The sequence below is a fragment of the Diuraphis noxia genome, unplaced genomic scaffold (assembly GCF_037042655.1).
Source record: "Diuraphis noxia isolate RWA-SAM2 unplaced genomic scaffold, SU_Dnox_SAM2 contig0001, whole genome shotgun sequence".
Lineage (NCBI taxonomy): Eukaryota > Metazoa > Arthropoda > Insecta > Hemiptera > Aphididae > Diuraphis > Diuraphis noxia.
In genome coordinates this window covers 79,588,600-79,832,392 of record NW_028301711.1, presented here as the reverse complement: position 1 = coordinate 79,832,392, position 243,793 = coordinate 79,588,600, and the positions used below count along the sequence as shown (strand labels likewise).

Here is a 243,793-nt window from a genome sequence, read left to right as displayed (position 1 = left end):
TATTTAAAAATGAAAAATTGTATCAAAATCAATAATGCAATAACATCAAGTACTGAAATACTCTGCCGGAACAAATTTTTGGCAGAAAGCTGCAGGTTTGAAGTGGTATCATTATTTTGATACAATTGAGCAGTAAAGCTGTGAATAAGAAAAACCCGAAAACAACAACGGAATAAAGAAAATGTTTTTATTCAATTATAATTTTGAATGCGTCAACAGCAAGTATAATTTTATTAGTACGTGTTTAGGTTCAAATGGAACCTATATAAGATAAATATACCACCGATTCTATGTATTTCGATAAAAAAACCATTTTTATTAGGACGTTTTATTCCTGTAATCGTATTATACATCCGCTGTTCGCTATGTACCTATTCCTATTTGGCCTTACTATACTTCTTCTTCTTCAGAAAAAATAAATGTATCGATCCATCCACTGACCACTGGTCGCTGCAAGTTTTCCCAAACAAAATCAAACTTATCCACCTAATTATATAACATAAACAAATATTTTTCTTATAAATGTAGGTACTTATTTGGTATAAAAAACATTAGACACGATCACATAGACGTACATTTTTAAATAAAAATTGGGGGAGGGTAGTATAGGCACATAAGGAGTGTTCTTTAGTGATAAATATTTTTATTTTTTTTCAAATAAGAACCGATTATTTTTGCGATAGACTATGAAGTGGATGATTTTTTTTTAAATGCTTAGTTAAGTAAAAATTTGATTGAGTAATTTCTGATAATTGTATAAAATATATATAGATATACATTGGGGATAATTATTGCCCTGGAAAATGATTATGCACTATTGACTATTATAAAATGATACATTTGATATTTAATGAAATAATATTTGGTAATACTTATTAATTATTATGTAAGTACTAAAGAATAATAAATTATTAATGCGTTGGAATAACTAAACTTTACTATAATATTATGTTAATAATTAACGCATATAAATTATGATATTACAATTAAACAAAACTTTTTTAACATTAAAAGCTTATCTAAAGCTAATAAAAACAATACATAAAGTAGTAACTTGAGTTAAAAAAAATTATTTATTTTTACACCGGGACACACAATAGTGACTGTAGAAATGTTAGATATTATAAATAAGAACTCCAACCTTATACTGTTCCTTCTATTACACTATTAAATTGTAATGGCTTTGGTTAGTAAATGTTTGTCAACTAAAATTACTATCACTGTCAACTATTTATTTTTTTACTCATTTTATTTAAAATGATTATCTACCATAGCTATTTTTATATTGGCTATTTTACAAAAATTAAATTAATTTCAACCACGATAATTATAAGATATTATTAATTTAGGTTAAAAACTTGGTATTTATTTCCTAAAAATATAAGTATTTGATGTCCACCTTTGATCTCGTTAGATAATTAAATGTCGAACTTTTATATTATTGTAATTAATGGTTTATAAATCATGCACAACAGGTACATGTCACTAACTTGGCATATTATTATACACACGTAGATAAAACAATAAAAAATATATAATATTCAGTATTGTATTAATCAATAATTTCTAGTTTTGCCTTTTACGTACATCATTAGACCTGCAATGGTGTCACACATTTGATGTAAATTTGTGGCCGTGTTAAGGGGGGGGGGGCAAAGGGAGCATTTAACCCTGCATGTCTCGAGCATGAAAAACCGACGTTTGTGATTTTTCGACTTATATTAATGCCCCTGGACGCCAAAAACTCAACGCGGCCCTGTGTAAATTTCAGTAAAATGTTTTTTTTTTGCAATGCGAAAGTAACGATTTAATAAGTAGTACAGCGCGAGTGTAATAGGTATAATTTGCGATATTCGACAACCTATATGCAGCCGCAGACGACGGCGACGATAATATTTTCAAATAATTTATAAGACGATATCGCAGATTTGTTTGGAATAAATGTCACGCGTGTATAATATTTTATTTTTATAGAGTGAATTTAACTCGAGATAATATTATAATATGTGTAATTACAACGCGAAAGTATTAATATTATGGTGTAATAATCTGCAGCCAGGCACCCAAACAATATAAAAATTAATAACGTTCTCGAATACATCACGATTTGTGTTGTTATTTTCGTCCAAACTGCCACGTTATTTATATTATAAGGAACAATCTCTGAGTGAACAAAATTATTTTTTGTTGTAACTGCAGTTTGTGTGTACCTATGATTTTAATCTTAGAAATGTACGTTCGAACACTTGATGGTGTTTCGTTAAAAAAAAAAAAATGTGTTTCCTCAAAACACCGGATTACTTATTGCAATTATAAAAATGTAACAATGAGGGGAATTTTGATTTCATAGTACACACACTTGGATCTTAATAATTTGTGCTACAAGAATACATCAAAATTAAATGTATATATTTAGGTACTTACATGGCTACACGTCCTACACCTTTCATAATAGCATAATACCATAATACCATAATACCATAAATACTCATTGTAATTTTAATTGTTTTTTTCGCAGAATTTAACAGCCCGGCTATTAATTATTGTAGACTAAACTCTGGCTGGTCATAAAAGTATTGCATAGCACCCATCACGAGGAAAACAGGTTTCATAATGTGATAACATTACATAAGTTTAAAATAATTTGTTCACTAATATGCAGAATCACCAAGTTAAGTAAATTTATTTACCAAGAAAAAGTTATCACTAAGTGATGAAAAATTAAATATTTGAATATTAAATATGATTAAACACATTACACACAACCTCACTATAAAGGAGCAAAAAAAATTATGAAATCTGAATTTTAATAATCGTTATCAATATTATCAATTAATTGCTCGTGTTTAATAGTTTGACGGAGATATCGGGTACTAACTTGTTACGAAGTCTCAACAAAAGAAATTCGTATTATAGAGATAAATTTGGTTCTAATGAGCAAATGCACGAAAAAAATATTTATCATACATACCTAATTTTAGTTGCAAAATGTATAGTAAATACTAAATACAATTATTTCGTTGTAAAAAGTAAATATATAATAAACGAATTTAGTTTAGTAGATATAAAAATATAAAATATACAAAATTATAGTTAAATTAATTATTGATATAACAAGTCAACAAGGTATCATTTAGTGGAATCAACCATTAGTTACAGTTTGGGAAAAAATACTAAATGCATGATACAGCTTAGTTAAATTAAATTAAATTTATATTTCACCGTTAGTGGAATTATTGAAAAATATTGTTAATTGTCTTATTTGTATACAGGCTCTATGGGATTCCCAATGTATCCGTTCGTTTTCTGGAATTGTTAGTCGCTACGTAGATACTAAAGATAAACCAATCCGACCAACCAATCACGGTTTTCGTATTATTATGTTCTCTGTCGTCGTTCTTCCGTCTTCTGTTATTCCGAGTTCTGACAATAATAATGCTTACCATTACCCAATTCGTTTTTAGTTTTGACTTTAGTCACTTCACGTATTTTGACGTGGACATTCACATGCTTAACATTTTCATTTGTTAATTCGCTACAGACTTTTACGTTTTACACTTACCTGGTTTAAAGTTATTTCTACTTTCGCGTATTTTCAGTTGTCACTTACTGTGTGTTATGTGATCATCAGTGTGAAAATTTGAAGATTCTGTCATTGTCCGCGGTAAGTCTAACTAAGTTTTTTTAATGATTATTATACTAGTTATGTAAATATTACACTACAGCAGAGGTTCTCAACATTTTCAGACCAGGTTTCCCACTTTAGCCATTTTCAGACGTGAGCCCCCTCCCTTAAAAATAATTTTAATAACGCTTTTTATTACGCAAATTTCAGAAATCTTTTTTTGTCCTTTCAACACAATGTCGATTTTTAAAATTTTCTCGTGCCCCCTATAAAGCTTTCGTAGCCCCCCTGAGGGTTGCGTCCCTAACTTAGAGAACCTTTGCACTACACTAAATGTATATTGTACATTTTAATAATTTAGTTCAACACTCACGTATTGTAGATTAATAATTTCATTAATGATAAGTTCCCAACACGGATATCTATATTATTTTTGTACTATATAAGGTGTAACGGGACTATTTAACAAATTTACATTACAAATATTACTATATTTGTCAAATAGTACTGTTACACTCTGTATATCCTAATTATTAAATTACAAGAGTTCATAAACCAAATATAGAATAAAATATAAATAAATATAGGATGTACAGCGATAGTTCTGTGCAATAGAAATAATATAAAAATATTTAATTAAAATACTTTGAAAGTATAGTTATTACTTATTATTAATTATTATAACTTGTAATATAAATATAATATTATGCATACATTTTTAAGTATTTCGTAGGATGTTGTTACGTAGATATCAAATCATCAATGTTATATAGGTATTTATATAAACTAGAATACGGGGCGATTATATGTTCTATACTTTTTGTAAATTTTTATACATTTCATCAAAAATAATTTTAACTTGGAACAAAAAATGTTTATTTTATAGTGTCCACATGGTTACTTTTTTAGTTTTGATTAATGAGCATTAACAAAAAAATTATACCTATGTCGTGTACGCTGATACAACACCTATTATAAGTGTGTTATTAAATGCAATAACCAAGTTTTGGTGTGTTATCAATTTTAGTTATAAAGTTCGTTCATATTTTATTTATCATATTTACCTATACATATAATATAATATAATCATAATCCAATTAATCCATATGTATAGGTCTAGACTAGACCGTCTAGTTCCGTGCTAACTTTCGTTGGATCAACTGTCTCCAAGAATGGTCAAAATGATCAAAAGTGATGTCAAAACGACAACCGTTGGCCCCAGGAAAATTAATATTTGACGTCCCAATTAATAATATACGTATTTAAACATTTACCAACCTTTAAAATATTACAACTTTTACCACCTTAGGCTTCTTGCTCCATTTCTAGGCATTGCTCTGTATATAGGTTCTGTATAATTTGTATATACTTATATATAATCTTTAGGATGATTAAAATTGTCCATAAAAAACGATAAAAAATTTGATAGTGAACAATGACTATAACTGCAACTTTTACTACGGATAAAAAAAATTTCGTAATTAAACAAAAAACATTTTTGATTGATTTACATCTATTAAAGAGTGCGGCGTTTAATGAGTATATTAATTACAATCTATACATTACGTACAGTAATTAAATTTTATAAAAGAATTTTATATTTCAGACTGTGAATGACTTAAAGAAAGACTCACATTATAAAATGTGTTTAAAATATAATTACTCAGTTACTTACATGATATTTTAAACGGAAAAAAATTATATTCTTATTAATTATTAGGCAGTATTTTTTGTTACGTTGGTAACAATACTATGAATAAAATGTATAAATCAATTATTTTATACTGACCTGTATATATCAGTAGGCTTAGATAGCAGCTAGTCTAGCTAGAAATGCCTTAATTAATTATAAAAAAAATAAAAAATAAATACTGACCATTTCTCTAAAACTAATTATGATGTAGATACAAATAATATAGTTATAATATACGATAATACGATTTGCATTGAAAAAGACGAATGGCAAAAAACGGGTATTTAGACATTTTTTTTTTTAGTTAATACTTGCAATTCATATTACCTATCTTTTTCTTTTATTCGTGCCTATTTTTTAAAATTGATTGCTCACAATTATTGTTATGTGTGCCATGCATGTTATTATAGAAGGTAAACAAACATTAAAAAAAAAATTATATTTTTTCAAAACAACCCTCTGCAGTTGCAGGTAAATTCACATAATTATTATTATAATGTATTATGACCACAATAATGACAACTTAAAATGTAAAATATTGTTCTGATTATGTGGAAATACGCTTGTATATATTATGTATATTACGTGCGTTTGTATTCGTATATAATAGTAATAATAATAAAAATAATGTTTAATGTATGGTAGTTTAGTAGGTAGTTATGTATTGTGTACACTGCGCAAATAGCGTTTTGATTCGTGACGGGAGAAAAAACCGCGCGAATAAACACGACTCGCGCGACGACGACGATGACGATAAACGGATCAAACTCTTCCTCGTCCTCCACATCGTCGTCCTCGTCGTCATCATCATCATCATCATCGTCGTCGGGCGGTGCTCGTCTGCAGGATCTCTCGAGAAACTTATTAACACACGCGCATTATATACACACACGTACTTTTCTTCTGCCGAGTAAACGCGATCCGAACTGCTAATTTATGTGCCGCACACGCATACACATACGCACCGTACAATATAATATATAATATATATTATATATTATTATAGCTGATATACGTGTCGGCAATGCGGCGGCGGGTACCGCGGTAGGTGTGTAAGCTGGTATATACCTGGTAATACCCATATCATTTATGTATATACAATATTATAATATAATCGTGGTGGGGCGGCACAAGTTTTCGAGGAGGTGATTTGGTGGGGGGTGGGGGGTGGTGGTGGGAGGAATAGAAAATATCGCTTCGTGTGTTGTGTGCGCGCATTTAAATACGTCGGCGACGAACTTTTTTTTCTCCACTCGTGTAATATACCTACACTTGCCTACACTACCTATATGTATATACCTACGTTATGCGTCATGTGCAGCTGCTGCAGTGCATATATATACATAACACATACTATATCGTTGATCTCCGCGTGAGCTGATGAGTTCGCGGGCGCTCTCCTCTCGCGTCAGTCCGCTGCTCGCCCGAGACACTCGCTCGTCGTCCGACACTCTGTGTATGTGTGTGTGTGTGTGTGTGCTGGCTTACGTTCACGATTCGCAGCAAGCCGTCGACACTGTTCGCAGGTATATAATATATACGTTTATTGTATATAATATAGTGCGCATATTGTAGAGTCTCTGCTGCACCGTCGCTGTGTAGGGCATATTATTATAACGTACACTATTATGCGCGCATATCCGCGAAGCCATTTGTTCGCAAATGTGTTTGAGCACAGATCATATCGGCAGCTTCGGTCCGCCTCGTATATACGGGTGGGTCGACATCACGGCTGCACAGGCTCATGCATTATGATGGGTAGGCTGCACCTACGGCGGCGAACTCGAGCGCGGCGTCGCGTGCACACACACACACACACACACACACACACACATTTTACATATTATACATGTTTATATATTTTATATTATTATTATTATGCTCTCGTAGTCTCATTCCTCTTATAATTGTATATCAGCCGCCGTGCACACTCAACACACATGCCTATAATACGTAATATCTCTCTCTCTCTCTCTCTCTCACACACACACACACACACACACACACACACACACACACACACACACACACACACACACACACACACACACACACACACACACACACACACACACACACACACACACACACACACACACACACACACACACACACACACACACACACACACACACACACACACACACACACACACACACACACACACACACACACACACACACACTCGCGAGACTTGTCAGGCGTATATTATTTTATACTTTATAAGATGCTAGCCGATCCTGCAGCACGGATCCTTGTCTGTGAAAAATTAAATGTCCACGCCGGTTACCCCGTTGTTGATTTGCTCCGTTAAATGTAATGCAGATTTTTTAATAAATTAAATTAAATTAAACACTTTAACACGGTTGTTTAGATTTTTTCGACCAAGTATAAAATATAGGTAAAAAATTATCAACACTACTGATTTATATATACGTTACATATTATTTCAAACATGTTTTATAATTCAATTATAAGAAAAATCAAAAAATACAAGTAATAGATAGGTACTATGAAAATCGTTTATCGGCGACGAAAATATATATAGTTGTACCTAGCCTAAAACCTTTACAAACATCTTTATAATCACAATTTAAAATGTTGGCTTCATGATGCACATTCCAATAAAGTATATATTCTATATGTACACCAAATTTCCGAACCATAAGAATGCGAAAGACTTGGGCACTTTTCGATGGATCACTCACGAACATTGCTTTTTATTGATGATGTAATGCTCATAGTATACGCATGCGCATTGCGTACAGTATTACATTATAAGACGTGATAACATGTCCATACGGACTTATCATTACACATTATCCATTTTCTGCAATACTGGATCTGATTTTCTCGGATCTCGTATACGAATTGTCTTTAAAATATTGGAAATTATACAATCCGGTGGAGGGGGGGAGAGGGAGTCTAATTCACTTAGTGACTACACATGACCAGATCCCTCGGTCAAATGAGCAAACTGGTGTTCGGTTGATAATGTCCCGCTCTCCCACTGTGACGCCACTTTAAATAATTGAACTCCGAGGAATATAATATGGGGTAAAATCAAATAGCATGAAGATGTGGTTATGTTTGAATTTTACTTGAAAAATGTGTACCTAGTACCTACACACAAAAAAAGTTGATGTTCCAAAAAATAACATATACGAATTAATTGATAATCGTTAATCTATCGACGAAATCTTCGTCGTCACGACAAAGGCTAAACAGAGACTTTTCACATTTTACGTTAGTTTATTTCTAAATTAATCTCGCCGAGTTATAAAATACAATATTGTAATACATCTATTATACAAATTAAATTATTTTTAATTTTAATTATTTTAATTAAAATAAATTGAAAGTTCCAATAATAATTATTAAATATGTATAATATAATGTCATATTATATTTTTAATCAAGTCCGTTAAGTTTAGGTTTTAATTTTGGTTATTCAACATAAGTTTAAGTTAAACAATATACCTACACATTATATGATATTATATGCGTGTGAGTGTGTGACAAAGTACTAAATCGAATTGGGGTTTGAAAATCGTTGATTGGAGTTGATCAAATTTAACGTTGCCTTTTTCTGAACAGAATTCAATTCGATCATTAACCACCATTTCGTCTGTTTCGAGTACTATCCCAATCACTCGACCATTCTTATTTAGATAAGGGTTGTTATTTGCGTCGATTTGGCTATCCCTTTGACATAGCACGAATTTACACTTGTTATCACTAATATGCAGAATCGTAATATTGAATACGTTATAAATTATAATATACGGTAATATATGTGATTGCCTTAACGGAGTTGCCGATTGATAATTTCAAATATTAAGCTAATAAAGACATTGAAAAATAAAACCTTGGTAGTATACATGTGCGGCGAGATGCAATGTAACAATATGTGAATCATAAAACAATAGTAATCTCTAAGTCCCCAGCCAAGCAACATTGAAAAATTAATCAGTTATCTAAAACAAACTAAATTATACCAAATTATTTAACCTAGATATATCTCAATCCTTTTTGTTCATATTATTACCTTTGTTTTGTATATATTATTGTTAATGACTCATTCTTGTTAAAAAAAATATATATATGTTAAAGGCCAATAACCTTTGTTGTTGAGGCTCATTTAAAATTAAAAAAAAAAAAATAATAATAAAACAATAGTTACCCGAAAGTCGTTTGGTAATAATGTTTTAAAAATAATTACCTACTTAATATGAATTCTAAACAATCCAATTTTTAATATATTTTAGTAATATATTCTTTCATATATATAATATTTTAAAACCTACGACTTTGTCTTAAATGTTCTCACCGCAAACGGCTTAAGGTAGGGTATAATAATTTTTATTATGATACCTAATGTTATATTTAGGTACTATAGAAACGCCTACTTATTGGATAGTAGATAACCCGAACATGTCTTGTAAAATTTAGGGGAGGTTTTTGAAAAACATAGAAATCGATCTTAGGCTAGGATGGCGTTGAAAAGATCACCTTGTGCGAATATAGAACACGCTCGGAAAATTCTACTACTCAAACCTATTCTCGCGTATAAATCGAACTCGATATAGGTACAATATCATAGGGCCTAAATGCATAGAACTGCAGCGGTTAGATCCGATAACCATCCGATGTGTCCGCACTGCAGCACGTTTATTATAGGTGTAACACATGTCCGTATGTATAAAATATGTATACATAATGATGACCGTCTGTTGCGCTCGTGAAATGCATTGGCGAAACCGTGACAGTATACATTATTATGTGTGTGTGTGTGAATGAACGGAATAGGAATGAACGGTGGTAGGAATAAACGAGAAAGTTATGGGCTGTGCAGTTTGCGTTTAACATGGCGTATACAGTACATGCATGTAGATTTGTGATTTGATTTTTGGAAGTGTTTTACATTCAAATTTAAAGTATAAGACACATTGGCTGGTATGTGTCCTATGAAAAAACTAAGTTATTCTTAGTTAATGATTAATGAAAAAAAAAATTTTCAATCATACGTATTAATATATTATAAAAACAGCCCTTGTAGTAAGTGTTCAATACAGTCTATACGCCAGCGGTTCCCAAACTTTTTTCCGTGGGGCCATTTTTTGGACCAAATATAGCCACGGTACCCTGTTTGAATACCATGAAAGATAGGACAAAAATATACTCATTAATTACAATTTTTGAGAAAAACGTTATATTCGTTATTATTACTATTACTATTATTATTCATTTTAAATTATTTACTATATATCGTATAAAAATTGTAAACTCTATCTCTATCTCTAGATAGCCTACTGTTGGCTAGGAATGTCTTATAAAATTTAAAAAAAAACTATAAACCGTAGACCGCGGTGCCCTTAGAAAGTACTCGCAGTGCACAGTTTGGGAACGGCTACTATACGCTTATTTAAGACACATTTTTTTAAAATTATTTGTTAGTGGAAATCTATTTATAAGGCTAGAGGTTAAATATTTACATGTTAAGACGTAAAATTGATAAATAAGTGCTAAATTCGCTCATTGTGCCCATCACAGCCCAGTGCACATCCCTCTTTTTTTTATAATCTGCATTGTACTACCTAACGATTTGATTATTTCGAGAACAATGATTTTATAAGTACGTAGTACACCTGTGTACTAGTAGAGTGTGTGTTTTGTATATACTCTAAGGCTAAAAGTGGGCTAGTCAGTGAAGTAATAAACTTGAGTTGTGAAGTTAAAAACGATAAATTAAAAGTTAATAACATTAACAGAGAATATATTTAATTCTATAAAAGTTTAAAGATAATGAGAACAATGTTAACTAAATTTGGTTAAAAAGAATAAGTTATTTATCTCTTTATTTAATTTTTTTAATTAGGTAGGTACCATCCGGATCTCACATCTGACTGTGAAACTTCTTATATATATATTTGCTTTTTTTTTAACATAATATAACATTCAAGCCTTTTTGATTAATACAGTTTAAACTAATAATTAAAATTCATTATATTATTTAATTGTACGAACTACCTATGTTAATTGTTTCTTCTATATCGTACGAAGTATAGTTGTAATATAAGATACAAGATATAAGATAACATTTATTTCTGTTTTTTATTGGACACTACTTATATATAAAGCGTAGGCGTATTACACGTTTGTGTTAATTAAATTATAAAATCAAGGAAGAATATTTATTTATTTATTCAATATGTATACACAGCGTGATTAAACGAAAAAATAACTTATCAGTTATCTGCTATGTATAAATAATAGGTAAATGTGAATGTAAAATAATATAATATTATGTAATATTAGGCCCATTATTTTTCTAATTGGAAAAATCCAAGTTTTCACAATGGATACCTACTCTAACTAGTGAAATTGTTAAGTTAATTAGAAAACTAATTACATTTTTAACTGCCCATATAATGTGTAAATTCCTGCAGCCTTGGTTGGTATGTGTTATACCTGTATATACGGTTTCGGTGTACAACGGCCATATAAAACGTTAACGTTGACGTGCCCATATATTTATACCCCATTACAAACGATATTAAAAAACATAAACAACATAATAATACATCTCGCTTTAAGATCGAGAGGAACCCGCGCGCTGGCTGGCAGGGGACGTTCCCGGAGGTCCCTCGGGACGACTGACGAGCTTGTCGCCCGGCTGTGAACGCAACGGACCCTGCTATAATTGTGGGTTAAACGCGTGCCGGAAAGTGTCGCAGACCCGACTGCCTCATGACATCATTATAATAATATAATAGAAACCGTGTAACGTCTGAACTGGTGTAATAATTTGAAATCGGCCATATTATTATTATTATTATTGTACGCACACAATGTTATCTCCATCTGCACCCTTCGAGTCATCCGCGTGATTTTTTAATCTATTTTTAAACGTATCGCGTTGTACTGCGGTTTTACGGTTGGTTTTTTTTTTTAATCGTTTTACACGCCATTGGTTACAACCATTAATTAGCGGTATAATATCTATAATATGTTGTGTGAGATGCTGGTAACGTGCAGATCGGAGGAACTACCAGTTAAATAATATTTAAGTGATAGTAGCTCTATAGATATAATAACCGTGGCCGGGGGTAGATAGATGTCAGAATCTTCAATATATTTAAATAACTATAGGATTCTATTTCAGTTATCATTTAGCTGTATTGTGTTCCTACAATAATTATAAATATAATAATACTTACAGATATTTACTATATAGTGACACAATGTAACTGTATCGTAATTCTATATAGAGTTCAGCAGTGGATTTATTGTGGTCTATAGTGCACCGTGAACTAACTTAAACATTAATTATGTCTGTTAGTCATATAGGCCATACAATAATTGTGTGTGTGTGTGTGTGTGCTGTGTGTGTGTGTGCTGTGTGTGTGTTAATATTATTGTATCGGTCAGCAGTTAACACTATATAAACATAGGTGTCATATAACATACTAACATATACATTTATAATTGTTTAAATTTATTATTTATAATTGTTACAATACTGTTCAATTTCAGCCATATACCCGATATTTAAACACTTCGTCCAGTCGTTCGTATTTTTTTTTCTCGTCAATTTCTAATCTGTACTTAACTCGGGAGTTGGAATTTGGAAGGCCGAGTGCTCCGTTTTGTTATATTTTAGCATATGACTTCGGTATAATATATGTAACAGGACGCTTTGAGCAGCGCCTAAGCTATTTTAGCCAACATATATCCTCTCATTCATAAATTCTTTATCAATCAAAACATATCTTTTCAATATTATTGAGATTTATACGAACAACGATGACGCTTCGATAATTACATTAACTTTGTCCGGCAGTAGTAGATTATCAAATGTAACTATTTGAGAGTACAATGAAGTGTAACATAACTGTTACGAAAATTTATTTGTGCCTACAGATAAGAAGCTCAATACTTCTCAATATACCTCTGTGAGAGGCGAGTAATCAAAACTCAAAAGACCCGATTGTATGTATATATATATGATGTATGGATTAATTTTTTTTCTTTAAATTTTTAAAATATTAAAAATATTCTAAATACATAATATCATATACAATTCGGCTTAGGGTGAATAAATATGGTACAAGGGCCATCCGTTATTCATTCCTGAATTGTGTCTATAATCTAACAACTATAGAACAAAATATGGTGTCGGTTGGACGGCTTTGACTCGGTCGATTCTCCGTCCTGGATGTCTTGGCGGAATCATATTATTAGAGTGCACAGAAAACGCAAAACGGATACGATGAGTAGGTATATAATATATTATATATATTAAGTTGAAAAACGGCGTTGTTTGGCATTCTGGACACGTGGGCGCACCCCGCGTAAGTACTTTGCCGTGGTACCGTCGCGGAAATCGAAAAGGAACTCCCCGAAATTAGTTTCCCCATATTATTCTGTTTAACTCACGTCCCGACCTCACACCCCCCATCGCTACTTTTTGTTTGTGTTCGTCTCGTGCGTGGACTAGACTAACAATTTCTGCGCGCTCTGCTGCTAATATCATATTATATATTATATTATTCGAACAAACAATAACCCGAATCGCCGCAGAGTTCCAGCCCCATCCATAATATAACCATAGTGTTTCGTATTTGGAAAGTCGTAGTGAGGACGTACCTACAGAAGTCTACTTACTTGTTTATATAAATACATGTATTTTCAGTTTTTATCTATATTTAAATGTAAACTTTATTATTATTTTTTTTTAAATTAAGTTTTCTCCTTAAGCTCTATATTATACTAGTGCATCTCGCCATTTTGAAATGGTTTAAAAATGTTGGCAGAGGCTAAAATACATTTTTTTTTCGTACTACGCACCATATAAAACTTGGATTTAACGTTGGCGGAGGTTCTGCCACTCGCTCCAAAAAAAAAGTGAGTTTAATCCATACACATAAACATAGCTAGGGTAGCCAATTTCTATATTTTTTAATCTACAGACTAAATCACAAAAAATGGTACTGATCTTGAAAACATATTACCCATTCATTGAAGAAAAAACTGTAAAAAAAGTTACTATAGTTTTTATAGGCCATTACACAATTTTAGTCATTGAATGTTGGTAAATTTTTGAACTCCGTATGGCTATTGTCTCATATGTGATTTAATAAATTATATAATATTGATATTATCAAAGGAGCTTGTGGATTCATGACGAACGTTTTGTGAATAATCCATTATTATTCTACGACGGAAGTCAGATTCGAAACGGCGACCACCGTCCGCACAGAGATCTGCGGGGACAATTTAATTTTCATACGCGAAATATATTATATTATATTATTATAATGCGATGACGTGGACGCGCGGACGAGAGTGAATCGGCCCGCACTCGAATTCTACTGCACTCTCGCACATTTAGCGGGTTTCCGGTACACTGAAGCCCTAACGAGAAACACTCGAGAAGTGGTGGTAGCTCACGGAGTAGCTTATTTATTATATTGGTGTAGTACCTAGTAGAAATATCCTACACTGCAGTTGTACTATATATATATTATCATATTTCACTGGTTCGGCCTAAACTCGTCTCTACCCCAAGTCTCTGGCCATCACTATACACACACGCACTACACTCAGCAATTTTGTCGCACGTAATTAATATAATAACCGTGTCCGACACTTCATCAACTTCAAAAATTTGACATGTGGTGATTTTTTGAACGCCCGTCGTGCCCCTTTCGAACGAATAGCGGATTTAGATGATAGGCGGTAATCGCGATTTATCGAGTGGAAAATATGATAATTCGTTCTCAAGTGTACCTATATATGTTATGGGGCTTTGAGATTTTTTTAAGGGGGCTGATATACAAGCTATATATATTTGTTAGGTTTTAAGAAAAATTAAAATATTTTATATTTTAAAGTTTCTGGTTGTTGTGCTGTGTTTGATATTTTGCGTAATCGTGAAGAATAACGGTTTCACTCGAAATGTGTAGTCCCAATAAAACGCTACAGTTATAGCCTTAAAGGTTATTGAAAGTGACGAAATTGTCTCTATAAATTAGGAAAAACTTTGACTGTGTTATGTTACTGTAATTATATTACATATTGGAAAAAATTTATTCAACGACAAATATCTTTCGTATATTCAGTTATAAAGACCATAATGGTTGGCGGGAGAAGTGCAGATTGGGGATCGACAACGAGACCGACGAGTTTGATGCCTGCAGTAGATTAAAATATAACAAAATATTGGATGATATGAATATTTGATTTGGCCCTAGATGAGGCGCAGAACGCAGAAAACTGGAAAATGCAATCGAATAGAATACGACCGCTTTAACATCTGACTTCACAATATAACCTCCGTGACACATTTATAGTATGTCGCGAAAACGTAAAAACTAAAAAACGGTTCGCGGAGACGAGTAATAATAAATCGATGGCTAGGCGAGGAGAAGTGCGTAGCTAATACATCGCATAATATATTGTGCGCACGGGGTCGTTATTAATGTTGTCGTTATCGCTTGAGCATAGTTTAACTTAATATAATATGTAACACTGCTACGGGAAAAAATAAATAACTTTATGAGATAAACAATATAATAATAATGAGATTGTCGTCGCCGTCAAAATGTTTCCCATAAAGCGTGCCTCGTGCCGAAGCGTGTATGCCGTCATGGCACAACAGTGACTTCGTGTGATTCGCGAATCTGGGTCATGTGTGGAAATTAACTCTGATAAAAATCAATAATTGTTGTTTTAATGGATATTATTTCTTAAAAAAAAGTTGTTTGTTGGAAAAATTATTCCCGTGTGGCTAAATTATGGTTATAAGTGTTTTATGTAAATGTATAATAATTAATAATGGTGAGATGATCTCGTCTTAAATAATTCAAAGTAAACGCTTTTTCACTTGGATATTAACAATCGAAGATAAATAAATACATTCGTCATTTTTGTAAATATAATATTATGTGTTATATTTTACCCTCTTTTTGTTTTAATGACGGTTTTGAATGAGTATGTTTAAAATGTGATAGAGCTATTTTTTATGACTGTTTTTTGACTTAAAAGATAAAACTCATTATTGTTGTCAATCGTATTCTACACACCATCACTTACCGTGTATATAGGTTTCAGGACTCCGAGAGTTGAAGTACAATTACCATAATGGAGTCCTCTTAAAAAAATCACTCGTAGTTTTATTCTCAGAATATAATATTCTTATCATCATTCTTATAAAGTTATAAAGTACTTTATTATTGTAATTATAAAATCAATTCTATAGGTTTTCAACATTTTATTATTATTTATACTGTATCATTTATTCACTATTATTTTTCTTCAAATGCAAGTTTTAATAATGAAACAAAAATATTTTCTCTCGGCTTTAAAATTCGGTCAAAATAACACCTTTGGAATACTACCCTTACCTTTAACTATATAATACAATATAAATAATAGACCCAACTTAAGGGTCTTGAAAAAACCGTGTCCCTCCATTTAATAAAATACAGTTTTACGGATTATATGATATCGTCTAACCGATTTTCAGCGTTTCAACTACAATCTACATATAAATCCGAACAGTAGGAAGTCGTTGTTATATAAGAGTATAGCCAAAAGTAGATTTTTAGACTGAAATGTCTGACGGATGTCATATAACGACGGATTATAATTTTTGAATCATATATTTTACTATTTTGAAATCCGTTTTCAGAATTAAAATTCGTCTTCCGACCAAAGGTGCTAAGGTTTTCTCTTCCGGGTGATTACGTTTACCTATGACTAAACCATGCTTTTGTTCGTATAGTGACTGCGATCCAATTGACATAAATTAAAATTACCTGTTGTATAACTTAAAATCGTAAGAGATCGAAGAAGAGTCGACTCTAGACACACACACACACACTGAATCTGTGTAGGTATAATAATATTATTATACGATATGGCAGTGTAAGGCATGGCATATATATACATATCATATATACATCAGACGTATCGACGACGGGGCGACGTGCGCACGGAAAGAGTGCAGTGTTGTTGCCGGATGACAAATGCATGGGTGTTCCGCTGCAGTATATATATACGATATAGTAATTGAATTCCCGTGTTTTTTTCACTTTTTATGCCGACTAGAAACGCCGCGCGTCAAACCGTCATAAATAATCGTACGGGGCCCTACCGCCGCCGCCGCGTTATTCGTCGTGGTCTGTCCATGTGTGTGCGTGTGTGAGTTGAGACGATGATGTTGTAAATGATTATTGTATATTATACGCGTTTCCCTCTCCCCTCAATCATTCTCTCTCTCTCACACATACACGCGCGCGCGCGCGCGATCACGATCATAACGATATTTGACGGTTTTGTGTATTTTTCATATGTCTCTAAATCGACCGCATGTGATGACACCATCGATGTTCATGAATATTGAATATATATTACTTTGATATTTTTTTTTTGTTTTTTGTTTAAGACAGGTCTTTCGGAATGACTTCGGAATAATAAATTACATCGACTATACATCACAGTAGTTCCTAATATAATAGACAGGAATATAGAATATACCATGATATATTATGATATTGCGTCGCAGTGGATATAAACTAGTCTTGGCCATACTTGTTGTTATAGGTTTGTAACGTTTGCTGAAGGTATACAATGATGGGTTCGATAATATTATACGTTTATCTACACGGTTAGATTTTTCAGAAAAAAACAAATAAAACCAAAAATACCGAACTCCGATGACGAGTGATGAAAGCTGTGCAGTGAAATGCAAAACAAACGGGACATTTGATATTTTGATTTTAGATGCGTAGGGCGGAATAAGAGAGGCATATAGTGGCACGCATAATATCGAATATTTAAACATGAATGAACAAAAAAACCATCTATAATTAATTTAACTTTCAAACTGAAAGTGACTCGTCATTAGTATAATATTGTGAAAACGATAAACGTTCATATCCTATCCTATTATATCAGCTGTTTAGTAAGTACGTATAGGTTTCTCACCAAACTTTTTGTGGACCAGAAATAGTGGTATTCAAAAATTCACTTCGAATTAAAAAACGCCATTTGTATTAAAAAAAAAAAAAAAAAAAAAATGAATTGTTTATGATCATAAAAACGATAATTTTAAATAGAGCAGGAAGTGAGTTTATGGTTTTGAGATGGGTCATTACCATATATATAACCTCCTATATACCATTAATCACCCCTGTCTACTTGTCTTGATCACTGATGTTTTCCATAAATGTACAACTCGTGTATTATAATAATATTGTAAGTAACCTACCTATTTTTTTTTTAATTTCTGGGAATATAATATTTTTGTTTTATCTGTAGGTACACAATATATTATCTACAATATACGCAACAGCACAAATATAATATGCGTTTTGACCGTACAATCGTTAAAAAGAACCATTAAACACATTCGAATAAAATAAAATAACTCATCTGAGATTTTGAAACATTTTTGTATTTTACGATCATAAAAATATGTACACACTGCAAGTTACGGGAATGTTTTTTTTTTTTCATAAAATCTAACGATTCAATTTTTATTATAGTACATACAAAGAAATAATAATAATAAAACAAGTAATTTTTGAACGAGTGCCTATTTTGTACGTGTTATCATAAATCAAGATATTCTGTATACTCTGCTTGTAATATAAATATACCATAATCGGTTAGGTTAGGTTAGGTTATATTAATAATCCGCGGAAGCAATGCGCAAGCAGTTCCCGCGGCGTCGTTGGATCAACACGAAAAAAAAAAAGGTTATATTAATAATATAATTAGTATGGCGAATGGAGCCGAAGAATCGAAGGTCGAAGGGCCGAAGAGCCGTTTTGAGTCACATCGTATATTATACTTGATATGTGACATAATAATATTTATTTTATATGATATTATAAATACAATCACATCACTGATTTGACTTTTTCTTTAAATTATTTACCACCCTGCTGCAGTATTTCATTGATTTTCACCTACGTAATACAGAGCGATTAACCATGCTCTCCTCCATTTTTAAGGACAATTTGTACTTAGTATAAACATTTTAGAACTGTGAAAAAAATCACTTGTTCGAATTTCGAATCTACAAGTCATATCAATTTCTTAAAAAATTATCCACTAAATAATTTACAGTAAAAAGGGAGATTCTAATTTTAATTATACAAATGGTTGTATCGCCGCCGCTGAACGTTGATTAAACAGTACAAAATTCTCGAGAACTCGAAAAATTGTCAAAGTATATAACTAGGTACCTATAATTTGAAATACCAAAACATTGAATTAGAATAAATGTATTATTTAAGGAAATAACGTGAGTGAGTATGACTGGTAAATCACATGGTATGTATCGATGATCTTTAAATATCATAATATATTATACCGATTTTTTTTTTTTTTTGATTCTCGTCCGTCAGATATGATATACACGTTGTATAGTATAATATATTTAGGTAACGATTTTTAGGCGTCGATGGCAGTATAGAATATAGTAGAGACCGTTGCGCGAGAACCAAATCACACACCAGTGCGTATATAATAACATAATGTATATGTTATGGATAAATGTTGGAAAATGTTTACACTTTACAATATTATTACCAAATGTTATATGTAAACTATAATGAGAGATCATTATAGTAAGTTTATAAAAACGTGTATAATATGAGCCATACGCGTTTACTTCTAAACAAAACGCTTCGCATATATAAGTTTCGTCGTAAAAAAATGCGCATACCGTATATATTTTACCGGTACAGTTCCCAGTATTTTTCTCTTGTTTACATCAGCTGACGTTTAATAATAATAATAATAATAATATAACAGTATAATCGCCTAGTGTGCTTATGTGGCATCATAATATACGTATTATGTACTATATACCCGTGGGATTGTATTTCGGGCGTTTAAGAATTTTTTCTATTTTTTATCAGACGATGACGATCGAAAGCCCATCAATAGTGAGTTCTGTCCATCTGTTATCGTTACTCAAACTCGAAAAAGTATTTATAATAGCTATGAGATTTGACATTAACAGTTTTGCGTATGATATTATAATATGTTATTAATATTTAGGAAAATAGATAATGATATTTCATATTGATGTTCATAATTAATTTTGTTTGAACAGAAATCTCTCTGAGTATGTTGAAGAAGAAAAACAATAACTGTAAAAATAATACGTATACTATACTTAAAATCAAAATCAAAAAGTGTACAAATTTGCAATCAGAACACGGTTGGCTTTGGTTTTGAAGCTAAAGCAATTATTTAAAGTTAATATATGCTTTGCGCGTTAGTGTAAAATTATATTATTTTTGCTCGATTAAATAGGTGCTGTAAAGAAATAGATTTTTATACATAAATTATTATAAATGTAAATACCTACAATTGTTTTTTTTTAATTTTTGTTGCTCGAAATTCTATTATTTTAATATTCTATATTCTCCATTTTTCCCATATGTTTGGGTAATTTCAGAAAAAACAGTCATTTCTGAATTTTTTTGTAAATTTTGATCTCTACTTAAAATGCTTATTATTAAAAAACAAATGTTATATACCTAACACACAAATAAAATTGTTGATTAATATTAATAGTTTATAGTTGACATATATTATTATATATGTATGTATCACGCGACACGCAGGTATATGTATGAATAATATTATGTAGTCACTTTTATTGTAAACATTTCTCATATGATATGTAGAATGTAGATAATTTAACTAAAAAAGTGACATTTTTATGGTATAATAATGAGACATTCAGACCGCCGGGTCCTATTGTTTGGTTATTTCTTCCACGTTTTAGGCATAAGTAGTATCTATATGTCTTATGACAATCGTTATTTTATTTTAGTTTCAATTTTCAATATCGTTGTTGAATGTTTTGTGATTATAATATTATGTTTTGTTTATTTTATTTCAATTTTTTATTTATTTGACATCGTACGCCGTACGAGACATTTCACAATGACAATGCGTATAATGTGTATACAATAAGATTAAAGTTATCACAGACGAAATAACATTTATAGGTAGACGAGACAAGTCGGTTATTTATTTATATATTCGAGTCTCAAGAGGAAAAACCCCGAAGCGTATATATATGCGTGGTGTATAGAGATTTTGTGTCCACATGAGTAGGTACAATATATATATTTATGTATTACGAACTAAAACTTGATTAATACAAATGAAAAACATTGCGAAATTTCAGATGAAAATTTGTGAATTTACCGTATTCACTGATTGTGACGAAAAGCGGCTTTTTTGGGGAGGGGCAAATATTGTGCAACGCGATGCGAATACCTCTCAAAAGTATATTGTTCAATACAATGCGTTAATTTATAATATTATATGTATATGCTTATACTTTTAGAAATCGAATGATTTGAATCATTACAATATACGCATAAGTAAGAAAAAATCTAAATCCAAAATTATATTTAGCATATTTTAAAGTTTTTGATTATAAGAGCGTATTTGGGTTTTATCTATAGTTTTTTTTTATTACGTGTGCAATAAAATCAGAATAGTTATTGCAATAGACATTCTCGATGGTAACAGCTGACATATCGTTAAATTTGGCGGAAACGGGTAGTGCTCAGACTGCAGTTGAGAGTATAATAATAACGGATGTGACATTTACCGCGAATCGACTTTCGTCTTGGTCACAATAACTGCGGTCGGATATTGTATGTAATGCTGATCGGTGGCGTCCTCGGGGACTCGGGGCTGTAACTCACACTTTCGACGGAAACAATATAAAGCGCGACGTTGTAATTACGTTATATTATGTTTCGATATCGAAAACCGCGCAGAACGTTTACCTATCATGGACGAGGACCCTCTTTGCAGTGTAATCGTATCATTGTTATTTACTATTATATTATATATCACAGAGCAGAGGTTCCCAAACTGTGCACCGCGGTGATGCACTTGCAGTGGCGGCTGTCCTTAAAAATATATAGGTGTAGCGAAACGTAAGAAATAACCACCCACCTACAACACATTTTTAACTATCAACACATAGTAACTACTATTATCTTATTAAAATGTTCTAAAGTATTAGTCGCATTCAAAAAATTACATAGACAAACCATCCCACCCACCTCTTATTAAAAATGTGTAGCAAGTTCTAAACCCCTACTCTAGGATAGCCGCCGATGTGCACGAGGGGCACCGGAAACACTTTTTAAGGGCACCGTGATCCATAGCTCATAATTCATAATAATTGGTTTAAAATTTATAATTTTTTTTTTCAAAAATTCATTATCAATGCGTATTTTTTTGTCCTATCTTTCGTCGTATTCATAGCAGAGCACTGTGGAAAAAAAGTTTGGGAACCGTCGTCATGGAGGATGGTATATATCATAATACGGGAATAAAAATTCTTCGGCCAATCGCGTGCGTATTATTTACGCGGAGAGTATATCGGTGTATTTGTTATGATGAGTTTTTCCATGTGCGATTTGCCATGTATATAGAAATGCCAATTATCAATCAGATATTATATGCAGAATAGTTTTAAGATTTGTGTGCATTATTTTCGCACACTTAAGAGAAAATGACCTCGGGTGAGCTGGACAAATGGGGAAAAAATCGAATAATACATTTATCTTATAGTATGTTATATAAATATAGTGTAGTATATGATTTCTAATTACGCATCATACCGCAGATGAATTGGTTCATTGTTTCACACGTCAGAAACATACCGATTTGTATTTTAAATTGCCTACTTTAGTGCGTTCAGGGCGAAAACAGCGAACGTGTCAACTTTATTTATTTTATTATCAACCCTACGGATATTGACTTTGTTATACTCTAACTCCAATCGCTCATCTACGCAGAATGTGAATGCGCTTTTATTATAACGATGAATATAGACGTGTGCAAAAACGAGGCAAAAAACGAAATAACTATCGAACTGGTTGGATATAACTGTTATAATATAATATTGTCAAACAAGGGGGGGAGTAGGATACTTAAATTTTCGATTGAAAAAAAACATTGATTTTTCAAACTATAAAATTTTGGAGAAACGTTAGCACTGGTTACGAGAAAAAACTACGACCTTTGAAAGGGGAATATCACTGATGTTAAGTACCTAAATATTGCATATATAATACATATATATAATTATTAAGTAATTTCTGGATAAAAAGTGACAAACATTGAAACATATTGTTCGGATAGAGTGGAGTGGTTCGAATTATTTTGGATATGACGGATTGTATGTATTAGGCTCACATGATGACAATACATAATAATGTTGTCGAATATCTAAAATAATATTATATATATCTTGTAATCGTGGTGACCTGTGGTGTGTTCCATAATCGAATCGACTTGGACATTCGAAAAACAAAAAAATGCATTTAGCTTTAGACATTTTTAAAACTTTCAACAGTGATGTGTTCGACCAGTGTTATTTTTCTGTTTTCTAATATTATTTTTAAGTTCTAAAGAAGCGCGATGGTTGTTTACACGAATTGTATTTTTCTAGCTTTAAAGCGGAACTAAATATAAATAATAAATATCCTATACGTAGGATCTGTCTGTTTTCCAAAGGAGTGTTTTTATTATTGGTTAACACTTTTTAAGTAGATAAAACAACTAAAGCTTGATGTAGCACTTATAGCATTGACATTGTATATCATAGACTGCTTTTTCAAAAAATTAAGAAACAAAAGTGTAAATGTCGTTATTTCAAGTCACTAACAATAAACTTAGGCCATTTTCGGGTAAACTGAACTTGAAATAAAATATAGAAACGATCTTACAGTAATACGCTACACATACCGAGTCGAATGTTCATTGATCAGTAATGTATGTCATGTGGAAACAATTTAATTTTTAATATTCTTAACATTTTTAAAACAGCGTGCGTTATGTTATACCTACAACGAACTGTTATCTCTGATCACTAGTCAGTTATAAAAATGAATTTTAAATTGTTTACAAAGTATATTAATTTATTATTTTACAATGAAAATATTGCTACAGTAGGCAGTGCCGGATTTAAGTCTCGGGAGACCGTGGGACTCTGCGAGCCACAACTATACTAAAATCGCCATTTATTGTTAGTCTTATACATGAGTTATGATGCGTTTATCATGTAAAGATCGATAAAAAAAAAAAGTGTCAACTAGATACTTATTATATGGCTCATATTGTGTTCGTTTACATCGAGTCCTCAAATGTCTAGAATAAAATATATAGATAAGTTTAATTTCTTAAAATTCTTTTTTTGCTTGACCGTCATTCAATATTCTCGATAATATATCTGCATCACGTAACAAATTCAGAAAATCTAGGAAATCGACCTGAGGCCTCTAAAACAATATCAGCAGCCATGCGATCCGGTGCTTTGCGTTCCCAGCCGCACTTCCGCTAAATCCGGTACTGACAGCATAGCTAGGTGTATAATAAATACCATCCAAAGCTCTCTATACCGATGTATGTTATACATATATACATATATATATATATTTATATATTTATATATATAGTATCAGTGTCCGTCGGAGTTGGATCCGTTGAAAGTTTAACTCCCGGATCGAAAATGCTATATGTTACGCCACATGATTATATCTATATATTATATATTATGTATTGTACTTCAGAAGAAAATGCGACTGAAAATACAGATGGAAGACAAATCGCCGAGGTTACGTTTTTAATTTAACTATATTATTTTGTGTTATCGATTCCGAGAGTCTAAATAAAAAAGATTGATCGTTTGTTTCCTGCCCGGTGTCGCCCGCCACCCCCCGCCCCTCTCCGTCCCAAAGGCCGTCCATGTCCCGCCCGAACAATCCGACTTTGACTCGCGCGCTTCGTATACATAATATATATATATATATACATGTATATAGGTATATACACATCTGCGCGCTGCAGCAGAGATCGGTCCCCATAAATCTCAGTTAAACCGAAATTATTTACTTTTAAATTGAACGTGTCCAAATTACATTTTATTTGACGCCAGTCGAATTTCCCGTTTTTGTCAAGTTAATATATTCCTGTCGCAGTGTGATATCCACCAGAAATGTGTATATATAGTATAGCTGTATAGCAGCGCGTATTACATTGTGCCGCACACACGCGCACGTACGTTGTATAAGGGACGTTGTTGTTCCAACGACGGCGACGTAGACGTATTGACAAGCTAAATCCAATTTGTTAAAACTTCAATAAAATACCAAGACAACCATGAATACACGTGAGTCATGCGTAAATCACCCCCGCGGCGCCTCCGGCCGCAGCCCACAAATCTTTCTTGTGCTGAAAAAGCTGCTGCTGCTGCTGCTGTTGATGATGATGGTGGTGGTGGTGGCATGGGTGGGTGGCATGGGTGGGTGGCTGGGTGTGTTGCTGCTACTATTCTCGCGCGCATATCGATACGATTGATGGAGCAATATCGCACGTATATTGCGTATAATATGATCATATATATATGACGCGATAATATATTATGTATATATATATACTTCGACGAGCGCATATGATAAATATATATTTTGTATTTACATTTTTTGGCGACATTCGTCTAAATCCATCACGACCGTAATGTATGTAGAGTTTCAATTGAAAACACGTATACGTTATGATATTATTTATATTATATACTCTGTACAGGTAAATACTTGTCAGCAGTGGTGTATTTGAGGCCGTCGATAGATGGATAAACCCTTTCAAGCCCAGCTCGCGACAGCTTAGCCTAGGGAGGGGTTTTTTTTTAGAAATTTATTTATGACGATAAAATGTTGTAAATTAGGTATTAGACATATATATATAAGAAAAAAGTTACATAATAAGGTATATATAAACATTTTTATATAGTATGCTATATAAAACGAAAAATAAACGACTAAGGTTACATTTATATAGAGTATATCTTCGTGTAAATTAAAATGTATTTTAATCGAACCTTCTCTCTGGTAAAGCTTTAGATATGTCATTGCTTAACAGTATATTGTAGCCATAAATAGCCATATTTATTATGGTAAAATATACATCACAACATGGCGTCATAGTCTAAGTAGGTACATAAAATATTGTTTCCTGAATTAAAGGGTGTGAAGCGTTACACAATCATAAGAGATGATACAAACTATAGGACAGTGCAGGTGGATGTTGATTTATTTCAAGTAATTCTCTTGAACTCTTTAAACGTTACTTTTATAGTTTAAAATACAGTTCGATTACCTACATATAAAATTTAAATAACTTATAAGTATTTTCAAATTTTTGTCGGTTTTAAATAATATTTTACATTAATCAATGGAAAATCATGAATTTTTAAAACAACATAAATATTATAAATAAAATACCTTGCGAAACTATCGATAAAATTGTTAGTCTTATAAACTTTACGTCCACGTAGCTATTATGTAGGTACTGACATTTAGCAAAGGTTCTATACAGTTGCATAGACTAAAACCAATTTATTTAAAGTTTCTTTTTTATTGGTCTTAGGAAGTTAGGACCAACTCAGCAGCAGGGGTCATTAGTTACAAATTGTAATCATTTAAAATTTGTAGGTTATGTTACATTTACATTATATGTTACATGATTTACAATTACAATTATATTTTTCTAAAAGCTTAGTAAGTTTTAAGAAAGTTAATGATTTTCTTATTTAGATCCGAATTTGATCCGAGAAAAAGTTTTATTTATAATATGTATACCTTGTAATATTTAAAATAATAATAGTTTAGGTATAATTTTAGCAATGTTATCGGTATTTTTGATAATTTAGATTATTTTTTAAGTGAGCTATTAGTTGGTTATTTTTACATTTGTTGTGTTTTTTGAAATTGTTGTTCAAATTATTTTTATAAGTATTTTAGGGCATAATTACATCCTGGTCTTAATATTAATATTTATAGAGACTTGATAGGTAGTTGTAAGTGTGTTACGTTTTTAATTCGGGTATTCTGTTGAAATATGACATTTATACAGAAAATTAATTCAAGTCATTCGGAATCAAAAATCAGTGGGGGGGGGGGGTAAACGTCATATCGGGGTGGCCTTGCACACTTTTCTCCCTCTCCTTATTAGTATCGACACCAGTCGGGTGTTTAATAACTATAATATAGGTATACTAACTTGGTTAGCTATTAAAAACACACTTAAAAAAACAAATCCATCGGAAAAGATCGTCACGGACATCAGATTTATATTATAAAAGATAACTGATATTGTAAACAGACATCTGTTAATTTTCTGAATTTTCTTCAATTCGTGTACTAAATCTAAAAATAATGTAACTAAGTAACTACATTGTCGTACAACCGATAACTATAGACGTGTACAGTGAATTTAATTTACGGAATTAACTTTTGGCCTTTGGTTTGTATTATGAATATAAATCAATGATTAATTAATTATAAATTATCTGTTGTTAATCGTTATCCAATTATCAAAGTACTCAATATCAATATCACTTTGAGGTTGGCTATTATATACATCAGTTTATGTCATTATAGTTTCCCTCGAAAACTTGTGTTTTGTTGGAGTTGGTCGTCTGTTAGTTGTTAAGCGTGTGTCGTCGCAAACCGAAACTATTTGGTCACCGTCTTAAATATTTTACACTGTGTGATTGAAAACTAGTGCAAACCATGGTTGAGTTCCATGCCCAAACGATGAAAAAATAACAAACTAGTCGAGTAGATATTTAATCGAAAAATACGAAATACCATCTGAGCTCGTACATGGGAAGAATAATATTTTTTTATATTAAATTTATTTTTATATATTATATTATAATATATTTTAATATTTTATGGTCTTGGCTTCATCAACTTTTTTATGAGTTATACTAACGTATAAAAATTTTTTTATAAATGTCATTATTTACCAATAAAAAAACATTTAATGAAACATCATAATAAACATTAAAATAGTGTCAATTTAGAATTTAAAGAAACCATTGCCGAATACTTTGTATAAATATCGTTATTATTACCGACATTCGTTCAACCAAGTTCACAAGGGCACATCTACGAGCCCTGCAAAATTGTAAATATTCGCAGTTGTATAACATTTAAACATTTTTTTTTTTGTTTTTTACTTTTGAATGAATCGAATTACAGCTATTTTTCGTCTGATTTTACGTCGTCCTAAAAACCGGGCACAGTATTTTTAGTAGGAAATAGAGATACTGAATAATGTGCCGAGTGCTGACCAGATGCATATAAATAATATATCATAATGGAACCAGTTTACTATACGGATGATATATTAACGACCGATGCCGCCACACGATTACACAACAAAGACTTTTCTATAAATATAATAATATGCATGATAATACAATATTATGATCTAATAAAACTAGCTACTGCTTTGATTTCAAATCGACAGATTGTTGGACATCGGATCCGGGTGGTATTAACCTTCGCACGTGATATATTTACCGGTTGAACGTGTTACCAAATTCGGTATACAGATAAACATAATATTATATTATATGCATGTAATATATGTTTCGTACTATTAGTCTCATATTCTCACTGCTCCTCGTTATATATTTTCCATGAACAATAATATTATTAATGTCAAACAAAGTATTTATTACTATAAGGCATAATAAAATCTAAAAAATAAATTTAAAATGCCTAAAAATCCAATAAAAAAAAAATACATATATATATATATATATATATATATATTTTGGGTAACGTTTTTCTGTACATTAGGTGTCTAGAGGATTCACTGTAAGGGATGTGTTCAATTTGAATTCAATTATATTATAAGACTAATGCATTAAAAAAATTATCGAACAAAAGCCGGTCAGTCTATAATATATTATTACCAAGTATATTTTTAACGATGTTATTGTGATTATAATGTAATATTTATTTTACTATTAGGCAAATAGTATAGGTATATATGGTAGTATGGTATAGGTTAAATAAATTTTCAAAAAAAAAAATAATGCGTTTGAAATGACCTTATAGGTGGGTAAAAATTATAATAATATGCTCTAAAGTTTCAAATAAGTAAGGAATACCAAGAACAACATTTTTACATTGCAACAAAATAATTGAAATCATTATTTTTCGTTTAAATATATAATTTCGTCCCAAATTTAACTTAACATTTTATAAAACAGAACTGTAATCATACATTTTGGATATATTGTCAACTATTTATGAGAATCCTTTGTTTTTAATTTTTAATCTTTTGCACCTATATAAATTGAACATTTTATATAGTTTCAACTACAAATTAATTTTTAAATCTTGAAGATGATGAATTTTGTCAAAATTTGTTAATTTACGGGTATTCATTCATTGTTGCAATGTCTAACTTCAGATTCTCATCAAAATGATCTTGTCTATGCAATTTTATTATTACTTAATTTTCAGGTTTTTGACCGAGCGAACAATTTTTTTATCGACAGTAATTTATAAAAAACAAATCAAAATCAAAATTAACTTATGATGCCTATAAATAGCTTAAAAATTGTCAAAACATTTTGAGGATTTGTTGTTGTATAAATAATGCTAGAATAAACGATTCGTGAATATTTTATTACGGTTGATGATTTTAGAGTCACGCCAAAAAATTGACTAGAAAAATCCCAGTTTTTTCTTAATTTTTTTCTGTCGAGTTTTTAAACTATTAAGAACTTTTTACTCATTAAATGTAAACTCCTACTCCAAAAACCTTTTTAAATTTTTACCTGAAAATCAAAGATACTGTAATCTTCTACATGGACATTATTGGGGGTTGAAAAGCTCAAGAAGTTAAAATTGATCATATGAAATAATATGAAATAATATGAAATATCAAATAAAAACACTAATAAAATATGAATTTGTACATACACAATAAAATAAATATATACGAGGATAAATTTTACGTTTAGAGTTTACCTCCAAAGTATGTCGCAAAAATAAACGTAAATGATTATGACTATTTTTTATTAAATTTTTAGTTATTTTTTTAAACAATTTTTGTTTTAAGTTTGTACTTTTGTATACCTATAATATTAAATGTAATAATGTTGCAGGAGTTAACACTATTTTTTTTAAAGGAGTTAATACTATCTTTTATCGGAGTTATAACACCATCTTTTGTAGGATAGTTTACATTATATTTGTTGGAGTTCACCATTCCCCGTTCTTTAAGCAGCTACATTCTTATATGCACGCACCGTACAAACTGATTGTTGATTTCCTGCATATATACAGTTACAGGTGGAGCATTCATGCGTATATAAATAGGTTACGACCTGTACGATGGAGAAACGGTTATAATACGTATGTATGCGTGTGACGGAAGCACGGGACGTTCGAATTAACACGGGAAAGTAAAGGTAAGAAGATTCAATAATTATTGTTATATACCGACAAATTTGCATGCTTGTCCCGAGTAGTACCTGAGAAAGGATGTGTCGGCCATCGGTCTCCCATGAATACAAAATACGCTTGTTCGATATTATTTAAGCAAAAGCCACAACACTATGGAATTTTGAGCCGAACTCTATTTTTACCAGCGCACTCGCAGGCCGCAGTGTCTGTCATTGTGCACAATAATGTGAATTATACGGCCGCAACTAATATAATGGCTATAGCCGTCTAGCCCGTCTACCGAATTCTTGAGACATTTTCGTCTGACTCGACATTCGACAAGTATATATTATGACTGTGGAAAAGTTATAAATTCACTCATACCTACGTTATAGTATTGATTTTAAACGATACCAAATTTCTTTGAAAAAAACACTCAGTCGTGCAGGCATGCACCGTTATTCATTTGAATCAGGTTGATCCAACCCGCGGGCCTAAAAGTTTTTCTTTTTTTTTTTTTTGTCCCTCCCTAAAAATAAATATGTAGTGCATATTATGTATATTTAATACCTAATTATAGTGTTTATAATAAGCGTAATGAATTATTACAATATAAAAAAAAAGTAAACTAAAACTATATGGGAGATGTCATGGTAGCAGTTATAATCGTACGTATTCTATGATGTGACAACATAATATATGCATATCATACGTTTGTTATATAAAAAAATAAATACGTATACAATTATTATTATTTTGCTTTTGGTGGCCTCCCTAGTGATAATAAATGTGTAAATTGGCTCTACAACTACAGTAGGTTGAACCGCCCTGATTTAAATTAAATCTATGTATATATTATGTAAATTATACCCATAAAGCATAAATTAATTAATTATAATTATTTATAATCAATGACCACTTTTAAACAATTTAAAACTCGTTTATGGTAATCATTGTTTTGTTACTTTTTAATTCTTATCGAAAAATATTATGAAAAATACAGCTGTAAAATATTGTGAATCGTATATGTATAATAGGTACGCGTAATCATGATATTTCACATAATTTTGTGACACTTGAACATAAGTAGGTATTCAGCGATAAAAATTAAACACGAGCTTTTCATCCCACGGGAGGTGTAATTTCAAGTAATTTCATCATGTGTGCGTGTGTATATTGGTGTCTATGAGACAGTTTCGTACTCCGAAATAGATCCTTCATTATAGAGAAACATAATAATATTTTCGATGTAGTAAAATAGTTCACAAAGAAGTCGTGTGAAGTGAATTGAAAAGTGAAAATTGTTCTTCACCTATACTGTAGCTCTGGTGATTTGCGTAATTTAATCTTATAGCGACCCAGCTGAAAATGACATAATTTTTGGTGTATATATGTTGATTCCTATACATTACTATTTACTAATAACTTATTAAATAAATTGCACTTATTGCAATACAATTATTATTTTTTTTTTTTATACCAGAGTTTAACCAAACATATTTTAAGCTCACTTATAAATAAATATAAGCATTTACGAAAAAAATGCAAATGCAATAGCTCCACTACCATACTAACAAATTAATAACTAATAATTAATGAATGTCTAAGAATATATAGAGCACAGGGCAATGGTGCGATGACGAAAATACAATGTTTGAAATCGCAATGACGGTGAAAAGACGCGACACTGCCCGAAAGTCGGACGAAAATTGTGGGAGCGAACCCCTCCCCTATAAGCAACCGTGCATACTCGCACACACACACACACACACACACGCGTGCGTACACTCACTGTAAATATATAATCGAATATACCGTTTGATTATGTCTTTAAAGTAAATATTCAGCCGCAGCAGCAGCAACCCGACGCGGTGAATAATTAAACGGCGTGGCGGCGGTCGATTATTAATTATTATTATTGCATCGCCTCCGCCGTCATTTTGCGCGAGTTTATCCCTTCAAATACGGAGAATGAACACACACATATACATTCGCGTATTGTTAGACTGAATCTCGTGAGCGAAGATTCTGTTGGATTATGTGGAGTGCTCGAATTTAATTATACGCTTACCTTTTTTTAAACAGGCAAACGAATTCTCGTAAGTCATAATACTCATATACTTATACTTATCTGCAGTATTACCTAAAATGAACATTTAACAATAGCATGACCGCAAAAATATGTTTAATTTTTTTTTTCCATTGATAAAATAACATATTTTTTTCTGGAACGTAAAGAGCCAGATATAAAACTATCGGTTTACTTAATTCACAAATCTTTTTTTTACTTTTTTTATTAAGACAAAGGCTTCAATTACAAAGATTATTAGCCTAATAATAACAAAATGTTAAAGTTCTACGTCATTATGAAAGTTGATATTATCTTATTATTATAGGAATACAATGTAAATATGTATAATATTTACAGTTTTTTATCTGAATCAATTTTTTTTAAAAATTTAAAAATGTTGACGGAGTTTTGTTGACTGAGGGCTTCTTCGAGTGACCTTGGATTATTGAGAAGAAAAAGTGCAGTTGAATATTTGGGGCAGTCAATAATGACGTGTGCCATTGTAATGTGAGTTTTACACGTGCCACAACGAGGGAGGGGGATTCTTTGGTTATCAAGTATGAGTGAGTGATATGGAAATGGCCTATTCTGGCCTATTCACAAATCTTTCCGCAATGCCAAAAAGAATAACGATGTATATAGGCATTAAATTGATACCTCGTAAAAAGTAGATATCGTGTGAAATATTTGGTTGGGACTAAGCTCCTCTTTGATCCCCCTCCCCCTCCCATCGACAATATCTCTGCCAATCTGTATACACTCACGACCTTTGACATTTCACACATATTTAATACTGCAGCAGTCGCTGTATTATATTGTAATAATAAAATGATGAATACATAATATACGATTATATTATTATTGATTTGTATATTATATGATTTGCACGCGCAGCCTTTATTGGTTCATCGTCTACACATCTCGGGAGTTGGGGGGGGGGGAGGTCAGACAAGTGTTTCTTTAAAAAAACGATATCCGGAATGTTATTGTCTATTCAAATTTTAATGCTCTCTCGACGGCGGTACCGTGTAATTTATAATTAAATTCCATAAACGGGAACAATAACAGTGTGTTGTGCAGCTGCACGGAGTATACACACCAATATAATAATGGGCTCCGTTGGTGCGATTGTGTGTGTGTATTGATTTGTCACCCACATCGACGCCAACGATTTCGCGTATATAAAGTATAGTGGTCGTATAGTATATAATATGTATACATGTATATAGTCATAGAAGTAGTCGTCGTCGTCGTCGTCGTCGTCGTCATCCTACAGTCGCCACCGTATATAATATATACTATATATAGTACTTTATATACTGTATAATATATTATATACATATGTATTATTATACAGTCGTCCGCGGTGTAGAATATATATATATATATATAGGACCCGCGGGGTGGTTGATTATCCGAAAAGGGGACAATGACAACACACACGCACGCGCGCCTACACCCCTTTTATATAATTTGCCGCCCCGATGCTGCTGCAGCGCTGTCCGGTATATGAGCGAGAGGGAGAGAGAGTGAGAGAGAGAGAGAAATTGGGTGAAAGGGTGAGAAAGAGTGAGACAACAGTGAGGGGGTTGCAGAGGGCGAGTATAATATGGCGCGTAGAGTAGTTACAATACAGATGTTTCGAATTAGAGACGCGGAGAGACCGTGCCAGTACGAATTTCTCGTATTCGCCCCGGAGCTAAAGTCCGCGTTTTTTTTTTTTTACAATTATTGCCGTTCCGTCCCTCACGATTTCCGAGTCTTCTTTCCTGCTACAAAATCCACATCGCCCCGTCGGGGGTCCCGCGCGTATATGTCAATACCATTTAGTAACAGTTATTACGTATAATTTTTTTATATTACGACCGAACGCACATGACATAATATAATATATAATACAATAGATGCATTTTTTACGCACTCGTTCGTCACGTCGCCGTCGTCGTCGTCGTCTTCCTTTCCGCCTCTATCTCGCATAACAATATCAATATTGTATATATACACATAATATAAGATATATACGGCCCACGTCGTCGCCCACATTTTATGATTAATAGGTTAATATTTGTTCGAATGTCGATGACGTCGACGATGCGACGACTATACATATAATATTTATACCAACGATGGACACGACCAGTGGCGGCTTTTAGAGGAGGGGTAGCTTAAATTTTAAAAATAGAACAGGCATTCTGCCTACAATACAATTTAATTTAATAAAATATATGCTTTAATTATTGCAGTAGGTATATAACATAATATTATAATGGTATAATACTGCAGGATAATAGTTTAATTGTAAATTCTGCAGACTATCTTTAATTTTCGTGTATAATACCCCCTTAAGTAGTGTAGTTTTTGTCCCTCCCCCCCCAAAAAAAAACAAAAAAAAATATGAACCCTAAAGCCCGTTGGTAACCGTCTCGATGACTTAAAAGTTATAATTATCTTCATAACGTACACTTATAATACTATAGTATTACGCAAAAGCGGTTTTGATGGGAGACACAAACAAGAAAAAAAAAATAATGAAAAGAGGGTTAAAACTATTTAAAATTTTAAAACAACAACGACCGGTAAAGTTTCGTAACGGGAATAATAAAACGTTTTTCCGACATAATGTCTCCGTTTCGTGTTTACAGAGAATTAACGAACCGGGCCGGGCCCGTCCCCTCTCACCGCGTCGGTTGCACCATTTTTATAGTTAATAATTATGTTACCTTACTTATATTGTAATAATATTATTATTATTATTTTTTTTTTTTTATTTATAAAGTTTTCCTGACAATTGGTCATCTAAACTTAAGGGTAATAATATTATTAATATGTGTCATGTGATGGTAAGATATTTGCACATCTTTTGCCCATAACACAGAACACGTTCAGACGTGTCACGTACGTATTACAGTATTATACACTGACGACTGTCACACAAGTGGACTTAAATTAATGCTCGGCGACGTGCATGCCCGCCAACGAACATTTGAACTCGTAGACACCGGAACATAAAATGTATTAAACTTATCATAAACATTGTCAATTCAATAATAATACTATTACGCGTCTGTCCTCGATTTTCGCGGTCTTCTTCGTGAGTATGGATACTAAACAATTTTTGAAAGTGCATCCTCCTTTTTTTCTCAGCTTTTTTTTTAATCTCTGTTTTTTTTTCTCGATCATTATCGTCTAAATAATCATCCAAATCAACTAATAAAAAACTTGGCCACTTCCACAATACGTGGAAATCCTCCGGGACGTTTGAATCGTAAGTGGTGTGGTGATCTCTTAAATTAAATTAAATTTATTATCAAGCTAACAGAAAGTGTTATCAATGGGTTGTTTCTTTCAACAAAGCTTCATGACTTGCTCAATTTTATCACATATTCTTATTGTTTCTATAGTGTAATTGATACAGATTGTTTAGTATTTGTAAAAAAAAAATCTATATGTATTTATATTTATGAGACCGTCCGTTTTTATATTGACAACCTATATCAACCATTTAAGTCGATTTATGGGTAGTATGAAAACATACCACTGTTATTTCCTGTTCCATATTTAGATCCGCAACGTGTTGCGTTTCGAAATTAGGTTTGTTTTTTTCCGTCTGTGTCGTTCGGTGAAGCTATTGCGATTCCGAATTTTAGCTTATTTTCACAGCATTTGCTACTATATACGTGTATTAATGTTTACTATAATATACTTAACTCACGCTCGTTTATAGTGTCGCCTGTTGGGCTGCAATTCATTCACCCGAAATGGCCTTTATTTTTTCGATTACTATTACTCATATGTACATTATATAACGTTCGGGTGAGTCGAATTAATTCCCGGTAGGCCAAACATCTGTTATAATAAACAGTGTGTCCACTGTTGTAGTTTATTACTCAAATTATACACTACAAGTGTCAAGTACTGTACGCTCAGTGGTGTGTCTAGAGGGGGGGGGGGCTATGATGGGCTTAGACATAAATTAGCCCCCTTACTTTTCAATAAAGGTTAAATATTTATAAATTTGGCTAAGCAAAAGAAGGAAAAAATCAACGATTGCATTTTCAGCTGTAAAAAGTTGGGCAATTATTTTTAAGTTAAGGTATGTAATTTTGAAATTTAAATTATTGTTATTATTAGTATAGCTAATTAGGAAAAGTGATTGCTGTATAATAACTGTTATTAACTTTCAAGCTTCAGTTTGTTTTTTTGTTCAAAAATTTGTAATAATTTTAAAATTAAGTTAAATATTATTGTTTTTTTTTTTTAATGGCATTTTAAAGGCATTTTAATAATATTTTTTTAATGTTGGATAAAAAAATAAAACATTTGTTTTGTTTTATATGGTAAAGAAATATGAAAACAGATTTATTCTAAAATACATCTTGGTTAACATAGACCACTTACCTATTTTAGTGTTATAATTATAATATAATAAATACATTGTATTTATCATATAAGTACTTTGGTAATATTGAACTAGGTATTCTAATAGTATTTTTATCAGTAAAAGAAAAGTTGCTATAATATTTGTATGAAATAAAAATAATCAACTTTTATAGCGAACGTAGCGAAGGTATTTTTTTTAAGTTGTTCATATACTCAAGGATTCACAAAATATACCTGGGGTGCAAACTAATTGTGCTCCCCCATATATATTAACCTTTAATGCTCCCCTACAGTCCATCGAACCTTCTTATGAATTAAAGATATTAATGAACTTTTGAACGTGAATATACCATAGTTAACAGTACGTACGTATAACTATTTTGATACTTTAGTCATACAGGTAATGGGGTGGGCACGATTCCTTTGGTTACCCCACTGCTGGAAGTCTTGTCTAATGATTTAGAGCAACAATTAAACCGTTTATGTTGTATAAATAGTGTACCTATATATTATGTTAGTGGCATTGTACTGTTGATCGAATTTGGTATGTATCAGAATATATAGGAACACGCGTCCGTCGAATTCAGCAAATGAGATCATTTGTTGGGTGAAACGACGTCGTTTTCGGTTGTTGAACGAAAATAATGTGACCCGAAGGCCGAAAGTACGGTAGGTAATAATTATTTAAAGTCGTCGGAAGTATATAAAAACAAAACGTGCACATGCGCATTCGTTGAACTCTTATTGTGCTTATACACGGCGAATATGATTATTTTCTAATAATATTTATTACATAACTCGAATCCATTTGAGGTTTATGTTAAAAAAAAAAAAATCAAAAAGACATTTTATTACGTTCGATCCGGCATTTGTTACGACCAACTTGCACGCGTTCAGTTCGAATGACTTTTTAATGACGTGTCACGGGAACATTGGAGTATTATACCTATCTATATAATATACACAGTATATAGGTTTTGAGCTTGGTAAATATTTATTACTTAACTATGCAGGTCATATGCTGTATACTGTTGGAGAGAAAAAAAAATGACTACCTAGTGAAATTAAATGCACAGATTTCTTTGAATTCTTATACCAGTGATGGGCAAATGAAAGGATAAAAAAAAGTTGGTACTGCTCTAAAATGGTTCCTCGTATTCACGGATCATGTTTTATAGAAGCAGCAGCTGAGTTAATTATAAACTATTCAAAGTTAAGGAGAGTAAAAAACAGATAAATAAATAAAGATGAAATATCGAAAAACGTCGGACGATATGATAAATAAGAAACATGTATAATAATAATAATAATAATATCACATGAGAACTATTTTTTTGATGGTTTCCTACATGCGTGATATCTGACCCAGTTTCGATCCAAAAATATACACACGGGTATGGACGCGCGAACCGTCATATTAATAATAATTAATATTATTATTTATGACATATTATGCATGTACAATGTTATTATGATAATATTATACTCGCGGGTAGGATGAATTATTACCGTCGAGCTGAGCGGCGGCGCCCGGACGCGTAGTATTTCGTCGTAGAATAATTAATATTAAAAAATACGATAAATAACAATAATAATGATATTATTATTATCGTCGTGGTCGTCCGATTTTATTATTATTCGGCCAATTAGTGCGGAGGATATATCATTCTAAACGCCGCTGCCGCGAGCGACCTCGGTGAAAAATAAACCGTACTTACGCGCCGACCGGATGTGTCTACCAGAAACTAATTTATATGTTTATCGTAATATATATATGTATATATAAAGCTCTGTAGCCACGCGTCTTGTCGTCGTCGTTAGCCGAGAAGGTTTACGTACATAAATATTTATTAACTTGTATCTTTTTTTTTTTTTTTTAAGAAAAATATTTCCTCAACTTCGATATGGCGGGGCGTTCGCATGGACTGTGTTTCTATAAATAATTATCGTGCTGACCGAATATTTTCGGTTTTCGTCCGGGTCCGACGACGGCGGCCATCATGACGTGGAATATTATTTTTTGATCTACCTAAAATTATTATAATACACGTCATCTTTCCGTCGACGAATATAACGTATAAACTATATATACATATGTACATCTTATCTAATTTTGCCCATGTCAAACGACCACAAATCCGATTGCTGTACAGAGTTAGGATTCATTGGCATCATGTTATACTTGCATAGTTGCATAGTTGCATTGTTGCATTGTTGCATATTTTGAATGACGGGCCTCGCGGTTTTCGGGGCCTCTCGTTCAAAAACATAATAATGGTAACAATTATATATTATTTCATAGCATTTCAAATTTTAAGTTTCATAGAGAAATATTACAGTCATTTTTAGAGATGAATAAACAATAATATACTATTAATAATATTATATTGTAATATGTAAATAACTGTGTTGGTCATTCGTTTGATTATGTGGTTAATATAATATGGTAGTACACAACAAAGGTCAAAGGGGTACCTACTTAGTAGCCCCCGTACAATAATACTTTCAGAATACTCTAAAGCTATTATTTTGTTTCATTGCTAACAGCCATAATTAACTTCATACTGGAGATAATATGATGTCGTACCTTTATACATGTACAAACTGCTATATCTTGTTTCATGTAATATTCAATATTAAAATTTTTTTGTTTTTTACCAAAAAATGGACAATCCTTCTGAAGTTTGTTGGGTCCGAATTAAATGATGATGATTGATAATGGTTGTTAAGAGATAAAAACGGTGTGGAAAATGGGTATTTCAAAACACTCTTAAATAAAAATGTATGTTATTGGCTTCTCATTTATTTTCGCACAGGGCCACCTAATAATCTTTGTCTTGGGCCCAAAAAATCCTAAGGAGAAAAGTGGATGTACAAACGTACAATACCAAATTTAATTAACTTTACTCAATCTCACAAATTTTGTATTATCAGCTTCAATGAAATACTAAATATTGATTGACCTATCGCATACAACTTAAAGATATAAGAAGGTTATTTGTGTTTGTAGTTCGTACATTTGTTAAATTTAAATTTTAAATTATGAATATTTGAAATATTTTAGTACAAAGAAAACCCTATAATTCACTTATAATTCAAATATCACGAAGAACAACGCACAAACACAGATTGTTTTTATCATTTACTTAAAGTTTGAATTTAAGCCAGTGAACTGTTGCTTTAAATTTTTTATTATTTGTGATTTAATTGAGTTATCATTTATTCACAACCAATTTCGTGTTGTTTTAACAACGCAAAATGTGGTTATACTGAACGCTAATTTGCTATGACTTATAAATGTTGTACGTTTGTAAAGACGGGTACAACACGTTCGGATTAATGGTTATTGTACGATTATTAATATGCATGTCTCAACATATTTTAGTCTCAACTATGAACTCTAACTCTAACTTAATATGAATTAATTGCATTTTGGTCTTTGTAGTTACTTTTGTTGGTAACTGTGATTTATTTTACTAAACGTCCGAATATTTAAACAAAATTTTTATAAAATTATGTTGACATTGGCGCGCCATTTAAAATTCTTATTTTGAGGTTCAAAATTATAAATGACAATACGGCATTTAATTTATATCATGAGCTGATTATTTCTCGTCTTGGACGATTTGTTAGAACAGATAATTTGAGAAACTTAATTGAACTGTTGAAAAATGAGTGTTTACCTTGTATATAGGTAACTGTTTACTAACTGTTTAATGTGTTGATGATATAATTTATTACAGCGTGGGTCACTGTGTAAGGCTGACACTGAAAAACTTTGGGATAATACACATAATAATAATTTTCAATAATACGTTATTATAATTTATTATATTATATAATTTTCGTTAAAAATTCCGTTTTGTTTTCCGAACACTGTTCTTATATACATCACGATGAGCATTATAAAATTATCGTTCGTCATATATGTTTATATTATATAATATATCATATGTATTATAATACCCACATAAATTACGCATATATAAGGTGTTTCGCGTGTATATACATTAGGGTAATTGTCCGAGAAACCCGTCACAGATAATTAATGATTACATGCAACAGATTACTGTAACAGTGATGTGTAGTTTGATTCTTTTCGTTAGAGACGGTGCACTCCGTATACTTAACTATGTACATATATATATTATATACAATAATATGTATACGGTATGTACGCATACATAATATATATTTATACTATATATGTGTATATAGGTGATGTCTTGTACATAAAATTACGTATATAACATTATACGTACCAGCTATCTGCAGCGCGCTCCGCACACACACACACACACACACACACACACACACACACACACACACACACACACACACACACACACACACACACACACACACACACACACACACACACACACACACACACACACACACACACACACACACACACACACACACACACACACACACACACACACACACACACACACACACACACACACACACACACACACACACACACACACACACACACACACACACACACACGTCACACAGTCGTTTTATACCATTTTGTGTATATTATATATTTTAAATGACGTGTACGATTTTACCGTGTCTTATAACGCGAGACAAACCGTGAGAGCTGAACGCCAAGGAATAGAGAGCTAGATTTTTATAATAAACGTACATTTATAATATTATGTTTTATTTTAATTTTTTCCCTTTTTTTTCACTCTTTTTTTGACGACATAATTGGCTCGGCCGATATAATAATATTATAAACACAGGTTTCACTCCGAACAAAACAATAACATTTAGACGTCGCCTCCTCTTAACGTTAGATTTGCGCACTTCCATCTCCGACCATCTCCTCTCTGCCTTTGTCTCTTTCTCTCACTCTCTCTCTCTCTCTCTCTCTCTCTCTTTCTCTAGGCTGTTTATACCTCCTATGGCTAGATATATAGTATGTAGTTATTCGCGCCCGCCGACCGACCGACCGTTTCGCGGACGACTCGTGAAACAACACTGTTAATTATTATAACAACCGCGTACCTTATTATGTTTACCTTTGCTCGGACCTCTATAATATAGATAATATAATATTATTACATTATTACAATCATTATTATTATCATTGTTGTTGTTGTTGTTGTTGTTGTATAGTTATATTACATAATATAATGTGCACCTTTACACATATATATTATAATGCAGACGCGACGCCTAAATAAACCGGTGTTATTATAATTTCGACAAAGCCTGTAATACACGCCTGTATTTTTTATTATAATGTATTATTATTATACTTGTGACTCCTTGTGAGTGTTTTTAATTTTAGCGTGTCTGCTCTGTTCGGTTCTCGATGCGTACGTTACTCGTTACATACGTATTATAATGTAACGAGATCGCTTTGACGGGTATAGCCGTATAGGTAACGGTTAGGTTGTCGTACAATTATTATTGTAAAAAACGATTACAAATGTTTAACGTATAGTTCGTAATGAAACTATATTTTTAGAACCTATAAGTGGAAAGAGGAACGGCTTCACTGAAAAAAATATCTTAGGACCTAAGACAAAATTGATTTGTTAATACCATAATAATAGTGTTGAAATAACAATTAAGTTATACAATTAACGAACCCATTGTATACTCTATCAATAATTTATTAAATTAACAATCTAAATGTTTATTATTTGTAAATGAATTGTAATTATAACAAATTATACTTTATTAATCAATTACAAAAAATATTGTTCTAAAATTGACCGCTATGATTGAAAAAACAAATCATTTTATTAAAATAATGAAACAGTATTGTCATTTCAATATATTTATTCATTACATCATTTACTAAACCTTCATAAAATGAGAAAAGATTATCTTAAAATAAATTAACAATAACGATATTGTCGTTTTATCAAATATTCAATTTAAATGTACAAAAATCCATTATACGATTACAATTATTTTTGTATTATTGGGGTATTTTCATCATGATATCCAAGCTGATACGTTCCCACCGCTCTGCCACAATGACCCATCCTGCAGACTGCAAACATATTACATAACTACATAACCATTTCATTTCACATACGCCGAGCACGTTACCGTCCGCTGATCGTCATCAACTCTGTTAAGGTGGTTCCAGTCGATAAAAAAAAAAATCGTTTTTAGAAGTCCCGCTATAACAAAATTGTGAGACTTCGGATGGTTCGATTTTAATGCTGTAAAAATAATAACATTTCTTAACATCTCCTCTGTAGAACCGTCGGAGTAATTTTTTTAAGTTTTAACTTTTGACAGTATTACAATATCATACAAATTTCAGTTTTTACAACACTTTCGTTCAATCATATGTATTGAATAAATTAATATTTACAAAAAAACTCTTCGTCCGTTCTTTAGAAAAGGTTTTACATTTTTTTAGGATTTTTACAGAATTAAAATCACACAAACCTAAGTCCCACAATTTTGTCACAGCCGAAGTAAGTTTTTACACGAAGAGTAACTGAATACTTTTTCCTAATATAACTTAACCTGACATGTGCCTGCGAGTGTCTGTCTTTTTAACAAATCTTAATTAAAATTATTTGCGCATTTATAATATAATATTAAATATATTATAATATACTATATTAATATATACCATCATATTATCATTTATCAAGTAGTGCATGACGCATCATATTGCATTGGTTTTAACAGTGTTTTTTCTTTCATCGGACTACAAGATTTTTAGAAATAGGCAGTACATCGATAGTTGTTAAATAAATAAAATATATGTATTAAGTAAACAGTAAATTTTATATTGAACAAACAGTAAATTCGATTCAATTATCAACACACCCTTGTATCTGTTTAGAAAATGTCATCCGTTTTATATTTTGTGCCATGGAGTAGGGAAGGGGTTAAAAAGCATGAAATTCTCAGTTACATTTTTAATAATTGTAAAGAAGTAATGAATAATAGTTGGAATATGGAAATAAATGCACAGGAACAATTTTTGACTGAATCGATTTTGTTTTGTTTTGTTCCTCTGAAAGAATGAGCTGTCAGATTTTGATATTTTTATCAAGTATTTATAATATTATACCATTTTTAGGAATGTTATTATTTCATAAATATTTGGGCTCTTTGAATTATTTATATAGACATTTCGTGTAATTGTGTCAAATGTATGTCAATACAATAATTTTACTTCTTGGTTAGAAAGCTTGGTAGTGAAATACAAAGTTTTTCTTACAAAATTACAATATTCAAACGTACAAATAAAATGATTTTTCTTTAAAAATGTTTAGTTCCTTTACTGTGATTCAAAAAAATACATATAAAAGCGTAGGGACTTGAAACATTTCACTTTTGAGAATCTATCCATTTCACTATTTATCTTCACTCAGAATGATGGTTTTTCATACTCAACGATTTCTCATTGAATTAAAATTTTACACGTCCATTACAGCGATTAAGTGATGTAAAACTCAAAACTGAGATGAAGATACACATCACCCATAATTTATTGTAGCTAACGTGATTTCTTTGATTTTCTTAAGTACCTATAATTTCATAATGTGTTATCAATAATATTGTTGATATTTTGTTTGAACAAAACATACATAAATATCATATGTAAAATATATCAACTTTATTAATAAAATATGCATATAGGATGTTATAATAACAATTACAGTTTTAAATTAAATATAAAATTTCATTTCGATAAATATTTTGAAAAACTACGTTATCTTTAGAATGAACCAAGTGATTATATTATTTTAATTGAACCGTGTTTAATTAAAACGGGCAGGACAAAGTTACGTGTTTTATTACACACACAACAGGTCCATTGAAAAAAGGAACGAACTTATACTTTTAATTTAATTTCATATTAATTATTACAGTATAACATTTTAATTCAAAAGCAATTTTCTAACTTATTTTCCAGTGTAACGAGCAACGTAATTGCATAACTTTTAAAAAGTACCATGTATATCGCTCAACACTGATAATATGGTTCTGCAGTGAAACCTCTGAATACCAGAAATTCGGCGTTTGCTTTTTTTCCCCGTTATTCGGAGGTGTCTGCTTTCAGAAGATTTAGTTTGTAGTTTGTTCCAAAAAAGAATCGTCGGCTATTTGGAGGTGTTCGTTTGGGGTGGTATACGTACTGTCTATGTATAATATATCATTCCTGCAGAAGTAGGCCGTATTATATATTGTCGATTTAGCATAAGAGGGACGATCACCGTTTATGGAAATCCGCATACACACTGTGAGGGAGCGACGTAAAAGCAAACAAATCGTAACATTGGGCTGAAGAAGATAAGGGAACGCGTGCGATTTAGGAATCATAAAAATGTAATAATACTTTTCTTAAACTTTTCTTTACTTTAATAATACTTTTTTATTACATCCTTTCGTTCTAACCAGTATTTTCTGTTGAAAGAAAGGTTATGTGTGTTATTTTCCGTTGGGATATGTGCCCCGACAATGTGACAGTGTGGATGATATGTAGGTATGCATGTGTGGACAGTATGACAAATTAGATATAGCTAGGTATCATCTGAGTTTTTTGATACGCAGCCCCCGCTAAAATATTTCTTTGCTTCTTATTGGTTTACACTAACAATGTTAAGTTTCGTATCAGAATGTTTTTCGGTTGAATAATTTAAATAACGCAACACATTCTCTACGGTAAAAATTAAAATAATAACTTCCAACTTGTATGGTTAAAAACCGGATATTTGTGCACCTATATACGCGTAATTAAAATGTTAAAATGCGCATAATCGTGCAAGAACAAAATTTTTACTGTAGGTATTTATTTCAAATTTTTATTTTATTTTTTATAATATATATTATTTATTATTTATTTAAAATTAACTATTATATTGAAACATACAATTTAATTTATATAAAATAATAATAAACTGACAATATAACGATATTGTAGTATTTAGTACATTAAAAAAAAAAAAAAAACCGAAAAATTGCAATTTTGTGCGACATAAAACTTTCTTTAAATATTAATCTACATCTCTTGATTTGGATCTGTAGGTTGTTTCTATAGAATTCAGAACTTGTCATATAAAAAATACAATAACCCGGAAATCCGTTTTTTAGTTTAACATATTATAGTATATATTACACTATAAATTAATTGTGGTTATTTAATATTATATTGAACTACTTAAATGCCTAATAAATTATAAAATGAATAAAATCCATAATAAATATTGTGAACATAGATTAATGAAATTTTATAATAAATGAATAATATCTTATGATAACATGCGTGAAACAAAACCAACCAATCAGAAGTAGATAGAAGTGTAGAGAGATGGGTCGGAAGTGAAGGAGATGCGCATACTGCACAAAACTATATAGTACAATAACTAACTGTGATGATACAAATCTAATTTGTCATGACCAGGGCTCGTAAGTTCATGAGTTCGCATAACAATTTTGCTAAATTGTATAATGCTAGATGACATGGAAATCCATTTCATCAGGGTACCACGGTTTAATATGTTAAGTCTTATTTTGCATGTTTAGAGGTTTTTTTTTGCCTATTTGGCATATATATTATATATGTTACCGTCAATGCCCGATCACTAGGTAAACCTAGGTTTTAGTAGTTAACGCTAGGTTTTGCTGTTTATATTCAGTAAATACTGAAATTTTTAATTTTATTCATGCTTTTACTAAACACGTTGCGTACATCCTAGGATATACAAATTGACTTGGTAAAAGCTGATCAATACACGACACTTAACATTTAAGCGATACGCTGCGTAAAAAATATAATTATATATTATTAAAACAAACTACTGACAATTATTTAAATTTTTATACAAAATAAAAATGCATTTAAAAACAGAATTATTATTTTAATTGTTCATAAAAATTGATTAAAATTTTTATTTATTTGCACATGTTGCACTTTTATGGCATTTTAAATGCATTTTAATTGTATATAAAAATTTAAATTACTGTCAGTAGTTTGTTTTAATAATATATAATATAATTATAATTTGTACGCAGCTTATCACTTAAATATTGTGTTTCGTGTATTGATGAGCTTTTACTAAGTCAATTTGTATATCCTAGGGATCGACTATATGATGTATACAACATGTTTAGTAAAAACCCAAATAAAATTAAGAATTCCATCATTTACTGAGTACAAACAGTAAAGCCTTTTTTTTTTTTCTGTTTAAACCGACAGCAGAGGAGCATCTGTATGAACACTACTACTGCTCTGCTGCCATCGTTTATTAATGTTTAATAAAAACGCTAATACATACACTTATCTAATTATGGTTGCTTCACCTTACAAATCAAAATATTAATACAATAGATACAATACAATACAATGCGATACAATAAATAATAAAGTCCGTTGGTAATCGCGGCCCGCTGTCAAGTGCATCATCGTGTGCTCAGTCAGTTGGAGCGGCTACCACTGCATTCGCTTTTCGTACGGTCTCAGCTATCCTTTCATCATGCTCCTTGCAGCTTAAAATGTTGTCAACCACAAACAGTAAAACTTAGCATTAACTAGTAAAACCTAGCTTGGTTTACCTATAGTGATCGGGCATTTACGCGGTTACATATGTATATATATTTCTATTTTATTCGGCTTATTATATACATGATTTTGATATTCCTATACTTGTATTTATTTTATCAACATTCATTTTTTTTGTCATGAAAGTACTGTTGTGAAGAAATCAACATTCGCAAAAAAAAAAAAAGCGCGATCGTTTATAACTTTTATTTTTATTGTGATGTACAAAAAATAAAATATAATTATATAAAAAAAAATGAATGGATTATATTCATGTTATTTCAAAAACTGTTTATGATTTTTAAGTGCTTAATTTTAGATATTTAGCGCATATTAAATGCATATTTTTTTAAACTTCTGAATGCATATTTTGCCAATTTCAAGTACATAATCAATGCATATTTATCTAGGCATTTTTTAGGACATGAACTTACGGCTCTGGTCATGACCAATAGTATGATTTACCTCCCGTGGCTATACATATACACTTGCAGTTTGTATGCATATTATAATTATATCATACAGTTTATGTTATAAACACGCATATTCGTTTATCCGCCGTCGGCGGCTCGTCAGTATACAATAATGCAAAAATAAAATTTAATCATATATTACATTATTAATATTGTTAAACGGTCATTATACTCTACCTATACACTGCGCCTAGCACGCGTCGAATTCATATACCATCATTGTACGAGATCTACCTAGCTATAATACAATTTTACGATTATGATGGCCGTACTGATCAAATGTTGCTTATGACGGCTGTTAGACATTGAAATTATTCGTCACTAGCGAAAAATTGACAAACGCGTAGATTATCAATAACAGGTTAAAATTTAAAACCGATCAAATCCTCATGTTTTCCTAAAATAATAATTGTGGCACAAAAAACCACGAAACGATTACCGTATAAGTTAATAAACTCGCTATTTATTTTATTACTCGTGACTCGTAAGACTCGAAAGTGTTTTAACAATTTCTTGCGGGAAAACATCAACTGCCAAGTTCAATACGATTAGTTGTAAAGGTTGCTGTCATCATCATCGGATTTAAAACATGATGGTATTGTAATTATTGGAGTTCTAGAATATACGTTGGTAAAATGTGTTGGTTATCTGTAAGTGTCAACATTTAAGTAAAATTCGTTAAAAAGTTTAGATGTAAAAATAAATGAATTTATAAATTATATATAAGTTGTAGGTGTGACCCTCTCATAAAATATAAGTTTTAATAAATAATTTTTCAAACATAATTTAATTCATTACAAACGACATTTTTGAAAGAAATTATTATTTGTTACTATTTCTTATGTAATTTTACTTTTTTAATTTTTTTATTTTTTTATTACATAATCATACATATTTTTTTATTTTAGACTCCAAAGCCCAAGATTTTTCTGATATTTTCAATCAAATTTTGATCAAGTAGTTTATTAATAATTAGCTAAAAGAGTGAATCATTTGACCGACATTTTTTTTATGTAGGTACTTATAATTTAAATTTTAAACTTTTTTTAAAGTTATATTTATAATTAAAAACTCAATGGAAACTTGATTGAAATTCATAGGAAAATATTGTGCTTTGAAATATTTTGAAACGAAAAATGTGTTCCCGCTCACTAGTAAAGTACTATTTATACTAAATCAAAAACCTTTAAAAAAAAATAACAATAAGAAGCAGTATACTATATAATTTTTTCAATAATTTTGTTTTATGATAACTTCAAACAATGTAAAAATAATATTTCTAGATATTAAAAATTTTTGAACAAACCTATGTTATAACCCTGTAAATAATTGTTTTGTATATAGTAAACGTACCTATACGATAAAAAGAATTATAGATGATTCAATGACATCGCAACAACTTTGTAATAATATTATGTTTATCGCATAAGGACAATGGATACTTATTGCAGGTATTGGGCCGTCATATTAAATCATAGATTAAAGACAATAGACAGGATTTTTTTTTTGTTTATGTTCAAACCAATAGCTATTATTCAGTCGAGTTGCGATGTTATATAGCTATTCGGTCTATATATTTCAGATATTGAATATACTTATATACTATATAGTATATAGCAAGGGTGACAAACTTGAAGCTCGCGTCATATTAAAAAAATCGATATTTATTAATATTATTAGCAATAAAAATCGATGAAATTATAAAATTTATTTATAAACATTTAGGTTCTTGATATCATGTGGACATGTTCATTTTGGGGTTTTGTAAGTTCACATACGAAAAAAATTACATCAAATAAATTTAGACTTAGGACTGACAACTTAAACGTAGTTAAAATTTGATTGTTTTTGTATAAGCCAAGTTATTTACTAAATAATATAATAAAAATTAATTATAATAAAATGTGTAGGTATATGGTCCAGATGATATTATTTGTACTTTCGCAAGCTTTTATAGTAAGACTATCAGAACTAGCTAGGTATGTAAAATATTTGAGCTTTCGCAATAAGCCAAATAAAATTTAATTTTTTTCTACTACTATTATCATTGATTTTAGAAACAATTACAACTTTTAATTTTTAATAACAAATTTTCATTATATTTTTGGACTAGATTCAATTAAAAAATTGATTGAATTTTTTTATGCAACACAAAAACAAATAAATTTTAATCACACCAACTACGTTTAAGTTGTCAGTCCTAAGTCTGAATAAAGTGGGAAGGAAGTTTGAATTCGGTATAATTTTTTTTCGTGTGAAACAACCATTACGTATGCATACCCTTGTGTGATATTTACCTGCTATATATCGTGTGGAAACTTACATTCGCTCTTCATGTTGGCTATCTCTGCTATATAGGTATTATGATAATATTATAATGACAAAAATCTGACTGCTCACATTATTTTTTAAACAACGTATAATTTTTACAATATCCTTCATATATAGTATGAATGATCTTCAATTTCGGTACTTCGAAGATATACAAATCATTTTTTAACACCAGTAAAAATTCTATTTTTATTCAATAGTATATATTATGGATCACGACTTCCTGTTCGTTGATTTGTTCACGATTTAATATCGTCTTACATCCATCTATATAGTTTTGTAATCAGGTTATTGCCAAATATTTAACTGTCCGCATTAAACACAATATTATACATTATTCTTATAACAACGTGTTTTTTAATTTTTTTTTTATTAATTAAAGGCTTCAAATACAAAGGTTTATTAGCCTACAATGGTTTACATGTTTAATTTATAATATAATGGAGATTTGATAGTTGTGATGTGCTGTCTTTGGTTCTTGTCTTATATGTTGGAGGTCGACCATCTTGATGAAGTTTACTATGTTTTTTTCTTGTCCTGGTCCGAGTGCGTCTTTGAGTGAGGAGGTGTTTATGTTTGCTTTTGATCTGGCGTTATGGTAAGTGGGGCATTCTAGGAATATATGATTAACGGTGAGTTCGAAGTTGCATGTTTCACACCTGGGTTTGAGCTCTCTACGCATAAGATAGGAGTGGGTGATTCTAGTATGTCCGATGCGTACTCTGGCGATCATGGTCTCTTCATGTCGTGTAAGCTTGACTGGAGGGTCCGGTCATTTTTTGGTTAATGGTTTTATTTGTCTGAGTTTATTGTTTTGGTTGGATTGTTTTTCCCATGTTTTTTAATTTGATCATCTTTCAGGCCGCAATTTATATTTTAGTTTTAATATGAGTGTGTTTGTGTTGTAAATTTGTTAACATCTTATTTTAATAGTTGATAACGAAAAATGACGAACAGTCATTGGTATAGATACTTTGCAGAGAAATATTTAGAATTATTTTAAGATTCTGAGCTAAGCAATTTTTAAATCATTCTCCAAAAATAATCCTATAAATATGTTTATAATAATATACTATCATAGTAATATGTCCTACAGCCTAAATGACTTCTGAATCTGAAGTTAGGAAAATATCATAATCGTAAAAAAAGCGAACGTTTTATCGTGGTAATGATATATAGGTAATTATATTATATAATTTTTTTAAAAACAAAAATCCCGAAGTCGTTAAAATCGATTCCCTAATATTCGAAGTTCCACATTTTTATTTTCATTTTATTTATCATTTTTGTCATTTATATTAATTCCAACAACTACAAACCCGATACGTATATTGTTCTGATATTACTTTAAAAAAGAAGAAGAATTAATTTTTTAAATTTTAAACTCTCAACGTATATTATAATTGTACAACAATAATTATGCATATATTACAACGTTTAGAATTATTGAAAGACTCGTGTTAAAACATCTGCGATGTTTCATGAAATGTGTAGTGTGTATAGAGCGTCTAATAAAAATAATTTACTAGGTATTTTTTAAAAACATATTTCTTTGTTTACATTAACGCGTTGGAGTTTCTACGATAAGACAAATAAAATTAAATTGTATACGCTGCGTGCCACTACATGATTATAATGGATCGTAACATATTATACGCTATTATACAGCGTGAACGTAAAATAAAAATCGGAAATGCCGTCGAAATAATAACTCTTGCTGCAGCGCACTCGAAAACAGCTCATTTTATATTTATGTTGTGACCTATATAGTTTTAGCATATTTATATCATATTCTATACGTGTGAGGTTACCTCTCCTACCGTAAAATGTTCAATAAATTACATAATGCAACACGCGTTTCTTTATTAAATAATATATTACTGTGCCATCCTAACTCCTCCGCACTAGTTGCACTCGAATTTCCGGGAGGGGGGGACAGACTCGCCACAACGATATTGGTATATTTATACACCTCTACGGGCCTCGAGCACTCCAGCCGTCAAGTCGACACGATTTATCGTTTTATATGGTTTCATAACGATATTGCATCGGTCAGTCGATCGATCTGTCGGTCAGAAAATGATGTCTGTCTCGTATAACGATTTACGGGGTGATTCGACAAATATATCTACTCACCCACCCTATTTTGTCCTTAAGTAATTAATTCATTCAAATTCTTATTTTTTTAAATTTTTAAGTATATTCAAGGATCATATATTTTTTGTATAGGCACCTACTATCTACTAGTTTTTTTATGAAATTTAATGTGTGTGTGTGTGTACATGTGCCATGTGGAGATATAAACTAACTTTTTTTTTCAAAAAGAACCACCATTGTATGGAATTTTTGAATTTATTGAGATGTATAAATTGAAATTAAAACTATATAGTATAGTTTTTGTGTAATTTAACTTTAAATACTTACAACAATAATAGGTTTAGAAGATAATAACTATTATCACCAATTTCTACGATGTTTTTAAAGTGATAGTATCAATTGTGTAAATAATTTTAAACAGCAGTTAATCTAAATTGTATAAGACAATAACTCTAAAAATAAAAAATAACATAATATCACATCAATAGATTAAATTTTATATTAAATGTATTTTAAATTGTATAAAAAATTATTATTGAGCACGTTTATTATCCTTCGTGGCTTCGTATATATATATAGTTTAGTTATAAGTGTTAACTCGAGAACTATAATCGCTAAAATATTATATTATATTTATTTGGATGCATAAACATTTTAAAAAACATTATTTGTTTGACAATTTATTGTAACTAAGTGACTATAATATTATATGTAGGTATTCAACGCCACGGTATAAAAATATCATTAATTAGTCTAGAAATTATGTACTGTGAAAATACTGGACGTAAAATAGAACAAAGTATTATGACATAGGCGAACGCGGTGCACATGGTCAAGTGGGGGGGGGGGGGAAGAGTTGTAAAAGTTAATTGGGACTACCTCGGTTTGGTGAAATTGAAAAACTTCTATCACATTTTAATAATCTACTCGTTAATGACAATTAATAATGCAAATAGTGTGCTAGAAAAAAAGTTCACAATTTGTCATTAATTTCTCTTTTATTTTGGTTCTAAATCCTAACCACAGTTACCTTTACTTATACCACTGTGTTATAATCAGTAGCCAAATCCTTTTATATGTTTGTTAGTAATCAAATGACATAGGTATATTAAATTCACTATTTTTAATAATAATAAAAAAAAGGTATATTATTATAGTACTGTAGACGCTATAATACGTTATATTTTATAGACCTTTTTCTGAATTCGGGTGTTTACCATGATATGTACTTATAACTTAAAATTAATAGCCCCACTCACATGATGATCAGGGCGGTTGCAAATTGTTGGCCCTAGGTGCCAACAAAACGACTTCACGCGGATCCAGTGGTGAGTTATCCAAACGCAGTAGGGAGTTTCCTGGCTATTTCGTCATCAGAAATATGTTTGATGATCGCAGTATATTATTATAAACACGCGTAAAAATAAACTATTCTCGCCCACTCGAAAACTCGATTTTTTTTTCCTGTAATCGGATTTCGGAATTCGAAAGTTCAATATTATATCGGTACTTATTGTAATAATGATACGATTTTGCCATACCGACCGACGATGAGTAGGAGGACACCAAACGACCAAACCCTTCTCAAACAACCATCACCGGTCTATAGCATACAGTCACACGACATTAACCATTCGGCTAATAATTCATTGATTAGGTACAACATGTACCATAATGTATATTATGATATTTAGGATTTTATTATTGTAATATTATAATGGCATACACAACGCGTTTCATACGTCGTGTTTATTCTTCCCTCGATTTTTTAACACACTCACACACATACACACACACAAGTTGGATATTATTATTATACCGTTACGATCGTGTGCGCATGTTTCATAGGCCCGTTTTATTGCACCAGTCGACGGCTTTTATGCTAAATCGTCGTTCAAAGGCCGCTTGCGTCCGACACCAATTGAGTTATAGTTATTGCTTTTTAATTCCCTCTTCAATCCTAATACTATACACTATTTACGTAATATTGTAATAATAATAATAATAATAATATTATATTATGCCGCTAGATTTTGGTATAGTTTTAATCTCCATATTTTGAATTCGACTCTTGACAATATAATATAATATATTATCGGTTATAAAAGTATTATATATAAGTAATTAATGTAAATTTAATATTTAACGCCGGCTAATAACCATGTAGTTGATGCCATAAACAATTAAAAAAAAAAAAATAAAAGTATTATATGTATAATGTATTATATTTGTCGCGAAAACAAAAAATTCGACAAGAAAAGAAATTTTACTAAAAGTAGTATTTTTTATTATATATAGTTTTATTTAGTTAAATAAAAATAATTTAGTAATATAAATAACAATAATAATATAATATAATAATTTCAATATTTGTATTTCAATAATTTTTGTACTAAAACAATATTCATCAAATTTTACTGTATAAAATATACATTTTTAGTGTTATTTTTTTAAAATTTTTACGTAATTTATTGCATTTTTAAAAATATTTTTTAGTTCATCAAGTTCTGGGCCCTATAGTTGTAATGTATTATTACGTTACATACGTCCATGTTAAAAATTTTTAATTTATATATAATTAAGAGTACGTAACAATGGTATTTGTTGTCTCCGTAGTCTTACCAGTGCGTAATATAGCAAATTTACGCTCAGCAGAACACTTATAGCTCCTTTAGTTTAAAAATTACAGCGAATCGACCTATTATGAAATTTGATGGTAAGAATAACATTATCTGTGTTTGTATGTACGTTGGTTTTACTGTAAACTAAAGTTTGTGAAACATATTGGTCGCACGAAAAATAAAAATACTGTAAGTATTAATGAGTAAACTTAAATATCCTAAGACAAGAAAAAATATGATATACTTTTTTGTTGCAGCACTGATAAGTTTATATTATGTTTTTTTTTTTTAAATATAAATAAGGTTGCCGATCCCCGCTATCAGATAGTAGGAGTTATACTAATAATATCGTTTTTTTTTTAACAATTATTTTTTGCACAACTGCGATAGGTCGTTCTATAGTTTTTACACTCGATAAAGCGGAGAGTCGACTTTATAGTAACGCAACACTTGTTTTTATTATCTCACACAGACGATTTTTGCACGTTTACGAAACGGGTATACGAAAATCTAGTTTTTTTTTTTAACACTGACCCACTGACCCGTATTTTAAATTTATATTCTATACAATTATTGACTTACAATAATTAATTTAAAATTGGTTTATTATTATTATTCTATTGTTTATTGACACATTATTGAATTTAAAATAGGGCGTGATTATATTTCAAAAATTAAGAAACATGGCTTTCATTCTCATCCCTCTACCAAATAATCACAATACATCCCACTAATCAGTAGTCACAACCTCACAACTTATATACGTTATATGATATCGTAATATGTAATGCACCGGTAATTATCTTAATTTTTATTTTGGGAGTAAAGTATGTACCTATTGTGCCTACTCCTTCTTCCAAAAATTTCAATTTAAAATTTATTGTTATACCTAAATCAAAAATATAAATTAAATTTAAATGATCCTTTTAAAATTCTTATAAATACCGTGATGAGTTTCAAATATCTATTGAGTATTCGCATATCGCATGTCGCATGAAGTTTTGAATTTATTTTCTATTTTATTAATATTTAATTATAAAAATAACTGTGTGATGGCAACAAAGAAAAGAACAAAGCTGAAATGTGCAATATTATAATAATATTAGGTAATTAAAACAATTACGTTGTACATTTTAAGGGTCTGGGTTGATTTTAAGATCATGTGTGTGTTTTTTTTTTTTTTTTTGAAATGTTTAAATTGTCTATAAATAATTCTAATCACGAATTTGATCTTGTATGGTGGACCAAAAGTTAAAACTTCTCAGTACCTATTTTTTGAAATAATCGGAAAACATAATCTAAACACTAATGTATATGTTATAATTAATATTATTAACTATTATTTGATAAAAATAACTATCAACAAAACGTTTGACCGTTTTCGTTTGGAATTTTTTTGTCGTCGAATGAAATGATTTATCATAGAATTAATTAAATTTAATTTAATACATTCATTACATTGTGACCAATGCTTAATTAAGAGAGTCACTTTTTACACTCAATATCTAATAGACGAATTTTGTTTTTATTTTTATTATTATAATTGATCAATGTTAAACATATTATATTCATATTTAATATTTTACAATTATTATTTTTCAATACGTCTAAACACTAACGATATAAGTAATGCAATTATTTTCATAAAGGCCTTTATCCAATTACCTATAGCTAGTGCTAAATAAATACTGGGAAATAAAATATTTTAATTTAAACTTCAGTTTATCTGAACTTTATAAATATAACCAGGACTGTCGACTGTATTTTTAATGATTTATAAACTAACTGTTTGAAATAGTAAAAAAGTTCAAATTTGATTTTTTGCTGCGTAGGAATATGTATTCAAAAACCATAATTCGTTTTAATGTTATGAACATTATAATGTTTGTTTAATGTTTACATAATAAAAAAAAACAAAGATCCGTATCTAAATCGGCAGTGATTAAATCACAGAAAATATACCTAAAACTTTAATCACGATGTGTCAGGATTTAAATGCGTGTGCCTAATTATTAAAAAAAGTACGTATTTCAGTATTTTATGCACCATACGTTGTTGTAATAGTCGTAGCCACTAGTGATCGAATGGAAAAATAGGAGCGCTTTTTTAATACATTATGTGATATTTTATCTTTATGGATAGGTTAGGTATGCCTATTATACATTTATATGTTTACCATAAACTATAATATGGACATTATAAATTGCGGAAGTCATTGACGCGGTCCGTCTGTCACGCGCAGAACAAAAATAATAATAATCATAACAATAATAATTTTCGTTACCGGAACGTGGTTTCATTTTCACATATAGACAAAGAGAAATCCATCGAGGCATATCACGTATATTATATAGGTATATATATATATATGTATACATAAGCTGTAAACCTTTTCCAATCAATTAAAACTTGTGTCGGAATTTATAATTTGATTTTGAGAAATGTCTCTAATGAAACGCCAAGCGTTTGTTTATTAATTTATATTTAAATTAAGTATATGCACATTATTGTAGTTACTAATGAGTAACGGATTCAGAGAAACTAACTGTTTTGGTTTTTTTTTTTTTTTGACAGTGTACTCCAGTTTTAGATTCTGAACAAAGTGATGAATGTATTGATTTTACAATGATGTGTGTTTTTTTTTTTGTGCCTGTGTACAGCATAACTAGTCGAAATAATGCTTCGATTTCAAACTTTGGGGGTGGTTTCCGATGTAAAATTGAAGATCCTTGGTGCATTATAGAGGTCAAAAGTAAACATTTTCCAACAGTTTTCAAAAAAATCGAGAAAAACAAAAAAAAAATGACAGAAAAACGGGAATTTTTACGCAAAATCAGTTTTCGACCAAATCGATTTTTTTATATGGTTGTAATTCAAAAAATAATCACTTTAAATACTTGAAATTTTCACCAAATGTTTATGTTAGTGTTCTCTATATACAGTTTAATTTTCAAACATTTTTGACTTTTTTTGAGTTATTTATAGACCACTGAAATTTACACTTTTTTTGAGAATTTTTTTTTGAAGTGTCGGTAAAAAAATGTTGGACGACCAAAAAAACTTGAAAATTTAATACAAGGTTCCTTATGAGTTTTTCTTATTGTAGCTAAAAAAAATTAAAAATCGTAAGTCACAATTTTTTTTAATAAGCTTTTATAGTTCAAAATTTTACGAAATCTGTCGAAAACGCGAAAATTTGCAAGTAATTTTGAAGTTGAAAAATCATAAAATGTTTTGCGTTTATAACTAAGGATTAAAAATACAACACTAAGTTCTCCATAAGTTTTCCTTCAAGTAGCTATAGAGAAAACTCGAAGTATCATTATAGAAAAAATTTTAAGTGCGTTTGAATTTTAAATTTTTACGAAATAGCGTAACGATAACGATTTATCATGAAACGATTTTAAATATTTGTTATTATTCAAAAAGTATGAGTCCTAGATACTTGAAAATTTTACCAGTTATTAAGATTGGCATTTTCTTTACATGATTTAATTTTCAAAATATTTTGACTTTTTTGAGATATTTATAGACGACTGCAATTTTCAATTTTACTGAAAAATTTTTTTTGAAGTGTTGATAAAATTTTTTTAGCCCTATATAAATACATGAAATTTGAATATAAAGTTTCTCATAGGTTATTCTTATAGTGAATAAAAAATTATAAGAATACATAGGCACAATTTTTTTTTATTAGCATTTGAAGTTCAATTATTGACAAAAATTCGTCAAAACCATGAATATTTGCGAATTATTTTGTAATTCAAAATTCATAATATTGTTTGTATTTTTATCTAAGGTTATAAAATGCAACACTAAGTTTTCCACAAATTTTCTCTATAAGTATTTGAAGCGTCATTATAGGAAAAATTTTTTGAGCGTTTGAGTTTTAAATTTTTATGAAATCTCGTAATGATAACGATTTATCCTCAAACCAGGTACATGTATATCTATGATAATATAAGGTATTATGAATTTTGATAACTACATGATAAATACACTAATTGATTAACCATGCCTTATGCAAAATGCGTCTTAATTGAAAAATAAAATATTTGTTTCAAAATAGAATATATGACAATATTTAAATATAATATATCCTAGACTGACAAATCATCTCCGTTCAGAATCGTTTTTCGTATACAATGATACCTATCATTGTATTCAAATTTAATCCCATCCATTACAGTAACCTACTGTACAGCAGAGCGACATCCACGACTTACCCGCTTTTTTTTTTTATTATTCATAGAATCAAAAAGCTTGAAAATTATAAATACGTGGTTTCTGATATATTGCTACAATAGCATTTGAAAAATGTTAAAAATACAAAGGCACTATTATTTATTACATGCATTTTAAATTAATTTTTTTTTAAAAATGTATTAAATTAAAAATGTCATTGAATATAATATAAAATATAAAAAAAAATTCGTTAAAGGTTACGAGTATCCATGAATCAAATTGTTGAATTACAGCAACAAAATACCTAAAATCGTTATCTTTGTGGAACATCTATTTTGGTCCGAAAGCGAACTTTAATATTTATAAACAAAAGCGGCACCTTTATATATAGGTATTAAAAATTTTTAGTTTCTGTATATACCAAAACAACTTATGAGGAACCGTATTTTAAATTGTGTGAAACTTTTGAAAGAACGTTTAAATTTTTTGTTTAAATCCAATGATAAATTATGAAGAATCTTTTATTTAATTTTAAAATCATAGAAATGAATTTTTAACTAAAAATTTCTGTGATTTAACAATTTTGTCGAAATGTATATCTTCCAAACGTTTAAAAAAAAATATTGTCTATTTTTAATTTGTCCATGAATTACTCATGAGGGACCTAGAATTAAATTTTCAAACTTTGATCGAGCGAAATATGTTTATAGAAATAAAACTAAAAACAATTTGTTACCAAAAACTAATGATCACAATGTTAAAAATTGAATTATTTTTACTCCTCCGATATGCGAGATAATTGATAGAAAAAGAACAACTCATCATGGTAAAATCAATGCATCCATCGTACTGCTCAGAATCTTAAGTACATAATATATGTATAAAAAAAATTATTTTTCTACACAACTTCAGTTTTTGATGAATAACTAAAATTATAAAACAATAATTATATTTTTGTTGTGTTGAGTAACTGTTATTTAAGCATTACAATATTATGACTTTTAATAACTTTGGTTTCGATTTGTGATTAAATGATCGAATCATAAGGATGATTTATAAATTCGCCACAATTTTATCATAATCTCTATCATGGAAAAGTAGACATTAATTAAATTAAAATAATAATATCGCGTGCATGTTATATGTTATCGTGCAAAACCCGAAATAAGAAAATGTAAAAAAAAATATTTTGATATACCTACTTTGAGATGTTATTAAATTATATAAATTATATATATTTTATATTCTGGGTAGAAACCAATAAATTTGGGGTGCTTTGAATATTTGTGGGGGATATACCCCCCCCCCCCCCCTTTCTTTAGAAGTAAGCACCTCTGATCTATCTCTGCCTAGGTGTGGGAGAGTAGGATCTTCCTAATTGATTTTACAAATTAATCGATATAGGTACCTGGTACGCATAATATTACTCATTAGAATTGAAAAAACGAGTCCACACAAACACGAAAAGTGCATAAATTAGCATTATTATATTGTTATTACAAAAAGCTGATTAGTTTCTTGGACATTTGTACGTCTACAAACGAACTTATACGTTTAAATCACGTCTACGCCTGCACTGAATTATAACCACGTCTGCACCTACCTACCTTTATATATATTATTGTAATACGGCGAAAAGGATTTCGTTTATACGTTACCAATCGATTTTAATTACCACTGCTGCAGCGAATTATTATCGCGTACACGACCAGCCACATTATATATACATAACATATTATTATTAGTATAATAATACGGCTTCTGTGTGACGCTCCCGATCGGTATTTGTTGCTCATAATAATAATAATAATTATTATTATTATCATCCATTAATAGTTGCATCATTAAACTGAATATAATTTATATACATATAGCGTTGCTCCCGTCGCCATATCTCGGTGCCCATCGTCTGTTCGCGCGTACACGGACGACTGCTGCTGCAGCATCATGTATTTCATTCGTGGTATAACAATATTATATACCTGTACGACCACGGGTCGCGCACAATAATAATAAGATGTATGCGACTGATTAGAGAAAAGGCAAGACATTCCCGAAGAATTTATAATTACCACACACGAAACAAAGACGAAAAAAAAACAACAATAATAAACCTTGGTTATGAATGTTATGATATATGTTATAACGGCGACCGACCGAGCGCGTTTCTCGGTATCAAAAACTATGATATTTTATTTTTCCGTCGTCCTACTACCTACCCGCTTGCGCAAAACTCAGACGAGATGATGGACGAAATACAAAATTAAAAAAAAAAAAAAACGCCATCGCAACAATGTCACCACAGACCGAACATATTTCGATATGACGGATCTTTTTATTTTATTTTATTTTTTTTTGTTTTGAGAGCGCGCTCGAGTCTCTGAAGTCGATGAGACGGAATCGCCGAAGAAATCGCAGTTGGATTAAAAAAAAACAATCCCCCAAACCCAAACCCGTTCGCGAACTATTTGTCTCTGACATAATTGAGACTATTAATCAAAAGTCCAGTCTTGATATGAGCTGATGATGATCGGTGGCGATCCGGCACACACGCGCACACGATATACATAATATTATATTATGTACACACACACATACACGCGCAAGCGCGCCTACACACGAGCAGACCACACACAACACACGGACGGCGTAGGGCGCCAATGTTCATTAATATTCTGCCGTGTGTGTGTGCGTACTTTTTTAAATGACGCAAAAACTAGCTTTTTCTTTTTTACAATCCAAGTATATTATTATTAGTATTATTATTATTATTATTTTTTTTTATCGCATTGTGAAACGACAGTTCATCATTACCGCCGCCGACTACGGATGATGATATACATTTTGTCGGGTTTTTCGTTATTATATTATACTGACCACAATAGCCGCCGCCGGTTTTTGTTATATATTACCGTCTTTCTCATAATATACGCATAGTTTGTCACAGGTTATTGAGGTTACTTACCTGACCTATCAGTCAGTGGTGGATTTAGCGTTAGGCAAAGTATAGAATGTTGCCTAGGGTGGCAGACTTTAGGCCAACATTTTTTTTTGGGATTCTAGGTTTTTTAGGTTTTGTAATGAAAAGGGCGATATTATTCTGAAGGATGGCAAATAAAAATGTTAAATAATAGCACGAACAGTTTCGACTTTTTTTAATTTCCAAATGTAATTAAGAAAAATTATTCACCGCACTAATAAGCATGCATTTTTAAGTTTGATTATTTGCTGTTATTTTTTTATAATAATATATAATTTAAAAAACTAATCAAATTCATTTTTTTAATGAACCTCCGAACTTAATTATGTTATGCATACAATAATTTATTCAAATAGCGGTGATAGGTTATACTTTGATAAATATTGTATTGGTGCGTACTATTTTCTTAATCGGGACAGTTTACAAACATAACCTGCAATAATTATTGTTTATTAGTATCAGTCTTTGAGATTTAATTTTTGTATTAGTTACCTATGTGAAATAAGCACTTAAAAATACTTTTTCTCATTGATAAGTTTAATAAAATTTGCCCAGGGTGGCAATAATTGTGTAAATCCGTCTTTGCTACCAGTTACCAATACGTCACCCTCAAATTAAAGTCGTGCACTTCGAAATCGTGATTCGCGAACAGAAACTGTTTTCATGTGGCTGAAAGAGAGTGGAGAGGGTTTTCAAAATAGAGATTATGACTTATTTATGACGACGATTAACGGGCACATTCTTTTTTTTTTTGTGAAATTTAAAATGAAAAATAGAAGAAGAATACAAATACTGGAGTACCCACAAAATAAATACGTAGGTAATACAATTTGCATTGAAACAACCATTTTACGTACAAAAAACATTAATGATATGCACTTCCTTGTAAATTTGACATAATATGCATTTGTAATTTTCACCTTTTAAGTGCGTTATTGTATAGAATAGAAGCTTTGTTCTGCTATTATCAAGAGCATGTCATAGGAAAATATGCAAATATGCTACTTCTACAACTTCCTACATCTATATATATTATAATAGTTTATAAAATGTTTAGTTACATAATTTCCGTTTCCTATAGTCTTACATAATTTAGTCTTTTTATCAAATGCATCTAAGAACCGAGTGATTTAAAAGGGAAACCTTTAATTTTGTGGTGAAAGGGAACTTTTTCAATTACAGTGATTATATTATATCCTTGGGAGAGGGAAATTTCTTTGTCAGGCGTGTATTATGTTATTTAATCCTTACGCTTTAAATACTATTTCCGAAATTATTTATCGTTTATATCAAAGGTAGTTTACTTATGTGCAAAAGGTGTAATACTACTTTGAAGCCCCCTGACTAATAATTCTTTATATACGTTTATGCCTCATCAGTCATCACTTTTAACAACTTTTTTTAAAATAATTTAATTTATATTAATTAAGGAAAATTTAGCTGTGCGAAGAACAATTTTTAAAATTGTTTTCAAAATTAGTTGTGTATAGCAATTATTTATTTAGCTTTTTCGTATAGTAATTTTCTATGTGCGGTGGAAACAGTGACACTAAATTATTGTAATTGCTATTTATGTAATAATAAAAGTTTAATTTTTGTGCTTCTTTAGTCATGAAAGAAATTTTTAATATTTTTGTACTATTATACACAATTGAATAATTTGGTCAACAGTAAATATTATTAAAATTAGCCATAATATTCTAAAAAATATTAACCACGATATTATTGCATTTAACACGTTTTGACTTGTATTAATTTACTTCAGTGCCAATGTTATCTATGAATCCACCAAAAGTTAGAAAATTTGAAAATTAAACTTTAAAAAAATCAATCCATTTAAAAAAATATTTTTTCTCATTCATTTATTGCACACAAATATACTTCTTTAAAGACTAAAGGCTCAATATGTAGGTACCTATTTTAATGATATTTTAGTTAAATTTTTAGAATGATAATCGATGACAGCCAAAGACTAAGATTTGTTTTTTTTTTTTTTTTAGACCAATCTATATCATCTCATATAAGCGATTAATTTATTACTATGTATGTACGAGAAGAAACCGGTTATTTTATTTTCTATTAAGATGGTCCATATAGTTCTTCAAAAAATGTGAATCAGTTAATATGAATGCATTATATAATATACAACATACAATATACTGAAAAAATATTTTTAAGTTTCTTATTTTGTCGAATAGTTGAATTTAGCCTTCCACGTCGAATATTAAAATTCTGAAAAGCTACACAATAATACTATAACCTATATGCGTATTAGTTATTATAACAATATTTGTTTTTGTTTTTAGGTTAATTGAATTTATTTTGCAAGTCCGTAGGAAATCATTAAATCCATATTATTCTTGTATTCACTAAATGAATTACATAGGAACGATACAAACTAATATGCTTAATAGAGTGATTATTTAAAAATATATATCTAATTTTATTTTAGAGCGTAACAAAATAATATATATTTTATTCATTTTTATAGGTAAAACTAATAAATTTTCGAAAAAAGATTTTATAAAATCATTTTACAAAATTACCATCTTACCTTGAATATTTTGCTACCATCATAGAAAAATATGTTAGTAAAAAAGTTCCTAACTTTAGATTCATAATTATCATAAAAGACTGGCACTCTTTTCAAATCGACACCCGACGATTGATGTACATTATTGATTACTTCAAAGCTTTGGCTGCGGTGTCAAAAGCCTGTTTTTACTTAAGATTTTCGCTAATTCTTAGTCACATTATCATGAACACGTCTGTGAAGATTGACCCTACTTAGTCCAATTGGTTCAAAAAATATGACAATATTTCGCGAATAAGTTGCAGATAAATTGTAAATCACTGGTTTTTCAAATTTTCAAATCATTTTTTTCTGTTTGTCGGCGGAGGGTTAAACTAATATTCAATAAACATATTTTAGTTGGCTAATTCATTGATTGATTTATCCCGTCCGTAAAATACGTTATAATGCGTCAATATTTTTCAAATTTATATCTAGAAGTTGCAAACCATAGTTCGTTGGACAAAATATGTTACAAGTGTTTTTTGACTAGTAAAAAATACGATTTTTAGCTTATAATGTTTTGACGACATGTTCGTACATTATGACTTATGATAATATTATAATATAATTATATGCAATGGACGTATTTGTTGTCAACATGTTATAGGCTTATTCTGGTTTTGTGTACAGTGAAACGAAACATAACCACCAATATAGAGTAATACCACGACGGAATCGATTGACCCCGTCATATTTTATCACAACTGTCGTTCGCATATTATTATTATTATTATTATCATCACGGGCTGGCACGGTACCCACTGTGATACGGAATAATATTTATTGTTTATTATACGAACGGCGTTCTATTCGAATCCAATATAATCCAATAATATCATACGACTTAAACAAGCACGCTGAGATCTATATATTATATACTGCGGCAAGTTGGTAGGTAACTATCCATATTTATACACACACACACACACACACACATAGGTACGATCGTCGTAATCATTATACGGCTGCAGATGTTGATACAATATTAATAATATAATATATATTACGTCAATACCGTGCGACCGTATTATGTTCGTCTCGGATGTTTATCGATCGGACGTACATCGATCCTCGGACATGATATTATTATATAAAATCCTATACCGGCGGCCCCCGCGCGTCATCGTACACGCAATAATAATATTATATTTTGTCACTTTATTAAATATTACACGGCCGTGTTTTCTGCTCGTCTGTTAGAAATAACATTACGCGTACATCGTACACTACAGTACAGAGATTCCCAAACTTGTTATGGTATGCGACCCATTTTTGAAATTATTTAAATTCTGGCGGCCCACAATAACATTATCAACGACCTTTTCTGCTTTTTAAAAGAACGCTCGTCGTCAATTTATTTTATTTTTTCAACCGTTTACACAGATATTGTTTCCGTTTCTTCAGTTTCCTCAGAACTTTAAGTCCATTGACTTTTTGTTTAACTATTTGTCCACCGTAATTGCACACAAAAGCAAAAAGAAAAAAAAACAATGAATTTATTAATTATTTAAAAAAAAGAAAGATTTAAATCGGGTGTGTTTATTGTATCGTCTAAAAAATGTATTATTTATTATTTAACGATTTAATTAATCCACTAATTATTCAACAACATACAGTCAAAATCCCCGGCAACTCACCTCGCCGCCTTAAAAGACGTAACCTTTTAGTTTAAATAAGGTCTTGTCAAATCTAACCGAAACACCTCCAAAGGGTCCTCTCACTGGATACCTTCTTATCCACGTCACCATGTCCAATGTAATATTATGTTCACCTTTTTTACTTGTTGTAACTTTTTTGTTATTGTACGGATTGTAAATGTCACTTGTTTATTTAATAAAAACAGAATTAACTCGATCCACTAAAAATATAATCGCGACCCACAGTCTAACCTAACAGGAACCTCTGCACTATATGTATATATATTATATTTATCAATATTTAGAAACCTCACTTTTGAACACGGCGCGTAGGTATATTACGTAAATGTGACGGTTGTTATTCCACTCGTCGTACACCTAGTTTGAGACTGCCACAAACTCAAAATGTATTGTGGTTAAAAGTTTAAAAGAAAGTATTATATAGAGTGTTGAAATCAAAAACTTAATTACTTACGAACACACGCTTTACAACCTACTCTCTAAAATCCAAAAATTGTGACGTTTTACTATTTTTCAAGCGAATGTCATCTGAACTGTATAGTATATAGCATTATAGCCTTACTTTAAGTTGTGACCGTATCACGTCGCGATCGCGTCGTATTGTCTTCGAGAAAGCATAAAATATGCTGAAATAAATACAGCCAGTGGCGGCTTGAACTTTTTTCCCTCAAATCACGTTTAATATTTTTACATCACCCACCCAAAAATATAATTATTAGTTATTACTTTTTATTGTACATTATCTGCCGAGTACACATATTATATTTATTATTTATAATAATAATAATAATTTAAATACCAATCTGCAAAAATGGTCCAGTCTACCTTTTCCAACCATAAGACCTACCCACCCAACCACACATTAATATTTTTGTGAATCACGTGATTCAAATATAGGTACTCCCTTCGAGCTGCCACTGAATACAACACAGTACCTATCACTGTATTAAACACTGTGGCTGCAATATTACCGATATTATAAAATCAAAAATCACCTTAAAACTATCTCAATGTCTTGCATTCAACGCATACAAGTAACGGAAGAAATAATTTTAATTCGACGACAGTATTTCGAGTCCCAAGATTAAAGTCGGATAAATTAAAAACGCGTGGAATATTGGAGGACGTGATAACTGCATGTGTTGTCTCCGTCTTACAAGTGCGCGACATATAGCAAAAACTGTTGAGAACCACTCGGCTGAATCATACGAACTGAGTCCCAATATAATAACCTTTTATGACGAATTGAGTCCGGTTTTTTTTAAGGTATATACCAATTGGTCGACACTCGAGTTGTCTCCCAAATTCAGGTAGGTAATCTTTTTTCACTCGAATTGCCTCCGGGTGTTTTCAGAGGCAATTCGAGTATACCCAGACAGTCTACTCGAATTGCCTCCCATACCATAGCTAGGTACTTAGATTATCGATAGTTTTTACTATCGATTAAATCGATTTCCATATTCAAAAAAAATATTATTTTAAGACATATATTGCAGTATTTTCCTGGAAGATTAATTTGCCAAATGCAACAATCTTGTCGATCATTGATTATCAGTTAAAGATTAGTCTGTCATCACAGTTCAACACAGTCAGTTTCGTAAATAACAATTATAAGCAGTGTTATAAAAATGAATGTTATTAGTGCTATTAGTGAAAAAGGCAAAACAGTTTTAATTTTTTTATGGTTTTAAGTTTGGATTCCAAAAAAATTTAGCTAATGACGTTAAGCGATGGACATATACAAAAAATATGTTCTGCTTATTTAAAAACTAAAGGTGTAATGAAATCCTGTTCGAAATAGTAAATTTATTCATTGTACGTATTATCATTATTATTATTAGTACATCATTTATTAAAATATGTATTTTATGTATTATTTTCTCAGTTTTTATTTGATATGTAAAGTTATACCTAAACCGATTAATTATAACTATCGCAGGCGATTCTAGTAGCAGAGGGTCACTACTTTTTCGACTACTTTTTTTTCGGGAAGCAATTCGTGTAACCTTTTAAAAAAAAAATCACGGGAGGCAATTCGTGAGCGCCCACCAATTGAGTCCATGTTTTAATACTATCTGAGTCCCGTCAAATTAATAAAAAAGCAAATCTTAGGGTATAACACGATTGAGAACGGTCGTTATCGGTCGTACCTTTTTTAATAACAACGATTGAAAACGTGTTTACCTGCTAACTTTTATGCAACGTTGCCACATTAATTAAAAATAAAAAATAGGAATAAAATATGCAATATATATAATTGATATGAATAACTACAATTCTTTGAGTTTTTGGTTATAGAAAAAACTTACATGGGAATTAAATTTGATAAATAAAAATAAACACACACATCATTGTGAAATCATTACATGTATCACTTATTTGTCAGCTTAAGTCATTTTTTTAAGATTAATTTAAAAAAATTAACATTTATTTACAACATATTATTTGTTTTTATTTGTCAGTTTAAGATTAAAATTTAAAAAAATCAATTCAAACCAAAATCAAAAGCAAACCTGCTAAAAGTCTTTTGTTAATAGCAAGAATTTGCGTTTATTTTATAAACAAAATTTAAGGCGAATTTTGTCAAGAAATGCAAAATAAATCAGTTTTAATCAGCAACATTTCAAAATACCAAAAATTAGATGCCCTTGCATCAAAATCTTAGCCCTAAAAGTTAAGATAAATGACAACGTCGCTCGAAAAATCATTATCAGTAATTTGATTTTAAGGTACAAAATATTGTTTCTTTGATCTGCCGACAATCGTTCTCAATCGTGTACAACACTGAAATTTTACGCTCAGCAGATCACGTTTATCTCCATCAGTTTAAAATTTAGAGTGAATTGGCCTATTATAAAAATTAAAGACATGATTATTATCTAGGACATCTCATGGGCTTCTGTTATTAATTTATTATGTTTTAATTTTAAAATGAGTAACCGATATCGATCAAAAATGAAAATGAATTAAAACTCATTGGCATGTAGTATTACAGTTATTTCCAAAAACTGCTTTCTGCAGTAACATTTTACTGAAGAAAATCATTATATGAATTACCAATAATATATTGTTAAAATGTACCGCAATTCAAATTGCAAATTCATTGTGTTCGTGTTTTCGTTGAAATAATAATTTCGGCGGATAATGTTGATTATCATCAGATATTTTTGAAAAAAAGGGTCTTCTTAATGGCTTAAAACTTTCCGTGAAACGTATTATCAAAAAGTAGGTATATTGTATCATTTTCCCCAAACCTCAAATTGATCAATTCTTTGAATGTAGTATATTTGTATTGTAGAATTATCAAGGTATTATATTTCCTTGTATAAAATAATCCAGACAGTTAGTCGGAAAAAAAATAGCAGTCCGTTTTGATTGTAGAATTCGATAACATAATATAATATAGATTCGATTTTTGAAATTAATTTCCATGAAATATGAAATAATTTCAAGCTCACGTAATATTAACAGATTCCTAAAATACAGACTATTGCTAGCGTTACCCAGAAGATGCCACATGGCGGTTGGCTCACAATAAGTCTTCCAACATTTTCATTTAATTCGGTAAATAATTGTATTATAATATATCATTAACAGTATACAACGAATTATAGACCTATTCGTGTCTACCGGCATAGTGCATTTTACGTCTGCCCGAGAGGAAATGAAATTACTAAAAATCCAAAGTTTGTTCTACAGCTTTTAAAATGGTATCACTTGACTCTAAATGACCAATGTACCTATGCTACCGATGTGTTTTAGGTCGCCTGGTAAACGAATCGGAATTGTAGTGGGGGCTAAACGCATTATATCACCATATTATGGTAATCCTGCGCCAAGTACCGTTTTCTGGACAACTCGACTCCACCACCGCTGTATACTAATTTGTAGCGATGGAAAAAAATATCGGTAAATTTTACGTTAAATTATCAAGAATGTGGTAAAAATGGTAAAATAGCTAAATCATGGAGCTATTGTTATTTTTTACTATTAGATTAATTATTAATATATATTAAATTTGTATTTATAATGTATTTTAATTCATTTTGCCATTAATATTATAATCATGACTATTGAATTCTAAGTGAAACTATTTTGATTTAGTTGACTGCAGTTTGTTTTTTTCTTATACTCGGAGATTATTGAACAGAAGGTAAAAAACACATCGCTTTCATCAATCTACGCGTCTTCCGATGAGCTCTTGGTTATACTCGCGTGATTTATTTCCCTCAAAATTAATTATTATTTTCCGTTGATATGCGGAATAAAAGTTAATCAATTTACCGGTCACGAATCAGGTAAACAGGTGTCTGCGGAAATCAACTCGTATACTCACCACCGCTGTAGTGTCTTGCGTTTTGCAGAGGTCTAATAGATCTTTGATCTGCGAACTTTTGCGTATTTCACGCGTGACGTGTGCTGGAAATTCCAATGCGGAGGAAAAAATAAATATTTTAGCATATTATCCTTTCTGATTATAATCAAAACGAACAATTATTAATGATTGGCTACGATATTTTTATAAATTTACATACCATATTTTTATTTTTATTCCAATTTCTTATTTTTAGCATATTTCTTTAGCTGCAGCTGGGTGTGTGTGTGTGTTTGTGTGGGAGTCTACATGTTATACAACAATATTATGTCTCAACCCCGGACAGAGTTAACAATCAAAACGTCGGTAAATTATACATCGTCGGCATGCACCGCGGCGCGAATGTGAATAGCACAAAAATATAATAATCAGGTACCTATAACTATATTATTATATATACATCGTATACTAATAATAATATAATATTGTACAGGTGTGTATTATTATATTATTTATATGACATGCGCGACTCAACGTTTTTGGCAGATTAATAAAGGCGCCAAGCTGTATTATTTTACGCGTGGCTCGCGCGCACACACACACACACACACACACACACACACATGATAAAATATAACTTGATATATAATATATGGGTGTTATTTTTTGTGCTCTTCGCGCGCGCCGTATATTGTTACCAAAAGTCACGCACGGTTCATTCCGATTTCTATGTATTATCGTACACAGAAATCAACGTAAAAAATATAACACACACACACATACACAATATTATATACACGTGAATCTGTTGTTTCTGTTGCGGGCGACGGTCAAGTCGTCACGCGATGATCCTGTCCGTCAACGTTCTCCGGTCGGTACTCGCGAAGGATGGTTTTTTTTCTTAACAAGAAAATTATTTGTCCGTCTTCGTCGTCGCCGCCGTCATTAAACGTCACGGAAAACGTAAGAAGATACGAAAAAAATCTTTTTTACATAATTCGATGGCAATTGCGTTTCGCTCGCGATGTACCCATATTATAATATTTAAAATACATAATGATAATAATATATAATATGTGAATGTGCGCGTCTTATGCGACAGAGGTTAAAATATATATTTTTCCGTATTACACACTTTATATTAAACTTGAAGCTATCGTGGGAGGATCTTCCCTCCCCCCCTAAAAAAGTGTATTTAGACCATACACATTAACATCTGGCAGTCTACTTCTACTTTTCTTTATCTAGAGAATAAAGACTAGTGACTACATCACAATAAAATAGGTTTTATTTTATTAATCGAATAAAATAAATTAAATTCTTATCTATCAATTTCCCTACAATAATTTTTCAATTAATGGAGAAAAAATCTTAAAGCATTACACACTTAGCATTTTGTACTGCACAAAGTGTGTCGTACTACACACAATTTTAGTCCCTGTTATGCGAGCCGCGTGATAATGATATTATTTTAATCATGCATTATTACGACGGTCGCAATCGATTTATTATATAGACGACATTTCAAATAATATATTATAATGTGTGCGGGAATGGCCGATGTTGTTTATCCGACACTGTATATTATTTATTATAATGGCCATATCCATTACGATTATTTTGTGAAATAAATATAATTATGTATACAAGATGTTTCTTCAAAACATTTGAACACACCCATTTTCTCAAAAGTTTTTAAGTTTTGAAAACGAATTCAATTCTGACATTTTTCACTTTTTTTTTTATTGGTACAGCCTCAACAACTAAGGTTATTATAGCTTGAACAATAATAATATTATACATTATATATATACATTATATTACTTATATTGAGTTGTGTATATGAATCAATTTAATAAATAAAATATTTTTGGAGTCTTCAGATGGACTCGGCACTTCAAATTGGTTGTTTCTAGAATCCCTTACTTTTTATTATAATATATTACCTATATAGTTATCAGTGGTGCTGAGCTCTAAAAGAAGTACTATTGTCAAACTTATTTTCAGAAGGTACCACTCTCCAAAAATATTCAAACCAAGGCTATTATTATACTATTATAGTACTTCGTTATAAGTTATAACTTATATATTCGTTATACATTAAGGCCAGTGGTGCCATTTCAGTGTTTTAATAGGTGTGACAAAATTTAAGCAGACAAATTTTTTTTCGTCAGGCTACTTTTTCTTCAAAATAGTACCTAAATATAGATATTGTTTATGTGTGTGTCGCTTGAATGTAGTTAAACTCTTGAAATTATTTATTAATAATTTGTTTGTGTTTTGATATAGACCTAAAAATATTTAGTATATGCACCAATATTTAACCAATGCTAATTATTCCATACAGTAGGTAGGTATATATAATTAGTTTTTTAAAATTAATTATGCTTTTCTAGCTTATATATTATACCTACTACTTTTTAGTTTACAAAATTGATCTATTGTTACATCAAAATTTCTTTTGTTAGCATCCTGTTTTTCTACCGTTATGATCATTAAATCGTTTAATTATTAGTCACCTATTAAAATCTGCAGACTATTTAAGATCAGAATTGATAAATAGAATACTATATGATTCGATGCCACTCGAAGAGTGCTTATAACTAACGTTTGAACCCTGTCGGCACATTTTAGATTGTAGCCCAGGCCAATATAAGACACAGACAAAAATAGGGGAGCCAAAGTATATCCTGCGCTCCCCCTCCCCCCAATGATGCCCACGCTTAAGGTTCGTCATATAATGTATTTATAAAATTAGCTTTAAGGTCCTTGTGATCGTTAGTGGCTTAGCTCCTAGGACCACCCACGTCCCACACCATTTAAGCTATTGTTGTAACAACATTTTTTGGGGAGTTCGGCGCCACTGATAGTCATCGTTTCTTAAGTTTTGTACTTTTTTAATTGACCACGAATATTTTCTTGTACCCCGAGATAGTGGACCCTACAAAAGGAAGGTCCACTAGAGTCCCCTATTTATTAGTCTATAAAATATATGTAATTTACTCAACTAAATATAAATGTAAATAAATATCTAAAATTTACAACATAAATGGTTTTTTTATTATCTAATCGCTGTTTAAATGCGAATTTAAATACGTCATGTATATAATATTTTATGTTACGTTAAAAATTGTAATGTGATTCATCAAAAATTACGTATCTGATAATTACACGTTACTGCAAGTTACAAATTTAATTTGACTTGGTTACGTGTAAGTGTATTACTTATAGATTGATTAGCTACCGACCCTGCAGTCTATAGGTGATATGCCTATTTAATGGGTGGGTCGTAATGGTAAATCGGAGTGAATTCAGTATGATTAATAATTATTGTATTGTAACTACTAACTAGTTGATGTTAGTGAATTATGCCGATCCCCTTAAAGTTCAAATGCAACTGAAATTACCACGTTAATCTACCAAAATAAACTATATTAATTAAATTATATTTACTGTTATGTTCTCGTAAACTCATGCTCAAGCACTAAAGTATTATAAAATGGAAGCATACAATTTATGTATCTTTCAACTGGACTCACGTTAGTAAAGAGGAGGTGGCGGGGGTTCTGGGTCAGAATTTACCCAGACCTCAGAGTCAAAATAATCGGCTGCGTATACGGGTTGATGAAATACGATTTCGTTGAGCTGATTCCCAGGTCATCAAGAAGAGGTATGAACGAGTTGATTCCCTGATCAATAATTACTATTATTAAAAATATTTAATAATTTGGTAAAATGTATAACATATAGTTTTAAAAAATTGATCATTTGAATTTGAATTACCGGTATACCGTGACAACACTTCAATCAAAAAAGTGACGTTCGAACTCATTACGGTCGTGCAGCCAGTCTATATTGATATACAACAACAGAGAATCAACTAATATATAAATTAGGTCTCGAAAATCAACTCCCTTACTGCGAAATAATCATGGAGCTCATTAAAAAAAAAAAATCAATTTAATATTGTTTAATCAAAAATTCCGAACCTATTGTAAAGTACAAATTTAGGTTTTAGCGATTACTTTATAGTTGTGTCCTACTTCAATAAATAAAAATTATCACCTTCTATGGTTTTGCCTCGGGCCCCAAAATATCTTTGAACTACCTATATACATCCTTTTATTATAGACTGCTTTTTTTAAAAAAAATTAGGTTATAAATTTATAATATATGAATGAATATAATTTCATATAGATATGCACTTGACATAATATTATACTTATGTGGAAAAGTAAATGAAAATGATAATTTCAAATTAAGTGAACTCAAAAGTGAAATTGATTAAGATATATGCTAATATTTGAAATAAATTATTCAAGTTCAAAATTAATATTGAAGGGGATGATATTAATTCAACTCGTTTAAAAAAGTTAAATATGCTTTGATATTTGTTATTGCTCACGATTTTAGGAGGTCCTGTGTAGAACTAAAAATAACTGGCAACATAACATCATTGTTGGTTGGCAGATTTTAAATAATGTTTTTGCCCGACGCGTTGGTATATTATCATGTTACAAATATTTTAGTATCGTGACGATTATTGCACGACTAAAAAACCCGCACCAAACCACACTCGATTAAATCGAGTACGATGATTTTTCAAAACCACAAAAGTTTTGTCTGATGGGAAAAAGGAACAGTCTCGCGTCAGAAAAAAATTCACCTTGTACTTCACCGCTTACCTATTTACTTATTATAATACGCCACCGCCTCGCGAATATAATTTCAATATAGCGTGCCACTTGTAGTTATATCTGCGCGTGTGTATATTATTATCATATTTTTTTCTTCCACAGACACGTCCGCTCGCTTGACGGCTATATAATAATAATAATATAATCGTATCTAATAATAACGATAATCATGATAATACGTATCATGCGCTTGAGCATAATATATATAATATTGTATAGTATAATATAATGACGTTACGACGACGACGACCGTGTTGCACAATATAACAGTATTATATTATATTTTAATACGTACATTATTATTATTATTATTATTGCACAACGTGCAGTATATTATCTGTATCGTTCATGCGTTTTACAGGATGGTTTTATTTTTTAGTCGCAATAGACGTTCATCGATTATTACACGGTCATGTCGGCTTGTGCGTTTGGTTGATTTTTTCTAATTCGTGACTTTTGCTATGTACTCCCGCCCGTAACGAAGAAGAAGAACGTAACTCACTTTTACGAATTTTCGGAATTTGCTGGTATCGACTTGACAGTTTCCAATTCGGATTGTAGTAATAATAGTCAAATAAGCATATTGGTAATCAGTGAAGCAAATGTGCTGAGACAACCAAATTGTAATTTGTAAACTAGATATAAGGCAATCGAAATAAGATAGGAGGGTAGTCGTGGTACGTGAGTACTACGATATATACGTTTTGTTTTATTCGTTTGTGTGTGTGTGTATCTAAATCTATGGATATTTTACAGTTTACATAATAGTTTTAACATTATAAAATGATAATTAAAATATTAAAATATTTTTAAAGTACTAAAAATAATATTAACAATATTGGTAATTTTATATAACAATAATATTCTGATATTTACAATAGTATAACTTTAAGTAGGTAACTGAAGTCGAAGAGTGATCTGGAAGAAGCACATGTTTAGGGTGAAGATTTGGATGTTGAGGTAGCTTAGTGTAGGAGGTCGTGGGGACGACTTCGTTTTAATCGACGATGAGTTGGGTGAGTGAGGAGGTTTATAGTGAATTGCACCTGATGAGTTTGGAAGAGAGCAGTGGAAATTTTTTACTAATGTTTTAATATGAGCTTGGATATCTAGGAGGACAGAGGTAATTACAGTATAATATTCTATCTGCCTTTGAAGACTAAATTGAAACGGGTTATTTCATGGTCTTTTTAGTTATATAATAATCAGGGGTAGAAGATTATACTAATGAAAAGTGCGTATATACGACAGGATATTATAATAATAATTATGTAATACTATATGATAACATCATCCGTTGAAAATATTGTATAGTTGTAGCACTCGCTGCAGACAATTAAGTGCAAATACTTTAGCGAAGACATTTCGAAGATGTGTTGTTATAATTATATTTCTATGTACTTCCTTTATATACGTTTATAATTATTGACTTTTGTCAAAATGACGGCTGTATGGGGGTTTGTACGAATCTTTCATTTATTGTTCAGCATATTTCGTGATCACAGACAAACAACGTCATTCCTCGGAATACTTTTTTTTGAATAAGAGGACGTGCCTGAGTACCTACATAAAGTATAACCAATAACATAATACAAACAATAGTTTGATTAATAAATTTTACCTTGGCGAAAAAGTGTTCCTAATAATTGGCTTCTACTGTATATTAATATGTATTGTACAATCTATTATTTAATATAAACATATTACATGTCATTGCTATAAAATAATGACAGTGATTCCTCAGCATGATCATTTCTTTTTTTTTATCATCCAGATGTACAAATTATGATTTATGGCTGTTCTTAGTACAGTGAAAACTCTATAACAAATCTGAAGGGACCGTGTGATTTCTTTAGTTATTGAGAGTTTTCGTAATGGAGAGTAATTAATAGGTTTTAAATCAAACCAACCATTATAAGTTATAACTTTATGTTATTTACGTAATATAGAGTTTTTCGTTGTAACGAGTTCCGTTATAAAGAGTTTTCACTGTACATACTTGAAGAAAATATTTCGATACACTATATTTAGATTTTTATACCATTTAGGTACAAGAAGTTTCCAGCAGTGGCGATGAAAACGTATTGTTATTTCAAATTAAAATCACCTTTTGTTTCTGTAAATTGCAAAACTCATTATTTTTGTTCAAAATGTTTACAAGTATAGTCTTCGACTTCCGAGTATTAAACTTTATGTTCTCAAGATAATAATCCTTAATGATAGTTTTACATAAAATATAAAACACATATACTATTTACAGACTTTCAGTAGTTGGTTATAAATTTATAATTTCAGTATTATTACTACAGTAGTAGGATGTATTACAGGGCGTGGAGAAATTGTAAGACTAATAAATTATGATCGGACGCATACGAAAAGTAGCAACTGTGGCAACAAAAACTAACTAATTCGAGGAATTCTCGTTTCCGATTTCTGTGACCTTGGGGGTACCGGCACAGCAATAAATAATTATATATATATTAAATGGGGATCAGTAAGTGTCGAGCAGAAAACGCGAAAAATGCGTTTGTTCAGAGGCGTTCTCGGGATTATCCAACGGGGAGTGATAAAATAAAAGTGTAGGGTACATGGCGAACCGGAGACACTAGAGAGCCCTCACAAATGATGCCATATATTATTATACGGTGGCCGAAGTGGCTTAAAAAATTGATGGGAGTGACAATAATTCGTCGAGTACTTAATATAATATGTGTGCCTTTTTTCGTATAAATATATATTGCTGGAAATACATTTTTTAAATTAGTATATCAACTGTAGACTGAAAGATAAATGTGATTTCTTATTGTAATTTTTTTTTTTATTGTTGTCATAAAAATTTCAACGCATATTATATTTTAATTTAAAACTATGGTTTTCCAGATAGCTAAACCCATTTTTAGAAATTTCGATTAGCAAACGGTTGAAAAATATAAAATAAAAACATGGGTGAACAGTGTACCCATTTATATACCTCTCACCGAAAGGGCATAAAATACCCGTGTGACGTGTGAGTTCTGTGACAGAGTTTCTGTCATACTAAGCGCAACGTATCAAGTTGTAAGTTTCATTTGACTCTTTAGAAAATTAGTGAATTAACTTTTAATTTAAAAGTAAGAATATTATCCAGAACACTGCATAGACTGTTTTGATGAATTACTCATAATCTAATTAATTACAAGAAATATAAACTAATCCAAGGTAATCATTTTAAAGGTAAACTCATATACTCGAAAATTATTTGAACGTTTTAGGGAATAATTTGTTTTCGTATTAATTAAAAGTAATTGAGTACCTAGAAGAAGTAAAAGATATTTCCAAAATTGATAATAATTTTCAAGAATTCTGATGTTTAACTTTATGTTACTCTCGGTTGGATTTTGGTAATATTTTATATCCGTGTGAGTGATTTGTTACTGTGTGTGACTGATCATTTGTGTGCGCGAGTTCCCCAAACGCTTTATGTAATTAAAGATAAACTGCGTCTAAGATTCTTGGAAATCCGTAACGTGCACATACACGCAGTCACTTGTCGGTATATTTTGTGATCAAAAAAGTTTCAACAGGAAAGTTCCAAACACTGGAAGAAAAATTCACCCAGTATAACTGTATAACAGACTGATATTAATTTTGAAAACATTTGAATTTCTTATCTTCTTTTCTAGGTCTTGTAGTTGTTAATTTTTTTTGTTTTTCAAAATTTACTTTTATTTTTGTGTTACTAAAAAGAAATATTTGCTATAAAACACGGTCAAGAAACGAGCAAATTGATCAAATATTAAAAAAAAAAAAAAAATTAAATTTGGACTTATGGAGTACCTATATTTTTTTATTCCGATTAATTTTCTAAATCTATGAAAAAACGACCACTTTCAAATCTTTTAAAGAATCATCTCATAATTTATACAAATCTGACTATAGCTAAATAAATATTCTGAAGTTATGCTGAACCAGAAGGTATTTGGTATATTAACTTTGAATGTTAAATATTTTTTATGCCCTATAATCAATCAACAAACCTGGTTTCGTCACTATATTATAATAATATTATTACTGAGATAAATGTAATATTTATAATATTTTTTCTTAAAACCAAATAAAAACCAGAAAAAATTTGTAAAAGATGTCAACTACGAGAATTTGACGTAGGTATTGATACTGTCGTTCCGGTAATCCGGTAAAGCAGCGGGAATTAGGTTAGTATTTATTTATATAGTATTACCAAAATAAATTAATATTATGCATATACCTGAGTGATATAGTTGTATTTACTTGTATAAAATTTTTTTTATAGTTATAATTATAGTATTAAATAAATTAAATAATTTTCATATCATCATTGTCACACATTTTCCAAATCTATTGTATTTGTCAATAGATACAATGCAGATTAAAAACGTCGTTAGTTAAAAATAAAGTCTTTATTTAACAATTCAAAATCCACCAATGCCACCTTGTCAACAATTCGTGATCTGTACTTTTTAGCCCTTACTTATTTTAGAACACTTAAATTACGAAGTTTTTGTATATTTGAAATTATTACTGTAATGTATTTATATTTAATGTAATTTAAAATGTACCTAAATGTCTAAATTTAAAATAATATGCCAATCTAAAAAAAGTATTTAAAAAAAAAAAAAATGGATTTTATCGTAATTTTTTTTTTAAATTCGTAATATTGTTATTTTTAATATGCTCACAAAATAACTCTAAGTGAAACAAAAAATATATTTATTTAATTTTTGAAAGGTTTTTGTGATTTTGCCTCTTCGGGCACATAACAAAAATCGTCAAATATAACATTTTTTCCGTCTCAAACACTATGTTGGTTATTGGTTTGCAGTTAACCTAACTTATTCGTGGCCATGTGTGTTTCATAAAATAATATATACAGTATACACGATACACTTAACATCTAAACTGAATTTTTGGACATACTAGAGAACGCCCACTTTGCAGTTTGCAGTCCGAAACTTTATCGAAATTGTGCTTTTTCTGGTGATAAATTATGTCCATTAAAAACACTGAAATGTCTACAAAAATATATCTATCTATCTGTACATATTGTAAATAACAATTGGATGTGCAATTTGTGTATTGATTTTGCATTAAATATGTAACGAAAATGTGATATTATATTTTCAATGGGATATCTCCCTCTCGGCGTATTTATATTATTCAAATGTTTAATACATCGTTGACAATACTATGCCTCGCGATTAAAATAAATAAACAGTAAGCAAAAGCAATGAATGATTTTAAATTTATTTTAAAAAACATTCAAATTCAAAATAGATTTATGTTTTTTAATAAAATTAAATAATTGTTCCTTGTTTTTAAGAAGCAAAGAAGCAAGGAAGTCAAATGAAAAAATGAAGTAAGTTAGCTAAAAAGTTGGCCCGTCTTCGATCAAAATCAACTTTTATCGTATTATAATATTATATCATTAAATTCAAACTCAGCACATCAATCATACCGTCTAATATACAGTGTGTAAACGGTAATCGAGAACAATCAATATCTTTGCGTAGAGCCCTGCTATTTTGAATTCTATTTTTTTGACAGTTATGACATAAATATACACATTTTTATGGTCTTTGAATTTTTTTTACTAAAACTATAGTCATGCGCATGCGCTTGTCAACTTTTTTTTTTAAATGGCAACCTCCTGCTTTAATCACTAATTATTTTTTGCCTATTTTTTTAATGAATTTTGGTAGTTGAATCAACTTTCTAAGTCCGAAATTGACCAAGTTAAAGCAATTAAAAAAAAAAAAAATGCGCTCGATTTTCAGTTTTTTGATTGTAATTCTGAAAATAATTATTATAGGATTGTTAAAGATTGCCATTTTTATGTATTATGATAAGGCATTCTCTTCACTACATTGTATAGCAGAGCGTTTACCTACTTTTCAATATTATTATAGTGAATGATCAATTCATATTATCGGACTTAAAGGCGAGTCTATTATTTAGGCGTATCACGCAGATTTTTTTTTAGATTATAATTTTCGTGCAGTTTCAGATTTTCAAAAAGTTAACAATATTAAAATGCTAGGACTTCAAACATAATATCGTTGAAGTAAAAAACACAAACACACATGGTTCTTGCAGATAACTAACTTATCGTTAAATCTGACAGTAGACGATTGTTCCAAATTTGAAGTTGAATATCCATTTTCTCAAAACTGTGCGGATCTAAAGAAGAGGCCATAATTATTGGGTGTGATATACGCTTGTCGTCACCGGCGTACAATAATTAGAGTATAACGACAATAACGATTGCGATAAAATCGAATTGCCAGATCGGTTGTAAAAATACGCACAATACCTATAATAATATTATTATATCACTTCTTGAGTAGGAGGTGGCGGCGATCCACGCAATGAGGGTGATGCGACGTTTTTATCTAAACATTGGAGGATAATTCCGACTTTTGGTCCGTGGAGCGGTGTTCGGATTTAACGCGTTTGGGGGGGGGGAGAAATACGCATATATATACGCCCCCGGGCGTTGTTGTTATTACAATATTCGATGTTATAATAATATAATATATTATATCGAGGACGAAGCCGTTGTCGTGTCGTCGACGACGAGGAGGAAGAGGAAGAGGAAGAGGAGGACGACGACGACCTTACGCCGCGCGTGTAATGACAACGGAATAGGACGCGCGCTCGAGCCATTATATTATATATACGACCGAAGAGGATACATCGCGCACACCAGTGCAGATCAATTTGTGCGATAATCGTGAGAATAGGGCTTTGTGTAAACACCGACACGTGCGCGTCGCCCACCCGCACCTATATCCGCCGCCGCCGACCCCCCCCCCCCCCCAAATGTACGTGTATTGTATATGAACCAACGGTGTTTTTCCAAAGCCCCGAAGTCTTCGGGTCTCGCCTACACAGCACGCGCGCACACGTGTATATATGCGCGTTCGGAGAGCAGCTATCGCGCCGGTCGCGCGTCAAATAATCTTCTTAACCCCCCCCCCCCCACTTCCATCTCTACCGCCGGCTCATCACATTTATATTACTATTATTATTATTATTATAACAGATACGATGATATTATATAATATCATGTCGCGTATAATAAACATAATATATTCTAATATGGTGTAATGATATTCGTCAATATAATATTCTTATATCGTTATATTATTGTAATTCCATATACGTAAAGTGAACGTCCCTTTTCTCCTCCTTTATTCCTCCCTCTCCATTATTATCATAATAAAATGCATATATATGATGATCTTTTTTATGGCACACAAGTTTTACATGATATTATGTTATTGTAGTATTAATATCGTACAAAAACGGTCGCGTAGTGTGTCTGTGCAGCAGGGGCGTATTTATGGGAATGGCTGAGGTGGCTTCAGCCCCCTCCCCCCCTCACCGAAATCCAAAAAACGTCTATGAAGTCGGCTCATCATTACGTTCTATAGCTAGAGCAGGCCATGAAAAACACACGCGGACCTCTGCTAAATTTTTTTTGACCCTCTGGCTACCTATATCAACAGGTTGACTGCTATGTATGGCGAATTAACCCGACAAAGACTTTGACGAGTTTGCCTTTTTCATGAATTTTGTATTTTGATTTTTGATATAAATAAAAAAATATCAATTTTATAAAAAACATCATGGGACAATATTTAATTTCATACAGGCCTCGTCAAAGTATTTTGCCATTCAAAACTATGTGTTGCGACGGTTCTCAGAACCCTGAGCGGCCTAGAAATAAATTTGAACTTTAGGGTCTGAGACCCTACAATGCCTGACAGTAAAATATACTGTAGGGTTATTAGATCCCACTCGGCGATAATCGTCTCGTAGTTTAAGCATGGCAGTCAACATGATATAATTATAAAAAAAAAAAATAAAAATATTGATGCCATTTCTCAACGGGTAGAACACGATTGAGAACGGTCCTTATCGGCAGTACCTTTTTTAATAACACGATTGAGAACGTTTTTACCTGATAACTTTTATGCAACGTTGCCACATTTCCTAGTTAAAAATACAAAATAGAAATAAAATATACAAAATTACTATATTACTTTGAGTTTTTGGTTACAGAATAAATTAAATTAATTTGATAAATAAAAGTAAACAAACGGATCATTGTAAAATCAATACATTTATCACTTATTTTTCAGCTTAAGGCATTTTTTCAAGATTAAAATTTTAACGGTCTTGTCGATGTGTTTTCTTCAGCTTTTCGTTTACAATTTTCCCTCAAAATCTGTCTTTCAATTTTTTGATTGTTATTACTTGCATGATTTACATGTTCGCCATTTGACGAATGAAAAGTTTTATCTATTTCCGTTAATAAACGGCACTACAACTGTTATTGGAACATTTCCATTTCATTAATCCGTCTTTGCGTGTTCTTGCGAATAAATATTTATCATTATTTAATAATATAAGATCTTTTCCGCGTTCATACGTTATGATTTTAAAGTTTTCCATTATACGACACTATACCATACCTACACTATAACACTACCTATAATGCGTTGTTACCGCGCTCACTGTCCACCAAACAACTGAATTTGGCAATATTTTGGTTTTACGCAGATACGTAAACCGCGTTATCGTATTTACTATCTTTATTACTAAATAAGTATATTAAGTTTTATATTTTATAGTATTGTTACTTGTTTAGTTCTGGACGTACTAATTGGTTACTAATTCAGTAATACTTGTCGAGGCCTAGCTGTTGTTATCGACGATAACTTGTACCTATGTATGTATGTATGGTTTATATGTTTATAACGGTTGTAATTTGAGCGGAAAGGCCTGGCTATGATAAAATGGTTCCTTATCGATGATACCTTGTCGTGCTATATAATAATTTATTATTAACCGTTGACAGTTTTCTGAAAGTGTTTTGTTACCTAATCACAAGAATTTTCGTTCATTTTATAAACAAATTGTGAAAAATGCATTTAAGGTGAATTTTGTCAAAGAAATGCAAAAAATGAAACGCATCAAAATCACAGTTAAGATAAATGGCAACGTTGCTCGAAAAATCGTTCTCAATCGTTTGATTTTAAGGTACGAAATACTGTTTCTTTGATCTGCCGACAATCGTTCTCAATCACGTTGCTAAAAAGGTAAAACGTTCTCAATCGTATACTACCGTTCTCAACTATATCTTAGAATTCTTAGAGAATGTTTTATTTGGTATACATTATTATACTGTCATATTATCAACTTATAAACTGAATCGAATAAGAATTTTTTTAGATAATTTTTTTTTTGTTAAATTTTTTACGTACGGCCTGCATAGTAAGCTTTTCAATATATTTGGCCCACTTGATATTTTAAGTTTTACATGCCGTTCTAGACATGCATGTAGCCCGAATTTAGGATATTTTTTCATATAATACCTACCTAATTTTCTTCAGTTCAGTTGTTTAAACTTTTTATAATAACAATGATTGTGTAATGATTTTTTACTTACTTTTTTGTTAATAATACAATAAATCATTTTACATTGTATTTAAAAATTAATCAAAAAATAAAAATAAAAAGTAGGCACCTATACTTCTCTTTAATAGTTTTATTCATATTGAAGATTTGATTACATTTTTTTTTTTAAATATTTATAATTTTTGTAGACTTTTATTTTAAGTTTGATGAACTGGTGGTGCAGTGCACCAAAACCAGTATACTCAAACCGCCTCTGACTATAGTAAGCAATCACAATAGACTTATTTCAACGTGCACAATCGCCACAATCACATTTTTGATGATTGGTAAAAATGATTATGTTTTGAATTTCTGTGGGGCCGGACTAAATTTAAGGTGCGCCCGGCCCACCCAGGCTCCCCTTGGCTGCGTGCCTGGAACCAGAAGATGTAAATCGTAGAAGCTTGATAAACATTAAATAGCGCTTAATTTCGATGTTGGTACTGCTGCGTTATCCTAATTTTGATTTATTTTACCTAGAACCGATTTACTGATACACACGCGTCTGTCGCGTTTGTACAAGTTCGTCCGATTCAAAAATATTTCCGAGAAGTCGATTTTATTGTCGTCGAAAAGTCGTGACGGCGATGGCCGTCGGTTTTCGTCGTATAGTTGTTGTCGCTATTGTTGGTAATCGTTGGGTACTATTTGTCGTCCAATAAAATGCGTTTGGTATCGCACTTCTACACGAAGACAGTGGAGCGCGACGAGTGTTTTTGTCTTTTGGTTGAATAAAATAATAATATGCCCAAGCGAATTGAAAAGAACTGGACAACCGTTGTTGCATTTTTATAGAAAATCTAACCAACCGAATCCGTCGATAATACATTTCCATCTACATCGAATGTTTTCCTGCAAGATGTTATATGGCAACACTTGAAACAGAACAAACGGCTCCAAGTCCACCTGTTATTCGGTAATTGAACCTTGTTTGAAATGTTTAGATTCTAAGTTTGATATAATAGAAGGTTAGGAAATTGATTATTAATTTGAGAAAAATCTGAGTGGCGAAGAGAAAGTTTAAATTTTGCAAAACGTATTTGGACGCCAGATTTTAAGTTTAAATTCCCATATGACAATATTGGAAAACATCAACGCGTAAATTCCAATTTAAATGGCTTGAAATTTTCGAATGGTTGGCAATGTTGGCATATTCAAAATAATTCAGAGAGGGTTTATTTTGTAAATTCTGTGCAGTGTTCGTAAATTCGTGCCGGGCTGGTAAGGGATCACATAAGAAGTTAGGTTAACTTGTATTAGGACCATTGACAAAGTTGAAAGTCGCATTAGAAAAATTTAGAAATCACGAATAAAATAAAGTTCGTTAATTCGTTAATTCCTGTTGATTACATAAAGGCAATTTTAGACAAAAAACAAAACCCAGACTATGGTGAGACTTCCACTTCTATAGCTATTCATAGAAACAATGACAATGTCGTATCCGACCACATTTTTATTTGAAAAATTTGCCAACAGAAAGAAGTTTAAAATAAGTTGAATGTATAATTTGTTTTATTATTATCATTATTATACATTTTATTTCATAATTAATATTGTGAAAATATTCAAAATTATGTACAAAACTATTTAATCTAATTGTAACCTATAATATTATGTTGTACTTAGTTGTATTTTAGTATAACTTGGGTCGTTAATTAAAAAATATAAAATAAATATGCTGCTAAGTACACTTTAAACATATTATATTAAGTAATAAATAGTCTAGCAATAAGAAATATAACAAGCTATAGTATAATGGTTTCACTATAATTAAATTTTAATTTAAATATCTAGCAACTCCTTAAAGAACGAACTGAACTTTAAAAAAAAAAACTAAATTTTTAGTTTTTAATTACTGTAAATAATTTATACTTAACTTTGGCATAATATCGAAATAGTTTTCTGAAAACAATTAGTATTATATCTTATAAGAGGAAATGAGCGTGCAGTCTACAATAAAATAAAATAATGTTTAACTAATTATGTGTTGTTAAACACAAATACGCTATTATAATTTATACTTTTTTCTGAAACCTAACAATCTTTCCAAACGGTTAAATTTCTTACAATTCTAATAAATGTGCGTAGATCTTGTTCATATACCTAGCTATTACTTATTTCTATCATTTTAAATTAATACAATACAAGTATAAGTTCAATCGTATTATTTTTTTTTCTTTATGAGCCTCAAAAACAAAGGTTATTGGCCTTTAACATAATCGTATTATTATATATTGTTATATTGATGATAATGATATTGATATTGCTGATGTCAATGTGATCTAAACTATACTTTACAATATATATATATAGCGTATTTACAGGGGTGCACGACGATGCACCCTCTGGTATTATGTAGCAGGTGCAAATATATGCTTTTGCAGCCTGCAGATGCTGAACTTTATACATATTAAGATACAATATCAACTATATTTCATTGATTTTTTTTTAAAACTTATTTTAAAATTTTGTTATCACTTTAATTAATTTCATATAAATATTATATTTTTATATGTACAATGTATCATATAGTACAGACACAGCACATATTAATAAAGTATTAAACAAAGTATTAAAATATAGGTACTTACAGATTTTGATATTTGTTTATATTATACTCGTATATTGTTATCAAATATAAAAAGATACCTGCACTCGAGCAATGCAATTTAGCTTTAAATATGAGTAATATGACTTAATTTGTCACAACGATTGTTGGATCGATAACAATTTTACACCTGTTGAAATTTAATGGAATTACGCCAATGAATTGCATACATATATTATGACACAGTCATAGGATTTTACTGTTTAAATTAAATTTATTTATATATAAATTAACACCATAAATAATAAATGTATTGAAACAGTTTGTTTTAACCTTAAATAAAAATATTTTTTGTAGAATAAAATGTTATCAATAAATGGACAAGGAAATTCGTATTGCCCCTATTTTTATGTAAATAAATCGCTCTATATGAATAAACTGCCATGCACTTACAAATTATTCGATACTATGAAATACGTGTGCAATACTAAATGCAATTGTCAGCTATGAATTTAAAATGTATTTAGACCTTTATGGACTTCGTGTATGTATTAAAAAAATAAAAACTTAAAATACGTTTTTGTAATTATTGTTCACTGTACACAGCTCGGAATTCCGATAAATTAAAAAATAATGCAATAAGTATTTTACTTTGATCTCCAAACAGAAGTCATTAATGGCCTAAACGAACGTTCGCGTAACACGATGAACAACGAATAACTGGATAATTTAATAGTAATTTACAAAGAGCCGAATAAATTTATTTGGAAATTTAAAATGTTTAATTTTATAAATAAAATTATTGCGGAGTCGTATCACTTAAAATCGTAGTCTATCACTCCGAAAGTCATTTTATTATTTGCTCCTAATATTGCGCGGTAACCATCAAATTGTGATTAATTCACTAGACATTTGAAATGAAATTTTGCGATTACAATAATTTTTGTATTACTGAAATGCATTAATTAAAGATTTATCGTTATATTTTAAAATTCAGAAAAAAAAATATCCACGGCAGTGCTGTACCTGAATAGCCTATCTAAAACGCCGTGTGATAATAGTTCGGTACAGTTCAATATTCAAATGTACGTCTTTGTCTTAGTGTGAAATAGGGTACTTCTCAAACGGTGGATTTTTTAGTTCTTTCATGAACGCGTTTTTAATGATCATTTTTTTTTTTTTTTTTGTAACGTAGAGCAATATATGTATAATATATTATATCATGTTGTGTTGAGTTCATGAAAAATTGCAATGGTCATACAATGTATATCATATACATACAGACATATAGGGGTAAAACACGATTGCTTAAGTTCGCTATCGGCGATACATTTTTAAGCTACACGATTCCGTACGATTTTACCTGATTTTTAATTGCACGACTACGTATGAAGTTTTAGACGTTGCCAATTTTCATACCGGTATAATATGACCTGCAGGGTTAAAATTTTATAGCATTTGCATATTTCTTATGAGATGTTTAAAAAATAGAAGAATAAGCTAAAAATGTGTTTCATGATACAGATAAATCTAATAAAAATTTTACCTGATTTTAAATCAAGATCTGTCTTATTTTATGAAATAATACTTTTTTTTTGACAATCGAACTATTAAGTATATTTAGTATCACAAATGGACCTGAAACATGTTGTTAATCAAATATTTAAAGACCAGATCAATTATACAATCGTTAAATAATGGGAGAGTAAAGAAAACGGCAAAAAAAAGACTTGAATAGAATTCAAAATACAATAATAAGGATTATGATGAGTATAAAATCCATAAAAATGTGATTCAATATTTAAAATTAGTAGGTCATAGATGTTGAGAAATTTAAATTCAAGCATTTTTAAAAAATGAATTTGCGATGATTTTATCAAAATAATAATCGACGATTTTATTTATTTATTGATTACTTTTTTATTATTTAGTTAGCCTCATTTTATTTATTATTTATTTTATATACGATGAAATTAGTAAATTTGACAACGTTGCATAAAATATCATACGCAATTGTGTAGCCAAAAAGGACAAACGTACGCAATCGTGTTCTACCCTATAGCAAATATAGTACGAGTGGTCTGAGCGTTAATATATATCTATATGTAGGTATATATTGAAATAAGATGGAATTATTATCGCCGTGAGACAGTAATACGCTACAGTGGCATCGGAAAAGTCAAAACTATTCGTGTAATTTAATGCATAACTTTTTAACTCTTTGCCGAAGGGCTCTCAGTGGAGCGGCAATTCTCTGACGATTAAATCATTGAAATTACTGGAGATTCAACTTAATGGGTGGATAAAAAATAACTTAAAGCATTTTGACGATTTTTTTCAAACTACTTTATTATTGGTATAATATTATATCAGCAGTATTTTGTAGTATATTATGACGTACCTACGTGTGGGCACTAACTGTGTCACTAATGAAAAATTTAATATTTGCATTATGCACATTTCCCAAAATGTATACAAACCATATTATATTTACATTTTTTTTCTGAAACGTATCAATCATTTTCTCACGAAAACCACACTGAAATTTGTAGCATTCTTACTGATTTAAAAAGCAATGTCATATACAGTTTTTAAACAAAAACCACCATCATAATTTTAAAACTTTTATGTTTGTCATTACTACGCTTTAAATGTTAAAGTGTGGTTTTCATTTGAAAATACGATGTTAGTATCGACCCACCTCACAGGTGATTCGTTAAATGAAATAAATAATCCTACAAATATTTGAAAATTAGGTTGTATATTTAATCAATTAAGATCTGAGTTTAATAAATTTCTAAAAATTGCTTAATAATGACGCAATAACATATATTTTTAATGCTCCTATAAATATTCTTTGTTATTACTTATATGTATTTGTCGGAAAATTATATGTAAACCGTACATTTTTGACAAAAAAATGTGTATCTCTCTCGTGTTAAATAGAGCCAAAACTTATCATATTGTGATGTTAGACGTGCTTATTATCAGTCAATTCATAGAAATAATTACTTTGATATTATTATAACGTTTTTTCGACCGCGAGCACGAAGAAAAAAGCAACTTAAACTAAATAAAAATGTATGTATATAAAAAAAAGCTGTATTATGATGCATAAAATTGAAATACCTACCATTGTTCCAAAGTTTCTGGGCATTCATTGAGTATTATATAAAAAAAACAAAATAAAAATATCAAAGAGGAGACACTAATTACACAGGTTTCAGAAATATAGAGGAACCGAAACCCTTTCTTGGGACCACCTCCTGCACTTAAAACCCCGAGTCAGTTTGACAGCCCCCAACAACTTAATTAAAAAAAAAAACTGATACCTACGTATATTTATTTATTTAATACACCCCTTCACGACGAAAATTCAATGTGCTTATTGTGCATTAAATTATTAAATACCAAATTTGACTTCACTGTTTCCTGCGTATTGTACCTTTGAAAACATTTACAATTAATTTTTCCTTGCATAATGGACTATTGTTGTCGTCGCGGACAATCACTTTAGCTGCAGAATGAATGAACCTTAATGTAATACAAGGCGAACATTTTTATTCAATGATAATCGAAATTAAAAAGTTCTTAAAATTCGATTTTAACAAATTGATAACATATGTATAATATATTTACAAGACCACAATAACGCGTCAGTATAGTACAGATTGTGATACTACATAAAGCTCGAAGTAGGAACCTGCACAGATTGTAAAGTAATAAACATACTACCTTGTAATATGTCTTGTGTGTTATATTTTCTAAATTTATTTGCAAAAACTAAAAAGCTATCATTGAGGTAATATTTTTGACGGAAATGCTCAAATGCTTCATTATTGATAATAATAATAATCCTCAAAAGACAGTTCAGTTCAGTTCAGGACAGTTCAGTTTGGATTAAGTGTATAAATTAATTATATATTTTTGAAACTAAAATTTTGCATTTTTTTGTTTTAATGAATTTTTTTTATTACATTTTTCGATATTTATAACAATGCTTTAATTATTGATTTGCGATTTTTTAAACTTTTTATAATAATGTTTTAAGTTACCTACTGCAGTAAATTAAGTTATATTTTTTCGTCCTCGACTTATAGCCATCGAGTTGTGACAGTGATGTTAGCGCACTATTTGTTTTCTCTTTCTGACCTATACGTGACCACATTCTACATAACAACAGTGATGTTCGAGCAAAGGCAAACAGTCTATATAACCGTAATAGTCGGTAAAATACGATTGAAAACGTTATTTTCGGTAACATGATTGAGAACGTTCGATATTTTTATTTTTTTACCAACGTTGCCAAATTTAATCGAACAATAATTTGAGCACGATAATCGGCTATCGAACGATATAACTATCGTTATTATACCTTTTTGACTGAACGATTGATACAGTTGATTTTTAATATTTATCGGATTAACCAGATGTTATTTGTAACTTAGACACCAGATATACGAGAGAATGACTTAAATAGGCGTTGTAGTCGTCGCACAAACGTATTTATAAACATATATTTATTACATTTTTTATACTTTTTTTTATAATATTTTATATGTTTTACTTTTTTTTTACATATTTATTACATTTTTTTTTCACTTTTTAAAACATATTTATAATACAAATGACAAATTTTTTCAAGAATATTTGTTAAATTATTATAAATAATAAATGATATGACAACATTACACGTAAATTCGTTCTCTGCAGTCGTATTATTTTTTGGGTTTTTTGGGTCAGCGGTAAGTTCGTTGTTATTGTTAAGTGTTCTCAATCGTTCGATAGCCACCGTATAGTAATGTTACTTTCTCGTTCTTTCTGGTTAGAAATAGATACATTGAACTTACACTACATAGTATAAGTGTTTTTCCAGAGAAAAAATGATTTCTGCTAGACCAAAATCTTAAATTCTGTTTATCATTCATTATGTCAACGCTACAACATGGCACACTGGTGTTCAGCAGATCTAATATTGTGCTAACTTTATAGTATTATGCTTGGTTGACAAATTATTAAACTTAAATATGGTAGGTGCGAATAAAATCTTGGCCTGCACATTGATTGTAAAGTGAACTATTAGTGAGCTTTTTAAAATTGTTTTTGGTTACTTAACACTCATAACTGGTGTTAAAATTAAATTATCAATTGAATCCAACTCGCCATTTAACCCTCCTGGACATTATAATCTTGCAGCTTTCGAGTTTAACAGTTGTGTTATGCACGAATCGCCGAGAGAAAACATTTTTTTTTTAAAACATACGTAACAATACTTCTGTAATAATAATACTGACGATTTAAAGCATCGACATCGTCCTCATTACCATATATTATATAGGTGTTAATAAGGATGGAAAGAATATCCCCACTTCCCCACAAAATACTCCCCCAGTATTAATTTCCTTATAGAGTTCCCTTCTTACTAACCCACCTCTCAAAAGTATAATAAATTATGTCGGTGCGTGTCGATTGACATTTATAGCCTCCAAGATTTCGAACCGAACTGGCTGTACGCCGCCGCGTACTCATGTCTATATGTTCATCATCATAATAATATAACGATATTAATTATGCTTTGGATCTGTCTCCCAGCTGCAGCGCAACCGACGCGGGTGCTATATATTTTGTTTATGATGACTACGACTATAGCAATAATAATAATAATAATAACAGTGAAATAAAACTTATACCGCTCGGTCCGCGTACGGGTTTTTATTTATTTATTTATTTTTTTTTTTTTTTGAGGAACCCGCGTGTGTCATAAACGACGATCGTGTATTATATATGATTATTATGATTATTTCCAACCGTTCGGAATGTTTATGCGTTGCACATAACACAATATATTGTGTTGTAATAATAATAATAATAATAATATAAATATACGCGCGGCGTCGATGTATATTAAATAATAATAATAATAATAATAATAACGTGATATACACACGAGCTCGCGCCATCTCGCGCAAACGAGTCGGACGCGCGTGTAATAGCGTGAGAAAAAATTAACCGCGTGCGTTGTTGATGTTATCGTCCGCCGACGCTGAGCTTACCTCTCCCGCTCAGTCCGCGTCCTTCTTCGCCACACACCGTCTCCCGTATACGATTTTATTTATCTCATTCGCATAATAATACACACACGCACACACTGTTATACCTATTATCATCACACCGGCGACGACTATTGTGTGCGTGTGTGTGATTTTTTACTTAAAAAAATCATAACTCGATTTTTAACGCGATATGACGAGCGGCGTGCGGCACACAAGAACTGGGACGCGCATTCTTCTAAAAAAAAAACGATTCTTTTTCTCCGCCAAACAGATATTTCTATAATATTTATTTTCAATCGTCGTCTCGTGTGCCACTCGTGTATATATATATATATATATATGCATATAATAATAATAATAATAATAATAATAATAACATAATACGATATTTCTGTGGTATAACGTCGTCATAAATAAAAATATTAAACATGTTATTATTATTTTAATAATATTCCGGGCGGAGTACTCGGTCAGCAAATCTTGTTTAAAGTCCCGAAATATTTCAGGCATTTAAACCGAAATCGTGGTATTATTATTATTATTATTATTATTATTTTTTTTTTTTAATTTAAATAAGGCTTCAACTCCTGAGGTTATTAGCCTGCAGTAAATACAAAATACAAAATAGTAGTCATAGAGTATTGATCTTAAAGCTATGGGGACACATTATATTTGACAATAGAGGGATTTTGTAGAGTATATATGTACATTCAATTATTTTTCTAAATTAATTTTGCTAAGCCTATGTTTTCGAAAAAATTGTATATGTTTTTGGAGTTATCTTTAAGTGCTTGTTGCATAGTTAATGGGTTCCCGAGGATTTGCCTGGAGTTGGTGAATTTTGGGCATTCTAGCGTGATGTGTTTAATTGTCAGCGCTTTGTCACAGAGTTCGCAGGTCGGGCTGTCTTCTTTTGTTATGAGGTGTAGGTGTGTTAGGCGAGAGTGTCCAATCCGGCTTCTTGTGGTAACTACTTGGTATTATTATTATTATTATTATTGCTATATTATAAAACTCAATCGACGCAGACTGCTATGACGAACCTCTCGCATTCGGGGCTATATTATTATTACGTCCACGAAAACTATAATGATATATTGTCCGATTGAAGTAAAAAATTATCACATTTTATTACGAAATTATTTAATTTGAACATATCTAACATGTCTTCTTGCATGATACACGTCATATTATTGGGATAATACGAGGGAACGCATTTATAATTATTATTTATAAATGAATAATGACAAAATAATTTTTTTTCAAATCAAATATACATCATCACGAAAAGTTTAAACTTTTTGAAAATTATTATATTCATTACAATTTTTTCTATATTAATTGTTCTCTTTTGATTATGACCGCATACGCGCGAATGCGTTTTCATTTAATTATCTGAAGCAGAATATTTTTCTAAAAATTCCAATCGTGTTGAACTATAATTAATTATAAACTTATAGTTCATCAATGTTCCAAGACGTGATCCACTTTGTAACGATCCAACATCCAACATTTTTTAATGTACTGATATAAACTTTAAACACATTTAAGTTATGACTAATTCGTTCTTTTTCACATTTTTTTTTTTTAATATTCTAAAACAATTTACCCGTTTTACCTATAATGACTTTTAATTATCGAAAAACGTTCAAAACTTTTCGTGAAGATTAGTGTTTTCCTTTGAACGAATTGCTCTGTACATACACGCGGACAATATGTACAAACACTACAAACTATAATATTACGTGACAGACGATAATGGTATGGGAAACACTATTGTCTGTATTATTATTATTATTATTACTATTATTGTTATTTTTAAGTATTATAGACTACACCGTCGTCGGGTCGCTCGGGCGTTCGTCGCGCGTGTGGAACGTGTTTTTTATTGTCGTGTAATCATTTAGTTTCTGTCTGTAAAATAAAACTATATAGATATTATTATTATGGACATACTACTACGACTTTTTCTCTCTCTTATTGTCGTCCGTGCAGCGTGTACGTACGAGCTTAACGGCAGTTAACGAGGGCAGTCCAGCCACCGCCGTTTTCGGTTTATGCGCACACACATTTAATACTCACCACTCTGTACATACATAGGAGCGATCTGCAAACGTCCCGCGGGAATATCTCGCGAGAGAAGAGTCGAAGTAAGAGTAATAGTAATAATAATAATAAAAAAAAAATACCATTTGGCCGTTTTTGTACACATCACGCACATATATGTATATATAGATATTGCCCACACGCCCGTGCAAGGGTAGGTATATCGTGGAGGAAAGAGAGGGGAGAAGTATTCGAGTGTTTTATAAAATCACTTATATGTGATGTGATGTGTGTGAGTGCGTTTGTGTTTGCGTCCTGGCCAAGAGCGCGGGGAAAAAAAGGAAATCAAAGAGTTTTGCACAAATAGTATATCATATGTGTGTGTGTGTCTATCGTTCTTGGATCTATGATGTTTGTGTTGGTTGGTTGGGGTAACGAGTGCACCGAATACGATATATATAATATGTGTGTGTGTGTGTTGTATGATATGTCGTATATATATAGGTCTACATATCCAGTAGCTATATGGTATAACAAAAAAAAATTCGAGACACGTCCATCCCTGGTGGCCAATGTCCATACGTGAAGTTCTTAAAACTCCCTGTACGGCTTGTGCAGCATCACACTACCGCCATATCCTTCATTCCCCTAAATTGTTCTCTCTATCTCTCTCTCTCACATATACGCACACACCATATATATATATATTTTTACACCGTTCGACTATGTCTTATCGAGTAATGATGTAGTGACATCATCGTATAATATATAGAATGTCAAACATTGTACCTATACGTTGCACACGTTAAAATAATATTACACTGAGACATGTGTATACAGGGTGATTCACCAAGCGTGCTCACCCCTTTTTTCTTCTTCAATGACGCATTATTATTATTATCATAGTGTTGGAATTTTTAAATACACCGCTTAGATAAAGAGATAGTTTTCGTGTTACTTGAAAAGTGTATACTGTAGAGAAAAAAACTACTGTTTTCGAATAAAATAACCTTTTTTCTACTGTAAATCATTTATTGGATAATTTTTTTGGACATTTTCGCGCGTCTGGATTAAAATACCGTATTTTAAATACGAATGAGTAGTTTTTTTTATCTCTGTGTACTATAGGTCCATGATAATTAGTTTGGGACAAGGAACTATGATGATTACTGATAAGACAATTATCAAAATCAATCATTTAGTCATCAAGTATAATAAACACTATAGATTCAATTCTAATACATCTGATGTATTTTGTAAAACCATTTTTCATGATTACAATCCTTGTTGTTAATATTGTGATAACTGAAAAACTACTTTTTCAAATTTTGAATTAGGTACCTACTTTCATAAGAAATTTCGAAAAAATTACCTACTTAATAACTATCGTAAACTAATTATCGTATAAAAAAAGACGTTTTTATTTCCTACTTTAGGTAGTGCAACGAATCACTCTGTATAATAGTAATCATTTTATAAGTGCTTAAACTACTTTTGTAGGAGAAGAACGCGTAATCATATAATATGATTCATTATTATCGAATCGCCGTGGCCATTGCAACATTTCAAATGACATGTAATAAAGTACATAAATTGTAATTTTACTATTCGATCGTTCAAACAGCCCACCCTACAACTGCTTTCTAATTTCTCTTGTAGTTACAATAGTGACATTCTTATTCCTACTTAAAATGAGTACTAAATAAATAATAATAGTTAAGGTTTTTTTTATTTTTAGTATATACCGTAATAATTGTTTTCGGGCGCACAGTCATAATTTATACGTGTATTTGTTGAGTTAACTTAATATGTCGTAAATATTAAATTTTACTGTTTAGCGATTTGAAATCATTCGATGTGACTATACATTATGAGAATATATTTATTCACGCAATATATGTAGATAGGTACCTACTACTATAATGACAAATAAGTGTACGGTAGTGCTAATTATATTATAAATTGCTAATCATCGGTATGGTTCTATTGAATTAAGTGGTATATCATGTTAATTTCTGATTATGGGTTTAATAAAATACAAACATTAGTACTATTCAGTAGTTAACTAAACAAGGAAGTGAGGTATAGAAAATTAATACAGTTTTTCTCTCATTAATTATTTTAAAAAATAGTTTAATCTTTGTAAAAGTTAAAATGTAAAATTGTTTAAACTAAAACATCCATAAAAATTGCTCCAAAAATTGAATGGATCTATTTTCATTTGTTGGTAATTGCGAATTGGGTACCAACATAATCTGCTTACTATCCATTATCATGTCTATGTACATAGTGTAATTGACCAGATAAGAGTATTAAAAAATTTTATTTCGTCAAGCTAATTGATTTTTTTAGAGAGTATAAAAGGACAAGTTGTCGTGAGTGTAAGGAAAAAAAAGTTTTATTTTTAGTACAGCATAAAACTCATAGTTAATGTCCCTACCTAGTAGTGTATATTATATATTATGTTTTAACAACATCATTTTTTAGTTTATAAAAATCGATATTCAATGAACGATCAGTGTAATAAATAGTTATGGATAACTATTAAACCAAAATCAAAATATTTATCAGGTGGCCTTTTTTGTATGTCATTGACTATTAAGACGGCTGAACTTATAATATAAAAGGTAAGACTAACATCAGCTACCCGGGTTCGATTAATATTATAATATCGTTATTTAGTACTCGTTAGGAGTTGTGGATATTATAGATATGTCTCGGGCGTTCGTGAAATTCTATAAAATCATAAATTACTATAAGTCGTTGGACGCACGAATGTTGAAAAATCTCGTTTTGAACCGATATTTTTGAATTAACTGATGATAACACATTTTTACGATATAAATTATTCGATCGCTGCCCAAAATCGATCGATTCCAGATAAGAGTTATCAGTGAAATTAATATGAAAAATATTCGATTAAAAGTGTGAAAATTATTATTATTATCTTATTAGTATAATCGCGTTTGTTTTATACCACTGCATTTAGATGTAAATACTTAGGCATATGATACATAATATATATTATATATATTGAAGTGGATGTTATAATGTCGTGTATGAGTAAAATATATACATGGTTTATTTGAATAACATCATCGTTATATTTATGTATCATAAATGAACGATTAAATCCGTGGCAGTGCTCGAGTGAAAAGTCGTGCAATTTCGAAAATGAGGTTGCAGAATACCGGCTTTATTCCTTGTACTCCTTGGTAAATGTGGAATTTAAATTATATCTCTCTCTCTCCCGCGTAGGCATACGCCCACTAATAAGCTTCTGTTTTCAGATAATATTAATAATATATTTGGATGGGGTTTGCACCTGAATAAAAGAGGGAGTAGATAAATTGTGGAAATATTTTTTACTACTTTATTTTGTAAAAACAATATTTCTCATATCTTTTATTAACAAATTAGAAATAATCTCTTATACTAATAATTGTGAACTGTAAAGAATGAAATTGTATTTTAGAAATCAAACAGATTTTTTTTGTTTTCTGAATACCAAACAACCGTTGGTTTATCCATTTTACCACATACTTATTATTTCACCAAATTTCAATTACATGTTTTTTAAATCATAAGAACACTAAATAGATTTCGCACTTGAAATAATAATTCTGTACACGGCTTCCAATAACCTTGTCTTATTTACATCTTAGTACCTAACATTCATCAATGTAAAAAATTAATAGTTTATAACAGAGACAAAATTTTATGATCAGAGGAATTATTACATAAGAGAATTACCGACAAAATTATATTCTATGAACGACCAGTTCAACCAAGCTATAATCGTTCGAATATTTTTGAGACACGAAATAAATCTATCAATAAAGATCCCTGTAACATGTCCTAATATGAACAATCATATTGTCTCACCTGTATATTTATTGGAAACTCGCGAGTTGCGAAAGATCCCCCCCCCCCCCCCAATCACAATTCCACGCAATATTTATTACTGTCCAATTATTACGATGAAGTTTATACACACAAGTAAGAGCCAATAGTTTTTACCAAAAAATTTAAAAAGAATTACCTTTTATTTTTTAATCAATAATCAGTGGTGTAGATTAAAATAACAAATATATTATAACAAGTAGTTATGAGTTATGAGTTTAAATTAAAAAAAAAAAAAAAAAAAAAAAAATACAACACTTGTAAATAGTAATAAGTAATTGTTAATTGAAACAAAATGTCATATAGTGTCTTCACACGAGTAATAATTTATTACAACCCAACTTTTTGAGCACGGTATAAATAAATATTATTATAACCATATTTTATATAACATTATTTAGCTATACTTACTATACGGTACCTACTAATTAATTATATTACGTAATCGTCAATATAGATTTATCTTTTTAGTTACCAATTTCAAGTTCAATCCTTCATTTTTCTGTCGATAAACAATTAGTTAAATTCATATCAGTTGAGTCTATAAACCTAAATATATGTATATACAAATAGACAATTGAGTAAAATATTAAATATGCCTACCTATCTACCTATAAAAATACAACGTTTGAAAACTTCACTGATATTAGATATATTTCGTGGAAAGTGAGAGCGGTCTTCTTGATTATTTGTAGTTACCTACTCAAGAAAGTCAGAAAGTGTTGCTTGAATATAGTTTTTCAACTTAAATTTAGATCAGTACTTTAAAAAAAAGTAACGGTTTGTTATGAATACAAAAACAATGAGTATAGGTACTGGTTCAACATTTTAAAGCAGGCTTAATAACATATGTCTATGAACATAATACTATAGATAACCATAAAAAAAAATTCAATAATATTTGAGGATTTGTATATTTTCACATGTTTTGCAATAATAAATGATCATAAATACACAGGTATAGGTAGGTACCTGTTATAAAGACATAGAGTGCTGTATGACGTTTATATAAGTTATACTAATATACAAAATGGCTTGTACACCCACCGAGTTATTTTCGGTGAATTTATATTTATACACAGCATCGCCCAACATACGTAATAATTTATTTAGGCCATTAAATAAAATAAATGTTTGTATGGTATATATTTATTAGTATTTTTAACCACTTTAATAACACTATATATAATTTAAATGTATATTTATATATGAGTTTATATTACTTTAACGTAAACAAAGTTATGATATATTATTTTATTATGCTTTTTATTGGTTTTTTTCGAACTCACTTTAAAATTTTAAAGCATACATTTATAAATAGTTGATGGATTCCTCCGAGCCACTTTCGTGGATTTTGATTATTATTTTGATATCTCTGCTCATGCATTTGTTTTACCTACTATAACTGTTGAATGTAAAAAACGTATTTATAAGTTGAATACGTATAATACGCATATAGACGCATTCATATATTATATTAACATCGTCGAACTGCTCTGCTTGTCGATGCATTTAATGTTAATTGAATGTTTTCGTGCAGTTCAATGGTTCGGCTGTATACTTAATAATTAAAAAATTTACAAAATAGATAATTGCTATTCACAAACGATGCAAAAATTAACACTAAAATAAAAATGAAGATAGAAAAGCAAATTGATATTATAAATATTCATTAGTATTATATTTTTCAAATTTGAACCATTTTAGTTTTAAATATTAAAAAAAAATACTCATTAAAGTTATAAAAATATGATTGCGATATTTGTATCATCTTCAATTTATCATCTATGATAGTGTATTTTCACCATCCTCGAAAATAATACCATATACCTGACAATGCACTTTCGATCAACCTATTATTAATATTTGTTAAAATTATAACTATAAACGTCACAGTATTATATCAATTGTTATTGATAAGTTTTTCTGACATTTTCAGTTTTTTTTTTATACATCTTTGATTAAATTACTTTTAATAATCTCTTTTTACACTTTGATGAAAGTAAAAATGTGTAAATTGAAAAAAAATTAGGCTCTAATTAATATTTAAGAGAATGACCATATATATTAATAATTTTAAATAAATGTATTTATGATTAAATTTGAAATCTCATTCAGTCAATTTCGATATTTTATTGAGGACATAGTTGTGATATTAAAACGAATTAAAAAGTAACTAAATATGGTTAGAAATATAGGAGTTGCTAAAAAAAAAAAAATTCTATTGCGTACCGAAATGTTTAAAAAGTTGAAATGTATATGTAGTGCCCATAATATAGTTTGTCAATAAAAATTCCAGATTCACTTAAATGTTATTCTGCTGAGAAATGTATTGTCTCTTGAATACCCAATCTACATCAATTTGTCAGTACCTAGTTCAGTTTACTGTTATACTGATGTAATTATTATCCGATAACTCCATATAGACGCTTGCTTACTACCTAATAGTTACAACACTTTTTTTAAATAAAAATTTAATTTTTGTCATTCATTACGATAATGGTATTTGATTGTATTAATTATAAATATTTTTTAATTGCTAACTTTAAATTCATGTTTAAAAGAAGAATATAGAGTAGGAATACACAATAAACTGATGTAAATTGTTGATGCATGAATAATATCGAATATTGAATAAAAAAATACTCCGTTATATCCGTGATTTTTTAGGGTTTTAAACATACATTTTGAACACATTATTTCTCCGACGTGTCCGTCCATTAGTATAACCAATACACGGTTAAGGTTATTGATATTACGATATTTATTTATTGTCTGTAGTTACTGCACATAAACTGTGGATGGAATTATGGTTTATTGCGTTGTATTAAAATAAGTTTAGAAACCACACTTGCTGAGTGAGCTTCACTAACTTGTTATTTTTTAAATACGTAAATATAACCATTAAATGATTATTTTATTGTAAAAGTTATAAATCCAATAGACTAAAAACCTAAAATTAATTCTCAGACGATAAGTATGTATATTTTTTGTAAAAATATTGTGTATAAAATATATAGGTAATATGTAATTTAAAGATATTAAACTACATGAAATATGTTTTTTAAAAACACTAAGATTGACGAAAAATGTGTGTGTATATATAGTTATAAAAAATGTATTACTCCGTATACTTGGTATGTACTTAGTATTGTATTCAATCAAATATAGTTTTTAACCTTTTCGGTATTTCGTCGTGCAAGAACAACTCGTACCCTTATAGGAGGTACGTTAGAATGAACATTGACATAAGAATATTATTATATACTATTTTATTATAGTTTATAAAGCGCTATCTAGTTTCTTCTTTTATCCGACGTCCCGTCATTGTAATATTATTTATTTTTATTAAATAGTATAGTGTAGTAGTTGCACTACTACGTTTTAGTGCGTTCTTTTAGATTCCGATGACTTTTTTATTGTGTAAACACTTTTTCTCCCCTTAAACAGCTTGCTCAAAATTATCAAGTATAGCATCTTTTCTGAAAGGCAATGTTCTTGAGCTGGTACTTTAGAGAGGTCATTTTTTTTTTACAAGCGTAAAACTCACGAAAATTCGCAAATTATTTTAAGCTAGAAATTCATAAAAAATTTTCTTTTTAAATCTAAGATTTGAACATTTTTAATAATCTAGAGAAATGTATCCTAGACAGATAAAACGTCTCCGATCAGAATCGTTTTTCGTATACAATGGTATAATATCATTGGATTCAAATTTAATTCCATCCATTACAGTAACCTACTTGCAACCTAACCTTAACTGTACAGCAGAGCTACATCCACGACTTGCCCGCTTTTTTATGATAATGTTATATCCTTATATTATATAATTGGATGTATATTTGATGCAATACTTAATATTTTGCACTAGCACCAAAAATATGTAAGCCACCCCCGTTGCAGTGATCTTTAATTTTCGGAACGAGAAATGTATTTTTATCAGACGATCAGACAAAATAATATTGCCGCTGCAAGTTCGTTTCGTACGTATAGGTATAGGTATATACAATTTTCGGTCACTCTCAACTTGTTGGTATAAAAATTAAGTTAATCAATTTATAATATAATCTTTTTTTCATAAAATCATTGGTGCAGTATTATAATTTTCTAAAAATTTAAAAAAAAATCCTGAAAAACTAATTTCGGATGCAAAAACATTTGAAACGTACATGTTATAAGACGCATAGGAAAACAATGTAAAGTGCACTAAAATCCCAGCCCTAATAATAATTAATTAAAAAACGCGGATACAACAAACCGTTTCTTCTATCGTCAAAAATATATAATACAATCGAATTCATTGTATGCCCATGCAATAGGTGCCTATAATCATTAATGATTTTTTTTTCATTTTTATTATTAAACGTACCTACCTACACATAATAAAATAAAAGTAAAGTAAAACGAAATCGATTCTAGATGCGCGTATATTTATACCTATATATATATATATATATATCGAGTTTGTTTATACCGAGTTATTTTCTTTTCATTTGATCGTGTTTCTTTTTTTTTCATTTTATGAAACGATAACGATGACCGTTCTCGCTGTCCCTTTTTTGTTTGTTTTTTTTTTTTATATATATAATACGCGTTAAAACGACCGATACAAACTTTATTAATTCCCATTTTCCTCCAGCGCCCAGCTTTTTTTATTACTTTTTCTTCATCCTTTTTTAATGTTATATTAAAACGCATATATACGTTTTTAATTTTGTACGTTTTCGACTCTCGTCTCACTCTGTCTCTCTCCGTCTTTCTTCCCGCACACACCTCCTGTCATGCCGCCGAATCCCGTCCCCGCCGCCCCTTCGATCGGGCCCCCACCACCGCTGGATATATACTTTTTACTTTTTATTTTTTATATTCATCGTTCAGTTAGTTTATGCAAGGCTCAACGGATCCGATTAACAAAGTGTTTTCATCCCCTTTGTATATACACGTATATATTATAATATATATATTCTCGGTATTACCGAGACCGTGGTGTGGCGGGGCGCGCGCGGTATGGCCTTAAGCCGAACGGAATCAAATTTATTATGTTTTTAAAAATGTCAATGTTTTATATTCGCGGCATTATTATTCGCGCGCGCCAGCGCAATAACTTACGTGATACGATAATGAAATCGAGAGATTACACGCGTCGCCCGGGTGGACGGGCCGTGTGGGGGGTAAGTGTTTTGGAAGAAATAGTATCGGCGGAGGGTGCGAAAAAAAAAAACAAATAAATCCGCCCTTTTAATTCTTTACCGTTAAAATGCATTTTATAAATCGTAAACGAAAATAACGGGCGTATTGACATTTTTTAAGCTTGTCATGTACAGGCGAATTTCATTCTTTTTAACATTTCCCTTCTCCTCCCCACCCCATCACAATCAGACGAATCATTATTTAATTGTTGTGCGCTTTTTGGGTTAGGTACGATGCACACACTGCACATACACTCGCACGCGCTTTAGCGTACAAAATATACAATCTATGCTCAGTGCGTAATAATATGTGCAGTGCACATTCGCCGCAGGCCGACACACGCCTAAATAAAACGAGTGTTAATCAAACTGATGTTGGTGACAATTAAAATAAATTAGAAACCGATTGTAGCGGCGGTCAGGTTGTCGGTCGGATCCGTTCGGTCTATTACAGAAATTTGTAAGGGAAATTTATCATGCTCGAAAAACGATTATATTTTTCGACCGAGAAATATAAAAATAAAAATAATGGATGGCGTGGTTTGAAAATTGAAGAAGAAAAAAACGCGTTCTGGATTTTGGCGAGGTTCCAAAACATAATAAAATAAAAACGTCCGATGACAACTTGTTTTTATATTATAATAATTAATAATAATGATATTAATAATAAAAAATAAATAAAATGCTTGCCACATAATAATTATGATATCTGCAGAGAACTCTTGGGAGGTATAATAGGTTTAGCGGCGGGCGCGATATTATATTATGTTAAACGTATTTTTATTATTATTATGACATTTTCTCTCATGGATATAGTTTGTGTTTTTAAAATACGGTTAATGTCGCAGGGCTGTATTTATTATACCTATTAGGAGGTAGGTACCTAACTAGTATTCATATATGCCGAAATCTCAACCTTTCTAGATATAATCTAACAATGTTATTAAAGCCGAGAAAAATTTACATTTGAGTCGTTCGAGACCGTTTATTTTATACAATATACATTATTATATAATCGGTTCGTATGTCGTTATAATTATAATTATTATACACTATATACAAACACCGTTTTCGATGACAGTTATCTTTTTCTCCCAATGAATTAGACTCGCCTGTGCATATTATACAATATATGATTCCGATAATGAAAACATGCTTTTATATTATTATCATAATGTATGGAAATAATATGACGGGGGAAATTCTTAACGTCGCGGTGTTTAAATTTACGAGCGGACGAAATGCGAACGTCTTTGACGAAAAAATTATTCGTCAATTATTTAAAGTTTTTTTTTTTTATTTGTCAAAATAGTTTACCTACGCATTAATTATTTACAATATAATATATTATGTCTGCAGTATAGAAGTGAATATTATAATATATGATACATAATAGTAAAATAACATTGAGTATAATATTATATTGTATTTGGGAGAAGTGTATACTCTCCTAAGTCTTTTCATTACTTTCTAAATCTACGGTGATATGCCGTTTAATAATTTTCAGTTTCCAAAACAAAGTGTTCCATACTGATAGAATATAATCATATTTTACAAGTTTAAATTCTCAATCGGTATTACAGTTGATCATTGAAAAATATTTCGAGAACCAATAACCTTTTATCTAGATACTTATGGTTATGCTGTTACTTCTGTTTATAGGACATGGGTAATTTTATGTATTTTTTTTTATAAATTTAAGTTTCCAAAAATAGAAAGTGCCATTAATGTGTGCCTTCTCTCATCTCACGTTTTTCGTTGTATTTTTACGATTTTTTTCTGAAAAAGTATACTACAAAATAAATATCCACAAGAGACTATCATCAAAGTACTTGTTTTTCAGTTAGTATTTAGTAATAATGGGAACTACAGGAACACATTTTTTTTTAAAACTCATGATAGGGTTTTTACCATCGTTAACTATCTGTGTAAAATAGGCGTATATCTAAGTACGAATATTGTTCGCAATATATTACTGATCGTGTAAAATATATTATTTATACTCAATGATCATCATTGATGATATTTATCATACGACGGCGATTCATCATAACAGTTGGCATATTATTGTAGTGACTATAATAATAGTGATAGTGATGGTATATTATTGTCACGAACCCCCAAAAAGTTAATTTTTTTTAGGGAATTGGTAGTAGTAATATAATGGTATGGCATAAATAATTATCATAATGTACTTCACACGGTTGACTTGTCGTCAATGGTCGATGAATTATGATTTTTAATAAACCGGTGCCACTCACTTTTGATGTACATGTGTAGATACTATATACTATATAGTGTTCTTTGTCGTTGATTTTATTACGTCCGTGTTAAATTTGTATTCAATTATGAATCGTGAAAAATAAATTATACACATTTTGTGTAGGTGACGGTGGATCAGCGTCTATTTCATAAGGATAGTTTTTGACCAGAAAATTTACAAAATATATTAATCTCTATATTATACATCTGGTAAAAGGTTTCAATTACAAATGTTTTTAGCGTACTTTATAACTTAATATTTAGAAAAAAAAAGGTATTGATTAAAAATATATGTTGTTTAAATCATTTATGGCTGTATATTGTGGAAAAATGTGCCGATTGGGACAGTGTTTTCTTTTTACAGTTGAAATCGCGCCAGCCTCAACCAAAGAACTTTTTCTTTGTGGGGGGGGGGGGATAGTGTAACGAAATAAATAAACAATAATTATCATAACCCACTATACCGTGGTTGGTTTATCGTCAATAAGTATTTTTTTAAATTTTTTTTATCAAATCGGAACACATTCTTTTGCTGTTGATTGTTCATCATAATTTAATAGATTATGAAGGCTATACTTATAAATTGTATACCAAAAAACCGTTTTTTTATGTGAAGGCAACTGGCGGATATCATCAGATAAATATTTTAACGATTGATATACACAATTTATAGCTGTATGGTTTATGATACAATATATTTATCATAACAGTTGGCATACTTATTGTAGTGATTATTTTAAAGTTGTTTTACCGTGAACCCCAATCAAAGTTTTTTATTCAAGAGAAATGGCTATAATGCAACGAAGTAAATAATTATCATAATTTACGGTACGGTTGGTTTGTCATCAATGATTTATTATATTATTATTTTTAATAAACCAGGCACTCACTATAATTGCTATATACAATTTGGTGTTTGAGTGTTCAATTGAGTAGGCAATATTGGTTTGTTAAATTTGCATGAATTAACGTATTAAAAAAACCAAGCCTGTACAAGAGTGACTTTTCGGATTAGCGAATATTTTGGAAGATAGCATAGTCTATTGTCTATTATATTATATGTTACACTTAAAACATGTTATACATTTTTATCATTAGAAGTAGCCCACAAGTTGATGACCTTTTTCGTCCGTGATCTGTAGTCTCAGCTAGTGTTGTTTTGCCAAACAAAACTTTCTACGCTTAATATTATACTATGAAATAAAGTATGGACAGGTATATTAGCTCAATTTTGGTTGGTAGGGTTGAAGGGACCGAAACCTTCCCCAGAATTATTCGTTTTAATTAAATAATTTATGTTAAGTCTTGAAAATAAATATTTTTGGTATTTAATTTAATTTTTGCTACCTATGCAATTTTCAAAACATCTATTGTGTATATTATAAATTAACACATACAACATAGTTAAACTGAAAGCTAAAAAGATAAATAAATTAACACGAAAAATATTTGATGGTGATTCAATTGTGTGATGTGATGATGAATCTGTGTACATACCTATTTTTCTGTAAAAAAAATGTCTGGACGCCAGCCCAGTGCCACTGATTCAAAAGTCCTAGTAACGTCCCCATTAGTAAATTTTATGTTATTATTTCATTATATTCGAGTGAGGATATGACTCATGTGCACCTATGCCTTATAAAGTTATAATTATTAATTTTATAAGATAAGCAAAAAACTTGCAACAGTTTATGCCGAACGTAAGTCAAATTTTCAAATGACCCATTATATTATTAATAGTGATTGACTGCTTTACAGCGATGGACTCTCACGTATACGCTTGAAGCGCTGGAAAAAACTTCAATAATCACTATTACTACAAGCTTGAAAAAAAAAACGTTTATGTTGTTACGTAAATGAAAATCAGTGACGCAAATCATTTGTTTAACGAGGGAGGAAGAAGGACCTAGAAATTTACCACCATCATTATATAGTTGCGATTTTAATCATGCGTTTTTTTTTTTAAATGATTTTTTAGTTAATCTTTCTAATATCACATGTCTTACAAAATATGAAGTACATTACTAACTTATACTAGAATCTACCATATCCATCCATACTGTCTTTTATTGGAACAAAGTGCTCTCCTCCAGGACTCTACGACCCTGCAGAATAAACTTGATCAAAAAATCGTCAGAACCCTGAACGTGTTATTATGTCGTAATTAGACTTGTCGAGTTGTTAAAAAAAAGTTATAAAAAAAGAAAAGTGGGGAAATAACAGATAGATTACACAAACACACACATACACACATATATATTAAATTCTAAAGTGTAGTCCTTCTTCGGGATTATATACAGCAGCAGAACCGTCGTGTAGTTATATATACCTAATGTTTGTGTTGCGAAAATCGTCGGACCTCGCGGTGCTCGGGGAACGCATATCGTATGCGATTTATATACATATATATATATATTATATATAGCTGGTGCCGCGCACGACAATAAACAATAAACGGGAGAAACGAATCGCCTGCACGATAATGCGCATATACATATAATGTAGCTCTGCGGCGGACATCCCTCGAGTAATGAAAAATATTTTACAACTATAGAATTTTCGGGCCGCGATATATATACATGTATGGATAACGCTGCAGAGACCGTCCCGGAAAACGATTTCGGGAGAAAGTCACGCGGATTTGTGAAATATTAAACGGACCCGCAGACCGTGTATATATGTATATGTACTCGAGCTAGTGTATACTGCATATATATATATATATATATATATATATATATATATAATACGTGTACCCGACGCGGGGTGACAGGCAATAATTTGCCGGACCCTTGACCGTGTTATACCCTCGTCCGCCGTCGCCGATGTGTCTGTGCGTGTGCGTGTGTGTGTGTGCGTTGTCCGCTACTGCCGTCGTCCTATACGCGTACACACATTGCATATATATATATACGGCGTGTATCCCCGCGGGACGGCCAACGCCCCTCCGTCACGCCGGACAAGCCGTTTCTTACATAAAATATTACCCTGTTGTTTATCAAATGTAAATTACATCGCACGTTGACAAGTTAATTTTTTCTCTCTTTCGTCTGCTTTTTTATTTTTTATTTATTTTATTACAATAGTTTTTTCTTTCTCACTCTCTCGTTCTCTCCTTGACCACTCGCACGTACACACAGTCTCTCCACTCCCTCCCCCCTCATCAATATATATATATATATATATATATATATATATATTGTGCGATGTTTTATTTTTTTTGCCAATCGTCGATGTATATTATATTGGATCCGATCGTTTTTTTAGCCGGATTTCTTTATTGGTTTTGTTCGATATAGAAATACCAGGACCTGTATATAGTCGTGGTCATAACATCGCTCTGCACAGGTCCAGTCAGTGCGACCGCGGACCAAAAGGAGAACCGGTTCCGGAACTCGAAAACCCTAAACGACTTTATTATGGAACATCGCGAGCCACCCCGTGATATGGTACATCGTTTTTATAGCTCTGAAAATGATGTTCATGTTTTCCGATTCAATTCGATTTGATAAATAGTTTGTGATAAAATTTAAGTGATTTTCTTATACACTTGAAACATTGATCGCAAATCTAAATTTGTATTCACAATTTTCCAAAAAACCCAAAACGGTAATCTACGTGTAAAATAAACAATTGAAGTTAAACCTGCTATAATAAATTCACCGTTTTTATTCGTAATACAAAGCAGTACCTAGTTATAAACTATGATATTCCGTATACAATCTAAAAATAATTTGGTAAGTAACCTTTACTTTTTGTTACCTATTTTTCAATATTGACAAGCATGAATTTACTTTGAATAGAACTGTTATACAATTATTTATTTATTCAACTATAGTATTAAAGAATTAATTGTATTAAGTCCCTCGATAAACGTATGTACCTATTTCCATTTTTTTACCTATATTTTTTTACGTATTAAACTATTGTAAGAAATGGAAGAATAGTATGAAATAACCGTAACTGTATGAGCTAGTAGATTGGTAACTGACGCTTAAAGGACTGAAATCGCTATTATACTTACATAGGTGTAGGTGTTCTAAACGTATTTAGTAATGTAGAACCATATATTGTTATAATTTTAATCAAATCCGGAAAACCAAAAAATATACCAATCTCCTAACCGTATAGTCGATTAGATTTTTATACTAAAAACCGTGAAATTTAAATCTCAAAATATTATACAAAATTAAAAAAGAAAACTATTTTTCCCGTAGAGATTTTTTAAATTTTATTTTCAAGTCACTTTATGCATCATAAGTCCGTGATATACGCATACACATGATGATTATTTTATCACTTATTATGATACACATTTTTTTAGAAAAGTTGTTTTATAATTACTTGAAATCATGTAAAAAATATGTTTTCAAAAATATTTATGCTTTTCGAAATAATGAGGTTCATGATAAAAATATTCACCTATATAATGGTACCTATATAACATACTGTAAAATGAGGCGATTTCGTTGATTTTAAATAACATTAAATTTAACATCTAATCAAATTTATTATCTATCACATAAACATTATCATAAGTTTTTTGAATTATTTCGTGACGTATATACTATAAAACATTGTTTAGAATGATAAACTTGATTTGCATATGTGGATATTTTACCTCTTTGTGGGACATATACAGGGCGATTTTTTTATCATGAACCACTCATTATTTCAAAAAGTATCAATGTTTTTGAAAATATTTTTTTACAAAGTTTCATGTTGTTAAAAAAACAACGTTTTTATAAAAAAATTATATTTTTTAATATTTTTTATCCTTATAATTTTTTAAGTTTTTTACTTTTTTGAATGGCAACCTAGAGTTTTAATTTCATATTCCAAAGCAGAATATTTTTCTAAGTATTTTGATACGTAAAAGTCGAATTTTGGACGAGTAGTTTATGAGTTATAAGTATTTAAAGTTTAGATTGGCGGAGTGGAGTGGTACGGGGTTACCCCGCAAAATGTTTGTCCACTACTCCGCTTGTCTAAACTTTAAATACTTATAACTCATGAACTACTCGTCCAAAATTCGATTTTTACGTATCAAAATACTTAGAAAAATATTCTGCTTTGGAATATGAAATTAAAACTGTAGGTTGCCATTCAAAAAAGTAAAAACTTAAAAAATTATAAGGATAAAAAATATTAAAAAATATAATTTTTTCATAAAATCGTTGTTTTTTTAACAATATGAAACTTTGTAAAAAAATATTTTAAAAAACATTGATACTTTTTGAAATAATGAGTGGTTCATGATTAAAAAATCACCCTGTATACGGAATAAAATGTCGCAATTTCTCTAGAATTCTAGTGATAACATAATAAAATAATATTGTACCAGTGTTCGTGATAAGTCAATAAGATTCATTGTCTGTGCAAAAATAAGGACAATTTGAAATGTTACGTTGATTGGGGTAGGGGAGTATGCTGCTAATACAATATCCGCGGTATTTCGTATTCATTGAGCCACGTGTAACGGATGCATTTTCAGATTGTGTGCGAAGCGGGAAATCTATTGAGTTTACAGTGTGTTTTATTATGTACATTATCGCTTTTTGTGAACCCTTTTTTTTTTTTTATTCAAAACTACTGACATTTTTCTAGGATAAGTAAGCAAATTTACTCAATGGAAAAAAAAAACAACAACCTTACCTCTCAATTTGCAGATAATTTGTGAAAACTGTGACTTTTACGCATTTTAGAAGTTAAAAACTTGCACAAATATTTTTACTGATGCATAAATTGTTGTTAATTTTTTATTTTCGATATGTATATAATATAATAGTATCCATGTTGTGATCGACTTGACAATCAGTAAAGGTTGGAAATTAAACACCTAAAACATTCCAATGGTCTGAAAAATATAAATGCGACCCAAAATAATTTTAAAAAATTTAAAAGCAACAAAAATGCAAAACAAAATAATAGATACCAAACCTTTTAATTTTGTTTCATAAATAAAATGCTAAAATGCTTGTACATTAAATAAACAATAGTCCACCTTTATTTTTGTTTTACCTGATTATTTTGAAAGGCTTTTTATTTCTGCCTTTCAAAAGTATCAACTAAATCCAATTTACTGCGTATATAGAAACCACCCTCATCCAAGCATTTACATCAACTATAAGTTTTGCAATATACACAAAAAGAAAAATGCATTCATATGTAGGTACACAATTACTATCAGGTATTTATTTTGCGTAATGCGTGCACATGCGTCATCGTCAAAGCAGATTGTTAGTTGATTTTCGGCAGTTACTTGTTTTAGATGTACCTATGACATAAATTTATTAAGTTCGTATATATATACACTTTATAAAAAGCGTGTTTTTTTTTACGAGGGGTCATTTCGATTTTAAGCTATTGCAGGTTTTACAACGACGATGTGTCTTATTCTTCTGAAAAAAAAAAAATAAAATACTTTTTGGGGCAGTAAAAGTGCTTAAAAGTTTTGTATGGCTATAGTCCTCCTCCGTATACACATATATGCCTGTGTGTATTGATTGGAAAGTGGACACAGATGTATGTACTTTAAAAAGGTCATTTTTACGAATTCTGGCCGTAGGTAGTTTTGAGAAAACTTTTAACAGAGCTATGTAATATTATACGAAAGGTGGTGACATTTTCGTTATACTGATAGAATAGATACCTACCAGAAGACTGTTGACATCACAAATTCACGTCAACACATTTTTCACGATGCTTCATACATCATACGTATTACACCCATCTCAAACAACGTACATACCTAATATTAATATGTATCGGTAAATGATGAACATTTTCCCAAAACTATTTTTGGTGTACCTATCTAATAGGACATCTTCTTCCAAAAATTTTTTGATCTTGACATTTTTCCCCATACCTATTTTCAAAAGTTTGTTATTTAATATTAAATAATTTTCTTTTTTGTCGAATGTTTTGTTTTGTCTCAAGATGGATCCAAATATATTTGTTAATTACTAATTACATTTTATTTAAAAATATTTTTCGACCGATCGCACTGGAATGTTCTGTAATTTTTTTGGTTCAATACAAATTTTTAATCATTTAAATTTTCGTTCATTCCGGTATACCAAACTAATAATAAAGTAATATCAATAATAAATTATAACTATAGGTACATAATATATATAGAGATATCGGTAGAATATACGTCATTACGCCAGTAAATATTAAAGATTTTTAATTAATTCATTATTATCATCGCTATATACTCCTTTTGTAATTTTTCAATCGGTTTATTTTTTATCGTGTTGTACATGGGAAAGAAACTCTTTCGAAAGTAGGTTGACCACAATTTTCAGCGCAATGGACGATCGATATTAAAATAATGTAAACCTTAGCCTGTTAAATTTGTATTACGCGATTTTTTAATAATAAATTATCTAGTTCAGCAGAAATTCAATTTGTAAAATATCACCACATCACCTATTCCAGTGAGTGGTTTTTTATTCCAATTTGTATAAAAAAACGGCAGCATATATATATACTCGTATGTATATATTTCAGTTTATATACAATTTTTATGGCAACTAAAATAATTAATAATATTATAATAACAGTTATGAGTATTATTGAAATATTTAATAAATATTACTATTTAGGTAAAATCTTTTAGGGAGTTATCGAGTGGTGAGAGCACTAGACAATCCATTCTAGTATAATATTATACGAGTATTATAATTGTAGGTATATGTATATTGTAATGCTTAATTCATCTATGAAACTAATTGTATTGTTTATTGTTGTTTGGTGATGCATTATCATGATCGGTAAAGGTCATTTTAATTTATATTTGGTCATTATTACGAAAGCTATATCATTTTGATTGAGTATCACTAAATATAAACACTCTTAATATACAATCATCCCGTTCAAGTATTATAGAAGTTCTAAGTGTTCAAAACATGGTTCAAAATTAACAGGAAAACAAGACCCACAATAATAATAATGGTATTAAATATATATTGATGCTATAGTATTTTAGTATTAGAGAGGAATAATAAAGTTATCTCGAAAATTCTGAAGGATAATTTCAGTAAGTTGTTGCATAAACAGTATTATATTACCATACTCAAAATGTTTTCAATACAGATTATATCATATATATATATACATAAATGTGGAAACGGTAGTTTGGTTTATTGTTTATTCATAGTTGTAGTTTAGAATAGACATTAAGGTATTTAATATTTACTTTAATTCGTAGAGGGTTGTAATAATATATTCTAATCCATCGTAAACTTTAATATTGTAGGTCATTTGAATGAAGACGGAAAATAATTACACATTTTTACGGCTGCTGACTGTAGATATAACATACAATCCAATCTATATACCGCGTGTATACCATGTCCCAGTTGTTTATGTATTAATAGACGTCGGACGGGTCGATTAGTTTTTTTCGAACCCAAATCATAATATAACATCGCACGAATACGAACATGCTGCAGCTTTATTCCCGTCGAAACGCTAAACTCTTTATGCGCGCATATTATTAAAATCGGAGCAGCAATAATATGGTCGGTTGAACAATACTTTAATCATTCCATTGTATTATAGTCGCGGTGCTTCCCGACTGCTGCGGGAATCTTTTAACGAGCGGAACACGACCATATTATATATATATATATATATATATGTATATATATATGCGAGTATGTCCCTGCAAAAAGGATACGCCGAAAGTAATGTAATTACTGGTCGAATTAGCGGCAAACATGTCACCTCAGTCCGCTGCAGTGGCCGCAGACGGGCGTTTCGGTCACTGGTGCTCTGCAGCGTTGTGTCTCTCCGGGGTCGGGTCGGATCATAAAATATTTTTAATTTTGACCTTTATTCTTTGCTCTTTTTTTTTTTTTAACTCTAACGATATTAATCTTACGCATACAACAATATACTACTTACCGCTTGGCCGTCGACGTAGCTATATATCCACCATTCGTATTATTAAATTGGCCTAAAATCAAACTTTACAAATTCGACCGTACCTATACGTATTATACGCAAACCTACTTGATTTCGACACCTAAAACATTCAATGTTTTTTTGGTTTGTTAAAATACGGGTTCTTCTTATGTAATTTTATTTAGCATACTGTACGTATAAATGTTGTGTTATTCGTTATAAATGGAAAATAAAATATTAATTTTTGAAAATAATATAATTGTGAATTTGTGATAGTCTATGTGTGTTATAAGATAAATTTAAAAATAAAATATAAAACATGAAATCAAATGACATATTTTATAAGGATGATAGACTCAATAAAATTACCTAAAAATAGCAAAAATATCATATTTTTTATTTTAACAAAAATATTTTTCCATATCCTTTTCTCAAAAATGAAGTCCTAATTGTATACCACTGTTATATGATTGAATAACTCTCGACAGTTTCAACAGTCTCAGAAATTTGTATTTTATAAATTATAACGAAAAAATCTAAAATCGATTTATTGAAAACCGTGTGTATTTTAAATTTCATCGTTTTTAGGGTTTTCCTTTTGCATAGTATATAATGATGACCTCCCCGAAGTAAAATGTAGGTACATTAAATTTGATATGTATACTGAAAATAGGGTAATTACGACTTGATTGGATCACTTCTTCTCCCTAAAACAATTATGACTTACATTATGACGGAAAAAAATTAATTGTACAAAAATATAACATTCTTCGATTCACTCAAAATCTAAAATAAATATATTCTCAAGTTTGTATAAGTCTTAAAATGTCTTTAAAAAAAAAATTGTTTTCTTATTGTGTATACCATTTTATCAAATAGTTTCACAAATGTTAACCATTTGTATGGTATTATATTATAACCGTTGAATAAGCGTGAAGACATTTTTTAATGAAAATAATCTATTTCCTACGAACAATAATACAATGGGTAAAATTTTACACAATTAACACATTAATTAGTAATTACACATATAATATTATAGTCGCTACGAGCTACAAGTATTTTACGTGCAATATGAGTGAGTATAGAACCATGGGCGTAGCTTAAGTTTTCGAGTTGAAGGGTTATTTTCGTTGGAAAGTGTGACGTAGGGGTTGTACCACCCTCTTCTCCACATCTACACCGTGACTACACCAACCCTTTGCAATATCGCGCGCATACAATATATTTTAATTATAAATTACACTTACGTCATATTAAAAAAGTTTATAGATTTAATTGCTTATAAATGCATATGTCATGTTAAATTATTTTACAATAATAAATAGGAAATTATTTGATTAATTAATTCGAAACATATAAGTATATAATAAGTTTACTACGCAAAATACAGATTTGGCATTATAATCATTACGCGCGGTTTGTGTGACGAATTATTAATCTATAAAGAAACAATTGTTGTTGACTTAATAATAATAATGCATAGGGTGATTCATTCCCCCCCCTTTTATATCCTTAAATAATGCATTTGTTTGAATCCTGGTTTTTGAAATTCTTAAGCATACTTAAAAACTATATATTCGAATACTCCAATTTTCTCTATCTTTCTAGTGCTTCTTGTGGCGATACAAACTACAAACTAAACATTTTTTTTTTTTTTTTAACCTTTTATTATATTGTAAATTGATGAGTTCATTATGTGTGTTTGAAAGTTTCATATATCCAAATTTAAATTCATAAGATTAGTTTCTATTGTTTGAGTTATCAATCTTTATATAATATACAATAACATACTGCTATGGATAATGTGGATTTAGATAATTCAATATATGATTTTATCTTTATTTAATTATAAAACTTTTCCTGTCCACTAGTTAACATTAATGTTATGGTTATCGTTGGCAGAAAATTTAAATTGTATCGTATATATAGATTTTTCTTATGAAAGCTAACATATTTGCAATGTTTTCGATGCCTGGTCCTAATGATTCATTCAGATGTGGTCCTCGCCTTAAAGTAGGTAGCTACAAATTTAGGATTTACAGACTTTCTATATAGTGATATACAATAATTCCATATATATGTATATATATACGTATATTGCTGCAATATATTTCGGAACACATCAAAATCAATTAATCTTACAATTATATTAGTTTCCTTATTTTCGGACGTTTACATTTTCTGTTATTATAGTATAAAGTAGATTTACGATTGTTTGTACAGTATATAAGGTTTTAATAAATTATAGTTTGTATACTCTTCGTACACATATAGGATCGTCAACTGTGTAATATGTGTTTGGGTTACCTACCTTATTTAATATAATGCGGGTTGTAATACACTGTCAAACGTCTTTCTGGGCTCTGAGGTCAATATAGAGACGCGTGCAATTATGTCATTATGCCGAACTACATTTCACGCACATATTATAGTTGACATATTTGTAACACACCGTGATTATTTAATACGTATACTTCTTATTGTGAACAGGAACCTTAGGTCAGGAACCTTTTCATAGAAAAGAGCCATTCTTCTTAAAAATTTACTAAACCCAGGTGGGGGAAGGCTTAAGCTCAAAAGCTCTCACCCCCTGGATACGGCGCTACTGCTATATATCACACAAAATATCGACCTCGACATCGATGACACAGATTGCCACTATGTCACACTGTCCAGTCTACCCATGTAATGATGTTTATAATATTATCATATTTTGCAGCAGATTAATTTGTTTCCGCTGTAGAGTTCTGGACTTCCTTGCCCCGATGTCAAAATGGAGATGCCAGAATTATGTCTTTATACCATATATATAAACACTAACATTTTTGTTACATAATATAGTAATTAATATGATTTTGTGCAAATATTATTGTGTATACGAGACCTAGGTATATATGATCGATAGACATGCTGCTATGGCACCTTTATATAATTTTTGTAATATGAAATTGGTGTTTTGGTGTCAATATTATGAGACAAACTGCGAACGAAGATCCAACTTATTTTACAGACTTCCGGAAAAACATACACATTTGCGTAACTGGTGGGGGGGGGGAGAGATTAGTCTCCTTTGACATTTTTAGCCGCCTCGGTACGTTTTGCTTTTAATCCCCTCATCCTGTTCAAAATCCAACTCCTCGTATAGAAAAAAAACAACTGTAATGGGTATTCGCACAATTTATAATAATGATATTATCTATGCCCCGTATAATTGTATAATACGATATTCATGCTGTAGAATTTTCTTGTACGCGGTTATGTAAAAAGAGTTTCAAAACACATATCTGCAGTGATTCAGTGATTTAGCTCTGATGAAACGTATAGAAAGATAATCATCTAAACAAATTATCGACAGTGTTATTTTATAAACATTTTCATGATATTTGAATATACCTATTACTACGTTACTATTATATTTGAATTTTGAATTTTGTTTCTAATGATGGAGGCCAGAGCCTCGATTTTACTCTACGGTTAATTTTCAACTTTTATTATATATATAGTCCCTGCGACTATTAAACTCCAGTGACACTCATGACGAGAAGAGGAAGACGGGGTTTTGCACTCCACAAGTTATTTTGAACTTTCGTTTTATTGAACGCAACACCAAGTACCTACATATATATCTCAGTTATTGCAGTGCGGGTGCCGAATAAATATATACTATTATTACACTTATTATGTATTATTTGTTTTATACGAATGACTTTGTTCTAAAGCATTACGCTCGAAAATTCAAAACCAAAAAAACACGAAGGCGTGCAAAGACCAGTTTAAAAAAAATTAAATTTCAAGTTCGCTTACGCTAAAAAATCTGACCGAATCTCGCCTTGCCGTTGACATATACCTACATATATTATATACTAACCAATGTTATGGTCGTTTTCTGGTTTCTGCGTTCGTGATGTGTCGTACAAGCAGATCGTATACGGCTAGGTGGCCACCGGATTTGTGTGGCTGCATTATTTTCGCAGCCGCGGGTCGTATGTATGTATATAGTATGTTACGTACTTACCCAAAACTTGATGTAGCTGATCTACTTGTGTTTACTATAATATTGTATCTAGGTAATACACACACCTGCCCGTTTCTCGGAATAGATGAATAACACTGTCGTGTGTTTGATATACAAAATTCGTATACACACAGTATTATATATATATTCGGTGTACATAATGTGTGTAACAATATACACTATTTATTTGGCGTCGGGCATATAATATACACAATATATTATTGTGTATATAGGTGAGCTGCGATTGCGCGTGTACGCACTGCTCGCATCATATATAGACGGATCCGGAATTACACACCGTGTGTATGCCATTAAATGTATCAACTCTTGTTCAACTCATTAATGCAATCCTATTCAGCGGCGTGGAAAATTAATGTACATCTGACTGGAAAAGCCCTTTGAACTTTTGCAAACTAAACGCATGGGTTTTCACGTCGAATAAACATATTCGTTTTAAGCTGTAAAGGGTTGTCTAAAATTGCCTCGCCCCGCCTGCCCTCCCCTCCCCCCCATGGCCCGCCGGCGAGCGACGCACCGGATTACAAACGCCTCTGATTTTGTCACTTGCATTAAATATTAGCTTTTCCTCGGGGCCTTCAAAGTGTTATACGCGCTTAGATGTAATGGATACAAAAGCTGCAGATGTATATACTATATTTATGTATAATATATATATTTTCATACATACATAGAGGTATAATTCACAGAAATTATATATATACTTATATTAATACATGGGTGGGCGAGAAATGAGAGGGAGGGGGGATAAGTACTCGTTTTCTGCAAGATGTGCGAGAACAAAATGTAATATTCATGCAATGTAAATGACACGTATGTTACATTTTAAAATTATTATTAAAATATTATCATAACATCGCTCGCTCGCGTTCTTCACTCAATGTTATTCTATGGGTAAACGATTATTCCCGTGGTTAGCCACTCCTCCCACGGGTTAAAAGTAAAAAATTCACAGTAAATACACTACATCATGAAAAATAAAATGAAATTTCGATATTGATTAATAATTGCGGTATAATTCGAAAAAAGAGTTAATCGAAGATACGTGACTACATTTTCAATAAAATATGTATTTGTATTGGCCCGGTCACTCTGCGGTATTTTCGCCGTATAGTCCAAACGGTTTTTTACGTTATCGTCTAAAAAACCATTTTTAAATCGACTATATCCTTACTGCTCAATTTCACCGCGTCCACCGTGTAGTGTAATGGCTCGATAGACTTAAAAACGGCTGTTATTAGACGGTATAATAACGTAGAAACCGTACAGAATCTATGGCGTAAATACCGCTGCAGTGTAACCGAACTGTACATAATAATACAATATTTCTGCAGCTCTATTTTTTTGTTCCAATAAAAGTTTTTCGAAATGTTGTTCATTAACAATTTAAAAAATATCGAAAATGTAGGGCCACTGTTTTTTTGGTACCTATTTAAATTGAGAATATTTTTACGAAATTCATTAAAGTTGTGAGAATATTCAAATTATTTTGTTGTAAGAAATTTATTAAAAATGTGTTCTCTTTAAATCTACGACTAAAAAGTTTCATACGAGATTCCTCATAAGTTTTTCTATTTAAAAAAAAAAGTTTAGTGGAGTTCAGATTCATTTTTTATAACCATTTGAAGTTTATATTTTGATTGATATTTTATGGCACCGGATCTATGTGCGATTTGTAGTACAATGGACACAGGACGATGCGGGCGTAATGGTGAATTTTTTAAAAACATTTTTTTTTATTATTGTTGGATTTAACATGTACATACAATATGCATGTCATAAATATGTTATGCAATAGTAATAGATATATGGGTATTACTTTTGGTGTCACCTCTAACTATAACGTCCAAATAATATTTAGTATGAAACACAATACATATTCCTATTTAATAATTTATTGTAACTATATATCTACTTATTTCGAATGAATAATAAATGATACGATTTTTAACGATTGAATGTTTTAAACATCCTAAACCTGATAATTACAATTTAAAAATCGTATTAACATCAGCATCAATATCGATAGTTTTTTCGTATTTGTTTAGAGACACTAGTACACTAAAACAAGAAAATCAAATGGTTTACTTCTCAAAAATCTTATAAATAATATAATTACACAAAACTTTTAAAACACACTTAACTTTTGAAGAAAAATATAGCAAACAAAACGAAATGAAAAGAAACCTCACGTCATCATGTAAGACTTATCATTCCTTGTATTTGCAGTTGCTTCGCTCAGAACCTAAAATTAATTAAAAAATTTCTTAAAAAGAATAATTCAGTAGTTCCGTGCTATCTTTTATTTGATTTGATCAAAGAAATAAAGCTTCCTCGAAGCTTATTTTCTATCTACTTTATAAAATTGAACTACCAACTACCCCTTCCCACAATCAAAAAAAAAATTACATTTAAAATCCACCTCAACATATTTAATCGCAGCTACTATATAGCTGTAACAGGTGTATTTGACTAATGCTATACATTTTTTTCCATTCAATATTTTTAAGTTTATTTTTGTAATGATTTCTAAAGCTCTGCATTATAATTTTTATGTTTTATATTTAATATTTATTTTTTTTTTTACTAAAATTGAATAATTTAAATTTTGTATTAAAATTTTTTCTTAAAATCCAAGATAGGTATTTTATAAATAAATATTTAAAACCCGTTTTGGCGTTTAAAACTTAATTTTTAGTTAAGTCATTGATTTTTTAACAATTTTCAAAGTTTGTTAAAATTCAAATTTATTTCTCTCTAATCGGTATTTTTTTTACCTTTAAAAGGTTGGTTTGGTAATCATTAATAAATATATATTTATTATCATTATTTAACGTTACCATGTGATGCATAGCACCACCATTATTCAAATAGACCTGTTACATTCCGTATAGGTAAATGACGATCTTTTTAAATTGTAAAAATATCAATACTGTATATAAATGAATCACACACTAAAAAAAAAACTGTTTTTATACTTGGAATTTTTTTTTATTTACCTAAATTTACTTTAGGTGACATAGGTCATTGTGTTACAATTTTTTTACATTATTTATATCAACGAATTTATTATTTATACAGTTTTTATATTTTATTTTGCAGTTTTGCCTCTGTGATAAACTCGAAGATGGCAGAGAGCGATGAACTGTATATTTAGAATTATTTATTTTAATTTTAATGAATTTTTTATCATTTTATTTCAGTACACCGCTACAAAAATATTACAAATTAAAAACAGAGTTTTTATTTTGAATGTTAAACAGTGTTTATTTTTTAGTCTTTGTTGGTATAATTTTTGTTTACTCTTTTACTACGTGTAGATTTAAAGGCATGGTTTATTATCATTATTTTTATTCGTTTTTGTGTTCGTGATAATGCAAAGGTCAAAAAAATATGCATCACATATTATACAATATAATATGCATCATAGGCATGTGAAATATAATATAATATTAATTCTCAAACAAACCTGCCTGCAGGTGAATGACCTAATAAAACTGTTTAAAGAATTATTATGCAACGTAGTTGTGAAGATCTCGACCCCACAATAACATCTTACATTTTACCCAATCACAACCCCTACAGATCTAAATCAACTGAAAAATGTTTAAGGAGAATCACCGGAAGTTTATAATGTCGTGGATAGGTAAAGTATTGATATCCGTTATAATTAGTGAGGAAATCGATTTTGATTGATCGCAAAGTATGATATAATGTTATTGTAAAATATTAATGCACTTGCAGCTCTATTATTTGCACGGCGCGAGACTTTATTTTATTGTATACAAGTTTTAAATAAAGCTACATACCTTATTTATGTATAAATGTTAAGCAGTATGCAAACAATTTCGTTTTAAGGAATACAATCTTGATCAACTTTCCGCTAGAATATTAAACGAGTGTTTGGCGTACGTTCCGTGGAATGCACTATAATACCTTCTCGACGGTTGTATTGTTCGCCTTACATTATTATTGTAACAAGTTCAATTAAATTATGTGATTAAAAATAAAATATAGCCATATAGGGCCGTATATCATTTGCGCATCGTCTGCTTACCAGTACCAAATTATCGTACATCAAATGCGCATCAATATTCTAAACAATAGAAGGGTATAACGAATTGTGTAAGGTACATGATGTATAATATTATATAGATGATAAATAATTTAAGATTTTTGACATTAAAAAAATAACTTATATACATTTTTTTGTTCAAATTTTGACAAAATTCATCAAAAACTCGAAAACGTGAGTTACAAAATTACATTTTTACTTAGTATATTATTGTACATCACCTTATACACATGTGCAATGTTCGAAAATTTAACATTACGTGAGTAAATTTAGAGACGAGCAAAGTTTAAGACCAAAGTTAGAAAACCATTTGCACATTTTTTTTTCATTTATTGAATAATATTTTGATGTGCCTTTTAAACGGTCAATGCGTAAACGATGTATAACCCAAAAACCGAACGTAGCGCAAATGTCTTACTAAAAAGGTGAAAATTAACAACAAACGATAACCAGCGCCATATATATAGGCATTTGACAAAGATTTTATACAACAATATTATACAACATCGCATGCGTAGTACATGATAACATAGTATGAACCATATAGAGTATGATAATATAATATTTTAATAAAATAAAATCAATGAATATTGATTTAAATAAAAAATAACATTTCGAATTTATTTATTTTTTGTTTATTAGTTGATAATTTATTTAATTTATATTTTTTATTAAGCATTAACATCAAAGTTATTGGCTCACAGTTAGACTATATAGTTATGTACATAATGAGTTTTTACAACGATGTTTAAAAAAAAAAAAAAAGTTAAATTAAGTTGTACATTTCAATATTTTTTTTTTTTAATGTGATTATTTTTTTTATATGTCAGAATCATAAGGTCCTATATAGCTAGAATCATAGGGTCCTATATACCTAGCTTGGTATAGATTTTTTGGTATTTCACATTCTTCTCTAGCCTCCGTGAGGATTTGGCAGTGGATTGTGATGTGTTTGACTGTAATGAAAGAATTGCTAGAGCTGCATGTAGGAGGTTCAGTATTTTCCATTAGGTAGCCATGAGTAACTCTCGTATGGCAAATTCTAAGTCGGTTTATAGAGTCCATAATTATATTCATACCGTGGTGTATTTTCTACTATTTTAACAACATTACAAACATTGAATTATATTTCTATATTTTTCACTTCTTATGTTTGAACCACACCATTCTTTGAAACTCGAATTAAATATTGTGATTTATAATTTTAACCATGACTTTACATCCTGCAAATTAACCAAATGTCTATAAATTATGAAAGATTAATAAACTACTTAATAAAACCTGAATAATATATAATATAACTTGCCAAAAACCCATTTTCATAAGCAACTCGAATAGCAAAAATACGAATGACGATTATCGAAAACTATATTATGAATTAGTTATTATTATTTTTTTTTTAAATAAAATGTTAATTTAAAAATATGTTAATATTTTTATAAAGTAATAACTAATAAGCATTACATAATAACCTTCAATAAATACATTAATGATAATAATGTTAATAATAATAACTCGTTCTGCAGTAGGTGTCGAGAGTTGATAACGAGAGTAGAGAAAGTGATCTGGTGTGAACGTAAATCTGCTACGTTATGCACTTATTGTGAGACGGAGACAACAAATATGGTCGTGTAACGTCCTCTTAAACGATATTAATATATTTCTGGCCTCGTGTCAATATAGATTTTTATATAAGTTTTAACGATCAGAACGATGATATAAGGAACATTTCATCGCAGACGAATCCTAATCCTGCAGTGCATTAAATTATTGTAATGTTTATAATATACGGCAGTGAGCACATGCAATCGCGAGTATACAGACTTTAATTAAGCGCCGTTCTCGAGTGATTTACTGGGCTCCTATGCGATTTCGAATAATTTATGAATTCCTGGAGGCCCGCGGACCATATTAACATATTATATACCCACTCGCACACACTCATGCACAGTCGTGGTTATAACTTATTAGTTCTTTTAATTGTAGGTAACATTTCAGTCAGGTACCCGACTTTTGGTTGAGAATTCTACACGGTTCGTTGAGTTTAAACAGAGGAAACAAGTCGGAACGGATCAAACGGTAAACCTTATTTTTTTTTTCTAGACTTAACGAGGGACTGATAATTTAATCTAATTCGAAATTTCAAAGGGTATATGACTTGTATTACAGATTTTGTAACACAAAAATATCCGGCATAATGAAACTTTATGTGCAATGCTTTACAAGCTATGTACAGTGTATTAAATAGTTGTTTGATCGCAAAGAAAAGTTTTAAGTCGTGGGGAGAAGTGGCGATCAACTGCACATTAAAAAAAAAAAAATAAATATTTTTTATAATCGTTGTTACTTTGAATGTAATCGTTATAGATAAAATATGTAGTTATTAAACTCGATAAAATTAAATCACAGTAAATTGGGAACAAATGCACGTTACCAACCCCCTCACGATTTTCAATTTTTTTTCAGACGACTTGTTTTTTTATGCTTAAAACGATGGCGTATTTTTTTTTCCGGAAACCATTATTTTGGAAGTTAGAGCCTTCCAAAGTTAGCGATTTTACGTTTATTCACATGCGCACCACACCACTACTTTACTGCCGCAGTATGGGCAGTGATTACACAGTTTGCGGCACTCGTCGCTGCGCTCCTCGGCGCCATCGCTGCGCTCCGCAAATCGAAAATATCCCTCGATTTGCTGTGTAAAACCACCTTTGGTAGACCTCGGAATTAAACAATGTTGTTAAAAAGCAATTATCTTCGCAGGTAGATGACCGACTAATGGTTACCTATTTACCTATATACATTATATTATTCTTGTTATTATATAAGTACCTATATAGCATATTATAATATTAAATATATTTTACATTTTTACAGTATTTATTTATTATTTATTCACCCAAAAAATGACTATGTCCCACAACTTGTTAAAATACGTAAGAAAAAATATTAAAATTTCTTATAGGCGCTGCGCGTGGCAGTCAGCCGCATATAAACGTAAAATCACAAACTTTGGAAGGCTATAACTTCCAAAATAATGGTTTCCGGGGAAAAAAAAATACACCATCGTTTTAAGCATAAAAAACAAGTCGTCTGAAAAAAAAAATTTGAAAATCGTGAGGGGGTTTGTAAAGTGCACTTTAGCCGTAAATTGTATTAACAATTCATAAAACTATTGATAGGTAAATTTAGTTAGTTAACCTATTGTGTAGGTACCTCTATATGTAGTCGCCATCATCACTGACCACTGTTACCAGGATCGGACCGCTACCATGACTGCATCGAACATCGGAGCAGTGGAAAAAGATCACCTGCAGGTACGCATCATCTGGCACGGTGTATTTTGTGTAATATAATAACGATATGTGCCGTGCCTTCTCTACATATTATGAAGTGTCGTCGTCGCGCAGTCGATAATATTACTCGTGATGTATACGTCATGTCGTGTGTGGAGAGAGCAATAATTCCATATTCCATCCGGATATAAGCTTTGTCCGATATATTATACGCGCATTTAATACATATTATAATATTATATAAAATCGTATACGGTTTCATGTCGAAAAGTCAATATAATACCAAATATAAATCACTGTGTTATGGTAATGAGAAAAATGTAATAATAATAAAACGTCGAACTGCGCTCGACCCATGCTATTTGTATGCCGGAGAGTGGGCGAGTAAAAAAGAGCGAATCGTGTATACATATAATATAATATATGTATATAATTATACGGCGTCATGTCACCAGTTACCGGAATTGATAAAAAAATCTTACATCGTTATTGTCGTATGATAATATAATATATATAATAATAATAATAATAATAATATGTGACCTAGGGGGTAAAAAGCGTATATTATTATTATTATTATATTGTGTTCGTTTGGCGCGCGCCTACATAATATTATACCATATACAAAGGGGTTTCGGTCCCCTCCTTTCAATCATCCAATCTGCATTTTTCTCCGCGTCCTCGACACAGTATTTTTATTATACGCGTATACACTGTGTACACACTCGGCGATATAATATATACGCAGCGGCGGCGGCAACTCGATTATTTCACACTTCTTACACCGAGAGACCCCATAAATTTGAGCACCGGACGGTTGTAATGAAATATGGCAATCTGTTTTGATACACGAGGGACCGGGCCGAGAGGTCTCCGCGCGCGCGAGCTCTCGTCCACTTATTCATCCATTTAAAGGCCTATAGTGAGTGAATTTGTGTGTGTGTGTGTGTTCACCCCAGTGTATGATGCATATATTCATCTCTAGAGATTTCGTCAACAATGACACCCCGTTTGGGTACTTGACCAGAAATGAATATCCATTAAACAAGTAGTTCTTTGACATGTTATTACTGATACACATACGCGTATCATATGTATATATATATTTGTGTGTGCGTCTCATATTATATATAGTTTTGACGGATGTAACGTTAAATGTGTATATTCGTTATTATACACGAAATGTAATGCGCGTGGGGAAATATTAAGCGCATTGATTTGTCAACAAAATAAAATTAATGTTTTGTGTATATGATAACTATAGTGTATCTGTTGATTCGTCTGTGGCAATGAGATCGTTGCCGAGTTCCATCACGGCGTACGACCTCCGACGCTAACCGATTTCGTGCTACAACCCTACTTACAGGTTGTAAGCCTCAATATTAATAGCACCATATTATTATCAATCATAAAAATGTCACAAACGTATATTATCATGTGTGTGCGTCGGTTTCTTACAATATTTTAATTTCTATAAAATTTTACAATTTAAAAACGATGACGGTGTTCGCTTAAAAAATTTAATATCCATAAAGTTCAACTTCCAAACATCACTAATGTTAGTACCTATAAATTGTTTTTTATTTTTTATTTAGATCCCGACAACTATGATCGTTAGCTTTTGTAGGGGTTGATACACGTGTATGTGTACAAGGATTTTCCACTTGGAACACATAACCTGGATGGTCACCCATCCTAAAACTAGTGGCACCGGCCAATGTTGGCAGTCAAACACTTGTGATCTGAACAGACGCCAAGCTACACAGTATATTTCGATCAAAGACGCTTGAAAAAGGTGTACAATATATTCATGACCTGTGTAACGGTAGCATAGAAAATAATAAAATAGTTTCTTCAAAGGCAGAATGAATGGTCAGCAACTGCAGCGACACCACGACAACAATTTTTTTAATATTGCCTATATATTAAATAATTATATTAGTGTTTGCGTTTAATTACAAAATCGAACGGGCTCTTACATACGCGATTATTATTATTGCTATCCATGACGATGGCGGTGACGCAAAGATCAAAACATAATATTACGAGCGGTTTCCTTCATATTTTCTCTTACACTTTGGACTGCTGGCACAACTACAGCAACGCTAGTTCAAAATATAATAATAATATTATGATAGTCAACGCACTCTAGTTGTTACCGCGTATAATACGAACGAATATCGTGACGGGGTTCGTTCGGGTTTTTTATGCGTAAAAAATATGACGTAGATATTGTCTACTATATGTCTATATATGGGTTGTAATTTTGAACATTGAACACAATTTAAATGTTTACATGATAAAATCCATTTCTCGGTTTTCCGAAAAACTACGCCGCCGGGGAGTAAAGTGCAATTCCCAAAGATCTATATTTGATATATATATATACCATCTGTAACCGATCGCTTAGAGTGCATAATAATATTATGACTATCTGCCCAAAAATCAATCACGTTTCAAAAAAAAAAAAAATCCATCGTTGTAAGACAATAATATAATTTTCTCGCTTCACTAAGTTTATATGTATGTACATGTTACGGGCGAAGTATACAATTTGGGCATTTTATACAATGCCCTTCGTATATTGGGCGATATAGATAACGGATGAGATGATTTAATGATATATCATGATAAAGCATAAAACATAGTTAAAATAAAGTCGAATAATTATCTGTCACTAGTTTGTTCGTTCTTATCGTATTTTTACAATGGGGATGTCCGCTTTTCCACATACTATACGCGTATATGTGACATAATATATTATAACTATATTTACTGATTTATAAGTTTTATTATATGTAGTTGTAGAGTTTATCGTGCAGTGCGGCAATCGGCCTTTTGCCTATTCTCAAAAATGAACTATTTAGTAACCGCGAATCGTTTGTATAGTGCAGGTTAATTGATTCAGTATGCGTACCCAACTGCTTGTTCGAATATGAAAAAGTTTAACGAAGATTTAAACAATTTGTTAAAAAAAAAATAAGCTTCAAATACTTCATTTTTTACCAAGTTAAAATATGATCGATTAATTTTTCATAGAAATCAATTAAAGAACAATTCAAAAAATAAAGGAACCGAATGATTATAAACTTAAAAAAATATGGCGTTTTAAAAGTTGCTGATATTAACAAGTTAATTTTAATAACAGTATCAGAAAATAACAAAATTAATTAATATTATGTGCATAATGAAGAGTTATTTGATGCTATACGTAATGTTCATTTATCGATTGGACATGGTGGACGAAACAGGATGGAACACTAGGTAAATACAAAATTTATATACATTGCCTGTTGCATATTCAGCATTTATATTATATGATATTACACGTATACGGTTTATATACTAACAATAAACATAAGTATCATGTTACGATCGGTGGGTAACTGGGAACTATCCGTTGGTTATTATAGCGAGTAGAACTATAATGTACACATGGGCGCAACTAGGGGGGCTTCAGCACCCCAGTTGTTAATTTAGCACCCCCAGATCAAAAATATCAAAAATGGAAAAATCATATCAAAAAAGTTTTCTTTGTTTTACGTCATATTGTTTTTTTTATCTGACGTTTTTGGTGGAAACACAAATTATTTATGATGATTATAGTTATATATAATATGGTTGTATCAAATATTAGTTATGTAGGTAACATTGACATTTTTATCTGTTTAAACTAGATTATTATATGAATATATATAGGTAATATACCTAATGTATTTATGAGGTATACTTACTGTTTAGATACTTAAATATCAGTGTGCTTATGTTTTTACAGTGCATTTAAGATTTTTTATAGTAATTATAAAATTGAAGAATGATATTTAGGGGCGCGGGGCACGGACCTGTTTCATCTACATAATTTTAGCACCCCCGGTGTTTGACCTCTAGTTGTGCCTATGATCATGTACGCCATTACGATTTATACTGTTAACATGTCTATATAATGCATTTATGTATTTATATATATTAATAATACATAACATTGCCCTATGTACGAAGTGCATTGTATAAAATGCCCAAACTGTATACTTTGCCCGTAACATACGTAATATCATATCTTATAAAACAAAACTCATTTTAGACACTCGTTTCCATCAAGCCAAGTGTATTTTGACAATTTCGTAAAACTGATTCGCGATTATAATAGTACTTCCGGTTTCAATAACTATACATTTTGTTATTATATTATTTGAAAGTATTCCAATAATATTGTATTTAGTAGCGATGATGCTCATTTAACGCGTAGTACAGGCTTTCACGTGTTTACTTGAAATTTATAAGGTTCGGCTTTAAGACCCATTGCTTAAAAAATGTACAATACAGCTGTGGATTCCGTTTAATGTGGTCACGTTGAGACTAGCCCTGTTTGCCCATATTAAGCGGTCGCCCATAAAAACCGAAATTAGTTTAATCAAAATATAATAAAAAAAGTTTTTATTTGTACTATCATATAATTGAAAAAAAAAATACTAAATAAAATTAAATACGTATAATAAATTAAATTAATATTTGGATGTGTAATGTATACAAAAAGTTGTAATTGTTCGTTGTCTAAGCTGTTTAGTATGGATCTGGTTGACGAAATGGGCACACGCTTCAAGCTTATCAGACGGGCTATTTTCGTTACCCTCTTGCATGAAGAACTTCTGCAACACATCAATATATATACACTTTTTAGCCTCTCCAGCTGTAACTGGTAGTTCGGTATCTTCTTATTCTTATTCATCTTCCTATTTCTTTATTTCCTATTAGTCGTTTTTAAATTCACTTGTGTGTATTCTAAGCATTTCTAACACTATGATAAAATAAAACTGCCCATATTACGCGGTTTTGTTTAACATTGTTAATATACATTTGTATTTGGACCAGACATAATGTTTGCCCACATTAAGCGGAATCCTCCGTATTATTCACGTATAAAAGTACCCGTGAATTTGTTTATTCACGTATATTTACGTCTTCACTTATTTAGGACTCTATTTTTATTTGTAGGTTAAATATGATTTTATGCTTATAACTTTCAACATTTAATATTATAGCTTGTATGTTTCAATATTCTGGACCATAATGGCCACGATGAGTATATTTCCAAAGGCGCAGCATACTGGTTTACAATACCTTTTTTGTTACTCTTGTAACAATGGTTTAAATCGTTTTATTATTGACATCGAACAATAATAAAATAATTTGTTGGACAAAGCGAAATTAAAAATGTTTTTATGCTTTGATTTTACAGTAATAGTGACTATGGAATCATTCACATGGATGGAGTTAAACGTTGTTTTCCTGCAGGTGACTGCCGCGCTCCCTCTCCCACAAGTGGTCAAAATTATTCAAATAAATCGTCGACCGCTTCTGCTATACAACGAATACAATGACGTACGACATACAATATGGATAATGCAACAGCGTTTCGTGAAAATAAAAGTTTGACGAAACGGATTCTATTGAAAGTTAATTCAACACCATCGTCAGTAGGTGCTATGATATAGCGTCGCAGTGGGTTGCATATTTCGTCCGTGTAGGTGGTAATAAGAGTCGTCTCTCAGGGAAAAGGGTGAACGGTGGTGTGAGGGCCATCATCGGTACCGCTGCTGAGCACTTTATAATATTTAATAATAGTATATTATATATTATGCGCGCAGGATTCGCGTGCGTCTTATTCGCGAATTCGGAATATTAATGTTTTTAAATCCTCATGCATATCATACATATGTGTGCGTCGCAATACACACACACACACATTCGTTTGTAAGTATATATATGATGAAATATAATAATAAAACGCGTAACGCGAGCGACTTAATTCGTTAATGTGATTTCCGTGTGAAGTAGATTAAACATTTAATACTCTCCCCGGTCTCGCGCACCATCACAATAATACGCACACCCACACCCACACACACACACACCCACATATATATATATATATATATACGTACATATTATATTGATAGTCGCTAATGTTTAGGACTGTGGAGCAGTCACTCAGCAGCGACGTCGGCGGCGGCAGAGGGCTTTGAATATTTTTAACCCTCTTCATTGTACTCGCGTGTATGACAAGAACCCCCTCCGGCGGATTGGTGTATATACATTAATAGGGGACCGTCGGCGGCGGCGATTATTAAATACCAACATTACGTTGTAAAATAATTCGTCACAGTTTCCTGATTATGTAATTTATTACTCTCGAGTCCGTCCCGACTTTGGCAAATATAACTTTGAATCATTCGAATCGACAAATTACATATGGTATGACTACACACACACACAGCATATGTATGTCACACACACGCTCGTGCGACCGTAGTAACGCATTATAATATATTATAGAGTGAGTGAGTGAGTGAGAGAGAGAGTCTATAGTATATATATATATATATAATACAAGCGGGGAAGGACTGTGAAGGAGCTATGAGGCCATATTATTATATTATTGTTATTAGTCGCCGTCGACGGATTTCGGGTGGTGCGGCGCGAGAAAGACGTCGGACAGAAATGAACACTGCACGATCGAATGAATAATCGTTCAAATATAATAACGTCGTTATAATGTTACAAATATATGTATAATACGCGCAAAAGCAAACGTACATAGGAAATCCGGCAGTTCTATATATTGTATTATACGCGTTTCCTGACAGAGTCATGTACACCCGGGATTCGGTAAAGAGGGGTAGTTATTTTTATTCTTGGTATTGAGTGCAGTCATCATCATATTAGTATATCGTATATATATATATATAGGTATACGATATGTCTAAAAATATATAATTTGAAATATTGACAAACAAAATCTCAAAAAAAAAAAAAAAATACAACTCATCATTGCTGTGGGGAATCGTAAGTTCCTACACGAGAGTAACAGGTAGACAATTACATACGTTAATTCCTACATATGTGATGTGTAAGTTCCTACACGAAAAAAAAAAAGAAACGTATGTTAGTTCCTACACGACGGAAAACAGGTACCTATGTTAGTTCCTACACGACGAAAAACAGGTACATGTGTAAGTTCCTACACTAGGAATATTATAAGTTATCAATCTAATAACAGTTATATCATATTATAATACTGTCATATGTATTAACTCTTTATTCTATATAATTTATATGAAGCTGTCTATCTAATTTAATTTAATAATTTCAAAAATAATAATAATTGTAAAAAAAATATAAGTAATGCATTCTATATAATTGTAAGAACATAATAGTGTAGAGTAAGTGATGAAATAATGTTATCGCATTCGTTTAAATCTATATATGGTGATGCCTATATAAAATAATAGGATATATAAAGATAGATTATAACGATAGTTTATCGATAAAGTTGACAAAGTGACTTATAAATTCGATTTTTCGATTTACGAAATATTTACGACTTTTTTTAATAAATGACGAATTATTATTATATTATTACAATTATTATTTTTAAAATTATTAAATTGATAATATTTATAAGGTAAATTATTAAATATTATAAAGAATTATATATTATATAGAATAAAGGGTTAAAATGTATGACAGTATTATAATATCATATATCATTATAACTAATATCATATTAATAACTAATAATATACTTAGTGTAGGAACTTACACATGTACCTACCTATTTTTTACTGTGTAGGAACTTACACATGTACCTGCTTTTTACTGTGTAGGAACTTACACATGTACCTGCTTTTTACTGTGTAGGAACTTACACATGCACCTGGTTATTACTGTGTAGGAACTTACATATGTACCTTATTTTATCGTGTTGTAACACTAGGAACTAACATATGTATCTTGTTTACCTGCTAGGTCTCGTGTAGGAACTTACATTCGCCCATTGCTGTAATACAGAATCTAAAATGCATCACTATTATATTTGTATACGGGTAACTTTAATTAGACCAATATATTTATTCTTTTTGTCTTTTTAGGCAAATTCTCTATATGAATACACCTATCTATAATGATAATAGTCTTTATAGTGTCTCTATAAACAAAATATTCGATTTTTAGATTGAAAACATATGCTTGCAGACCTCTGCAGCATGTGTTGATAGGTATTGTTACTGGTATAGTTTCAAAAAATTACAAAGACGCAGTTGATCAAAATTGACAAACACAATTTTGTTTGTTTATTAGGAATCTGTTAGTTATATTGATGTGGTATTATAATTATAATTATAACTCATTGATACTAGCCATGATATTAGGTATATGTTTTTATATTGCAATTTTGTCTTTTAAGTACTTCGAATTTCAAATATCTATTAAGCTAAGTTAAATTTTAAAACCAAAAGAAATTAGATGAATGTGAAATGTTCATGTTATCCCTATTTATTTAAAAAAAAAAAAAGTTATATAGCCAATTCCTTTTTTATGGTATTTATTTACAAATTTGGTTTTAATAAAACCTTATTTTTGAAAACTCATAAAGTACCTCTATATGGCTCTACATGATTGATGTTTCTCGGGAACTCAACACACATTGTATAAATTATGCAAATTAAGAACTTTATAAATAATGTGTTTGGGTGCTTTGAGTTTCTTAAAAATCTTATAATACCACAGTCAGTAGCCAATGGGAGGACTAAAGCAGCTATATAAATGCTCTATAGTCACGACTGTTTAAAAGTGCATTTCATTACAATTATTTCAACAAAATTAATCCACATTTTTATCAAGCCAACGAATAAATTGTAAATTTTTAACTATTGAAAACTCTACCATATTGTAGAATACCATTACTAGACTACAACTCATTTGCGCACATATATTTTGGCTATACTTGTGACGAGTATACCTATATAGTACCTATATCAAAAGTCGTTAGCGCACATTTTCCTTCTCAGTTTAACAAGCCTAGGATAATGCTGATAATGTTTTTTTTCTGTATTCATACATCGATCTTCGTAGCAATTTTACGTCGTTATGTTCTAAGTTTGTTGTAAAATTATCTCATATTATTATTATTCATGATTATGAGTGTCGGCTACTTTAATAATTTTTTTTTTTAATTACTATAACTCGCAAGACATTTTTTTATTGGCACATCTAAAATTTGAATATTATCTACTCACACGATATTTACTTAAATTGATAATTACCGATATCAGAGTATTATACTGAATCATAACTACTAAAACTGTACTAAAAGTAGTTATAGATACGAAAAATCTAAAATTATATAATCTACTCTATCGGTTATAAGATAATATGTCTATAAAATATTTTATTGTTTATATACGAGTAGCAATCTGTAGCGATACATGTGTGTGAATGTGTCGTTGTGCGCAAACGAGTGATCCGTTTTTAGGTAAATACTAAATGACCGATTTCGATGTGCGCAAACGAGTTACAGCGCCATTACTATAGTCACCTGCAATAAACTATTTACCAAACATGTTTGAAATAACGTACCTATGATTAATTTTCTATTGTAGTTTGTTACTATATTTTATTGTCACAGAGCTTATTTATGCAACCAGAATTTTCCGTATCTATTATAATATAGTATTTACTTTTGTTAAAATTATTTAATCAGTTACATAGTTATTTCAATATTATGCATACACTATAGTTAGTATAAGTATAGTGTATAAATGTACAATCATGTGATTTTGTTTATATTTTTATTTCAAATATCATTGCAGAATATAGGAAATTCGTTTCAATATGAAGTGCATATCATGCACATTTGAATAGGTGATTAAGGCCACAAAGACCAAAAAATTACTACATTTAATGTTTATAATTGTATATAATTTCATCAGAGTTAAATTGTGAAAATATCGACGGGCAGAAATTAGATTAGAAATAAGAAGAAATTGTCTTCTGTGTGAGTGCGCAAGCGCGTGATATAAGGGAAGAGAGGTGTTAGGGGTGGGCTTTCGACGATATTTTTTATTTTACGACCGACCGCCGCCGTTGACTAAAACATCGGGCGTGTATAAAAAACAAATATTATCGTTCCGAAATGTATACACAAACACACTCACACACATACAAATACCGAAAAACTAAATTTTATTCGTACAACTGTGCACAGTTTAATTTACATATTATTATTACTATTATTATTATACGCCATCATTTATCGTCACGTCGGAGTCGTTAAAGTTCTATTATTGCCCAGAGCTTTTTTATTGGGTATACAAATGAGATAACACGCACGCATCATGTACACTGCGCGACACAATATTCTTTATCATGATATCGTTCAAGAATATCTCGTAGGTACTATAAGACATAGGTTGTACAATATATAATATTTATATACTTACATTTCATAAAATATAGAACATAATAATTATAGTAATTTTATTATGAAATCCTGCACGTGCACAGATTTTAATACGCTGGACAGGAAATCTATTAATTGATGTGCAGACTGTAGACGTCGAAGACTGAATTGTGAATTTAAATAATTTTTTTTAAATATAACAAAATATTAAAATAGGTAATTATTGTGATCACGATTATCTAACGCCTACTCGTATGAATATGTTCCTGTACTTATAATAGATACATTGGTACATATATATATAGGTATTTAATAATTATCTATCATTAATATGAGAAAAATAAACGGCAAATAATATGTTTGTTTGAATTTTCTAATGAAAAAAATCACTCGTTTATGACACAATGTATTTCGGTTAACACTTAAGTGAAATTAATGTTATAATATTTTAGTCATTAAAAAAAATAATGACACCATTTGTATTTTACTATTGTTTTGAATCATATCCCAGAATGGAAAACTGAATAAGACAACAAAATATAATGTGGTAGGAATAATAAGAAATGTATAGTGGAGTATTTTATAAAAAAATTAACTTCATCGAGAACTGACATTATTCTTAAATTACATTTTGAACTAAAATACTTACCTATATAAAAGTCATGCTAATTATGTATTCTCAAACTGCTATCGTGGTAACAATATGTGAGGTGTTTTGTATTACATTTTCAAGCTTTTTTACCCAACGAATATAAGTAGTATTTTATTGACATTCTGGAAAAAAAATGAAAATGGCCTCAAAACGAGCTAAAATATTTCATCAAATATACCTAGATATCAATGTTATATCAAGCATTGCAAATTACAAAATAAACATTTGGTGATCTGTGGTTATTCGCTATTAAGTTACAACAAAAGAATAAAATCGTTAAATGAAAAATCGAGTGAATTATTTCCATATTGTATAATACTGTACTTCAAAAGCTCATACAAATTTAATTTAACTTTGGAGTAGATGGTTTGTTTTTTTTTTTTTTTTTTGGGGGGGGGGTAATGGTAGTTAAACTTGAAAGGAATCTCTCGCAATACATTTATAAATCAAAACAATTTGCAAATGCGATTTTTATGAATTTAACAATATTTCATCTTTCGACGGTCATTAAAAATTATTGTGAATTTACGCTCAACTTTTTTTAAATTTATTTAGTCAAGCTTTTGTAAACGGTCGAATTTTCTTTTATTAACATCGATTTGAAAAAATTTAACTAATCAAAAATTTCATATGCCCATAAATAGTTCAAAATGAGTCAAAATATTTTGAAAATTGTATGGAAAATGTTATACATCTTACACTTCACTTGACAAACGACAGGAAGGAATAATGTAAATTGGGAATTTCCATCCATCTTTAGAATCTCCAAACCTAATAAATGAATCCATTTTTATGTAACGTGATTTACCTACATGAAGTCAGAAGGAAGAGCTTTTCCTAAAAAAGGTATTTCTGAAGAAATCATCAAAAACCGTCAGCGATGATATAGATAGATAAAAAGCACCCCAAAAGTTTTTTTTTTTTTAAAAAAAAGGTGATATAGACTAAGTATTGTACACTAATGCATAACAACTTCTTGAAATCTCGCAAAACGTCATAGGTACCTCAAAATTTGAAAATTTATGATATAGTTCACTTAAACCACTTAGTGTAAGCCAGGGAAAGATGCTACCTAATAAGAGGTGCAACAATAAACATGTTTAGCTAAAGTGCTATATATATGTTTATGCTCATAGTTCATCCATTTATAAGTACCATTGTATTTACAGAGACTATTTATCGTTTAAATAAGATTCCTAAGAGCAGTTATATAAAATAATGTATGTTCAATACAAAATTAACGTTATACTTACATTGACCTTAGATGCCGTGAATAACAGTTATTCTTAAAAGAAAAATAATTCCACAATAAAACGGTTTTAAATAGAAGAATTTGAGAAGAAACGATGTTTTTTTTAAAATTAATTAAAAATAAATATTAAATTTAGTGCATACACTAACCTTGTTAAGCTCTTTTAAAAATGGTTAGCGAATGAAAATGTAATGTAATTATTATATTATAATGTAAATAACATTATAGAACGACACAATATTATGGATATCGCGTAATGAAATAATCACAATATAACTATTGGTGAAAATGAAAATGATCTTTATATTATTATTATTATTATTATTTTTTTTTTTTACTGCGAACGAATCAATATACAAATGATTACAATTTAAAATTAAAATGTCAAGGGGAAATTCGAAGGAGAGGGCAAACGGTTCAACGGCATGTCGTACCGGCTCGCGCTCATCCGCCAGCCATTTGGTAGATTTTATTTTAAATCATCTCAGCGAGCTTTGTTGTCGCATTAAATAATACAATAACGATTATTATTATTATTATTATTATTATGTAATGAGCACGACAGTAGCTTACGAAAAATCCGCGATAGAGGGGCGGTAGAAAAGTGCCGAAATTAAAATAAAATAAATGACTTGGTATATATAGTCTTATATAAACGATGATATTATATAAAAAATAATCAAGTCAAAAAAATACATTTATTTCACGTGACACGGCTGTCACGTAGTGTAGTAGAGCTATTTTAATGAAAAATTAAATGCGTGTAACTTTCATATTTAACCAGCGACGGGGAAAAAAATGCAGTGACAGTGACAGTGGCGTTTAGGGAATTGAACTCCCCTCGATATAATATATTGTATTCTACATTATTATATATATATATATATATATATATATATATATATATATATATATATACGCTTTCTTTTATCATTTTATATGAATGCGAGTTTTATCAGTTTTTTTCTATCTCCGGTTAGGTTAGGACTAGCAGGCTATTATTACATTGTCATTAACTTTCTTATTGGTATTTGAATGGACAAAATTCAGCCTCCATGCAGGCTGCTTTCCATATATATGTTTGCATATCATAATATAGGTAATGAGTCTGACGATTTGATAACTATCGCGAATAAGTATTCATATTTTTGTATCGGGGTTGTAGAGCAACATATTCGTATGTACGCCCCCCTCACTTCCCTTCATCAATCTTTCATGGTAATTAATCCAATAACAATTATATTATAAATTATAACATAATTTTGATTTTTAATATGTCATAATACGTACGAGGTTGTTTCGCACAAGAATTGACTCATTTAAAGATGCATAAAGGAATCTCAGTGTAGGTACTATTGTGTACTTAAATTTATTTTCGGTATTTTTTTTTTTTTAGGGGGGGAGGGAGGGCACTCGTTATCACCAATTGGCCTAGCATTGTCATTAAATTTTCTATTTGAATCGATACGTGTGAAACGGTTCAAAAACGTTAAATGATTCAAAATTAGTAGGTATCTTCTCGCTTCAGAGTTAGAACTCAATAATGGCGGGTTCTAACGCAACATGTTTTTATTATTATTATTTATTTATTTATTTATTTAAAGCCTCGACAACTAAGGTTGTTGGCTTACATTTTAGAGATACATATTTGGTGTTGGTAAAATATAACATGACAAGTGTAACGGAAGAAGTCACCCAATGATGGCACCACCTATTTTGAGTACCTACTTATATCCTATATAGGTTTCATGCGTCCAGCAGTCACGACACCTGCAGTTTCTTCGAAGACGTCTAATAGGATTACCGGTAATAATCGTAGGCACCACCGCTAGATTTTTTATAAGTGGGTTAGGGCGATTGTGTAACTTATCGTGGAAACGATTATAGTAGAGTTTCGCTACATTTTGGACGGGATATAACGTAACATATCGATTAATTTTATTGATTACCAGCAACAATTATATAAATATTATATTAAGCATTTTTATTTTTAAATATCATGGTCATAATACTTATAATATTACGTACATTTGTATCGCACAACCCTTATCGACTCACACATCTGTACAGACCGCGTGTTATCATTTATGAAGAAACGTTTGAGTCAAAAAAATGTACAGTGTGTGTAAAAGCCGCGTAAAGAAATCTCAATATAAGTCCATTCGTCTAAAACTTATATTGCATTGTTTTCGTTCAGCGGTGTTGGGGGAACACGTCTTGTTTTTCGCGGTGACAGAAAATTGTATACCAATTGTTATGAGGCCCGTTATTGAAAGACCGTTTTATGAATTGGAATTTTTAGATTTCCAGGTCTGCGAGGTGATTTACCTCATCAAAGTCAATCAAACACATAATGATGTCGTGCGGAGTGTAAAACGATTGACAAAACCGATGGTTACAAAGCGGATTCGCTGTGAGCGAAGATATTGTTTTATTATAAAAAACGTATTTAAGGTTGCTATTACTTATATATATATTATATTGTTGCTGATATGATAATATTATACCTATACTCGGCCAGAGATTAGATTAATAAAAACGTTTCACGCCGTAACGTAGGTATAATTGTCATACTAAACAGTTCGTTTATTGTAAACATAATAATATGTATTATTATATAATATATATTATATATTATTATATATTATTATATATTATTATATAATATAATCTTGCAGTACTGTTACAATAATATATTTAAATATCCGTATATATATAATATTATAGTATTATATTATTACATAATATTATAGTTCGTTTATTGTAAACATAATAATATGTATTATTATATAATATATATTATTATATAATATATATTATTATTAATATATATTATATATTATTATATATATTATTATATAATATAATCTTGCAGTACTGTTACAATAATATATTTAAATATCCGTACCATAGTGCACGCGCGAGTTATAATTAGTTAGTGAATGATTCGGGGGGGGGGGGAAGAGTAAAATATATATTATATCATGCATTCACAATCATCGATTGGTTACCCGTAGGTGCATAACAGCACTCACGACGATGAAGATGAGTCTATAGATGTTGAAACAATATAGTTGAATGAAATGTTTTGTATTATACAGGGTGTCCCGCGAGGGTTTACCCATTGCGATATCTCCCGAAATAATGGTGATATCGAAATTCTGGTTTTGTAATATGATTCACGGGGATAATAACTACAATTATTTCATGTTTTAATTTATTTTAATGTTTTGGCAAAAAAGTTAAAAAAAATATATTTTTTTATTTAATTATTTCCAAAAAAATTGACCATAGCAATATAATAATAGAGTTTATTTTTCTGAAAATATTGACGTTTCAAAATTTTGTTTTCATTAATTTCCTGATTTTTGATTTTTTTTAGTTTCGAGAAAAATTGCGAATTATTAACACAGTAATGTCATCAACGTGTGACGCCGCGCCGTGTACGTTTCCATACGGTCCGCGGCCGTCCGAATCCTTTCCGTGTTCCTAATATAGTTATAATCATATTTTATTTCTTAAAAACTAGAAAAAAGATTACAAATCAGGAAACAAATGAAAATACAATTTTGAAACGACAATTTTTTCAGGAAAATAAACTACAAAATGACTAAATTTAATTTTTTTGGAAATAATTAAATAAAAAATTATATTTTTTTACAAAAACATTAAAATAAATTAAAAGATGAAATAATTATAGTTCATATCCCTGTGAATCTTATTTTAAAGCTAGAATTTTGATATCTCCATTATTTCGTAAACCTGACCTAACCTTACGCTTACGAATTAAATTCCAAAACTTACAATTTATCCTTCCAGCGTTATATGTGTGTATAGGAAACTAACTTCACACATCACACACGTCATGAGATTGACTTTTATACGCGTAATTATCATGATTGTCGCCTCTCCTTTCGACTAGATCGCTTTTCGACTATATAATTTTAAAAAAACAAACCATTTTTTATTTTTTTGAATGACAACTATATTATGTATACGTTTTTAATTTCAAGCAATGTGCCTGCTTCGATTATAAAAATTCAAACCAGTTGTAGGTTGTTAATTAGTTAAATATTTAATAATATTATAATTAAAAGTTTACATGCAAGTAGTAGTGCTGACATCAGGGCTCCCACAAAGGGTCAATGGGGGGGGGGGGGACTTGGAGCTTGAGTACAAGGGATCGGCTATTTTAAGGGCCCGTGGACCCGTTTGAAATTTTAATATAAATACTTATTTTATATTAAATAATATTTTAAGAAATATATATATATATATACATAGGCATTGATTAATGATAGTTAATTTAATAGTTAACCAGTGATTACCTAAAAATTATGGTGATTGCAGTTTGTGTCATTCTTATCGATTATAAACTACACAATTGACTTTATTCTTTCGACTTTGAACATCGATTTTAAGCGGTCAAAAATATTTGTAACATATTTGAGCCATTATTAAAATTATTATCACTGACCAATGAAGAATTGGAATTGAAACCAAAATCACTTGTACAAAAATACCAATCTGATTTATCTGAAAATACGTGTCAAGAAATATAACATCTGAAAACTATATATTCTTCAACATTTCAAAAAAGCATTGTTATGCCACCACTCGAAATATTAAATTCCATTTACGTGAAAAACGTGCAAACGATTTTTTTAAACGTGTGTATATTAGTCTCCGATTATTTTGTACTATTCTAGTAATTGTACCTAGCAGAAGCAGAAAGGTCTTTCAGTAATTTGGAAAATTCACTGAAAACACGGTGGCAAAGATCCACAACGAGTCAAGAACGATTAAACTCACCTGCTCTTTTATCCACGGAGAATGAATCGCTTTTGACAATCAATCTTGGTGATATAATTACTGGGTTAGCTGAGCTCAAAGCCCGCAAAATGAAATTCTAACTTAAACACTATTATTCCAAAAATTGTTATATATAAATGGTAAATTGTGTTATTGGAAGTTTTATAAAGGGTCCAGACAAACATTTAGCATACATGAGTTCAAAATTGCATGTGGGAGCCCTGACCTTGAGTGCTGTAATGGACTTTTAAGTTAGTGCCTCTGTTTAAGGTACTGTGTTTTATATTTAAAGTAGGTACTTTGTTACTCTTTAAAACTTAAAATACTTACAAAAATATTGCTTTCTGTGCAATTATAAAATCATGCAAAAATTATATTAAAAAAAAAAGTTAAGTGTGAAACAACGAGTAATTGAAGAATATTTGAATAAATCATGATGAAGATGGATCTTGCACGCCGTTGCAGTACCTATATATGATCGAATATTAGAATGTTTAGAATGTTGACATATTTTTCTACAGGTCTAGTAGGTACCAGGTTCCGGTAAATGCACAAAAGTAGGTACTAACCACTTATACAAATCGTTTACTATACACGTATACAGCGATTATATATGTTTACACTTAAAGCTGTTGGCAATTGCAATTATTTTCTTGTACAGAGCAACTCGCCCGGCGAATTGTTTGTCGCAACTGATTGTTTAATTTGCAGTATTGTGTACGGCCGGGCACGATGCACCACTTACAATTTGAAATCATTTGGAGAGCATTCAACTGCAATAGTTTTCATTTAATCATCATTCGCCGACTAAAACTACATATATAACACAATATATAAAATATACTCCAGTACCCGAACAGAGGATGTCTCGAAACTTTAGGTTTCCAAAAAAAAAAAAAAAAAACAAAACGATTGTCATGTACGATATAACGTACGATGTGTCGTATATAACGAAATTACATAGCTCACGATTTGAGAAAGGAAACGCATTTATGTAAAAAAAACTTTAAAATTTCACTTACAAAGTAATATTTGTTGTTTGTTATAGTTAATATTAATTGGTTATGTGTGATATGTATGTTTACTAGTAAAGAATATTTATAAATTGGTCCTACGGGGCGACTTTATAAATTAACCTCATATCGATTCACCAATGGCATGTATATATATATATATTATACTTAATCGAATACTGCACTTAAGTTATAACTATTTTCACGTGTAGTTAACTATACAGAATTTATTGGAATCTATCATACTTCGTGAAATATTATAAAAAATGGATACTATACAATTGTATACGGATTAAAATTATTATTATTCTTATTCACCAAAAGTAATAATGATAAAAATGTTTGCTAAAAAATAATTATTTTGAAGTATTTGCAAAGTATTTTCAATTATTTCGTTTTCAACAGTTTTTCTTCAAATAAAAACATTAGATGTTAAAATTTCATTTTTATTCTAAATGTTTGTAAAATGTGAAAAATATATCATTTTGTTGTTGTACCACGTTTGATCTGCATAGTAATTATTATATAATTCAGTAATTAATTCAAGTATGGTAATCTATTAATATATTAACATGCTAATATTATGGGGTGCTTCCCAACACAGAATATTCGCGTAGGCTTATGATCCGATGGACGAGAGTAACACAATGTAATAATATATATATAATAATATATATTATTAAATATTGACGAGTGTGAGCGTGTGTGTGTGAATTTATAAAAATACGGAATAATAGCCAGCTAAAGTCCGGACCGGCGAAATCGCTGTCAATTTTTTCCATTTTAATTTATATCGCATACAATAGAATAAAATGCATTACCGTATATATATATATATATATATAATATTATACGTGAAATTGTTTTTTTTTTTTTTATACTTCGTTTTCGATCGAACGCACTACGCGTGCATATATGTATTTAAATATACAATGCACATACATCCGCGTGCCATATACATATGGGTATGTATTATATATATTATACCTTTTTTTTACGATTTATTTCAATTGCCGTATACGAACGGACCTGCAGGAGAATTTTTTGTTCGGCCGCATATTCCGTGTAGCGTTCGCGGGCGAAGTAAATTGGAAATTAATGTGCGGGCGTATTCGATTATTCAAAACAATTCCACACGATGATATGCTGTCGTCGCGCACATGGAATAAAAAGGGGTCGCCGCCGCCGGGCGAATAATTTTAAATCGAGGCCGAAAGGGAGACTTTTTTATATTTATTTTTTTATTTTATTTTTTTACATGGGCGTTAATGGAAAGTCCTGTAATAATTGATGATCCGGCGAATGTGCGTTTATTCTTCGGCGGTACAGTGTGCAAGCGGTGGAGACGGCGGCGAAATATGGTCTGCAGACTTTTGAGTATAATAATTAATGTTGATTCATTTATTTCATCGGAACTAAACATATATACAGACATACAGTGGATTAAGTTTTCGAATCAAAACTATTACATCATTACTTATAGTACAGTTATTTTTGTTATTATTAATTAATCACCATGTATATTGTTCGGATATCGTGGTTATAATATATTAAGGAATAGTTATAAATATACATTGCGCCGTAGAAATCGTTTATAATGACAACGTTTGTAGTGACATGCCGGGTTTAATGACCTAAAATTAAAAGACTCGTCCAAATTTCCATATGTTTTGATGTATTAAGATAATTTTTAACGGTTGTCGAGACGTTCTTAAAATGATGACCACATGTAATTTATTCTGACGATTATTTTCAGTGAATTTAGACAATATTTTATGAACGACTGCTTATTGCAAAAATCATTTAAAATATATTTTGACTAATTTTAAAAAATCGGAATCTATCTTATCTATTAACGTGTAGTAAAAATTACTTACTACTTTTTAGCAATATCTTCTTTATATAATATACGAATCTTGTGTCACAATTTACTACCATGTTCTATCTAGTCCGCCTAAATAAACGATCTTAATTTATATAAACACTAAACAATAAGTATATGTTATTGCAAATTTAAGAAAGGATTTTTGACGTAGTTTTTTTTATAAATGATAGCTATCGGTTACAGCTTACAGAATAAAATAATAATAAAAGGAGACATATATATATATCAATACTTGATTGTTGACATTGTTTAATTGTTTACTTTGGTAGATGAGGTAAAGTTTTTATAAATAAATGTATTCACAATCTGTAATATAATAAAACAATAAGTAAATTTCGGATTTTTTTTACAAGGTTTGGAAGCTTGAGTGGAGGGTGCGTCCATTGACACTACTTCAAACTGATTTTTTTTTTTTTAAATTTTATTTAAGGGAGTAAATCAAGAGGTAAAGTTATGCATAAAATCGTAGCTTTATGGTTTCAAATAAAAAAAATTATATCTTAAAACAAATATGAGAGTTGAATGTATTGTTGTAGCTTATAAACGTACTCAAAAATTACTTGACTGATTTTGTGAAAATCCAAAATTCTTCCTGTAGAGTATTTATTAGTAATCCAAAGTGTACCTATAGTTTGAGCCACGTTTGATTTATATCTATAGTGCTATATCCAACTCACTGCAAGTGAATTTTCAATATTTTGGTAAAATTAATTTACAAATCGAGGTACATCGATGCAAATTTTTCTGTGAAGTAAAGTACACAAAAACAAAGTTAAACCTATATATTATAGCGCTATATTTTATATTTTTTTCATTTTTTCACTGGCAATGCCCGGTCATAAATATAAAAATGGATGTTGGTTCATTCGAAGTTAACAAACTCGACAACTATACAGGACCGTTTTTAATAGAAGTTATGTCAGTAGATTCATTGACACTTGGTGAATGTCGATACCATATTTTGATATCTTAACTAATAGCTAAAAGATAGCTCATATTTCATATTTCATTTTTTTTTTTTTTTATATTGGCGTTCATTGATTATATTATACAGTTTATATTATTAAGAAATGATACTGAAATATGGTTTACCTATAGGTTTATATATTTTTACAAATATATTTATTAAAACACACATTTTTGTCTTGAGTAACGTTGGATGGGCAGCTAATGCGTACCTATATAATTAGAATATACATTTTGCTGTAAAAATACAATAAAATGTATTTACCTATTTTACCTTCCTTAAGCCATATCGTTTTCCAATAGGTTTTTTTTTTTTTAAACATTATAACTATACCAGTTATTATGGCCCATTTTTCATGGTCGCTCCATAAATCATAATAGACGATTTCTACTGTATAATAATATGATGGATTAAGGGTCATCTCAAAGGGGCGGAGAGACAATAAGGGTAGTATAATACGCCTACCAGACTTTTAATAACTCAAATTACAGTCAGCAAAATATACCTTGTGGGAGGATTCAAAGAGAAATTTAAATCAATTTGTTATTTTATTATAAAGGATCGAGAAATTATCTTTTATTAAAATGTTTAATTGATGACTATGAGTTTTTGGTTGGAACACGAATTAAAAATAATAATAGGTATTTGAGTATAGTGAAATACCTTTTTTTAAGATACCAAATTAATAAATTTAGCTACTCCCGTGGACCGTAGTTAACATTTCAAGAAAGCTCTGCAAAATGTGATGTTTTACCTATTTTGTACTGAAAAAATTGTTTAAAGAGATGCATTTACGAAGTATTTAAATCGAACGCGATAATATGTTAAATATCCACGCCGATATTAAATTGTAGATAAATACGACACAGAGTAGTTCATGTTACGTCATTCGAAGATGGCAGATGGCGATTGGTGCATCATAAATTCATACGATGATTAGGTTATATGCATGTAGCTTATAAAATTATCTGGTAAACAGAACCTCAAGTTATACATCTACGATAATTCAATTTAAATACAAAAAAACGGGAAATTTTTTTTAAACTTATAAAATAAACTTTTATTTTTAATGAAATAGCATAACATTATAATCATCCATTAATTAATTAAATTTCTTTCAACAATATAGCATTAGGTTAAAAATTGTAATCAAAAGAAGACCTTTTTTACTAAGTAAAAACTGAAATCTAAATCAGAAATAATGAATAGTCTTATAACCGGACTTCGGTTTTTAATTTTTAGTATTTATATAATAATATCAAGATACAGAAGTTTGATACATCTTTGGCGTATATAATATTACAGTTGTAATTTTCTTTAAATGTTTAAATGTTTTTAATTACGCAAAAAGATTTAAACCCATCAAATAAAACATAATAATATTATAAATCAAAAAAGCAACATTATAAACACATGGAAATTACATTTTGATTGTTCAATAAATGTGATTTGAATCAACTACCCTATATATTCTAAACATTAACCAATTTTTAAGATTTGATAAGATATTACATATGTAAGATTAACTTTACATTTCCTGCAAGTCTTAAGCAACACCTTTGGTTGAAACTTATATATTAGTTAATGAGGTTAAATTCGATATTGCACGATTAAGATGATCAATATTGTATATAACTTTAAATTTTACTTACCTATATAACTATTGTATATTGGTACAATAATACATTTTTTCAAATGAACGGACTTACAAGACGCGACGTCAAGGCGGTTTGGAACTGGCTGTTTTTTTTTTGTTAAACATTTTTTTTACCACGCTGTTGTTTACTTTGCAATAAACCTCAATAGGATTCACTTTCTGTAAATCCTTTGCGGTTGTTTCTCTTATGGGACGTTTTCTCGTTATCAATCATTATTATTCGCACAATCGAACGCATAATGTATTTTTCGGTTTTATAACTATTGCAAGAATAAATTTGACAATATTTCTGACACGTATATTTGTTATATATAATTATGACGCCATGCATAATCAATGAAAAAGTTGCAGCCGTGTGGTACTCAACTTTACATTACGTGTTCTCGGACTTTCGATTTTTGTACCTAACATTGAGTACCTACTTAGTATGGTGACGTATTGTAAACCACTGTAACATTCTGAATGTTTACACATTTACATTCTACTATAGCGTCAAAATTAGTTTTCTATACATATTCGTAATTCTATATTAATATTAAAATAATAAATATGAATTGAATAAATCTAAATATTGAACATCAACATCGTAATATATTAATGTGTCGTACGAGAGACAAACCCATTGTATAATGGCTGATTGATGAAAAACATTAAACTCGAAGAAAACGAACTAATTCGTGGTTTTTAGGTGATACTTACCATGTTGATCTTTGAAAGTTCATTGTTCATCGTTATTATGTTCAGGTGCGCAGGGGGGTGGTTCTGGGAGTCAAACCACCTCTAAATTGATTATCTTATAATTAAAAAAAAAAAAACATAATACCTGTATTATGTTTAAATAAATAACAACCAACCCCTAAAAGCAAAATCCTAAACGTCATCCTTCTAATGTTGTGTTTAAATGTTTTAGTTTTCTACGCAGTTATTTCAGATGTGGTTGAGCCGTACGTTTATGGTCGAATAGTTCTGTTCACGAATTTCAATAATATTATCATAAGTATTAATATGTACAGCAATGGGTAGGCATTTTGTTACAACAAAATTACATGTTGACATGATGTACTCACCTATTGTAGGTACCACTTATAACGTAAATGTCAAATTATTTCATTTTTCTTATAGTTAATGTTTTTCCAAAACTGTTGCCTTATTACACACCTACACAAAACTCGATGATATATGTGTATTACAACGAACCCCTTAAAAATCATTACTGTTTCGCACTCTTATATAACAATATATTATATATAAATGACGTCCCGTTGCTGCGCACATTTTTCCAAGAGTGTATTACTCACGTCTCACGACCCTCGAAGTGTCGAAACGGTCATGTCATTGTGTGACCTTGAATTCGGGTGCACTAGGACCGAAGGTTGTGCAAAAATCCGTGACCGGCGTCCGAGGTTGCTTAATCTACGAATTTACTATAATTGTCGACACATCGCGAGATTAAATTGTCTGCTTATAATTTTGCACATTATGTTATGATTTAATGGATAGTGTGCGTGCTCATAATGAACATTAGTATTTGTGTTTTCTACATTTCAAAATTGCATGTCCACTGCGCACTCGTAATACGGTTTTATCATTAAAGTCTTGTAGGTAATATCTCTAGTTATTGCCTCTTAGTTAATGCTGAGTGCTGACTGATTTATATTAGAACTTCATGGTATAGATAATATCCTATAAACGCCATTGTGTATATAAAATTATATAATGTTATGCTTTCAAAAAAGTTTCAAATCTCACAGCTAAAGGATACTTTTGAATCACAAAAAAAAATTTTAATTGTTCTTGTTTTTCCCAATTACCTATGATGAAAACAAAGTGGGAATTTTTATTTCTAAATACTCTTGAACCACCACCTATAGATATAATTTGTTACAAGAAACCACTGTCAAAGTTTAAAATTAAAGCATCTCTACGAAAAGAAGGTACCAGACACAAAAAAACCACTCCACTGTAAAGTCGATTTATTCATCACTCCAATTAAATTCAAAAATAATTAATCTGTGATTTTCATAATACGAAATAAAATGGCCGTTGCACTTGTATAAGAGTTATTAATAGCAGTAATTTAAATAAATTACAAAATATCCTTAAAAATAAACTACAACAATATATATATAACAGAACAGCAAATCGTCGGTCCTTCGTCGTAATCAAATGAGTATTATTAACATTACTAATCCGTTAAAGACTGCACAGAACTAATAGCTCGTCCAAAACGCACAAGTGCAAGCTAAACGAAAATTATGGTACTTTGGGACAACCGTAGAAGGAACTGAGTAGCACGTGCATTGGTTCTTAGCTACAACGTCCGTTGCAATCGACACATTCGCATTTCACCAAAAAGACAAGAATACAACTTACAATAATAGTGGCCACTAACCACATTTATTGTGTTACTTGGCGATTTCCCAACGACACGGTGTATGCGTTATGAATATAATTACGCACGCGGTGCTCAGGTCTGGACACACTTGGCGCCAAATGTTCTTTAATGATCGTTGCACCAGTGTGGTCGCAGTTGGCGTTAATCACTTACACTTTCACTCCCACGTCAATAATCATAGTGTCTTGGTAGCCTTCACATACGTTCATACGCATCCGCAAAGTCTGATGGAATCTGGTGAGGAATCCACATCTGTAATTTTATCAGCGTACATGACTCAGTGGTGGCTCGTGAACCGTATGATGGATGAGGCAGATATTTTCAAAATGTAAACACACCATAGGTAAATGGAAAATAATTTCCCACCAAAAAAATTAAAATCTTAAAGGTTCGGTTATAATAATTCATCGGTAGAGTGCGTCAAAATAAATGTCAATATATCACTAAACATAGATAATTGTATATTATATATTTTTATTATTATTAAATCTCTATTTAGCTATTTACTACACAATTTTAAATATTATTATCATTATTTTTTTTTTTTTTTTTGGGGGGGGGTTATATAAAAATGAGTTTTAAATTAACTTTTAAAATAATTCAATTTAATATTTAATATTAACCTTTAAAAATGTATAAATAATAAACCATACTTAATATTATCTGAAATATCAGGATAAAGTCAACTTTAAAAAAATATAATAATATTTATTACATAAATCTCATTTACTAAAACAATTAAAAAATTCATTTTATATTATGTTTTATAAATTAAATCTATTCTTTTGTCTTTGAGTAATGCATATTTGTCAATTATTTTTTTTATTTATTACTCTCAGAGATCTACTAAACTGTAGTACAAATTACACAAGACATTAGACACTAGACAGATAAGAACCGATATCTTTAGTTTGTGATAAAAGTATTATAGGTACACTTACACTAAACAACATTACAACCTACCAGTTCTTATTTTTATTAGTGGAAGTTACGTCGCTTCGACAAATGACTAATGGATAATGTTGACAAACTCTGAGGCCCGAATCATTCTGTCTCATTTCATAATAAAATTTCGACTTCCCTTCTACCATGATACATTTTATAATCGTACTCGTCTGAGGCAAAATATTACTAGCCTCTTTGGCACTCTTCGGTTTTCGTCGAGATCGTTCTATCGTTCAACCAACATCTTCAGCGTGATTTTTGATAACAGTGACGAAGTATGACGTGCTATCATAATAATATCATACACGATAAAATAAATTTTTTTGTCATTATAATAATGTATAATGACATTAATAACAAAAATATTTTGTATTTTAAAATGTATAATATATTATTGAGTATTTTAATATTCTTGAATTCGATTAGAAATAACAATAATTATAGAATATGTGATATGTCACTCCTTTTTCTTTACAATACTTAGGTGAGGCTGATCCTCACTTGCCTCCCTTGACGAGCCGCCACTGGTACATGTACACATCGGCCTTGCACAAACGTTTGGTCTTCAATTCTGGGAGCCTGACACCTGATACTATGTAAATATGGGGTTGATAATATTACTTAAAAACCAAACGAAACTAGTAGTATGAAAAGGAAAGTTCTGATGGCAGGTCCTCTAGTCTTGCTGGTTTTCCCTTCTTAGTCCCCTGGTCTTTCCGCCGTTCGATCACACAAGTATGCGATGTATACTCCTACCACATCCACCACCATCCTATCTACTACGTAACCAACATATATTTTATTCACTTATATTTTTATCATTATTATCAATTATTACATGTTATCAGTTGAAGACTGGAAATCAATAATGGGCCAAGTGCCAAAACGTTGTTTTTGAGTTATTCAATTTTTTTTGTTCTATCAAAACACCCGGCATATATCTCTCACTTTATTTGGGTTTTTTGTACACCAATATTGTGGTCGTGGCACAATATTCTTTATAAGTCATTGGCGATGGCACATAGCTCAGTTTTTCCTAACCTAACCTATCCTGTGCTTGATAACTATTATCAATCACACATTTAATTACAAACAAACTATAATGCATAAAAAATATAATATTCTGTTTTAGAATCGAACCGAGTGTATGTAATACCTTATCGTTGTTCCTCCCTCGACTCTAACCCATTGAAATTATAATCGAATTCTTATAAGTTTTCTAAATAATATTCTATTTATTATTACAAACGAATGATATTCTATTAAAACGAAATGTCGTTTGTATTTTAACATCTCTTAATTGTTTACACGTTAGAATTTTAGATATACTTACAACAATTTAAATACCTATTAGTGGATAACAGATTAATAACTGATATACATAATGAAATCTGTACATCACAGACTTTTAATAACTCAATAATGTATCTCCCACCCATTAATGAGTCAAATCGATAGATATTTGGCTCCGTGAGAATGGACATTAAATCAGTCCGTCCTCAGTCTTATTACAATATTATACTCACTTTTCCCTCGTCCGTGTGTTTCGAAATATTTACAAATGTATAAGTGATTATTATTTTTATGAGTTTTAATTCATTTATAATATGGTTGGTTCAATTGTCGACAACGCCACCTTATACAACAACAAGAAGAAAAAGATATTCACATATGTTCCACCGTTACCTCCTACTGAACTCATCGACTCTACATCATATTATATATACACTCGATCTTACCAACCGTAAGTTTATGAATATCGGTATCGATTCAACGGAACAATTTAAAACAGTTGTTCATTTTTTAACATCGTCACGTTATGTAAAAATGAGTACAGATTTTTTAAGCCGTATATTTTCTCTAATGGGAAATATCTTATCTTTTATACTAGACATACCGTTAACATACAAACATACGATATTTCTCGATACCGATTTCTATAAAATATCAAGTTTGGTGTATGGTGGTGTAAACGTACCATATAGTTATTGAATCGAAATCTGAATATGGTTGAAACTAGAGTTTTACTAAATCGTACAACTTTCGTCAACGTGTTCATCAGTTGATGAGAACGACGGTCCATCGTCGTTTTCCGTTCAATCGCCTTCATCTCTACCATCTATGTCTGGCTAGCTCGCAGAACTATTAACTAAACAAAACGCTCAACACTTAACATCCTTACGTCATGTAAAACGTCGATTATTTTACTATTTGTAAAAATTAAAAATTAATATGGAATAAATAAACACAGGTATTAAGGAAAAAGCGGTGTAATGGCTGGTTACAACATCCATGAAAGTCTGCAAGAACCCAAGATCAGAGTGGGTCCCGGAATTTCCCTTCACCACCTGGCGTGTTTTTGTGAATTCTGTCCGCAGCATTATTTTCCACTGGACACTGACAGACAATCCTCGACTTAAATAATTACCGAACGATCATAATATTATATTATGCATAAACATTGAATTAAATTTAGTACACTAAATTAGGCTTAAAAAAATATCTACGTTATATTATTGTCAAAACAAATAAGTTTTAGAACTAATTACCATTTAACGAGGTAGAATGATTGACAATAGACTGTTTCAGCAATAATAGTACTTAAATGACTTTGAACATCACTTCTATATAATATCTCGAAAATATGATGGCAGCTCATTTAGTACTCGTACAGTTAGAAAATATCGATTAACTCACGTAAACTGTAAACAGACAACAGAATCGGCTATAAACAAACCATTCGAGAATTAATATTATTCAAAAATAATTATTATTACTTGTATTATAAAAAGTTATTATTTTGTTAATATTTTCAAACATAGAATATTGGCTACATTAATTATTATTGACAGCTAGCAACTAGTTTTGCAAAGTACTCGGGTAAAAATATTCAAATACTTATTTGAAAAAAGTTTTGAAATATTATTTGTGATTCGGTACTTATAAAGATAAAATAAAAAAATATAAAAATCAAGAATTTATAAAAGATACATTTTTTTTACTGTGGATTATTGTACTCAACCTGATAAAATAAAACAATATTCGTTATTCATTGGCCTCGCGAACTTGTGTGTACCAAATTTCAGATGCCCACATACACAAAATATAATAAAATTATAGCGTTTTATGAATATAGATTACCAATTATTATAAGTTTAATGCAATACATTCTTACACTATCATAAATATAATTATTATTCATATTTTATTTCTCTTAACTATTAATATAAAGAGGTTAGGTAAAATAAAATAAGTACCTAAATGACTAACCATTGTGTGAATTTTGAATACTGATCAGGTAAAATGCCTGACCATGCGCTGCATCATTATACGAAATTTACTATATCTGTCAGATTGTTATTAATATTATATTATTATCTTTTAATAATATTGTTGTCAATGAATTTTGGTTTATACGATATTATGATTGTACATGTAGAAATAAAGATATTTAAAAATAAATATTATTACCAATGCCGCGACTACTCAATAAAAGGCAAGTAAATACTGTTTGTAAATATACGTGCTCAAACGATTCGTAAAATTGTGTGCACAACTGCGCAAAACGATTGTAGCCGGTTGTTCATTCACTAAGAACCAAAATATCTCTGCTGCAGGTGTCCCTTTTCCTGACCTACGGTTTTTAAGCTTGACTAACTTACACAATACTCGTGTATTATTGCGTTTAGACTCAGCACGAGTTGATTGTTACGTTGTCTTCAGACAGTTTGTGGTCATTATAGTACCTACTCGTAGACCACAATGGACAGGGTTCAATATAGTTAAAGTTTTAAAAAAATTGAGCTTTATAATATTGACTTTTTACTTAATCGGTTACTTTTTGGTTTCATCGAAAGTCTTATTATTCACAAGTGAAATGTATTTAGTCAGTGACCTACTGCTATTATTTACATCAATCCAAGTTTTTTAAGTGAACAATGAACGGTTCCTTTATACTGCAATTAATTAGTTCTGACATTTATACATATTATTATATAATTTATGACCACAACGAAACCAAATTAATGGCTTTCAAAGTCATGTGGAATCGGCGTATTATTTATATAAATTAAATTTGAGAAATCTTTCTCTGCAGGTTTGACACAATTGTATTTTCGATTCCTATAATGACTATTTATTGTGAAATTATTCTGATAATATGTTTATGTTTATGTCAACCTATGAAATCATTAAATGACGGATAACATAAAAAAGGTAAGGCCACTTAAATTTTTTTAATGCTCTGTCATTGTTAATTTATAAAAAATAGATTTAATATTGTATTAAACTTGCGTGTTCTGAACTTATTTTCTGACACACGAAACAGTATTGTTCAACACATATTATAATTATCATAAATCATAATTCATAATATATATTATGTACGTTTGCACATGTTTTGGTGTTACGCATACGTATTACAAAGTTATCCAAGCCCTAATAATATAACAATACGATTTTCGAAAGAATTAGCAGGCTCATGAAGCGGATTATATTCGACCGGAAATAAGTGACTATACGATGTTATAGGGGGAGAAGAGAATGGGTAAATGTTATCCATATAGCTTGCGCATCGTATATTCATATTATTGTTTATTATATTATAATACGGTGCAGGCGAGGACATTATAATAATAATTATGGTTATTGTGTTTTTTATTCGGCTTGTTTAACAGTGAACATATATTATATAGGCGTATTATTTTTCATTTAATTTTTTCTTCATAAGCTGTTATCCGACTTTGTACGTGGTATTTCAGATGTATACCATGTATCTACATTTTACGATTCGTATTTATTTATATTTAATCTCAAACGTTTTTGTTTCACATTGAATACTGTATTATGATACTACCATAAACGTATACCTACAGTTCGATAATTTATTGAGGTATGTTTCTATGGAAACCGCGTGATATGTTCAAAAACTGTTTCTTTTTAGGAATAATGATTTTATATTGAGGAGTATCTAAAATTGTCAGAATTAATGCATACTATTTTACAAGCTACGAATGCTTTAAAAATAAATAAATTGATTTACTATAAACTAATAAATATTATTAATTTAAAAACTGAATTATTACATGATATTTAAGTTTTTATTTGTCGCAAAAGTGTAATATTTTTATATTTATTTACCATGTATACATATATATTTCAAATTAGATAACGATGTTTAGTAAATTTTCAAAAATGGTAATAATATACGTTTTTAAATAGAATTACTTAAATTATTTAGCATGTAGGTTTAGCGTTAATAGTTTGTAAGAGCGTTTGTTTTCTGAAAATCGAAAACGCAATCCCCCGGATTCGCGAATAATCGTATTTTCGTGTTAAAAAAAATCTTTCAGCCATGGTCACCGTCGTGGTGTGCTACCGACCAACCCCCAACGGACCTAAGGGTTTAGTTGACTGAGTAGTCCTTTTCGCTGCGGAAAAAAATGTTTTCAACTTTAAGAATACATGGTGGAAACTTTTGTGTATAATATACATTAACACTGCACATGGTAAACAAACGTGAATTCAATTTGCGCGTAAAAATCAAGTACTTACAGCATTCATCAATGATTCAGAATAGCAAATGGCTTTAAATATCAGTGAAAAGGGGAGACTGATGTCCTACAGAAACAAAATACGAGATGTAAAAATACGTTGAATATTCTAAAGGAGTGATTCATTGTGAGGCTATTTCGTGTATTCATAGGAAAATTAGTTTTGGGGAACTATATAAAATGTCAGTTTAACATGTCTATGAAAAAAATTTGAAAAAAAAAATGTACCTATATTCCATATAGACATTTCTATGCTATAAATATTTGAGAAATATATCCAGAATTTACGATGTTTGGTTTGTGTCTTAAATTCAATAAACAATAATTTTTCTATTTGAAACCCCTCAATGTATCTACTGGCACCTATTTGGTACCTGAATAGTCTTTTAAACTTAATGATTGAAGCATTTTATCTGCTTAAAAATGTGAAAAACAATCTTATTTAAAAATGCATAATTTTAAACTAATAAATTCATCGCTTTGTCCAAAATCTAAAATAGTATACATATAAAATGTTGTGAAGTGTTTTTTTTTAAAAATATATCAGCTATATTACCTATATAATTTTTGAGAAATATCGGTATGCCTTATGACGTATTCATTTGAAACATACTTATCACAAATTCGATTCGTTATGTTCATTTTTGAAACTATTTACAATCTATAAATCTTAAAAATATCTGATATTGTAAATTATTTTTTATTTATCACTATAATATGACACTTTGCATCTATACTGTTTGACAAACGTAGCTGGTTTTATAATTTACGGCAATAACAATAATATATTTTACGTTATTTCATTACAACTATTGGAAATCAATAACCGTTGAGTTTAGTAGATTTACTGTGAAATATAGTTTGTGATTATAATGAATATTAATCTTCAAATTTTTCGGATCTAATACGCGTATGTTTTATTCGAGAAACTATTATTAGGTTAGGTTATTTGGAAATCGTTTGATATAACATAATTATATAACTATAGTAAACTTGATATTAATATAGTAAACGCAGAAAATTTAAATAAAATCAGTTTTTAAACCACTGTGATACGGCGACAAAGCGTTTCAAATTTCTGACTGAACTTTCGTCTTGTCGTCTTACCATAAAACGATTTATAATAAAGTTATTTATACACAGGTGTAATAACAATATTACTATATATTCTATCATCGATTAACTGGTTCTTCTTCTGACCACACAATCATAATGTAATAGATACTTTGTATCATATATTTATATAAATGATTGTTATTGGTCAACATTATTGTGGAACTACTCGTCATATTATAGTTTATAAGCGTATTAAGTTTTCAGCGTAAACTTTAAGCGTGTTAAATCAAACAATAATTACGATTTCTGGTGGTATAACTTATAATATATTTTGTGTACCTAAAACAAGTTATTTGCGTGCCCATTACGTTAAGTTTTCTCTCGTTACTGTATATGTGGGTGTTAAAATAGACTATAATACAAAATAAAAATAAATAACAATGATGATATTATATCATCATATATTGTAAACCGAAGAAAAAAAAACCCGATAGTATCGCTTTATAATTGTCAGTTTAAACCTATCAAACACAGTAACAATCAGCTACAAGTGACAACCTCGAATTCACGTGGACCACCGTATGGGCAATGCCACGCCGATTCGAGATTCGTCGAGGACGGAGTGATTTGGATTTCGATTCGATGACGGCCACAACACGTGACCGCGGTAGGTAGGTATTCCATAATATATTATTCTCTTTTGAACCGGAAATCGCGGGCAGGAAAAATAAATATCGCCCCCCCCCCCACCACTAGCACCACCAGTCGCCGAGCGGCTCGATGAAACACTAGTGCCGGGCCGAACTCCGTCTCCCCGCCACATACCCCTAACTATAACCGACCCCGCGCCACCCACACCCCAAACATCGGCCGGTCACTCGCCCGCGCGGTCGGAGGCCAACCGGCACAAGTGTACGGCGTAAACGCACTCGGACATAGGTCTCGCGCGCGCACACACGCACACGTGGACGAGCGGACTACGATATTCACGTACAATAATATTGGACTACATATCTATGCGCGCGTGTGTGTGCGTACTCGTGCGCGCGCCGTGCGTGTGTGCGGGTGTGTGCGCGCGCGGATCAATACACCAAACGTTTGCCAGTGTGTAAATATAATAATAAAGCGGTGTCTAGTAGTAGTAGTGGTAGTAAGTATAAGAAGTGGTAGTGTAGCACAAAAGTCCTATAGTGGTAGCAGTGGTATAGTACATATGGTACAAGGCGTCGGCGATTGTCCGGCGGGGGTGGGCGGCGGGCGGGCCGCGGACGACGACGGTGTGGCGGAGACGAAGGAATCTACGACGCGGATAACGGGGGAAAAAAATATAAACCGGTCGGCCGGAGGGGTGGGTGGAGCACAGCGTCGGCCGGCCGGTGGGCGAAAAAAAAAAACCGAAGCTTTATATACGGGCGGAGGATGAGCGGCGGAGTTCTCGCGCGCGCGAGATGATGTGTTATATACGCGGCGGCGGCGGGGAGGTGGATATGGGTTGAGAAGGGGTAGCAGCGGTAGGGGGTGGGAAAGCGCGAGATCGAGTCGATATCGGCTGCGCGACGTGTATGTGTGCGTGTACGGCGGCGGCAGGTTCCGTCGTCTGTAGCGCGTTGTTGCCGCCGCCGCGGGGACAATTGAACTTTTCCGATATAACAAGCGCCTCCACCGTCATGCCCTCCTCAGCCCGTGCCACCCCCAGCCGCCGCGAGGGGATGACCGGCAGAACAAATATGGCGCCCGTACTACACGCCACGTATATATAGCTGTTATGATAAGGTGGTACAGAGGCTACGGCGGCGGTGGAGGCGGTAAGAAATACCGAGCGCCGCGTACGTGTACGAACGACGACGACGACGACGACGGCGACGGCGACGACGACGATGACGACGACGACGGCCGTCGCGCACCGCCGGCGCGTCTCACCCGCGATCGTCCGAAAAGCCAAACCGCACACGCCGGCGGCGGCGGCGGTACGGTCGCCATGGTGACGTGTGGCAGCGGCGGCGGGATCGAAGCTTTTGCGCTTCGCACCCCCTCAAGTTCGCTACCCATTCACCCATTCACCCACCGCGGTATATATAATAACGGCCACTATATATATAATACGCGCGCGCACACACACACGACGCGCACCTCAGCTATAGTGTCCATCGCTCGTCACCCGCCCGCCCCTGTAACTACCACTAACCTAACCATCCCCCTCGTCGGTCACACTGTGCTCCGTCACGCCGGGCTGATATTACCGCGCCCGCGCGCGATCCCGAATACATATAATACACGCGCGAGTTTGATACCACCACCGGACCCCGGACTACCGTTTCGCGGACGGTTTCTTAAAACCTTTATCATATATTTTAATGTTTTACGACAATATGGCGGGTGTGCAGCCACCGGACGAGTCGTCGTAGAAAATCCGGAAATGCTTTAACCGAACCGCCTGCCTGCATGAGAAGTTGAAAATGATGAAAAACCTGCTAGTGCTAAAGCCCTTTAATTTTTTTAAATAGTCCTCAATTTATGAAGTTACGAAACGGGGGATGGTAATCACCTCCATTACCCAAACCAAAAACAAAAAAAAAAACAACTACAAACCGGTGCCCATATATAAACAGTCATACGGATTTATTACATATATACAGTGAAACCTCTCTATAACGGAATCGCATTGGACCAAACATTTTTCCGTTATAAGGACGATTCCGTTTAATTGAGGGTCCGTTATAGAGAAGTTTTACTGTATTACGTTATGTCTGCCTTACACGGTTGTTCGTGATGACTGATAGGCAAAATGAGCACTAGAAGGACACTCACAGCTTGGCATTCGACAACCGCGGTTATATGATTATTTAAGAAAAGAAGTTGTCCGTAAACGTATTTAGTTACCTAATCAGTTAATACAAACTTTTCGGATCACTATTTTTTTTAAAATCTTGTCGCGGGTTGTCGAGTGCCAAGACGAATATTATTTGTCAAATCAGCACAAATAGTATCTCGTCTCAGAAAATGTCAAAACCGTATATTATAATATAATAATATTATCTATAGGTATATAGGTACACGTGCAAACCGTCCAAACAAGGTCTTAGTTAGAATATTGTGCGCGATGAAAAATGGGCGTTTTCTTCGTCACTTAGGGTCAGAAAAGAGAGTCAAGTGTATTATGTAAGCACAAGAGTACATCCCCGACCGGGGGTTCAAGATCCGGAACTACCGCGGCGACACTGTCCGCTTTAAATCTGATATAAAATATATATATATCGCAGTGGTGGTCGGCGGTTGGCCAAATATCGTATATTTGTTGATATCGATTGTGCGCGTGGCCGTACGTAGGTGTGCTTGTAATGTAACGCACGTGTCTGTTTAATATACTTACCTTTACCATATTTTTGTATTATGATCGAATGTAATTTGTTTGGCCGATTAACAGTTAATTTTCATCAGAATATAAAATGCTCTATTTAATACATAATCATTTATAGTTTTTTTTTTTTTTACTTATCTTACAAAATAATATTAAAATTGTTAATATTGATCGTTTTTAAAACTATTATAATTATTCTAAAACTATGTCAAATAAACTTAAAATGATTTGCATTAACTAATGTGATTGATGAAAAATATGGTATACTTTTTTTGTCTTTGTTGGGACCAAGTGAGTCTTGAAGTTGTCGGCTTATTCTTGCAAGCTCTACTGTTATATTATACTATTACCCATATCATGTTAAATATTTATAAAATAATAAATTCAAAAATCAATAATTCGAATAATTTTTAATGACAATTACGAGATTAAATTATGTATATCTTACGGTAATATATTAAATACAAATTTTTCAAACACAATATGAGATGACAACATGCATAGCCCACTCTATGTGAATACCTTGACATGTAGAGTCCATATAATTTGGATAACTAATCAAAATAATTTTGTTGTATTGACCAGTACTGACTTTGGTAACATTACCACCATTACTATCCGATATTATATTAATAATAATGAACCGCATCTGTTTAACCAGTCTATAACACCTGCACACACAACACGTGACCACAGAGACATTGTGTAGTGCTGAAAAATCAAGCGTGCCTATATAAACAATACGTAAGCTCTATAAGCCAATAATATAGCGTCACAGATGCATTTTGTACGAATTATGTTATGGGTTTCGGTGGCGCACTCAGGGAGGTTTATATTTTTATACAAGAATATGCATTTTTAATTTATTATAAGCATATTGTTTTGTTACGAATATATTACAATTAGTGTTTGAAAATTTCGTGAAATTTGAAATTGTGAAATATTTCAATATTTTAATATTTTTCAAAAATAAATTTAATTTTTAACTTTAAATCATAGATGGTATTCGACGATAAGTCATTTCTTGGGGAAAAAAACCGAGTTTCGCTGTAAATAGTCGAAAACAAATAATAAACACATAGCATTTTAATCAAAATTAAAAAATACGTTGAAAATTCAAAGCAAAACGTCATCATGCTTGTTTTATAACATATATACAATTAAATTAAAACAAATAAATGTGTTTATTGCTATAGGCTATAGTTGAATTATTGTAATTTTACATGGTTACTGGTTAGAGGTAATCCCATTATCATGGATGCTCTTTAAGATATGTTTGCGGGACCTATTGATTTATTTTTAATCGTTATTTGAAGTTTAAGTGAATAACTGTGTTCATTAAATATTACTATGTTTCAGTTATTTAAAACAACGAGTCATAATTCCATACAATAAAATAACGTATAATATATGACTCGTAGTCGTGATCAAACGAAAATCAGAGTTATATATTTTTTTGTCTGAAACGATTCACTGTCGTTTTTTTCTATTCCTCTCGTCGTTCTCGTAGTTGATGTCAAATGAAAAACGGAAGACATAATATTTACTATTTAGTCCCATTATGCACTTCAGTTGTGGTGGTTTTGAATTTCTATTTATTGTTATTTTAGCCGTTACGGTTTTTTTCCTTTAAAATTTAAGATGCAATACTAGAATAAATCAAAACGAGGCATATTATTGACTGAAAACAAACAATCAGACAAAACAAAAAAACCCACTAAAAACTTAAGATTTTGCGGACCGAGAGTGATATTAACATTGTGTTATACTTATGCTATATTATTATAAAGGTATATAATATCAAATAAATATAAGATTGAATAAATAAAATTTAAATAACGTTGTTGATACGGAGTACGATGATTTAGTAATAACTAAAAATCCATAATTAAAATCACTTACACCAAACGAATTACATAAATCATTTCTTAAAAATACAATATAACATCGGTACATAGTATAATATTGGCCTGGGTACCTACTTGAAACAGGTTTACATTTTTAGAATAAAATTTAATATTTATGAAACCTTGACATTTTAGTTTAGTGTTTTACTTAACCCTATTGTCGAATATTATTGACGGTGAAATAGTACCATTGTTTACTTATATATGAATGATACTTTATCATATTTAGGGTACTATAGACAGGTAGATATAATTGTGGATCTGAGTTCTACCACGTCAAGTATAGTTACTGACAATGTTCTATTTATAATGAATAAAAAATTTTTTTTTTTAATACAACACCTCTTGTAGTTATCTGGTCATGGCATATATTTTATGAGCCTGATCATACCATATTATAATAATGTCCTGGCTGGCCAGCTTTATTTGAGATTGATCAACTTCATAATAAATGTAAATAATTTGTGAGTTTATAGAATAATGATCAGCGGTTCTCAAATTGTGGTACGCGTACCACTGGTAGAGACTAGAAGACTACATGATGGCACGTGGAAAACGTAAGTTTAAAAACACTAATAAAATTGTATTAATAAATAAATAGTAATTTTATCATTATATTTTATTGCCTTTTTATTATAAATAAATGTATTTAACTCATTTTTAATCATTAGTGGTACGTGACTGATTGATAATATAATCAAGTTGTATGTGAAAAAAAAATTTGAGAATCGCTGATATAGATAATATTATATGAAAAACTGTTTTTGATTCTTTTATGTGACAAAAATAAATAAATAATTCATATAAAATAATAGATACCTATATCTAAACACAAAAACATAATACATACAAAAACGTTTCATTCATAACTATTGGGTAAAAAAAATGATTATGTATTTCCTGTAGTATTATATAATATTAATATTTGGACTCAACTAGATGTATAAATAAAATGTTGTTTAAAAAATTCCAATTCTTACAATTTTTTTTTAAAATTGGTCAATTATAAGATCGCCTAATTTCAATTTAACTGTGGGCCGCCAACTAAATCGTATTCGAATTTTGATACCCATACCCTAAACTTTGTTACCATAAGACTAATACTACGACTACGGTACAATGTTAATAAAATATACATACCTACGATCGTTGTTTTGTCGTCGAGGAGTAAATAAATTTATTGCGCTGACGCTCGAGTTTCCGGAAACGTTAATCGAGGGACACTGCCGTATTTTAGAGAATTAGCATAATATTATAATATTGCGTAGTCACATATATACAGGCTATATAGTATATACCAAATTCAGGGTGATGCCCAGACCCAGGTTTGTATGCACTGCATAATGTATAACAGTTAATAACAATGACGATATTTTGGTCTGGAAGAGAGTGACGATAGGAGACGGTTATTGGTTCGCATAATAATTTTTAAATGTTATTATTCATTACGACACTGTACTAGTATAGTATACGTACAGTCAGTGGTCAATGTTTAGGTGTCGATGATGTCAAATACAATTTATTGTATCGTGATGTTTTTAAAATTGTTTATTACTAGACGATGTTTTAGTATAGTTATAAGCTGACTCGCTTAAAAATAAACGTATAAAAACAAAACAAAACTGTCAACCAAAGTGCGACTGTTGCCAAACAGTTTATACTATTTTTAAGTGGCGACCCGACCCTTATAGTTATACACAGATCAGTCTTCTATAAAACGTAATAATATTGTTTTATGTTCTACACTAATGTACTATTTATTATAGACTTATTATTTTATTATTTATTATTTAACACTGATACATAATATAAATTTTATTATTTTGCACTTAACAATTAACATGTGCTTCTGTCTTACAATGACTCTGACTATATGTATGAACAACTGATATTATTATATAATACAAGATAACAACTATTGATAACACAGTTACCATACAACATCCTTCCCTTTAAGATACAAAATACGAATGATACAATAGATACATTAGCAGTTGTTTTGAACAATTAATACACTAATAAATTATGATTTACATTTTAAATTTTTTTTTTTTTAACAATATTTCAAATAATAATAATTACATTAATAAATAATGATATAAATGACAATAAAAATAATTACATTCAAAAACAACAATTACTAATACTGATTAATTACTGAGATCATAAATATCTAGCTTAGCTGGTTTTTTAACTACTCTTCCAACTTTTGTTTTTGTTATTTCACCATTCAATCCCTCACTCACTACTTTTTCATTACTCTGACTATCTTTAATTTTTTTCTCATTCACCACTTCTTCATTACTTTGACTATCTTTAATTTTTTCCTCACTCACCGCTTTTTCATTACTACTTACTCCTAATATTATATCATCATTGTCTTCATAATTTTCAATATAGTGTTGTCCTTTTGTGTGACGTAAATGATATGATGTGCGCCTGACTATTTGCCCATTTTGTAGCTTGACCACATATGACCTTGGATAATTATCTAATTTACTTAAAACTTTACAAGGTAACCATACTCTTCCTTCATTTACAACCACATCATCATTTGCATTAAACTCATCTTTGGATTTAGTTCTTTTATCATAATAGTCTTTATATTTGGCTTGATAGTTTAACATTCTGTTTTCATCATTAACTTGAATTTTAGGTTTTAAAGTATTCTCATTTACTGGAAACTTAGTTCTTAATAGTCTACTCATGACTAATTCACAAGGTGAAGCTCCGATCTGTGGTAAAGTTGTACACCTATACTCAAGCAAAATGTCTAATATTTCTTTTTTTTCAAAATCAGCTTTCCTAAGCATTTGTTTGGCAGTTTGTACTGCTCTTTCTGCCGTCCCATTAGACTGAGGGTATCTAGGACTAGACGTTAGTAATTTTATATTATACATTACACAAAATTGCTTAAATACATCAGAGCAATAAGGTTGATTATCAGAGTATATTATTTGCGGATACCCATGTGTACTGAAGATCTTTTTTAACTGTTGTATAACTTCTTGAGCTGTTTTAAAATTTATTTTGATTATTTCTAGCCATTTTGAATAATGATCAAATACAATAACATAATCTTTACCACCATAAGTCAATATGTCAGAACTTATAATTTCAAAAGGCAGTTTAGCCACTTGGTGTTGCTGTAATGGCTCTTTTGTATTAGAATTTTTAAATCTATCACAAACTTTGCAACTCAATACATATTGTTTTATTTCATTATCCAACCCAGGCCAGTATACTAACTGCTTAGCTCTAAGTACAGTTTTATTCACACCATTATGTCCTTCGTGTAACTGCTGTAATGCCAACCGTCTCAGGCTGTAAGGCATAATAATTTTATTTTTAACATAAAGAACTCCTTTTTCAACAACAATATCATTACGAAGACTCCAATAATGTTGAATCTCACCACTAATCTTATTTTTATCCTTTGGCCAACCTTCATTATAGTATTCTAAAATTTTCACTAGTACTTGGTCATGCCTAGTAGCCTCAGCTATTTTTGAAACATTTATAGTATTATTAATTGAATGTACTACCCCTTCAATATTAATTTCCTTGTCAAATTCATTATTAATATAATTTCTCGACAACAGGTCTGCAATATGCATTTCTTTGCCTGGTAAATAATTAATTTCTAAATCATAGATCAATAGCTTGAGTTTCATTTTTTGTAATCTATTTGATATAACTTTATGAAAATTTTTTTTATAAATCGATGTTAGTGGTGAATGATCCGTCCAAATTTTTGTATGATATCCATAAATATAATTATGAAATTTGCGACACGAAAACAAAATGCTTAACATCTCTTTGTCAATTTGTGGGTACTGTTTCTCTGAATCTGTTAAACTCCTAGAGGAAAATGCTACTGGCTTTCCTTCTTGCATTAAGCAGCAACCTAGTCCACTACTAGAGCTATCACATTGAATACTTATTTCCTTTTTTGGATCAAAATTAACAAGGACAGGTGAGTTAGTAATTATATGTTTCAATTGTCTTATAACTTCACTATGAATGTTAGTCCATGTCCAGTGCACATTTTTCTTTAACAACTCTCTTATGGGAGCAATCAATTGTGACATATTTGGTATAAATTGCCTAAGGAAATTGAACATCCCTATAATTCGTTGTAGTTCTACTTTATTTTTAGGTTCTTTTAAACTGTTAATCGCCTCAACTCGTTCCGGGTCAACTTTCATTCCCTCCATACTAAAAATCATACCTAAATAATTGATTTCTTTCTTTTTATAGATAAACTTGTCTGCATTAAATTTTATTCCAACAGACTTTGCCCTTTCCAATACAGACTTTACCGCCATATCATGTGTTCTTTCATCCTCAGCAGCAATTAATATGTCATCAAAATAAATTTTTATATTTTCAATATCTCCAAAACACTTCTGATTCTGTTTTTGGAACTCTTCAGGAGCACATGACAGCCCAAATGGAAGCCTAGTAAATTTATAATATCCAAAAGGCGTACTAAAGCAACATATATTGCTGGACTCTTTAGACAGCTTAATTTGCCAAAACCCATTTTTAAGATCTAACAATGAGTACCACATTTTATTACTTAAGCTCATTCTAATCTCATCCATTGTTGGTATTAAATGATGTTCTCGAATTATGACTTTATTTAATTCTGACGGATCTAAACAGATTCGCAACTTTTTATTGGGCTTTTCAACAATAACAATATTACTTGACCATTTACCTGGTCTATCTACAGGTACTATTACACCATCTTTAGTCATGATATCTAGTGTTTTTTTAAGTTCACCCTTTATGGATTCTGGTACCCTCCTTGGTGGATTAATCCAACCTTCACTATTCTCTCTAATTTTAATATCATACTCCTCTGGAAAATTTCCTAAACCTTCAAACACATCTTTATAATCTCTAACCAACTGTTTCTCCACATCATTACTATTAATACTATTTACTTCTATTTTACCAACCAAACCAAACTTAACACATGTGTCTAGTCCTAAAATAGGTATACATTTATTTTGTATTTTATCATCAACAATAACAAACCTGAGCTTAATATTTTGATTGGAAATCAAACAATTCATTTTTACAGCCCCAACAAATTTAATAACATATCCCCCATATGCTTGAATCTTATAATTAATTTTTTCAACGATTTCATTCCTTTTGATATTATTAAACAGACTTAAAGGTAATATATCAATGTCCGAACCAGTGTCTAACTTAAAATGTACATCATAATTATTAATTAATATATTCTTAAACCATCCATTCATATTATTAGGGTTAGGACACTGTTCACTTACATTTGATACTATTACTGAACAAATATCAAATAAGTTATGCTCAGGCTCACTATTTACATTATTATTTTCATAATATTCACCAATATTCAATACCTTATGTTGATTATTAACTCTACATCCTACTTTAAAATGATTGGGTCTTCCACAATTGGCACAATTCTTTCCATATGCCGGACAGCTTCTTGGTCCATGTTTATACCCACATTTCTTACAGTTATACTGGTCAGTTTCTGGTGTTGACGGCTTCTCTACTTGTGCTGAGTTTGACTGCTTCCTCCAATGTTTTAGATTATTCGATTTATCACCATAAATTTTTTGAACATTTTTCTCTTCAACTAATCCTCCGTTATCAGTTAATAAATGCTGCTGATATCGAGCCAATTCTGCGGATTTGCAATGATCTATAGTTTTCTCAAGACTAAGATCTGGTGCTCTTAGGAGTCTTTCTTGTAGACCCAAGTCTTTGACACCCAGTACTAGCCTGATTCGTACCATATTCTCTTCCAAATTACCAAACTCACAGCGTTTGGCTAGATTGCGTATGTCTCTTAAAAATTTGTCAAACGCTTCCCCTTCTTCCTGATAACGACGGAAAAATTTAAATTGTTCAATTATTACGTTACCCTTAGGTTCATAATACTGTTGTATTTCATGAAATATTTTTTTAACACAGCCAGGATTATTATCACTAGTAATATTGATAGATTCTAAAAACTCATATGCTTCATCACCAATTACACTTAAAAGTATTGCAACTTTGAGTTTATCTGACTTTTCATCTAAGTCATTGGCCAATAAATAAAGTTGAAATTTTGACTTAAATAACCTTAAATTACGTATTACCATACTTGGTTCACTAATGTCTAGTGGCGACGGAGCAGGAACTACTTGACCATTCGACTGCGCCATGTTTTATGTTCTACACTAATGTACTATTTATTATAGACTTATTATTTTATTATTTATTATTTAACACTGATACATAATATAAATTTTATTATTTTGCACTTAACAATTAACATGTGCTTCTGTCTTACAATGACTCTGACTATATGTATGAACAACTGATATTATTATATAATACAAGATAACAACTATTGATAACACAGTTACCATACAACAAATATAATGAACGACGTTTATTTTATTTTTATACTATATGTACATATTAAAGAATATTTTTTTGTTATGTTTTTAGTTGACACGAGAAAATGAGAAGAACGCTGAGTGACACCAACGAAGGACCTCATTAAACTCGGTTCATCTAAATATAAAATGATTAAAAGGATTAAGTAACTGTGTAGTATAGGTAGGTGCAATAATAGTTAAAGATTCGAAAAATACATATATCATAATTTTAAAACGCTTCATACTAAATTGATATATAAAATAAAAAAATACATGCATATTGCATATATATTGCATCAAAAGAATAATGTGTATACTTGCAAAAAACTAATGTAGCATGATTTATAAATGAATAAAAAAAACATACGTTTTACGACTTACACATTAGAAAATTTCCCCTCGTTTGATATTGTAGTTAAAAACCAATTTTTCATTTTAAAGGTCTTGCCGGTCTTGGTTATTGTGCCCGAGGGGTGGTTCTGGTTCACCGTTACATCGAGTTGCTATATATATCACATTATTATTGTATTTTTTAGATATTGTTACTACTAAGGGTAAACATAAAGAGGACTGTATTATGCACAAACAAAAGTGATATTCAACATAATCGGCTAGCTGTCGGCTGTAGAGTTTTGGTGAAACGGATTTAAATGTTGTAAAATGGAATTTGATTCATTAATGAGTTTTAATGGAAAAACGATATTCAAAACAGAATGTACAAACGGTATTTTTTTATTTTTTTATCGAATAGTTTTTAGAATATTAAAACTCATTAAAGTTTACACTTATAATATAGTACCTGATCTTGTTAATGAATCAAAAATCATTTTCAAAATTAAAACCCAAAGTTTTACGCAGTCTAATCAGACATGCTCAGATCATATTTTATATTGTTTTAAGTGGGTTGAAAAAAGTAATATTAAAAATTTAAAACTAGATTTATTGACAGGTGTCTGCACCTAATCAGTACACATTTTTTGATAATATCTCAGAATTTTACAAATGTTCTAAATATACATTTACAAGTTACGTCGTGCAGATAAGACACCAAAATCGTTATATCAATTCGTCTGTATTTTTTATCATTGAACTTGGCCAATAACCATACAACAATATTCCTTTTATGGGCCCAATGGTCAACACGGTTATCGCGTTAAAAATATATTATGCATAATCAGTGCTCGAACTGGGGGGGGGGAGACGCATGGGAACTCAGCTCCTATACTACCTTTTGATTTTAAATAGCGTTCCTATACTACATTTTCCTAAAAGAACGCATGATGGGTACGCGGTATTAAATGCCAATGAATATTTTTATTTTGTTTTTATTCAATCTTATAAAATATATTAAATAGGTACTGTAAAAAATAAAATAAACTCGTAAGTGTTGGAGAATTTTATTTTATTCAATACATTATTATCATTTTTGAATAATAACATTTATAGAAAAAAATATGTAAACTAATAAAAATATAGTGATATTTTGGAAGTAATTAAGGGGGTGTGGGGGCCAAGCCCCCCACGGGTTAGTGGCCAATAAATTTTCAGTTGGAACGCTGTTTTTTGAATTTCTATTTGAGTTCCCCTTCTTTCAATTTCCCAATTCGAGCACTGTAGCATAATATAATATGTTAACATAACAATATAATATTATAACAAACATTATATTTACTAAAATATATTGTTTACGACAGTTTTAATCATCTATATAATATATGACAAGTGACTAGAAAATGTTGTTAACAATACATTTTAGTAGGTAGTATGATTTATCGTTTGTTATTGTAAAAAGTGCGTTCGGGCTTATAATAGCGATGGTGCGCTGGGCTGCGACACGCTCAACAAATGAAGAAGAGATAAGACCCAAATCGCACTCGACACAAAAGAAGCGTAATACAAACGCCGTTAAATGTACTGAATACCGTGAAAGCGAGGCAATTTCCACACAAACGAACAGTTGTAAAACAAACACCGAAAAAAAAAAGTCGTGAATGCCGAGATAAATTTCAAGATACACATCGACGCACCTGTTATGTGTAGCCACAAAAATAAATATTGAAATCTACAGAAACAGTAATGAGTGTTTCTGTGTCGGTGGACACTGTCTATTATCCTAATGAATTTTAGACTTTAAAAACAAAAGACTTATGACAATATTGTAACGTATAATATAACATTTATTATTATTTATTACACACCCGCAGATATGAACTTCCGAAATCGCGAGATGTATTTTTTTTTTAACATACCTACTTATTAGGTTGTCACTTGATTTTTCAGGTGACAAGTAGATAATTTGGTAAATTATTATTTTCATTATCCAAGCAGACATGTATACTGCAGAGGGGACTCCCCCTCCCGAATTTCTATAAAATTTTGATATTTAGCATAATAATAGTCACATTAAAAATAATGATTATAAGGAGGAAGAAAAAATTGTTTTACTATGTTACTGTACGATTTGTTATTGCTCTGTTTTATAACCCCCCCACCCCCCGAAATTGAATTCTGTGTACGTCAATGTATCCTGCAATGTATATGTTTTTTCGTCGTATTATTGTAATTTGCTTTTATTTCGTTCATCAACGAAATATCTATATTCGACTATTTTTAAGCTGCACCGTGGAGGCAGTCTATATATAAAAGACATAAAGTCATTGAGTGGATGGAGCGTCCGTCGCTTCCAAGTGATAACACTTTTTATAAATTTCTCTTTTTAAATATTTTTTTATTATAATATATATCACACCATAGGTATTTAAATGTGGCACATATTTTGTTTCGTTAAATTATTTTATTACGTATGTTTTTATCATGTACCAGACAAAATTAAAAGAGGATGCAGCACAAACGGTCTGACAAATGAAATGTTTGTCACATGCAGACAGATATACGACTGATATACGAGTAATATAACATAGATAGGTCGAGTAATTTACGACATTCATCAATCGTGAACGCCAAATTATATAAATTTAAATATTTAATAAAAATGCATTGTTGTTTAATCGTTTTACGGAACCGAGTGCATCTCATATTATTAATAATAATTAATGTGCAGGTTTAGGCGTATTCGTTGATTTAACGTGAAATGATTTTTCGTATAATTATTATCGGACAAAGTCGTTCTCGGTCCGTGTAAATCAAGCGACTTGTACACGATTCGTACGCTTATTGTTTTTTTATTGCATACGGTTTGTACATATTTTTCTTCGATAAAACAAACCGACAAGCCATTGTAATAATAAAAAAAAAACTAGCTTTGTTGTACTTATTTGTTGGCAAATCGGTTGGTCTGTGGCGTTGGTGTGGGTGAGGGATAGGGTATTCGAGTATAGTCGTCACGCAGGCGGTAGGCACGCAATATTAATAGACCGATTAACAATTCAATTGCGGGTAAAATCCGTCACACATGTTCGTTTGGTTTTCGTACGTAATACGTAATTGTCTTAATTTATATACCCGAACACGTGGCATTGTTACAGTTAAAATATTCATGTAGTGTAAAACCGACGGATTCAACATGTCGCGCCCTTTATGGCGTAGGATATACATATACCTGTGCTGCTGCATTCAACGCTAGCGAAAACACTACTACTCGTACAGATTACAATTAAAACAATTAAAATATTATGGCTACCTACGAAACGGTGTCTCGTTCTAAGCATAGATTGCGCTTATGGGTAGTCAGCTCTAACAATCATGCAGGCAGTACATAATTATTGGCAGTTCTAATTAACAGAAATTTGGTCATTATATATATATGATGGACGATGGTGGGCGAGTTCTCCGGGATGTTTGAATGATATAATAATTTCATACGACCGTTTGTTTGAATTCAAAACTATTGTATACTTTTCGATTTTGTCGTATCAACTGAAGCTATTCCAACCTTATCAAATTATAAGGTATAAGTTACATGGGCGCAACTAGGGGGGGGGCTTGGGAGTTTAGCACTCCCAAAATCAAAATTAGCACTCCCAAATTCTGTATCGATTTTTTACATTATCGGTGACAGTAACACTTCTGATTTTAAAACAAGGGGGGGGGGGTTCTCATATTGTGCTTTAGATTTTATCACTCCCATAAATTTTACCCTAGTAGCGCCCATGATTAGTTATCATTATAGGGCCCGGATTTCAATGCAAAGTGCATATTTTTGTTGATTGATCATAGACAATGCTTTTCAGGTATATATAATTCGTTTCATGTAACGTTGTAGTAATGCAACGCAAATTGTAGCCAATAGAGGCAAACACTTTTTTTCAATTAAAACGTAATACATAACTGCACAATACCTATATTTATTTATTAAATCATGGACGAAGTTTACGCTGCTATGATAAAACGGGCTACTTAAATGCAGCCAGTAATCGGGCATCTCCGGTCAAGTTGACTTATTATTTGGATCAATAATAGTATAATTATTTATTTTTTAATTATATTGTTTTAATATTTATCATATGACACTATCGAATTGAACAATGAGTTAAATATTAAATTTTGTAATTTACAAAAATGTACATATATGCTTTACATTTTCGCCAAGTCATCTGAACTTTTGGTATTTCCTACTGCTAAACGTAATTTCTACGCTTTTTCATGCCCGTTAGAACCATAGAAATGATAAAAAATTTCATGCTAGGTCACGTGCGTAAGAACTTACTTTTTCAGAATAAGACGTGATATGGGGTCTTACCGTAACCTGATGCGGCGATCGCTATATGATAAGTGCGTGATTGTGAACAATAAATTATACAATATAATATATATATGTACTAAAATTCCAATTAGAACTTTAACAACATTTTCATTTTGAGCAATTTGTTTGCACCCTTCGAGAAGTGTATCGTGAGATAAAACTCGTCGTTTTAAACTGTTATAATATAATATATATGTAAAGGTTCCTCGTCCCTACAGTTAGGAATTGTTTTAACAAATTAGTTTAGTTTTTAATGACCGTTATAAGTTTTAATCCCCATTTTACCTTTTGCTTATAATCACATTATTACATCGATCTTTTTTAATATCCCAATTTTAATACTTACATTTTATATTATATTCTTAAGAATTTATGAGTTTGTGTTATTAAAATGAACTTTTAAGCAATTACTGTCATCATATATTCTAAAAACAATTCAGGGTTATCTTTAATTTCAACAGAAATACTGAGAATCAACTAATTTGGAAATTCATTATAATTTATATTAATAATACAAGAATAAGATTCGCTGTTAATGCAATTTGAATTTCAAGTTAAAAAAAAAAAAAAATTATCTATAACAACTTGCCACCCTGCTAAAATACGTTCAAAAAAAAAAAATACAATAAATATTTAATATGACAATATTCTTGCAACGATTTACTTTACATTTGGACAAATATCTACGTTCGATTTATTTTTATCTTGTGGTTTATTTGTATATTATCCACGCTAACTTTATTGAACACTTTTACTTCTCTTAATATAGAGTATAAAACTATAAAATAATGAATGCAGCATGGTTTGGCGTGATGGTCGTATTAGGTGAGTCACGAAACGTGTTGTGAATGCAAGCATCAGTCAGTGTCACTAGTTTCCGGATGGGTGACCACCTGGATTTTTAGAGATAAAACCTCGTCACATATATGTTACGCCGAATTTATGAGATTGCCGATTACATTAAATTGGCAGCAAAATAGCCGATTTCATGAAATCTGCAACGCTGTTGCCGACAACGTGAAATCGGCAAGACCATTCTTAAAATAATGACAACACATAATTTAGAAAAAAACAGATCCTTGGCTTTGTGGATAACGTGGCCGACCGTTTATTAATATTAGATCGGGCCATAATGACGCTAATTCTGTTATAATACCAGCAGTAAATTCGCGACCATTATCGGACTGCAGAACATGAGGTGCACCAAACGTCAAAAATATGTGTAGCAGTTCTTTCGCTACTTCCGAAGCTTTTTTGCACTTCAGGGGCCGGAAAAATGGAAAACTTTCTTAAGTGTTCTTTGTAATGAAGAATAAATTTAAAATCTCCGTCAGGTAAACTTTGAAAGTCAACAAGGTCCACTTGCCCTCGTTCATTTAAAGACGAAGATAAATTAATAGGTCGCACAACAACGCCTCGCATACTTTTTTTTTTTTGATTTTTCCTCCGCACACCTTTCACAATTAGCAATGTAAGCTTTTACAGCAGCCATTGTAATATTAGAGTAGTGCTCCATTATCTTCTTGTGTGTTTTTGTCTCACCTTTATGTCCACTGGCCACATGCATGCCACGGATAATACTAGGAAAACTTTCGACTACTGCCATAATACGTTGATCGCGCTTTCGCCGCACCCGTCTAACGCCAGCTACCTCGATTAAATCAAACTTCTCACGGACATGATAATATCGCCGATCTTTATTTATAGAAGCGTCATCAGTTAAAATTTTTACAGCTTCGGCATCTCGTTCTGCTGTCCATTTAGAGTCCATATAGTTAGTAAATTGTTTTGGTAATTAATAACTAAATTACTAATATCGCAATGTAAGCGCACTTGTCGATCCGTTTGCACTTCACTCACCGTTAGCTATTTCTCCAGGTAAAACGAATGACTGAACACTATTATATTATTATATTATTTTATCAAAGCAATACAAACTAAGATAAAATGTTTGTACTTACCTATATGATAGCATCGTATTATCGTCATAGGGAATAAAGATAATGGCTTGGTAATGCCAATAATGAACACGCGATATAGGTATCACTATTTCATATTTGGAATCATATTTTATTATCGTGATAATAAAAATTAATAAAACCCTAATTTAGCAATAAATTAGTAAAATAAGCCTCATTCACAGTAGCATGATCATTTTTTTAAGTACCTAAACAATACCTGAACGGGCCGGGAGCGTAAGATAATAATACGCGCGCCCGGTTACCCAACTACTTCGTAGCGCACGCACACACCGACCGACCTGTGTAAATGTGTATACGTGTATATAGCGACTCAAGGGAAGTGGACGGGGTCGCCGAGCAAGACCAGAGAGTGCTAGTGTGTGGTGGTGTGTGTAGATGTGTATATTTGTGTGTGTGTGTTCTTAACTGATAAAGGAGATAGGTAACTCTAAGTAAAAATGGTAACTCAATTTAAATGCTGATAAATATATAATAAACAGTAATAATGATACTACGGCCCTTTTGGCCCAACAGGTAAAAATATAATATTATGCTGCTATGTGAGCTTGTATAATTGACAAATATAAATATATAATACGTAGCCCTCCTGGCCCAACAAGATATAATATACGCTGCTATGTGAGCTTGTATAGACAATAAATATAAATATATAAATTACGGTCCCTCTGGCCGGTAAAAATAATAATATTATAATAGTGTAAATAAATAACAATAATAGTAAAAACTCACAATTTGTGGAGCGCAGTCTGGCCAGCTGGTCCTAGCTATACGGAAAAGTTCACACTCATACACACAAAGTAGAAAAATATAACAATAATAATAATAATTCACGACATACACACTATGCCGGAACAATAGTAAAAATAATAATCTGTGGCGATTAGCGCCCGTACAATATAATAATATTAAATAAACTAAAGTGGCGATTCGCGCTCACACGAATTACGAATTATAATAATACTAAATAAATTAATGTGGCGATTCGCGCTCACAAGACATAAAATAATACTTGGTACGTCGTGCCGATAAAAAAACTATATAAAATAAAAAGACGGCGATTTGCGCACGTAATTCTTTGCGAGTATTTCTCGTGATACTCCGAAAACTAGACTGGTTTGGTTGGGCGGCCGTGCTAAGTATATTCGCTTAACAGCGGCGGGCGATCGCACGTAATCTACATATTATATAATAATTCACAGTTGATACGGACAATTAAAACAGAAATAAAAACAATAATACAAAATATAAATATATAGGTACAAACAGGTAACAGATATGTGATGTGGGTGTGTGTGTGTGGTGAGCCGGTCGGTGGCTATATAGTGTTATATGGCGTCGACAATACCTATTAATTTCCGAACCGAAAAAGTGTTGTGTTTCAATGATATCATATCCATATTAAAAAAATATTTTCGAAAAATTAAAAACCCAAACGAAAATAATTATAGTGTAGGAAATTAAATGGAAGGACCTACTATAAAGTGTGATGCACACTGCACTTCAGATTGTGGCGTTAATATTACAAAACATTAATGATATTATTTTCTTCGAACGTTTTGCGTCGCAATAATCGTACATAATAATAATAATAACATTATAATGTCGTGAAAAAAATCTTAGTAAATTACTTTTTCTCTCTCTGCACCTTTTCAAACATATTTCCGCGCTGGCGTTTGTCTACTTTATTTTTACACCTTTTAAAAACTGTATAATAATATAATAATAATACAGTGAGAGATAAAATCAAACAAAAACACTCGTTATTATGCATAATGATTTACGGTGACAATATTATTTGCATATATTATATGATCAGACTATCAGCGCCGAACGCTAATGAAATTTATGCACCAAGGTTCGAAAGCACACATACACATATTATACATAATATTGTGGTATATACCTGCATTATAACCACGGTGTACATGGTATTGTGAGACGTGATTGTATATATACGCGTACTGTACACACACTATTGTATAGGCATCTCTACCTATATAGACAACAGACGCTCAGCACTCGAATGCTGTGGAAGACGACCGGTTTTCGACTGTCCGTCCATTTATATTTTATATATTTTATACATCGGCTACTTAATTACTGCGCAGGCCAGTCAAGACATGGCCTGTAAATATGCGCCAACACTTTATCTTGGTAGCTGGTCATTTTCGATTATTCGTCGTGATTTTTTTTTTATTATTATTTCTCCGTCGGATATCATTTTCAATCGGTATAACATAATAGGTAGGTGCATTGTACAGCATATTTTATTATAATATTCGCTTATTGTCACTAGTCGCTACCAATACTTGCTATTATAATATCCTGCCATTCTGGTGTACCGGTGTCTGGAAATGTGTATTTAGGGCCGGTAGGGATAATAATATTACTGGAAAGTAAATTATATGTACGGAAACAAAAATAAATTATTCTAAAATATTGTATACTCAAACTTTGTACCTACTTTATACTTGAACCTTTGATTCCCTTGTGGTTTCGACGACGTTACCGGTCCTTCTTGCGAATTACTCTGGCATACCTGTATACCCATCATTTATACCATACCTGTATCGTATAAATTATTGTTATGATCGCAAAACTTAAAGCCTATGGTATATATATATATATATATTTTTTTTTATTTGAATTTGACGAAACTTTAAAATCTAATGAATTATATTAATTACAATTACAAATTAATCTGGTATTTTTAAATTACCCCTATGTTGTTTTATAAATTAAATTGTATAAAAACTTGGTAGGCAATACTTCGAGCCTTTTTTTTAAAGCTGTTTAATGTGTAGGTACATTGGTTTTAACACGAGTGTTAAAATAGTTCCTTGACAACCAACTCCGTTAGCTTTTTTTTCAAGACTACACAACACACACACAAAAAAAAAAACATCTTTGATTTCTATGCAGTAGGTATATGCAAACCACTATATAGTACAATTATATTGCAATTTGAGACTTCTAATCTTAAATTGTATCAACTTGATAACTAAAGAATACATTATATTTAATGTGCCCGATTTAACTCGCATACATTTGTTAAAATCGTTAAAATTGAAATAACTTTCAATTTTGAAATATTTATTATTTATCATATGTCGTTTAAAAAAAAAAATGTTTTATCTACTTAAAGAATAATCAAATAAAAACTTATGTAATTAAGTTTAATTTAGTATAAAAATATTATTAGAATTGTTAACTAGATAACTAATTAACATATTTTACCAAACTATAATAACTATTATTGGTTATTTGCAAATTGGTTTAAACAATGCAGCATATGAGTAGTGGGATGTTTATTATAATTTACTATTTTATATATGAATTAATGTATAAGTTGTAGGTGCCTATTTAATGTATATATGTATAATATATGCCTCATTTAAATTTTGTGAGTATCGACTACAAGATATAATATAATTATTATGCAATGAGCAATGATATTTAGTAATATTTTATTTATTTATTTTACTAATTAATAAACAATAGTATTATTTATTAATTAGTAAAGTTATCATTATAAAATCATGCTATAAATTATAATAAACTTATTCCTTTAACCTTCAGTGACAACAGTGATGTCGTTTTCGTTTGAATAGACAATATGCAGTGCATCGAATATTTATGAATTTGAAATCTTACCTAAATCGCATGGAAACTATAGCCTATTGCATTGGATGTTTTTAGTTTTCCTCGAAAATATGACTTTTGTTAATAATGATGAACCTATTTAACTATAGTCAAAAATAAATAATTATCTAATTATCTTATTCTAACAATAGAAATAAATATGGACTTTTTTTTTTTTTTTGTAAAAGTAAAATAACAATTTTTTATTTGGGGCTGGTAAATTTGAATTTTTTCAAAATATCTTTCCTATTTACACATAATTATATTACATATATACCTCTGTGTACCTATAAAATCAACGATGAATAATATATTACATCAGAATATACAATTACATTGCAATTTTAAAATCATTGAATCACCAATATTTCAATATTATCTTGAATTTTTGAAGGACCTGTGTCGATTTATGAATAATTAATTCATAATCAGTCCACCCTAGTCACTTGTTGAGTCGTGCGGGAGCTGTTGGTAACCAGTGCACAACATTATATTACTGGCCGTTCTTTGATTTGTGTATCATTTATCGACAATCAAATGGAAACGACCAGTGATCGACATTTGTATCAGCTCAGCCTCATATACAGCTCGTCCACTAGTCTGACGTCTGATAAATATGTACATCTGCAGTCACGTGAGTCCTACTTATTTCGTCCACCGTATTCAGTTAAAATACTTTATGCCTAACAAAATTCTTGGGAGACCAATAATAAATTATCGAAGAACTCTGCTTGCGTGTTTGCAATTAATAATTGTAAATTATAAATTTGTATTTTTTATGTGATATCGCAATTCACAGTTATTGTGAAATTCAGATGGCAATGCGACAGTGGAGATGATTAAATTCCATTTTTAAGTTTATATACATAGATAAGTAATCGAGAAGATCCGTGGTAATAAATTGATATTCTATAATAAGTCTTGTTTTTATTTTAACTATATGTTTAGTGTCCACGTTAAAATTTATTCACAGAGTACACATAAGACATAAATAAATAATAATATGTATAGGTATCATAAGGTATAATATTTTTTTACGACGCGGGATGGCTGAAGATGGCTAATAGATTTTATAATATAGTTTTATGTATGTAATAATGTTATAATCACAATAAAACTTTTTTAAACATAATTCACTGAACCATAACATTTTTGATTTTGACTTTATAAATGTTACGTAAAGCGTCTTACCTTTCCAAAATATCTAATAATATAAAATATTAACCAACACTTCCAAACATATGACAGTGTCACTATATATTATTTTATAGTTTATGCATTAGGTGCATAATATAATGGACATTGTACATTTTAATATACGATTGTTGTGCGTTTTTAAACAATTATAATATTATATAGGTACAATAAATAAAATAGTTTATTCCATACAGAAATGGTTCTATCAAATACCATACCATCACAGTTTCACAATTCCACAAAGTGATATATTTTTTGTAAATTTTTTTAAATTGGCACTTGGAATTCTATTATAACATGGTATACTGTTATTATTTTGCATTCTTATGTTTGTTTGGGAAACTACTAAAGTTGAGTTGTACCAAGTTATTCGGTAAATAGTTATATATTATACCTTCGCAGCTACTATTAGATCATATTCTATGATTCATTGCCAAAAGTTTATGGTTGACTTTTCTAATAGACATAATGTAAGTAGTAATATTAACATAAAAAAATCGAGAGTGACGTAAAAAATTGCTACTTTTCGAAATATATGACTAAAGTTCGTGTTAAAATAATCATTCTTTATTATGATATTATATTGTTTCATATCGTAAAATGATTAAATATACTAACTTACAGCAATTTCCATTTTGGTAGTCCAAACATGAATGCTATAAAATTGATATGTTAATGCATAATTCAATGAGTGATGACTGGTCGAAGAGCAAAGTTAAGTTCCCTTCAATTATAGCTTACGCGTGAACAGCTTGCCGAACGTTATTGGGAGTAAACGTTGTAAATATGTAAAATGATCAATAAAATGTATACACCTTTTCCAGTCATTGTATTATATAAATAATGTATTTTTGTGTAGGGGAGAGTCAGATGGAATATCATTAATAGTAGAAATATACTATACATGACAGAGTGTGATTCTCGAATTATTCAACGAAGTGCACCACTCAAAATATTGAATTGACAATAAAACCGTTAAAAAAAAATCAATTATTTTTACTTAATTAATGAATGCCATACATAAAAAATAGAATATTCCCAACTAAAAACAAATCAGTAAAAATCATTAAATTTTCGTAGAAAATAATCGTTTTCAATAATATTCATGTCGTTCGCCCGATTTCACACATTGAACGTTTATCGGCAATCGATTAAAAAACAGGGTTGGTCATACTGATCAAGTTGTGTTAGACGTTATAAGAATTAGGTACCTCCATAATTATATAATATATATATAGTGTGTGTGGTTCACGTTCACGTAAATAGTTTTGTGCTCTGTGCGGTTATGTTTTTACTTTTTAGTGTTGACGTACACATGATAAATAATATGTAATGTTTACGCGTTTTAAATTATGAAAGAATCCAAACGTAATCAACTCAAACGGTATCTTTGTTTATTTCATTAAAACGCTGTCATATACAAAAAAAATGTTTTATCGTTATTGCTTTCATCTGCTGTGTATACGTATTATTAAACGGTTCTATTTCAAGTTCCTTAACAATATCGCAAATTAATGAATATAATAAATGATTTGTAATTTATGTTCATAATATTATTAATCATTAATTATTAGGAATATCATTGAATTTTCAAAAAGTGTTGCTCACTTTAATTTATAAAAAATTGAAATACTCTTATATTTTCTCAACCTATTTGGGCAATAAAATATTATTCTTGGTAATATAATATTAAGTTGATAATACCTACCACTCATTAGAATATCGATTTTGACACAAAAAAAATCATTTACTCAATCACTTAAAGTAAAAATAGACTTAAATGTTTATTGAAAAAACCAAATTTGTTAAAATATATAATATAGGTAATTAAAACTTCAAAAAAAAAAAAAGGCATAACTTTTGAATAAATGCATAGTTAAGACATTATAAAACGGGGAGTGAGTATATTCTTGGTAGATCATAATGGAGTTTATTATTATGAACTGTATAAAAAAATAAACGCCTATGTTCCGAGGTAAACTCAACGTGTTGAGTTATCGCGGTATATACCAGTTACCTATATATTACCTTTAATAATATACGGGATGGTACTGGTACGTAATAACTCTTTATCTCATTAATGAGCGCCGATCGGTTTGCTGTGCAGCTGAAAGATAAAATACGACTTGTGCCAAACTGTCAATATTGCAGTGGCTGACTATTTATTATTACAGGTGAACAGCAGCGCGCGTAATAATGTTAGTAAAAAAAAAAAATTCTCTGGTGGCACTTAATAATAACAATGTACTTATAATCTACCAATAAACGAGTACTTTTTTGTTGTTTTTATATTTGTTTTTTAACCGACTTTTCGTTTTACAAATTTGAATGAATTATAGAATTTAACAAAATGTATCTAATACTTTACTGGTTTAATTTATCTAAAGATATTATTATTATTATTATTTATTATGTCAAAAATCGTTCGAAGATTAATAGGTATTATAGTCTATTGACAACATTCTTAAATTATTATACCCGAGATCTAAATACAAATCATTGTTAGTGCTTTATTCTTTGTATTTTTATTATATAAAATGGAATTATGAACAACATATTATATAAAAAACATATAAATATACTATTGTGTTTGAGAATTTTAAATAAAAAACATGAATAGACGTTTAAAAAGAAAAGAACCCCCCTAGAAATCACCGCGATATGAAATAAGTGGCGATAAAACGTTAAAATGTTTTCCAATATTATACAGATTTTCAACTAAGTACTAACACAAAATTAAATTGATATATTGAATGTTATCAATACAAAGTAGGCATCGCACTACATAAATATATTAGTTTGTTTAGTGCCGTCAGAATACCTTTTTTACTATTCATTGTTGTTATTTATCGTATTAATAATAATTTTCCACGATAAGCGACACTGTTGTATTTTATTTTGCGGCAAACTGATCGATTGATATGGTCATCAGACTGATGTAAAAAGTTAAGAATTATATAACGGGTGACGAGTTTTTGTCCTTCTATCCAAGCTCTAATAGTGTTATTCTAAATTACTAAAGTAAGTATGCTTAAAAATTAATTTTTTCCCAATTTCTTAGAGTCGAGTAAAATATTAAATTGTATGTTTTCAAATATACGAAACGTATTATACTTGTTAAAATACTTGTAAAATATTTAACGAATATAACTGACTTTTAAATGAATTAAGTCAATAAAAGAAACTTTTCAGTTTTAAATTAACTTGCTTTTTTCTGTATTTACTTAACTTAACGAGTTGAAAAAACTGATTAACAATCGCGCCTGTCTTGATTTTGGTTTTGTTATCGGATAAAAGTTTTTTTTTAATTTAAATAAGAACACACAACATCGTGACGAATAAAGTTTTATAATATCAATAATATTCTGTTTAACTACTATACGTTATTTCTAAAGTTGTAACGCATAAAAATACCATTTAAATTTATACTACCTATAGTTACTGTAGTATAACCTATACAGAGTTATATAAATTTTAATAAATTTAAAACTCTTAAGACACACATTAATCAACTAAAATATCATGCGTATTAAAATACACCATGGGTATGGTAACAAAATTTCAACAATAAAAAAATGAGAATTTAATTTATGCATTACATAATATTAGTCAGTACAATACTTTATATTATATTAGTATGCCTCTATACTTCTTATTTTTGAAAGTGTAATTTTAATAATTTTATACATTTCATCTATTTTCTATAATTATTTATGAACGTCTGCTGTGTAATGATTGTCTTGAGTCATATGGCTGTTTATTTTTTTTTTCGACCTTTGAAAATATAGAATAACATAAACCTATTATACAATATACATGCAATGATTTATACTATACGATTATATTGTACAGTATTGTATAGTCTATTAGATGGGCTTAAAACAGATCGAAAAAAAATTAGGTTCTCAAAAAAATGGTAGTTCTCTTTTTTGCAGGCATTACATTTAACACTGATTTAGTTTAAAATTATGATTTAAAATTGTCCGGTAAGGTTAGTGCGAGTGGTTATGAACTGCATTGTGTTAGTTAAACGTAAAACGATTGTAATAAAAAAATTATCGCAATAATTACAGTGTCGTATCATTAATCAAAATATTATAATTTCTATGTTCATCATGATTATTTTGGTATGTATTGTGTGTAGTATATGAAGGGAGAATAACTCGCAAGGGTTGAAGAGAGCTAGCTGATTGGTTTGAATCACTGGCATACATGATGGCTTACACGTGTATATATTATAATATTATTTCGCATCACGGAGAACGCGCGTTTGACTTATAAGTATATGCCTCTCTGTATTTACTAATTATATAAATCCTATGTTTCACCGACTACTGTTGGTAAATATCCGAAATTATCGGACATTTACCAATTTTCAATCTAGGAAACACAAAATTATTTGGTCAAACCCTTAATGATTTTTTTAGTTCGGACTTTTACAAACGGGATTTGGTAAATCTTAAGACAAACAATCAATCTATTATAAAAGCCCGAAATTTTTATCAATAATTATTATTGTTGAAGTATATTAGGTATAACTACATACATGACCAGTATATTAGATACACACATTTATATTGTTGCTATATATTATTTCAACAAATTTATATTATTATTACATAATATTACTGTGGTGTATTACTGTGTTTATATTATTATTATATTAATTTAAATATTACTGCAAAACATAAAACTATGCAGCAAGTGACATTTTACTGCGATTGACTTTAATAAATGTTGATTATCATAATTTATTATTATTTAACTATTGACTTTGGGAATTTTCATTTCTTTAAAGAGGACATGATACACGCATATTGTCTCCCTCTTACAAGTGCGTACCTACATAACAAATTTTACGCTCAGTTGAACACTTGTAACTCTGTGAGTTTAAATGTTTAAAATTTAGAATGATTTGACCTCTAATACAATTTAAAGGTAAGGCTATTAACCTCATATGCTTTTTAACATATTTTAATTTTAAAAACTAAACGAGGTTGTCTAAGACAACCTTACCTTTACATTGTATTAGAGGTCAATTCACTCTGAATTTTTAACTAACAGAGCTACGCGTGTTCTGCTGAGCGCGTAAAATTGCTATGTTACGCACTTGTAAGACGGAGAAAACATACGCGTTTATCACGTCCTATTAATATCATCGCACGATCTACAAATTAGCTGAAAAGACACCTATGTGATAAAAGTTGTTCCTAATTATTATCACAACTGCAGTCTTCGACTGGTGGACAAGGATTAATAAGGCGTGATTGTTTGAAAAAACGTGTAACTAAGAGATTTAAGTGCCGATCCAAAAATGTATCGTGCAACTCGATGAGATGCCACAGTTAGTAGCCTTGCCTACACAAATAAATTATTTAAATAATAAAATAATAAATTTAATTGTGATAAAAATAATATACTAGTAATATTTATGTACCTATAATAGTACTTAAAATATACAATATACTAACAATGCGGTAACATCTATAACAACAATATAAATTTGTAATATAATAGTTCATTCGGGGTTTGACCAAATAATTTAGTGTTTCTTAGGTTTAATCGAATTTCTAATCATTTACCAACAGTAGTCGTCGAAATCTAGGATTTACCGGTAAATTCTGGGTTTGACCGATATTCGCACTTTTACCGTAACATATATATATTACATATTATATTAGCTCTAAGTGAAACTCGGAGGCCTGTTGGATTCGCTTAAAGTGGATATCGATTTTTTGGGGACAATTTCGTTGGAATCATAAAAATCGAAAGTTTGTGAAGGTGATTAAGGTTAGGACTTGTGATGAGAATTGGTGATAAGACTTGGAAGCAATGTTTGAAAGTTTCAGCTTCTAGCAATCCGTCTCAACTTTTGTAAGTTGGTTGGATACAATCAATGTCGTTGAAATGATATGTAAAAGTCGCTCCTTTTGTGATGGTTAAAAAACAAAAAAACAAAAATTCGAGGAAGTGATAAGGGTTTTTGATAAGGCTTGGTATTCTCGTTTCGAAGCACAGACTTATCTATACTGACTAACTACGGGCATCAGTTCAAACTGGGTTCCACCATCTTCTTGATTGGCAAATATAATATATGCTATATACGATATACGTATTTATGGTAAATATCAATTGATGTTGTGCTGTATTTTATTATTTCTAGACTTGCTGTTTGTAACAAAAAAAAATAAATATATTCTATATAGAACGTTTTGTCATTATTATTTTATTTCACATTTAAAAATATATATAATTCCATTTATTTCTCATAGATTTTGTGCATGACGACCAACAAAATGGCGATTGTCCCCGTGCGAGCTTCACTGATATAACAATGTAAATAATATAAGAGTACAAGCTATTATATAGTTATAGTATAGAAGTCTGTGTTGCGAAGTCAGGACTGTTTGAAAATCAAGCCTGAGTGCTAGAAACCTCACATTTCCCGCATGGAATCGCCGATTGAATAATAATATACGGTCCCCCGTCGCATGTCCGGTGTTCTTTCGTATGTAAAAAAAAAATGTTAGTTTTAAATTCGAGTTTGAGTGTCTAGCAGCAAGTTATTAGTCGTCTCAAGTAAAAATCGATTAGTTTTTAAGTCATCCGAACAGTTCACCCCTGTCAGGCCGTATTACCTGCAGCAACGGATATTATTATGACGACAAATCAGGCGCGCTATTCCTTGTTAAATTTACCAAACATGAATTTATTATGTCCCTCGGCCATCACACGTCGATGGGGCGGCAGCGACGGTGTCGTATTAAAAGTGTACACACACACACACACTTATATATATATATACATGCTTATCGGTTCGGACCGAATTACCCGCTTGGGCCGAATTCCCTCGCGGAGATTCCCAGCACGTACCTATATAATATATATTATATATATATATAATCACACGATACAACGATGACGACGACGAGGGGATGGTCGGGCTGGTGTGTTTCGGTCGAAATCGCGCATTGTGCGCCCGCGGCGCGATATTAAGACACTGCAGCAGCAGCAGCGGTGGTGGCAGCGTCGTCGGCGTGGGTGGGCGGGGGCGAGGGGATATAAATGTAGAAAGTTTCCGGGAGACAATAATTAATGTTTACCCGCCGCCGCAGTGTCCGTGAAGAATAGCGCCACCGCCTCTCGTGGAGTGTGACTTGTTGAGGAACGCGCGCTGCACAACTATACGGACCGACGACGACGACAACGTGGTGGTGGCGGTGTGTACGGCGTAAAGGCAAGAGGGGAGGGTTGAGGGTGTTTTTACCCCAGATGATGAGAGGGCGGATGGGAGGGAGAGGGGGGTGGTGAGCATCTGAGTGGGCTCGGCTGGGCGCAACGGTGGCGGAAGTTGTGGCGACCGTCGTATTATATATTGTTTGTAGCGTGTCCTCGGCGCGAAATCGGCGATTCTCGTCCTCATTCTCCTTTCGTATAATATATCCTGCTGCTATTCTACTGCAACAGTTCGTCTCCGTAGATTATATAATATACTTTTTGTCTTCGTTTTACTCGCGCAAACAGATAAGTATTTGCCGGTACGATAGGAACTCGCGCGCAGTGTATGTAATTGCCCGGTAAACGATTATTATATCATGTACAAGTAAATGGTTGTAGTATACATAGCTCAGCATATTATGATGGTGTTATATAAATCAAATTCTGAACAGCTTAAATATACACTTTTTCGACAAACTAATTTATATATATATAATATATATATTATATAAACTAAAAAGTAAAAACCAATAAAAAATAAGAACGAACATTTGGTTTTAACTTTTAAGAGTATTCCTTATTTAAGTTGGTACTAAAAATAGTCATATCCTTATTTTTATTTTATGCTCGTAGTTTTGACGATTCCCAGTCGTGTAGAATATCTCTTTCGTATATATATATATAGGCATAGAATTTTAGATTTGTGATCGAGATACGATTTTTTGTTTCCATAATAACTGCAGCAACTGCAGCTGCAGGTTTACATCCAGGTAAAATCTATAACGATTCCATGAAATCACATGTTTATAATATAATTATTAAATTATTACACCAAGTATTGAAATTCGACGTATCGGCAGTAGCGTATCTTTAACGTTCGAATAGTATTGTCTATAAATATTAAATACATATGGCCATAGGGAGGAAAACCACCGATTTCCCGTCATGTATGTGTTTATTTTATCAGCATTGTGGTGGTGCAAGAAGAACCAAAGTCGCAAAAAATAATAGGTTTGTTGAGAAACTTAATTTTAAAATAACAACTTCTATGGGTTTTAACGTTTTACTTTTGGAATTACGATGACAAAATATTTTTTTTTCCATCCTTAGTTTGATGAAACATTTATATTATTTCCAACTCGTCCAAATGTGACTTTGGCCCTTTTCGCACTAAGCAAAATATATTATTTAAGTAATATATTATAAATAATTATTTTTGATTTTCTGTGTATTTATTCTATTTATAATTATATAACGTTTAATTTTTTTCTTAAAACTGAGAAGTTACTCTACTCATTTTGTGAGGATTGTTTGTATACTTCATTTTTAAATAAGTGTAATAATGAATGTGTTATAATTAAATATTCAATGATAAATCGGCACGAAAAGTGATTCTGATGACAATGTATAATTTGTTTATATTATATTTACTATTAATTATTTACTTATTATAATATATATTACGTTAAACTATGTTTTGCCAAACACATTACCTACGTACCTATTAACATCACTACAAAACTTTTTTATATAAAATATCATTTTGTTATTATCTTTGTTAGCCAATGTTATTGAAGGGTGTGAATATTTTAAATGTTCTTAGTATAAATATATAGCTTAAAACTAACCCAAATATCTTGAAAAATTCGTAAAATATAATAAATGATAAATTAAGTGATTTTGAATTATTCCAAATTAAATTTATATTTTTGAAGAATAATACAAATTAATTAACAGTATATTAATACGAATAAATAGTAATAAGGTATACTTTTAAGTATCCATGCAATGTGGTCAAAATTCGAGCTTCATGGAATTAATATAAAAATGTGTTTCTGACGTAGGTAGTTATAATATACGGATAACAGATACTTCCAGATCATAAACATTTAATTAATTTTATTTCTCACCTCATTTGAATGCATTAATTTATTATTTTTAGTTGCACATTGTGTTGTTAGTTTTGTTGAAAATTAAATAATAATAAAATAAAAATTGGGAAATAAAATCAATATTGGTAGTTGCCATTTTTATTACACGATTCAAGTGTTTATAATAGGTGCATAATAATTCTTATACACATTTAATTGAAGATGTGAAAATATGGTTACTGTGGTTATTGTATAATAAATACGTATGTTTAGCTTACGATTATGAAACAAATTAATTTGTAAACCATGATTATATTATAACTGTTATACACATTAGTCTGGGATTTAATCTTTGGCAATGGCTAAAGTAAGTATTCAAACATGTACCCACGCAAGTGATATATCTTAATTTAAATGGTTATTTAATTTACCCAATAATTGTACGTTGGCGAAATTTCGTATTTTCTCACTCACGCACCGAAAAGTGAGAGGCTTTAGAGTTTAAGACTAACCAAAATTGAAAATAAATACGTTTTTAACCTAACTTTCATTACAGTGCAATCGTGTCAAAAGTCACTAACCGCTGCAGAAATTACTCCACAAGTTATATATATATATATATGTTTATGCCTCATAAAAGTGTAAATTATGATAGTTCTTGTTTTTTTTTTCAAATTATAAAAATGTTATACCTAAACTTAAATTTAAAAGTTTAATAAAAAATTTTACGTCATACTCAAATTGTGTCCGTTCAAAACCTATATTTATTATGATATAATTTTTCACGCAGAAAGAAACCAAGATAAACATGTCTGGGCAGTTTTATTCGTTCAAGGACGAGTTGACGCCTCAAGAACAACATTTCTTCGCTTTGGTGGAGAGTTGCAACATTCCGGCGATCGAAAAGTATTTGGAGACCAATAGTGTAAATATCAACATGAAAAAACAGGGATACACACCATTGCATCTGGCTGTACAGAACCAATGCGAACCCCTAGTCGATTTATTTCTTCGACAAAAAGGCGAGTATATCTACCCTATAACTGCATGTAGGCTCAACTAGTTGAACTCATACTTGGACCATCTCTAAAATATAAATGTATTTACCAATAAAAATAACAAAATGCAAGATTAACAGATAGCTAATCTAAGGTAGTTTTACTTTGATACCAAATTAATAGATTATATATGTAGAAAATATTTCTGAATTTTGTTTTTTTACTGCATGCTTAATATTTAATTTCAGTTGCCTATTTTGTTATTTTTTAAAATGTATTAAAAGTTGATCTCAATAACATAAAAATAAATAATTAAAGTAATTAAAAATGATACATTAGTTTGATTCATTTGATTTTGAGATTGATAGCAAAAACTGTGTTAAAAATAAGACAAATCTATCTTTATTGGTTATTTAAAGTTTCAGTAACTCGTTTCTAATAAGTTAAGTAAAGTACATATAATAATATAGATACCAAATAGGATTAGGTACTAATTATTTAAACAAATCAACTGGGAATGAGTACTTACCATATAGGTACTTCAGTATCTGTTTTTTTAATTTATGGCTTGTGTATTTTTTTCATTTACGAATCTCATTGCAGTATAATATAAATATGAGGCTGTATAGGTATATATTCATTCGTTGTTCAGACTTTTGAGAGATTAAAATTGAAAAATTCACAACAGTTTTGTAGTAATTTAAAAACGAAGTGCAAAAACATTTGGAAAAAAAATTCCTCTAGACACTTAAAAATGTACAGCAGATATGTACCTACTAGCCACCGGTCAACCTAATATTTTTTTTTCTTAATTCAAATAATCATAAAAAAAAACTTAAGAAGAACAGTCACTTATGACATTTTATATTTTAAGTTATAACTATTGAACATTTTTTCCAAATTTAAACTTCTATCGCTTATAAAAAAATATATTACAATGTTATAAAGCTCACAACAAACAAATTGATCTGCTGCATGCAAACTGTTCGTAATGCTGTACCTAATTGTGTGATTTTTTCATTGATTTTAGTTTCTTATAGACATTATTTATTCTAGGATTTTCAAATGATAATGAGAGTACCGTTGGTATAATATATAAAGTCTATTTAAACGTAAAAAAACACGTATATCGAACACACGTTGTTAAACAACGTTGACTTCAACCTTAATACACAACTAGTCTAACGCTCATCTGAAACTCATGAATTATACGTATATATAATATATATAGGATATATGTGATAGATATATAAAATTAATATTATATTAAAATGTTACTTATTATACTATACTAAAAGATGATTATTCAGGAAATAATACATTAATATTACATTTCTTAAGGAATATTTTTAAAATGTCTATACATATATAGATAATATAGTCTGAAATAACTATGAAATGTATCGTTTATTAAAAAATAGTTACTGTAGTTAATTAGAAGTTGTTGTATGTTTACAAACGTACTTTTCTACGAAGTTATTTACCTATATTTTTAATCTTTGATGATATAGAGTGCCGACTGGCTCACCCTGTGCATAAGGTTTATTACTGGACCACAAGGATTTTAAAAATAAAATGTAAATCTCATCATAAATGTGGCTGTAAAATGTAAATACTATTTTATTTGTTTTAGTGAAAATAAATTTTATTGACAAGTCAATTTAGTTGTAAGTACTTTATGGTAGATACTAGTATTGGGACATAACGATCATAATTTGCACCTAGTCAATATATTCATATTTTTAGAAAGCTATTTCTATCACCATTTTCCAAATTGATTAGGTATTGTCAAAAAATATGAGATAACAAGGAAATAATATAAATTCCTACATAACTCGGGCATTTTCACTATATTCTAATCATTCTTGACAGTGTCTAACTATCATCATTGCTGGTAACGTACCTATATATAAACTGCAGACGTCAAGATCGGGGACTTAATGCTGTTGGCGATCACGTACGACAACCTCAAGATGTTGGACCGACTGCTGGAATTCGACGAGACCTACAACAAGAGCGGAAACCGGGGAAGAGGCAACGGCTGGAATCGGTTACGGTCAAATGACGACGTTAAGGGAAATTACCCGGAAAATGACATCGATTCGGAAGAGTTTCCGCAGTTCATGACGCCACTGATGTTGGCCACGCAGTGCGGCTTGTACGAGACGGTCGAATACCTGGTGAATCGCGGTCACAAGCTGGATAGACCGCATCCACCGCGGTGCACATGCAGCGACAAGTGCGTGGCCGCGGCCGCACGCGGCGATGTGGTGGCCGACAGCTGCGAACGGTTGAACGGGTACTGGGCCATCAGCAATCCGACTTTCATGTGCACCACGTCGTCCAGTTCCGATCCGGTACTCGAGTGCTTCCGGTTGCATGAAGAACTGTTGCGGTGCGGATCCACCGAACAGGTGCACAAAGCTACGTACACTTTTATGGCCTCTCAGGTGATCTAACATCACGCGAATAATATAACAATGATTTGATAGGTGCGATCATAGGCCCCAATATCTTTTGAAACGTTTACGACATAAAATTCTTAAATCTGAATCAGTAACCACCCATGCATTAGTACTGAGAAAACAATTTTCCAACTATTAATTTACTTCTGTGGCATCTATGCTATCACAGCCAAAGTAATCGTAAATCAAGAAATAATCGTAGACAAATCGAATCGATATAACTTTCGGTAGTAAACTAGAATGTATAACCATTGATTATAAATACTATAGTATTTATAATCAATGGTATAACGGTAACGTTCGGAGGAATGCCAAATTTAGCCATATCTCCAAGCAGGTTATGGCGATATAAATACATCCCTATATTTAGTCATTGTTAAACAAGTAATTAATTTTTATGACATTGTTACTGTGTATAATGTTTGCGAATCGAATCGTTAAAAAACATTCGTTCCAAAATGTACAATGAAATTAGTTACAAATGGTAGAACAAATAAAAAAAGTACACGTAAGTATAATAAAACAACCTTCCTGAAAGAAAAAATTTACCCTCTGTGAGACTTTTGGGTATGGAATATCGTAGAGAATCACAATGTAGTATGCTAAAGGTATTTTTTCTAACATAGAAATCAAAAGTAATCGACCAGTTTGTTTTTACCGCGATAATACAATATAATATTTTATGTGAAGTCAATAGCTAAAATACATCAGTTGAAAGTCCACAGTTGTGAAAGTAAATAATTAATTATATTATTAAAATACAATAATTATTAATTAAATTTAAATCATATTAAAACTCAAAAATAATAATATTAAATATGATGGTAAAATTAGAAAACAAAATAAAAAAAGGCGGGTAAGTCGTGGATGTCAGTACAGTAGGTTACAAGTGGGTTACTGTAATGGATGGAATTAAATTTTAATCCAATGATAATATTATTATATTGTATATGAAAAACGATTCTGAGCGAAGACGGTTTATCTGTCTAGGATATATTATAGATTATTAAAAATTTTCAAATCTTAGAATTAAAAAGAAAATTTTTTATGAATTTCTAGTTTAAAATAATTTGCGAATTTTCGTGATTTTCGTGATTTTTACATATGTTGTCAAAATTCAAAAAAAAAAATTGTGACAATATATTTCTTTTATTTTTTAATTACTATTGTAAAAATGTGTTAGAAGCCTTGTATTAAATTTTCAAGCTTTTCTACCGAACAAATACATTGTTATCGATATTTATAGAAACAAAAACTAAAAAATTAAAAAGTCAGTAAACAGCTCAAAACAAATCTAAATATTTTGAAAATGTTATAAAATATAGAAAATGCCTATATAAACATTCAGTGAAAATTTCAAGTATCTGCGGTCATTTTTTTTAGACTTTTAAGGTTACACCAAATAAGAAAATCGCTAAATGTGAAATCCAGTGAAAATCCAATGTTGTAAAAATTTAAATTTCAAATGCTCATAAAAATTTAATTTGAATTTACGATGGACTTTTTATTTGTGATAAAGATTGACAAACTCGTTAGGAATCATGTATTAAATTTTCAAATCTTAGATTTAAAAAGAAAATTTTTTATGAATTTCTAGCTTAAAATAATTTTGTGAATTTTCGTGATTTTTACATAATATGTTGTAAAAACTCAAACTTTGAATGCTTATAAAAAAGAATTTTGACTATGTATTCTTTTTATTTTGCAACTGCTATTGTAAAAATATATTAGGAGCCTTGTATTAAATTTTAAAATCTTAAAATTAAAAAGAAAAACTTTTATGATTTTCTATCTAAGATAATTTGAACATTGCCGTAATTTTTACGTATTTAGTCAAAATTTGAACTTTAAATGCTTATAAAAAAAAATTGTGACTATATATTTCTTTTATTTTTCAATTGCTATTGTAACAATATATTATGAGCCTTGTGTTAAAAGTTCAAATCTTAGATATAAAAGGAAATTTTTTTATGAATTTCTAGCATAAAATAATTTACGAATTTTCTTGATTTTTACATAATATGTTGTCAAAATTAAAACTTTGAATGCTTATAAACAAAAAATTGTGACTATGAATTTCTTTTATTTTTCAACTGCTATTGTAACAATATGTTAAGAGTCTTGTATTAAATTTTCAAGCTTTTCTGCCTAACAAATAAATTATTATCGATATTAATTTAAAAAAAAATTTTTAATGATCAAAAATTTCAAATGCCTATGAATAGTTCAACTTAAATCGTAAATTTTTTAAAATTGCATGGTGGATAGAATATACTTATATAAACATTCGGTGAAAATTTCATGTATCTATATGGTCATTTGGTTTAAAGTTACATCAAAAACCAAAATCGATTTTGTCGAAAAATGAGTGTGCGTAAAATTTCCCGTTTTTCCCTTAATTTTTAATTTGTTTTTTTCGATTATTTAGAAAAGTATTAAGGATTTTTCACTTTTGAACCCCCAAAGTTCCAACTAGATTCACTTTCTGATCGAACGAGGTATTGAAGTCAAAAATAGAAGCACTTTTACTGCCCCAAAACGTGATGACAGACACAAAAAAAAACACACACATCATGGTAAAATCAATACATTCATCGCTCCGCTCAGAATCTAATATGAACGTTATCAGTATTATACGAGTATTATTATGGAGTGGTCTGTGGTGATATTTACCTGTTTTTCTCAAACGAGAGTCACCGTTTTTAATCCAATAAATTGTTAATCAGTTGAGTTTTGAGAATGTTAATGTATTTAATATCACGATATGTCATCATCAGTACATTGCCTTTTCAACCGGTTAGGTTACTTTCATTATGATTGCAATGGAATGTATGTGTTCAAAAAAAAAAATAAAAACGTAATGTCGTTATGCCTTCAGGTGAGACAATTCGCAGTGGAATTGATAGTGAACTGCAGAACGTCTGACGAGGTGAAGATCATGCTGCGAAATCGTGACGGTTGCAGATTCAGAGGGAAGTTTCCTTACCCGAGACTGATCACAGCGATGGACTACAAGCAAAAGGAGTTCGTAGCACACACCAACATCCAACAGGTGTTGGAGACTGCGTGGCTGGGCGATTGGATCGAGTGGAAGTCGTACTCGGCGACGTGGAAATTCTTGTACCTGCTGAGGCGATTCATCATGCTGCCGGCGACGGTGGCACTGGGGATGTTGGCGCCCAACTCAAAACTGAATCAGTTCAACCGGTTGCCGATCAACCGGATGTTCAACAGCCTGGTCACGTACCTGGTTTTCCTGTGGCTACTGTTCAGGCAGTCGAACGCCGACAAGTTCGAGACGCGTAGGGGAGCGCCCGAACTGGGCACGTGGTTGCCTATCATCGTGTTCGTCGTTGGCCACGTGTTGGAGAAGTTGAAGCTGCGGCTGCAGCAGGGCCCGGAACGGTTCTTCAAGAACCTGTGGAACGTGTTCGACACGGTCAAGCTGACGCTGTTCTCGTTAGCGTTCCTGTCCTGGATGGCGGCCACCTTGGATGTCATTAGCCAAGGGTCCGAAGACCTGGACCGCAAGTACTGGCCCTGGATGCACCCACAACTGGTGGCCGAGAGCCTGTTCACCGTAGCCACGGTCATGGCGTACCTACGGCTGCTGTTCCTGTGCCAGCTCAACTACTACATCGGCCCGATGCAAGTGTCCCTAGGCAAGGTGCTGCACGACTTCGGCAAGTTCGCCACGTTCCTGGTGATCATCATGGCGGCGTTCACGTGCGGCCTGGGCACGTATTACTCGTACTACGCGGGGATGTTGCACAAGGACCCGGAGACGGGCGAGACCTCCAGGCAGGAGGACTCGTTCATCACGGTCGCCGACACGTTCAAGACGCTGTTCTGGGGCATATTCTGCATGACGTCGCTGGACGCGCCCAACGTGGTGGTCGGCAACACGTTGACGGGCGCCGGCCACATCGACGCGGCCGTGCAATCGCACCAGTTCACGCAGCTGGTCGGCTACGGGCTGTTCGCCGTGTTCGAGGTGCTCATGGTCATCGTCATGATGAACATGCTCATCGCCGCCATGTCGGACACATTTCAGGGCGTCACCGACAACGCCGAGTACGAGTGGCTGTTCGGCCGGACCCAAGTGTACGTCAGCTACATGCTGCTCAACGACATGCCGCCGCCGTTCAACCTGTTGCCCACCACCGGCCTGCTGTTCTGCGCCAAGCGGATCGTGTCCAAGTCGTCGCGGCACTACAACAGCTTGCCGGGCGACGACGGCAGAGGCGACTTGGACAGCCGCTCGACGGCCGCCGCGATCGAGTTCCGCGAGCTCATGACCGAAATCATCAAACGGTATTTCACGATGCACAGGCCACTCGCCGAACGCTGATCGTCCACACGCGGCGATGGTCTATGTTATTGCCATTATTATTATTATTATTGTTGTTGTTGGTCACTCGGCCACGGCGGTATTCGCACCCCCCCCCCCCCTCCCTTGCATACCACCTGGTCGCACCCTTTGGCCACCCCAGAACGACGCCCACCCGTTTTCTTCGTTTTTGTACATTGTTTTATCGTTGTTTATAATTTTTCGTTTGTCAACTTTTTTATAATATTATAATGAAAATGTTATTGATGATTATATATCCACTAACAATGGTCCACTGTATCAGCTAATAAGCGGTGATAGTTATTGGTGTGTGCATATTATACTCGAAACTGTTTGCGGGCATAACACGTCGGAGTAATAATGAACACAATAACTGGTCATCTTTGATAACTTTATCGATATTGACCACCCCTCGACGTCACACTCGAAAAATTGATCTAAATAGATGCCACTGCAGAAGTATTATATCTGAATGGATATTTGAATTAGATTCCTAAATATTGTTTACCTATGTTTTTGAATTCAACAATATTACCGTCGTCATACTTGCAGGCGATCACTTTTACAATTCATATAACACGCTGTATTATTACATAATGTCCTTAACACAATATTTCCTAGTAACTAATAATATATCTATATGACTGTAGATGATCATTAACAATATTATAATTAGCTGATACTATATTTACTTTAGACTATTGCCCGGGTTTGAATGGAAATCACAAAACAAAACAAAAAAATGTAATTTCTTTTTAAACCATATAAAATATTATGTTTTACAAATTGTATTATAACCGCCCAAGCACTGTGCTCAGAAATTTTGAATAATAATAAACAAATAATTAATGTTAACATTTAGTGAACACAAAGGTAAAATTGCATAAACAAATAGGTACAATTAGTTGGTATAGTTTGCAATAGGAAGGAATAATAGTATAATATTATATTAGGTTCTTAGGATGCATTTTTATCATATTAAGCGTTTAGTTACTGTTTGAAAAAAAATATAGTCACGTGCATTGTACATTTGATTCAGGCGGTGCTTTAAAACAAATTAACTGACTTATTTTGAATTGAGTTAACTTAATATTTTTCTATATATTAAATGTAACTGTTCACAGCAAATTTATGTATGATTTATTTTTAACCGTATTAATTTATTATGTAACTAAATATTCTGAGCGTTAGCTTATCATAACTAGGTAGATAGTATAAAAGTTATTAGTTTCATTATACATCGCACACTTTTGAACATATTTTATATTAACTAGGCTAATTTAATATGAATAAATGGTCTCCCGTCGAATGCAGGCACGGTAAAATGCTTTGCGTATATCATTAATAATGTACCTACGCTATTTATTTACATGTTTATATACGCATTTATAGATTTCCATCGTTCGTCTTACAGGATGAGTATTGTGTATTAAACGCATTGTGTAACGGCCGCATAATGTGACACGGTTTTAAATCATTTGAATTAGGTACTGTCGCGGTGATTGACGGTGACCAGTGTGTATAACCAGTCTATAAAATATATACGCATTGACATATAATTTATTACCCATACTATACGCGCTACTACACGATTTCGAAGCGCAATACTACGTGATTTATACTTTTGTGCGTAACTGCAGTATTATTATTATTATACAATATTATGTAGGTATACGTGTTCCGATGCGATTTAATGCGTCGACTATTATAATAGCCGGCCGCCGTGTACGAGCCGACTTTAGGTTCAACGTGAGTTTACAAACGACGACAAAGTCTCTGAGATAACTTCGATTGACTCCAACTAAAATCAACTGGTAAATATGACAGAAATTATTGCTAATAATCATATAGTTCTAATTAGAATTCACCTATATTTTCTGACCGTCCAATGATTAATAGATTAAATGTTGTAAACAACTTTATTACAATCACACGCTCTGCGTTTAGTATAGTGTATAGACACGTCGTCGTGTGGAGATAGGGTAACTACCGACTGCGACCAAAGTTAGCAGGATATAATTATATATTGACTAGGAAGTGCTGGGAATAGATAAATAAACTATGATAGAGATAAAAGACAGTTAAAAAGTATTTAACTAGATAAATATGAAGAATAAAAGATCCAAAGGAAGTTATGTATTTTACATAATTATAAGATAATATATTTGTGTTTTTATTTAAAAAAAAAAAAGATAAGCATGCCTAGGTACTTACTATGCTGAGGCTGTTCCTTAAAATGTATGTATTTTCAAGAGTAAATCATAAATCGATAGTAAATTATATTATTATATTATAACATTTACAGAAAAAATAACTAAGGGTTCTCTATCCAGCGAGAGAACGTTCCGATTTTGCGCATCCCCCCATCGTCACCCTGCTATCGAAGCTGGTTCCCTTATGGCTGGGTGTCGCTTGGGGATGCGTAGAAAAATCAAAATTTAGTAGGCACGCGACACGTTCTCACGCTGGACAGAGTATAAAACCTTATTTACGCGTTAAACGTTATCATTTTTAAAATACTAAAATTTAAGACACACAATTCATCACGGTATTACCGTGTTTTTCAGTGTAGCTGACGTCACAGCATACCAATCGAAAATAACAATTAGTAGCAATCCTCACAAAGATATTTGTGACTATATTTCGAATAATAAATTAAAGTGTATAAGAATACTTAAAAGTAGGCACAGTTAAAATAATATCTACGTTTTCATTTTTTTATATTTTTTGCGGATTGTGTAAAACAAATATTGATTAGTACCTATACATAATATTTTTTTTTATCAATTGATAAACAATATGATATAATAAATTAAAATTATGGATTAATAAATTTGTATCCAAGACAAATAACGTTTAGAATTTAATGCAGGTAAGAATAAAAGATAAAAGATAATAATATTTTTATCAAGATATATACGATTTGTGTGCATAATTTATTGATATTACAATATCATATAAAAACTAAATAGTATCATAAACTAAAAAGTATCATTGACGATGAACTACGTCATGCCACTATTGATGATTAAACATATTAGATAATATTTTATAGAATTTGTGTCATTTTAGTTGTTGCTGTTTTATTTTTTACAAACAGGGGAACCGCTTAGTCTTTATAATACAACATTATTACTACGGTCCATATACCACTCGAAAGTACCAGAACAATACAATATAATACTATAACATTCAATATAGAGATATAATAATATTATTATGAGCTATGAACGAGCATTGAAGAGGCCGTGTCTGTATATAATATTTTATAGTATTGTTATACTCATGTATTGTAAAAATTCGGTTTGAATGTTATAGAGGGTTTTCGAGGTCTCATGCCCTAAAAGAGTTAGGTATATTATAATGTAAAATTATGAATTTAATAGGTTAAAAAAAAATAATGAAATTCAAATTAAAAGTATTGTTATAATTTTTAAATATATATTAAATCCCGTAATATTAGCGTAGGTAATAGCTATGGTAAATAATATTTTAATAATTCGTTAATCATCACTCATGAGTTAATCTGGGATTTTCGCTATGTATTCACAAGAGTGAAATATTATTGTACAATCAGTTTAATGTTAAGATTTAGTGAATGTTGATAAATTATGTTAACAGCTTATCCCATTTTTACTGTCAGTTTATGATTTATTCATTTTTTTAGAATCTACATAATGCAACAAACTTTTTTGAATAAATATCTAAATGATTATGTGTGCAATTCAATACAATTATATTATATACAAATATAGGTGCCCTATATTTATTTTCACTTTTATTTATTGAACTAAACAACTTCTGCTGCCTAGGCCATTATTGCAGATAATATGTTCAAATATTCTTAAACTTGTTAATTTCCTTTTAAATTTCGTCATACAATATGATTTTTTTTTATGGAATAATGACATTTTTTGATTGTTTTTCAGGCTTCGGTCTTAGTATTATATTGAGGTGTAAGTGTTTTACAATATTCAAGCTCTTCTTTGCACTTGCCATATTCGGCAGTCGATGTTTGACCGTTAATGTCTTCCTTTAGAATCATATTAAGTATTGTACGGTTTATTGCAAGGCAAATTAGATAAAAAAAAGTAGATTTATTGGTTTATTTTCTTGGTTAGTTATTGTGCAATTCTTGATTTTTGATACTACAAATTTATAATCACGTAAATATCTCATTTTGATTTCTAAAATTTAGAAATGTTGCGTTACTTCAGAGATTCTTTATTTATTTATTTATTTATTTATTTATTTATTGAACCAGTTGATTGACTTCTAAAAATAACCTAGGTTTATAGTAAATTACCAATGGGCAAAAATAGTTTTACATAATTAAAAGTCAATGATTCATGAGTAGAAATTATGAATTATAATTCCACATAGTAGCAACAGGCCCGGATAATCCAGCCAAGCATTCGAGAAAATCTCAAAGGGCTGTTAACATTTTGGACCAGTATGAGAAATTTGCCGCAATGCCCAGGTAATGATTTTAATGATAGCTATATCAATAATATAGTATACAGTCATCAAACGTGATAAAATCATTATTATTTATTGATATTAAAATTCGTCCAATATTGGTTAATATAGCAAATTTGGGGCCGATTGAAAAATATTTCTCCAAGGATCTACGTAGGAACAATTTTAAAAATATTTGATTTTATTAAATACTATATGATATACCTACGTAGGCACTGCTGAATACTGTCACATAACATCTGCATACGCACATTTTGTAACTGAGAAATCAAAAAAGCAATGCTTACAATATCATTCTTTTATTTTAGAAATAAGAAATTTCAACGGCTTTAGTATCATATTTTAGGATTTAGTAGATCGTTTCTTAGTGTGTCTCAAATTAATTTTAGCTAACATATAAAGTAGTAATTTTGAAACGCATCAATTATTTTTTTTCTATACCTACAATACGATATCAATTTTCTTAACAAAAAAGAAACTAAATCATTATCTACGAACGGTTTATAAAATAAGGATTTCCGTATGCACTAGGTTTTAATTTTGTAGATGCTGTGAGGAGTTTTTACGATCAAATAAATATATTGAACAGTAAAATAATATAAGTAAGTATAGAATATTGATGATAAGTTAATAATATATTTTATAGAATATACGCGTGCGTGTATATAATACTATATGGTGCAAGTGGGACGATTTTAAATAAAATAAAGAAACGAAACTATTTGTTTAATTTTTATCTGCAATCGAATCGAGTTTTTTCTAGTAAATTAGCTTACTCACAATTCAAATTTGACATTCTAAGAAACCAAAATCGTGTAAGAAGCGTTAATGTTTTTGTCAACATTCATATAATATACAAATAAAATATAATATAATGACTACGTTTTAAGATGAATTTAGATTTCTTTTCTTTTAAAACAACACATTATATATTATTCATTTCAAAACGTATTACGTACTCAGTGTCTCAGTATAATAATAATAATAATAACTTGTGTATAGTGAATTATATACAGAAATAATACTTATATCATACACAGAAAAGGGTTATACATGGTGTATGTTTGTTTTAAAACTGAATATCTAGCCTACACGTTTATGTTTTTTTTTTTTTTTTAAATTGTGTGTCACACAGCACTACAGCAGTTGAAATAATAATAATATAATAATATCAAAAGGGATATCACAATAATTTACTATTAATATCCCCAACCATCTGTCAATGATACTGCTATTATTATTATTATTATTATTCATCGGTTGTAAAACAGCACTATATTGTGATTGTGAACGCATGTGTTTAATCTGTTATACATGTAATAGATAAGTACGTTTATATTCTTTTTTATGCGTGTGACGACGCACCGATATGGAAACGAAAAAAAAAAAATTGTTCGGTACACCGTTTATGTATATCGCAATATAATATTGTAATGTACGCTTAACACGATGATGGACGATAAAACCTTCACGAATGTCATTTGCCATACAATTATATCATTACAATACAATGTAATTTTACGCTTTGCATTTGTAATGATACTAAACTTTTTTTAACGATTCACAAATACGTTTTGCGTTCGTACGCACATGATAATATGACGTGAATATATAAATATATATATTATAATAATAATGATGGTTACCATCATTTAACAATAATGCACGCTGTTGCAGTTATCCACAAGAAACTTGCAATTGAACGATATCACGAGATCTTTGCGTGTACCGATCATGACGGATTATTAATTTGTTTCTTCTCAAAGAATATAATGTGAACCTCACTCAATTATATACAATTCGTGTGGCACCCCGTGAGATCCAAATGTGCTGTAAAATATTTATATTATATATTATAGTTATCACTATAGTAAGTAAATTAACTGCATAAAAAGTTATATGAAATACAATACAATTTATTTTTTTAAATATATGCTTATTTATATTAAAGGAACATTTTTTTATGTGCATTAATCGATAATAATTATTGGAATCTTCATACATATTAAATAACAATATAGCAACGGATGATTGGAATTATTTTGTTGATCAGAATTTTAAAAGTCAAAAGGAAATATAATTTTGTTATAAGTTTATAACAGTGATATAATTACTCTTGTCACAAATGATTTATTCATTATTGAAATTCATGTATAACCCATAAGTTGCGATTCTCCTAACGCGAATCACGCTGATCATATTATTATAATTAACATACCTACCTAGTAGGTACCTACTATTATTGTTTGGGGGGTGAATAGGAACTACAAATTACATTTTTTTTTTTGACAGCACATCACAACTATCAAATCTTCATTATATTTATAAATTAAACATGTAAACCATTGTAGGCTAATAAACCTTTGTATTTGAAGCCTTTAATTAATAATAATAAAAAAAAATTGTCATTACACCTTTTAATAAAATGTTAAATTATTCAACATAAGAATGAGGAAAACTGGTCTTTTTAAACATGTGTTCATATTCATCTCAATTCCCAACTATAACCAACGCGTATACATGTACACTTTTGAAAAATACCTATATGAAAATAAACTTTATTTTTGATACATCATATATTTCTGTACACATAAGTGCTTCTTAAGACAGTTTTTGAAACATCAGTAGCATACAAATTGTACTCACAATCTATAAAAAAAAACTCGTTAAAATCGTTCCTTATCACCCAAAACTACGCGTACGCGTATGAGTCGTATGACATTTTTTTCGTTTAAAATTTACATTGGTGGATACGCTCATACCTAACCTTCAAGTAGATTCCTACTTATCTAGATTTCATGATGATGCTTGATCTTGATCAAAGTTTCGTGACGAAAATAAATTTTAAAATATGTTCCAAAAACTTGAAAGATTTCATATAAAGTGGGATTGGCCAAAAAAAAAAAAAAAAATGCATGGTAAAAAAATTGACATTTTATCAAAATTTAAGCACTAAATAACTTGCCACGAATGCGTGACGTAGGTATATTTCACATTCACGGAGTTCCGTTCGATTTGTCGTTACTTTTTTTCAGTATAATGTTGAAAACTTAGTCCATCAAAGTCGATTAAAAAGTTTTGTGTTCGAACAGCGGTACAAAATGTTTAAATCCCGGTTTCACTTAATATAACTTAACATGTTGAGAAGTTTGTACACGGTTAAATACACGCCACAATGGGCATTATATTTGTATTTTTTTTTTTTTAAAGCGAATACTTCAAAATCATTATTTTATTATATTTAGGTATACTTTAGCGAATTGACTCTAGAAACCTTTAATTTTCTATGGATCAACGTTTCATTTTTTTATTTTCTCCATACCTAATAGCTAACTTTAAAGCACATATTTTAACGTCGTTGCAGAATACTTTGTTATTATAAACAAACGACCGAAAAAATACGAATTTAAGTTGTAAAAGTCACTCGTTCAACTTTGTTATATTATATGTTGTTATTTTGTTTTTAAACCTATATAATTTTGAGAAACAAATATTGATAAATATTTCTAACCACTTTTCCTACTTAACCTACTTTTCGTAGTCGTTATTTAGTGTAGTTGACGTCGTTGAACATAATATTATAATTTTATATGTTAATGTTGTATACGGTCAAGTCACAGTAACTCAAAACTCGATAACTCGAATATTTTTCTTGCGCCCAGAAGTCTTATACCTCAAAAATGCATAAGTTGAATTTAGTTTTATATCATCTTAAATTTTGACCTATTATAATATGTTGGACTGTATAGCTATAACATCACGATTTTGAACTCGAAATTACATATTTGTGGCAAATTATTCAACGGCTGGATTTAGCGAATAATCGATTGAATGTTTGAGGGGAAGAGGGTCGGGGATTTGGCGTGGTCATTACTCATTGGCCATTCTCAATAATTAGTACGTTTCAGCCCTCAACTTACTTGTTATATACTTAGACATCATATACCTATAGTATATTAATTTGTTTTCTCTATTACCAATACTTGAATATGTATAACTAAAATTGAGAATGGAAAATTATGATATAGTTATAAATTAATATTTTTGTCGTTTATTATTTGAAATTCATAATAAATTTCTCATTTTCAATATTGGTTTTACAGAACTTCTAATACGCTTTACCATCCGCCTTACCCCCAGAAACAGCAGTAGACCATAAGCAGAAAAATTGATATCGACACGATGTTGGTATCATATAATATTATTATTATACTGCAGTTACACACACACCCACGCACAATATTATGCCATCGGGTGACAGCCAAACGGTTTAATTTCAATTTAATAACTGTGTAAATTTCGGCGTGTTAGTCTACCGCTACAATATAAAATATAATATGTTGTGTGTCTGTGTGTGTTATGTGTACATTATATGCCGCGCACGCGTGTTTATACAAAAGGGGTCGTTTTTCGGCGGCGGCGAATCGACTACGACACATATTATATTATATTATTCTGTATAGATAGGTATGTATATATATGGATATATTATACTATCCGCGACGAGTGACGACGACTACAGTTCCGGTGGGTGCGGAAAGGGTCTCGGAGAGGATGAGAGAGAGAGAGAGACAACTCCCTGATATTGTGCCCGCTCGCGTCCTTTGTGAAATCTGCAGTAGTGCGAAGATAATTTTCCGACCGAACGGAGGCGGCGCGGGGTGACAACGGCCCGGAATATAATACTCACACACATACACACACACATAGCACCCGTGCGTACATCATAATATATATTATTATACGCGCGTGTGTGTGTGTGCACGCCGCTTGTGTAAACACGACCGGTGGCGGTAGTGGAGGTAAATAGTGGTGGTACCCCTTCAATAAACCCCCTCGACGATACCAGTGCCGTCGCCTCCGCCGATGACAGTAAACCAAACTGAGACCCGTTTGCAGGCGGATACCTATTTATGTAACCGACAATGACGATAATAATTAGGCACTGTCAAGAATGACTTTATTTAGAGTTTTCGAACACTAGACAAGAACGAATTCGTCTGTTTAATGTAGAAATTGATATTGTTTCCTATATTATTGTTCCTGACACCTCCTAATAAAATATGTAGAAAATTATATACTTAAACAGTCTCACAGCTTTCTAAAAATATAAATAATAACTAGACTCGTTGGCTATAATGGCTAATTTTTTTTTTTACATATTTCTACAGCAAATTTATTACCATTCAAATTTATTTTGACATTGGGGTAAACTACTTAGGAAATTTGAGACACATATTAAAATACAAATATTATATTATGTCGCCATAAAATATTTTCTGGTCTTAATTTTCATTTTTCGATCATTAATCGAATGATATATTTCGATGTTGATATATTTGTAGTCCAGTTATACTGTATACTATACATATACTCGTATACCTAAACCTTGATGCTTCCCAAATGATCATCTTTTTTTGGTCCATCTTACGAATTAAATATTTCTAGTAAGCAGTAAGTATTGGTGTGTGTGCCTACAGCACAAGCCACTTAAGTGCGGACTTTATTTCACGAAAGATTAAATAATATAGCTTAAAAACGTACCATTATATAACATTGCCTGTGCTAGTTTAGATGATTTACATAATTGGTCGGAAAATGTGTTTATAAGAATTCTTAATAAACAACGATACATTTTTATCATTGGGCAACAATTGTTCAAGACATTTCAAACATTCCTTAAAGAATTGTGGGCACATTTCTTAAATCATCTTCAAATGGTATAAGTAACAATTTTATCATTTTCGAAATAATGTTATGGTCATACATTTATAATTATTGGGGAATTTCTGGGTTTCATATGCTTTGCAGTGTAAAGTCCATTTGCTTACATGCTGTCTATATATTTTTTCTAAATACTTTTTACGACAACAAACGAATATCATGTTCAACGAGATTGCCTACGATAAAGGAATAGTATAACCTATCATATCCTACAATAATCAGCTTAGAAATATTAATTAATATATTTAAACCATTCGATAAGTCCAAAAAATAAATGAAATTCACTTTTAATATTACGTTTTAGGCACAATTTTTTTCTTCAGTTTTCCGCATAATAAAATATAATCATCGTACACATAGAACCACAATCAGAACAATAAAAACATTCATGTGCATGCTATGATATAATGTCGTTATTATATGATGACTATTTTGGTATTTATTGGAAGGGGCTTAAGTTATTTGTTTTTTGGAGGCGGAGGGCAGAGGGATGCTCTTTTTGCTTTCAGAATCACCACTCTAAATATACACCTATATTAAATATATATTCGAATAACTGTATAATACAATACATCATATAAAATACGAATTACGGTGAATAATATTTAATATATTTTATATTCCGCTATTTACTTAAAAACGGAATACGTTTATTTTCTCATTGTCGATACTAGATATATATAACTATACATTAAACGTATACAATATGAGAGTATAGGTATACACAATATAAATACGATCGAGGTATTGTTATTTTCTTTTAACTTATACAAACAGCAGAGTTTGGAAGCTTAAACGTATGCGTACTGCAAAATAGCACTTAAAGTCTTTAAACTACCTATATATCTAAATTACCCGCAACTGCCACCGAAAATAATATAAACGCGGCTCCGTTTTCTATCCATATAATATTGTAATATGCAATAATTGTGATATAATAATATACTATGAATTATACAATACGTATTTTTATACTTATATTCTTCGTCGCCTGGTGCAACGTTTATTTTATTAATTTGTAGGTACCTACATATAGCATGTGTACATAACGGGTACAAAACGTAATATATTTTTCACGTCGTTTGAGGTCGCCTGGGTTGGCGCGGGCGAAATTAATTTCGTCAAACATTTTATTTTTGACAGCAATAATAAGTCAACAAATAAACAATGGTATATAATTCTTAGGCCGATTGTGCAATACAAATTTTGGTCAACCATAACTCTCTAAACATTTAACTATAGGCGTATAAATTATTACCGTCCTCTTTTACTATAATTTCATTATATACATATTATGTTACATAACTATGTACTTCTTATACGGAGTGATTTACCAATTTATTCACCAATAATGACCTCATTTGTTTTTTAGTTAAAAATTTATTCGAATTCTTATATTTGGAATTTTTAAATATACTCGAGACAATTTTCTTAAATTCTTAACTTTTTTTTATATTATTTAAGGAAGTGTCGTACGGCGATACGAAATTCTGTTTTTCAAATGAGAAACCCTTTTTTTACTGAAAACTATTTGGTGGATAACTATTTTGAAAATGTTGATGTACCTACCTTGTTATTCAAAATTTGAATGAGCAATTTCTTATATATTAAAATGTTTGTCATATGGATAATAGTCATTAAAAATAGTTTTACAAAAATATAAAATAGACGTAATATTGGAATTAATATTTATTATATTTGGGCCAATTTTACAATGACCGTAACCACCATATCGTATAAGCCCATCACTAAATGGACCTTATTTAATTTCCATAACAAAAAGTAAAATAACTACTTCAATGAATTTGTATTTTTATGGTCAAATTTTTCGAAACAATTATTCACTGAATAATAATTGAAGTTTAAAAACATAAGTTTTGATTTCCACAGTCCTAGCTTTTAGTTATTAAAAACAAAATCTCAAGAATATTAAAATATGCTCTTTTATAGTATAATATATTAGCTGATCCCCATGTACTTCGTCGCTTGTTAAAAATACAAACTAGGCATATATGATTCAAAATTTTTGTTTATTTCATCGTCTTATACCCACGGGCGAAGCTATGTTGAAAATTTCCCATGACAAAGTCCAGCGGATTTACACTGTCTTAAACTCCATTAAAGATTTTTAATCCAGTCATATAAGATACAGAGCTAAAATTATAGTCAATCATAATAATTTCTTGCATTTTTAGTTATGTTAATGTGATGCAATTTTTAAAATTGGTACCTAATAACAATAATTGGCATTTTCTGATCCATCCATTATACTAATTTATATAACCAATAGCAAACCTATTATTAACAAAAATATTATTATTATATTCTTGGGTAATTTCAAAGAATTGATTTTCCCAAAATTTTCTTTCATAAAAATCTACTCCTGGGTGACAGTTATGAACAACTTAAAAATAAAATTGAGCCAAATCTGGGCCAGTCGTTCTGAATTGATAAATGACCTACTATTTATTTTTCACACTATTTTTATATACCTATACTACAGATTTAAAAATTGTATACATTATTGGAGAAAAAAAGTTGGTTAGCATCATGCTTGGTGAATAACCCTATGTATATATAGTATGATGACCCACAGAAAATGACGGGAGGTTTTAAATTTCAAAGCACACCAATGTATTAACCACAAAAATGGCTGAAAAATATTAATACATAAATTGTATCCTAAAGGCTATTTAAATTGTTGTGTAAAAATTAAATGGTATATCAAGCAAATTTTACAGGTTAAGTGTAAGTGGCTATATCAATATCGTGTGTTATTTTTTCAACTCACAGGTATTTTGTTGAATAAAATTGTTTTTTATTACCTATGTGGACATTAGTCAATAGTAATAGCCTTAATATTCACTATATATTAATACTTTTTAAAATGTTGTAATTTAAATGTAATGCTATTTAATTAATGCTATTAAATAGCGTTACAAATTAAAATAAATGTTTAAGTTGTATGGGCATTAATGGTGTTACCCGACTTTGTACTTTATACTGTTGCCAGTCAACGCATAACTTTACTATTAATTACAGGCAGTATAGTCTCTAATCGATTTTTCAAAATTATCTTTTGATCATAACTTATTACGACTGGTAGGCAATCAGTTGAATAATTGATTAATACTGTGACTATAATGATTTATTAAATTTTTTCTTATAACGTATAATATATTATACCTATACAATCGAAAACTGCAGTAATAATCAACAAAAACAAATGTAATTACATTTTAGTAATGCTTACTGTTTAACGAACACAATATATTTTTCTTGTTTGTGCGGCATGTGGCAGCTATATAATGCAATTATATATTTATACCTAAATCGTTTTAAGGTCATAAAGTTCCTGGATCAGTGGTGCTTTCAAGGGTGGTGGATGCGTCCATGACGCCGTTACTTCTGGGGTGGCCGAGTTTTAATGTTTCCCAAATACTGTGTAATTTTTGTGTCATAAAATATTACTTAACACTGGCATGTATAAAATATGATCTACACAAATCAGATATGTCATACCTATACATTGGACGTATTTATATCAACTATACGATCAGTATTGAAAATTTGTTGCAAACATTTAAAAAAAATTGACTTCAATGTCTTTCTGCAGGTTGGTAGGTACTAACAATACATCGGTAAAATTAAAAAGGACAAATTATTAATATTATTTGGGCTTGGGAATTATGGATGATCACTAAAATTCTATCTAGAAAATGAAAAAAACGAATAGTTAAAATTAATTGTTATACTGCGGTCTGCGTTTAAACGATGATAACATTTTCAAAATATTTTGATTATTTATATTGATCTATTTAAAAAAAGAGGAACGGCATATCAAAATAAATATTTAAAAATAAAATAAAATAAGGTTGGTTCAAAAGGAAATATTTTAGGAACAATTTAATTATTACTTGCAATGTATAGTAAAAAGGTTGGTAAACATTTCACTCAATACGCGAAAAAACCCTTTTTATTTTTAAGGATACAAATGGTAAATGTAATAGCAGTTTAAAATTGTGCTGTGTCGAAGAACTTTTGTAGTATTGGGTATTTCAAATAAGGGTAACGCATGCATAGTTGTTTACAAAAAGTTCAAGATCAATTATAGTCGGCGGGCACAATTTATATCGAGACGTACCTACTAGAAACTTATAATATCAAAAACGTTTCAACGTGGGACGACTTCCTAGAATAATTATACATGCGTAAATCAAATTTCTAAGGCAAAAGGAAATATAATCACGGGAGATCATCGCGTCTTGAAGATAATTTGTAAAAAGTATGGTATGGCAAATTCAAGAACAGTGTATAGCTGGCTTGTGTTGCGTATGATGTTATTTCGAAGAGAGATATTTTCAAAATAAAGATGATACCGGAATGACTTATATAGGTGGGTACTAACAATTTGATTTAATTAAGTTATACAAAGTATTTAGATAGGTAGGTACTACAATTTATTCCGATCAATCGGAGGGTGCACTCTGCAACTTTAAATAAACATTGATTTGTTCACAAGTGATTTTTAATCATTTAATAAAAAAAGATAATAATAATTTGCTTTACAGTAAAAATGATTAATTCTGGTTTAAAATTTTTTTGTCGATTTTGAATCGTTCTTATGGTATAACAATTTTTATATTTCAAAACATCGTGTTTATGGATAGCTACGCTAAGCTTCAAAATTCGGAATAATTCGAATAAATCTATTATAGGAAAAAACAGGCATGCTCGGTAATAAATACTCGCACGGATTTATGAGTTATGACTAGCTATTTTGGTGGAATCAAAAATTGAACCTTTTGGTGGAAACGATGAGTTCCTTCCCTGCCCCACACATCTGTTCGATCGTCGGCGACATATTATACTATTCAATATGAATACATTACACGCTATTTGTATACTGAGTGATCCATTTATCATAAAAATATCACTTTATTTTAATTTTAAAAATACGTCAAACATTTTCGAAAACATTTTTATAAAAATAATATATTTTTACTTTTTTACTGAAAACATGGCATTTTAAATTCTTTAGTCCTAAGAAATATATTATTCGGACAATCGGACTACTTTGATACCAATATAAAAATCTAATTTTGTACAAGTATAGCTTATATAGGTATGGGTTATATTATTAAGTGTTTTTGTTATAAGACCTAAACAATTTTATGGTGATCAAAACTATAATTTTTTTCCCCATAAACGATGAGGTATAACAACGACCTGGATTTATGTAAAAGTGTGATATTTTTAAAAACTTGGGTGTTTCTGAAATAAAGAGCGTACGTCTTTATTAGATGATCGCCCTAATGGATGAATCACTCTGAAGAGTATATTATATTAATATAATACGCTTATACGATAAACAGCACGACGACACCCGGAAGCGAAGGAGATAGAAATTTTCAAAAAAGCGTTTATGCAGTTTTCCAAAGTAAAGAGCTTCCGTATTACGTTAAATTGATCATTCGGGAGTACCGATAATATTATATTCGTATTACCGTGATAAGCACACGCCGCGACGACACCCGGAAGCGACGGGGACCGTGATTTTGGTCGCGATATGGAAATAATAATAATAATAATATCATACACGCGTGTAACACGATCCGGTGGCGATGGGGTTCGATCATCACACAACAATATAATATTTGATAATTTGATATATTATATCATATTATCATATCGTGCGTGTAATGATCACGGCCGTAGTGATTAGTGCGAATTAATTCGTCTACGGGTTTTATTTTATTTTTTATAAACGAGGGTGGTGGTGAGGGATGGGGGGGTGATGGGTGGTGGGGGTGTGGCGGCTATTATATACATTATTATTATTATTATTATTATTACTATATCTCTGGCGATTCAGTTTCGCGGTGACAGTTGGCCCCGGCGAACATTATTATGCGCGTGAGTGTATATTATTATATTGTGTTCTCATATATATATATATACATAATAATAATAATAATATATTGTGGGCCCATGCGACGGTATAACGACGATGAGACACATGGGCGGCAGCGACGACGGCGACGACGAACCGTAAAATGAGATACTTGTTTACATATTCAATGTGCGTGTGTGTCCCCTAATATAATATATATGCCTCGTTGAAATACACACCGAAGTCCCTTTTTAGAGAAACATTTCGCGTGTATATTTATTATCCGCGTACGGGTGTGCGTGTGTACGGTATAATATACGCCCGTCGAGCGAGATAGGGACGCGACGATATTATTATTGTGTATGATACGTGATGCGCGCCGCGGCGAAAAGTGCAAATAATGACTAATGAAAAGACCTCGGCGGCGACAACTGCCGTTGTTTAAGTATATGACAATATATTGCATTAGGTTGTTTTACATTGTAAGTTCCGCACGACGGAAATCCGGAAAAAAAAAATCATCGCACGACACTGTAATTCGAGACAAATATATAATTGCAGCATAACATTGTGCACAGATTTTAGGCCCAATGTATATTAACTGTAGTTAATACAAGTACAGGCATTAGCCGAATTTTTTTTTTTTTTTTTTAAAAGAAATAACCCTCGGCAACTTGGCCATTGGGATAAGATACATTTTTTTTTTTTTTTTTTGAAAGATGTTACATAATAATAAAGAAAAAGTTGAATAACAATAACAATAAATTCTTAAATTATATGAGAATAATAATAAGGTTGTGTTTTATTTTTTTTTTAATGATTAAATAAGTTTGTCCAGTCCTGTCTCCTGGAGAAACACGAATATGTCTAGTGATTGCAGAAAAGGTCCTAGTATATCGTATAAATCGCTAGATAGATTATTGCAATTTCTTGCATCGAGGTATGCAAATTGGGCGATTTATGTGTACGAATTTACGTTTTAATGTTATTACCTAAGCCAACACACAATACTTTCAGTCAACAACAATTTCTGTGACAACAAGTCACCTATACCATACGAAACTATTATTTTAATACTGCGAATAGCAGGTGTTTTGTTATACCTTATAAAATTTCTATTTTTTTAGATCGTAATTTATAAATCAACTCATTATCATACAATATATTATTTATTTGTTAAGTATTGCATAATATTGTCTCTATCAATGACATTATAATAATACGCATATAATATACCTATAGGTATGGACTAGGGATGTGGATAGCGACACTGACACATTTGTGTTGGATAGGTAACTCACTCAAGTTATGTCTACAGACGAGTACCAACGAACTAATTTATAAACGATGTTGTTGTGTTGTCAATTAAACTGTCTAAACTGAATTCCTTAGTAGGGATAATAGTTAAAATACATTCATGATGAACACTGATCTAACGATAATAAATTAACAACATACGTAAATTACCATTTATTTATATATTATTATTATTATTATTTTTTTTTTTGATAAGCTACAACAACATAGATTATTGTTTTTTCTTATTGAGAAATAAAAGAAAAAAGGGTTAACATGTGTATACATTATTAATAAATTAAAAAGTTCACATTTTCCTCGATATTTGTGTATTGCTGCAGGAAATAGCTGCATGAAACCATGTTCTTATTATTATATTTATACTCATGCACTATACGGAGGACTTAAATATCGTAGATAGTTTAGGCCTACTGAAACTTAAACCTATAAAATCATATAAGTTCTAGTTTGATTGGTAAACAATTAAAACAGATTTACATTTATACCTAAATGATTATTATAGCAAAAGTGTTTAAAAGACAATATTATAATTTTATGCTTTCAACTCGACACCTATTCGAAGCGATAAGCCTCTTACGATTCGCTCTTCACATCCGCATAAGTTCTCAAACACTACCTGTATGGTATACACACACACACACACACACACACATATATATATATATGCATGTCTATGAATACTTCCGCCTTACCACTACGTCTGTAGAAAGTTCAGTACATTATCCTTTACTCGCAATGACGTACAATAATAATAATACGTTTCCACTGTCAAGAACGGGCGATTTATCTATTGATTTCTGCGCGTATGATGGATAATAATAAAATTGTCATTTGAAACTGTAGTTGGAATATTGTACGAAGAAGGCAAGAAACGTGTGGGAGTCGGAATGTATACCAACATCGCTGCTGTTATCTTATTCAAAACCAAACGTTTGAGTGTGCTTTTCTTAGTCTACGTACAAATAGTAAAATATATTATTTTGTTTTCAAAACAGTTTACACCATCACCATGTTGCCTGATAACAGATGATTCTTGTTGTTTAGTTATATTTGTATATATAGTGTATACATGAGTTGAGCCCAATTCTAAATAGAAAACCTAAAATTTTGTAAATTTCCAAAAATAGTAAGAAACTGACAATTAAATAATATCATATTATTAAGAAACGTATAATATAGGTAGTATAAAAAATAAATCAAATGACTGATCGATCAGTTTCATCATCATATACAAAGGTTAGTTTCTTAGATAACGTGTAGAACTAGCATTTTGCAATTATTTGTTGTTCAGCATTTGTCTATGAAATTATGTATTATTAAAGTTCATAGCTGACGAATACGAAACTTTATTATAGTACTTATACAACGATAAAATATTGTGTAATATTTAGGTGCTAAAAAAAAAAACCAACGACTTCTATACAAGCGAATAAACATATAAAGAAAAATACAGATGAACATAATAATAATATTAGGAAGATATACCTACCTATAAATATATTAAATTACCATTTTAAAGATATTTGCATTTGCGTCTCCATTATTGGTGTTGAGTTCTTCATAATAAATTATTACAAACACGATTATTATTTTCCACTTTTGTAGTTATAACTCGTACGTTTATGTTCATAAATTGCGTAATAAATCAATGATGTATCGTTTGTTACAAAATCAATTTTAACATATTATATCCTTTGCTAATAACTATGTAGGTAGTATGTTATTAACTCATTTATTGGACTTTTTAAAAACAAATAAAGATAAAGTATATACGTGACAGACACGTAATTTGCAATAGCTAGATACTATTTTATGTTAATTTGTTTTTAGTTTTATTTATAACATTATAAACACGAGAAAACACATAAATTTAGATTATTCAGGAAAACATCCAAGCTAACTCGAGTCATGAATTAATAATTTTTATTTTTATGGTAAAAGTTTTCTGTTTATATAATTTATAGTTTATACTAAACATCCTAACTTAAAGATTATTTTCTTTATCTACGGAAATAAGAAGTATTCGAAAAATGTTAAATTACCTAGGTACTCGAAGAAACCTAACAGTTTGGTGCACCTACTCTTTTCTTATAACCAAGCTCAGGTAGGTAAGTGGTAACTCAACACGGCCTACACGAAATGATCCTCATAGTTTGTTTCCATTCACGGGATATAACATGGTCGTATCCCTTCTTTAAAAAAAAAAAAAATTAAAAATTAAAACGTTTTTACCGTGACCGACATCTATTTTATCGCGCATGAAATATGTAGGTCCTACACTGTATGAATATCATTTAACACGTACACACACGTGACAATCGAAACGTCGACCATTGTAGTAACTAATGTCATTGTAATTTTTTTTAAATGGTAAGTCTACTAGGATTATATTTTGGTGCTGTATATACTTATTCACACGTCATTGTCTTTATTTAATTTTTGTTAATTATAATGTAGGTACTTTGGTATTTTAACAAAATATTATACCTATAATTTTATTTAGTTTCTTTAAAAAAGACAAAATAGTGTCAGTAATATATAAAAAAAATTTACGATTTTTTTAATATTAGTGCAAATTTCGAATGTCTGATAAAGTACCTAACGTTTTTTCTGAGTACCTACTTACCAACAGGAAATTATAACATATTTCATAAAATCGAGTACACTATAAACTTTAGGTACTTATTATAGTGGTTCACTACGTACAAATAAGTGGGGGAGGAGTTAGATTAGGTTGACAATTAATATTAATAAAGTTACTACTGGAAAAAAATACATAATTAATATAACAACTTACACAACGCATAACGCATCTATGAGCACTGAATGAGCCGAGTCTACTGACAAATAACAAATTATAATGCTCGACAAATGCGTATATGGTGTTGAAAATAATAATATGAACAATCCCAATAAATGATTTATTGTATAAGTACCGAAGATGAAATTTTTAAGAACATTATTTCATTGGTTTGGCCTTCTTTTAAGTTTTATAACACGCGGGAGCAAAAAAGTTGTCCATTGGATGTCTTACTGAGTATTTCCCGCTTAAAACATTTCTGAGCGAATAAGTTTTTGTCAATATTAGTTCATTAAAAATGCAAAAAAAAAAGATGAAGATGATTCACCCCGCTTATCACGGAAGTTTAAAAATAAATATAAATTAAAAACAAAACATTATTTATATATATAAAAAAAAACTTATACATTTTTTTCGGTGCAGGGAGTGCGTATATTATTGCGTATTTCCATGAAGAAATATTCGTGGTCTGTCTCGTTGAATCATTTATCGATTACTGACGGTATTAATAACGCTGATTAAAAATAAAATTTACCGACCCTCCATCAAGCAAAGTAAATGTCCTGACGACCTGACCGCTGGGTTAATGACAATTTCAATAACAGTGAATTGGGTTTCGATGGTTAAAGTGTTTATATATATATATAGGTAAAGTAATCAGTGATTACTGATTACTAATCATTAATCACTAAATGTATATATACCATGAGTATAAGCATACGAAAGGGATGGGCGAGGGTTATGACAGGAATACAAAGCATTAATTATAAACACTTCTAAAATCAAACCTAACTGTTACCTAAATATAACATAATACAGTATCAAACATTTGTCATTATATTTGTGATTGTGGAATGAAATCGTTCCAATGTGCACATGAAGTGTTATGTTTTTTTTTTTTTTAATTTTATATTTATAAATATGCATTTCGACGATTAATGATTTTCAGCCTGAATTTAGTACAATACATATTATGTAAATATGTTGGACTTAGAATCATGAATATTATGTAAAACAAATTATTTTCAAACATAAGTATACCTATACGACTTATAAACATATTATTTATTAATTTGTTCGAGTAAAACTTAATAATTATTAATTACAATGGAATATACTATGTTGTTAGATTATAATCATAATCATAATAATAATAATAATAATATATTATTATTACCCAAGTCAATTTGATCTACGGAGACTTAACTTTTGCATTATATAAGAATGTATCGCAATATTATATTGCTCTTGCAGGTCAACTACAGTTTGTAACAATTATCTCCTATATTCGCGCGCGCCGATGACCTGAACTCGTATAGGGTAGTCAAATCAAATTACAAATGTTTGAACGTATTTAAGTGTATGACATCATAATGTAATTTTCCAATTTGTTCCAACTAATTGTGATCGATTACTCGATTTCTGTGCAGTAGCCGAATCCTATTATTTCTGATTACACACAATATGTGTTGTGATTTTCAACAGAGTGTTAAAGATTTAAGAGAAACGATAATATCGAGTTTGTGATCCGCACGGAATAATGTCATGTCCATCATAGTCCACCAATTGCGGGGGAGCGATAAATTTCGGCGAGTTTGAATATTTTATTGGAAACATTTATTAAGGGAATGGGTGATTGATGGTTGCTGCACAAATTAATGTTTCAGTGATATTGTTCTTTTTATTTATTTTTTTTAACAGTGAGTTAGGTCGTGGTAAAAGTGGTTTCTATGGTATGTTTAATATTATATATTCGTTCTTCGAGTATTCCGAAATGTGTGATTTTTTTATACAATATTATATATATTTTATACAATATACCTGCATTTGAAAGCACATAAGACAATAATTAAATGGTACATACAACTTTTTAACTTAATTTTATATTAATGTAGTTGTGTAAGTTAATCAAATTAAAATCACTCAACTTTTGCTTCAGGTCACTGTATCATAATATATTGTGATTCGGAAGGATAAAAATATAAAATATAATATTTTAACGACTGAGAAATCTGTTTGGACTGTGCACCAACAAATAATCTACTTTGCATCGTAAAATAATTTGCATTATAATACATTTTATCATCTTAACGATGCAATGAAATTATAGTGAAATAAAAATAATGATTAATGCTCACTTGACCTTACAGTACAGTATAGTAGTGCAGACATAGGTAACGTAGAGTAGTAGTATTGTTTTTCAATTCAACACAGTTATTTCCATATAATATTTTTTTTTAAGTCAAATATGAATCAATAATTTATTTCAGTGAGTTAAGTCCAAAAAGTAAAACTTTAGGTACTAGCATTCAGTATAGCGTACTATTCATACATCAACCAAGACGTGTTTTTACTCTATATTCAATTAACGTTGTCATAATATGAATAAAATTTAAATCCTTTCAATAGGAAACGATCCGACTGAGCGATAGTATTTTTTTTTTTAAGTTTCTTAAAAAATTATAATTCCTTATCCCTTTTTTTATAAAATAATTAGGTCTTTATGTATAATTATCACTGTATTACTACATAAGAATGTATTAAATTAGCCTGGAATCATTGTTATAAAAAATATCGTAACGTCATAAAGTTATGTTATTACAATATCAAAATTATTATCATAATGTCATAGTCAATTTGAAACGCTGACAAGGCGTTTTGTATAGGCAGTTTAAGCACAGTTGTCGATAATGGTTTTATCACTTGTCGACGGTTCGTTTACATATAATCACCAGTTCTGCAGTTAGTAACTTTTGAATTTTTTCTCAAACTCATTGAATTCTAACCCAACCCTAACTAATATTTTCAAGTATTTATAGATTCTATTTAAATATATAATTTTTATGTATTGCAATGAATTTGATCTTTTTTCCTTTAAGTCATTCGTTAACGTTTTAATGTCTTTTTTATGTTTATAAGAGCATTTTATGACAATTTTTTAGGACGTTTTTGTCAAATTTTAGATTTTGTAGATTCTCACGTTTTTATTTTTATCGGCTTTAGTATGTTGGACATTTATATTATTCGTTTTATTATCTTATATACGCCTTATATATTGCAGTATTTCTAGACAATAGCTTTTACATTGACTTTTATATAATTCCAGAGCAATAAAAATGTTTTTGGCTAAACGAGATTTTTGTGATCATAAAATTTAAAATTTTTATTACTATGACCCAAAAATTGAATACAATAAGCCATAAGGTACAGCAACATAATAAGATTTATTTTTAGCCTTTTACCCTAATATAATCCAACTTTATTAATCCAAGCTTTTGCGGAATGTAATAGAGTGCTGTAACAACTGAACAGCATTTTTTATTATTAGATTATACCTTTTACTATTGTAATATGTCTTATATTACGGTTTATGACGATATTCATGTAATATTATTAAAAATTGTTGTACCACGTACTGATAATATAAACTTTGTTCCTTAAAATTATTATTAAACAATACAAACATGTTGTACGTGCCTATATAATATTTTTGGATCATTTAATATTCATGAACATTTCTAAACTACTACATAATATAATATTATTTATAGAATAAGGTCTTGATTATAATCTAAGCTAAATATATAAATTTTCAAATTGTATACATTCATAAAATTTAAAATATTGTATTATGCTCAATGCTCGTATTATATTATTGAATTCTATTAAATAATAATCCGAATAACTTCTACCCGATAAGGTGAGAGCGCATTCTTCCTAACCTAATTTTCCACCTTTTTGTATAATTTATTAATGTATTGTATTTTCATAAACGTAATATTCAATTTTATATGTCAATGTGACATATATTATATAGGTACATAATATTGTAGAAATTTATCGAGCATGCTCCATTCACTTTTCATCAAATTCATTGAAATTTTGGTTTTTTCATTTTGAAATACTATGAAGTATTATATTTTTATAACATTAAATGAATATCCTGTGACCTTTTCTGATATTAACTTACCTACTTTTAGTTGTTGTAAAATAATACAAATATATTAATTATTTTTAAAATCAAATTTTTGATTATATATTTTTTGAAAATGTTGGTTTATCTAAATCATTATTATGATTAGCAGTTGTTGAGTTCTTTAAATGTGTTTAATAAAGATAGTTATAGTCTATGATGACAGGTTAAAGGCTTAATCTTTTAAGATAATGGATAATGGAGACTGTGTTAATTCAAATATTGTTCAATTAATATTAATCTATTACATTTTCTGAATATAAAAAATATATAAATGTAATTAAAATAAATTAGATTCTACTTTATACTGTAGCTATATATATAAATAATTAGTTAATTAATGGTTAGGTCACAAACAGTCACAAAATTACTATTTAGAATTTAAATATAGATACATGAACATTTTCTGAAAAAATATTTTAATAAAAAAAGAGTCTCATTTAAAAAATAAATAGTTTTTTATCCGTGAAGGACACTATAAAGGAATAATATAATAAGATTCATTAAATAGAATTTTTAAAGTATAGTTCAATCACTACTATCATTATCTCGTAGGATCTTATTAATTTAATAATTAAACAGCCCAACCATAAACTAATAATATATGTCTTGAGTTTTAATTAATTTCGAAGATTATTAAAGTTATATGAACAGTGAACACAATATAGTTACTCAGTACCTCTTATTATACCTACATTGATTAATTCGTAGTTCTTACTTTTCTAAACAAAATTAATATGTGTATATTTTATTTATTTATTAATGTTCCTCGTATATATAGTGGAAAATACCCAAGATCAAATAGTTTGGCCAGAAAATCACAATAAAATATTAATATCAAATACTAACGGATATGCACCTATATAAAATATACAAGTGTGAAAAAATAGGATCATTTCACATAAAGAATGTTGAGAATAGATTACTTAAATTTACATTCAGGTTCGATACACATTGCTTTTTTTAATCTTTAATGTTACAATTATTGTGGTAATATGGCATAAATTTAATAATTTTTTGTTATTATATTCATATATAAAATTTAAATTTAATTAATGGCAACAAATATAAAATTTGCGTTAAAAAATATAAGGTGGATGTTTTCACAATACATATTTTTGATTTTATTCTAATTAGTATTTTGCATACTTTTTAAATTATATTAAATATGTCTATGTCGTAAAATCTGAAATAAACTATTTTAGAACTGAAGTACCTCAAAATCTAAACTGTTTTTAAATCACCAAAACTGCAAACATTTTTTTTTAAGCATTCTATTACTTTCATTAAAGTTGTTTATCACGTACCTATTCAGTGTAAACTTCAAGATTTTTAAGAGTTAGATAACTTTGAAATTACGGAAAAATAACAAAACTAGAATTTGAAGAAATCGTGGTTTTGCAGTTTCAATTAATTTTTTTGGTAGTTTTTCCTTTTTCGTAAAAAGGTAAAATTTAAAAAATACAAAATATACAATACATTCTAATAGGGAATTGTTATGCACGTACCAATAAAATAACGTCGTTTGTTTGAAAAAAACAATTAATACAATTAATACTACTCATAAAAATTAATATTTAATTGAGGGCGATTTAAATTAAATATATCCTCATGTAAGGAAATATTTTGTCGTTAAATATAGCTAAGTAAGATAATGGATGAGTAATATTTTATCTATAAATAAGTCACATCTCTGCACGTAATTGACGTAATTAACCATATATTTTGTACAGAGCTATTGATACCCTCAAAAAAAAAAAAAAAAAGAGAGAAAACTGAATATAATATATATATTATTGTGTTCAATGTGGCAACATGTCGAACGACCCCGACAACTGACGTTTGAAATATTTCGTGAATAATGTACACGCATTTGGTAAACTAAATTCCCAATGCAAATCATATACGCAACTGCCGATACTATATAAATATGAGGGTGGAGTCGTCGCATTAAACATTATGAAGTATATTATGTATAGATATATAGTACAACAATACGATATAATATAGTAGGTACATACATAGCTATTATACTCTGCACACGAATAACTCATATAACGCACAATCCACTAAAATATGCGACTAAACCACGTGGATACGACGTATGTTAATTTCGAACGTTTTTCGATATGTATATTGTACAATGATTCACAATATTACAATAATTTATCATTATAATACTATTGTTAAAATATTCAAATACCATCCGTAAAACGATTTCAGTTTGTTTTACGCTCAGTCTTCTACAGTAGGTACTTCGCAGTACCGTATGTATATTATGCATACATAATATTATATCTAAATACATCATAACACAGGTTTGATACTATTAATCGTAACGAAGAAACCAAATGCTTTTATAAAATATTTTCCATAAAAATCCTATGATACAAAATCTAGATTTTTCACAATACCTGGTAGTTGGTATTCATCTAAGAACTATGAAGTAGAATTGAAATTCTGTTATCTTTCGATGTTTTTTGGTTTTTTTGGTTTTTAAGATATGTTGGATAAACATTTTTCTGGATCAACGATATATTACGATAAGTATACCTACTACGCAAAAATACGCTATATATTTTATAACACTAACTATAAAATAGTAAATTTATGTAATTTGTGCAAAAATTACTATTCATATAAAAGGGCATACCTATATGTAATCTGCATAATCTTGTATCTTCAACAGTTGTAATTCACGCCATTTTTTACACAATCAAAATTGTAAATTTATTTTAATATTAGTGAATTAAATAAAATAAAAAATTAAGACAATTATAATAAATTTTAGTTATACCGTACTTTGTGTATGAATGAGTAATATTTTAGTTAATAATAAAATATGTTAAAATAAGTTATATCATAATTCATTGTCCAACCAATATCAATATAATGTATAACTCAAATTACATGTTATTGTTTTATATTTTGGCACAGATTATTAATGCACATAAATTCACCTGTTGGTGGTGCAAATTATTAGTAGGTAGGTACTAAATTTAGTATAAAACACAACCTCTCTTTAGATTTTGACACTCTCTACCACACCCTGCAATCATCTGGGCTTACCACCTTTGTTTGTAAAATCAATGGACATTCGACGAAGACGTCTGGCGTAAATAATATAATATGTAATTAGCTGATCTCGTTCATCTCATTAAAAATGTTAATCCTATAATACGAATAAATATATGGCTTATATTATACGTAATGAATAATTACCCGACGTTTCTCGGTAAGCAAATTGTGAGTGTTAATGTTCATGTTAACTCTACTTGGTTCTTGGATGATACTTGCTTTAGAAGGTAAGCCTTTATAAGTGTAAATCGCCCAAAATAATGGTTTAACTAAACTAATCTTGTTACAACAATATTCAATTTAGTTTGGACCATATTATGTAGTTTTATTCGTTTTATCGAGAAAAGTTTGACAACCCAAGTTTCCGATTAAATGTTATTTATTGAAGTGCATTTGGATACACAACAGTTTTTGTTTTTCCTTCTGGTAAATTCAAAAATAAATCAAACGGTTTTCCTATGCGCAAGCAGGCCACATACAAAAAAGCATGGATTTTCCAAATTCAAACCAAACAGCGATTGTTTTTTTTTTTTGCTTTGTTGAAGATCATTGAAAAAAGATGAACCACACAGGGAAATGGAAATTATTTGAATTTGATCGGCATATCTCTAGTAATTATTAGAATACGTACCAACAGTACATTTTAGATTCTGAACGAAGTGATGAATGTATTGATTTTACAATGATGTGTGTTTTTTTTTTTGTTTTTTTTTGTTTTTGTGTCTGTATACAGCATACCTAGTCGAAATAATACTTAGATTTCAAAGTTTGGGGGTGGTTTCCAATGTAAAAGTGAAGATCCTTGATGCATTATAGAGGTCAAAAGTAAACATTTTCCTACAGTTTTCAAAAAAATCGAGAAAAACAAAAAAAAATGACAGAAAAACGGGAATTTTTACGCAAAACCAGTTTTCGACCAAATCGATATTTTTATTTGATTGTAACTTATGAGTTGTTCTTATCGTAGCTATAAAAATTTAAAAATCATAAGTCACAATTTTTTTTTAATAAGCGTTTATAGTTCAAATTTTAAGAAATCTGTCGAAAACGCGAAAATTTGCAAGTAATTTTATAGTTGAAAAATCATAAAATTTTTTGCGTTTATAACTAAGGATTAAAAATACAACACTAAGTTTTCCATAAGTTTTCCTTCAAGTAGCTATAGAGAAAACTCGAAGCATCATTATAGGAAAACTTTTAAGTGCGTTTGAATTTTAAATTTTTTACGAAATAGCGTAACGATAACGATTTATCCTGAAACGATTTTAAATATTTGTTATTATTCAAAAAGTATAAGTCGCAGATACTTGAAAATTTTATCAGTTATTTAGATTGGCATTTTCTTTACATGATTTAATTTTCAAAATATTTTGACTTTTTTTGAGATATTTATAGACGACTGAAATTTTCAATTTGTCTGAAAATTTTTTTTTGAAGTGTCGATAAACATTTTTTGGCCCTATCAAAATACTTGAAAATTTAATACAAAGTTCCTCATAAGTTATTCTTATAGTGATTAAAAAAGTATAAGAATACATAGGCACGATTTTTTTTTATTAGCATTTGAAGTTCAAATATTGACTTAATGCGTAAAAATTACGGCAATTTTCAAACTATCTTAGATCGAAATTCATAAAAGTTTTTCTTTTTAATTCTAAGATTTGAGAATTTAATACAAGGCTCATAATATAGTTTTGCAATAGCAGTTGAAAAATAAAAGAAATATATAGCCACATTTTTTTTTTTACATGCATTCAAATTTTAATTTTGACAATATACGTAAAAATCACGAAAATTCGTAAATTATTTTTTCTAGAAATTCATAAAAAATTTTCCTTTTATACCTAAGATTTGAAAATTTAATACAAGGCTCCTAAAATATTTTTTACAATAGCAGTTGAAAAATACAAGATATGTACCTATAGTTACATTTTTTTTTACAAGCATTTAAATTTAAATTTTGACAACATACGTAAAAATCACGAAAATTCGCAAATTATTATAAGCTAGAAATTCATAAAAAATTTTCTTTTTAAATCTAAGATTTGTAAATTTAATACAAGATTCCTAACGAATTTGTCAATCTTAATCACAAAAAAAAATGTCCACCGGAAATTCAAATTAAATTTTTATTAGCGTTAAATATTGACAAAAATTCGTCAAAACCATGAATATTTGCAAATTATTTTGTACTTCAAAATTCATAATATTGTTTGTATTTATATCTAAGGTTATAAAATTTAACACCAAGTTTTCCACAAGTTTTGCTTCAAATAGCTATGGAGAAAATTTGAAGCGTCATTATAGGAAAAATGTTTTGAGCGTTTGAGTTTTAAATTTTTATGAAATCGCGTAATGATAACGATTTATCCTCAAACCAGGTGTTCGTATATATAAGGTATTATGAATTATGATAACTACATGATAACTACACTAATTGATTAACCATGTCATATGCAAAATGCGTCTTAATCGAAAAATAAAATATTTGTTTAAAATAGAATATATGACAATATTTAAATATAATATATCCTAGACTGACAAATCATCTCCGTTCAGAATCGTTTTTCGTATACAATGATACCTATCATTGCATTCAAATTTAATCCCATCCATTACAGTAACCTACAGTACAACAGAGCGACATCCACGACTTACCCGCTTTTTTTGGTATTTAAATGTCCGTTTAAAATTGTAGCTTCGATAACATCAAATTTGTCAACAAAACGCTGATACCATTGTAGAATCATGGTAGATGTTTCGCAGAAGAATGAAGGGCACTCCAATTTTCAATGCTAGATCGTGCGATGGTATGCTAGGCAGATGAAGTGGATTTAAGAACTCGGATGAATAGTCGACAATTTCGTGTTAAATCATTACAGTATCGATGGACTTGTACGTTTTCGTGTCACTGGAATTCCGTTTTAAATTCTATTAAAATCGATTTAATTGATATCAATGTTTTTGGCTACTAATATAGCCCATTAGCTCGTAAACTGAGCCACTGATGTTTTCTGTAATTTTTTGAAAACCAATAGACTGGCGATGCGACACCGAAAACAACCAGATGTTTTCTTAAATCTTTTACTGTTCGATCAAAAGCTTTTTATAAAGTTTTGTGTGTCATAATACGTGCATCATTTATTATGAGCTTACATGTTTGATGTACTTTATCCATTTCGGAATATTTTTAAAGACATTGCTTGTTGGTTTTTCAGTGATTTGCATGTTCAACGACAATTTCAGTGCTGAATGCGCTGTTTGGCCACCATCCAAAAGAGTCGCGCAGTTTCTGATGACACGATTGCCAGTTCAGTATCATTTCGTGATCGTAAAATAAGTGAAATGAGAAAGGTTTTGCCTGTGCCTCCGGGTATATTTAGGAGCATTTTTTAATCTACCGCTTTTACTTGTGATTGGATACATAATTCTATCATACGTTATGCGTTGTTCTGAAAAGATGTTTGGGGAATTCGTTTGTACAAATCTACTCAACTCGTGGACGTCAAAGTGAGTTTCTCGTTGCAAATCACCATCGAAAATGACGTTCGCGGATCGATAAGCGTCACGGCATGTAGTACAGTTTTCGGCGTTCGCTGTTCCTCAATTCTTCGGTGTACGTCTACGTGCGTTGATTAACAGTAATCGTAAGTAAAAAAATTCTATATTGTTTAAAAATGGTGATAAAACGAATGGCTGCTAAACAAGAAAATAATAATAATTTCTATAAATTATTCTTTTGTAACCAATAACAATTAATTATAAATAAAAATTGCTCTCGTAAATCTCAAAATTCCTGTTTGATCGCCTCCCCGGGTTGGACCTACTAGGTCCAACTGAAAATGTAGACCATCTAGTAAATTACTCAAATACACACAAATATTGTTATAACAATTGGTCCAGCCGTTAAGGCAAGTATAAAGGGCATACATACAATCATTCATTTTTTGTACATATCGATGTTACAAAAATACAAAAATCGATATTAAAAAATGGAGAGTGGTAGTTACGAGGGTGAAAATTATTTTACAGCCTATTCTCATATCTGCCAAATATACAAACAAAATTCCGGTCGAGCTGTGTTGGAGGAGTACAGCCACTAACACCGTGACAAGATATTTATATATAGTAGCAAAATTGTATTACAGTTTATTACGATAATATAGAAATCCCGTGGAGTATATTATTATTCTGACATTCTCAACCTGACGACTGATGGAATACACGCTCTATGTTAGAATGAAATTGTTTACGATACTTTAACAAGTCTAACATAATATGCAGTTTTAGGGACTTTGTTCGTCATAAACTGAGCTCCCGTAATATGTTTTCAAAAGTTATTGGTAGTGAATATTTTTATGTGTTAATACATTTTTTTATTAGATAAACACGGTTTCCTATAGCATATTTTAACACTTGATAAAAATTGTACATTATATTTTAGAATATATAATATATTTTCGTAGTGTGTCTAAGATTACAAATTGTTTGCGTATAGGAAATCGTATCATTAAGAAATAATAATAACTTATGTAAAATAATTGTTTTACAACTAAGTACGTGTAAATAATATTATTAATCCTTATTTGATATACAGTTCATATTTTTATATTATATTATAACATCTATCACAGCTTACATTAACATTTTGACTATCGTATACTGTATAGATCTGTATAATTATGATTATGTTTTGATTCATAATAATCTGAGATAGTAATTTTTATCGCAATTTCATCAGCATCTCGATTGAGATTGATAATAAATTCATAAGCTTTATGTTTTTAAATAATTAATTAATGGTTAATGGCTAATGGCTAATGAATTAAGTTTTATATGAGCATTGTATAAAAAGTAACTGTAGCTTTACAATTATATTCAATCACTCAGATATAATAACAATACATAGAAATATTGTTTGACAAACGGAAAATAAAATCGTATACAAATGCTTAAAAACAATTAACTCATATTTAAACTCATACATTTTGACGTCATAAACGAGAAGATAAAGTTCATTAAAGGGTCGCTTGTTGAAATAGCGCGAGCATCAAAATGGTTTATTAAATCCGACCAGGTAAAGTTCAATTAGTCGTTAAATATTCATGGAAGTTGACAGACAACGGAACATTCATTAGACCGAAGACCCAGTGGGTGAGGAGTATGGCAGGGCAAGATAGGCCGAAGGATGAATAGCATGAAAGAGCGAATGAGATAGGATGATTGGGATGAGGGAGCAATGGAGAAAGAGAGAGTGATGGAGAGTGTTAGAGAGAGAGAGAGAGAGAGAATGACAGAAGGCGGTAGAGAGAGAGAGAGAGAGAGAGAGTGAGAGAGACGGGTGACTGACTTGAGAACTTTGGTCCTTTGCCCCACTGTATTCCGTACAAAATTACTCAAGTTATAAACGAGTCCTTATTATCATATCAAAAGGTTTCTGTGTGCGCGTTGTCAATCGACTTGACGCCAATGTCGTCGAACGCGAACGGTTGTTTACATTCGGTCAAAGATTGGTGGATTATCATCCTTTACTTTTTTTGTTTTTTTTTTTTTTTGTTAGTAAAATCGTAATGAAAACCCTCGATTTACATACTGCAGTTGGTATTTATTCATATTTATATAAACACTGTTGTTTCGGGTTGTAGGTATACGTGCGTTTACAACACTACATTGCATATTGCAAAGAAGAAAATCGAATCTGATTTCCAGTAAAGATCCGAGTAATAATTATGGACGTTGACGGAAACTGCGGGTGTGTAAGGAACTATATACTGCCATAGCTTTTCAAATCTATTAAATCCCACAAACAAAAAAAAAAATTGGAAGTTATTTTAATATAATTGTCCTTTGAACATTGATAAGGTACTTAAAATATTTTATAAAGAATATCTATGATTATAGAGATTTTCATTTTGAAAAATTAATAAGTGATGTTTAATTTTTTTAAAGTTGTTTATTTAAAATAATTGAAGATAAAAAAAAATTAATCAATCAATCAATGTAATGAATGTAATACATATTATTATAAATATTAAATATTCTTAATTAAGGTACCCGCATATTCTATCCATATTGAGTAGGTAAATAAAATATTGATTATCTATTACTCTAATGTAGGTAAATGTATGTACAATAACCTTTAACTCGTGCATATGTGAAAATAATATGAAATATCTTGGACTCGAATATTCGATAACAACTAAGAATTTAAATAATGAACTATTTCCAAAAAAAAAAAAAAAAAGGTAAATTCGAAATAAAAGTATACTTTGTTGAAAAAGAAAATTAAGAAAATTTAAAAATATTTTTTTTTAAACACAAATTAAGCTATTGCTTTTGGTCTCGTGAATGAACTTTTGTATTTTTATTATCTTTTAATTATATTATGTAGCTAATTATTAATTTAAAATAATTATTATCTGCTAAATAGATTATTTTACTTTTTAAGCAGAATGATGGAATTAATAATGTAAGAGTTTAAATTTATAAAATTTGATGATATTCATCATAATAACGAAATTATAATATTAATTATTTATTGTTGAAAATTCATATAACTTTCAATTTAATTACCTTATACTTGAACATATAATAGAAGATCCCTTAAAAGTTTTTTCAACTGGAAATAAAAAAAAGTTTATGGTAAAACTACTGAAAGCGTAAACTAAATACTTATTCACCGAAAACATGTTTTTTTAAATTATCTTTAGGCCTCTAATAAGATATACATTTTATATTTATAGTGCATAATAATATTAATAACATAAAATAATAAATCTAAATTATTTTCTAATCTTTTTTTTCTATTTTTTTGAAATGCTTATTTAACAATTCAAAATATATCATAAGTTTTCCAAAACAAAATATTTTTCCTAGTTTTGTAATTTTTTTACACAATATTGATCCCTGACAAGTAATATTATTCATTAATAATATTATAATATTCAAATTGCATTGACTTTTCAGTATTTTTCACATATGGATCAATTGGACCATTGACCCGCTCAAATGAAAATAATATTTAGTATACCTATTACCTAATGTTGATCTTTTTGATTATTTATCATAATGCCCACAAAAGAAATTGAATTTTTTATGTGAAGTCGTGTACTAAAACTAAATGGTCATGCAATGGCAGTAAAAAAAGGTGGTAAAAAACTCAGAAAACCAATTTAATTTAATAATATAATAGGTACTTATGTTTAGTTTTACCTTATGTTTTCTACATTTTTGAATCGTCTATGAATGATTTTTATCAATAAATACCTGTCGTTGCGTTGTGCAATTGGTATACTATCAGGTAGGTTTTTGTTTCCGTTAAAATTACGATTCATCGGGATGCACCTCGGTTAGAAAAAATATTATCGACCTTTTTGTTCAGAAGGTGCGAGTGTTGAGGTATTTTCCTAAACGAAACAATACGTGACAGGCGTGACAGCCCAGCCGCGGCCGCAGATACACGATAATTTCATTACACATCATGACTCCACCAGTCTACGCGATCATTGATGTCGATAATAATATGCCATAACAATAATGTATAATATTATCATAATGTACAGGAAACACTAAAACTCGCCACGGGGAGGCCGCTGCGATGACAATAATACTATATAATATGATATTATCTGTGAACAGCTCGGGGCGCGAACGGGCTACGCTGTTTCCGTTTTTTTTCTCTTACTCTTATATTATCATCATACATATATAAATATATACCCCAGGATCTCACCGATTTTCGTCGGTCCAATCACCGAGGGATACACGACCGCGCATTTTGTATTTAATTAAATTTAGTGTTTCGATATCGCTTACACGCCGCCACGGCAGAGCACCAGCATATATATATATTCACGACCATGAATATGTATTAACACAGTACCTACATACATATATATATATATATAAATATTATAATATGTGTGTGTGGGTATATAACGTCAAAACGTTTACTGCACACGGGTGTGCAATGGCCTACACGTCGGAAGTGGCGGCGGCGCGGGGTGTATACGGGCGACGAGATAAATATTGGGGGTGAAACGTCGCATCATCACCGTTCAACCGACTATAGGGCCGCCGCCGACGGGGTTAATTTGAAACGCGAACCGGATAAATTTCGTTTAGGCTATTATTTGCGGTGGAATAATTTTCGAATTTGTCATCGCACCGCGGAAGAGACGCTCTCGGTCGGTGCGTTTACGGGTGTGTATAATATATTATAATAATATAATGTATACGATTCGGCTCAAACGACGGTGACGACGACGACGACGACGCCCCCAAAATAGGGTGAGATAGACAGAGAGAGTGTGTCAGAACGGTCGCTGTTACTCGTTAGGTGATGCCCGAAAATTATTCGGGACATGTTATATATTATTATTGTACACGCATGCAGGTCCCCTACAACAGTAGTCCTGGTGTACGGTTATGATATTATGTTATATAATCGTACGATATATATTTATTATTCATACGTAATATTATAAAAATCGTAATGTGCATCGCGCGCGTGCTTGTTGCTGGCGTCTGTTGGTCTTGTGTCCCGCGGATGTCTCTTCCGCGGGCTTCTCCGTCACACGTTTACAGAGCCAGATCGACTCTATTATTATTATGCCGACCGATCGGAAGAGGATTGGGATTTTTTCGCGCGTGTGACGGGATTACGACATTACAATATGATATTGTACGGATGTGGACGATACGATCGCAATACATACATAACATTATATATTATGCGATATTGTAATTCGGCACGCGCTCGCGTCGCTAAACCGTTTATATTATTATTACTATCATCGTCGTCGTCGTAGTCATCATTATCGTGTGATTATATCATCGTTACATTATCTGCTGGCCGACGTGTATTTACATTATAATATTATATTGTAATGTCGCACCACGCACGCGTAGCGAAATATAATTCGATGTAATGACGTACGACACGCGCACCCATAGTCGGCGGCTATTAATTATGTTATTATCTGCTACAGAGTCGCCGTCGTGTGTGTGTGTGTGTGTAATAATTTTATACGGTGTCGACGATAATATTATAATAATATTAAATACGCATATTTTATGATCAGACGTTCGGTTTCTGCCGACCTGCAGAGGAGGACGAGAGCCGATGATCACGCTGACCTTTAGAGTTTAGGCTCGTTGAACAAATAAATAATAATATGATGTCCTTGTTTAGATAGGGGAGGGGGGATTGAATTTCTTCGCAGGATTCATCAGCTTTCTAAAATCATATAGTTGCCCTGCATTTTAATTAGTAAAGTTATTGCATATAACTGGTTAAAAAAAAATTTGTTGGACATTCGACATTTTGAAATATTGATATCAGTTTTGTCAATGTAGCAGTGAAAGGTCTTAGAAATTATATCTACGGTTATATGAGAATTTGAGACATTCTTTTTTTAACCTTCAATACGGCTATTTAATTTATTAATAAGCATGTAATTTATTAAGTACTTATGCAAAGTATGATACTAAATTTTGTTACATTATGTCAATATTGATGAGATAATTATTATGTAAATCATTTTTTTTATTGCAAGCATAACATACTAAATAGTAAATAGTATTGTGCATTACTATACACAAAGCCACATTTTCTAATTTAGGGAGCTATTCCTGTTTAAATGACAAAAGATATATACTCCAGACAATGAACCACCAACAGCAACATGTTGATGATCCAAACACACTTGCACCCAAACAATTGAAATTCAAACAAATAGAGTTATTTCTATACTTTCATCACTAGATAGATTAAATTTTGATAAAAATTGTCAAGTAACATGTTTACTTTAATTTTCAATAGTAAATAGTAATAGGTAAATTATTGGACCATAATCTACAATTTTTGTTTATTATAAGCCAAATGTTTTTTAAGATCTCAAATGAACATAAACCTCATCACACATAAAACTATAAAAGTCGTTATCTAAATTTTCATCTCCAGACGTAGGTAATTAATGTCCAAAACAGCGACTGATGAAAATAAAATAAAAATGTATCTATGAACTCAGCTTTTGCCTTTTTTTGTGGGAGAGGAAAAAATAATATTTTATTTCTAAATATTGTGGTTTGAAAATTATCGTGCAATATACATTTATATTGTACTTTAAAATCGTACGTATTTTTGAAAAACAAATTTAATTTTAATTTTAAAGTCAGGTACACTCCGAATGAGTAATAATTTATCATTATTTTGGAGACAAAACAACAACAAAATGAGTTCTTGATCAATTAATCTCATATTTTAATACAACATTATTTATTTTATTAGTTAAACTACCAATATTTTATTATATTATTGAATATCTACGACTTCATCAATTTAACTAATTTTGGATGTTATTATATGAATATTATTATTTCTCAATACTGTATGCAGAGTCAACATTTTATTAAAATACAGTATATTTAAATTATATACCTATATTGAACATCGTATTTTGGGGTTAAATCGACTACTCTATTTTAATGTGTGCAGCATATAATAATATGTAATACTCATATATATATATACGTAATAATATACATCTATAAATATACAATATAAAAAACAAAAATAGTATCAATTTAATATTATTTTATAATATACTTTATGAACAAGTATAATGTGTTAATACACAAAAATATGTTAATTTTTTAATGAAATTCACAAAAAAAAGTTGATATTAAATGCCCAAAGTATGTATATTGGTAGCCACGAATTCATAACATAACGGCCATAAGGTTAAAATCTCGATGGCTTTATTTGCAATGAATTGAAATTGTATTGATCGTCATTTGGCATTTGCCATTAGAAAATAAACGCGTTAAGAATGTTTGATATTTCATTAAAAAAGTCACGAAGTTATTTTATGGCATTAAATATAATATTCTAAATAAAACCCTTCAAATGTTACAAACGATGAGTTCTAATAATACATCAATCGCGTGCACTACGTTCAGTGATTTGGCTTTAAATGTGGCTGGAGGTGGTCAATAAAATAATAGTACTATGCAAATTATTGGCAACTATACCTATATTCGAGTGTTATTTGTAGTCTATTGTTTGTGTAATGATATTTTTCGAGTGTGCACGGTAAATTAATGGTAACGAAAACCCTTATAAAACATGTCACATATACTTGGAATGCTTTGATTTTGATTTTTAAAACATATTTTCAATATTCTGATTAGGTAAGTCTTTAAAGTTAAAATATAACTTAAATAAAGTTTTTGATTTTAGTTTATATTTAAGTTTTCGAAATTAAGTTGAATTGAATTATAATAATTAATATGGATTCGGTTCATAACATTATACAGAAACAATTAAATCAGAAAATCTATACCACCAGAACATCAGACGATGCTCATGATGATCAGATGCTAATAATCTATACAGTAATCTATGCTGGTATCTACCCTGAGAAAACTGAATAAAGATTCTAACCAGATTATGAACCCGATAATTTTAATTACAGTTCTCGGTCATCTATAGAGCGATAGATGATTCTATCTTATAACCATTTAATCCAAAACATAATATTATGTTTGGAATTTAAAAAAATATCATCATGTATGGTAAAAAATGGCTTAAGGCTTTGTATAGTAGACGATTTCATTAAACTTTTATTATTTATGTATCAACTTGATACAATACACGGTTATCTTCTAGTGAATCTTTTATATACTATCTAAACGAATAAAATAATTTTGGTAGTTTTTATATAATATTATTTGGTATTTTTTTTTTTCATAAATTTATTTGTCAACCATCCCACACTACAGGTATTTGAAATTTCAATTACACCTTATCCGTCAAAAACAGTATAAGTATTACGATTGTATTATAATTATAATACATAATATATTATACGTACATTTATATACATAGGCATATATAGAATTCTTTAAAGACCTGGAGAGTCATAATATATGAATTTGCATTTGCATTAATATAAGGATAGCACAGATTAATATATTATATATAAGCGTAACAGAGTGATGGCGAGAAGAGGGAAGGTGTTAGGGGTGTTCGTAATATCGACATTTCACTTAAACCAGATTTCGTGGGTGAAATGTTGTTTTGCATATTAATCATGTATTATGCATTAATGCGTGTTTGGTGGGTTGAAGCGTTATTGTTCTTTAGCGCACATATATAGTGTGTAGTATGTGCGATGTTAAATATTATGTGTTTTTAGTCAATGAACATTTTATTGGTTTTTTCTAAATAAAGAACGAAACAAAATTATACATTTATCATATTTTTAGAGAAGATTGGAGAAAAATTCCATGTTAAAGATCGATGAGAGTAAAAATGTTAAGTGCTTAATTACTTTCAGCATTTTTAATTATTATTGTATTGAGAAGTAATTATCTATTGTATTATGGCAGTATACGAAATAAATTACGCAACTGTGAGTTAATGTTAATTCAAATGTGAACAAAATCAAATCATTCCTAAACCCGTGGACAATTAATCAATGCCCCTTTCTGTATTTATGTATGTATCACATTATACACGCCTGTACACGGATTTGAAATTAAAAGCTACACTGCACGAAGCCAAAATGCTTCTATAAAAGATTTCATAATAATCGTCCGTCACCCCTTTCGAATTCTCTAATTCAAAACTTTGTCTTATTTTACAATACTCAGTATAGTCCTCGAAAGCGCCTGGAGCGTATAAATGTTGTAGTATACCGTCGTCATCTTCCACGAGACTGCAGAATAGATATACTTATTCGAATAATATATAATTAAAATAGAAAGAGTCTTCATCGCACTTAATGGATGGCCATTATTATTTCTGTCTTTCAACAGTAAGATGTTCTGTTTACATTTTATTGTACGTGTATTTTATTTACTTCTCACCTATTTTGCTTACCTACGTAGGCACCGGACTTAGGATAGACTTTATATTAATTATCAAATTATATTTTATGATATTAATATATTAAATAGAAATCATGAAGGGAACACTATTGTATCACTTGTAAAAGTTCTATAAAGGGGCTAGCAATAGCATTAATTAAGTATAGTAGGCCAGAGTTTGATGCGGCAAACCTGGGTAGAAAGGTATCTTATGCAAATTGTGTAGTATGTAATATAAATCGTATGTATGAGGATCTAAAAATAATAATGTTTTTCCTAAAAATCTGTGATGCTTCTTGTAGTTTATTCTGTAGCCCAAGATAGTAAAACTTGAGGAGGGATACTTTTTGAATAATTTCATTTTTTTAATTACATAATTTTCGTACATCGCAAAAATACCGGATTTATTGTTATCAACGGTTTGCAAAATTTTTATTATTGTTATTGAATTCAGAAACGTATTGAAAAGAGGGTGTGTGGTCAGATTCCCTATGTCCACTTTTAAAGATATATTTTTTTAACTTTACAGCTCATATAATATTATGATTATCATATAATCTATATAGGTAATAATGATATTGAAAAAATTTAATTTGTCAGTATTATAAAGAAAAAACTGGCAGATACCGACCATATAAGCATTGATTAAGGTTTTTTTTCATTTTCCTTGCAATATTATGTATGTGTTTTTTTATTTTTGTTTTTAGATTATTGGAAACTTATATTATATTTATGTTGTTGTTTTTTAAGAAATCCCTAATGGCGTCTAAAAAGAAGAAATTGGTGCATAGATCTTCTTAACCATTAACGGGGGAAAAAAATAAGAAATTTTTATAAATTTAATAATAGGCAATACTAAATAATATAATAATATAAATAATAGTATAATAGTTATGACTTATTAATGACATCAAATTAGTGTGTAGAAAAAATGACTACACATATAAATTAATTACCAAGAAATGTATATTGTTTGAATAGTCATCCTGCAGCATAAATAGTATACCGGTGAAATATACGTATAATATTATAACATAATGGTCAGTACCTATATTATCTATCTGTAACTATTAACTATATATGTGTAGTATGCTTATTGCATACGATTTGATAAAAACAAAAACAAAAGGCTGGCTTGATTGGCGGAAAATATTTTTTTACAAAACGCATAATACAATAATATACTGACGTGCGTAAAGTTAGCACCCCGACTTTGTCGTATCGTCCCCAAACTAGAATCAACTTTTTGCAAATTAATTTCTAAACTGCCAATATTTCACAGAGGTAATATACTGCATGTATATATTATATTATGATATATTATTACATATGTATAGCTTTTGATTATTTCCGTTGCTATATAATTATATAAATATATAAGTATATATATATATATATCAGTATATCACACCAGTATGTATACTACATACACATATAATATATTATATTCATTATATTGTTCGTAATTCACACAACGTGCAATAAACATTTCCTAGAGAATTGATAACTACAGAATACAGATTAAACCCTGAATTATATATAAATACACATAACATATTATATATATTATATGTGTGTATGTGATGTGCTCTGTGTGTATACTGTATATATATATATATATGTATATCTTATATAAATATGTATGGCGTGTATGTGTGTCCATATATATATATATGTGTGTGTGTAATGTATATAGCCTCCGCGTTTTATTCCGGCTCATAAAGGTTCCTGCTTTAGCGTACGTGCCCTCCCTGTCCGCTGGGTTCTATAAAAGCATGACCGTATAACTTTTAATAACCAAGGCACGTTTTTACGGGGGTTAAGGTGGTCGGGGGAGCGGGCCGGGTGGGTGGTAAACGAAGAAAAATACCCGACAAAGCTACGCAGTAATGGCGAAAAGGACTGGACACGGTGGTGGTGGTGGTGGTGGTGGTGGCGGGGAGGGGAGGGGTAGAAACGGACATAAATTGCTTTTGTTTCAACTCTCCTTTCCTTTTTATACCCAGAAATACATGTGCCCATGTGTAACCAACCGACGGTTACCCCTCATACCTATATATATATTATATAATATACAGTTCTTTTATACTTCTATTCTTCGTCTTCTCTTCCCCTATATAATATATCTGTTCGCCATATCATTTCTTTCCCTTGACCCAACGCCCACTGTATATATGTACATAAACACACACACGCGCGCTATAAGAACGGTTTTCAACAAAATTACTCACGGACGCACACTCTCGGCCATATCATATACCTACCTGAATACATATAATATACTATAAACATATTATGTAGTGTTGATATATATATATATATATATATATATATGCGTTTTTCGATGTTAAAAATTTATTTATCTTTCGCATGTATACATAATATTGTTCAGTTTAATACTACAGAGATGACCGCATGGTTATTAAAACGTACGAGAACAAAATATAACTCTCCAGCACGTATTAGCCGCACCATTACTGAAACTCAATTCGATGAAATTTAATTTAATATACAATAATGGGTACAAACGAATATAATACGTTATTGTTTTTTTAAACTTTTGATAATTCTATGATGCACCGATAGAACGTTAAAATATAATATTCATAAAATTATGTATTCAATTATAAATCTTCACGTCCTAAACGATTGATATTAATAAAAATATTTTTCAATCTTATGATTTTTTTAAAATCAATTGAGACAAAAATGCATGTCAGGAAATGAACATGATTTTTACGGCACAGTCAATAAATATTCAAAACGTTTAGAAAATAATATATTTGTTTCTATATATGATTTTTGATTTCGAAAAATCTTCGTAATTTTTAATCCAATCTGTTAGTGCTGGCTAAGTTGATAAAATATAAGGTATAAGTTTATTATTATACGACTTTATGAGAATCTAATAATATTTATAATAATCGTTGTTGGTAAATTTGTAACTTGGGATTTATTATCCGAAATTTTATTATAATGTTACTACCTAGGATCCGAGTATCGTTAAATTAACGTACAATAATATATCCACAGAAAGACGTTTATAACGCGAAATGTTAAATCGTAAATATAATAAACACGAGTTGTTTATGTGTTTATATCATATAATATAATATTTCAGCCATAACGTCTTTAGTATTGATAACGTGCAACGAAATAGACGATGATAATATGATATTACAATTTACAATATGCGCATGGTTTATTTTCCAGTCGCATTTATCATCCGTTTATTTTTACCGTCTAGGCCTAAATCGTTGGCAATTGATTTGGTTTCCTTGCCCGCCGCAGTATTTAAAACACGGCGAAAGTATAATATAATACGCGTCACTGTCTCGCCAGTAAGCGAAAGACAATATTATATATAGCCATGTCCTATTTTTAAGATATTGAAACGTTTTGTTGAACCCTTTTTATTATTTTCATTATTAGTATGTGTCTAAACAGTAAACGTTTTTAGTATTTAAATTATATAAACTACAGTACGTATAAAATTAATTCATATCAAAATTAATAATTTACCCTAACATATAATATTACAATATTTGGTGTAAAAAAAGTGGATTAATATTTAGGTTAAGTGTTCACTATTTCCGAAAAATTTTTGTAGTTTTTTAGACAATCCAAAATTCAAACCATTCATAAATGGCAAAATATTTTTTTGTATAGGTACCTACTGCATTTATCAACTTCAAGTAGGTTTGTTGTTGTAGTTGTGCGTGAATAGGCGTCTCATTATTTTGCACTCGTTCG

General features: G+C 30.5%; 1 protein-coding gene and 1 long non-coding RNA gene across 3 annotated transcripts; both read left to right on the top strand.

Annotated features, from left to right (window-relative positions):
• Positions 1-3,419: 3,419 nt before the first annotated feature.
• On the top strand, positions 3,420-192,986 carry LOC149061940 (uncharacterized). 2 transcript variants are annotated; one of them, XR_016189421.1, is made up of 4 exons: positions 3,420-3,664; positions 30,533-30,657; positions 171,548-171,658; positions 192,880-192,986. It is a non-coding gene; the product is annotated as an uncharacterized LOC149061940 (long non-coding RNA). The 2 variants fall into 2 exon arrangements; XR_016189422.1 differs by lacking the exons at positions 171,548-171,658; positions 192,880-192,986 and adding exons at positions 126,046-126,138; positions 127,272-127,411.
• A 1,999-nt stretch (positions 192,987-194,985) lies between these two features.
• On the top strand, positions 194,986-199,903 carry LOC107162342 (short transient receptor potential channel 4-like). The gene is made up of 2 exons (XM_089216043.1): positions 194,986-195,537; positions 198,431-199,903. The coding sequence occupies exons 1-2, from the start codon at positions 195,028-195,030 to the stop codon at positions 199,901-199,903; spliced, it is 1,983 nt and encodes a 660-aa protein (XP_089072169.1). The 5' UTR covers positions 194,986-195,027.
• Positions 199,904-243,793: the final 43,890 nt, after the last annotated feature.

Bases quoted from the DNA above. Each gene is read 5' to 3' on its own strand.
- LOC107162342 (XM_089216043.1), top strand. From the start codon at position 195,028: ATGCTGTTGGCGATCACGTACGACAACCTCAAGATGTTGGACCGACTG. The intron at 195,538-198,430 runs GTGATCTAACAT...TTATGCCTTCAG, and splicing joins ACACTTTTATGGCCTCTCAG to GTGAGACAATTCGCAGTGGA.